We start from the raw sequence: 288,358 nt of genomic DNA, 5'->3' as shown, positions 1-288,358 counted from the left end.
TTCTCACATATTCGATTTTCTTCCCTACTGTCTACCTATATATTATGAGACTTCTCCCCCCAGAAAACCGTTTCTGTGTAGGAGATCTTGCTATCTTGGGTAAAATGGTCAGAAAGTACAAACTGCAATCTCGTGCTTTCTAAGGGGAGATCTAATTACCCAGCTGGCACTGGAGAATACAAACATTTTCACTCTGGACAGTGTTTATCTGTTTTTTGCAAGTACATCACTTTGGAAAGCTACTTGCTCAGCTAATCTGTAACTGTCATGGAAATGTAATTTTGTCCCTCCTCCAAGCCAATAGCAGGCACCTGGTAAGACTGCCTTATGCACCCATGCATTCAAGTCTAACCGTTTCCATGGAAACCTAGAAAACCCCTTGTCCAAGGTTCCCAGCATCCTGCCACATTTTCCCTTTCTCTGTGCCTCTCTCTCTCCACTCCCTCAGTGCACTTGCATGAGATTACACTGATTTGCAACAGCTCTGTGATAGAGTTCTTTTCCATCCTTTGCCCTTTTCAATGACTCATTTTTGCCGTATTAGGGGGCAGAAACTGGGTCTTATTCATATGTGTAGCCTCCTTGGTACTTAGTCCAGTGCCTTAGGCTCAATGGGCACTCAAAGCATATTTGTTGAATTGCATTGGATTAAGAGCTTATTGTCTTAGTTTTACCTTTGTGATATCTAAAACATGCTCGTTAAGTGCTTCCTCAACAGAATAACTGGTAAGATAAAAAGAGCCTGCTAACTGAATACAAATTTAAGCCAATAATTCAAATATTTCCAAACTAAACATGAATTTTCAGCACTCTGTCCTATTTTGAAATTTTTAAATCTATAAAATCTAGCTTTGAAGGAGAGTGAATTAGTATTTATTGATCAAATACTAAATATTAATCATTTTTAAAATTTAATTTTAATTGGAGGATAATGCTTTACAATGTTGTGTTGGTTTCTGCCCTACAACAACATGAATCAGCCATAAGTACACATATATCCCATCCCTAGCATTTTAAGCATTTTAATTTTTATTTCCCTGTGAATTCAGTATTATCATTTATACAAGCTGAGTATTAAAATCTTAGGAGATATAATATATGCAATTTGAGTTATAATTTACATACTTAACCTTAAGATCTCTTTAAGCGTCTATGTTGGCACAGAATTTATGATCAATCATTTGTAAATGGGTTTAAGAATCTTAGGGGAAATAGTGAGCACAAAACTTAGTATATAAACTTATTTTATGAAAAGATAAAGCAGGTTAAAAATATTCTTAAAAATTTTTTGGAAAAATTATTAATTGCAGAAGCTAAAAGTGCAACCTGAGGTACTCGGGAAGATTACCTTAAATTTGATGTACACCAACATACACAAATAATAAATACTACTATGAAGTGTTAAACAACACATAAGAATGCATATAATATTGACAAAGAATGATCAGGGTCAAAACAGCCTAAATCACCGTATTTATAACAGAAGACACAAAATAATTATTCAGATATTAAAAAGGGGAACCTAATTTAAAATAATGCAACCCCATTGTGTCAGCGGAGACTATGTCGGGAGTCACACCTGTACTTAATAGTAATAAGCTACTTCCTCCCTGTCTTCGACAGTGTGGTGTCAGAGGAGCCCTAGTGTAGGGTAAGTGCTTACTCTCCACTCAGGGCAACAAGGCATCCTTCCTTATGAAATGTCAACAGAGACCACACATAGAGGCTATACTTTCATCCCATCCTTGGTAAGGAGGTAGCCTACTCTTTCTCTAAAGGAAGGGTATCAGGTGAAGTTGCTCAGTCATGTCCTACTCTAGCCCCACCAGGCTCTTTTGTCCATGGGATTTTCTAGGCAAGATACTGGAGTGGGTTGCCATTTCCTTCTCTAGGGGGTCCTCCTGACCCAGGGATTGAACTCAGGTCTCCCTCATTGCAGGCAGACTCTACCTTCTGAGTCACCAAGGAGTCCCAGGGTATCAGAGGAGACCCCCTGGAGAGTCAAGATCTTCATCTCTGCTCGGCAATAACAAGGACACTCCTACAGTGTTGCTGGAGGTCATGTGGGGAAGAGTGATGCATCAGACTGTCCTGGGCAGATTGGTGTCAGTAGAGCCTGAACTCCCATCACCACCCAGCAGTAACCAGAAGTCCCTCTATGTCGGGTATAAACAGAAGCTGAAGGGAAATCTGGACTTGCTCCCGCAACTACCAGTAATGATGGGTTCCTCTCTTCAGCCACAGGAGCAGTGTTAGAGGGAATGTGTTAAAACAGAAGACTGCAGAACACACCAGCGTCTTTTAACACAGTATACAAAATGTCCAGGTATCAACTGAAAAATCACTTCTTATATCAAGAACCAACGATCTCAAACTAAATGAGAAAAGAAACTCAGATAACAGAGATACCAGATTTACCTAATAAGGATTTTAAAGCAGCCATCATAAACGTGTTTCAACATGCAATTATAAACATGTTGGAAACAAATTTTTTTTTTAAGTCTCAGCAAATAAATAGAAGATATAAAGAAACACTAAGTGGAAATGTTATAAATAAAAATGCCTAAGATTAAAACCCGATCATACCAAAAGTTGGCTAAAATGAAATGTGTTGGCCAAAAAAGGAAATAGAGAACCCAGAACTCTCACATACTGCTTATGGAAGATAAGAGGCACAACCACTCTGGACAAATGAAATAAATATATACATCCATATGGAAAGACTTAACAAGAATGTTCCTAGCAGCTTTGTTTTGAACTAGCTGCTACTGGAAACAATATACATATTCATCAACACATGAATGCATAAACAAACTGAATGTTTGTCCATTCAGTGGAATATGTACTCAGCAATAAAAATGAACTACTGATATACATGACATGATGGAGGAATATTAAGATAATTATAAAGAGTGATAGAAGCTTGGCAAAAATAAATACATACTGTTCTGACTTATATAAAATCTAGAAAGTGCAATTAAATAGACAAGGACAGAAATAAGTGGCTGCCCAGGTAGGGTGACAGGAGGCATGGGAGAAACAGATTAAAAAATGACACAAGAACAGGTCATGCCCTCACGTCAGTTATCCTCTGACTGGAGCATTTGTGCAGACCTCTGGGAAGGATGAGGAGGTTGTTTGTGTAACTGACTGAGTGTGGGTTCTGGGCAGGCCCCTCTGGCAGTCCTTGCACCCTTGGTTGGGTCGCGAGGCTGGTCTGTGCCCTTGATTGCCGAGGGTCTCTTCCTGAGTCACTCCTGGAGCAGAAGCCAGTCTGGGGTGGACACTGGGCTCCTGTGTGGCGGCCGTGGCTCCTGTGTGACCTGCTGGCTGGTGGGCTGTGGAGCATGGTGACTATGCAGGTCTTCCCTGGCCTATGAAGTCTGCCAGGACTTGGAAAAGATAGCTCTGGAATAAAAGGAGGCTTAGCGCTAACAAAGAACTACATTTGGTCCCACGAAGTATTTGCCATCCACATCATCCTACCCTCAATTTAGGATATCATTTCAGCAGTTTTGGTCTCTTAGCTGAAACTTTCTCTAGTTAAATATAACTGCTAGCCTTGCAGGAATTTTTGATTAGCAAGATCAGCTACAAGACAAAACTTCAATGCCTCATACTAGTATCTGTTGTTGGGGGTGACTATATAGCCCCAAAGACTTCCAATCAGTGGAAACATATGATCTATGACCTTAGTGACTATAAATGGATTGAACCTAATCTTGTGTAGGAGATTGATAGGTATATTAAGTTACAGAAAATTTGAAAAACTCTTCCTAATAAGAGGATCTCGCAAAGTTGGCATCCAGCTTTGACAAGTGTTGAATGTCTAGCTTATTGAGGGACTTTTTCACCACAGTTTCAACTGAAAAAATGGCATTTAGAGCAACAGATCATGGATCTGGAAGTGACAAGCATGGATCTGGAAGGTCTGCTTGGTGAACCCATTCTCTAGCAATAAAAAATTCAAGAACATGAAGCATACAGAATCTCTGGCTGATACAGCATGAGTTATGCCCAGCAGAAGCTCCAATACTTTGGCCAAATCTTGTGAAAAGCCAACCAATTGGAAGAGACTCTGATGCTGGGAAAGGTTGAGGGCAAGAGGATAAGGGGATGACAGAGGATGAGATGGTTGGATGCCATCATCAACTCAATGGACATGAGTTTGAGGAAGCTCCAGGAGATAGTGAAGGACAGGGAAGCTGGCATGCTGCAGTCCATGGGGATGCAAAGAGTCGGACACACCTGAGCAACTGAACAACCACAACAATGCCCAGCAGAAGTGCACAGTGACAGATGCAGAGAAAATCAATCAACCTCAGGAAGAAATTTAAGAAGTACAGATAATCTTGGAATGATTAGAAAAGGAGAACAAATAATTGAAAAAAATTAATATTTCAAAAAGATGACAATGGCATCTGTCATAGAAAGCTTCAGAAGTCTGATTGACATTGTAATCTAATGTTCTCAATGTTCTGTCTGATTATTATGCCAGTTACAGGATACAAGATCATCTGCGGAGGACTGTCATTGTTGGACTTGGGTGGCTGGGGCAGAACGATTCATTGAGCTCAGGATTCTGGCTTTTGTGAGTGATCTATGCCCACTAGGGACCACACTAACTTTGGCATCAATATGGTAGCTTGTCTGAAGTGCAGGCAACCGGGTTGCCTGTGGAGGAGTAAACTGGTTCAGGTCAGAAGCACAACATGTCAAAACTCACAGGGCTGTCAGTAGTGGGATTGCACCTTCTTCACTGCAGCCTGAATTCAAAAATAAAAAAAAGTGGCACAAGGGAACTTTTGGACATGATGGATATATTCACTTTCTTGATTGTGGTAATGGTTTCATGGGTGTTTATATATATATCAAAACATTAAATTGTAAACTTGAAATACGTGCAGTTTTTTACATGTCAATTATACTTTAATAATTTTTAAAATTTATATAACTAGAGTTGTAATTTTTCAACTTAATCGACAAATGTCTAGAAACATCAATTTTTATTTTCTCCTTAATATAGCCTCATTAAAAGGTGTCTGAAGGGATCTTAATCTGGAATTATTTCATTGTTTAAAGACTTCTAGCCAATCAAGAAAAGTTGATTTCTTTTTATTTCAGAGGTTATCTTTCATTTCCACTCTAAATACCCACTTATAACACTTTATCACAATCAAAAGTTTCTAAAAGAAATATCATCTTTGATGTTGAACTTCCATGTTTATGGATATTGACAACTACTATTGCCATAATGGAAAAATATTTAAAAAGGCTTGAGTTTGGGGAGGAATTTTTTTTTAATTAGAGGAAGCCATATCAGCGCAAACAACAAAAACAAATGTAGATTTTACTTATGAATGGAAGAACAAAATACTAATGCCTTCTCACTCATAAGCTTTCAAATGTCCACAGTATTAGAATCAGCTATCTGCCACCTGATAGAAATCTCCAGTTGGTCAGGCTGTAGTGTCAAAGGCCACATTACTTTTGTCAACAATGGAAACAATCAGAATTATAATCAGAAATAAACTATACCAAGAAATGTGCTTAGCATAGTAGATCTGAAGTATTGAATCACTGTGTATGAGATTCAACCAGAGGAGCCGAGAGAAATTGAGCCTGTTAAAGGGCACAATTTAGATCTTAAGGAACACAATTTTACTGGCTACATTTTAGAATTCAAGTCAATAATGCTTCACTAGAAACTCGAGAAATAAATTGTCAAAGGGCAACTCAGAGATGTTGCGTTAGTTACATGCGTGCTAATAATTCACTTACATATATGAAGGAGAAATAGGCAGTTGTCAATCACAAGGGCAAAAACAGATATATTAGAAAAAGAAGAAAGAGGGGAAGGAAACTCTGGGAAGAGTGAGTTTTATTTTCAGATATCGGCAGCTAGCAAAGAGGCTGATCGTGCCCGGATGTGCTTGAGCAGCCTCATGGGGGTCATCAGAGGAAGTCACTTTAGTTCTTAGTGGACTCTTTAGAAAGGCTTGAGAGTTTCACTGGAACACAGAAGAGATGAGTGGAGATCCAGTTGGGTTTCAAGATGACAGCCATTTTGTTTTCCTATTAAATTCTGTTTAATCAATGACTATAGGACAGAGTTGTCCTCTGAACATTGTGTTATGAGGTGAATGCTGTGAGTGGAGTGTAGGAAAACATTTGATAGAAAAGAAAAGAAATCTTACAATATTGTAAAGCAGGCTTACTATAGAAATATGGTAGGATTGAAGAAAATAATTTCTTTACCAGACAAAGGAAAGGTTTTTTTTTTAATCCAAGTAAAATTTTGTTTTCTTTACCCTGAATTTTATCGTGAAATCTGTATTTTCCCCAGATACATTATTTTCAGATAATGTAAAATAATATAATATCTGAAAATAATTACATTATTATAATATTATAATACATATTATAATAATTACATTATTTTCAGATAATGTAATGGTGCCAAACTTCCCCAGGTAGGTTGATTTCAGGTGTTATTTAAATAAAAATCCCAAATATTTATTATGCAAATTTAATTATTTACAATGTTTTAATTCTTGTGTTAAGAATTTCCTCCCCTTCATCCCCTTCATCTCCTGCAGCCTTCTTTAATCATTACTCTGAAATTCTCCCTTTTTGCAGCAGTCTATAGTCATCTGGAATCAACTTTCCTTCACAACCCTTTACACTCTTTTAAAACATTTTGATCTATTATGACTTGTTCTTTGGATTTTTCTTTTTTTTTCTTTTTAAACTAAAGTTGTATTTAACAAGTATTATAGGTAAATAATTAAAATTTAAACAGGACTAAAATTTGTGCAACAAATATAAGTCTCCTTCCCATCTTTGTGCTTTAGTTCCACCTGCTGTTATTAGTTTCTTATCCTCCTCCAAACAGCTGGGAGCATATATGTACCTGCACGTATATGTGTATTCAAATATTCTATTTATAACACAAATTATTGCACACTGTTATATATAACACTTGGGATCTTGCATTTTTCATTTAAAAATATATGAAAACCCTCAGCATGGTAAATAGAGTTCAAAATACAAGTCAGTAAAATTCGAGATTGCATGAACAGTAGGTTTAAGAAAATGACTGGGGTGAGACTATAGAAATCAGCCTTCAGTGAGTCTTCAAGGGCTTAATCTTTCTCAGTTTAAACTCATCCTTGCCCTGTGGCCATTTTCTGTTTCCACTTAAATATCCAGTTTAAACTCTGACCCCTGTTGCTGGCTAAACTATTCAATAAAGTGCCAAGAATTCCAGCAATCTATTTGCCTCCTGTTTTTCCAAGCTGATCAAGAGGGGTTTGACCAAGCAAAGTTAGGAGCCATAGGTTCCTGCCCTCTGCTTCCCAAACAAACTGGAGTTTCCAATCATTTTGATACTAGGCCTTACTCTCTTCTCACATCTCTCTCTTTTTATTTATTTATTTATTTATTTATTTATTTTGTCATACATTGACATGAATCAGCAATAGATTTACACGTATTCCCCATCCCGATCCCCCCTCCCACCTCCCTCTCCACCCGATCCCTCCGGGTCTTCCCAGTGCACCAGGCCCGAGCACCGGTCTCATGCATCCCACCTGGGCTGGTGATCCGTTTCACCATAGATAGCATACATGCCGTTCCCTTGAAATATCCCACCCTCACATTCTCCCACAGAGTTCAAAAGTCTGTTCTGTATTTCTGTGTCTCTTTTTCCGTTTTGCATATAGGGTTATCGTTACCATCTTTCTAAATTCCATATATATGCGTTAGTATGCTGTAATGTTCTTTATCTTTCTGGCTTACTTCACTCTGTATAAGGGGCTCCAGTTTCATCCATCTCATTAGGACTGATTCATATGAATTCTTTTTAACGGCTGAGTAATATTCCATGGTGTATATGTACCACAGCTTCCTTATCCATTCATCTGCTGATGGGCATCTAGGTTGCTTCCATGTCCTGGCTATTATAAACAGTGCTGCGATGAACATTGGGGTGCACGTGTCTCTTTCAGATCTGGTTTCCTCAGTGTGTATGCCCAGAAGTGGGATTGCTGGGTCATATGGCAGTTCTATTTCCAGTTTTTAAGAAATCTCCACACTGTTTTCCATAGCGGCTGTACTAGTTTGCATTCCCACCAACAGTGTAAGAGGGTTCCCTTTTCTCCACACCCTCTCCAGCATTTATTGCTTGTAGACTTTTGGATAGCAGCCATCCTGACTGGCGTGTAATGGTACCTCATTGTGGTTTTGATTTGCATTTCTCTGATAATGAGTGATGTTGAGCATCTTTTCATGTGTTTGTTAGCCATCTGTATGTCTTCTTTGGAGAAATGTCTGTTTAGTTCTTTGGCCCATTTTTTGATTGGGTCATTTATTTTTCTGGAATTGAGCTGCAGGAGTTGCTTGTTTATTTTTGAGATTAATCCTTTGTCTGTTGCTTCGTTTGTTATTATTTTCTCCCAATCTGAGGGCTGTCTTTTCACCTTACTTATAGTTTCCTTTGTAGTGCAAAAGCTTTTAAGTTTCATTAGGTCCCATTTGTTTAGTTTTGCTTTTATTTCCAATATTCTGGGAGGTGGGTCATAGAGGATCTTGCTGTGATTTATGTCGGAGAGTGTTTTGCCTATGTTCTCCTCTAGGAGTTTTATAGTTTCTGGTCTCTCTTTCTAAGATAAGGACTTTAGTCCACCCACCTTTGGACTGGCTGGAAGCCAACAGCTAATAGCCAATCAAGTTACATCCAAATTAGGTTTCCCAGGTCTGTTTATTATTGTTGTTATTCCTAATTTATCAAGGTTATTATTTCATATCAGTAAATATAGATACACCTCATTCTTTTTAATGGCCACATAAAAACCCTTCACTGTGTAGATACAGCATGGGCAGACAGCCAGATAAATTTGTTTTGCTTTCCAAATGACATTTCTGAGGCTGATCAATAATGTAGATGCTGTGAAATGGTGCCAAATTTCTCCAGGGCAGGTCTGGGCTTTTAATATGCCATGTGTATTGTTGCTGGAAATTTACGGGTGAGTTTCTCTAGTGTTTAATTTAAAGCATCTAGAGTCTGCATTTTGTCAATATTCACAATTATTTTCCTCTATTTTCCCTTTTCTGTCCAGACTGGTTTTTCTCTAGGCTCACTGTTTCGCTGCCATCTTCAGCCTTCTCTCCACCACCCTCCTGAATTGGGTTCATTCTGTCCTGTACCCCATTTCTCTGCCTCTTCTGGTTTGGTAATACATCCTCCAATATCTTCCTAAGGAAAGATTTATGGGAAGATAACTTTATAAATACCTAGGTGTTTAAAAATAACTTTATTCTGTCCTTATGCTTGATTAGTAGTTTAAATGGGTATAGGAATCTAGATTGAAAGTAGGTTTCTCTCAGAATGTTCAAGATATGTACTTACTATTTGCTGTCATCTGAGGCCATTTTGCATGTTTATTTTATATTTTTATATTATCCTTTGAAATGCATTTTTATTTTTACTAAAGTACTATCTGTGCATAATCAAATACATGCTTTTAGGAGTCTCATAAGAATTGATGCTTTCAAACTGTGGTGCTGGAGAAGACTCTTGAGAGTTCCTTGGGCTGTAAGGAGATCAAACCAGTCAATCCTAAAGGAAATCAAACTGAATATTCATTGGAAAAAGTGATGCTCAAGTTGAAACTCCAGTACTCTGGCCACCTGATGCCAAGAGCCGACTCATTGAAAAGAAAGACCCTGATGCTGGAAAAGATTGAAGGCAAAAGGAGAAGTGGGCAGCAGAGAATGAAATGGTTAGATAGCATCACTGAATCAATGGACATCAATTTGAACAAATTCTGGAAGACAATAGAGAACAGAGGAGCCTGGCATGCTACAGTCCATGAGGTTGCAAAGAGTGGGACATGACTTAACAGCCATAACGGCATAAAAGAGTACTCCCCTATTACATTCCTGCCCCACCTACCCAGATCTTCTTCTCCACAGTCAACTACTTTCAATTCTTTTATTGTTTCTTTGGGTATTTATAGCAATATTGCCTACTGGGGTGAGGGTTTGGGGTCCCAGGCTGCTTCTGTGTACACGAAGACTAGGGAAAGCAGTTAAGCCTGCTACATTCTGGAAGGAACCCTGTTAGGACTTGGCAAGATAGTGAACATCTATGACTCCTAATTAAAAAAAAAACAACAGCTTATACATAGATATTAGCTGATAGAGAAATAGAAGAGGCAAAGTAACACAAATATGCCTACACTGATTTATTTAGACACACAAGGAACTGAGCTAGGGAAACAACAGACTGGAGCGCGCTAGAAATAATCACATTTGCATGCTTGCAGTTCCCTTTACTGAAAACAACAGCAGCAATAGCAAAAGGCTCTCCTTTTCCCATTAGATCTTACACTGACTCCCCTTTAACTTTCACTACTACCTGAGTGGCCTCATGGTCCTATTCACATTCATGACTAAATGGGATTCATTAATTCCCCTTCTTGTACTGACGTATCAATTTCACTGGAGTTTTTTTTGTGTGTGTGTGTGTGCTAACCACTTTTCTTCCAAGCTTGTGTAAGGCAAATTATACTTCAACAATGCAAATTATACAGAGAATCATATATTTATCTTCTGTGATGTCTTATACATGCCAGTTGGTTTTAAACTGTCCTATTTTTTTCACTGTTTTTGCTTTGTGTGTATGGGCAAATCTTTCCCTCCTCCTTCATTTTACAGTCAGTTTCACCACCTTACTGATTATAGCCAACATTTATATTAATATATCCCTATTTTCAGGTTTAGATATTATCTCTTAATGTCTTAATATGAAAAATGAGAATTTGAAGCCTATTTCCTATCTTCAGAATTTAGTTAACAGATCCCTTGCTTAAATCAATATTTGCTGTTTATATTTGAATAATAAATAGTTTTCAGTTTCTCTGGTCAATTTCCATTCTTAGATCTTTTTCATTTTTCCTCTCTATCTTCCAAAAGGACAGAGAGTTCATGCAGGGCAGCAGAACCACAACTAGTGATGTAGAAAAGCCTTCTGTTGCAGAAATTAGTTCTTACACTAACACAAAAGAAGAAAATGTCTATGGAAAACTGTTGCCTATGCATCTCTTGTGGAGCTAAATTCTGGTCAGAAGTGTTAGCAGTTGGGAAGAAAAGTTGAATGAGAAGCAGAAGACAGCAGGGCAAACTAGAACCACAAGGGAAACGTGTAACCTGACTAATTGCCTTCGGCATCAATGGTCCACTTCCTGGAGAAAAGTTGGTACTATTTGCTATGAACTGCATTTGTGCTGAGACTGGGACTTCGAGAGTTTGAAGAAAGAGATCTGGCAGAAATTAGAGTGTCTGTAGCCTGGCTACCCAGAGTAGCCAGAAGATCAGGGATAACATTTGTGAGCTGCACTTGGTAAGCTGGCAACTCTAACCAAGGACAATAAAGGAAAGGGAATTTTGGGAAAAACAGTTCCAAATTAGATTAAGTGAATGACCACAGACACTCAGAGGTTTAAAAAAATGATTGGATCCATGAAATAAAAGATAATATTGTAAAAATTATAGGATTTACTTTAAAAACTTTAGAAAGTAAGAATATGATGGCAGATTTGTATAATTCAGTATTATATTTATACATGTATACATATTTATAAATAAATAATATGCAAAATTCTCCAATGGAATGGACCAATAAAACAAAGAATAGAAAAATGAGAGAGAAGAAAATAAGATACCTCTGGGGTCAAGCTAAAATAACTGAACAACTGGATTCTAAGAGGGAGAACAGAGAAAATTAGGAGGAGAAAATTTTTGGTCAGGTCTGCAGAGAGAAGGAACAATTGATTGCATTGATGTTCAAGGCCTCAATTCCTTTGCAAAGACAAGGAGTTTTGAGTATAAGAAAGCTGAGAAATTATATATGTATGTGTATGTGTGTGTGTGTATATATATATATATATATATATATATATGTATGTTTCTAATTAATCTAACCTCATAAAAGTCATTAAAGTCATACCTTTTGCCAGCTTTGCATTAGGTCAGAAGACATGCTCTTCTATAAGGGACATTTCCCTTCAAGAAAAAAGATATAATTATAACTAAGCCAGTTTAAATGTCAGTCACAGAATGGGTGGTTCCAACCACATAGTACTGAGCTACAGCAATTAAACACAAAATAGAGAAAACCCTAGACAAGTCTCCTGCTGAGAGCTATGCAAGGTCCCTTGTTTAAGCCAAGAAGGACTGTTTCTGCTAAATCTTTGCTCTTGGTAAAATAGTATTACATTCTTATGAACCGACTGCTCTTCATGAGCTTCAGCATGTCTTAGTATTCCTGCCACCTGCTGAATTCCATGTATTTTACAGCAAGCATCTCATTTTGATTCTGGTGTTCTTGAGGCACATTCTTATTAAGTGGTATTTTTCATGCTAACTTCTCAATTTGTCTCCACCTAAGGGCTACTTGGAGCTCCAACACCATGCCCAGTGAACCATCCCTCTTCCAATTCTCAGAGAATGTGATGTCTACTTCAGGAACTGACACATTACTAGAATTTTATGTGAACATTTTATACTGAGAGTTACACATCAGAATTTAGGATATGTAACTCATAATTTTGTTGCCTGATTCCTCATGGAACACCATGTATGTTAATAGCTACTAAATGTTGGCTACTTGGTCAATGGAGAGGATATATTGGGTTTGAAGGGAAATGAGAAAAATAAAGACATTTCATTAATTTGCCATAAAAGTAATCTAATTTTAAGATTCTGAAATGATACCTTTCCTAATTTTTGTTGTAAAATTTTCCTTCATTTTGTGAAACAATAGGTTATTTTATTTGAAATTACCTTATTTGGCCAAATAAAAATCCAACCACCAAAAGAGAAAAATAACCATCATATGTCATTTTTCAAATGTTGAATTCAAAACCCCGGTGACAACTGATCTACCTCACCATGACAGGAAGAGCCATCTCTCCCAGTACATTACATTTTAGCACTAATTGTATTTCTTTCCAAAACTACACAAATTAATCCCAACTATAAATCAAAGTCTGAAATATAATTAATTAGAAAGGGTATATAAAATAACTGGAATTTGGAGGAGATATCATTTTTTAGCTTCACCTTTTCTATTAAAGTTTTATCTTGATTACCAAGTTGTATTTTGTCTTACTAGTTGCAGGTGTGGCAGGTAGGGAAATCTAGCTTTTGTGCTCTGGCTCTGCCTTTTCACCAGCCTTACCTCATGTCCATCCTCACCATCTTCATGAGGCAACAAGGGAATGGGGATCCTTTCATGTTCTTGAATATACTAGGATCTGTCCCAATGCAGGGGTTTCACAGTGCCCTTGTTTGCTTGAACCATATTATTTTGTTCAAAATTATATACTCATTTTTCTAGCAGTTTGCCTCTTTTATAATAGGCATATCACAAATATTTCTTAAATGAATAAATGAATTTGTGCTGTGTTGATATACAAGTTAGACAACTGATTAGAAAAAAGTAAGGATGGAGTTTTAGCAGTGAGAAGTAGAAAGAGATAAAACCACAAGATTGCTTCCCTATGTAAATAAGGATGCAAGGTATTGTTGACTTTTTTTTTACCAGTTAAAATATATTTTATTTATTTATTATTTTTGTTGGTACAGTGATGTCTCTATTGTTAACTTTTGACTAAAATAGCTGTATCTATATATAAGTAATTTGAAGATAATCAGCAGATGGACTGTTTCCTCCATATTTACATATTGTGCTCAGAACCCTTTTTGCTTGTTGGAATTTCTTTGAAGAATTCCAGTTTTCCAGCAAAGATTTTCCAAGCCCACAGTTTCTGCTAACACAAATTATAAATACATTTAATGCCAAGCTCTAATCCTGAGCTAGATGACAATTTTACATCTCTAATTCTGAGTCAGATGGAGGAATTTCACACGCCTGTGTGGCAGCAGTGGGTGTCCAAGCTGTTGAGCTTACTGATCCTTCAGCATTTATCGTCTTATGGAAATTTTGAAAAGCATAAAAATGCTGAAAACGCTAACCTTTAGATGGAGCATGGTGATTTCTAACCCCAGATCTGACAGTCATTCATAGGAATGATTACAGGATGAATTGCTAGAGGCTTTAAAAAGATTTGAAATTTGATGAGTCCCTAAACCTTTTTCCTGGTTTCATAATGAGAAAGACAAGAGGGCCCTTTTCTAGGAGAAATTTCACAGCACCCCTAAAGTGCCAGCACTTTAATTAGTACAATATTTCAAGTGTCAGTGGATAAGACTACTAAATAAAGCAGAAGGATAAGCTGTTGGAGGTGAGAAAGTCCTTCAAGGCACTTTAAGCTCTATTGGGAATGAATAAATGTGTAATGTACATCATAGAGGAGAGGAAAAATTAAACATAATTTATATCTTTAGATCTCAATATAATGAAATGTCATATTATTTTTCTCACTAATGGACTACTGTTTTGTTTTCAAAGATTGCCTTGACAATGCACTACATTTCTTTATAGACACTGGATTGTTTAGCTTATTTCTTTTTTTACATTACTGCTTTCTTCACTGTATCTTATCCTAAATTTAGATCTAGTTCTCAGCTATGGCAGAGATATGTCATTTGCTTTATCTAGAATACCCTGTCCTCCTTCCCCACTGCTCCTTCACCAGACTTAATCGTGCATGTTCTTTGGGAGTCAGCTTTAATCTTCTCCACAGAGTCTTTTTATGATACTGGAATTGTCCTCCCTCAAAATGCTATATTCCCCAAGTTTCTTCATATCCTACCACTTGTTCTTTCTATTTCTGAGTTTATATCAGGAAGTCATATGCCTCTTTATCATCATAGTTAAAAGCTTAAACTACAGAGTCAAAATAAAACTGCATAGTCATTTTTGTAGCTAACTAGCTCTGTGACTTTTGAAAAGTTAGTTAACCTCTCTGTGCATCATTTTTTCATCTCTTAAATGGAAACGATAACAGTAACTGTTCATAGGCTTTCCATGATGCTAAAATGAGATAATGCACGTAAAGAACTTAGTACAGTAGTTGGATGATTATTTTTGCTATTACCATTATTTTAAATGATGACAGTTTTAGACCTAGTGCCTGGTTCATAGTAAAGGCCTAAAATATATTTAGTAAATACATAAGAAACATTTTGTTTTGTCTCTTCCTATTCAGTAACCAAGAAAAAGCCATTTAAAATTTTAGAAGAGCAAACAAACAAATGAAACTCTTCCTTTCTAGTCCTAGTAAATGTAAGAGTAAAATGGGTAGTATCTTTAGAGAGAGAAGACATGTAATTTCAAAAGATGTATCTTGCATTAATGTCAATACTATAGAGACTATTCTTATAAAATATTGAAACAAGGAACCTTGGTGACAGATGTCATTACAACACAATATCTATATTTGGTTTGCATTACTAGTGTTTTCTAAAATGTCACATATAGCTACATTTAAATATGCAGATAACATTCTCAAGTATTCAGTATTTTTAATTTTCTATTTTCTGCTTTTGTTGCACAAATAAATTATCTGTCCTTACTGTGAAAATCTGCCTGTCCCTGATAGGGAAGAAATCCAGAAGTTCTGAGTCATTACCTTAGCGCTTGTATGTAAAATCAATGATTACTGTCCTCGTTTGGATACTTCTATGGAAGACTGATACCTATTCAGGAGGAAAATTGCTTCCCAGCAAAAGGGAAACAAAAGGAAAACAAGATTTACTATAGCCTTCCTTGTTAACAATATTGTAGATTTCCTATTGCTGATTGGATTGAGTCTCAAATTTACCACCTGGCTTGCAAAGTCATAATGATAGTGAAAATTATTGTATCTTGCATTTACATACTACTTTGCTTTCTACTTTGCAGAGTGTTTTAACAACAATCCGTTCATTTTCTCCTGGCATTGCAGTGTGGATAGAGACAAACCAGCACAGACCTGCAAACCTTGTGCATGCCATTGGCCCTTCCAGAATAGCTTGGATGTATCACAACGTGGCACAGTTAGGCTAAGAAAATGTTGGTAAGTTGTTAAGGAGGGTGTTTTGCTCACTGTAGTCAAGATTGTTCTATTTTGGAAGACCCAGGGAAGAAATTTCTTACTACCATAACCTAGGCAATAACTGTGCTTCTCTTAAGCAATTTAATTATATGGACATTGGGCACTGCAGTATCAATCAGATATTCTTCTATGTGTTAACAGATAAAATGATAAAATCTGATTTTGTTGAAAACCAGTAGCAAGGACACAAAGCTTATATAAACTTCTTTCTTGGATACCTTACATGTTTCTATGTACTTTTTTTTCTCATCAATTTCAAATGTAGGATATCTTGCCATATTTTATGTGTCACTATAAACATTTTTAACTTCTTTTTAAATAAGGTAGAACACACATTATTAAAGTATTTTCACATTTAATATTCTATTTGCTTTTTATATTAGCCCTGTGAAATAGCTATATTCCTAGTTCAGTTTTATCTATCCATCCGTGTTTCTCACTATTTTCCACCCAAAACAGACATTTTTCTGCAAAGTTTAAGGCTGACAGAGAACTGTGCGTGGGATTCTGTGCTCTGCAACCCTGGATTCTGCTTTGTGTAATAGATCCCAAAAGCAAGCTTATGCAAGCAGGAAGCCCAGAATCTAAGCCAGGAGCCTGTCTCTCCAGCACTGATTAATTCCTATGTCTAAAAGCCATGTGTTCATTGTGGATGATAAGCTTGTTTCACAAACACAAGCTAACCACAGTAAGTAAGTTTGGCATTAGTTCTGCACAAACCTCAGTGAGAAGGATATTTGCCAAAAGGAAGGAGAACATTCTTGCCAATTTAGGCATGAATGAAATGTTTTGAGGCATCTGTAGAATTTTACTTACTAAATAGAAGAAACATACGTTTATAAAGCTGATTGAAGTTTATTCAACTAAACTTATTGCACTGAGGAATTCTAGATTCTAGGCTTGGAAAGTGGTCAAGACCTGTCCTTAGGAGCAGATACATACATACACAACTAAATATAAAACCACTAAAAGGCAAAGCATGCTATTCTACTAATTCTGCTCCAAATATTTGTGTACAAAGATAGATAGTGATACTATTTTGCAGTATAATAAAATGTGGTCTCTGTGAATGTATAATAATTATAGAAGTCTAAAAATTTCCAGGTCAGTTTTCTTCTCCTTCATAAGAAAGAAAGGGAGGAGAAAAGTCTGTACAGGAGTCTGAACCACCATATTAACAATGATGTCATAGATTGGATCATAAAAATTATTCTGTGTTCCTGTTGTTGTTCAGTCTCTAAGTTGTGTCCCACTCTTTGCGAGTCCATGGGCTGCAGCACACCAATCCTTCACTATCTCTCAGAGTTTGCTCAGAATCATGTCCATTGAGTTGGTGATGCCGTCCAACCATCTTATCCTCTGTCACCTCCTTCTCCTCCTGCCCTCAATCTTTCCCAGCATCAGAGTCTTTCCCAATGAGTTGGCTCTTCACATCAGGTGGCCAAATGTTTGGAGCTTCAGCTTCTGCATCAGTCCTTCCAGTGAATATTCAGGGTTGATTTCCTTCAGGATTGACTGGTTTGATCTCTTTGTTGTCCAGGGACTCTCAAGCGTCTTCTCCAACACTACAATTCAAAAGCATGAATTCTTTGATGCTCAGCCTTCTTTATGGTCCAACTCTCACATTCTTACATGACTGCTGGAAAAACCATAGCTTTGACTATATGGATCTTTGTTGGCAAAGTGATGTCTCTGCTTTTGAATAGGCTGTCTAGATTTGTCATAGCTTGTCTTCTAAGGAACAAGCATCTTTTAATTTCGTGGCTGCAGTCAATATTCACAGTGATTTTGGAGCTCAGGAAAATAAAGTCTGTCACTGTTTCCACTTTTTCCCCATCTATTTGTCATGAAGTGATGGGACAGGATGCCATGATCCTAGTTTTTTGACTGTTGAGTTTTAAGCCAACTTTTTCACTCTCCTCTTTCACGCTCATCAAGTGGGTCTTCAGTTGCTGTTCACTTTATGTCATTACAGTGGTATCATCTGCATATTTGAGGTTGTTGATATTTCTCCTGCAATCTTGATTCCAGCTTGTGATTCAGCCCAGCATTTCACATGATGTACTCTGCACATAAGTTAAATAAGCAGAGTGACAATAAACAGCCTTGATGTATTCTGTGTTCTAGTTTCACTTTTTGTTTTAATTTAGGAAAAATTCTATCTCTTTTCAAAAAGATTTATTTTCATATTTGTGGAAGATAAAAATGAAGTGAGGCCACAGTATATGACCAAATTAGAAACATAGAGTTTAGAGCTGAAAGGACACTTGGGGATTATTTACTGCCTCTTCTCACCTGGGGCAGAAAGTCCCCTTGATGTAACTCTGACACATGGTCATTGCCTGTAAGATAAACATCTCTCCACCATCATCAGTTAATTCTTCTTGCTAATCTCAGGGAAATAGAAACCAGCCAAATCTTCCTGGTTTTGTGATTCAATTCAAGGTGATCATAAGAATGTCTCATTGCATTTTTTTTAAGAAATGTAAATTTTTAATGATTTCATTGTTTTGGATGGGTCCCAGAACTCAAAATATAAGGATTATTTTTTACACTCTCAACCTCATACTGGTTTTGGGGAAATCAAAGGAGCTGTCCTAAGGTAAGTCATCTTACGCTCTTTATATCTCATGCTTCTTGGTAGATTCAGGGCAGCTCTATCCCCTTCAGTCTCCTTTTCTGTATTCTCAGAAGCCAGGCAAAGACTTTTTTTGATCTGGAATTCCCCTAGCCTTTCAAGGAATACTACTGGTGTTCCAACAAGTTATACGTGTACTCTTCTGCAACTGTCTTTTTTTTTTCATTCTTCATGTTAGCCTCCATTCTCATACATATAATTTTGAATATTTTTGTCCTTTCTCTCTCTCTTTCCTCAGCTCCTCCTCTTATCACCATATTCAGATTTTCTGGACCTGGATAATAACAGTGATTTAGAAAGAAATCTATCTGGGTTTCAAGGAGCCTGAGAATCTGTTCTTCCTCCTCCTGGCACTTGTCTATCAGGCAATCAAAGGGATAAAGCCTAGAAGCATTTAGAATCATGTGCAGTTGAATACATTAGTTTTCCATGCTTATGAACTTAGGGCACATGCTCAGAATTATGGACATAGTTAGGTCTCTTTAGCCCAACATTACTTCACATTGATTTTATTTTACTTAATTTTCAAGAACATATGAGCATAAAGCATTTTCTCTAATAAAAAATGTTGATTCAATTTTATATTTGAATAGTCACAGCCTATCTTTATACACAGTGAACTCCTCATCCCATTATTATTGATTTTCATTCAGTGTTTGATAGGCTGTGGCCCTGCTTCTCACTGCCTCATTTCCCACACATCAGCATATAGGAGAAGGGTGTATCTCCTCCTGGGCTTTGCCATATGAATAACAACTTGGCAGTGTAGAGAAGTAGAATCCACCTCACTGTTCTCTGACACCTACTGCTATGGAAGGAGTGTCTGATTCTCATCAGCACTCTGTTGTGTAACTCCTCCTTTAAGAGCCCTTCTCTGTTTAGATGCTAACAAATCTAATAAACAATAAAGGGAGAAGACACAGAATATTGACTATTAGCTAAGAAAGGAGACACAGCCACAGAGACAGAAGATATAAATTTAGATGTACATAAAAATATTATAGACAGTTTTAGTGCAACATATATGGAAACTTAAAGGAAATATTTTCCTAGGAAATTGTTGTTTAGCAAAACTGACCCTGGTAGAAAGAAACAGGAAGCTTAAATAGATGAATTTCATAGAAGAGACTGGAAAGGAGATTAAATTTAGAATATCCACACCAAATAGACTCCCTGCCAGGACTATATCCTGCTCATAGAAAGTGGAAATTTACACAGAATCATGCTACAATAAAGCTCAATGCTTATGTACAATGAGGCTCTTTGAAATGGAACACCTAGGACTTCAGAAACCTGATATCCCTCTGTGTGCATTAGCTATAGAGATATTCGAATAAAGAAAGCAATTGAGATAACCAAAATTAAGAGTCTTTTAATCCTGTAGTTTAAGTTAAAAAAAAGGAAGAAAATAAGCTAAGCATTCCCTTTCTGGAATTTTCAAGGAAAAAGAAAAGGCTAGGAGTGTTTACAGCTTGGAATTAGTAAGAAATTGTTACTTGGTGTTGGCTTTTCTAGGAGCTTTTTCTATCTATTTTTGTTTTTTCAGCTAAGTAATACTAAATTCAATTTTAAAAATAAATATTAAGAAAGACATTTTTAAGATGATTTTGCACATTCCCCAAATTAGCAGTTTCCTTTGGACATACTACACCACTTTGTTTCAAAGGGTTGCACAGAAGGATATCAAAACAAGACTTGGATTTGTAGAACAATAATTTTCCATGTTAAGCTAAGTGAAGTCACATGATGGAAGAGCCCTGGACATCCTTCAATTGTCCTTTAATAGGAGAAAGGTCTTATATCAGTTGCTACTTTTGCAATTCAACCTCTAAGCCAATCATGAAATGCTTGAAATTATCACAACCAGGCTACTAAATCATCCACACGCTCATAGACTGGAACCATCTGGGACTTTAATACCAGTCCAGAAGAGATGTGGGCTCTAGTTTGAAAGTGAAAGCATTAGTTGCTCAGTCATGTCTGACACTTTGCGAACCCAGGGACTATAGCCCACCAGACTCTTCTGTCCCTGGAATTCTCCAGGAAAGAATACTGAAGTGGATAGCCACGCCTTTCTCTAGGAGATCTTTCCCAACCCAGGGATCGAACCTGGCTCTCCCTCATTACAGGCTGATTTTTACTGTCTGCATCATCAGGGAAGCCTGGGCTCTAGTTTGGGATGTGCAAATTTAATGCTAGTTTGCTCAGAAAGCATCCACCCACCAGGGCTGCTTACAGCTTTCCACCTGCTGGCCTCCTCTGCTTTGCTTTTAAATATATGTCTAAGGTATCAATTATATACCTTATAGTTGTGAGAGTATAGTGAGAGTTGGACTATAAAGAAAGTTGAGTGCCGAAGAATTGATGCTTTTGAACTGTGGCATTGGAAAAGACTCTTGAGAGTCCCTTGGACTGCAAGGAGATCCAACCAGTCCATCCTAAAGGAAATCAACCCTAAATATTCATTGGAAGGACTGATGCTGAAGCTGAAACTCCAATACTTTAGCCACCTGATATGAAGAATTGACTCATTTGAAAAGACCCTGATGCTGGAAAAGATTGAAGGCGGGAGGAGAAGGGGCTGACAGAGGATGAGATGGTTGGATGGCATCACCAACTCGATGGACATGAGTTTGAGCAAGCGGGAATTGGTGATGGACAGGGAAGCCTGGTGTGCTGAAGTCCATGATTTGCAAAGAGTTGGACATGACTGAGCGACTGAACTCAACTGAAGGTATATATACAGAAAATGCAATTACAAACAAATACCATTTATAAAAATAAAAATAAAAAGTTTAAAAGTGCCTAGGAATTAAACTAGCAAAAAACTTAGAGTTTATTGACAAATCACTCAGCCAAAAATAGCAAAAAAGATTACTTGATTATATGTAATGAATAACTTTGAATAGGAAAACTTACCATTGTAAAGATAAAACAAACTCAGTTATCCATACACATTTATGCAACTTAATCAAAACATGATGAAATTGACATGAATAAAAATAATAAAAATTTTTGAACAAAAATATTAAAGAGGGACATACTCTACCAAGCACTGACATATTTGTTACAATAAACAAAATCACGTGTGTAAGATAAGACAGGTTAATGGAACAAATATAGAGAAAAAATAGCATCAGGCATTATGCTGGGTACTTCCTTAGTGACACTGTCCATCTAGAAGCACATCTTTCAACTCAGGAGAATTTTTTGAATTTATCTTGTTAATAATTTTATCACCTTCACTTTTTTTTTACTCAGATTGAAAGTACTGTTAGTCATATTTGGATATCCTGGATCTCCTAGACTCTTCTAACTTTCTTATATTATCTCTATTTTCTACTAAGTCTCTCTCCAGCTTTGCCTCACTTTCTAGGTGATTGCATGCTCAGTCGTGTCTGACTCTTTGCGACCCCATGGACTGTGGCCCACCAGGCTCCTCCAAGTCCATCGGCTTTCCCAGGCAAGAATACTGGAGTGGGTTGCCATTTCCTTCTCCAGGGGATCTTCTCAACCCAGGGATTGAACCCATGTCTCCTGCATCTCCTGAACTGCAGGCAGATTCCTTATTGCTGAACCACTGGGGAAGCCCCTTTCTAGGTGATTACCTCAACTTTATTTTCCACATGTTCAACTGACTTTTGCATATTTACCATTATGCATTTATTTCTAAAGATTTTTTAAGTATTCTTTGATACTTCTAAAAGCCTTATCTTCTTAGTTCATAATTGTGAAATCTTACTTTGTCTTTTTTAGGATGTCAATTACAGCTTCTTTCCTTCAGATTTCTCTTCTTAGATCTGGTTAACCACTTTCACTAAGTGGTCACAGTTAGCCTCATTAATTACTCTTATTGGTGGACCAATATAAATTTATATGTTCTTTTAATATGATATAATAAGAATATAAAATAACATCATTTATAAAGTAGACTTATTTTCAGGAAATAGAAGAAACAGAGAAATAAGTAAAATGAGATCATGATGAAAAAAATCAAATCTAGAATGTAGGATGTTCTGTCTGCAAGGCAACTGATCTGAACTCGTCAAAATATTAAGTGTCTTACTTCACTCTGTATAATGGGCTCCAGTTTCATCCATCTCATTAGAACTGATTCAAATGAATTCTTTTTAATGGCTGAGTAATATTCCATAGTGTATATGTACCACAGCTTCCTTATCCATTCATCTGCTAATGGACATCTAGGTTGTTTCCATGTCCTGGCTATTATAAACAGTGCTGCGATGAACATTGGGGTGCACGTGTCTCTTTCAGATCTGGTTTCCTCGGTGTGTATGCCCAGAAGTGGGATTGCTGGGTCATATGGCAGTTCTATTTCCAGTTTTTTAAGAAATCTCCACACTGTTTTCCATAGTGGCTGTACTAGTTTGCATTCCCACCAACAGTGTAAGAGGGTTCCCTTTTCTCCACACCCTCTCCAGCATTTATTGCTTGTAGACTTTTGGATAGCAGCCATCCTGACTGGCGAGTAATGGTACCTCATTGTGGTTTTGATTTGCATTTCTCTGATAATGAGTGATGTTGAGCATCTTTTCATGTGTTTGTTAGCCATCTGTATGTCTTCTTTGGAGAAATGTCTGTTTAGTTCTTTGGCCCATTTTTTGATTGGGTCATTTATTTTTCTGGAATTGAGCTGCAGGAGTTGCTTGTATATTTTTGAGATTAATCCTTTGTCTGTTGCTTCATTTGTTATTATTTTCTCCCAATCTGAGGGCTGTCCTTTCACCTTATACAGAGTGAAGTAAGCCAGAAAGATAAAGACCAATACAGTATACTAACGCATATATATGGAATTTAGAAAGATGGTAATGATAACCCTATGTGCAAAACAGAAAAAGAGACACAGATGTACAGAACAGACTTTTGGACTCTGTGGGAGAAGGCAAGGGTGGGATGTTTCGAGAGAACAGCATCGAAACATGTATATTATCAAGGGTGAAACAGATCACCAGCCCAGGTTGGATGCATGAGACAAGTGCTTGGGGCTGGTGCACTGGGGAGACCCAGAAGGATCGGTTGGAGAGGGTGGTAGGAGAGGGGATCGGGATGGGGAATACATGTAAATCCGTGGCTGATTCATGTCAATGTATGGCAAAAACCACTACAATATTGTAAAGTAATTAGCCTCCAACTAATAAAATTAAATGGGAAAAAATATTAAATGTCGTGAAAAACAAAAGACATAGGAATCATTCTATAGTAGAGTTTAAGAGACACACACATAAAATGCAATTCATGAAATGGAATAAAAATGAAGCACCAATAAAAATCACTTGTGGGGTAATATGGAAGATTAATAATATAGAATCATTATCAATTTTTAAATGTGAAAGGACATAATGTAGAGAAAGCTTTTACTTTTAGGAAATATATCCTAAATAATTTATTTATTTAGAATTATTTAGGAGTGAAATTCAGTACTTGAAAAGGATGAGGAGAGAGAGAGGTCAAGCACAGATGTGGTAAAATATTCACTGCACTATTTATTTTGCTTTTCTTTAGGTTTGACACTTTTCAAGATAAAAGTTGAAGAAAGGTGTTCTTTTCCTGCAGAGTCTGTTTATTTTAAACTGTATTTTTTTCCTTTCTGTTTGCTTTCCATCTTTCATGTTTGGAGGATTTCATTAGATGGCAGGTAATCCTTGGTTGTCTGCTCACATCTAAGATTAGGAGATTAAAATACTGATCTAAACTATGAATGTAGTTGGGGTTTGTTTACTATGGTTTCACTGCTGTGTTATCTGTCTGAACTGTTTTTTTTTTTTTTTGTATGTGTGTGTGTGTGTATAACTCTTCTATAAATATTGTTATATATTTCCTCATGGCTTCTCAGATTCTCTAGGAAAGAATTTCTCAATCTCCCTTCCAGAGTGCTTAGCCTGGGCACCCGCGTGCTGGTTGGAACACACACAGAAGCCAGGAACCTCATCATTCTTTATCTAAATCTACAGTTATTTCTCCATTTCCACTTTGGCATGTACCCCAACCATACCTGTCTCCCTATTTCTCAAGTGCCAAGACCCTTCAATTATCCTCTTCAAGCATAAATCTCAAGTAAGGAAGAGTCCAAAATCTGCTTAAGTATAGCAAGAAACAGCTGAGGGGGTATAGCCAACTTTGACACAGCTTCTCACTTTAATTTCACCTCCACTTCTATTTAGAGGTAGTTGGCGTTGTCAATTCTTATGCCTGTCTGGGATTCCCCACTGCCAATGTAGGATTCTGCTTTCTTGTATTTGCTAAATCAGTTACCACCCACCCATCTGTTTCAACTTCCAAAAGTTGGCTGCATTTGCCTCTTTTTGAGCTATTTTTGTTCTTGTAGATTCCTGATGGCTTTTTAAAAAAAAAAATCCCTTATTTTCATCTTAGTGAAATAAGATAGGAATAAGCAAGGGAATATATGTGTATATAACCCATCACTTGTAATCAACTTTTCTAAGAATATACTTAAAATAAATAAAAGCATTGAATATATGTCATTTTGAAAAACAACATATTAAAAGCTAGTATTCAATGATCCCAACTTGATAAGATTAACTTATTTAAAAGTAAAAAGAGTATTGAAATGACATATATCAAAATTATACTGATAAAAATTGCTGATGTAGGATTTCAGGTATTTATTTTATTTCTCTTGTTTCTATTGCTATATGAATTATAATGACTAATTATTTTTTAAAATGAAAACCATGTGTAAAACTTACATCATAAAAAACAGCAAATAACCCACAGTTTTAATTGATTTCCTATTAGATAACCAGAATGCCAGAATTAAAAAAAAAACAACTTACTAAGAATATGAAATAAAATTCATATAATTTCAAATAATGTTCCAAACTTTAATTATTAGTATACTATTACTGAATGATAAGTCCCTTCCTTGCAGAGGAAGGTATGGTATGGATGCAAAAGAGAACTAAAAATTCTCCATAACTCCGTTCTAAGAATGAACTGCCATCCCCACTGTAACAACAGTCTGAAGGTCTAGTCTTACTCGGACGGCAAGCTCACTGTCCCTTTTGTGGCAATGAGCTTTTTGTCTTATTCAAACTAGAGCTTCCCAGCTATGGCTGCCAGGCGATGAGATGAAAGCCATGTCAGCTCAAGTCCATCAGGCATAGATAAATCTGACTTTGAATATATCTCCATCCATAATGAATTCAGGAACACACTTGGAAGGAAAGAGGAAATCTTGAGCCCTTCATTTCAAAGTTTTCAGAGCACTTGATGGCACATGGCACCTAGTTCTGCTGTCTGCTTGTCTGCCAACAGGAGGCCAGTCCCAGGAGACTGCAAGGTCATTTTCACTTGCCTTCTCTCCTGAGAAGAGACAGGCAGATAGGAACTGCAGCTTCAAGAATTTACTGCTGGATTTCATTATTTGAAGTCTACATTAAAATCTGGTAATGATATGACACTTAATGAACTGTACATTTCCAAAAGGAAAAGGTGCCAAGAAACTGGGCTTTTGAAAGCCGGGAACCTAGAATGTATAGAACTGTGTCAAGACCCACTTTGCTTTTTACTGTATGGTCCTTCAGAGTTAAGGTCAGATGTCCTTCTAGATGTCCACTTTCAGATGATCTAATATCAAATGAGGGAGACAGTTCCAACTCACAGACTTTTTAGCTTAGCATCAATTTCCATTTTTTATACCGATTCCCTGTACTTTCTGCTGAAGCCTCTTAACTAGAACCTGACTATTTCTTGCCCCAAATTTTCTGTGAGTTTTCTAATCTTTTAGTTCCTATTCTGCTACTGTGATTTCCATTCAAGGCTACCATTTTTTTTTATACTCTGGAAGTCTCACGTTTATTCCATCTATCTACCTGTTACTCTCTTTTAGTTGTCTTCTCTGAATGTAATCCTAGAGCTGTCTTGATTACTGAATCACTGTTAAAAGTGACAACATTCTCTGCCAACAACTCATGTCTAGAGACTTGGTTCTTGTCATGCATTTCATGTAAATCCTAATAAATAAATTCAGAAAAGACAAAGTAAGCATCTCTTTCCTAAGTGGAAAAAATATGGAGCAATTCTTATTTCACTTGGACTTCTTTTGATCATAGGTTTTTAAATCATTCAGTTCTTAGAAGATGGTCTTTATAGTCTATATCTAGTATCTCTTAAATTTGGAGTAGGATTCAGGCCACAAGTTGAAGCTATTGCAGAAGCACTCTGTAGGTTTTTGAGTCCTCAACTTAATTAAGTTTCCTCACAACTTGTCCTTATGCAGGGCTAAGTCAGATCAGGAGTGCATGGTCCTAGTTCACCTAGACCAAACACCTATCTTCTCAACATCTTGTGGGTTAACCGTACTCCCCTCTCCTATCTTGCCCATTTACCCTCAGTCTCCAAATGTGATAAATGGTTTGGATGATGAATGATATGATCACTTTTGATACAGAGCTTTATTTTTATTCCTCCATGTAAACATCCAAAAACTTTGTCTTTGACTGAAACTGAAACATTCACAGGCTTTATCTTTGACTACTGAATTGTGATGCTGATGAATGACTAGTCTTGCTCTGCTTCAAGAATAGAGACAGTTCATGATCAGAATAAATCAGAAGCTGGGATCTGCCTTTATTATCCAGTCTGGAGGATTTTGGGTAATTAATCATTGTGATTAATAGTTAATGTATTATTAAAGGCTTAATGCTTCTTTCAACACTTATTTACAATCCTTATATGTTCAAAGCATGTTACTGGGTACTGAAATGTTCTATAAGACTGACATGGAAGCATTAGTATGGAAGTATTACCAAGTACTTATCATGATAAACTAAATGCTCGTTGCACTTATTATCTTTCCAGGTGTCAAAAACCTTACAGACATTATTCTAATGCCCAACAAACAAACTTTTAAGAAAATTTAGTGTGCATTAATTTTTTAAAACACCATCCTTGTAGAGAAGGGGGACAAAAAGAAGCAAATGTACAAAAATATGGGAAACCTATTGAAACTGTGTCCATTTCCCCAGTACCCCCATCCTGCAACACAAAATTAGTGCAGCTCACGTTTTCATCAAAATTCTGCTGTAACTCAAAAAGCAATAAGTGGTGAATTTAAAAAGAGGTTAAGCAACTTAAAAATAAATACATCTATAACATCTAAAATAAGATTCCCAGGAAAAATATAAATAACCTCAGATATGCAGATGACACCATCCTTAAGGCAGAAAGTGAAGAACTGAAGAGACTCTTGATGAAAGTGAAATATGAGAGTGAAAAAGTTGGCTTAAAGCTCAACATTCAGAAACGAAGATCATGGCATTAAGTCCCATCACTTCATGGCAAATAGATGGGGAAACAGTGGAAATAGTGAGAGACTATTTTTTTGGGTTCACTGCACTGCAGCCATGAAATTAAAAGATGCTTGCTCCTTGGAAGAAAAGCTATGACCAACCTAGACAACATATTAAAAAGCAGAGACATTACTTTGCCAACAAAGGTCCATCTAGTCAAAGCTATTGTTCTTCCAGTAGTCATGTATGGATGTGAGAGTTGGACTATAAAGAAAGCTGAGCACCAAAGAATTGATGCTTTTGAACTGTGGTGTTGGAGAAGACTCTTGAGAGTCCTTTGGACTGCAAGGAGATCCAACCATTCCATCCTAAAGGAAATCAGTCCTGAAAATTCATTGGAAGGACTGATGTTGAAAGTGAAACTCCAATACTTTGGCCACCTGATGTGAAGAGCTGACTCATTTGAAAAGACCCTGATGCAGGGAAAGATTGAAGGCAGGAGAATAAGGGGATGACAGAGGATGAGATGATTGGATGGCATCACCAACTCGATGGACATGAGTTTGAGCAAGCTTCAGGAACAGCGAAGCCTGGTGAGCTGCAGTCACTGGGGCCACAAAGAGTCGGACACGATTGAGCGACTGAACTGAACTGAAGTGAACTATAACATGGTAAAGATTAGATATAAATTTAAGCCTGTTTGTCTTCAAAGTGAGACATTTTGATGATTACTAAAATTTCTGATTTATAAAAATATACAATACAGGATGCAATGGTAAATAAAATTAATTGTTCAGAAGACCTTTTTAAAAATCCACGTTCACCTTTTCTTACCCATGTCTATACCACTTTCCAATTCCTTAGAGTCCTTCCATATTTTTCTTTGTATTAATTTAACCCTGTACAGATATAAAGATAGATATACAGATATCTGTTGTGTGATTGCTTGTTTTACTAAAATGGAAAGATATTACAGGTTATTTTATGTATCTTGCCTTTCTCAACAAAACATATAGAAGTCATTTCCCAATTATGTAATATGTCTGTCACTTTCAATTGCTACAAAGTATTTCATACATAAATGTGCCAACATATGTCAAACCAGTCCTCTATTGATGGGTATTTACTTTTTATCAGTTCTTGACTACTATGAACAATGCTGTTATAATTGTCATCAAATATACATATTTGGAAATTATTATTTATTTTATTAGTAGATTCACAAGTGGAGAAGGCAATGGCACCCCACTCCAGTACTCTTGCCTGGAAAATCCCATGGACGGAGGAGGCTGGTAGGCTGCAGTCCATGGGGTTGCGAAGAGTCGGACCGACTAAGCAACTTCACTTTCACTTTTCAGTTTCATGCAACGGAGAAGGAAATGGCAACCCACTCCAGTGTTCTTGCCTGGAGAATCCCAGGGGCGGGGGGAGCCTTGTGGGCTGCCGTCTATGGGGTCGCACGGGGTCGGACATGACTGAAGCGACTTAGCAGCAGCAGCAGCAGATTGACAAGAGTAGACTTGTTGTATTAAAATATCTAGGTGTTACTGAGTTAATAGATGTTTCCAGGTAGTCTTCCAACAAGCAGCAGACTTCTTATTTCTTTTATTAACTAATCAAATCACATATACACATACTTCCTGGAAATACGTCTTGTAGATGTGTATTCAGCTGTTTTGCTAGTATGATGTGCAAAGTAAAATCTTATTGTTCCTCCTACTTTTCATAATTTAAAGCTTCATTCTGTCATGTTTTATAATTTAAAACAATAAAACCACTCACTTAAGAACTCTGCCCAATATTATGTGGCAGCCTGGATGGGAAGCGAGTTTGAGGGGAGAATGGATACGTGCATAAGTATGGCTGAGTTCTTTTGCTGCTCACCTGAAACTAGCAAACAGTGTTAGATCATATCCCAGCCCAAAATAAAGGTTTTTCTGTTTTTTTAAAGTACAGTTTGATGAGTTTGGTAAATGTATAGAGTAATCACAAAATAAGTTCCATCTGGAACTGACTCTGTAACTTGTAGGTTCCAGTGTAAGACAAAAATGTGGGTATGTTTGTTCAAATGTTATTAAAAAGTTAAATAGTGACAACTGAGCATTAAATTGGAGGTAGAGTCTTTCTGGGAGAAGGAAATGGCAACCCACTCCAGTGTTCTTGCCTGGAGAATCCCAGCCTGGTGGGCTACCGTCTATGGGGTCGCACTGAGTTGGACACAACTGAAGCGACTTAGCAGCAGCAGCAGCAGAGTCCTTCTGAGTGTGCGGTCCCCTGAGACCGCACATGTCACACATGAACTGGCCCTGCTCCATCACTCCTAAAACATCCCTTATTCCCTTTCAACTAATCCTTGACACCAGGCAACCATACTTCTACTTTTTGTCCTTGTAGTTTTGCCTTTTCTAGAATTTCATAAAAATGGAAACTTATAGTATAGTCTTTTGTGTCTGGCTTTCAATTTTATTCATTTGTCCTACTGTTTGTCCATTTTCCATTGCATTGATTTATGATATTTAAGATTTCTTCTACCTTCTTCCACTAAACTACTTTAGCTTTAATTTTTCATAGCTCAATATAGACACTTAGATCTTTGCTTTTTATTTTTGCCTTCTGACATAATCATTTATAGTTTTAAATGTCCACATAAACACTTTCTTAGCTGCATTTCACAAATTTAATATGCTGAATTCTAATTTTTATTTAGTTCAAGATATTTTTTAACTTCCTGTGTGAATTCTTATTTAACCTTTTGAGCTATTTAGAAAATGTGCTTGATATTTTAAAAATTCTACACATTTGTAGATTTTCCAGATTTCTTTTGTTATTGATTTCTAATTTAATTCTGTTGATTTCAAGAATATATTCCACATGATTTTAATCCCTCTTAATTTATTAAGATGCCTTTTCTAGGATAGCATTTGGCCTATACTTTTAGTTATTATGGGGCATCCCTAATAGCTCAGTTGGTAAAGAATCCACCTGCAATGCAGGAGACCCTGGTTCAATTCCTGGTTCGGGAAGATCTGCTGAAGGGATAGGCTGCCCACTCCGGTATTCTTGGGCTTCCCTTGTGGCTCAGCTGGTAAAGAATCCAGTAACTAGTAATAAAAAAAAGTCTATTTTTTATATTACTATATCCAACTGGGTCTCTTATGTTTACTGTTCTTATTATAATTTCACCCTTTTACTTTCAACCTGTATTGTCTTTGATTTTATCTACATCTCTTATAGACTGTGCATAGTTGGTTCTTGAATTTTTATTCAGTTGAACAATCTTTTGATAGAATGTTTAGGTCTTTTACATTTAATATTTTTAGAAGTAGTATTATGTCTATATTTTTTAGGTGTGCCATTTTTACTTGTTTGATTTGCTTTTGTGGAAAATTTTAAAAGTGTGTATAGGCTTCCCTGGTAGCTCAGATGGTAAAGAATCAGCCTGCAGTGCAGAAGACCCGGGTTTGATCCCTGGGTTGGGAAGATCCCCTGAGGAAGGGAATGGCAACCCACTCCAGTATTCTTGTTTAGAGAATGCCGTGGACAGAGGAGCCTTGCGGGCTATAGTCCATGGGTTTGCAGAGTCAGACATGACTGACCAACTAACACACACACACACACACAGGTCAAAGATACAAGGTCAATATGAAAATGAGATGATCAAATCTATAATAGTAAGGGAAATAAAAAGATAAGAAATGGCCTACTTCTGACACCTTGATAAAGTTGTGAGATACTTTTCTGCAGAGAAAAGCCTACACCAAAAAATATTACTAAAATTAACTGAAGAATGCTGGAAAATGGTCAATGACAGGCAAAAGTGTGAGAAAAGTCTGCTCACTTAAAAAAGTCAACAGACTACTTTGTACTAGGTAAAAAAAAAAAAAAAAAAAAAGCGACTAATTACTTCTTTGACTTGGGGGTATTCTCTTCACCCTGAGCTTGCACTGAAAGTGGCAGACTTAGTTCAGACAGACAGCAATGGAGCTGTTAATGTAAGAGAAGAAATGTTGTAACATAACAGATACTCCATATTTCCTGCTGACTGATAAACCACGTGCTCATGTAGGAGACTCCATGGAGCCTGAACAAAGCTCTGAAAGTCTAGGGAATTGTACAAATTTTCTAGTCTTGAAATCAATCCTTATCCAAACAACAGAAATGGATATTTTAATAGCTTCAAATATTTGATCGACAAGATCACAGGAATCAAATTTAAAATTGTAAAAGAGAGATAGACAGATGCCTGCACACTGCACATGAGTCAAATCTCACAGATTGAATTAAGTTACTTTCCTGTTAGTCTAGGACAAAAAAAAATAACCCTCAGAAAAACAAAACAGCATATTGTATACAATTAACTCACTTTCAAATAAAAGACATGCAAAGAAACCGAGATTTGTAACCCATACATTAGATTTGAAGACATAGCATTCTTCACAACATAGAGAAGTAATATCTTGAATTTCTTGGAAGAAAGAAATTAGACAAGTGTTTTCTGGTTTTCCTTTGTTCCCTAAACTATTTCTGACTCCTCCAAGTATTTTTACCTTATTTACTTCACTTAGTCTTTCTATTCCATGTTCCTGGCTCTACTTTAACATGCAGCATTCCTTGATCACCCATTCATGTTCAAGAATGAGGCCATGAAACACTGATCATGGGCTCTCCAATGGAGATACTGTTCTCTCCATTCTACCCCACCATCTTCTAAGCTATATTTATTGGCCCATAAGAGTCTTTCTTGATTTCAGCCTCAAAATGAAAATAGGGCTATGGTCTGAATGTTCATGGTCCTCCTCTCAAATTCACATAATGGAATCTTGTTGCCCAAGGTGATGATACTAGTAAGTGGGGCCTTTGGGAGGTGATTAGATCGTGAAGGCAGAGTTATCATAAACAGGATTAATACCCTTAAAGAAGAGGCCCAAGAAAGCTCCCTTCCCTCTTCCACCATTTGGACACAACACAACATTTTGGCAGATCCATACTTACACCATTTTAAGAAGATAAAAGTCCCATCTCTTTTTGAAAGATATTCAATTTAAGAATCATAGGAATAAATGGATTTTGCCTGCAAAAGATTTTATTTTTAAATGGCCAAACTAAAACAGTAGAAGGTCTTTAGGTAACGAATAATTTACCAGTCTTGAAAAGAACCACCTTTCCAGTAAATTGACCAATGAGCTTTCTGAACGGAGCCCATCGGCACTTCCTGCAGTGTATGCATGTGAGTTTAATACAGTGAAACTTTTAAAATGGAGAAAATATCTAAGTGAGTGATTTTCTAAATGTGTTTTGCAGAGTAGCAATCCCAGGAGACAATCCTGGGAAAGGATTGAAAGAAAGAGTTCCCTAAGCAATTTACTTTGTTTTCCTCCAGGGACTCACAGTGCATACAAACACAGTCTAAGAAGTCAGCAGTAAACAAACCTGGATGACCTTTAAACTCCTTTCCAAATGCTTTGCCATGATAACCACTTTCACATTAAAACCCCTGAATATGTTTTAGAACCCTAGCACTGAATAGAAAATATTTGGGGAAATTCTCATCTTAAGTTCATGTTCTGTGGTGGTAAACTAGAAATGTGTGGAAATGTGAACGAAAGTACAGTTATTAATTATAGTACATTTTCATCAAACAAGTTTTCAGAATTTATGCTGTTCAAGTCAATTCATGTTGGAAAGGATTATCAAAAGTTTGAGCCAGAGTTTTTGTACTCAGACCCTTAACAACCCAGGCCCTTATTCCCATCATTGAAAAAAATGAAACTATTTAAGTAGTATCTGAAAATCCTCAAAACAAAACAATGTCTTGCCAAAATATATAAGCAAAATGACCTTTATTTCTTTAGGAGATAAATATTTTGCTATCAAAATATCTAAAATGTTGCTGTTTCATAAATCATAGATATTTTTTTGTTAAAATGTGTTTTGATAAACATGCCTAAAAAACTATAAAAATAAGAAAATGCTTAGTGCTCTAGTGCTATATACGGTATTGGAAGAAATTCTTGTTAGTGCAGATTCTGGCAATTCTAGTCTTAGTATGAGAAGAGAGTCTGTAGAGTTGAAAATAGAACTAAAATCAGAATTTCCATTGATGTTTGCACTTATTTTTAAGTAGCAAAACAATTATTTTCAAAAATAATCCTACTTAAAATTCTAACATTTAAAAGTAATCAAAGTTGTGCTGGAATGATTCCAAGCTCCCAGGGTCCTAAGGTCTCCTGCTTCACCCTAGGTAATGAATGTGAATGTGAAAGTTGCCCAGTCGTGTCCGATTCTTTGCAACCCCCACGGACAGTAGCCTGGTAGCCTCCTCTGTCCATGGGATTCTCCAGGCCAAGAATACTGGAGTGAGTAGCCGTTCCTTTCTCCAGGGGATCTTCCTATCCCAGGGATCGGCGCAGTTCTTCCGCATTGCAAGCAGATTCTTTACCATCTGAGCCACCAGGGAACCCCACCCTAGGTAAGGGGTCAATAGAATCATCTTGAGAAGTCTTTATAAAATGTAGACTTCTGTACCTCTTTGGGAATGACCTTAGGCGTTTGAAGGGAAACATTGATAATGTTTAGTGTAACTTGATCTAATTTCAGAAGTCCCCTTCTGTTCTATCATATCCAGTATTTGGAAACACACTTTCTAAAATAATATGATTCTAAGATATGTCTTTCAGTATTTTCTCCTAGCTTGAATAATTGTGGGTTTCCTTGCCATCCTCCTTGTGATGTCTTCTGGGAGTGGGCTCAGTAGCTTCAGTCGCGTCCGACTGTTCGCAACCTTATGAACTGTAGCCCGCCAGGCTCCTCTGTCCATGGAATTCTCCAGACACGAATACTAGAGTGGGTTGCCATTTCCTCCTTTAGGGGATCTTCCCAACCCAGGGATTGAACCCACGTCTCCTGTGTCTCCTGCATTGGCAGGCGGATTCTTTACCACTGAGCCACCTGGGAAACCCTGCAAAGTGCTTAGTATACCCAATTGATCTGGGGCATTCTTGAATACAGAATTATACCTTCCACTTCTTTAATTCTTTCAGGGCACAAAGTAGAAACTTAAGAGCAATATTGATTAGCTGTTGAAGTATTACAATTACTAGTATTATAAGTGATTTCATTAAAAGAAAAACAGTCAGACAGTTTTCTAGTCTAAAACCAAAGGACTAGAAAGGTTTAAGATTCAAGAAAATTATTTTTTAGATGAAAATATTGCTGCCAATTAATTTGGAACATCAAATTCTATTTCGAGGTCACTAAGAAATTCAACTGGATAAGAGTGGTTCCTGGAAAATTCTTATGAAAAGTAATCAACCCTCTCTGCTTTATTTTATTTTGTACTCTCACTTCTCCAAATTTTGTTAAAGCAAAGATTATCTTTTCAGTGTAACAGAAAGGAAATAAACAGAAAGAAAAACTAAAGAGGGACTAGAAATGGATTGTTCTTTCTGGTAATAGCATAACGAGATAAACGATTTTCTCTTTGTTCTGGTTTTAGTGAGGGCATTCTGATTTTGGACTAAAGGATTTTCATGACACTAATTGACTTCTCAGCATGGGAAGATGAATCACTTTCATAAGAGAGTGTGTGTGTGTTTTCCTGGTTGTTATACCACAGTAAATACTTTAAAACTATAGATAAGGTCCTGGAGGCAATTCCACTAAATAATTAGAAAGTGTTTGTGTTTGCCCTTCAGGAAACAAGGATTTCTAGAACACCTAGAGATCACTGTAGACTAAGTTGAATGAAACCATCTGATACTAAAAAAAAAATGCTTCTTTCCTTTCATTTTTATATGTCCAAGTTACCTGTGGGCAATGATTAAGCATTCATCTTCCAACCTACTTATTTTGTTTACATTTTTTGCACATCCATTCACTCTTGAAGACTCAGTTTTGTTGAGTGCAGCTTTCTTTGACTTTTCTGGGTGCACCTTTTATGCACCTCCATCTCACAGTTACACAGATCTGTGTAAATGCTTTCAACAGAACATTTCTCATCATATTGTAGCCATTTGGCTTCTCTGAACAACTGAAACAACTGAAAAAGATCAGTGAATAACAAACTGTTCATCATAGTTGCTATTTGTCACACACCAAGAAAATGGCACTTTATCTTTGGACATGGACATCTTGTATTCCCTAAGAGCTTGTATATCACATTCCTATTCAATCTATTTTCCATTGATGTTATTAGAAAGAGGGGAATGTAGGCACAGTAGCTCTAGAGCAAGGAAAAATCACTCCTACTTTGTGTGATTCTTACCTTTAAAATTGCTATGGATATTTACTGAGTTTTCCTGATGCACAATTGTACTGGACACGAATCCTTCATAAGGCTCACCCTTATTTTGTTTTCTCTGAAGTGATTCTATAATTACAATGTTATAATCAGGATTTAATATCAATTTCTGATGTTGAATTCTACTAGTTGTTGGAGTATAAGTTACAAATGTTGCTATGACTAAACCTAACCCATACCCCAGTCTGCCATAACTCAGTGAAAGCCTCACCTAGAAGCAGCTGTTTGTAGAGCACTTTAGGTTACAAACAAACAGAAAAAGGATAAAAAAGAGATTAAAAAAAAAAACCTAATCACTAGCATGTGGTGTTCTTGACAGTTGATGTAAGAAGGCAGGTAAATAACTCAGCTGCCAGCTGTTAGTTGCTCCAGAAATTTGATCACATCCGTCAACTTTGAGAGGGTTTCCCAGGTGGCCTGGTGGTAAAGCACCTGTCTGTCAATGCAGGAGATGCAAGAGACATGGGTTCAGTCCCTGGGTCGGGAAGATCCCCTGGAGAGGGAAATGGCAACCCGCTTCAGTATTCTTGCCTAGAAAATCCCATAGACAGAGGAGCCTGGTGGGCTACAGTCCATGGGGTTGCAAAGAGTTGGACATGACTGAGCGGCTGAGTGTGCACGCACATATCAACACAGAACACTGAAGTGGCCCAAGAAGCTCACGCATGTGCACGACGTTTTCCTGGGGGATATGATTGAGTATCATTTTCAAGCAAAGATAGTTGGCAGAACTATTATGCATCTGGCAGAAACCACAGAATATAATATATACTAAATCAATAATAAGAATGTCTAGAAAAAGAAAGGCAAGATAATAAAAATGTCTAGCTACCCTAGCACCAGTTTAAGAGACAGAATTTATGTCTCAAAATTATAGTGGATCATATTTTCACCTCAATGTGTAGATTCTAAGAATTTTATAGTTATCCAAAAGGCAAGATTTGAACATGAATGCTGAGTCAAAAAGAAAACAGCTTTTAGAAACTCACCACAGTGACACTCCAGTAATAAAGAGCATATCTAGTATTCAGATCTAAGCTTCTAAAGACCAAATTCCAACAGAAGAAAGCAGGGCTCCTTGCAGAAATGGATGAAGCTAAGACTAGGGCATGGAAAACATAAGATGAGCTTAGAGATTGTTGTTAATGCCAGAAAAAAACCCACAAAAACAAACAAACAAACAAACAAAAACTCAAGTCAAACAAACAAAAATAGGGCTTATCAAACTGACACAGGAGCCAGCTGCAAAATGTTTGCAAAATGTTCCAATGTTCCAAACTGAAACACTCTGAGCAATAAAATAAATAAATAGTAATAGTATTGCATTGTACCCCAAAGAATAAAACTAAATACTCATGAGTCCATACTGATAAAAATAAACAATTGAACAAATATATAAATTGTGGAGAAGGAACAAATGATCCTTACAAAAGAATTTCAAATAATAATAGTTAATTCCCTCCTCTTCAGCAAGGACTAGACTTAGTGACTCACTTCTAAAAATATTTAAAGGAAAAAAAAAAGTATTTTTCTAGTGGAGAACCTTGGCAGACACCACCTTAACAGAGCAATCAAGTTAAGATAGTCAGTAACCAGTCATAATATCATACACTTTCTAATTTGATGCAATAAGAGGACATCTCAACTCTGTAGTTTTTTCCCCCCTAAATCCATAACCCTACTCTAATCATTGAGGGAGCACTAAGCAAGTCAAAATTGGGGATATCCCAGTGAACATTTTACAAATACTCTTTGAAAGTATCAAAGTCATACAAAACAAGAAAAGACAGAAACTCACAGAGAGGCTAAGCAGATGTGCTGACTAAATGCAAATGGGCATCCAGGACTCTATTCTGGAACGGAAGAGGGAAATAAGTGGAAAAGTCCAAATTAAGTCTATAATTTAAGTGATATCATTTGAGCAATGTGAAGAGCTGAGTTTTGACAACTACGTTATGGGTAAGTAATATGCTAACAGTAGGGAAAGCTGGAGGAAGGCTATATAGGGATTCGGAACTTTCTGTTTAGCTAAAATTATTCCAAAACAAAAGGTAAAACAAAGCAAAGCAAAAATAAGCAAACTCAGTACTTAAGATAGTATCCTTATACAGGTTACATTTTTGATGCCTATATTAGAATACGTAATTTCCTTATAAAGTGGGGAAGTACTTGCTCCATCCAGTAACTTTTATTCCTGGTCTCCTCACTTTCTGGAAGACAGGTATTCCAAGAACAACCTTGATGTTTATGATCTTAAAAGGGCTCACAAATGTAACCTTGGTTCTGCAGAGGTGAACCAATAAACGCAGCTAATGGTGCTCAACTCTTCCTGTTCGTCAAGGACCTAGCGTGCTTTAAAGAATACAGAGGTTGGGGTTCTATTCTCAGTAGTTTAGATTCCATTGTCCCGAGGTGACTCCAATGTGTTGGTGTTATTTTAAAATCTTTATAGGGGACTTTAGTATGCAGTCAGTTTTGAGACCCACTGTATGTTATCTATTGAGGCATATAGGAATTGGTTTTTCCAGAAAGATGAATGAATGTTATCCTAACCCCCTAAAAAAATCCCACTGGTTAATTTCAAGGGAAAAAAAAAAAAAAAACGCCAAATGTGATTGTTCTACGAATAGACTTAAGTATTCATATATCACAATTGCAGGGTAGATATGGGAACTAGCAGCAATATCAGGAATGGATGCCAAACTGTTTTTGTAAATTGATGCTGATATTTCTACTTTGAGTGGAATATAAAGATAAAGGGGAGAGGTGAGTCAATACTGGGTAGAGGAGATGCATGAAAATGAGGAGCTGTCACTTATTTTGCCCAAGGCTCCCTTATTAGCTTCATCCAATCACAGTAATGGCCTTCTCTTTTTGGTTACTGCCCATTCAGATTAGTATTCAGAGATCGCATTGTTATTAGTAAGTGACTTTCATAGCGTATTAGCTACTGTGCATACTAATTTAGCATGATGGAAAAGTGGTGATGTGAGGAGTAATTTGCACTTGAGTTTTTACCATTTCCAGCTGACTTCATGATGCCTCTGAATATCAAGGACAAGGGCAGGAGGTAGAGGTTGAGAGAGAGAGAGAAAATGTTTTGCTCTTTCGTGGGGGAGGGGGCGGGCGATGTTGAGTGGAACATAAATCTCATATGCAACATTCTCTATTCCTGAACTCATATAAGTGAGCTTTATTGAATTTTTAAATATGAATGCAACTTTGCTTTCCTTGTATATTAACATTCAGAATTTATTTATTTGGTTAACAGGGATTGGGAATCTTCACGGCTCAAAAAGTACATTTGATTCTACCATTGACTCAATGACTTGATCCTAGAGCTTGATGATCCTGAGGTGTTTTTAAAATGTATTTTGATTTATTGTGTTAAGTGCATGTTACAGCTATCCAGCAAATGTCTCTTGATCTCTAGCTACATGTGAAACCCTATTCTAAGTCTGTGGGTTCAGCAATATGTTGAACAGACAAATTGTTAACAGCAGGTTCTGATAACCAGTAGATGTTTATGCTTATAATCAAGTCAAACTGAAACATTCAATTCATACAATGGTTATCAATAATTTAATAGGCACTGTCTAAATTTTTATTGAAAGATGACTTGTTTAAATGATCTCTTTTTGTATTAAGTTTTTCTCATGGAGGAATATTCATCAATTTACTCACTCATTGATTCCTTCCTTCCTTCCTGGATGACTTGTGTTCATCAACTATTCCTGTAGCTTCTACCAGAGGAATGAACGTTTTATGTATGCCACAGTTTTCTTCCTATCCAGTATTTGTCACAATGCCCCATATATTGTGAGATGCTGAATAAAAAGATTGAATGTTTGCTATATACTGGGTTAACAAATATTAAGATAGGCTTCTGATCTGTTTCAGCTGTTAGGGTTTCTTGCCTTGCTAATTGGTTTTTGTTTGCTTTTAATCCTTACTTGTTTGGGTTTTTTTGTTGTTGTTATCATACCTCCCTCATGGGCACTTATATTTCCCTCCAATTATATAATTTTTTCTGCAGCAGTAACTCCAAATACCCCTCCGACAATTCTCCCAAATTCTGTGAATGACAGAAACCATTAAGGTTGTTTCAGTAGGAATTTAAAAGAAATTATTTATAGTTTTATATTTTGAATATTATGGTATGTTTTATTTACTGTTGGCATTGTTATTTTTTCCTGACATTTCATTGAAAAGTCAGGGTTGAAAGTAACATTTCTTACACGTATGTTCAGAAAGGAAATATGAAAAGCTCTTGCTAAAAGAAGTTATCATTTAAATGACTGTTTTTTTCCAGAATTTAAAGGTAAGGAATAGTGTCTTTGGCCTTTCATGGAGAAGTAGAGGGAAGCAGACATTTAGCCTAATTTCAAATTACAGCATCGTTGTCTTGGTTTTGTTCCTTAAAAAGTGCAGCCATTTAAAATTAATTTTTAATTATAGTTGAAGAGTTTTCTATCAGATTCTAAATAAAATGCTTAAAATTCAGGGTTATTCCATTATAGCAGAGGGCATCTATTTGCAACACGAGTTGAATTTTCATTCACAGAACACTGAAATCTGTAGAAAAAGCTTTCCTTTACAGATTATGCAGACTCAGCTCCACTTTTAGACGATATGTTTAGACTATGAAGGAATTAGATATTTTGTATTATTTACACATTTCATAGTAAAAATTTGAAGGAGGCATTTAACAGTACTTGCTACTTTTCTGTTTGAAGTAAACTTCTTTAAATTAAAGACATGTAGCTTTGAGGAGCAAATCTGCTCAAAAGGTGTGGAGACTTGTTTATAATTAAATCCAAATATAATCGAAGTCTTTATGTTTAATTATGGAATTATCTTTTCAGGAGATTTTGCTTCTGAATTATCACTGAAGACTGAGTGTTTGAGGTTATTTGGGTAAAATTATATGTTGTATGGGCTTCCCGGGTGGCCCAATGGTAAAGAATCTACCTGCCAACTCAGGAGGCACAAGAGACTTGGTTGGGAACATCCCCTGGAGCAGGAAATGGCTATCCACTCCAGTATTCTTGCCTGGGAAATCCCATGGACAGAGGAGCCTGGCAGGCTCCTCTGTCCATGGGGTCAAAATGAGTCAGACACGACTGAGCATGCGTGCACTGCTGTATTCTTCACAAAAGTGGTAGAGAAGATTCTGACATGAATTGTGTATTTTTCCAGTTGTCAAACTCAGCAACATCAAAAACGGTGGGTTATAACTAGCTGAACTGATCAAATTAATTGATGGGACAACAACCTTGAGAGTCATGAAGTAGTAAAATAGATGATAGTATCTGTCTTCTAATACTCAAAAATACTCAAAGTGCAGTTGAGTATTTCTGGGCAGTGAGACACATCCAGATGATGTCCCCTAAATGTCCATGGTATGGCATACTGACCACCCACACTTCTGGCCAGAAAATAAAGAAATAAGGAAGAAGGGAACTAGGACAATACCTTGACTCAGAAGTTAAGTTCTAGGCTGCCATTTCTGTGGAGTAGTTCATGTGGTAAATGCTTTGAAGGAAAACTCTATATCCCAGGAAATGGCAGCGTTGATCTTTCACTTATAGCTTCTTGGTAAACACTATGTTTCTCACCTCTGTTTGCATAAGGCTTGCCTCTTCTTGCATGTTTCTGTGATATATGATTCTTTATAAAAAAAAAATTTCTCCATAACCTAGCTTGTGGGGATTTCTGTTTCTTGAAAATAAATGGTATTCCTGATGGAAGAAATTTTCATATATTGAAGTTTAGGGAAGTCATTCTGGCTTATACATAATGTAACTTAAACTTTATGCTAACTAGAACAGATTGGTTTAGGGCCTATCATGCATACATTGTCCATCTGCTTTAACCACTGAAGCAGATAGTACACTCTGGGGTGAAGAATGTCCATCTTGAAGGTAGAGGTAACTGCCTCCCTTCCTAGGATGTTCGTGCTAGCACTCCTTTGATGATAAAGCGCCCTACTCAGGATCCAAGGTCACACTGACTCACTGTGCACGTGCTGATCTGTCTTTTTACTGAAATTTTAAAAACATCTACCCTTTCTTCGGTAGGACAAGATAAAAATTGTGCTGAAAATTATGCCTCTTTGAAGCACTTCCCCAGAGCTATTTGAGAGACCGTCTCCTGGGCTATTGTCCTCAGTTTAGTTAGAATAAAACTCTCTTCTTACTATAGACTGATTATTACTGACAGCAATCTACAACTTTAAAGATGATATTCTACTCTGCAAACTGTCCTTAGTTAACCAAACAGTGTGAACAAATTTTCATGACAAGAAAACCCATCTAGGTTTTAATGGGATAGTATCTGCATTTATGCATGCATCATAATTGATTTTCATTACAATGCTTTGGATGATTTAAAATTTTAAATAGAAAGATATGTTCCTACACAAGAGAAATGCTAAGTGGAGCAAAGAAAATGCAATCACAGTTCAATCACTTGTGTCCATTGCTACTAACATGTTGGTGTATTTCACTCCAGTTGTTGCTGTTTTCAAATCCCTCAAGTAATATTTTTCTCTGTTTAAAAATTAAAACATTACCAGGAATGATAATTTTCTGTGACAAACACTATCAATTCTGATTTTTTAGTTATTGGAATGAGGTGATTTTTAGTTTGTTGTGTAATCTTCCAAAATGTTTCCCATATATTTACATACATATACATGTACTCTTGAAAACTGTAAAATATTTTATCTCTGTGTCTGTGTTAACTTATACTTGCAAATAGCAGACTTATTTTCTGTGCTTATAATGTTACAATTTGTTTTTTCTTTTTCTTTTTAAATTGGAGGAAAACTGCTTTACAATGCTTTTTTCACATATATTTATCTAGTTCATTTCTTTAGACTTGAAAAGCATTTCACACTTAGTTAATTTTGCCTTCATTCTTATTACTTAGATTTTAACAATTTTCACCAAAAATTCTTTGTTCAGTGTTAAATATACAAACAAGCACACACACAAGAATATAAACTCCTTATATTGACAGGAGACATGTTGATCCGTTTTTTACATGAGGCCAAGCAAATAATAGACAAGGATCATCTCTGATGATGGAATCAATAGCCTTGTAAAACAACGCACAGCAGAATTTTTCCCTTAGCACAGAACCTAGGCACTCCCCTCTCTCCCAGAATAAGCAGGCTTTATGCTGCCCAAGAGGACTGCAGCCTTTCTGTGAACCAGTAATACTGTGAGCCTCCCATCCTCTTCCACTCTTAGTAGGAAAATATTTTCTTCTTGTCCCTATTCTAACATTACCCATGTGGTGTGTGTGGCAGCAAGAAGCAACAGTTAGAACTGAACATGGAACAACAGACTGGCCCCAGATTGGGAAAGGAGTACCTCAAGGCTGTATTTTGTTACCCTGCTTATTTAACTTACATGCAGAGTACATCATGCGAAATGCTGGGCTGGAATCAAGATTGCTGGGAGAAATATCAGTAACCTCAGATATGCAGATAACATCACCCTTATGGAAGAAAGCAAAGACGAATTAAAGAGCCTCTTGATGAAAGTTTCTGAAAGAGGAGAGTGAAAAAGTTGGCTTAAAACTCGACATTCAGAAAACTAAGATCATGGCATCTGGTCCCATCACTTCATGGCAAATAGATGGGGAAACAATGGAAAGAGAGACAGACTTTATTTTGGGGGCTCCAAAATCACTGCAGGTGGTGACTGCAGCCATGAAATTAAAAGACGCTTGCTCCTTGGAAGAAAAGTTATGACCAACCTAGACAGCATATTAAAAAGCAGAGAGATTACTTTGCCAAGAAAGGTTCATCTAGTCAAGGCTATGGTTTTTCCAGTAGTCATGTATGGATGTGAGAGTTGGACTATAAACAAAACTGAGCACTGAAGGATTGATGTTTTTGAGCTGTGGTGTTGGAGAAGACTCTGGAGGGTCCCTTGGACAGCTAGGAGCTCCAACCAGTCCATCCTAAAGGAAATCAGTCCTGGGTGTTCATTGGAAGGACTGATGCTGAAAGTGAAACTCCAATACTTTGGCCAACTGATGCGAGGAACTGACTCATTTGAAAAGACCCTGATGCAGGGAAAGATTGAGGGCAGGAGGAGAAGAGGACAACAGAGGATGATATGGCTGGATGGCATCACTGACTTGATGGACATGGGTTTGGGTGGACTTTGGGAGTTGGTGATGGACAGGGAGGCCTGGCGTGCTGCGGTTCATGGGGTCGCAAAAAGTCAGACATGACTGAGCGACTGAACTGAACGGAACTGAATAGCGAATGATGTCAACACTTTTCATGTGCTTATTTGAAATCTGTATATCCTCTTCACTGAAATATCTGTACATGTACTGTGATAATTTTCTAATTGAATTGTTCAATTTTTAACACTGAGTTTTGAAAACTCCTGGAAGGAAAGTTATGACCAACCTAGACAGCATATTAAAAAGCAGAGACATTACTTTGTCAACAAAGGTCCGTCTAGTCAAGGCTATGGTTTTTCCAGTGGTCATGTATGGATGTGAGAGTTGGACTGTGAAGAAAGCTGAGTGCTGAAAAATTGATGCTTTTTAACTGTGGTGTTGTAGAAGACTCTTGAGAGACCCTTGGTCTGCAAGGAGATCTAACCAGTCCATCCTAAAGGAGATCAGCCCTGGGTGTTCATTGGAAGGACTGATGTTGAAGCTGAAACTCCAATACTTTGGCCACCTGATGCGAAGAGTTGACTCATTGGAAAAGACCCTGATGCTGGGAGGGATTGGGGGCAGGAGGAGAAGGGGGCGACAGAGAATGAGATGGCTGGATGGCATCACCAACTCAATGGACGTGAGTTTGGGTAAATTCCTGGTGTTGGTGATGGACAGGGAGGCCTTGCGTGCTGCGGTTCATGGGATCACAGAGAGTCGGACATGACTGAGTGACTGAACTGAACTGAACTTTGAAAACTCTTCATATAGTCTACATATTATTCCTTTCTTAGATATGTGACTTGCAGATATTTTCTCCTGCTCTGTAGCTTGTCTTTTCAGTTTCACAGAGTTCTCCAAGGAGCAAAACTTTTTAATCTTGATGAAGTCTAATTTATCAAATTTCCCTTTTTGTGTCTCATGCTTTTGTGTCAAATTATAGAATATTTTGCCAAGCTCTGGAACCAAGGGTATTTCTTCTGTGTGTGTATGTTTAAGTTTTGAAATTTTATATTTGACATTTAAGTTCGTAATGCAATTCAATTCAATTTTATATAAGATATAAGATTTAGCTTGAGGCTTTGTTTATTTTGCTTGTAGATGTCCAGTTGTTCTAGCACTATTTTGTAAAAAGGGTATTTTTCTTCTTTGAATTGTTTTTGCACTTTTATCAGAATCATGTTTATTTGTGTGGGCATATTTCTGGGTTCTCAATTTCATTCCTTTGATGTATGTGTCTGTCCTTCTGCTGATGCCACACACTGGATAACTGTGGATATGTAAGCCCTGGAATCAAGCAGACTGATTCCTTCCAATTTATTTTCCTTTTGAAAAACTATTTTAGCTATTCTAGTTTCTTTACCATTCCTAATACTGTTAGAATAATCTCATGTATATCTAAAATAAAATCTTGCTTAGATTTTGATAGGAATTATGTTAAATCTGTAGTAACTTGGGGAGAATTTATATCTTTACTATGATTAGTTTTCTAATCCATGAATACAGTGTGCATCTGTATTAAATCAGATCTTTATAAATATATTCTTTCATTAGCCTTGTTTATCTTTCATCTTATATCTTGTACACATTTTTTTAGATTTATACCTAAGTATAAAATTTTTTGAGTGGTTGTACAAGGCACTGTATATTTTAACAAATTTATGGTCTTCATGTTCATTGTTATTATGCAGAAATATTATTAATTTTGTATGTTTATTTTATATCCTGTGACCTTACTGAAATCATTTGTTATTATTAAGAGTTTTTTGGTATATTCCCCAGGACTTTCTACATAGATAGTTATCTGCAAATAGGGATCTTTTTTCTTCTTTTAGGATTTGTATGCTTTTTCTTTCCTTTTCTTGCCTTACTGCACTGGATAGTACTTCCTGAATTATGTAATATGAATGGTAAGATGGGATGTTCTTGTGTTCTTCTTGAGCTTATATGGCCAGCATTCAGTCTTTTGTTGTTAAGTATAATGCTAACAGATAGGTTTTCAAAGATCTCACTTATCAAGTTGAGAAATTCCCCTCTAATTCTATTTTTCTGAGAGGACTTTAGTATGAATGGATGTTGAATTTTGTCAGATGCTTTTCTGCATCATATAGTTATGTGATTTTTACTCTTCAGCTTGTCGATATGGTGGATTACATTGAGTGATTTTCAAATGTTGAATAAGTATCTTGCATTCCTGGAATAAAGCACAACTGATCATGATGCACCTATATTCGTGATGGGTGTTGGTCTTTAGTCTTCTTTTCTGTGCTATCTTTGTCTAGTTTTTGTAATACCAACTTCAAAGAATGAGTTGGGAAGTGTACCTATCCTTTTCTCTCATAGATATTATATATAACATCTTCAATACAATCTGACCAATGTCTCCATAGACTAGTGGCTCCATAGACCATTTCCCAGAATTTCATTTACTCATCTTCACCCACACCGATTCCATGGAGAAACCTATTTGTCTCTTCCCTGTCTAGCACTGCACCTAGTGCAGAGTCAGGCATAGAATTTCCATTCAACAAATATTTGCTGAATAACTGATTTTATGAACAGATGGAAAAATAAATAATAATTGACTCTTGATTTGTTTGGCCAGTCCATCAATTTAGGTCATAGTTCTAAAAAAAAACATCAAATGCCAAATGATTCTCTTATTCCTAGTCCTTGTCCTGATATTCTGCTTTTTAAATTCATCTTTTTAATTTAATTTTATTTTTTTCATTTATTTTTATTAGTTGGAGGCTAATTACTTTACAATATTGTAGTGGTTTTTGCCATACATTGACATGAATCAGCCCTGGATTTACATGTGTTTGAAATTGAGTCTTAAATTACTTTTTAAGGATTCAATGAAAATCATTCAACTTCTATTTTAATGACTATCCTTGCTTATCACTGAGGTATACAGTAGGTAACAGACGGCCCACTGAAAATAGGTACTTTGAGGAAAGTTTAACAAGAATACTATGGAATATATATATAATTATATATTATAATTATGTACAAATGGGATGGCAGTGTTTAAGAAACCCAAGAAAGAGAAGTGTAATACCCTGGGGCTAGTAATGGTAAAGTATCACTACTCCACCTCTAGCCCTGAATTCCAAGGAAGGGATAAATTATTGAAGCCAGAGAGACGACCCAAACAGGTTTCTTATAGAAGGACACAGTCAAATTATGGTGGGCCAAAAGGAAGGGAGGAAATAAATATTATAGTCTCATTCTCCTCTTGTCCTCTGACACCTTGAGAGGTCCCTTGTGGTGCTGGTGGTTTAGTCGCTAAGTCCTGTCAGACTCTTGTGACCCCATGGGCTATAGCCTGCTAGGCTCCCCTTTCCATGGGATTCTCCAGGCAAGATTACTGGAAAGTGCTGCCATTTCCTTCTCCAAGGGATCTTTCCAACCCAGGAATCGAAATTGAGTCTCCCGTATTGCAGACAGATTCTTTACTGACTGACCTATGAGGGATGCCTGTAAGGTCCCTTGGATGACTTCAACTAGAAACCAGAGGGCAAAGAGCATGCTGATGCAGTGCATACAGATCAGCTTCCCAGAATCCAGAGTGGGATGGAGAAGGTAGCAGATCAGGAGGGGCTAAAGAAAAATATTGGGCATGCCCTGCTACATGTTGTTAGGTCAAATTTCCAGATGTTAGGACGCTCTCTAATGACCAATGTTAAGGTCCCTTCTTATTGTGCTTCCTCTAGTGGCCAATCTCTTCCTTGATGGATGACCACCTGTTGCTCCCTTACCTGTCTGCTCTAGCTGTATGTCATTCATTTAATTGGCTCTTTCTGGATATCTTGATAACAGTCCACCTCTTCAATCTGACTGTTCTTTGCAGCTATGACTACTTTGAGTTGAAAAACTGTTTCTGACTCTTGAGGCAACTGGTGTAAGAAACATGATTAGAACTCTTGGGAATGAATAAGGGAAATAGAAAACAAATGTCTCAGTTTTCATACTCAATAATCTAACTTGAAAACCTCAAAGAGCTTCTTAAGATTTCATCCAGAATATTTCTAAATATGGCGTTGATTTTTCTATCCTCTTCTCACCCAAAAAAGAAAAAAAAAATTAAAAAGGGAAGACTTTAATTTTAGCAAGCTGGAGTCTAGTTAGGAAACCACATAACAGATATTGGTTATTCTTTTTTTGTTTTAGGTTTTTATTTTTTCTATGGACCATTTTCAAAGTCATTACTGAATTTGTTACAGTATTGTTTCTGTTTTAGGTTTTGATTTTTTTAGCTGCAAAGCATGTGGGATCTTAATTTGCTGACCAGGATTGAACCTGCACCCCCTGCACTGGAAGGCAAAGTCTCAACCACTAGACCACCAGAAGGCCCCAATCTTGGTGATTCTTGAACTACCTTGAAAAGCAGATATAGTAATCATTTGAATGGGTACATTATTTTGAATTATTATTTTTTTAAAATTTGCTCACTGGAATCTATAGCTGGTCCCACCAACACCACTTGTGGACTGGTCTGCAATGACAAAAACCTCAAATAGCAGTTGCTTATCTTGTGAAAATATTCTGAAATTCCTGATACGTACCTGAGTGTGCCTGCATGCTAACTCACTTCAGTCATGTCCAACTCTTTGAGACCCTGTGGACTATATATAGCCTGCCAGGCTCCTCTGTCCATGGGATTCTCCAGGGAAGAATGCTGGAGTGGGTTGCCATTTCTTCCTCCAGGAAATCTTCCCAATCCAGGGATCAAACCCACAGCTCCTGCATTGCAGGCAGATTCTTTATCCCTGAGCTACCCTGGAAGCTCTCATACCTGGAAATAACCCTTAAAAGAATTCCCGTATAAACATGAATTTGTTAGGGAACACAATAACTTCTACTGTGAACACAAATGAAATCTATTGCCTATTAATTTTCTACTGCCTGAGAGTACTTTTTTTAAATGTTAAAGAGCAATCTGTTTCCTTATTTAAAGGTGATCACATTGGTGTAGATCAGACAATGAACTCCTTATTGCAAAATTCAGACTTAAATTGAAGAAAATAGGGAAAACCACTAGACCATTCGGATATGACCTAAATCAAATCCTTTATGGTTATACAGTGGAAGTGACACACAGATTCAAGGGATTAGAAAAAGCAAGAGAATTTCAGAAAAACATCTACTTCTGCTTCATTGACTACACTGAAGCCTTCACCTGTGTGGATCACAACAAACTGTGGAAAACTGTTTAAGAGATCAGAATATCAGACCACCTTACCTGCCTCCTGAGAAATCTGTATGCAGGTCAAGAAGCAATAGATAGAACCAGACAAGGAACAACAGCTAGTTCCGAACTGGGAAAGGAGTATGTCAAGGCTGTATATTGTCACCCTGCTTATTTAACTTATATGCAGAGTACATCATGTGAAATGCTGGGCTGGATGAAGCACAAGCTGGAATCAAGATTGCCAGGAGAAATATCAATAACCTCAGATATGCAGATGACACTACCTTTATGACAGAAAGCAAAGAGGAACTGAAGAGCCTCTTGATGAAAGTGAAAGAAGAGAGTGAAAAAGTTGGCTTAAAACTCAACATTCCAAAAACTAAGATCAAGGCATCCGTCCCATCACTTCATGGCAAATAGATGGGGAATTAACAGAAACAGTGACAGACTTTGTTTTCTTGGGCTCCAAAATCACTGCAGATGGTAACTGCAGCCATGAAATTAATTTTTCTCCTTGGAAGAAAAGTTATGACCAACATAGACAGCATATTAAAAAGCACAGACATTACTTTGCCAACAAAGGTCTGTTTAGTCAAAGCTATGGTTTTTCCAGTAGTCATGTATGGATGTGAGAGTTGGACTATAAAGAAAGCTGAGCACTGAAGAACTGATGCTTTTGAACTGTGGTGTTGGAGAGACTCTTGAGAGCCCCTTGGACTGCAAGGAGATCCAACCAGTCAATCCTAAAGAAAATCAGTCCTGAATATTCATGGAAGGACTGATGCTGAAGGTGAAACTCCAATGCTTCGGCCACCTGATGCAAAGAACTGACTCATTTGAAAAGACCCTGATGCTGGGAAAGATTGAAGGCAGGAGGAGAAGGGGATGACAGAGTCTGAGATGGTTGGATAGCATCACCCACTCAGTGGACATGAGTTAGAGCATGCTCCGGGTGTTGGTGACGGACAAGGAAGTCTGGTGTGCTGCAGTCCATGGGGTCACAAAGAGACAGACACGACTGAGTGACTGAACTGAACTGAAATCATTTAACTTCATAAATCACACATTCTTCATTTGAAAAGGGGGATTATTATGCCTCCTGCTAAGAGTTAGGTGTAACGAGTAACTTGGGCAAAATACAGTTCACTGAAAATGTCACTAGGCTTTTTATGAAAGGGCGTTTGTTCCACTAATTATGGTTTCACGGTTTTGTTTTGTTTGAGGTTGGCAGGAACTGTTCTGTTTGAAAACTAATGTCAGAGTATCTGACAATCTTAACAAACGTCTAAAAATTTCATTTACTATAAAAATCTTGGAAGAGTTTAAGGGGAAAAAAGGTTGTTCTGCCTTATCAAAAGCTTCGAACTCCTAAGAGCTGCACTGCTGTCACCTAATACCAAAACACTAGTGGGGTGTCAATGCAGAAATGAATGTAAAAAAAGAGAAATGAAGGTATGCGTGCATATATATATATGTGTCTGTGTGTGCATATAATGTATCTATTTATATATATTCCCTGGAAAGGAATGCTGCTGCTGCTGCTAAGTTGCTTCAGTCATGTCTGACTCTGTGTGACCCCATAGACGGCAGCCCACCAGGCTCCTCCATCCCTGGGATTCTCCAGGCAAGAACACTGGAGTTGGTTGCCATTTCCTTCTCCAATGCATGAAAGTGAGAAGTGAAAGTGAAGTCGCTCAGTCGTGTCTGACTCTTCGTGACCCCGTGGACTGTAGCCTACCAGGCTCCTCCATCCATGGGGTTTTCCAGGCAAGAGTACTGGAGTGGGTTGCCATTGCCTTCTCCACTGGAAAGGAATAGGGGAGTCCAATGTAGAAATACTATGATTTTTTCTTTTTTCTTTCCTGTAGAATTTCTCCATATTTTTTAATTTTAGTATTGAAACATAAGACTCTTAAAAACAGATTTACTCTGAAAAATAGGCTTATCTCCCACCGCTAAGTACAACTAGGATATGGAAGTCACTTCTTGGTTAAAATAGAAGATGGTGCACTGCTTTTATTTTCCTTAGTGTAAAACAAGTTTATATCCCTTCCTCATCCTCTTTGGAGAAGGCAATGGCAACCCACTCCAGTACTCTTGCCTGGAAAATCCCATGGACAGAGGAGCCTGGTAGGCTGCAGTCCTTGGGGTCGCTAACAGTCAGACATGACTGAGCGACTTCACTTTCACTTTTCACTTTCATGCATTGGAGAAGGAAATGGCAACCAACTCCAGTGTTCTTGCCTGGAGAATCTCAGGGACGGGGGAGCCTGGTGGGCTGCCGTCTATGGGGTCGCACAGAGTTGGACATGACTGAAGTGACTTAGCAGCAGCAGCATCCTCTTTAGTTCATTTAGTTGAAACACTCATGCTTTTCTTGATATTTTTTGAGATTATTTAGTTTTTTGCTTGTATTTTTAGGCAGAAAAGATAGATGAATGAATTTACTCTGAGGGGCATTCCATTTAATCTCCTAAATGTATCTTTCAACTTCATACACAAGATAAAACTCTGCACAGCATGAACTCTCTGTAACGCCTACCGAGAGGTGTGCCCACTCTAATCTCAGGCACCTACAGATCAGTCTCAATCCTCAAATCACAGGAGCTCTTGGCAGCTGCTTAAAGCATCATAAACTGAGCATATCAACTTTCAACCCATAGCGTCAATTCTAATCTTCTGCAAAATATTTCTGATGGTAATTTGTTTGATCTTTAAAGTGCTGAGAATAAAGAAATATTTTGACTAAACCAAACAAATGAGATTTCCTGAGGTAGTGCAAGCAGGATGGTATCATCGGAGCCTGAAGTCATTCTCCTACAGTTGCCCTACTGCTCCTCTCACTCCACCAAAATAAAGAATGACCATATAACATACTATCCAAACCAGCACTTTGAGGGTGAAGGTACAAAAGAAATAATTAATTACACCATGCCAGCTGATGGAAACCAGATCTGGACACAGGAAACCAGGCCAAGTGGTTTCATGTGCTTCAAGCTTATGACAAACCAGTTGTAGGATTTGAGTTCTGGTTGTACCACATACCAGCTGTGACCTTGGGCAATTACATGGTCTCACACAGCCTCCAATTCCCCATCTATAACATGGGTATAATAATAACTTCTCACTTGATTATGGCCAGATCTAAGTAATAAAATGCCTGGCATATAAAATGAGTCATATATGTATAAGATACTGATAAGTTTATTACTGTGATATGTATGGTTATTCAAGCAAAATCCTAAATTAAAGAATTTGACCATATCCAGAAGGAAAGAATAATTGCATTCTGAGAGTTTCAAAGTTAATTCTTTGTTCTGAAAAAGTGATCCTGAGGGTCCAGTGGTCTCACTTGTTTTAGAAAAGGATCTGCTGGATTGATGATATATTGAGTGCTCTGCAATAGTCTGAAAAGTCCTCAAATCTTTAGTCCCTATTACAGATTTCTAGTTTAATAAGTGTTATAAATATACAGCTTTTATTGAGTGTCCATCCTTGTTGGGCACTCTGCTAAGAATTTTCAAACTCTACATAGTCACTTCTAATCCTCAAAATATTGCTTATACAAAATATGTAATTTATAGTGTTACTGCATACATATGAATATGGATAATCTTTCTATATGAAGGAATTAAAATGCCTCTCTCAAGGTCAAATAACTAGTAACTAGAGGAGGGGAGAGAGAGAGCAGTAACCATGAGTCAAGTAGACAAATGCAAGCATTCTCTTTGTATTGTAAAGTCTACAGCCAGAAACAAGAATTTGTTTCATATTCTATAAGCATAAATAATATTGCAATTGTGAAAAATGTTACGGGAGCTATAAGGGAGGATTTAATGGAGTTAGAAAATCAGGAAAGACATTTCTGAAAATGTCATACTTGACCTGAGATTTAAAGGATTACTGTGAGTTAACTAGGCAATGAAGGGTGAGGAGAGCTTTCCAGAAAGTCCTACAAAGTGCCTGTGCAAAGGTGCTTTGGCAGGAGAGGACATGATGAAGGCAATTGTGACATGTGGCAGGAGCAAGGAAGTCACGTGGGAATGGGGTAAAAGATGAGGATGGAGAGGAGGGGGCAGCTCAGCCTATGAAGGGCTTCGATAAAGGAATCTGGCCATTGTCAAAAGAACTCACTCTAGGGTTTTAGGGCTTCCCAGGTGGCACAATAAAGGATAGAAACTGTATGGACCTAAAAGAAGCTAAAGATGTTAAATAGAGGTGGTGAGAATATGCAGAAGAACTATACAAAAAAGGTCTTCATGATTTGGATAACCATGATGGTGCAATCACTTACCTAGAGCCAGACATCCAGAAGTGTGAAGTCAAGTGGGCCTTAGAAAGCATTACTACAAACCAAGCTAGTGGAGGTAATGGGATTTCAGTTGAGCTATTTCAAATCCTAAAAGATGATGCTGTTAAAGTGCTACATTCAACATGCCAGCAAATTTGGAAAACTTAGCAGTGGCCACAGGACTGGTAAAGGTCAGTTTTCATTCCAATCCCAAAGAAGGGCAATGACAAAGGATGTTCAAACTACCACACAGTTGCACTCATTTCACATGTAGCAAGGTAATGCTCAAAATCCATCAAGTTAGACTTCAACAGTACATGAACCAAGAACTTTCAGATATACAAGTTGGATTTAGAAAAGGCAGAGGAACCACAGAACAGAAAAAAATGTCAACATGCGTTCAATCATAGAAAAAGCAAGGAAGTTCCAGAAAAAAACATCTAATTTTGCTTCATTGACTAGGCTAAAGCCTTTGAATGTGTGGACCACAACAAACTGGAAAATTATTAAAGAGGTGGGAATACCAGACCACCTGACCTGCCTCCTGAGAAACCTGTATGCAGGTCAAGAAGCAACAGTTAGAACTGGACATGGAACAATGAACTGGTTCCAAATTGGGAGAGGAGTATGTCAAGGCTGTATATTGTCACCCTGCTTATTTAACTTCTATGCAGAGTATATCATGTGAAATGCTGGGCTGGATGAAGTGCAAGCTGGAATTAAGATTTCCAGGGGAAATATCAATAACCTCTTTTATTCAGATGACACCCACCCTAATAACATAAAGCAAAGAGGAACTGAAGAACCTCTTGATTATGTGAAACAGGAGAGTGAAAAAGCTGGCTTAAAACAACATTCAAAACAAAGATCATGGCATCTGGTCCCACCACTTCATGGCAAATAGATGGGGAAAAATGGAAATAGTGACAGATTTATTTTCTTGGGCTCTAAAATCATTGTGGAGAGTGACTGCCGCCATGAAATTAAAAGACTCTTGCTCCTTGGAAGAAAAGCTGTGACAAACCTAGACAGCATATTAAAAAGCAGAGACATCACTTTGCCAACAAATGTCTGTATTAGTCAAACTTTGATTTTTCAATGATGATCTGGTAGTCACGTATGGATGAGAGTTGGACCATATAGAGAGCTGAGCACTAATGCTTTTGAATTGTGGTTGTGGAGAAGGCTCTTGAGAGTGTCTTGGACAGCAAGGAGGTCAAACCAGTCAATCCTAAAGGAAATCAGTCCTGAAAATTCATTGGAAGGACTAATGTTGAAGCTGAAGCTCCTTACTTTGGCCACCTGATGCGAGGAGCCAGCTCACTCTAAAAGACCCTGATGCTGGGGAAAACTGAGGACAAGGGAAGAAGGGGACGACAGAGGATGAGATGGTTGGATGGCATCACTGACTCAGTGGACACGAGTCTGAGCAAACTCTGGGAGATGGTGAAGGACAGAGAAGCCTGGCGTACAGCATTCAATGTGATCACATAGTCAGACATGACTGGGCGACTGAACCATAAGGAGTTTCAAGCAGAGAAATTCAGATCTGCTTTTTGAACAGATCACTCTGGCTGCAGGCACAAGACAGACGAGATGGAATCAGAGTTGATATGGCAAAATCAGTTAGGCTGCTTTGGTTGTATAATAGCATTGACGGAAATGGGAGAAACAGATAATTTGATAGATCTGATATTTATGAGATAAAAGTGGGAGAATTTGAAGCATGATTATGTGAAAGTCAAGGAAGATGGCTGAGTTTCCATTTTGTGCACTGAGTAGACAATGGGTTAAGAAACAGTGCTGATTTTGTGGGTGAACCTATGAATACAAGTTTGGGTGTGGCAAGTTTGAGGTATGTTTGACATATTCAAGAGGGGTTCTGAAGTAGACAGAAAATAGGATATGCAGGTTTGGTGTTCCCTGGAGATGAATCAGATGGAGATAATATTTATGTCTTGTCACATCTGAGGTGATAATAAAAGCTGGAGTTATGGATGAGATTATGTTTGGAGAGAATACTGAGATAAGAGAGGGCCAAGTCTGTATGAAGCCTTGAGGAATCTGAACTGCCCTTTGCTGGGAAAGCTGAATCTAATTCTTAATGACCATCACAGAGGCTATTGAGAATTTCTGCTCTTAGATGGAGGTGAGAATAGGTGGCAAAAGACATTTTGGCCAACCTCGAAAATTAAAGCATCTAAGTTAACCCTAAGCTTGAGTAGGCGAATGTCTAAATGGATCCTTTCCTAGGGCCGGATTGAGTAAAACTCTTTGGCAAGGGACATAGTCATCTTTGAGCCCATTCACTACGATACTTTTTGTATATACCTGACAATAATCTGCATGAGTTTGTGTGGAATTTGACTTGCTTCTCTGTATTTGGAAAGAGGAAAGGAATTCCAGATCAGGGTCTCAAAGTCAATCATTTGGGGAAAGTGCACAGAAAGGGAAATTTCTCCTACACACTTAGCCCACCAAGTACTTCTAGAAACCTGAGCACATGTGGAGTCCCTCTACCCAGTACTTTAGATACTTGAGAAATGGAAAAGCAGAGGATAACAAAAGGGCTCTGGGACAATTTTCATGTGACTGAGAAAGTGAAATGAAAATTCTCGAGGGTAGAGCTAAGTGAAAGTGAAAGTGAAGGTCGCTCAGTCGTGTCCTACTCTTTGCGACCCCATGGACTATACAGTCCACGGAATTCTCCAGGCCAGAATACTGGAGTGGGTAGCCTTTCCCTTCTCCAGGTGATCTTCCTGACCCAGGAATTGAACCCAGGTCTCCCGCCTTGCAGGCAGATTCTTAACCAACAGCTATGAGGGAAGCCTAGAACTCACACTAATTTGTATCAAAATTAACACTTTATCAAGTAGGGGATTTGCCTGAGTTGGTATTCTTAAAGAATGCCAAGGAGTACCTAGAATTTGACTTACAAAATGTTCATATTCTAAACATGATGAATCATATGGAAAAATAGTATATTGTTGCATTTTCTGACTGGTATAATGCTCTGTTTAGGAATAAAACTTGGTCAAAACACATCCAAGGACATGGCATGTAATTGTTATCATCTTCCAAGTATTTCTGGGATTTGGCATCACTGCTCAGTGCTGAATTTGGAAGTTGGAATGTCTTTGCACACATGCCTCATCGACATCTAAGTCAACACTCCTTTAGTATGTTGAATATTTTCCATTGGTTCATGTCACTCCTTTTAATAACCTTCCATTAAATTCCTACTACCATCTCTTTAAACGTGTTTTTTTCCTCTTATAAATAAAATGTGCAATATAGACCTAAATAAATATATATATAATTTATAGCAATATTATATACTATTATGTTAAAATCCTATCAAAACTGCAATTATTCAATTTATAGAATAAAACATGCTCTTTATGTTTTCTTGGAGAATACACAGTCTTCAGCTATTTTAGTGTGTGCATCACCATTATTAAACATTCTCATTATGGGATTTGGAATTCTCATAAATCTAAATGTCTTTTTTTCTTCTTTTGAATTTTTTATTTGGTATTGGGGTATAGCCAATGAACACTACTGTGACAGTTTCAGGTGAATGGCAAAGGAACGCAGCCACACGTATGCATGTATCCACGCTCCCCCAGACCCCCTCCCATCCAGGCTGCCACACAGCACTGAGCAGAGCTCCATGTGCTATCCAATAGGTCCTTGTTAGTTATCCATTTTAAATACAGCAGTGTGCACATGACTACCCCAGACTCCCTAACTAGTCCTTTACCTTGGCAACCATAAGTTTATTCTATAAGTCTGTGCACCTCTTTCTATTTTGTAAGTTCATTTGTATCATTTCTTTTTATATCCTACACATAAGGGATGTCATATGATATTTCTCCTTTTCTGTCTGACTTACTTCACCTAGCATGACATTTTCTAGGTCCATCCATGTTGCTGCAAATGGCATTATTCATTTTTGTTAATGGCTGAGTAATATTCCATTGTATACATGGACCACATCTTCATCTATTTTTCTGTCAATGGACATTTAGGTTGCTTCCATGTCTTGGCTATTGTAAATAGTGCTGAAATGAATACTGGGGTGCATGCATCCTTTTGGATCATGTTTTTCTCCAGATATATGTTTAGGAGTGGGATTGCAGGTCATATGGTAGCTCTATTTTTAGTTTTTTAATGAAGCTCCATACTATTCTTTATAGTGGCTGTATTAATTTACATTCCCATCAACAGTGTAGGAGGGTTCCCATCTCTCCAAACTCTCTCCAGCACTTATTGTTTGTGGATGTTCTGATGATAGCCATTCTAGCTATCATCTCATTGTATCTCATCAATGAGATAACATCTGATGTGGTATCTCATTGTATTTTGATTTGTATTTCTCTAATAATTAGTGATGTTGAACATCTTTTCATGTGCTATTGGCCATCTGTATGTCTTTGGAGAAATGTCTATTTCGATCTTCAATGAATTTGGCAAAATTGCATGTTACAAATCAATACACAGAAATCTGCTGCATTTCTATATACTAACAACAAAAGATCAGAAAGAGAAATTCAAGAAACAATTAAATTTACCATCACATCAAAAAGAATAAAATACTTAGGAATAAACCTATCTAAGGAGACAAAAGATTTGCTCTCCAAAAACTATAAGATGCTGATGAAGGAAATCAAAGAAGACATAAACAGGTGGAAAGATACATCATGTTCATGGATTGAAAGAAATGACTATATTGTCAAAATGACTATATGACCTAAGGCAATTTACAGATTCAATGCAATCACTATCAAATAACCAATGGCATTATTCACAGAACTAGAACAAAAAAAATCTCAAAGTTTGTTTGGAGACACAAAAGACCCTAAGTAGCCAAAGCAATACAGAACAAAGAAAATCAGAACTGGAGGAATCAGGCTCCCTAACTTCAGGCTATACTACAAAGCTACAGTCATCAAAACAATATGGTACTGGCACAAAAGTAGACATACAGATCAATGGAACAGGATGGAAAACCCCAAAATAAGCCCATGCACCTATAGTCAATTAATCTATGACAAAAGAGACAAGCCTGCACAATGCTGGAAAGACAGTCCCTTCAACAAATGGTTCTGGGAAAATGGGACAGACACAAGTAAAAAATTAAATTAGATCATTCCTTAACTACATACACAAAAATAAGCTCAAAATGGATTAAAGACCTAAGTGTGAGAGCAGACATTATAAAACTCCTAGAGGAAGACATAGCCAGAATGCTCTCTGATGTAAATTATAGCAACATCTTTTTTGACCCATCTCCCAGAATCATGGAAATAAAAACAAAAATAAACAAAATGGGACCTTTCTGTCCCAGCTGGTAAAGAATCTGCCTGCAATGTGGGAGACCTGGGTTCAATCCCTGGGTTGGGAAGATCCCCTGGAGAAGGGAAAGGCTACCCATTCTAGTATTCTGGCCTGGAAAATTCCATGAACTGTATAGTCCATGGGGTTGCAAACAGTCAGACATGACTGAGTGACTTTCACTTTCACTTTCACTTCATTTTCACTTATACTCAAGAGCTTTCACACAGCAAAGGAAACAATAAACAAAATGAAAAGACAACCCTCACACTGGGAGAAAATATTTGCAAATGATGTGGCCAATAAGGAATTAGTCTCCAAAATTTACAAACAGCTTATGATACTTAACAGCATCAAAACAAATCACCCACTCAAAAAATGGGCAGAACATCTAAGTGTCTTTTAATATAAGCTTTTTTAAAATGCTAAGACTCTACACGATGTGTATATCTCTCTCTAAAGAATATTATATTTCTTACTCTTAAATAAAAAAGCAAAGCAGTGGATGCAAGAAAGATACCAGGTTCCCTTGTCATGACAGGTTTTCAGGAATCATTAAAGCTGATGTAACCATATCATCCTAGTTTGCCTGTTACATAAACTAACCTGTACCTGGTTAAGGAAGACTATTTGTCTGTTAGAATTTGCTTCCTCATAGATACATGCACATTGAACATAAGCCTTTTTTCATCATGTCTTAAAATCAGACTTTTGTTCTTCCTCAGTCCTCCAAAGCTTGTGATCTTACAGAACTTCTCACACACTGTCTTCAACAAAAGTCTTGGCAGGCTTCCAGATTTATGTCCAATACTTAATCATGACAAGTGCCCAGCTGATGGCAGTGTCCGCTCATCCCCACAGGACCTGGGTTAAAACTAGGTAGACAGGTATGTCCAGACCTCTTCACAGGTCTACCCCCTTGTGAACGGCTATGAGAGGGCCCACAAGACCACAGAGGTAATCAATACCATGCTTTTCAGTAATAATTACAAATGAAAACCATCTTCTACAAAGCATTTTTAAAAAAAATTTGCAGCTATTCTTTTGCCCATTGTCCATATTTTTGTTCTGCTGTTTTGTTTTGATATTTAAAGCATATGTACCATTAACAGCAGTTTTCAAAAATTCTTTTTGCTTTCTGGTGTAGCAATGTCAACCACAGCAAAAATCAAAACAAGTGCCAGGGAAACAATAATTTTTGTGCTTCCCTCTGAAAATATTTATAAAAATTGCTTTTAAAGCAATGTTAGTGAAGACTTTACCAAAAATATCAAAAAGAGATGAAGAAAGTAAAAATTTTTTTAAAATTACAGAAAATTTGGAAAAAGAAAAGAATTTCTATTAAATAGGTATTGCTATTCTTCAAGAGAGCTTAGAAGTAAGATTTTTTTTTTTAAATCTCACTGGAATTTCTTATTTTATTGCTCCTGGTTCAGTCTTAATTTTATTCCTTTTGGTTATTTTTTCTGCTTAAGTAAAAACATTGTTTTATATTATTACTTCTATGTAGGGCTAGAAAAAGTAAAATGGTTTTATTCAGCCATTTACTGTCTGGCCTTTAAATGACCTCTTGTACTTCTTTATTCATAAGCAGAATAATGATAATACTGAGAAAAGCAAAAATAATCTGGTTGATAGTTTTCCTTTTTCTGGAAGATGAGACTTGCATTCCAGTCTTGTTTGTTTTTCAGGATAGCAGACATTTCGAATATTTGACCATCTGTTGCATATTCAAAGTAATTATCACCCCTAACTTTTTATACCATTCAGAGGTATAAAGAGCTATAAACCTAAAAAAGAATGTCTGAGAGGGATTTTGGAAGGAATGTGCTGAGAAATTGTCACTTTTTTTTCTCATACTCAGCTCTCTAGATAGTCACATTGGTATTAAAAGCATCATGTTGTACAGCTATAGACTGTTTGGAGGCACCCATCACGAAGATGTGTATTTGTAGATGTGTCTTCTAGGTGCTATAGTGTATTTTGGGCACCTTTTTTCACCATGACCCCATGTAATCACCGCATGCACTGAAGAGATGGCTTTCGGGTGTCTAGAATATATTGGTGGCAGACACAAAGCTAAGGCTCATAAGATCCTAAAGGCTATGAGAAAATTCTTCAGTTTACTGGCCATAGCACGAGGAGACAGATTTTTTCCTTCAATATCATTTGGCTGACCTGAGGGTTCGGTATCTTCTCTAGCAGAGTTTCAAATGCTTTTGGAAGTAGTAGAAAGTTTATGCCTTTGGGCACCATCAAGATATATAGTACAAGGTAAAATGTGTGTTTGTATGCGTGTGTATTTTTGTATATATACCTGTGTACCATTGTATGTGTGTATATGTGCCTGAGTATGTGTGACTGTGTATGTATATTAAGAAGAGATTGAAGAAAGAAAAAGTGAAAGCCGCTCAGTTGTGTCCGACTCTTTGTGACCCTGTGGACTATACAGTTCATGGAATTCTCCAGGCCAGAATACTAGAGTGGTTAGCCTTTCCCTTCTCCAGGGGATCTTCCCAACCCAGGGATTGAACCCAGGTCTCCCCCATTGCAGGCAGATTCTTGACCAGCCGAGACACCAGGGAAGCTCAGAGGTTGAAGAATTCCTTTTAAATTGCCAATTAATTACCATTAATTCTAAATGATGTAATAATGGAATGATTTATTCTGAATACACTTATGAGGAGAATGTGTCTGCATACATATCTATGCAAAAATACATGATGTAGGGCATCATATAAAGTGTATGTCTAAAGTATCTTTTATTGGAGATATCACAGAATTCAAACATTTGCTGTTTTTATCTTTAAAGATTTGATATGTTAGTTTATGTGAATATATCAATATTATTATTTTAAAACTCTGATGTTAAGATCATGGCAAAGTTTCTCAAGAGATAAAAAATATGAAGAATCTATTTATAAGTAGGCAATAGACTTTATGTCCAATAAAAACTTTCCTCCCCTGTGGATAATGTTTTAAATGTAAATTATTGCCTTAAATAATAGATGCTTTGCTAGTTATCATAAGGCTTTGGTAAAACTTTGCATTAGACTCAAAAGTCAGTTGTTTTAAAAGTGCACTCCTCATCAGGATCAGTTGGGAATTTATGAGAAACCCAGATTCTCATATCACACCTCAGATCTACTAACAGGGCTCAACAATCTGCAGGTGATTCTATTGCAGGCTAAAGTTTGAGAACAGCTGACGTAAGGCTGTAATATAATACAGCCCTAGTAAAGATACTCATACCATCACAAATTTTAAGTACGCGCTCTACATACAAGAGCAGTAAGAAAAGCAAGACTCACTGTGCTGAAGATGATTAAGGATAAAGTGAATTATAACTTTTTAATATATAAAGCATCCAACTATTATCCAGGTTTAAATCATCCACCTCAGCAATCCATAATAATTCTTTCTGGACACAGACACAATCTGTTCACTAACACCAGACATCCCTGGCAGTTCAGGGATTAAGATTCCATGCTCCCAATCAATGCAGAGGGCATAGGTTCGATCCTTAGTCAGGGAACTAAGATCCTGTATACTAAATAGCATGGCCCAAAAAAAGTGGATGAGCTATTCAGTAACATCATCACTTATCTTATAGTACTAACTTGAAAACAATACTCATTAAAAAAAAAATCCTTCTAGATGACTTTTAAACATATCTGCATTATCAGTAAATGCATAATTGAAGTATTCAGATGAACTTCTGGGTAAATGGTGCAAGTACCCATTTGTCTTCATGGTTTCCCATGATTTACTGTGCACGTGTCTGTTTAAGAAGTCAAAGAATAGACACTCTAGAACGTCACTACTTAAATATCCATTTTCTACAACTTACCACATTATGCTTCTTCCATTTTTGGTTGAAAAAGACATACATGCTATAAAGTGGAAGTTTCTTCATTATGATGGCAAGATGCTTTTCTCCTCTCAGTATTTCCAACCACCTAGTCAGGAATAGCATTTGACAATTCATCAATACAGTTTTCAATTCAAATTCTAGAAAATTAAATGTGAACGTTTCACTGGAACAAGAAGAAGCTAATGAGAATTGATAGAAAACATCATTTTTCTTTTTTTCTAGGAATTTTGGTTTCCATAAGAAATAGTAATTCACAAGGGTGGACACTGCGAGACAGAAGGTAAAATTTCAGCAGTGGGTAGCCATCCAATAATGCCACGAATTTCAAACAAAACTAGAGTTCACTGGAAAACGCATTTCTCATTTCATGCGTTGGTATATAAAGACTAATACGAATCTTTCAAATATTCAGTGTTTATGCTTTTTGTATTAAAATGCAAGTGCCTCTTGAGACTTCGTGTCCACTATCACTTAATGTCATAAAATTTGCTAAGTATGGACTCGTGCTAATGGACCAAAGAAAACGTTCTGAGGAATGTGGGTAGGTAGTTGAATGGGCGCCAAGGGAAGGATGAGAATTGCTATGGAGAAGATGCAGGACACTTAGAAACAAACCATATGATTTTAATTTCTTAGAGACACTTTCAACATCATACTACGTCACAACTTTTTGGCATTAATGTATGGGATGCTCTATTACCCCCAGACTGAAAAGAGTGGTTTATAACAAACAGTGCTTGTACAATTTTTCCTTGTTTTTCAGAGTGTAAAACTTTCTGAAGGTCATCCTTCCCTCCCAGGATGATTATTTTTTATTTCACAAAAATCAGTTAATTTGGAGGAGAGCAAAGCTGTATGTCAATGAACTGGTTGCAATCTCATCAGGCAATCAGACGTGAGATCAACACAGCTGTTGGAACCGAAACAGCCAGGAAGATTATAGCTGGAGGACCATCAGGAACACAGAGGCAAAAAGCATTGTTGTCATGTGGGGTGACACCAGCAACGATTTATTAATATATTCCTCCAAGAGATATTTAAAATAAATGCTATGTTTTCAAAGATTATGAAACAGTATAATAGTAATATGGGTAGAGTTTGAGCTGTTCTTTAATGTCTCCCTTCAAAAGCAAATACTACTTTCTTTTAAAATTAGGTGTATAAAATCTACCTTTGTCACTCTGAAGCCACAAACACCATATTACATACTCAAATTTTGTGTATAATATATTTATTTGCATACAGAAATATGTATTTCTATTATACATTTTATTACTTTATTTATAGAATATATATATTAAGTGTACAGCATATTCCAGGAAGATACATTAAATATGCACACAGTTCATGCTGTAGCGTGCACCCTTTTAAGAGAAGCATATTTGAGAGGCAAGGTATTGTATATACATGCTGAAAATACACTTTGCACAATTCATCCAGCTTTGGGTGCTTCCCTAATCTATTTGCAACACCAGTGCTGTGGTTGTTGAAAGGGATACTATCAAACTGGGGAAAAGGCAACTACCTGTGAACTAGTAGGAGAAAATAAAAGTAGATTGCATTTCTAAGTATATGTTGCCATCATTTTGAATTCCCATCTCCCTCAATGTCATATCTTTAGGGCCAAAAAGCAGTGAATGGACAAAGAGCCAGGAGTATGTGGAAACTCCAGCTTTGACATTCACCAGAAAGCATATCCTACGTGACTTATTATATTGATGACTTTGTCCCACCACTTGGGGAGGTGGCACTAAATTAATGATGAACTGGTAAAAAGGCAATCATTTCTTTTTTCAAGAAATGAACTGGCTTTTTCACATTCTTAAACTCTTCTTATAAGACCACTCTTGGGTATTTACATTATTGCTATGAGGAAAGAAGAAATTCTTGACAGATATTTACCTTTCCAGTGAAGACAAAGGAGATGAATCTTGTTGTTTTTGAAAGAGACTCTTAATGTTTTTGAGAGGAAAAACAGCAGCTCCAATAGAAAGTGACCATATCAATTGCAACCATTTTAATAGCCAGCTACTTCAATTAACTGGACTCTGTGCAATCCTAACTGGACATTAAAATGTTGGAAACAATGTGTTGTGTGCATGGTATGGTGATTTGGGATATGCAGATGTGTCCTGTGCTTCCAATCTGTAAATTACAAATACACCAGACTCAGTGGATGACAGTGTGTCTGGTACGTGGTTGGTGAAATTACCTTTTTCAAACAGATGAACAATTTGCATTGATGTCCTAATAGTGATACAGGATTATTTTCCCACTTATATAAAGCAAGCTCTAGAATCCCTTAAAACAGGATCTCTTAACTTTGACTCTGCTGACATTTTGAACCAAACAATCCTTAGTTGCGGGGTCTATCCTGTGCACTGTAAGCTGCTCAGTAACATCCCCAGGGCCTAGTGACTAGATGCCAATAGCCCTCCCTTGAGTTGTGACGACCAAAAACGTTTCCACACATTGTTAAATGTCCCCTGGGAGGCAAAATGGTCCCTGGCTGGGAGCCACTGAAATAAACAAATCCAGTAAATAGTTAATGCAAGCCTCTGGATACAGTCTCCACATCTTTCTAATCATCTACTATTTTCAGTATTATTTTCACTTTTTCTGATTCCAGTTGACAAAGCATCCATGATGTATCAGTCTATGTTCAATTCCTTTCTTTAATTTTTGGTGATTTCTTTTTCAATGAGGTTGTGGTAGATACGGTGAAGATCAAGAACAGAAGAAAGGAAAAGATGCAATGGCAATGGAGAGTTAGAGGCAGTTTGATTCATGATGAGTTGGATTGTTAGAGCAGACAAAAAAAGACCCAAATCCAGAATCCTCAATCCTTGAATCCAAAGAGTTCAACCCAACTAAAGCTGAATCTACATCGTAACAGCACAAGTTAATAAGTGAAATATTCAGCCAGTCAATTGTTTTGTATACAAGAAACCAAACAGCCCAATTGCTTGATGTACTTTCCCCTCAATTGATGTATTTACTTGAAGAAACAAAATAAAAATAAATATGGATTTAAAATGTAGAAGTTTATATTAAGGTAGAATAAAGACACCAGTATTAACTGATGCTGTATGTTTATAACTAGAAGATTTGGTTGGGAGGGATGACTGAAGTTATTGAAACAGAAAGTTATTTTTATAAAGGATAACTTATGTACAAAAATTATTGGCACTTTGCTTCTTACTAATTGTTCTTTTTCGTTGTTATTTGTTTTGTGCTTATTTTTTTTCAGCTCTCAAAATTGTTGAGATGCCATCAGTGAGGCAAGTCACACAAAATAGTTCTAATTAAAGTGCTAAAGTCTAATACTGACAAATTCATCATGCAACTCACATGGATACTACTGATCAAGATATCATAGAGTCCATAAACCTAAAATGCAAAATATGAAATTTGAAAGGGTTTTATAAATTTGATTTCTATTGATTGGACCATCTTTATAAAATCTGATTGGAAGACCATAGGAAATACTGTAAGAAAAAAAGTTGAGGGGTAAAAATAACTAAGCTTGAATCAATATAATTGTATATTTATTTGGGATCCCAATAAAAATGTCTATCTTAGATAGACAAGGGTAATTGTTCCTGATATGACTTTTCTACGGTCTAGAATTTAAAAATGGTGAGAAGTGGTATAGGTACAATAAAAAATCATACACAGACAGGTTAACTGTTCCTGATCTGATTTTTCTGTGGTCTAGAACTGAAAAATGGTGAGAAGGGGCACAGGTGCAGCCACCTACTCTCTCTCAGGTTCTCTTGTGCTTGCTTGGCCTGTTTAGTTATCCATGACATTTCTTCCGTAAAGATCACTACTTCTATCAACAGAATTTTGAAGTTAAAAAACTTTAAGGGGAATTGACAATTTGAGGAATACAAAACATGTGGTTTCAGTAAATGTTCTCTATTTTTTTTTCCCTCCACAGGTCATAAGACAGTAATAAATCTCACTTGACTATAAATTTAATATCATCTTTTAGCAAGCATTGAAGAGAAAGTCTTATTCTCTTGGGATTGACCCCAAAGTCATTGGTGTCATGTGAATAACTTAATCCTATTTAAGATTCCAGATGAATAAAGCAGCATCTTATTCCTGCTTGCAAAGGCCAGGAGTTCATGTTTTACAAGTTAGCACGTCATACATAGGTCAGGCAGATCAGGTTGAAACAGGATGCCCTTTCAACCTTCTATTTTCTTATCTCAAAATTCACCTGGCCTCAGTAAACTTTCTCCAAAAAAAAAAAAAAAAAGAAAAGAAAAAAATGACCATTGTTGAATTTGATGAAACCTCATTTTAAAAAATTGACTTTGGCTTCTTAAGCACGTTTATATATTAGGTAGGCTATTCTATTAAAATAAGGGGCTTGTTTAGTATAAAACCAGATTGGCAAAGATATTTCACATAAACAATCATAAGTGAACTAAATCCTCACAGTGTTATACCCCAAAAGAATGCAAAAGACACAGTGGGCAGGGCTGAAATACCCTTTCTCGTGACTGTCTCTGCACTTAGTGAAAGTCCTGCAGATTTTTCACTTACACAGTGTAAAACATGGCAATAAAAAATCCAATGCCATATGACAAAAATAATGATGCAATCTAGCTAAGTTTTTGCTTGTTTGCTCTCTTTTTATGATGGGAAAGGGGAAAGATAAAAAAGGTAAGCATTTATTATGTTGCAATTCTCCACATAAAATCATAACAAAAGAATAATATATGTTTAACACTCTGGAGGCCATTTCTATATCCTTTTTTGATCTTGTTTCTTCACTTCCCCATTGTATAATGGCTTTCTTTATGTTTAAGTCTCCACGTTAGTTTGTAACTGTGGCCTTTCACTTGGGAACACAAAAATGAAAAAACACAGCGAGGTTATTATTCTTTTTGTGCAGAGATAAAATTATAGATTCAGAAGCCCTTCTTCAAGAGAGTACAAGAAAGCATAGGTCACTTCTTAAATCCACAATTCCAACATGTCTCCTTTATGGTCTCATTGTTCCTCAACTGACAGGGTTTATAAGGTACAAGTTTCTCAAACTGGAGCATAGGCACCAAAGAGTGTCACTGTTGGGCTCCTTAATTGCACATTCCATGATAAGACTATAAAGTGCAATGGCAGAGATTTGAAAACTAGGAGCTCTTTTATTCTGTTTCCTTTCACGAGGCTCCCCTTGACTACCTTTCTTCTCTACAAAGATGATTTACCTTGTAGCGCCTATGTTCTTATAATGACACATGAGAAGGTGTTTAAAGGTCTTCTTGAAGGTGGCATTACAAAGTGCATAGCAGGCAGGGTTGATAGTGCTATTGATGTAACAGAGCCAATAACCAATTGTCCACACTGTGTTGGGGATGCAGGGTGCACAAAAGGTGTTAATGAGCACCATGACATTGTATGGGGCCCAAGTGATGATGAAAGCCAACAGAATAGCCAAGATTGTCCTTGTCACCTTCTTTTCCCGGGAAGGAGGAGGCTTCTTTTTGGCAGGCTGCTTAGTCATCTTCACAATCTTGCGAGCAACGATGTTCTGTTTTTCATCTCCATTCTGACCTGAAGAACCAACTAGCTCCACGGTGGTATTAGTTGGGGTACATGAGTCACCTTTTGGGGTCTTGGTGACAATTTTGATGCATGTTTGCTTTGAGTTCTCATCTTTGGAATGGCCCACAGAAGTGGAAACTGTGTTTTCGTCCTGGGTTATTTCATCATCTCTCATATTAGAGGCAACAGCACTGACTGAGGTGGAATCATTGGAGCTCTCTTTCTCCTCCCCCTGGACACAGTTTTCAGTTGCAGCATCTCTAGGAGTTTTACCATTCTGGATTTTGTTGTGCTCCAGGCCATCATCACTTCCAGGCATGTTGTTGTTGTTTGGCTTCACTATCCTTCCTTGAACCAGACTTGGAGAAACTGGATCTTGGTTGGCCACAGGCTCCTTCTTGTCCTTCTTGATCCTGCTCTTACTGGCCCGGGATATGTGCCAGTATAACACAGTCATGATGATCACAGGCAAATAGAAGGCTGCAATAGCCGTGCCAAAGGTGACAGCCGCGTTGGAAAAAAACTGAATGTAGCATTCCCCATCCTCCACAGTTCTCACCCCTACGATGAACTGCCAGAAGAGAATGGCTGGAGCCCAGAGGATAAAGGAGAGGACCCAGGCAGCTGCGATCATCATACCTGCCATTTTCGTGGTCCGCTTGACGGGATAAGTGAGTGGTTTCGTGACGCAGAAGTATCTGTCGAAGCTGATGATGAGCAGATTCATTACTGAGGCATTGCTGACCACGTAGTCCAGGGCAAGCCAAAGGTCACACACCACAGGTCCCAAAGGCCAGTAGCCAATCACAGTGTAAAGGGTATACAAGTTCATGGAGAAAACACCAATGATGAGGTCAGCACAGGCCAAGCTGAACAAAAAGTAATTGTTGACGGTCTGGAGGTGGCGATTGACTTTAATGGAGACCATGACCAGGATGTTCCCAATAATGGTCACCAAACTGAGGGACCCAGCCACAAGGACAATAAAAACCACTTCAAATGTCTTATAAGGACTGGTCAGAGCCACATTGTTAGAGGAGTTTGTTGAGTTATTCATTTTGTGTTCTCTAATCAGTAGCCAAGTAGTCAAAAAACATTTAAACCTGTAGGGAAATAGAATAAAATTAACAAACACATAATATAAACACTGCTTTAAAATACATCAATTTTCTCCCTTTTGAATCATATTTTTTGCTCCAAAATCTTCCTTATTGCTCCTACATGTTTATTGTGACTACCTACCTCAGTCCCCCACATAAAAAGCAAAGCTTTCAATGAAAGATTCAAAAGATCCTTTCAGGCTGGCAAAGTATTTGAAGTATGATAACATTTTGAATGTGTTCATATCTAAAACTGAATGTCTATCATAAGTCAATTTAACTGAGCATAATATTGATGAATTGAATTAAATAGGCCAAAACTGTACATAAAACTTTCCAAAGCACCAAGAGCTTTCTGGTATAGACATAAAGACTAATGAACCAATGGGAGGACAAAACTGTGGAGGAAGCATAAAACAGGTATTGAGTGTGTGATTTTTATAGTCAATATTGAGTGTGTGACTTTTTCCACCTGGTTGCTCTTTTTCATAATAATACTGATAATGATAATAATATAGGAAAGATAATCATGATACTTTATTAGCCAATGCATTCCCCCAATAAGTATTATTTTTTCTGATCTTCATTTTACAATTGTAGTTAGTGTCCCATAGTTAGTATATTCTTTGTAGTTAGCAATATTCCATATCCTAAAAAAGAAGTTATTTATTAAATGTATGTTGATATGATTATATCAATTTTTTGAATTTTTTTCAAATCAGTGCCAAGTCTATCACCTTATGTTCTTTCAGGCAAATCTCTGATACAGTCAGGCTAGAATTCATATTTGTTTGGCAGAACAGGAAACTGAAGCCTGGAAAGACTGAGTAATTTATACAAGGTCACATATTAGGTCAGTGATAGAGATAAGACTATGAACCTTAGTTTGTTCAACCATTCACTCATTTACTCTGTCCTCACATTCCTATTAAGCAACTCTGGATTAAGCACTGTGCTATACTCTGGGTCTTCCCTGATGATTAAGACAAGATCCTTGCCTCTGAGAGGCATATGCTCTGGTGGCATGGTGGGTTGGTAAAGAAGCAATTATTAAACTCGAGTGCACTTTCTGTTGCCCAACCCTATTGTGTTTAAATAAACACACGTTCACCATTTTCAGATAATACCACTGAAGTCTGGGGACAATTGAGCAATCTTTCGTAAGGGACATAGGAAAGAAAGCTGAGTTTATCAAATGAGCTATGACATGTTTCTGGAGACACAACATCTGAAGGAAAAAGTAGCTCATGTTGACAAAATCAACCAGTTGTGTGGATCAGAAAGTAAGCATTATTGAGAAATTATTTGTTGTCTTTTTGAGATTCAGAAATCTCCACTCAGGTCCCACTACTTAAAAATAAATATGGATGGGACAGTGGTGTTCCCTGAAACTCATGTAGAAAATCAACAGCTAAGCACCTTCATAGTACAAATAGCAACTAAACAATTAGATTATTCTTAGAAAGCAAGTTATCTTCAAGTATGTTTTTAAAAAAACAGAAACTTAGGAGGAGTTTGTCTTCAATAAATAAGACCCAAAACTCAGAGGCCATAAGGAAAATATATGTAAACATTATATAAATTATTTGGAATTTTTGCATAAAAGAGTAAAAATAAAAATTGGGAACCAATATTTGTAAAAGCACATGATTACAAAGTTACCTGATCTCCTTTTCATAAAAAGTTGTGAAATGAAATAAGGAAAGATGAAAAGACTAACAATCTAAAACATTAACATACATTTAGATCAAAGATAAATTAAATGCTAATATTTAATCATATGAAAAGATATTCAACCTCACAATTTAAAAATGCAAGCATGTTGTCATTAGAAGTTGGTTTAGTTATTCCTTGACCAACCATGCTGACGCTAAGTCATCATTCTAAGGCTCCTTCAAAGTCAAAGACACCCAAATCAGTCACCCAAAGACAAATTAATATAGACTAAGAAAAAATGCAAACACAAACATTGGAAACCATTTCTTCATCTGCCATTGTTAAAATTATTGGATGTTACTGGTTGGACTATTGGGGTAATTTCCTTGGAGGAAAAGTTTAACAAGGAAAATAGTTTTGATGGGATGGAACTTAATTTTATTTCAAAATTCCAAAATTTTGGAATAAAAATTTTATTTATTTTAGTCCATTTTATTCCAAAATTCTCCATATTTTGCTTTACTCATTTCTAGTGAATCCTATTACCATCGAGTTAAAATTCTGAGCCATCTCCTGGCCTCCTGCCTCTCCCACACTTCTTGCAGCCATGAGCTGTCAACTCTACCTCTTAAGTATCTTTTGCAATTGTACCTTGTTCCCATTTTCAGCCCCATTTCCTTATATTAGGTCCTACTTACTTGTATCCTTAAAATAAAATAAAATTTATAATCTTTCCCTCTGCATCTTTCCAGAAGTATCTCAGAATCCCCTTAAATATCCCACGTGTGTGTGAGTGCTAAGTCACTTCAGTCGTGTCTGACTCTTTGCGACCTTATGGACTGTAGCCCGCCAGGCTCCTCTGTCCACGGGATTCTCCAGGCAAAAATACTGGAGTGGGTTTCCATGCCCTTCTCCAGGGGATCCTCCTCACCCAGGAATCAAACCCATGTCTTTTATGTCTCCTGTGTTGGCAGGCAGTTTATTTTTACCACTAGCGCCACCTTAGAAGCCCTAAATATCCCACATTAAAGGCAATTGCGCAAGAAGTTATCTAAACACAACATTGTATGTAACGTCTTCATGTCATTTTCCATCCTGGTCTCCTATTTTGAAAGCATCTTCCCCACATCCCCTTATCTTTACTGCCTCACATTTTTCACTTGTCTGCCTCCTATTCAGCCTTCAGACATCATCAACTCTATGAAACCCTTTTGATTGCTCTTGGACTATTAATAGTTGTGTTTTTCCCCATCTCTGCTTCCATATCATGCTTCATATCATTTTATTCTGTTCTGTTACTCTTATTCGCCTATTTATCTAGAGCTATTTGAATGTCAAGTGGAAAGCTGAGTTGATTATACTCCTTAGCCTTCACCCAATATCCTCATTAGTCTCTGCAAGGTCCTCATTTTAATTTTATCAATGTTTTCCTTCTTTTCGTTTCTATTTCTCACATCCCATTCCTCCTTTTCTCCTTTAGAACTTGTTCAAAATTGTTCAAGTTGCTTGTACTATTTCTTTGGCTAGATATGCAACTCTAGAAAACATACATTTTCCCCCCTTATTATCTTAATTTACTAAATGATACTGTGTTCTAGATGTTGTTTTGTTTCTTTTTATTTTTCACTCAATATCATGTTTTAATGTTGCTCCAGATATTTCAAATGTATTGCTCCTAATTCCAAAGTAAGTAAATCATAGCATCTTTTCTTCTACATTTCTCTAGTGATGGGCACGCTGGTTGTAACCTCCAACTGCTTGAAATAGTGCTGAAATTAAAATTTTCCTATTGTGTCATGGACTTGAGTTACAAATTTCCCTATCATATAAGCCTAAGATAGGGACCAAGGCACTGGACAAAGGAATGGGTATAAGCTTTCTTCTGACCACTCATATTATTCTCTTGGATAGCTGCAGAGGAAGCTACTCTGACCAGGTAAGTTCCGTTTCTTAATACGCTTTAAGCAATTGCTATTATGCAGCATCCTAATATTTGCCAATCCCAGAAAGCCAACATGCAGTTTGTTTGTTTGCTTGTTTTTCTCTTAATTTCTATTTCTCTGATTCCTAGAAAGGCTGAGTACTTGGCTTCATACAGCCAGTAGCCTTTCAGGTCACAATTTTTATAGATCCCTGTATATACCTTTGACTCTTAAGGCACTGATTGATACACCATCTATGTATTTTTCTTCGTCACTAACAAAACACTGAATTCTGACTTCTGAGTCTTTGTAGCTCTACCATCCAACTCACTGCCTCAAACATAACTGGTGCTCAAAATGTTCGTTGAACTAATATAGGATCAACAATCGTTATTGTTAATTCAACCCCTGTTTACCTAATCAGTGGAATTATTTCAATAGCACTGCTTTTGGTCATTATTTATACAGTTGTTTATTCATGCAATTTACTTGAACAAAATAATTTCACTAATCCAATCATTATTCTAACGAGTCCTTATTAGATAATATAACAGTAAGATCAGAATTCTGACTTATTTATAAACTTACTTTTGTCTATTCATTAGATAAATTCATGGACAATTTTGGAAATGAGTTACATGTACATTTCAAAATGTTCATTTTTTAATACTCTGATTGAAACGTAACAAATATTTATTGTCCCAATATCTTTTTTGACACTTTAATTTATTCTTCACATTCATTCTAATAAAACATAGAGCAATATTTATGTTATTTAAAATATTTTTGGTGGCTTCCTCTGGAGAATTTTATATAGATGCAAAAATACTTAAAAATAAACTAGCTTGATCTCTTATTTTATGGAAATAAGGAACTATAAGAATGAATAAGGGATTTCTTTCTTGCCATAACTTGTGCTAATAACAATAACTATTATCATTCTAAAGCTTTATAATAACATAAAGCTGCAAGATTCTCACTTTACCTTTTTCATATTATTTATCAGGTCATTTGTTCTCGCCCCTCTTCCTTTCCCTTTGTATTGTTTACCATGAGCATGCTTTACATTTTCAACTAAAAAAAATATAACCTTGATAAAAAAAAATAATGCTAGGGTTCTAAACATATGTTATCTCACTTAGTATTAACATATAAGCATATAAAATTATAGGACAGGTCTTATCCTCCCCTTTATCTTTAGAAGTAAACTCAGGCTATAAGAAGAGATTAGCAAATTGTCTCATTTTCAAGGCCAGTGAGTAAATGTTTGCAACTCAATTCAATGTCTTTACCCTTTGGTTGGATACTGTTTCTGTCCCATCTTGAGAACTATCCTTCATCCAATAGAGGATGCTAAGACAAATTCCACTTGTGTCCTGAAATGCTTACCCACGTAGAACATAGTAAATTTATACAGTATTAACATACTTAGTTGCTATCATATCCTCTAAACTTTTAGAGTTATTTGCTTGTTTATGACCCACTCCAGTATTCTTGCCTGGAAAATTCCATGGACAGAGGAGCCTGGTGGGCTGTAGTCCATGGGGGGTGCAAAAAGCTGGACATGACTGAGTGACTGAGCATGCACTAACGCTATATGTAAAAATGGAAAACACTTCACTCAGAAGCAAGCACAAGTATTGGAAGAACGGCATTCCTTTCTCCCCACATAACACACAAGCTAGCAAGTACTGTTCCTTTTCTATTAGAGAAAACAGCTTTCTTTTTTTGTAAAGCTCTAGGCATTTCTGTTATTTACATTTCTGTGAAAGTTTTTACCTCTGACGGGGCTTCATAAGATTTTATTAAAGCAACAGTTTTTATATCATTGATGAAATAACATTATCACAACAGACTAAACAATGGAGATGACCTTTAAAGGGCTCAATATCTTACTATGGCAAACATATAGTAATCCATTTGTATTTTACTATGTTAGTTTATGACGAAGTTCTGAAAGTACTACAAAACTTAGGAGAAGAAAATTTCTGTCCTTAGCTGCTTCACTACTTGAGTCCTCCTATGTAGCAGTGAGGAATGTAGCATGGTTTAATATTATCTTGGCAAAGTTGTGGGTGCTAATCTCTGTTCTTATTAGCTATGTGTTTTTTGTGTTTTTTTTTTTTTCCTCAAACAAGAATAAGAGCAATCCTATTTTTCTTCTAGACTTGGACAATGTCTCTGAACCCTGATCTATAAATGTTAAACATTAAATAAACACTATTAATATTTACAATTGTTAAATGAGTTTAAATTAAACACATTTCTTAACAGAAAATTGTGTGTGTTGGGGGGAATAGATTAAGAGAGAGGAGATGTGGGTTATAGTTGTACTGGTAATACTAAATTATCATTATCAATGATATTACGTTATTAATCATATTGAATTCAGCATGATTACTCTTCACAGCAACTCCTGAGATGATTATTATTTTCACTATAAATCTTTTCATAAATATTGAACTAAAGATCAAATAATTAAGAAAAAAACTGACATTCAAACCCAGAGTACCTGGCCGTAGACTCAGCTACAAATATTCCTTGCTTGTCTGGGAACAGTTTTACCTTTGGCCAGTGTGAAAGTGAAAGTGAAAGTAGCTCAGTGTGTCCGACAGTCCACAGCATTCTCCAGGCCAGAATACTGGAGTGGGTAATAACCTTTCCCTTCTCCAGGGAATCTTCCCAACCCAGCGATCAAACCCAGGTCTCCCGCATTGCAGGTGGATTCTTTACCAGCTGAGCCAAAAAGGAAGCTCAAGAATACTGGAGTGGGTAGCCTATCCCTTCTCCAGCGGGTCTTGCCCACCCAGGAATCGAACAGGGGTCTCCTGCATTGCAGGCAGATTCTTTATCAACTGAGCTATGAGGGACCAGTGTGAGCCCCCAAATTTATCACTTTGACCTGCCATAACTGATCCAAGTTTAAGTTGGGTCGTTGGCTTAGACAACAGAGGATCATCATGTCCAGGCCAATACTGTGACTTTGGATAGGAGATGTTCACAATAAAATAGAGTTATTAAGCGAGATTCTGCACATGAAACTATGTGACATTTAAGGTTTAGAACACTCTTTAAATGCATCATCACAAAAACATATCTACTCACAAAAGTTTTCACGGCAATTACATAGAAGTTCTAATACTGACAATCTTTTGGAACTCTTACAGAAAAAATGCTAATTTAAATGATTTTTTAAAAATTCCTAATGTATATTTGGATACGTAGTGGAAATCTTATGAAATAAATGGGGTTTTTCCCACACTGTGCTCGTCAGGCAAGATGTCTGATATGTAATGATTACGTCCATAGAGGCATCCACAATGTAATAAGTTAATAATAAACTTATTAATATATGAGTAATATAAATGCTAAAATTTTCTGCACATTATTTTAATTCTCACAATACTCTGAAAACAATATTCATCTTTTCCAGTTTTACATATGACAATGATCAGAGCTGGTAAGTACTAGGGCCACGGTTCAAATTTTGGTATCTCCTACGGTCACATTCTTTCTACTGTGTCATACCTGGAAAGTGAGGCTGATTTATTTAAAAAGCCTCCTAGAAGAATTCAAAAAGTTGGAAAAAATGGAGCCTGTGATTGACAACAAGTGGAATTCAGGTAAAGAAAATATGTAGTTGCATAAAAATTTCAGAGCAAGAATTCACATAAACTTGAATTTACAATTGTTTTTACTTATTTAGGGCTTCCCTGATGGCTCAGAGGTTAGAGCATCTGCCTACAATGTGGGAGACCTGGGTTTGATCCCTGGGTTGGGAAGATCCCCTGGAGAAGGAAATGGTAACCCACTCCACTATTCTTGCCTGGAGAATCCCATGGACGGAGGAGCCTGGTGGGCTACAGTTCAAGGGTTCGCAAAGAGTCAGACACGATTGAGTGACTTTACTCAAATACTTATTTAACTCTTACTTTTAAAATGTAATCTTAACGTATATACTTTTCATAGATTTCTAATTTCTTCTGCTATTTAAACACATTACCAAAAATGACAAAGCTTTCTAGGTTTTCACTGTCCCTTTCTTTCAGACATTGATCTCTAAGAAGCAGCCTAATCACTGAGCAAACACTAGGGATAAATACATCAGGTTCAGTAGTTAGTGCGGCCTGAAATTCCCTCAAGTCAGTGTGTAATAAGGCCCATTTTATTTTTTTAAATTGCATGTGTGCATGCGTGCTTGCTAAATTGCTTTAGTCATGTCTGACTCTGAGATCCCATGGACTGTAGCCTACCAGACTCCTCTGTCCTTGGGATTCTCCAGGCAAGAATACTGAAGCAGGTGGCCATGCCCTCCTCCAGGGGACCTTCCCGACCCAGAAATCAAACCCCCATCTCCTGCAGCTCCTACAGTTCAGGTAGATTCTTTACTGCTGTGCCACCAGGGAAGCCCTTTAAATTGCATACATGAGGGCTGAACTGTGAGGCTGTCATGGCTAACGCCATGACAGGCAGCCTAGATTAGGAGTAGGCCTGGTTTCCCGGGGTAACATAATTATCAGGCCACCTGGAGCCAGCCAATCAACATGTGCCTAGCAAGAAAAAGGGAACCTATCAGGGGAAAGCTGAAAGCCCACAAAGGACTGGGCCAACAAAAATTGCCTTGCAACTGTGTAACCAATCTGCTTGCGCCAACTACCCACTGCTTTTTGAATAATTGTACCCAATAAATACCCTAGAGAACTGGGGCTCGGGGCCTTTTTCGTCCGCACACCCTTGGTGAGGGCGGGAGGCCCTGGCTCGAGTCAGTAATAAATTCCCCTATTGCAAGTTGCATTGTCTCAGGGAGTCTTCTTTCCCGATCGGGGATTCGGACTATGGGCAGAACATTTAGGGGCTCGTCTGGGATCCCTTGACCGGGGAAGAATGCTCTTTGGAACAAAGGGGAAAAAGGACAGGTAATAGCACCGGTGCTCAGGCAGGTCTGGAAAGTCCAGTGTAAATCTGAGGCCCTGCTAGAAGGCAGGAAGGTGTCTGGCGTGAGGGAAAGCTTTCCATGAGGGAACGGATTGGCTGTTCTGGCCGGCATAAGGCCGAGGCCAGCGAGCATGCTGGAAGGCAGCCGGCTCTGTGGGAAGGAGACCTCCTCTCCTAAGCCCGAATCTGGGGAATGGTGGATGCCATTCGGTAAGGTGACCCTTGTTCCAGAAGATAGGGAGACTCAGGGGGTTCCGCCCCCCAGTTCTGTGTTGTCGGCCTATGTGTGTCTGTCTATGTGCTTTTCTATGCCCTTTCGCGTCTGTATAACTGCCGGCATTGTCTCCTGTCTCGTTGTTCTCTGGTGTGTCGTTGTCTACTTCCTCCTATAAAGTCTTGGAGCCTCATTTCTGTTTGTGAGAGTTTCAGTGAACAGGCAGACAGTTGTCGGGGCAACTGATGAGTCCCGGCCAGGGCTACTCCCTGGCGGATTCTGAAGGCCTCCCAACAAGTCAGCCCCAGTAACGGGAGCTGGAGAGGGTGAAACTCTTTTCTTTTTCTCATATTCTAAACCGAGAATCTGGCCAAATAAAAACCCATCTGTGTGGGCACGGGACAGGCACTTAAGAGCCGATAGGGCGCCTGCCCCGGAAGACTCCCATGAAAGGATAAGGGGGTCACGGAATGGGCTAGAAACCCTTAGGGTGCCCGCCCCCAACAAGAAAACTTCCGTGCAACGACTAAGGCACTCAAAATGTTCCACGAAGCATACCACAAGCCCAGTCTCCGGGCCGCCACCACTCCCGATAGGATTTTTTGGTGGTAATTCTCGGTGACCTTCTTCTGACTCTCGCTATGGGGCAAGGAGAATCCACCCCACTCTCTTGCATGACCGATCATTTCTCGGATGTCAGGGCTAGAGCGTATGATCTGTCGCTACTGGTTACAAAGAGTAAATTAATAACCTTTTGCTCTGCAAAGTGGCCCGCCTTCCAAGTTGGATGGCCTCCAGAGGGAACTTTTCAACCTTCTATTATTCGGGCGGTGAAAGGGAAAATTATGGCTCCTGATCCCTGGGGCCACCCGGGCCAAGTCCCATATGTTATGGTCTGGCAAGATCTAGTAGAAGATCTGCCCAAATGGTTAAAACCTTTTGTTCACAAACTCCCTGATTCTCCTAATGTACAAGCCCTGGTTATGGAAACCCCCACTCCCCTAGAGTAAGCCGAGAAGAACAAGGGCCCAAAACCGGTCTTGCAGGAATCCTCGTACCCGAACCTGATTGACTTGGAGATGGAAATTAGGCCCCTGCCATATGCCCCTCCTCCGTTGCAGGTTCCCCCGGGGGGAGGAGCCCCCCCCTCGATGAATCAGAAGGGATAAGGGAACCCCGACCCCGGAGAAGAAATAGAGGAAATAGGGGTGAGCAGGATCATGGGGACCCAGAGTTACCTTCATCTACTGTACAGGCACTCCCTGTCTGGGTGGGACCAGCTAACCCGGACGGAGAGTGAACCTATCAGTACTGGCCCTTTTCCACGAGTGATCTGTATAATTGGAAAACCCAAAATCCTCCTTTTTTGGAGAAACCCCGAGGCCTCATTGACCTCTTAGATTCCATTTTGTTCACTCATAACCCCACCTGGGATGATTGCCAGCAGCTGTTGCAGGTGCTCTTCACCACGGAAGAACGGGAGCGAATCCTGGCAGAGGCGCGGAAACGGGTCCTGGGGGTCGACGGGAGACCAACCGCCCAGCCTCATCTCGTGGACAAGGGGTTTCCTCTGTTGCGGCCCAACTGAGATTTTGAGAGAGTGGAAGGTAGGGAGCGTCTCTGAGTGTACCGCCAGACTCTAATGGCTGGCCTGTGGGCCGCAGCTAGGAAGCCGACAAATTTGGCTAAGGTAAATTTAGTAAGGCAAGAGCCCACTGAGAGCCCATCAGCCTTCCTAGAGAGGCTAATGGAAGCCTTTAGGCAATATACACCCATGGACCCCCAGGCTGAGGAATCACGCGCTGCAGTTCTACTAGTGTTTGTGAATCAGGCAGCCCCAGATATTAGGAGGAAATTACAAAAGATAGAGGGGTTAGGAGAACAGACAATACAAGACTTACTGAAAGCAGATGAAAAGGTATTTAATAATAGGGAGACCCCAGAAGAAAGGGAGGAACGACTTCGTCGGGAGGAAAGGGAACTAGCTGAGAAGATCAGGAAAGAAGATAGGGAACATAGGGCGAAGGAAAACCGGAAGAACCAGAGAGAGCTGGCCAAGATTCTTTTTGCGGGGATGAAGGCCGGAACAGAATTGAGGGAGCCTCGAGGCCCCCAGACGGGAGAAAAAGAGAGACCAAAAAGGCAGGCCCTAAAGAAAGATCAGTGCGCTTACTGCAAAGAACAGGGACACTGGAAAAACGAGTGCCCTAAGAGGGACCCGAAGAGAGGAACAACCCAGAGAGAGAGAATTTCCCCTGGAACTCGAGTTCTATATGCGGGGGAAGACAGTGACTAGGGGAGTCAAGACTCGACACCCCTCCCCGAGTCCTGGGTAACCATACATGTGGAGGGGAAACCCGTTGGCTTCATGGTGGACACTGGCACCCAACACTCTGTTTTAAATCAAAAACTGGGACCAATGTCTAAGAAAACCAGCTTGGTGCAGGGAACCACGGGGACAAAAAGATATTGTTGGACCATGGAACGGAAAGTAAATCTGGGGACCCACCAGGAGTCCCATTCGTTTTTGGTGATACCAGAATGCCCAGCCCCTCTACTTGGACGGGACTTGTTGACTAAAGTTAATGCTCAGATCCATTTTGACCCTGGGGGAATGTCAGTCACGGATGGACTTGGACAGCCGATACATGTCTTGTCTCTAGCTTTAAGAGATGAATACAGACTTTTTGTGCCTAAGCCCTCAGAGGTTATAGCACCAGATACACAACCGTGGGTCCACAAATACCCGTTGGCATGGGCAGAAACAGCAGGAATGGGACTGGCTAAACAGAGACATCTGGTCGTCATCGAACTAAAAGCCGAGGCGACTCCTGTGAGGGTGAGGCAATACCCTATGAGCCAGGAGGCTCGGCGGGGGATCACTCCCCACATTCGACGGCTCATGGATGCCGGAATTCTCAAGCGGTGCCAATCCCCTTGGAACACCCCCTTACTACCGGTGAAGAAGCTAGGGAGTACAGATTACAGACCTGTCCAAGACCTACGAGAAGTCAACAAGCGGGTGAATGACATACACCCTACTGTCCCCAACCCATATACCCTCCTGAGCAGTCTGCTGCCTGAGTACACTTGGTACACTGTGTTGGACTTGAAAGATGCTTTTTTCAGCCGAACCCTGGCAGCCCAGAGCCAGGAGATATTTGCCTTTGAGTGGACTGAGGGGGAAGGCCAACCGGTAGTACAACTAACTTGGACCCGCCTCCCACAAGGGTTCAAAAACTCCCCTACCTTGTTTAATGAGGCTCTGAGTGAAGACCTCTATGAATATCGGACTCGCCACCCAGAGGTCATCCTGCTGCAATATGTGGATGACCTTATGTTGGCTGGAACCACAGAGGAGGCATGCAGCCGTGCCACCGGTCTTACAGACTCTAGGCACCTTGGGGTATAGTGCTAGTGCAAAGAAGGCGCAAATATCCCGGCAAGAGGTCACCTATTTGGGGTATAAGATCAGGCAGGGGCAAAGGTGGCTAACTCAGGCCATGAAGGAAACAATATTGCAGATACCAGAGCCCAAGACCCCCGGCCAGGTGAGAGAGTTTCTGGGGACTGTTGGATATTGTAGACTGTGGATCATGGGGTTTGCTGAGAAGGCCCGGCCCTTGTATGAGGGAAGTAAAGCGACCCCAAACTGGACTTGGACTGAGATAATATGGGCTGAGACACTTTCCCCAAACACGTCTGTGCAAAAAGCAGAATTGATTGCCCTAATACAGGCTCTGGAACAAGCAAAAGGGAAGAGAGTCACCATTTTTCCGGACAGCCGATATGCTTTTAGCACTGTCCATATTCAAGGTCCGATATACCAGGAAAGGGGATTTAGAACAGCGGAAGGAAAAGAAGTCAAGAATTTGCCCGAGATCCGCAGGCTCCTGAAAACTGTTCAACTGCCCCGGGCAATAGCAATTGTACATGTCCCCGGTCACCAGAAAGGAGAAGACCCTAGGGCACGGGGCAATCGGGCTGCTGATGCTGCCGCTCGAGAAGCCCACAATCCGTCCTGAGATAATTAAAAGTTGACTTTGACAATATCGGGCTTTCCTGGTGGCTCAGCTAGTAAAGAATATGCCTGCGATGTGGGAGACCTGGGTTCAGTCCCTGAGTTGAGAAGATCTCCTGGAGAAGGGAATGGCTACCCACTCCAGTATTCTGGCCTGGAGAATTCCATGGACTGTATAGTTCATGGGCTCACAAAAAGCTGGACACAATTTGAGTGACTTTCATTTCACTTGACAATATTATGCCTAGATATCTAGCTGTCAATAGAAAATAACCACAATTATTTAAAAAAACATGAAAAAATATAAGGATGATAAAATAAAATATCAGACTGTTATTAGAAACAAGACTATACTAGGAACAAGGAACTAGTAGATAGTCTAGGAGTTGTTTTTGTTTAGTAAGTCATTTCTGACTCTTATGACCCCATGGACTGTAGCCTGCCAGGCTCCCCTGCCCATGGGATTTTCCAGGCTAGAACAGGAATATGTTGCAATTTCCTTCTCCAGGGTCTTCCTGACCCAGGGATCAAACCTGTGTCTCCTACATTGGCAAGCAAGTTCTTTACTCTAAGCCACCAGGGATTCTAGGAGACTATTTAAACTATTTAAACTGATTATCTCTTCACTGTCTTAAGAATGAAATGCTAATATAATACCATGTTATCACCAATTAGATTTAGAAAAGGATTTAGAAAAGGCAGAGGAACCAGAGATCAAATTGCCAACATCCACTGGATCACTGAAAAAGCAAGAAAGTTCCAGAAAAACACCTACTTCTGCTTTATTGACTACACTGAAGCATTTGACTCTGTGGATCACAACAAACTGTGGAAAATTCTTCAAGAGATGGGAATACCAGACCACCTTACCTGCCTCCTGAGAAACCCGTATGCAGGTCAAGAAGCAGCAGTTAGAACTGGATACGGGACAACAGATTGGTTCCAAATCAGGAAAGGAGTACCTTAAGGCTGTATATTCTCACCTGGCTTATTTAACTTCTATGCAGAGTATATCATGTGAAATGCCAGACTGGATGAAGCACAAGCTGGAATCAAGATTACCGGGAGAAGTATCAATAACCACAGATACACAGACGACACCACCCTTATAGCAGAAAGTGAAGAAGAACTAAAGAACCTCTTGATGAAAGTGAAAGAGGAGAGTGAAAAAGCTGGCTTAAAACTCAACATTCAGAAAACGAAGATCATGGCATCCAATCCTATCACTTCATGGCAAATAGATAGGGATGCAATGGAAACAGTGAGAGACTATTTTTTTGGGCTCCAAAATCACTGCAGATGGTGACTGCAGCTATGAAATTAAAAGATGCTTGCTCCTTGGAAGAAAAGCTATTACCAACCTACACAGAACATTAAAAAACAGAGACATTACTTTGCCAACAAACGTCCATCTAGTAAAAGCTATGGTTTTTCCAGTAGTCATGTATGGATGTGAGAGTTGGACTAGAAAGAAAGCTGAGTGCCGAAGAAATGATGTTTTTGAACTGTGGTGTTGGAGAAGACTCTTGAGAGTCCCTTGGACTGCAAGGAGATCCAACCAGTCCATCCTAAAGGAAATCAGTCTTGAATACTCACTGGAAGGACTGATGCTGAAGCTGAAACTCCAAACCTTTGACCCTCTGATGGGAAGAACTGACTCATTGGAGAAGACCCTGATGCTGGGAAGGATAGAAGGTGGGAGAAGGGGCTGACAGAGAATAAGATGGTTGGATGGCATCACTCAAAGGATGTGAGTTTGAGCAAGCTCCAGGAGTTGATGATAGACAGGGAAGCCTGTCATGCTGCAGTCCATGGGGTTGCAGAGTTAGACACAGCTGAGCGACTGAACTCAACTGTATAACCAATTAAAAAGAAAATGAAGCTTGTTTATTTTTAATTTTATATTAGTATATATTTCTAAATGAATATCTTATATTGTATAATAATCTGATGAATTTAATTTCAACTGCAATTTCCCTGACATAAAGAATGACCGCTGAATATATAGTATATACTCTGTTTTAGATCTTCCACACTTTCCACTAGTTCCACTAAAGTTTAAAACCTTTGGGACAGCAATTTAATAGGCCTGAAATTATTCATACATCAATGAACAATCACTCTGGCTAAACATAGTGTTAGAGAGAAAAATAATGAAAAGAGAATTGGGGAGAAACTTTTTAAGGAAGTCTTGGGAAACAAAGTCCCTTTTCTCTAAAGAAAGGTTTCAACGTACAGGGCTTTGATACTGATGCAGCAGATGATAAAATTTGCAGATACTGTGATGATGCTTACAAATCCTGAAAGTCTTTCAATTTTACTTAAAGGAAAAGAAGAGTTCTTTCCAGAGACAGTGTGGCTCTGCTAGCTGATAATGTTGACATTCCACACTCTGGTACTTTGCTGGCATCAGGGAGAAGGAGAGTAAATTTCCACTTCTTTCCCTTTAATCAGGTTTTCTTTCAAGTGACACATAGCCATCAATACACATATTGAGAGATTTTTAGGAGCTCCTGAATCACTACATGAGCAGCTGTAGTGGGAGTGGTGGCAGCCCTGTAGGAAACCAGAGCTTTCTCTGCTTCTTTCTTGACTCTAAAACATCTTACTGAATTTCTGTTACGAAGAGATCTTCATTTGCCTTCAAGGGCTGTGGAGGATCGAAGTGAAGGAGTAATGCGTGACCAAACAAAAAAATAGAACACATTCTTTTCCACAAAGAGTTTATAACCTAGAGGACACACAAAATGCTGATGAAATATCCAGTTACCTAAAACATCCCTGGATTAAAACAATGACAAGTGACAGGGCTAAGAATCCATGTAGAAAATTATAGAAGGCTTCCTGGAAACCTCTCCTAATATTTCTATCTCCCTTTTACTTCTCTCTCTTTTTTTTTTCCTTTCCTTCACCATTTGCTTTGTGTGACATTTTTTTTTTAATTGTGTTCTCAAGATTGTGCATGATATTTCTCAGCAAAGTACAATGTGTTTTGGTGGATATCCACCCCAGTGCATCAGGCCTGACCACCTGCAGGTTCAGAAACACAAAATAAAACTTAGCCATTGACTCACCTACACTGAGCTTTTAATTATATCTGAAAAGACGTGTTGAAAGTATTCTGAAAGCAATGTGTAGAGTTTTTCTCATTTAGAAAACTGCAGCACAGTATTGCAGACTTTACCGGATATGCATTATGTAAAATATTTTTAAAAAGAAAGTCTCACTTAAAACATTGCATTTATCAAGCCTTAAGTTTCGTGTACTTCATTGGATGTAAGGTGAACTTTCATTTAAAAAAAGGAAAAAAAAACGTAAAAGCAAATGGTAAATAAGCATGAAAGTGGCTGAAACAGCAATTTGATCCCCACATTAGTACAAATACTAAAGAATTCATGAATTTTTTCAGTGTGAAAATCTTAAAGAATTTCTAAGTCCTTATTACAATGTAAACATGTTTGCAGTTTTGGCTGCCTGTCAAAAATAATACTATTCTTAGTGATGCTGGAACAAACTTCCATTCCCTGTTTGCCAAGCTATCTCCTGTCTTCTTCAAAACACATTCTAAACAGCACTTACTCTAGAAAAATGTCATGACTAAGAGGGAAAGAGAGCTAACAATGATTTAACTAGTACTCTTGTCCTTGTTTCCACGTCTGTGGCTCCTTTTAGTTATCTTTTTTTTTTTTTTAACACAACACACCTCCTGCCAAAAGGAAAAAGCAGTCTGGATAATTATAAACAAAGTACAATTTGGAATAGATCATCCTTTTGACTTTTTTAAATGAAATTCCATCTGAATAAGTACTCCAGCCCCCTTCCTTTTCTGTACCAGGAATTTGACTGAACTCCAACATTGATGATCAACATCATTCAGTAAACAGGGCGCACAAAATAGTGTGTTCTAAACCAAACTTCAGCGAAAGTGGAGAAAGCCCTCTCTCTAAAGGCTGCTATGTCCTCACAAGGACAAGAAGTAAAAGGAAAAATGGAAGCAATTCGTGAAGAGCTACTGAAAGTTGTACATGATTAGGCAGCTGTATTTGAATTGATGCCTGTGTCTTTCTTACCATCTTGAGAAGTTGGAAATTTGTATAGTCGGCTTTCTGTATTTTGTTTTGTCTTTTCCTAGTCGGCAGGCTGCTGGTTTAATAACTCTAAATTAGTTAATTCATTGCTTGAATTAAACATGTGAATCAGATTTTCAGAGGGATTGAGGCTTGTTATGACTCTGATAGAAAATTCTAGATTGAAAGCTGTTGTTCTAGAGAAGCTGAGCAATTTCAAACAATGCATCCCTTTAGAGATTCTTTTCAATGGTGCACGTGCCTTCTATTGAAAGCTGAGACTGAGCACAAGCTCAAGGCAACACGGAACTTTGGACAGAACTCAAGGACAGCTTTGAAGAGAGGAATGACAATTAGTCAGTCTCAGGGAGAAGTTAAAAAGTGAGTTAATAGTTTCCTCTGAAGAAAAACTGAAATTGTTAAGAATAAATGGGATTAGAGAGGATTAGGAGGTACAGGAAGAAGTGAAATTTCTTCTGACTATAAATAAAATGCAAATTTAGATAAGACACTTATGAAAGGTAAGTGGAGAAAAGGACACTTAGTTGTATTTAGGAATCTAGTATTTATTTTAAGCATATCTCTACTTAAGGTTGCACTGCTTATGGAAAGAAAAAAACAGTTACTGCATGCATTGCTCTTTTCATAAAAATACACATATGAAAAGTAAAGGTAAGTGGATTATATTTTACAGACAAAATTTTCTTGGCTATAACCTCTGAAAACAAATGCACCCACAGTGTAAGCTTAACTGACATCATCATTCCTCTGGTACTAAAACCTAGAACAGATACAGAGTCCAAGAGAACAAAGGACTCCAAAAGGTTGACTCTTGGGTTTTCTAACTTTTCAATGACAGAAATGACACAGGCCTCATATACTGATGATTCATACCAGATTCAATAAAGCTATAAAAATAAAGTAGTAACGAAGTGTAGAGAGTAATGGGCAGCAACTATTTTTATTGTTTGCAATCGAAATATAAAATGATTGTTTCCTCAGAGTCTGATTGCAGCCTATTTCTAGAACGGATCAAAATGACCACAGTATTATCCCACTAAAATGTGAAAAATGAGAGCATGAAGCAGATTAAAATCTTTACTAAATGATCTAATGCCAATTGAGATGAGGAAACATAAAAAGCTACATCAACTCAGCAAGGATTTTTTGTATCCAAAGCACTAATTTAGAGTTAAAATAAAGCAAATTGGCCAGAGAGAATGAAGAACTTTATGTGGTAAATCAGGACAGTCAATTCTCCTACCTGATTAAAATGAAACCACTTTCTTGGTGATAACTATAGGCAGAATCATGACATAATTTACTATACATGATACATGTGTCACACAGGTCAACACATGCTGTCTTAAATCTCTATTCCCCCAATCCCACCCCTCTTCTTCTCCCAACACCATAAATTCAAGCCCAACTATATATTTAAATTCCCTAACTCCCAATTCTTCAAGATAGGCTTCAACACTATGTGAACTAAGAACTTTCAAATGTTCAAGCTGGATTTAGAAAACGCAGAGGAACCAGAAATCAATTGCCAACATCTGTTGGATCATAGGAAAAGCCAGATAGTTTCAGAAAAACATCTACCTCCACTTCACTGATTACACTAAAGTCTTTGATTGTGTGGATCACAACAAACCGTGGAAAATTCTTAAAGAGATGGGAATACCAGACCACCTTACTGCCTCCTGAGAAATCTGAATTCAGGTCAAGAGGTTAACAGTTAGAACCGGACATGGACCAACCAACTGGTTCCAAACTGGGAAAGGAGGATGCCAAGACTGTATATTGTCACCCTGCTTATTTAACTTCTATGCAGAGTACATCATGTAAAATGCCAGGCTGGATGAAGCATAAGCTAGAATCAAGATTCCTGGGAAAAATATCAATAACCTCACATATGCAGGTGACACCACCCTTATGGCAGAAAGCAAAGAGAAACTAAAGAGCCTGTTGATGAAAGTAAATGAGGAGAGTGAAAAGTTGGCTTAAAACTCAACATTCAAAAAACGGAGATCACGACATCTGGTTCCAACCCTTCATGGCAAATAGATGGGGAGACAATGGAAAAAGTGAGAGACTGTATTTTCTTGGGCTCAAAATCACTGCAGATGGTGACCTCAGCCTTAAAATTAAAAGATGCTTGCTCCTTGGAAGAAAAGCTATGGCAAACCTAGACAGCATATTAAAAAGCACAGACATTACTTTGCCGACAAATGTCCATATAGTCAAAGCTATGGTTTTTGCAGTAGTCCTGTATGGCTATGAGAGTTGGGCCATATAGAAAGCTGAATGCCAAAGAATTGATGCTTTTGAACTGTGGTGTTGGAGAAGACTGTTGAGAGTCCCTTGGATAGAAAGGAGATCAAACTAGTCAATCCTAAAGGAAATCAATCCTGAATATTCATTGGAAGGACTGATGCTGAAGCTGAAGCTCCAATACTTTGGCCAAAAATGTTGCAAAGAACTGACTCATTGAAAAAGACCCTGATGCTGGGAAAGATTGAAGGCAGGAGAAGGGAATGATGGAGGATGAGATGGTTGGATGGCATCACTGACTCGATGGACATGAGTTCGATCAAGCTCCGGGAGTTGGTGATGCACAGGCGTGCTGCAGTCCATGGGGTCGCAAAGAGCCAGACTGAGTAACTGAACTGAACTCCTCACCTTCAGACTCTCCAAACACTGAAAAATCAGAAGTCTTATTCAGAGGGAGCTAGAATTATAGGGCCTAACCATTCCTTTCCCCCAAGAAGCAATTTCCATGTTGACCAAACCCAGTACGAAGGCTATGACAAAAATAACACCTATTTTCTCAAACTATACCATCTTGGCTAATCATTACCCTCAACACAATTTATATGCCTTTATCCCTACTATGTTAGTAAAAAGGTAGTTAACTTTGAGCAGTATATGTTATAGTGGTATTTACATACAATGTCTGGACCTAAATAATGCATGAGAAGGGAAGACTGTCAAATAAACTGCAAATGAATTGAGACTCATGCATAAGTCTGCTAGGCAGCATGCTCTGTCCTTCAAGCACAATTGTACCATCGGCAAAGCAGGTTTAGCTTGCGCTGTCTGATGAGATAGGATTACGCATAGTTGGACCTCTAAGAGAACATGTTAGAAGAGGGTTCCTTAGGTAATTAACTCATTTCTGAAACATTGTCAAATCAATGGAAATAGGAAGCTATGAGAAGCTGCCCTCGATTCCTTCCTTTAACCAAGTATGTGCCAGTTGTCAGTGCATTAGCTGAAGAAGAATGGATACTGATCCCTTGAAGAACAAGTGAAAGAATGTCTCTGCTCTGAAAATGCTACTAGTCTAAGAAAATTTTCTCATAATGTGTCACTTCCTCTTGAGGGAGAGAGCAGCAAAGACCCACTGGGCCTAGATATCCTTCTAGGAGATGTGCTGGCAAAGGGCTGGCCTCCTTGCTCCCTCAGGGTGGTCTAGCTTTCTTTCTGTGGCTTTTATACTCAGATAACCATGATGGGCTTCTGGATGCAGGAGATAAACCGGAGACTGAAAACTATCTCTGCTAGTTTCTAGCTGTCTGAATTTAAATGTGTAGAGCGACATGGTCACATGCTTTGTGAACATGTATAAAATGAACCTGTGACTTACATTTACCACATTCTCTAAATGCTGTTTAAAAAAAACACTATTTTTAAAATTTAACTCAGCAGTTCTGCTAATTGAATGAGAATACTTTCTAACAACAAAACAAAAATAGAGTATTCATTCTGCCAAATGCTAGTTTTCTTGAGTTTTTCTAGGCCTTTTATTGTTTACCCATGCTATTTCTTGTGAATTCTTCAAAATCTTTATGAAATCACTTATGTGTTCCATGTTGATTCACTCTGTCCCTCATCCATCTTTTCTCCAGTGAGGATCCCAAGTAAGAGACAGCACAGGTTGTCTGAGGGATGATCCCGAGGGGCCAATTTCTCAATCTCTAGTGCATGCTATTCCTCTCCCATGACTAGCCAGAAATAAAGTGAAGTGTCCGACTCTTTGCAACCCCTTGGACTGTAGCCTACCAGGCTCCTCTGTCTATGGAATTTTCCAGGCAAGAGTACTGGAGTGGGTTGCCATTTCCTTCTCCAGGGGATCTTCCCAACCCAGGAATTGCAGGCAGACGCTATAATATCTGAGCCACCAGGGCCTTGCTAGAAATAAGAAACTTTATTTACGTTATGATTACTATATACAAAACATTTATTTAGAAATGTTTTGACAGACAGACACAGCCTCATCATCTTGAAATCCAGAGGTCATGAATAGGTAAGAGCTGACCTCCCATAGCAAGATGAGGGCTTGGGACCTACTGCACTGACAGTCTTTGGGGAGTGAGACGGCTCACCGCAACCTGCCGAGAAGCACCCCCCCCAGTCTGCCGGGGTGTACGTCCCATCCCATCCTTACTCTGGGTGTGACGTCTATGCGTCTCTCAATCCGTCTCCACTCTGGTTCACGCTTGGCTATCGGAATGGAAACATTGTGTCCAAGTGTTCCATGGAAAGACTCATTTGCAGGCAGCCTCTCAGAGTCTGCTCTCCACAATAAAACATCCCCAGCCCTGTGTCTGCATTCAGGAATGTAACTTGCGAGCAGCCTGCAGCTGCGTCTTCCCTTGTTTGGTTCTTTCAGAGCCCACTAGAAAGCGGAAAGGTGATCGCTTGACTCAATTTGCTACGAGTTGTGTTTTCTTTCTCTTTTTAGTATTGTTATTAAAATAACAAATGACAGTGCACAAAGCAGAAAGTCACACTGGCGTGGCCCTCTCTAAGGGAAAAGGGAGGGAAGACAAAGTATCCAGACTACAGAAATACTCAAAAGAGGCATGTTGGGGGACAGGGACTGTGAAATGGAATGGGGTGAATTTTCAATAGTTTTGGCACAATAACTAGTACACCCTCAGATTTCCAAACTGTGTTTTAAAAGAAAGATTGGGGGCCACTTGAATAAAGCTTAATTTCTTTTTACATATAATTCCAAGTTTGATAACCAAGTTTTTAAGAGCCGACTATTGCTAGCTTTTTTCTTACTATAAACTACATATTCTTACTCAACTGAAAACAAACCTTGAAAAGGCCACTTTAAAAGACTCAGTGGATTTACAGAACCCAAATAAAATTCTCACATGTTGAGGTTAAGTAAGAAAAATAAGAATCATGTTCAAGAAAATGGTAATAAAGTGGAAGTTGAGTATAAAAGCCAGAGAATGAGAAATCATTAAGTGTAGTATTGTACATGGCCAGGGTTTGGATAGATAAGAGCAACAAAACAGACTCCTATTTGGTATCTCAGGGGTAAAGCAAAGGGAAAAAAAAGAAGATGATTTCAAAGAAAGAGATTAGGGAAGTCTTCGAAAATATTTTGTTTAGATGCTTAAAAAAAGGATGACAAGTTGAAAAGAAGAAAATCTTGGTGATTGAGGGTCTAAACAATTAAGAACAACCAATTCCATTGGTGAAGCAAGAGCTTAAGAAAGCAGAAAAGAATGGTATATGGGCAATATGAAGAGAGAACGGCCCCAGACTTAGTACTGCAAAAAGGAGAGAAGGGTTAAGGAACAGAATAGATTCCATCAGTTTTGGGGATGTCGAGGAATTGGGCATTTGAGAAACTTTCAAAAAGCTATCTATGGAGTATGAGAAAGGTGGGGTATGGCAGAGGACCTGAGGAGTACCCAGACTGATAAATGAAGACTCCATAACAGTGAAGACCACTTATGTTAGATATTATAATAAACTATTGATAATGTTGATCAAGCTGGTATCATGAAATGTCATTGACTAGGATATATAACTGGATTTCAATTTCAAGTTGATTTTTCTCATTGCCTCTGTCTCCGACTTCAGCCCTGGCTGAGCCTAGCCTTCCAATCATAATTTGAATATCTTCCCTTTGACAATCCAAAATTCCAATCTGGACACATAAGCCCATTCTAAAGTTTTAGTAAGCTTCTAAATTCTACAAGAGTAAGTTTTCTCAATGCTTATGTAGTGAAAATACCCTCTCAGCAGATCTATTTCAAGAATTAAATAACACAAAGGAATTTAAACCAAGCATACTAGCCAAGGATCCTCAACATTCATCTACAGGCATAAATAAAATCCTCCCTGGTGGCTCAGTGGTAAAGAATCCATTTGTAATGCAGGAGATATGTGTTTGATCCCTGGGTCAGGAAGATTCCCTGGAGAAGGAAATGGCAACCCATTCAAATATCCTTGCCTGGGAAATCCCATGGACAGAGAAGCCTGGTGGGCTACAGTTCAAGGGGTCACAAAAGAGTCAGACAGAATTTAGCTATTAAACAATGAAAACAATAATTAAAAGCTTAAAGTCAGCTTTGATTAGGTTGGGAGCAAAGGTGAAAAGATAATTACTTTCATAGTTTGCAAAATTACCAAAAGTACAATAGGTCTGTTGGAACTGTTGATTAACTACTTTCTGTTATTTAGAAAGTATATTCTTGAACTTTCTAAGCTCACATGAATTGCATAGTTTCTCTTGTGCTCAGCTGGTAAAGAATCCGCCTGCAATGTGGGAGACCTGTGTTTGACCCCTGGATTGGGAAGATCCCCTGGAGAAGGGAAAGGCTACCCACTCCAGTATTCTGGCCTTGAGAATTACATGTAGTCCATGGGGTCGCAAAAAGTTGGACACGACTGAGCGGCTTTCATTTTCACTTTCTTTCCTCTACTTATCCATATGAGGACAATTTTCATGAAATCACAACCTCTCTCAAATAATCACCATTGATTATTGAATTCTACAAATCTGTAATAAGTAAATTTGCTAATAATTGTTTCTTGTTCACTAACATGAACCAGAAAATGATCTTAAGTTGTCAGATAGTAGCAGTGTACATATTAGAAAGGCAGTCTGTGCTATGTATTCTCTTTACGTATCCTGTTATATAGAGCAAATGGCACCAGCTATGAATACACAGAGCAAAAATGTGCCATGTGTTATGTATGACTGTGTGTGTGTGCTCACTTGCTTCAGTTGTGTCTGACTCTTTGCAGCCCTATGGACTGTAACCTGCCAGGCTCCTCCGTCCGTGGGATTCTCCGGGCAAGAATACTGGAGTGGGCTGCCATGCTCTTCTCCAGGGGAGCTTCCCAACCCAGGGATAAAACCCATGTATCCCATGTCTCCTACATTGCAGGTGGAGTCTTTACCTCTGAGCCACCTGTAAATCCACCATTTACTATTCATGCGTTTTGGAAGAATAATAAGCAGTAAGTGGCTTTATTAATAATGACTCAAATGTTTTCCATTTTATGCTATATGATGAAAAATAAATACATGACAAAGAAAAGACGGATATAAATAAAAAATAGTGTGAACTGTATAGTTTAATGACCAAATTAAACAAACCTAACATGTGACATCAGCCTTGGCTCAAAATTATCAATTTATCTGAGTGAGGGTCTCCTCTAACTTTAAGATTTGCTACTGTCTGATATTGGCAGCTGACTGAGGAAACGCCCTTGCAGCCCTCACTTTCACCCCAAAACCCCCTGTTTTACTCCCTTTTAGCTGTCCGTCGGCTGGTCCTGTTGTACTCTCCTGAGTCACTATGTGTGTGCTTTCTTATCTTAGTTTAGGAACTTGGGGGACACTCTCTGGGAGGGGTTTCTGTTTTGAATCTGCTTCATCTCAAAAGAAAAATTTTCAGTTATGTATGATGACATCTATTTCAGGAATCCAAGCCAACCAACTGTAGACACATAACCACTCCACTCATGCCATTTCACATATTGATCTCTTTGTCTTTAAACAGCAGTGTTGGTCTAAACTCACGCAAAGAGCAGGGGTCTAGGATGTTAAATTATCTGCAGGCTCCTTTAGGAGATAGTACTTGCCTCTCTGAATTTGATTTTTGTCCTCTGTGCAGTGAGAATGTTCAACTCCAATGTCTCTTTCAGCTTAAATGCACTGTAGGACTCTAACTTTATTTTAATTTTCTTAGGATCCATATGGTGATGACTGGGAGGTCAGAAAGGATCGTCAGTGGCTTTGGCCTTAGATCTATATTTTCCTTACTATTGTACTGCATGTAACTATAGAGAGAAAACTGATTTGTCTTGAGTTTATAATATTTTGTTTTTGCTGTACTTATTGAAGAGGCCTCTGCTCTGCGTCAGCTGGTTTTGTCTCTATTACCATGCCTTCCACCCCCAACATCCTGGTACATCTCAGCTTCCCTCTGTGACTTTTCATCCATGCAAGCTTGAAAATTAGATTCAAATTGCTATCTGTATCTTCATTTCATTCTCAATATTGAAAAAATATAAGCATGAGCTAATTCTCTCGATCTAGCTCCATATTTACCTACTAACTCATTAAAAAAAAAAAAGTGGCTTTAGCACTAGAGCAAGAGATCATGTATTAGGGAAGGAAAGCAATTTACTTGGCAAGTTTATTTGTGTATTCTCTCCAATGTCAGAGCAAAGGTTTGTCCTTGGGATAAGGGTATTTTCTCCCATAGTCTGGTCTCTCTAGCTGTCTGATTCCTCAAGTAACTGACACCTCTGTGCTGGGGATTTCATCCTGGACTGACTTAGTGGACAGACTAGAAACTATCACTCAGTGACTTACATGCTGCTTTTATAGTATCATTATAATTATTGTCTAAATATCCCAGCAACAAAGAAGGGAAGTGAGAGGACGGCTCTTAGAAAGGGTCTCTTTGAGATATGTAGCACTTTGCAGAGGGTAAGGAAGGGTATTTTGACAATTTCCATTGGAGAAATCTAAACAAAAGCATGAAATCAGACAAGAATCAATTGGCTCTTTTATTGTGTTTTGTATTATATACAGCAGAATTCAGTGCCAACGATTTCTGCATCATCTCAACTAATGGTGTGGTTTTCTTTTTTACTTTACAAATACATGAGATTTATTTAAGATATATTTTCCTTTGCTTACAGACTTCCCTCTGCCCTTGGATATTAAAAATGTAAAAATTATTATGAATTTTCTTTCAGATTTTAAAATTAGTACATTAGAAATGTAAAGCAAAAGAAAAAAAGATTTTGAATTATTCATACATGACAAATAAGAGCTATTATCTTCCTTACCTGACCATTCAACAATAATTTTCTTCTGCCTAAATTCAAGGGATAAAATAGTGAATAACGTTGACTTGTTTCTTGTTGCCAAAGACCTTACACAAAAGTGCCTGTGAAGTTTTAGAAATCTATTGAAATTTTGTTGTATATCTTCCTATATGCACACACATGAACGTGCAATGAATATATTCACCCATACACACACTTAATTTTAAAAGTTTCAGATCACATGGCAGAGGTCAGTTCACTATCTCAGCGGGGCAAGGTAGGGAACTGGAAGAGTGAGAAAAGCATGTTCCTGGCTGGTGGGCCTTGCGGGGAAAGAGAGGAGAACTTCTACTGTCCAGTCCCAGTTGAGGTTGAAATGTGGTCACAATATTGTTAGGTGTTCAGAATTGTAAAGATACACTGGAAATCTGGATTCTTATGTGTGTTCTCCTAATTTACAAATCTTGACTCAATGTTATAAAATACTGAGAAGCAAGCAAAACAAGTCTGTTGTGTGGACAGATTTGGCTTCTAGGCCCCTACTCTATGACCTTTGACATTGACTTGTTGATAAAATTTTCAAATATAGATAATAATGGACTTTAGGCAGCTTTTTAATGCAGCATTCTAGTGGGTACATAATATTTAGTTTTGTGGTGATATTATGATTTAATTGAACAATCTTTTATTTGTGACATTTAGGTCCTTTTCAATTTTACACTCTAGTATACAATGGTGAAATGAGGTTTCATGTACATTTTTTTTCTTTTATAGATTGCTAATTGCTTACTTAGGATAAACTCCTAAAAGTTGGATCATTGGTCAAAATGATCTACACTTGCTGTTTTTGATAGTAAAATCCCACCAGCAATTGATGACTATGTTACTTTCCTACAGTTGTTTACAAAAATAAGAATTATCATTAAAATAACTTTGCAAACCAGGTAATAAAATATTCTATTAGTTTGAAGTTTTAGCTGTATGGACTATATGGAATATATACATGGCCTATACTTTAGAATAAGGTATGAAGATATGTAATATTGATATTTTCCCCAAAGAGTTAAAAAAATCACTCTAGGAACATTTATTAAATAACTTACACTTTAAAAAACAAAACAAAACAAACTTACACTTTCTCTGCAGATTTGAAAAGTTAATTCTGCAATCTACTAAATAGTTCCATAAATTCAGATCTATTTCCAGGCTTTCCATTCTATCCCATTATTTTATCCAATTTATCTTTGTACCAATAATATTAATTTTCCTATTTTAATTTTATAATATATTTAGGCGCTCTAATTATAAGTCATTTATTAGTGAACTGGTTTTAATTGTTTACTATATTTGCATGCTTTTAAATATAAACCTCAGAGTATTTTGTGAAATTTTCCTTTTGGAATTTTCAGTGTACTATTATAAATTAATTTGGAAAAAAATTAGTGACTGTCTAGTATTAAGTCTTTTCATCCAGTAATGTTTTCCTATTCATTTAAGTTTTTGCTTTTGTCTTTCTATGGTGTCTTGCAGTTTTCTTCATATATATTTAACACAAATCATATTTATATATATCTTATTAAGAATGAACTTATTCTTAGTTGCACAATGAAAGTGACTATTGTCTAATGACATAAATACCTCTATATTAAATAAGGAATTGATATGACTGACTTAGTGTGGCCCAGCAAGTTTGTAATAGTATTTTCAAGCTAATGATATAATAGTGATTAAACTGTAATACAATAGTACCTTGAAATAACTTTCATATGGAATAACCATATGTCAGTAAATGCAGACACAAAATACATTACTGACTCTTCTGAATTACCACTGATGTCTGAGTTCTGACACTTTTGACTATAAAAGTGACAGGATTGTTTTTGTTTTAGAACGTCCCCTCATTTCCCCCAAGGTGTGTCATATCGTGATGCGGAGGTCAGGGAAGGGGCTCGTGCCTGGCAGCAGGTACACTCAAAGACTCAGAGAGGCAGAGAGGGCATCTGGAACGGCAAGGCCCCGGTTTCACCTTTCGTCACTGAGTCGTCTGCATTTACATGGCACCACCACAACCACAGGAACAAACAGTCTGAACAACAGAGTGGAAACGTGATCACACCGTTTTTTTAGCATGATGTTTATGAGCTGGCTGACTGAATTTTTTGCTTTTCAGTGGGTGACTGTGACTTCTATGTGGACTGATTTTGTGAGCTCTTCCTTTTTCTGGAAAAAACCCCACAACTATAGAAAGTATCTGGGGTCTGTATTTCTCCTCATCTTACTATGTCCTCTGCTTTTGGGTTCTATGTCCTTGATCACAGAACTTTGGAATAAGAATTTGATGGCTAATGTATGTGAAAGTTTTTCACTACTAAATAGTGAAATACGGTCAAAATCTTACACCTACCCCATCTCCATGCTCTTCTTAGCCTGAGCTTATTTGGGCGATAAGTGGGAAGTCACAGGACTAGAACTGGTTGCTTTCCTATCAGTTGCCATCCTTAGCTCTTCACACACCTGCCAAGGGGCTGCGGCTTAACCTTCAAGGAAGTGTGTGCATGTGCATGGCCTTCTGTCTCTCCACATTCCCCAGGGAGCTAGTACTGAGAAAAGCTGACATATTTTTGGAATATCTAAAATAGGCCCTATGTCGAGGGTAATAATATTATTATCTTTTTAGATTTAAGAAAACCAAAGAACATATAGGTAAGTAAATTTTCCAATGCCCACTAGTAGTGGTGCTGACTAGAAACCAAGGGGCTCTAGTAAGAAAAACTTTTTGCTCCTGATCAAGTAAACTTCCCACTTGTCAGAGCAGAAACATGTTATTTCTCTTTTGCTCTGTCTGTGTGTGTGTGTGTGTTTGTGAGAAGATAGTTATAACTCATCTTTAAATATAAACACCACTCAGTGAACTGGGCTCATTATAAGTGCATCAGTATCAAATCTATGATGATTAATTTTATGTGTCAACTTGACTAGGCCATAGTATGTTATTTCACCAAATACAAATTTTGGGAGCTGCTGCTCTAAAAGTATTTTGTAGATGTGATTAGCATCTACAGTCAGTTGAGCTGAAGTAAAGGAGACTGTCCTCTATGATGCAAGCAGCAATAACAGGGTTGGAAAAGAAGAAATTCTGCCTCAAAACTGCAGCATCAACTCCTGTCTGAGCTTTCAACCTTCTGGCCTGCTCTACAGATTTCAGACCTTCTGGTCCCTATTAACTGTACCTCCAGTTCTTTAAAACCAATCTATATAGGTAGATAGATATAGTACATCTTTGTTATTCTTGGTACCTAAAGTCTATAAAATTAACTTGAATACTAAATCAGTGAATCCTGAACCCTTGCTCCTCGGGGAAATACAGGATTAGGTTTCTGCAAGCCTCCGGTCACAACATTTTGTCACTTAATCAATACATAATCTTGTTTTATGTGTGTATGTGTTACTGTTTAAAGACATCTTGCATTGTATGCCGCATGCATGCTAAGTCGCTTCAGTTGTGTCTGACTCCTTGTCACCCTATGGACTATATAGCCCGCCAGGCTCCTCTGTCTGTGGGATTCTCCAGGCAAGAACACTGCAGTGGGTTGCCATGCCCTCCTCCAGGGGATCTTCCCAATCCAGGGATTGAACCTGGGTCTGTTGCATCTCCTACACCGGCAGGCAGGTTCTTTACCACTAGTGCCACCTGGGAAATATCTAAAGACATCTTATTTAATATAATTGTTGATTCATTAACTATAAACTCACAGCTAACAGCACTAGAATTTATGTCTGAATGATGCTTATCTAACACATGTATTTTCTCCATAAGGTACATCACAGCTTTCTGGTGCCTAGGAATATTAGCACTGCAGCACTATGCTCGAGGATCATTTTAAGGAGGAAGATAACCAAAAAACACAAAAATGAGACACTAAATGAACCAAGAAAAGGATATAAGAAGACACAGTATCAATTTCTTTGACTTCAGCTGAGAACATATGTGTCAAATTGACTCAGATTTTCACTGCTCTGTGTGTGTCTGGAAATCACCATGAAATCACCACAAGTGTTGAATTGAAGGTTACAAAGAAATTTAACAAGTAGGTGAATTCACAAATACAGAATCCATTCATAATGAATATCAACTATATGTGCGTGTGTGTGTATAATCTCTTGCTTCTGCTTCTTTGGAGAATCCTGACTGATACAGTGATGATACCAAAGCGACCACAAATAAAGTGAAATATTTAATAATTATGAATAACTGAACATAGAAAATGAAACTAAAGTCTTGTGAAAAATGTTAATATTATGCCCAAGTTAACAGCAGAACTAATTTGATAATTTGCAAATGTGCATCTGAATCAAGGGAAAAAAAAAGAAAGATTAAGCTTGTGTTTATTATATTTCAACCTTCATATGGGAAAAACATCTCAAATTATTTGTTAGGTGCAAATTCAAAACCTCGGTTGTTAGGCTGCCTTTCATCACTGAGTATACTGAATCCACTTACACTAGCTAGAGCCTATGGACACTATATGTACCGATAAACTGATCTGCATAGCTTCTTTCATTCCTCTTAGTTCTGTTGTTAGATATTAGCATCACATGTGATATAAGTATTTACTGACTGGAAGGATATTTTGTGTGTGTGTGTGCTTTATATGTGTGTTTGCAATATTATTATACATAGATTACAACCTAAACATATGCATATTGTTCTACGTTTGTGATCTACACCTTTTGTAACCAACAACAGAATTTTGAAAATGATATTTCCTCAGTGTCAGTCTCACCCTCTTTATTCCCTCCTCTTTATGAACAAGAGAGTCTCTGCTGCATGTTTTTCTGGCTTTCTCTTCCCTCACAATTCTCTTTTCTTTGGTACTGAAATGAAGTTTACCTCTTTAGTAGTTAACAGATAAAGGTCAAGAGCCTATGCACTAATCAGAATGGAGGTCTTGTTTGTTGATATCAAGACAAATATCCAAATTCAGAAAATTATGATATATTAAGCAATGTGCTTAAAACAGTGTATGGACTCTCTTTCTGATAAGTTGAATCAGCTTGATTTGGAATAGCAGACACATCTTAATGAATAGCTTGTCTCTGGTGTGTGCTTAGTCACTTTAGGCTGCAGTTAATAAAATATGCTAACATGGCAACCTAAATTAGTTGTTATTTTTAAAATCATAATAGTATCTGATGTGCAATTTGACCTGACATATCTGTCTTTCCAAGGATTATTGTGACTTAATGCAGCTTAAAGTTGTGTCTATGAAATGTGTTCATTTTAGCAACTGAGGTCTGCTTTCATGATGAAGTGTATTCACCAAGTTCCCCTCAGATAGCATCATTCAAAATTGATTATGCATATACTTCTATCAGGCATACATGTAGAAGAGTTTTCATCAGACAAAAAGAAAACCAGGAGAAGGCTATTAATCTGCATAAATATTCCCTCCAGACCTCTAGATGGTAGCTATAGAAAGCTAACCCAAGCCTGGCAATGCTCTGAAATGGAATAATTACGGAACCCAACTCAACAATTTGCTATAAAAACTAAATATGACCATGATAATGTGTTAGGGAGCAGATTGAGAATATTTAAAGTGACAAGAAATTACAGTACATAGGTTCAGCAGTGAGGAAGTGCAAAATTGAGTCTGGGAAGGGTGAAAGGAGGTGGCCAAGAGTCAGAAAGAAATTAAATTATGGAGCACTCTGGTGTCCTGCTAAAGAAACTCAGACTTTATGTTGTAGAAGATGGAGACCTGGCAAGAGGTTCTAAGCAATGAATAAATTTACATTTTAAGTAGATCTATGAGACCATCCTGAGGGGATGGATTTGAAGAGACATTGCTAGTAGGGAGGACAATACCTAGGTCACAGCAACAATCCATGATAAAGAACAGAGATAGGGCAGAAATGATGGGAAAGGAGAAGAGATGGTAGGTTTTAAAGTGTGTGACAATGTAGAGGACAAAGGAGAAGGAGTCAAAGATAATATACGCATTTCTATCATTAGTGTGAACTTGAATTAGCAGAGGGACTTAATCTCCTTACAAAAGGCTAATGAGACTACTGTGGAGATCACTGATGTGTATCTTTAGCAGTGAGCTTGCAGGACAAGGTAGATTTTATTCTCATTATATAAAATGCTTCTCAATTAAGCATCTGGCTTTGCATAGGTTTACATTTACCATGTATCACACTGAGATAGAAAAAGTCTTTAGATCCTAATGACCTAAGTTTGAATTCTACTTCAGTCATTAATCATTGTGTGACCTTGAATAAAGTTAAGTAACTAACTTAACCTTCATGTCTTTAAATATTAAATAAAAATAAAGAAGATCTATTAAATGTGAGGAGATATATGAAGGCAAGATGCAAAAAGAAAAAACACGTAAGTAAATATCGAGTCCTTCACAGATCTTCCAGTAACATGTATAGAAATAAATATGCAAAATACAGAGTCAGTGTAGCACTGTGATCAAGAGAAATGATTCCTAAAATCAGACTAATGAGGACTAGGTCCTGGCTCTATCATTTCTTAATCATGTGACTTTCAAAGCTACAGAGCATCTCCAAGTATTAAAAGTCCTCCTTTATAAAATGGGGAAAATGGTATCCAGCTAATTGGTTTGACAGAAAGACTATGGGAAATGATAAATATAAAGCATTTTGAATATTTGTTTAAATGCACCAAATAAGTGTTATGTATTATGATGAATATGGAGATTTCTGTCTTTATATAATATACATAATATACATGTATGTGTATATATATATATATAAAATATACATTTACATATGTAGACATTAATTTGGCTGTCCCATAGGAAATTGCTAATATTAAATCATTTTGAAAGACAAAAATGGCAATGGCTTGTAGTTTAATCACATATATATAATATTCAATCATATATATATATATATACATATATATATATTTAGTTACTTTGTTTGTTTTCTTGCTCATCTTCTCAGGCAAGCAATGGCTTCAGGACAGAGTTGAATTAACTGACCTCTAAATTATGGTTGCTTACTCTGTTACCACAGTTAGAAAAGCAGTAAAGAATCCAGGCTGAGGCAGACTGTACCACTGGATTCTAACTCAGACATATATAACTCGATCAAGTTACTTAACCTCTCTAAGCCTCGGTTACCTCCTCTACAAAATGAATAAGTTATAATATTGCCATAAGCATTAACTGAGATAATTATGTAGAGTGTATAGCATAGAAGCCAATAGAGTGAGAAAAGATGTTGGCTATTACTACACAAATTATTAATTATTCACTGCAATTCCATTTTCAATAGATGAGTACATTAATTGTTTCTGTCATGCAACTTATTTCTTCCCGTGCCCCGGGGGTTCCTTCCATGACCTCAGTTCCTCCTCTTCTCTCTTCTTCCCTTTAACTTCCTTTCCTTTTCAATGAGAAACCACTGTGATCAACTACATCTGAATTTCTCTGGATATATCTGTCTATAAAACAAACTGTCCTGGAAGAAAATGCATGATTTTTAATATATATTTTAATTTTTAGGGGGATGAGATGTCTGTGAATTTAAGTATGATATCCATACACATATTTCTTCTTACACAGGAAGGAAAAAATACTAATACAAAACTAATCTATATGCCTTTGTTTCCTACCTAACTGTTCATAAAAAATGTAATAAAATAAAAATGTTGGAACTCGTGGGATCAGTAAAGCAAGTTACACACAGACCCTGAAAGAAAGAAGGACATAACTGAAGCCTGAATGTGTTTAAGAGAATATTTAAGTGTTCCCAGAGAGGACAATTTGGTTATGACTTCAGTTCAGTTGAGTCGCTCACTTGTGTCCCACTGTTTGTATCCCCATGGACTGCAATACACCAGGCTACCCTGTCCATCACCAACTCCCAGAGCTTGCTCAAACTCATGTCCATCGAGTAGATGATGCCATACAGTTATCTCATCTCACCCTCTGTCGTCTGTTTCTCCTCCTGCCTTCAATTTTCCCCACCATTGAGGTCTTTCTAATGAGTTAGTTCTTGGCATCAGGTGGCCAAAGTATTGGAGCTTCAGCTTTAGCATCAGTCCTTCCAATGGATAATCAGGACTGATTGGTTATGACTGGAGGGATGCAAATTTAGAGGTTGAGCTCCTGGAAATGGGCATTGGCCCCTGTAACTGATTCACCCTTACCTGTGTGCAGTTTATACATCTGCCCGACCTCAGCGCATTGGCACAGCTGTGGTCTCTGTGCAGAGCAGGGGCAAACGCACACACTTGAGCGGCCTTGAGGTCTGTACTGCTAGGAGCATGCTAAGTATATTCTGGGCATGCAATAAATGGTGTTCAGTTAACCTAATAGCTAGAAGAAAACCTGGGTGTAGCTTTGAGAGAAATTTTCTCCAGACCCATCTTCTGACCTCTAATTCTGCATGGCAAGGGGGAGTCTCTGGTTTCAGAATGCCCAAATGCAGGACACAATGAGTAAGCTATGAGACAGCCTCCATCAGGGGAAGAAAGAAGCAGAATCCTAGAGAGGATGGGGCTGAGGGTGAGTCTGAAGCAAAAGAGGGAACCCTCTGAGTGGCTGTCTGCAGCAAAAGAAAGACGTTCTGAATGTGGACCGCTGCCGTTCTAACAGTCCCCTGATGCTGCTCTGGAGGAGGGCCACTGAGAGAAGGCGGATGTGAATCTGGACTTCAGGGAGAGGAGAAAAGGAGAAAGGACACAACTAAAAAGAAAGAGAAATAAAAAAAGAATACCTGAAAGCAGCAAGAAACTGTGTCAAGGACATAGGAGATATACTTACTCAAGTAGAACAGCAAACCGTTTTTGTTTGGTTTGTTCTGGTTTACCTCCTTAGCTTTGGTTTAACTCAATACAGGGTATGGGACATTTTGGTTTACAGATAGAATTTAAGTTAATAAATGAAAGAATAAATACTAAGAAAAAATTAAATCCAATATAGGGTGTTTGTATCTCATATACAATCAGAGTGATTTTGAACAACATAAAACTGCCACTTTGCTACAGTTGGAAAAGGTCCCTTTAGACAAAGGAAGCTCAGATAAGGAGTATGTTATGCAGGTGGTGCTGACTGAACCTGATCAAGAATCTCTGGAGCTGCCCTAGAGATCGAGGGAAGCATTATTTGGCATTTTATTAGCTGTAAGTTTTTGGATATTCACATAAATTTTAAATGAGATAAACAGTGTCAAAAATTATGATGAAGCAAATCATGGAAGGGAAAACATAGCTGATCTAAACTGGCCCAATACATCTTAACGGATGAACCAGACACGTGAGAAGGAAGGAAGTCCATGTCCGGCAGACAGTTGCATGGTTTACAATGAATCGAACTAACCTATTTTCAGGACCTTTCAGAACCAGTGTATATACTCTGCTCTTATTGCATAAGAGCTTGTAACTTAGGTTCTATTGATAGATACTAGGATAGAGTCCATATGCACATTGCTTAGACTTTTTGGAGAATGAATGACACAGTAGGAAATATATATTTATTATATTTATCTATAAATATGTATTTCTATTTATAAATATTTATTATATTTATTAATAAATATTTATTTATATTAATATAAATAAAAAATGGATTACTTGGAGAAATAGAGTAGGATACTTTATACTTACTCCTTTAAAAAAACTGCCTAGATAAGGATATGTTTGGTACTTCCACAGACATTGGTTCCACTTAAGAAATACTTATGGAGTGGGTTCAGAGGCTGATGAGAAGGATGATCACTCCATTTCCATCACAGCCTAAATGAGTCATAAATCAGCTGATTGTATCTGTTTTTAGAGTGGTGGAAGGATGGGCCACTTGAGGTGGTTATTGAAGATTCTTTATATCAAAGAGATGAAATAAGAGGCACCATCCATACTCAATATCCCTTCCCCTCTAATCCTCTGTGCTATGGAAAAGCTATTAGATTTTGTTTGCCTCACTCACTGGTTAAAAAATTTACCTCAATGGGAAGCTGGTCTTTGCCAAATGAATAAGGAAAATATTGATGTAATCTTACATGCTCTTCATCCAAAAAGGTTAGTAGAGTAATTGAGTCCCATATAAATCAGCACATTTACTTTGATATAGGGACCTCTAGTGAAATACTGCATAAGGAACTTATAGAAATGCTCACATTAAAATATTTCCTGAATACAAGATAAACAAGTTAGGCTACACTGGAAAATCTCTAAGTTGTTGATTTAGTTTCTCTTAGAGACATTCTCGGGAGACAGAAATGTAACTTCATTGGTTTCTTAAATATTATGACTCAGGATATTGAAGATATTAGAGGTGGCTTTCAAACTGAGTTCTAGCAATCTCTAAAATCCTAGTAGCTGGTCAAAAACAATGTGGTTGAAATGCACATGTTCACCTGCAGATATCATCCCAATATTGTGAGTTGAAAATTTGGAATCAGGGTTTCCAATATCTTCCATGATGCTAGACCAGCATTTACAAAGTATGGAACACTAGTTTCAGGAACTGTTAACAGATATTCTTTAGAATGACCATTTATTTCATCATAAAATAAGTTTGGGAAAAGTTGCACCCTCAATTCTTTTGGTGAGTCACTGTTTACACTGCTTTATTAAAAATGTTGCAGTCAAGAAAACATTAACTTAGCTTATTTCAATATTTCTCAAAATTAATTAACCAGAGAACAAACATTCTTATAAGATACATATAATTTATATAAATATATATACATATACACACAGACACACGTATATATGTTTATGGGGTTTCCCAGTTAACACTAGTGGTAAAGAACTTGCCTGCCAATGAAAGAGACATAAAGAGACAGCTGATTCAATCCCTGGATTGGGAAGATCCCCTGGAGGAGGGCATGGCAACCCACTCCAGTACTCTTGCCTGGAGAAACCCCTTGGACAGAGGAGCCTGGTGGGCTACAGTCCATAGCATTGCAAAGATCTGGACACGACAGAAGCACCTGGGCAAGCAGGCACATATATGTACATACACCATGCCTACACATGCACCATATATACACACACATATTCATGGTGGTGGTGGTTTAGTCGCTAAGTCATGTCCGACTCTTGTGATCCCATGGACTGTAGCCCGCCAGGTTCCTCTGTTCATGGGATTCTCCAGGCAATAATACTGGAGTGGGTTGCCATTTCCTTCTCCAAGGGATCTTCCCAACCCAGGAATCGAACCCATATTCCATAGAACACAGTTTAGGAGCACTATGCCAAATGAATCAATAAACTGACTGATGGGACATCTGAATTGACGTAGTTGAAATTTCCTTGATATTCCAATAAATGTTTTATCTCTTTGCATTTTTATATACTGTTCCTTCTCCTTACAATGACTGTCTGTCATCAGTAATCCACCCCCTCCCCTGCCCTGTCTATATGTTGGATGAGACCTTTCAAGTTCCAGCTTAAAAATAATTTCCTGTGGAAAGCTTTTCCTAATACCTCAAGGCTACATGGGGTGTCCCTTCTCATATCTTTCCTAACACTGTGAACTAGCTCTGGATTAGTATTTACAACTGTTTTTACTTCTTTTATTTGAAGGGATTGGCTATAGCTTATTCTTTATCATAAACTTTGTGTCTCTCATAAGACCCTGTATGTGGGAAATGATGAACAAACATTTGATAAATAGATGAGTGGGGGAAAAATCAGGGAGGCATTTCTTGACAGGCTTTGTAGATCAGGAAGAGACGTAATAAGATTTTAAGGAGAGAGCTTCAGGGAATCAGAGGAAACCACAGCTTCCCTTTCACATTAGAAACTTGTCCCAAAGGAATGGATACCACACAACCATTAAAATGATGGAATCAGTTCTAGGAGATGTTAAACTCTTAGTCATGTGGACAAGAAAGCCCTTAGGAAGATTTATTCCAAAGTTGCTTACCAATCTGCTTTAGGAGGAAGCCATGTGGAGAGCCTCTCTTGGATTCCAAAGCAAACAGATGTTCTGTCTCCTGCAATGATGCCGAGCTACTTATGTTTCTTTCCTTAAGAGCCAACAGAAGCACACATAGTACAATAGGAATTTTATGCATTTTCATGGAAAAGCAACTACACTATTTACATAGTCAATAGACTGAATCAGTTCCAGAAACAAAACTCTATGAATGGAATTCAGAAAATGACTGTTCTTGAGGGAAATAAACCATTGCTGGTGGACACAGAGAATTAGAGGCATGTTCTAGGGACCAAGTTAATTGGGGCCTGGGTGAGAGCAATCTCTGCAACAGGAAATAAATCTCTTTCTTTCAGTAAGCTTAAATTTGAATATTGCGCTCTGAACAAAAGTAAAGCCAATGGCTCATGGAGGGACCTCCTCTATAGTCAGTAATGTTAAGTACCTCAGAATCTCAGACAATAGACTTTTCCTTTTATTTTATTTTACAAATAATAAACTTGACGCAGAGGTTAAGAGGCCAGTTTGTGCCCAATTCACACACCTGCTCTCCCATATATTGTCTGTGTTACTTGTGCAAACCCTCTGGTCACTTTCTCAGTCTACAAATTGGAAAGTAGGGATGATAGCAGTATCACCTACATTATTAGGCATGAGCAAGATTAAATTAGTTATTAGGTGTCTGGCATTTATAATAGTAAGCCCCCACTAAGTGTTATCTATTATAAATTTCATTTGTAACTTATAATGCTAATGTTTATCATTCGTAAAGTGTTAATGTCACTCACCCTCTTTCTTATTCAAAATCTTCTAAGATATTTCCAAATCTAAACTCCTAACTTTGAAAATATTCTATCTTATATGCTGCTGCTGCTAAGTCACTTCAGTCGTGTCCGACTCTGTGCGACCCCATCCCTGGGATTCTCCAGGCAAGAACACTGGAGTGGGTTGCCATTTCCTTCTCCAATGCATAAAAGTGAAAAGTGAAAGTGAAGTCGCTCAGTCATGTCTGACTCTTGGCGACCCCATGGATTGCAGCCTACCAGGCTCCTTTATCCACGGGGTTGTCCAGGCAAGAGTACTGGAGTGGGGTGCCATTGCCTTCTCCGTCTATCTTATATAGTACTTTATAAATCCCATTATTCCTTGCCATTCAGTCTAAAGCTCGGCCTGGAAGTTTCCTGAGTACACTTCAAACATGCTTAGGCTTAGCCCAACCTTCAGGTTTTGCACATATGCCTCTTTTTTCCATAATATAATCCTTTTTTCTCTCTGACTGGTTAATATCTAACCATTCTTCAGGATCTAGTTCCAATGGAACTTCACTGGAAAGATTATTCTCTCATCTCTATAATCATGATACTTTATCTTCCAAACCAAATAAAACAACATTGTGTCATACACAGGTACTAATGTATTTTTCACATAGACATATCTCAATACACTCACCTTGAAAATATCAATACAAACAAGAACACCATTATCCTAGAGAGTATTGAAATTTCCTGATCTACCTACAGTGTGAGTAGAGAAGGTATTAAATTGCCCTACTCTATTTTTTTGTTTTATTTCTGTCAACTGGCTCTTGTATTAAGAGCATTAATCATATTTTTTCCACACACTGCAACAACTTGCAAAAATGAAGCCAATAGGAAGAGATTAAATAAAGAAAAATATTATAGCATTTATGATAAAGCAGCAAATATTTGTTCCTTGATATTATAGATTTTAAAGGTAGTAAAAGAAAACATTTCAATATTTGAGAATGCCAATGTGATTATTTTATTGTTGAATTTTACCTTCTTTTATTGGGGACATTATAGATTAGTTTTTTTCCAACCTAATCCCCAAATTGGGGCTTCCCAGATGGCACAGAGGTCAAGAATCTTCCTGCAATGCAGGAGACACGAATTCGATCCCTGGGTCAGGAAGATCCCTTGAAGGCAGAAATGCCAACCTACTCCAGTATGCTTGCCTGAAAAATCCCATGGACGGAGGAGCCTGGCAGGTTACAGTCTAAAGGATAGCAAAGAGTCAGACACTACTGAGTGATGAAACACAGCTCCTTTCTCTTTCCTTTCCTCCTGTCCTATTCTACTGGAATCTGTGATACAGAAAGTATATATTTCTCTAATTAGAAATATAATTTTGTTTGGGAAAGGGCTGTGCTCCATGTCTACATCCATTTTCCCTACTTTTTCAGGGTAAGGAGAGTGGGGAGAATTTCTTCTGTGAGAGTCAAGTGACTCTCCAAACCATAAGCAGAAAATAAGAAAGTGTGTCCCAAGTCACTTAGTAAAATTACTTTTCCAGCAGAGTGCTGTGTGTACCACTGCTCTTATATCATCTTACATCCTGACACATTCTGCAAGGAGTCTTCTTCAATTATTACTCACTCCTATAAGCTTTAAAGTACTTATTTTTGAAACCGCATAGTTTAGCAACTAATTATACACTGTCTTGCATTGTTCAGTCTGTGAACAAGCCAGAAATCTGGAAATCATCCTTAAATTTCCCCACATTTAAGTTTTTCAACTCCTTAACATGCTATCTGCTTTATATTCTGGGCATTAGTCACCACTTTTGTATTGTTACCGTCATTGTATTCAGCGTCTCACCAGATCTCACCCTCAAAGGCCACCCAGCTGATCTCTTCCTTTCAGGCTTACTCATTCAAATATATCCTCGACTCTGACCTCTCAAAGATCTTTCTAACTTACAAACTTAACTGTGCCAATCTGCTGCTGAAAATTACTCGACAGAGAATGAAATCCCAACATAGAATGGCCTTCAAGGCTATTCAGGCAACCATGCAATGGCTTCCGCCTGACTGCCAAGCCCGGTCTCAAGCCAGCACTATATTCTCCCACACCACACTGTTACCTGAGTAATATACAATGGCAACATTAAGTTAACTACAGTGATTGCAATAAGGCAGATGTCCCCAAGCCAGTGTGTTTTCATGCATCCTGTTTTCTTCTAGTTGAATGCCTCACTGCTTAAATTTTCCTTCCAAGTCTTAGCTAAAGTATTCTCCCCTCAAATAAAGTCTTTTTTCACCACTCCAGTAAAACTTAGATTTTTTTCCCTTATGATTTCTAGTACAATTTATGTATTTTCATTCTAACAAATTTCTTGTTATGCAATGATGTTTGCAATTCTATGTACTCAGGGCTTGGGGATAAGCACTGAATCTCCTCTTCTTAGCACAGTGTCTAGGACCTAGAAAGTATTCAATATATGCATGCGTGCTGCTAAGTTACTTCAGTCGTGTCCGACTCTTTGCAACCCTATGGACTGTCTTCCAGCAGGCTCCTCTGTACATTGGATTCTCCAGGCAAAAATACTGGAGTGGGTTGCATGCCTTCTTCCAAGGGATCTTCCCAACCCAGGGATTGAACCCATATTTCCTGCAGCTCCTGCATTGTAGGCGGATTCTTTCTCACTGAGCCACCAGGGAAGCCCATTCAGTGTGTGTTTATAGAATAAATGAATATTATATCTCTAGACTTAAAATATATTGACCTAAAACAAGGATCAAGATAATCTTCTTAGTGACAAAGTCAGCATTGTGTGTTTAGGAGAAGCTTAGATTGATTTACTCAAATGACATAAACACAAGCCACTCTCCAATTTTATTTCTTACGTTTATAATGGAACACCCATAAAAATTAACAAAAACATGAGACTGCAGCAGATGACATAAAAAATGTTTTCAAGGAAGGTAATTTAACTATTTTACTTTTTTGAGAATCAAATAGCATATTGATTATAAATTATTTGCTGACATGTTGGACTATTAGACTATCGTTATATATATTTGTTCCTCTATTATGCCATAATGGGATCAAATCATCCCAAGAATTCACTGACTCTTTAGAAACAAAGGGCTTCCATGATAGCTCAATTGGTAAAGAATCTGCCTGCAATGCAGGAGACCCTGGTTCGATTCCTGGGTTAGGAAGATCCACTGGAGAGGGGATAGGCTACCCACTCCAGTATTCCTGGGCTTCCCTTGTAGCTCAGCTGGTAAAGAATCCACCTGCAATGTGGGAGACTTGTGTTCAATCTCTGGGTAGGGAAGATCCCCTGGAGAAGGGGTAGGCTGTATTCTGGCCTGGAGAATTTCATGGACTCATGGGGTCGCAAAGAGTGGGACACAACTGAGTGACTTTCACTTTAGAAAGCAAGACAGACCAACAAATAGATCATCATGAGCATCATCGTCACAACCATTATTAATGCTGCCAACACCACCATCTTACCTAAATCATCACTGTTACCACCATCATTAACACCTCCGTCACCACCACTGTTATCACACCACTTGCACCATCATAACCACCACCATCATTACCTATTACCATTACAGCCACTGCTATACCTTCATCAGCAATAACATATATTGGTCACAATATATATTAAATTCCAATCTAATCATTCAAAGCTGAGTTCCATTTGGCAAAACTATCAGCCATAACTTTTTTTTTCTTTTTTCTTTCTCAAGAAATTAAATCTGAGAAAATGCTAGGGGGAATGGAATCACTGGCCTGGAAAAGCAGAGTTCTTGGCAAGCAGCAGGCCATCATGTCACTGACAGAAGGAGAGAGAATAAATAATGGAAGCGCCACAGGCTATTGTTTCTGGAAACAAGATATATAAAGTATTAGATGCTGTTATCCTCCAGGTTGGACAAAACAAGGCAGAGATTCAAAGGAGGACAGATGAGACAGGCTTAAAATGAACATAGATACCAGAAACATCCCCCAAGGCAGAAGGTAGAAAAGGCATTTAAGAAATAAATAAGGATTTTACTCTCACATAAAAAAAAAATCTTTTGGTTTTCTTTTAACTGTAAGTGGATTTATGTGCTTTTGAAAGATGGCCTTTATTGAACTTTAGGAGAAAAGCCAGGGTAAAAAAGAGTCATGCAGACATCCCCCAAACAACTTTATTTCTATTCCTCTAAGGCTTACTATGCGTAATGTCCAAATATCAGATCAATCAGGCACAAGATAGTCGAAGCGTTTTGCCCTTTTTAGAATCATGTAAACAAAGCAGCATTTTTCAAACAGTTAAACATGCAGTTCAGAGTTTTTAATTACTCTTTCCTCCCTTTAGAGATTAACACCAAAAATAGATAGTAGTGGATTCAAAAACAAAAAATAGAAAAGATCTTGTAGCTTGTAAGGAACACAAGATTCATTTAGTTTGTTTCTAATGTAGAACTTCAGCAAATTCATAAAGAAAGCAATCACCAATTCCTTTTTCTTTTTTTTTAAAAGTAAATCTATCTTCTTTCTTTTCATAGGTTTTCTTCCCGGTTCTTTTTATAACTATAGTTTTCTGTCATGTTTTCCCCAAACTTCTTCAGTGTATCTGTAACCTATCAGTCTATACTTACGGAAGTAGTGTGGTCTAAAAAATGGGATGTAGTGACCAGAGTGTGGGAAGGGTAGAGCGAATCTGAGTCCCAATCTATGCTGGCTTCCCTCGGTGTGAAAGTGAAAGTGTTAGTCACTCAGTTGTGTCGGACTGTTGGTGACCTCATGGACTGCAGTGCGCCAGGCTCCTCCGTCCATGGAATTCTCTGGACAAGAATACTGCAGTGGGTTGCTATGCCCTCCTCCAGGGGATAATCCCGAACAAGGTACTGAACCCGGGTCTCCTGCATTGCAGGCAGATTCTTTACCACTGAGCCACCACGGAAGCTTACAGTCAAACATTTTAGCTTCTGTGGACTTCTGGTCCATCATCACGAAAATGAACAATTTGATCTAAATGATTTCTGAGATTTGGTCTTAATTCTAATGTTTCTGGTTTTTAGGCTGGTAAATTTCAGCAATTGTCGTGAGAATTATTTCCATCAACATTCAATCTATTTTTCAGTGCTTATAATTGCCAGACACTGAACTAAATTTAATATTAATCAAGAAGATGGAAAGGAAGAATTAATTTATTTTGCCTAATTTTTCCAGTATTTTCCTCAGATGTTTTGAAATTTGAGGAAATAAAAAAGGACATTTATTCACCTTCTCTGTTCACAATGAGGGAAAAAATGGTGATCTTAGGCTTATGTCACCTGCAAAATCTCCGAAAGTCACCAGTGAGGCAATGAGTGAAACAGTTTGTGTCAAATCATAAAGAAAAAAGTGAAAAGAGAAATACTTTTGTTTTTCCTCCAATATATTGACATGGGCATTTTTGGAGGGGTAAAATGTTTTGAGAACCAGACCCCATGGTGGAAAATTATATTTTGCCTGCTAGCAAAATGTAGGTTTGTCATTAAATGCTGCTGGATGAATGAGGAACTTGAAGGCAAATCAAGCCAAAAATTACTTTCTGGAACCTAGGTATTCAGTGCAAGAAGTCTATGAAACGGTCTCTGTATCAAGGTAGAACTACAATGTAGTTTGGAAGAATTATGTGCTCCCTGCCCTGTGTAGACCTGTGCAAGTTAAGTAAAATACAGAATTGAAACCATTTATAAGAATAATAGAAGAAATATACTAAGCTAAAGATGGGTAGGTTTGAAGAAGAGTGGAGGGATATAATTTGTAAGGGAGTCATGAAAGCAGCAAGCATCATGAAGAAAGCATGAATAAACAGATTTAGTTGAAGATGAAGTATGTAAAAGAATTATAAGGAAATAAAGATAGAAATACGGTTTGGAACCAAACCATAAATACACTGTTATGGACTGAAGGTCTGTGTGCCTCCCCAGATTTATACATTGAAGTCCTGCCCCAGAGAGGTGGTACTTATGATGGGACCTTTGGGAGTAATAAGGGTTTGGGCTCAGTCAGTAAAGAATCTGCCCGCAGTGCAGGAGACCCGGGTTCGATCCCTGGGTTGGGAAGATTCCCTGGAGAAGGAAATGGCAACCCACTCCAGTATCCTTGCCTGGAAAATCTCATGGACAGAGGAGCCCGGTGGGCTGCAGTCTATGCGGTCACAAAGAGTCGGGCACGACTGAGCGACTAACACTTAGAGAGAGACCCACATGATGGGATTAGTGCTCTTGGGAGAAGAGATGGCAGACATTCCTCCACCTCTCTACCATGTGAGGATACAATGAGAAATGGGCCAACACCTTGATTGTGGACTTCCCAGGCTCCAGAATTGTGAGAAAAAGCTTACATTGTTTAAGCTACCCAGTCAATGGTTGTCTGAGGAGGTCTTACAAATAGCTGTGAAAAGAAGAGAAGCAAAAAGCAAAGGAGGAAAGCAAAGATATACCCATTTGAATGCAGAGTTCCAAAGAATAGCAAGGAGAGATAAGAAAACCTTCCTCAGTGATCAATGCAAAGAAATAGAGGAAAACAATAGAATGGGAAAGACTAGAGATCTCTTCAAAAAAAAAATCGAGATACCAAGGGAACATTTCATGTAAAGATGGGCACAATAAAGGACAGAAATGGTACGGAACTAATAGAAACAGAAGATATTAAGAAGAGGTGGCAAGAATACACAGAAGAACTATACAAAAAGATCTTCATGACCCAGATAACCATGATGGTGTGATCACTCACCTAGAGCCAGACATTCTGGAATGTGAAGTCAAGTGGGCCTTAGGAAGCATCATTACGGACAAAGCTTGTGGAGGTGATGGAATTCCAGTTGAGCTATTTCAAACCCTAAAAGATAATGCTGTGAAAATGCTGCACTCAATATGCCAGCAAATTTGGAAAACTCAGTAGTGGCCACAGGACTGGAAAAGGTCAGTTTTCATTCCGATCCCAAAGAAAGACAATGTCAGAGAATGTTCAAACTACCACACAGTTGTACTCATCTCACATGCCTGCAAAGTAATGCTCAAACTTCTCCAAGCCAGGCTTCACAGTACGTGAACTGTGAACTTCCAGATGCTCCAGCTGGATTTAGACAAGGCAGAGGAACCAGAGATTAAATTGCCAACATCCGTTGGATCATTGAAAAAGCAAGAGAGTTCCAGAAAAACATCCATTTCTGCTTTATTGACTATGCCAAAGCCTTTGACTGTGTGGATCACAATAAACTGTGGAAAATTCTGAAAGAGATGGGAATACCAGACCACCTTAGCTGCCTCCTGAGAAATCTGTATGCAGGTCAGGAAGCAACAGTTAGAACTGGACATGGAACAACAGACTGGTTCCAAATCAGGAAAGGAGTACGTCAAAGCTGTATATTGTCACCCTGCTTATTAAACTTATATGCAGAGTACATCATGAGAAATGCTGGGCTGGATGAAGCACAAGCTGGAATCAAGATTGCCAGGAAAAATATCAATAACCTCATATATGCAGATGACAGCACTCTTATGGCAGAAAGTGAAGAAGAACTAAAGAGCCTCTTGATGAAAGTGAAAGAGGCGAGTGAACAAACTGGCTTAAAACTCAACATTCAGAAAACGAAGATCATGGCATCTGGTCCCATCACACTTAATGGCAAATACATGGGGAAACAGTGGAAACAGTGGCTGACTTTATTTCTGGGGGCTCTAAAATCACTGCAGATGGTGACTGCAGCCATGAAATTAAAAGATGCTTGCTCTTTGGAAGAAAAGCTATGACCAACCTGGACAGGATAATAAAAAGCAGAGACATTCCTTTGCCAACAAAGGTCCGTCTAATCAATGCTATGGTTTTCCCTGTAGTTATGTATGGATGTGAGCTGCTGCTGCTGCTGCTGCCAAGTTGCTTCAGTCATGTCTGACTCTGCGCAACCCCATAGACGGTAGCCCACAAGGCTCCTCTTCCACAGGATTCTCTAGGCAAGAATACTGGAGTGGGTTGCCATTTCCTTCTCCAATGGATATGAGAGTTGGATTTTAAAGAAAGCTGAGTGCTTAAAAATTGATGCTTTTGAACTGTGGTGTTGGAGATAACTCTTGAGAGTCCATTGGACTGTAAGGAGATCCATCCAGTCCATCCTAAAGGAGATCAGTGCTGAATATTCATTGGAAGGACTGATGCTGAAGCTGAAACTCCAATACTTTGGCCACCTGATGCGAAGAACTGACTCATTTGAAAAGACCCTGATGCTGGGAAAGATTGAAAATGGGAGGAGAAGGGAATGACAGAGGATGAGATGGTTGGATGGTATCACCGACTCAATGGATATGAGTTTGAGTAAAGTCCAGGAGTTGGTGATGGACAGGGAGGCCTGGCATACTGTAGTCCATGGGTTCACAGTGTCAGACATGACTGAGTGACTGAACTGACTGACTGACCCAGTCAACGGCGTTTTGTTATGGTGCGTGCATGTTCAGTTGTCTCTGACTCTGCAGTCCTTTGGACTGTAGCCCACTAGGCTCCTCTGTCCATGGGATTCTCTAGGCAAGAATGCTGGAGTCTTGCATTGCCCTCCCCCATGGAATCTTCCCAACCCAGTGATCAAACCCAGGTCTCCTGCATTACAGGACCACTGAGCCACTGGGGAAGTTAAATAATGTACACTTTATCAAATAGCTGGCTTTCCTGGTGGCTCAGTGGTAAAGAATCCACCTGCTATGCAGGAGATCTGGGTTCAGTTCTTAGGTCAGGGAAGATCCTCTGGAGGAGGAAATGGCAACCTACTCCAGTATTCTTTCCTGGAGAATTCCATGAACAGAGGAGGCTGGCAGGCTACAGTCCATGGGATTGCAAAGAATCGGACATGACTAAGCCACTAACAAGCTACTGGAAAACATCTGGTTTTGAGACAGAAGTTAGGGAAGGTAAGCAATAGTTAAAGTAGCATTTTTAAAGATTAATGTGTTGAAAGGGTGTGTATTAGTATATGGGAGATCAGGAGGCCCCCAAACAGAAAGAAGACAGATTGGTGGCAGTGCTCAATGAGAAGGCCCTTATAATATGAAATGTGAGGAAGTAATACTTGTGGGAGTCAGGACATGAAATACAACACAGGGCAGAGGATAAGCCTTGGAGAAAGGCCTACTCAAAGCAATACATAAAATCTGGTAGATGATTTGGGGATGAAGTGTTTGGAATCAAGTAAAAAATGTGAAGTAGGATATGTTTAGAGTCTGGAGGTGAGCAAGGCAGTGGGTCAAGAATTTGGAAGCACATGGAAATCAGAGTGCAAGGTAAGGTAGTAACCATGTAGATAATTAGAATCAGATGAATCCAGATAGAAACAAATCTTAATCTAAGGCTAGATAGAATATATGGAACAGAAAAAAAAAGTAGATGACTTGGGATTTGAAATTTAGGAGGTACTTAGAAGTCAATAGGTGCTTTCCAGGTGGCTCAGTGGGTAAAGAATCTGCCTGCAATACAGGAGACATGAATTTGATTCCTGGGTCAGGAGGATTCCCTGGAACAGAGCATGGCAACTCACTCCAGTATCCTTGCCTGGAGAATCCCATGGACAGAAGAGCCTGGTGGACGACAGTCCATGGGGTTGCAAATAGTTGGACACGGCTGAAGCGACTGAGCAGGCAGGCATTAGGTCAATAAGGGCTTTCCTGGTAGCTCAGACAGTAAAGAGTCTACTTGGAATGTGGGAGACCAAGGTTTGATCCCTGGGTTGGGAAGATCCTCTGGAGAAGGGAATGGCTACCCCTTCCAGTATTCTTGCCTGGAGAAGTCCATGGGATCACAAAGAGTCTGACATGACTGAGGGACTAACACTTCTATTAGGTCAATAAATGTTTTATTCTTCAAAATATTTATAATAATTCATCACTCAGCCTTTGTTAAAACATTTCAAATGCTGGGAAACTTCCAACTATGAAAGTAGTTCATTCTACTTTTGTACAGATCTAATTATTAAGAAGATATTCTTTATTCTAAAATGAAGTCCTTAAAAAAAAACCCTGATTCTATGTCTGTTTTCTGCAGATATTTAAAATATGCTTAATTTTTATATAACATCCCCTCAAATAACTGAAGCTGACTAACCCTGCCTTTCTAAGCAAAATATATCTACTTTCTTCAAACATTCCTCATGTAACTTCGTTTAAATGCTATCATATAGAACTGAATATAATATTCAAATAGGCTCTGGTGAATAAAATTATTCCTGCTCTTTCCTCGAGCATGGAATTTCTATAATGTCCATATGATCACAGAACACATTTGGTGTTTGTTCAGTCACTAAGTTGTGCTTGACTCTTTGCGACCCCATGGACTGCAGCATGCCAAGCTACTCTGTCTTTCACTATCTCCATGATTTTGCTCAAATTCATATCCATTGGGTTGATGATGCTATTTAACCATCTAATCCTTTGCTGCCTCCTTATCCTTTTGCCTTCAGTCTTTCCCAGCATCAGGGTCTTTGTCAATGAGTCATCTCTTTGCATCAGGTGGCCAAAGTATTAGAGCTTCAGTGTCAGTCCTTCCAATGAATATTTAGGGTTGATTTCCTTTAGGATTGACTGGTTTGGTCTCCTTGCAGTCCAAGAGACTCTCAAGAGTCTTCTCCAGCACCACAATTTGAAAACATTAATTCTTCTCAGTTTATGTTAATAAATATTGGATCAAGACAGAGCACTGAACATAAGGCTTACCCTTCTTACCTCCCCAAATTCCCATGTGACATTATGTGTATGTATGTGTGTAGGAACCAAATTCACAACCCAGCTAGAAAGCTATGAGTAGTTTAAGCAATTTACACAGTTCTTAAAAGATAGAAACATTTGGCATCATATTATGAAAGAAAGAAAATCACAGGGTATCACTATTCAGAACATAAGTGTATAACTTCTAAAATGTCCAGATACTCTTTATGTGAGTTATTAACCAGATCTACTTCCTTGTACTTAAGTTGACATTTTGAAACCCTTTAAAATTTAACTTTGATTTTGTTCCACAAGATCAAAATCTTTCTAAATTCTGACTCCAATATGATACCTATTTCTTTTTCCTCCCATATTTGCATTGTTCATAAATTTGCTAATTACATCCACTTTGTCATCAATGCATTCAAATGGGTATATTTTTCTTTTTCTCCTTTGTCTTTTGCCTCTCTTCTTTTCTCAGCTATTTGTAAGGCCTCCTCAGACAACCATTTTGCCTTTTTGCATTTGTTTTTCTTGAGGATGGTTTGATCACTGCCTCCTGTACAATGTCACAAACCTCCATCTATAGTCCTTCAGGCACTCTGTCTATCAGATCTAATCCCTTGAATCTATTTGCCACTTCCACTGTATAACCATAAAGGATTTGATTTAGGTCATACCTGAATGGTCTAGTGGTTTTCTCTACTTTCTTCAAGTTAAGTCTGAATTTGGCAATAAGGAGTTTATGATCTAAGCCACAGTCAGCTCCCGGTCTTGTTTTTGCTGACTGTATAGAGCTTCTCCATCTTTGGCTGCAAAGAATATAATCAATTTGATTTTGGTATTGACCATCTGGTGATGTCTATATGTAGAGTCTTCTCTTGAGTTGTTGGAAGATGGTGTTTTCTATGACCAGGGCATTCTCTTGGAAAAACTCTGTTAGCCTTTGCCATGCTTCATTTTGTACTCCAAGGGCAAATTTGACTGTTACTCCAGGTATCTCTTGACCTCCTACTTTTGCATTCCAGTCCCCTATCATGAAAAGGACATATTTTTGGGGCTGTTAGTTCTAGGAGGTCTTGAGGTCTTCATAGAACCATTCAACTTCGGCTTCTTCAGCATTACTGGTCAGGGTATAGACGTGGATTACTGTGATATTGAATGGTTTGCCTTGGAAATGAACAGAGATCATTCTGTCATTCTTGTGATTGCATCGAAGTACTGCATTTCAGACTCTTTTGTTGACTGTGATGGCTACTCCATTTCTTCTAAGGGATTCTTGCCCACAGTAGTAGATATAATGGTCATCTGAGTTAATATCACCCATTCCAGTCCATTTTAGTTCACTGAATCCTAAAATGTCGATGTTCACCCTTGCCGTCTCCTGTTTGACCAGTTCCAATTTGCCTTGATTTATGGACCTAAAATTCCAGGTTCCTACGCAGTATTGCTCTTTACAGCATCAGACTTTACTTCCATCACCAGTCACACCCACAACTGAGTGTTGCTTTTGCTTTGGCTCGGTCTCTTCATTCTTTCTGGAATTATTTCCCCACTGATCTCCAGTAGTATATTGGGCACCTAGAGACCTGGGGATTTCATCTTTCAGTGTCCTATCTTTTTGCCTTTTCATACTGTTCATGGGGTTCTCAAGGCAAGAATACTGAAGTGGTTTGCCATTCCCTTCTCCAGTGGACCCTGATAGCTCAGTTGATAAAGAATCTGCCTGCAATGCAGGAGATCCTGGTACAATTCCTGGGTTGGGAAGATCCACTGGGGAAGGGATAGACTACTCACTCTAGTATTCTTGGGCTTCCCTTGTGGCTCAGTTGCTAAAGAATCCGCCTGCAATGCGGGAGACCTGGGTTTGATCCCTGGGTTGGGAAGATCACCTGGAGAAGGGAAAGGCTACCCACTCTAGTATTCTGGCCTGGAGAATCCCATGGACTGTATAGTCCATTGGGTCACAAAGAGTCAGACATGACTGAGTGACTTTCACTTCACTTCCCTTCTCCAGTGGACCATGTTTTGTCAGAACTCTTCACCATGACCCATCCATCTTGGGTGACCCTACACGGCATGGCTCATAGTTTCATTGAGTTAGACAAGGCTGTGGTCCATGTGATCAGTTTGGTCACTTTTCTGTGATTGTGGTGTTCACTCTGTCAGCCCTCTGATGGATAAGGATAAGAGGCTTTTGGAAGCTTCCTCATGGAAGAGACTGAATAAGGGGTAAACTGGGTCTTGTTCTTATGGGCGGGGTCATCAGCAAATCTTTAATTAAATTTTCTGTTGATGGGCAGGGCTGTGTTCCCTCCTTGTTCTTTGACCTTAGGCCAAACAATGGAGGAGGTAATGAAGATAATGGCGACCTCCTTTAAAAGGCCCCAGGCACACACTGCTGCACTCAGTGCCCCCGGACCTGCAGCAGGCCACTGCCGACATATGCCTGTGCCAGAACTCTTGGACAATCACAGGCAAGTCTGGGTCAGTCTTGAAAGCCTTCTTCAGTGATCAATGCAAAGAAATAGAGGAAAACAATAGAATGGGAAAGACTAGAGATTGCTTCAAGAAAATTCGTGATACCAAGTGACCATTTCATGCAAAGATGGGCACAATAAAGGACAGAAATGGTACGGAACTAATAAAAGCCGAAGATATTAAAAAGAGGTGGCAAGAATACACAGAAGAACTATACAAAAAGATCTTCATGACCCAGATAACCATGATGGTGTGATCACTCACCTAGAGCCAGACATTCTGGAATGTGAAGTCAAGTGGGCCTTAGGAAGCATGACTACGAACAAAGCTAGTGGAGTGGTGGAATTCCAGTTGAGCTATTTCAAATCCTAAAAGATGATGCTGTGAAAGTGCTGCACTCAACATGCCAGCAAATTTGGAAAACTCATCAGTGGCCACAGGACTGGAAAAGGTCAGTTTTCATTCTGATCCCAAAGAAAGGCAATGCCAAAGAATGATCAAACTACCACACAATTGCACTCATCTCACATGCTAGTAAAGTAATGCTCAAAATTCTCCAAGCCAGGCTTCACAGTACATGAACCATGAATTCCAGATGCTCCAGCTGGATTTAGACAAGGCAGAGGAACCAGAGATCAAATTGCCAACATCCGTTGGATCATCGAAAAAGCAAGAGAGTTCCAGAAAAACATCCATTTCTGCTTTATTGACTATGCCAAAGCCTTTGACTGTGTGGATCACAATAAACTGTGGAAAATTCTGAAAGAGATGGGAATACCAGACCACCTTAGCTGCCTCCTGAGAAATCTGTATGTAGGTCAGGAAGCAACAGTTAGAACTGGACATGAAACAACAGACTGGTTTCAAATAGGAAAAGGAGTATGTGAAGGCTGTATATTGTCACCCTGCTTATTTAACTTATATGCAGAGTACATCATGCAAAATGCCAGGCTGGATGAAGCACAAGCTGGAATCAAGACTGTCAGGAAAAATATCAATAACATCATATATGCAGATGGCAGCACCCTTATGGCAGAAAGTGAAGAAGAACTAAAGAGCCTCTTGATGAAAGTGAAAGAGGAGAGTGAACAAACTGGCTTAAAACTCAACATTCAGAAAACGAAGATCATGGCATCTGGTCCCATCACTTCATGGCAAATAGATGGGGAAACAATGGACACAGTGTTTATTTATTTTTTTGGCACATTATTATTTGTTCCTCCAAAATCACTGCAGATGGTGACTGCAGCCATGAAATTAAAAATGTCTGTTCTTTGGAACAAAAGCTTTGACCCACCTAGACAGCATAATAAAAAGCAGAGACATTACTTTGCCAACAGAGGTCTGTCTAGTCAAAGCTATGGTTTTTCTAGTTGTCATTTATGGGTGCGAGTGTTGGACTATAAAAAAAGCTGAGTGCTGAAGAAATGATGTTTTTGAACTGTGGTGTTGGAGAAGACTCTTGAGAGTCCCTTGGACTGCAAGGAGATCCAACCAGTCCATCCTAAAGGAAATCAGTGCTGAATATTCATTGGAAGGACTGATGCTGAAGCTGAAACTCCAATACTTTGGCCACCTGATGTGAAGAACTCACTCATTTGAAAAAACCCTGATGCAGGGAAAGATTGAAAGCAGGATGAGAAGAGGATGACAGAGGATGAGATGGTTGGATGGCATCACCGACTCGATGGACATGAGTTTGAGCAAGCTCCGGGAGTTGGTGATGGACAGGGAGGCCTGGCGTGCTGCAGACCATGGGGTCGCAAAGAGTTGGACACAACTGTGTGACTGAACTGAACTGTCATCTATGCATTGACAAAATTCTAATAGGGAAAACCTTGCAACACTCTCACTGGGCTTGTTAGGCTATGGTCCTTTCAAGAAATAATTAATCTCCTCTGGACAAAATATTTGAATCACTTTTGAGCTGTACTTTATCCTCTTGCTATATTCCAGCCCAAACACAGATGCTGAAAAATATTTTCAACTGGCTATTTATAATCAAAATGTACAAGACATATGACATTCTTCAGTTTTATCAGTTCAAAAACTTTTTTATTTACACAGTGTTATGAATTCAAGATTGTTCTCTGTCATCACCAGATCCTAATTTTCAATGTGTGCCTAAGCCATCAACCTAAACATACAGTTTGCTCATAACTGAGGTCAAGTTCACCAGTATGTAGGTTCTTTAATTATTCTTTTTCTGCTTTGTGAAATATCAAGTCAACATTTCATCCTTCCTGTGTTATGACACTTCTTTCATCCTATAGCAATTCTAAGAACTTTTGACACTGATTTCACAAGTACATCAATATATCCTTTTTAATATCTAAATTTAGTTTCTACTCAAAATACAATTAAAAGTGGTTACCATGCCCTGGAATGTTTATGGTCTATGTGAAAAAAGCAAGGCACAGATCAGTTGTGTATACTGCCATTTGTATAAAAAGGGTAATTTTTACACAAATTCAAGAACCTGTGAGGAATTATGCACAGAATTCATTCCATTCATTGGCTTTCTGGGAGGAAACTGACAGGACTAGAACCTGGAGGCCAAGAGCAGGAAAAATAGTATGTGACTATATGTATCATGTCGATATTTATCATGTGCATCTATTTTTCACTGAACAGAATTTTAAAAATTGAAAAAACATCTAGCAACTCCCAAGTTGGATTTTAAGAACCAATACGACTTAAAAATAGGAACTAACATAACATCGCTAATGTTAACTTCATTGTATAGAAACATTACAACTAACTTTATACGACATGTGTATGTGTATGCATACTTGCGTGCTCAGTCGTGTCCGACTCTGTGCAACCCAATGAACTTAGCCCACCAGGTTCATCTGTTCATGGAATTCTCTTGGCAAAAATACTAGAGTGGGTTGCTATTCCTTTACTCAGGGATAGAACCTAGGTCTCCTGCATTGCAGGCAGATTTTTTACCACCTGAACTACCAGGGAAGCACAACATTATCAGACATAATAACTACATATACATTGCTTTTTATTTCATTATATAAAGACATTACAACTCACATCTACCATAACCATCATTTCATCAAAATAAAAACAAAATATGTGAAATCTGCAAAAAACAAATGAGGAAAAATATCAGAATAAAGGGTGTCTTTTAAATTAGAGTTTTATTAAAAATTCATCTAAATTGTTTTTATTATTAATATTATTATGTTTTACTTTGCAGAAGACAAACACTTGGGAGTCAGTGATTCAAACCACCAAGACTCTTTCATGCTAACTTTTCCTTTTTTGGCATCGATTATTATTCTTCCCTTTCAAGTTTACAGTATATTCTTCTTCAGAGAAAAATGTAGAAGCAGAGCAATACTTTGTGTTCCATTTCCCTTTAGCAGTCTATTAAAATTATACTGTATTCCACAAAGCAGGGGACCCAGGTTTTTCCTATTGCTCTTTCTCTAAATAAAATTTTGTGGTTATTTTTGCCATGTACTTTAGTCTTTCTCTCTCTCTTTTATTTTTAAAAACATGTCTTAGATTTTTATGTATTTTACCTCTAAATACTATTTCTACATTCCAACATGTCATTTTTTTCGTATTTATTTTTGTCTATATCCTTCACATCTCAATTTGTATATGTACTCCTTTAATATATGAACTGATCATAATAATGGCTTCTGTAGCTGACCACTGTGAGCCTGGTTTATCGAACTGTGATATAGACTCAGAAAAAATCTCAGTTTTAATTAATTTTGTGTTTACAGGAGCTTCTATTTTTCTTTATCATGATGTTTTAATTATATGTATTATTCTCTTTTTATTTCCTGGACCCTTCTATTTATTTTTGAGCTATTTTTTTCTTTCAGACTATATGGTATCTGGACATAAAATTTTTACTAATGCCTCCCCCTCTCTTTTGAAGTTTCCTTTGCAAAATATAATTACTATTATGTGTAATAAAATGGCTGAGTCACCTGGAGAAGAGAATGGCTATCCACTCCAGTATTCTTGACTGGAGATATCCACAGACAGAGGAATCTGGTGGGCTACAGTCCATGGGGTCACAAATAGTCAGACATGATGGGAGTGACTAACTAACTAATTATAATTAAATGGCATGGCCATTCTCTCTGACAATTTCTTTTTGTTTTATTTCATCCATCAATTTGCTTTTGTCAATGAGAAGTAAATCCATAGTAGCAATTCCATTTATTACTTCAATTTTGAGTTATGGAACTGACAGTGAAACATGACATTCCCTTTGAGATTGTTTCTATTTAGAAAACATTGACTCCTAACTAATATATAGATATTTAAATTCCCTCACCCTTAATATATGTTGTTTCTGTATTTGGATACCTAAATTAAGAATGCATTTTGACAAGGCAGTCTGTATAAATCACCCTTAACACCATTGCTTCTGTTTCTCTATTAATTTGCCATAATTTAAAAGCTTATTACAATGTTTCTCTGTATTAATTTATATATTTCTATCCTTTAATGTGGGCTTCCCTGGTAGCTCAGTGGTAATGAATCTGCCTGCCAATGCAGGAGATGTGGGTTTGATCTCCTGAATTGGGAAGATCCTCTGGAGAAGGAAATGGCAACCCCCTTCAGTATTCTTGTCTGGGAAATCCCACGGACAGAGGATTCAAACATGACTTAGTGACTGAAAGAACAGCAATAATTTGTTTCTATTTTTTTTTAAATATAAATTATATATAAATATAATTTTACATTTCTTAGATGTTGCAATTAACTGATACTTATAAATTATTTGAAAATTATAGTCTCATGAAAATATGATACTGTCAGAGTTTACTTTTGTTCACTAGATATACCTGGGGAAGAATTATTTGGTTAGCTACGATTTGGTCAAAATGTCTGGCCCAGCAGCAGACAGCCAAAGTTTCAAAATAAGACTGTCTCACAAATGAAATCTACTTCAATGACCAAATGTCAAACGAACTCAACCAAACAGTACAGTGTTCAAATGGGAAGTACAATGAAAGGACATAAGTATCACCACAGGAAGAGGCTGTTTATGTTGACAACACTTGGAACCAATCAGAAATCTTTGATAAACTTCTGCTATAGCAAGAGTCTATCCAAGTCTAGAGATAGAGATAGGTAGATAGGCTGTTCTCAATTCCAGAAGCACATTAGAATGATTTGGAGAAGTTTTAAAATTAATGCTCTTGCCCAGTTTCCACCCAAGTGGTTTTGATTTAATCGTTCCAGTATGGGATCCCAGGCATTAGTATTAGGTAATCCTAGTGTGAAATCGAGGCTAAGATCCCTGGTAAGTAAAACCATGCCTCTAGATGGGAACAGATGAGATGAACCACAGCTGACACATCTGAACGAGATTATTGGGGAAGTATGTCTTAGACAAAGAAAAATCAACACCATACATTAATTTCAGCATATTTTTCCTTCTATTTTCATCCTTAAAAACAAGATTTCTTAGATTCTGGGGCATGCAGTAAATTAAGTTCCTCTTGAGCTTCCATGAACACCTTTTTCTGGAGAAGCATCTATCACCCCCACTGCAATGTAACTAATGTTTTCCCAGAATCACAAGTTTTTCCAGGATAGGGCCTATGTGTTCTTTAATTCTGTTTCTTCATTGCTCATCACCATGCATGGTGCTTGTGAAATAAATGATTGTTCAATAAATGTATTCGTTGATGGAAAACAGAGAGAGAAGGGCAGGCATTCTGGCACTGGCGTCACTGTCAGTTTGGCTATCCTCATTTCATCTTTATCTTCTTTTCCTCTGGTCGAAACCTTCTGAACTCTTCCCTTCTGTTTCTTTTGTTTTGCTCTTCTTGAACTCTTGGACAATATTTTTACTCAAAAGTAATTCTCCCCTCTGATATACACTTTTGCTCCCTACTCCCACTCTCCCAGGTAATACCACAAATCCAGTTCTACTAAGTTTGGCTAGCATTTGTTCTTTGTATACTAACTAAGTTAGTAACAAATACTAACAAAGGTCTGTCTAGTCAAAGCTATGGTTTTTCCAGTAGTCATGTAAGAATGTGAGAGTTGGACTATAAAGAAAGCTGAGTGCCGAAGAAATGATGCTTTTGAACTGTGGTGTTGAAGAAGACTCTTGAGAATCCCTCGTACAGTGAGGAGATCCAACCAGTCCATCCTAAAGGAAATCAGTCCTGAATATTCATTGGAAGGACTGGTGCTAAAGCTGAAACTCCAATACTTTGGTCACCTGATGTGAAGAACTGACTTATTTGAAAAGACCCTGATGCTGGGAAAGATTGAAGGTAGGAAGAGAAGGGGATGACAGAGGATGAGATGGTTGGATGGCATCATCGACTCAATGGACATGAGTTTGAGTAAGCTCCGGGAGTTGGTGATGGACAGGGAAGCCTGGCGTGCTGCAGTCCACGGGGTTGCAAAGAGTCAGACATGACTGAGCAACTGAACTGAACTGAACTGAACATAAGTTATAAGTTAACTCTGGTGGTGCAGACGGTAAAGAATCTGCCTGCAATGCGGGAGACCTGGATTTGATCCCTGGGTTGAGAAGATCCCCTGAAGGAGGGCACGGCAACCCACTGCAGTATTCTTGCCTGGAGAATCCTCATGGACAGAGGAGGCTCACAGGCTACAGTTCATGGGGTTACAAAGAGTTGGACACGACTGAGTGACTAAGTACACATACATATAAGTTAAACATCTAAGTTAATCATGTAAGTTAATCATAATTTAATCATAACTATATAAGGAAATCTGCATGGGCTTCCCTGGCGGCTCAGCTGGTAAAGAATCTGCCTGCAATGTGGAAGAGCTAAGGATGAACCCCTGGAGAAGGGAATGGCTACCCACTCCAGTATTCTGGCCTGGAGAATTCCATGGACTGTATAGTCCATGGGCTCGCAAAGAGTTGGGAATGACTGAGCCAGTTTCACTTCACAAGGTACTCTGCATAAATGTATATTTTCATTAGACCTCTACTGACTTTTGTAACAGAGATGCTGTTGTTTATTCTTAACACAATGCCATTCTCTAGTATGTGAAGCGTTATCTTTTACGTGAGTACTTTTTTTCCCCAAACTGATTCCAAGTAAATGAAATTCCTACTCTTTTCAAAAATTTTATTTGTCCATTAACTTTGAATCAAAAGGATGTTTTCACATTTGAATATGAAAAGTCTAACAGATGGTCTGTTAACAGGGACCAGGGCAAGGCTTTCTGTTCTTATTTAGTTTACCTAATTTTTTCCTCCCCTCCCCTCTCTACGACCACTCTACCTGCGACCACACATTCAGTTAACAATAATATTATGACTCTAGAGTTTTAAAAATTTGTCCATATGCTCCTCAGTGTAGTCCATCCGAGGACCTCCAGCTGTTTCATTACCTTTTACAGATGTTTGGGAAGGGTGGCTTAGTAGCTGGACCCTGAACCCTTCCTGGGACTGGCGCTGATGCCTGGTGCTCAATGGTGACCAAGGCTTCGTGCCTGTCTTCCACTCACCCCCTCCCTCTTTTCTCCACATACAAATGGCCTGCTCTTCTCCTGTGAGCTCCTTTCCCCTTCCTTCTCTTCATATTCCTCCCCTTCTTCCTTCCTCTCAGCTTTCCATTTCTGGACCCCTTTCCCTCCCTCTTTCCTCTAACAAAATTTATCTAGATAGCTCTTTCAGTTAAAAAGAAAATTTTGAGAATTTACTCATCAATAAATCCACATAATTTATAAATAAATGAGTAAAGGTAAATTTACTCCTGTCTTAATATTTACGTTAAAATATACTCCAAAGTATAAATTTTAAAGAATGAGGAAAAACTAAAAGAAATGATATTTTAAAATCTTACTTTTTAGTTTGTTATTTGAATGGGAAGTTTCATTAAAAAGGTACAATTAGAAATATTTTCAGGGGGAGCAATTTGGTTGAAGACATATCATCGTAAAATTATCTTAGGGTAAATTTTAGAATACAGTAATTTAAAGGTTTAAAGCTTAGTTTATTTCTATACTTATGAGACTGGTTTATTGAGTCTAACACAGTGAGCTATAAACATGAAATTGTAAATATTTTATTAAGCATCGGCTCAACCATGCTTGGTGAAAATCACTCTTTAAGGTTATTTGAAGGATATCCCAGCTGTTTTTGGTAACTACAATTTAGTCCATTCCACTTTAAGAGCTCCTCTGTCAGCAGGGACCAATTCTCTGGTTCCCGAGTTGGGTTGGCCCCTGATCTATTTGACTGCTCCCCCTACTTGAGCACTTGAGAACGAGTGAGAGGGGTGTTTCGGCCCTAGGACATGGTTTCCTCTGTGTCCAGGACCTAACTCCTCTGGTGGTGTTTGGATCATGAGGAGGGAAGAGAGAAGGAGGAGCTCCTCTTGCACAGTTTTTTACACCTGCACCATGCAGAGGTAGCCCTAAGTTCTGGCTCATTCTGGGCTTCTGAAAACTGCCAATACGGCAGTCTCCACAAGGATGACAGAGGCAGTTTTCTAGGTCAGTGAGCAGCCTTATTCCAGCCCTTTCTATCTCCTAACACCCAGTCACAGAGAAGCAGTTTTGTCCATTTTCAGCCACTGGCAAAAGCTTACTCCTTCAATCCCCTCCAGGTTGGAGCACAGTTTCTTGGTCACCTGGTTCTGGGAGAGCCACTGAGTTCCTGCCTTCTTCTACTGTCTGTTCTCCTTCACCTGGAGCCTCAGGAACAAAGAGGGGTAGCATCTGTACCATATGAGGCTCCCAGAAATTGGGGTGGGATAGTCCGCCACCCTTATTTTATCTTCAATGTATGCTCTAGCCCTTTATCACACACTTCAAAAATCTCTAGAACAGAAAGATGTGGAGAGCTGCTTTCTGTCCAAGCACATATTCCACATTCTGGGGACACTGTGAAGCTTCTTAACAGCTCTCTCACCAGCATCCACTCTCCACTCTGACGGAGCTCAGTGTGGGCCTGCTGGGTTGGCAATCTCAGAACTGGACCTCAGTATCCATATGTCTCAGGCATCCTTATCTTACTAGACAAATTCCTTGTTACTTTCTCACCTGAGTCACTTATCTTGGGCAAAAGAGCACAGCTCCCTTTAAAAGGTATACACTGTGATATATTTTAATGTAAAAATTAGTTCAGTTTTATTTACACTTTATTTATTTATGTTATGCAAATTGACTGATGGATAAATTCTCAGCTTCTTATTGAAGTGAAAAGATGCCTATGGTGATTTAGTCACTAAGTCAAACCAACTCTTGCAACCCCATGGACCATAGTCCGCCAGGGTCCTCTGTCCATGGGATTTTCCAGGCAAGAATACTGGAGTGGGGTGCCATTTCCTTCTCCAGGGGATCTTCCCAATCCAGGGATCGAACTCAGGTCTCCTGAATTGGCAGGAGGACTCTTTAATGCTGAGCCACCAGGAATTCCCTGAAGATGCCTACAGAGAACGGTGTTAGAGTTAAGAAGCAAGGAAAGGAGTATGGGAAAGGATGGTAAGAGGAAGGTAGAAGGAAGAGAATATGAAGAGGAGGAAAAGGAAAGAACCTCAAGGGAGAGAAGAACCAATCAGCATACATGGAGAAAAAGGGAAAGGAGAGGAGAGAGATGAAAGGTAAATAGGTGAGAAGGATGACTCAGGTCCACTGTTGTTCACATGACATCAGAGGTGGCTCAGGGTCTCCAGGGCACAGATGAAAAAAACAGTTTCTCAGCCTCTTTTTCCAGACATTTTCAAAGGCAAGTGAATGAATGGTGAGCCTCAGACAGACTATAGTTGGAGGCATACAGACAAATTCTTAAAACTCTGGAATAATAATTTACTGTAAAATTAAGAGGTGTTAAGGACAGAGCTGGTGTCCCGTTTCTTTCCAATTTACATTGTAGGGCTGCTTCATGTAAATGCTTATGTCTCTTTCCAAACCCTTGCACTTCCTTACCCTTCTAATCTCAGCAGATCACCTTGTTCCTTCTTCTTTCAGTAAAAAATCAGAAGTGAATTAAAGAAAACACCCACCTGTTCCCACTGTGCCATTGACACATTTACTAGCACCAAGGTCATGTACTTTGTGTGGTCGGCTGCCGCCAGGCATGAAGTTTCTGCATTCCAGCTAGGGACATCTGCCTCGTTCAATAGGCGTCATTTTCTCTCATCTACTCCAAGATGTCTCTCCACTCTCTCTGCTCTGCTCTCACCGCGCTATTCTCAAGTCAAGTCAGGTGCTCGTGCTCAGTCGTGTCTGACTCGATGCCCCCACGGACTGCAGCCTGCCAAGCTCCTCTGTCCATGGGATTTTCCTGGTGAGAATACTGGAGTGGGTTGCCACTTCCTACTCCAGGGGATCTTTCCAACCCAAGGATCAGACTCACATCTCCTGCACTGCAGACAGATTCTTTACCACTAAGCCACCAGGGAAGCCCTTCCATCCTCATACAAATATGTCCTAATTAATGATTACCAAATTTGTGTTAGAAAATTAGTAGAATTATTCAAAATGATACCAGTGTAACCAGGTCCAAAATTGTCTCCAAACTGTACAGACTGCACAATATCAAGCAACCACAGTGAGTGACTGCTACTTTTCCAAATCAGGTGATGAAATTGCAAAGATTTAGTTATTAAATGAGTTTGGTTTAGAAAGCATCAAAAATTAATTTGATTTTTTTAGTGAATTTATAATTTTTTCCTGAATTGATAAAATGTTACAAGATGTAGCTTCAATAAAATCTTTGTATTTGATTGTGAAGCAGTAAAGATATGAAAATTTCTTATGCAGTAACCAAAGTCACTGAGAGGTCATAATATTTTAAAACTGGTTTCAGAATTCTATAAAACATCTCATATTCAATAAAGAAAACTTTCCAACTGACTCAGAAGTGACTGGATGTTAGAAGTTTAACACAATATAGAGACACACAGCCCTGGTGCATGCCTGGTTTCTCAGATGTGTATACCTTCCCATATATATTCGTCACTTGTCATAGATCATAACTCTTTTCTGTTGTCACTAAACATTAGTCCAAAACACAATCTGATATTTTTATAATATTAAGGATACTATAATATAATATTTCTCTGACTCTAGTGTTTATCATTTTGTTGAATAATTCTGGTTCATTTGTAGGAGCAAATGAACTCAACTAGACCAGTAGTAAGTCAACAACCTTGAAATCAGAACCCACTGAATACTTGTCAATAATGAAACCACCTGGTTCTTTACTTAACAGAGCTATTTTAGAGAAAACAATACCAATGACAGCTTTTGTATTGATAGAAGTGGGCTGCCTCCAAAAGATGTGCTCAATAAGGCAGAGAAGAAACAGCCATTCAAAGAACTGGCTTCCTGCCCGGGGTGAGCTCCTGAATTATTTTGCTGCCTACCCAGAACAAATTGGAGTGGAGTTTTGGCACTTGGTCTACAGAGCTAGCCAAGATGGTTGACAACCCAGGCCAAAATACCTGCTTTTTCCATTAGGCGCTCTGGAGGAGAATTGGAGGTGGAAGAATCTCCCCAGTTTTCCTGAGCAGTGGGTTCCAGGGCTAACCTCACATCACCTCAAATGTAGCCTTCAATCAGCATGTGGCCAGTGTTTACTGAGGGGGTCAGTGGGAAGAGGGGTCATCATCCTACTGTTTGCACATATCCTATGGTATAAGGGGTAGAATAACAATAAAAATAAAAGTAAAAAACAAACAACTTGCTCTGGTCCCATTCCTTGTCTCTGTTCCCTGTCTATATTGATTGCTACTTTAGTTTACATTAAACAGCCTCTTAGCAACTGAATATATAGCCACAGGCAAAGGCATTGGAGTTGAGGCTCCTGTGTCAGCAGTCCTCATCAATATAATAACAAAAGATAATATGACCTAACAACAGAAAAGAAGTATGCTAGTAATTTTCAAACCCTGTGGGCAGAGGGGGAGTGGGAATGTGGGTAGAGGCTTCCTGTCATTTTGCAACTAATAAGCTCCACTTATATCTTTTTTATATATATTGGTATTCTGTAATGGAGAATTTTGAAGGCAGATATATTTCCAATCTGGGCTTCCTGTTACTATCTATACCCATTAATCTTAGGTCAGAGTGAAGCAGCTTTTCTAGATGACTAAGAGTTGGCGTTTCCACTTAAACAGTACATTTATATTAAGGATCATCTGAAAACAGTTCAAACGGAAAAGAAATAGTACATAAGAAAGAATACATAAAAACCAAGGAAGAATTAAAACAAAAAGCCACTGACTAACAATTCTTTCTCTTTTTCTCTCTCATAGAGGCCATATGCTACATTTTATGCCATTCCAGAATCTTGAAATAGACTCTATCCTTTCACAAGATCACCCTCCTTGTTCAAAACCCTTAAAATTATACTCTCTATGATGACAATTATAGTATCTCTTATTTTCCCACCAAAAATCTACATCAGGGTGACTGAGAATCTAAACATTTTTCCTTTTGAGTTATTTCTAACACCAAGAATGGTATAGGATGAGAAAAGATATTCACTAAGTATCAGCTGATGCATTATCCCCACTTATTCAAGTAAAATAAAATATATAACAAAGAAATTAAAATTAAAAGTCATTATACATGCAGACAACAAGTATAGTTAATGTTCATATGGTGATTTATAACACTTGGCAAAGATAACATATGTTGAATATGCCACGTTGAAATTCAAGCATCAAGGGAACAAGTCCTCATTAAGTCCTCATTGTTATAAACTTAGTTTTATGGTAGTATTTTTAAAAAAGAACTATCACAGGGAATTCCTTGGAAGTCAAATGGTTAGGGCTTTGCACTTTCACTGCTGAGGGTGTGGGTTCAATCCCCGGTTGTGGAACTGAGATCCCCCAAACTATGCAGTGTGGCCAAAAGTAAGTAAATAAGAACAGGCACCAAAGGGCATAAAGAACTCCTCACACTTTAGTGTGTGAGAGTAATTAATCGAAAATTATGCAAAACCAACTGCTCAAACCACTACTTTCTAGGACTCTAACAGATTGACAGGACTAAATGTGTCTCTTTAAGAAAAGAATATGAAAATAAAAAGGCCAAAGCACCCCTCGTGGGAATCAAATGGTAAACTAAGTTATGCTCCATCATGGTTGTGGATATACAACTCATGGTTGGCATCTGATGAATAATATGCTGATAATGCATATAGTAGAATGTATCTCATTCTATTTTGATATTGAAATTGAGACTTTGCCATTGTGGAAATAATGAACAGTTAAGTAGGGAAGACTGAGGGGGGAATATTCCAAATAAGTAAACATGTACCAAGTTGAAACATCAAAGGAATAGTTACTACAACTGCCATTTCCACTCACATTATTATTATTATTTGGATCAACAACATAATTTATAAGAACTGAATTAATGCATTGATACGAATGGAGTATAAAATATCTTAGCTAGTAAAAGACAGTCAGGACACATTTTAGAATTTGGTCATGAAATTATAAACAGACAGGAAAGGTGGAAGCTTCGCTCAAAAAATAAGTTACCTGGTATTAAAGGAAAACACAAATGTTTAAAACTCTTTTATTGCTAAATGAAAATTGGGACTACTGGAGCAATAAGGGAAATTGTGGAAAATGGTTTATCCTGCAGTTCCTCTACCTATGAAAATAATTAACATCCAGCTAAATGAAAATTATCATAGAGATCAAGACCTGCTCCTTTTAAATTAATGTGCCGTGAAGAGGAGAAAACAATTGAAGCAGTCAGTGAGAAATGCTATTAGTGAAAAGGGAATCTAACTAAAGCATTTCTTTCTGTAACACATAAAACATGTCAAGGAATTTATAATAAAGCTTATTATTCAGATCCAAATATATCATGACTTACTGTTTATATATTAGAATTAAAATTTTTTGCTTATGTTTCTGCCCATTAAAGTATCACTCTATTTTCGTGGCTGTATATTTTTGAATGGAGGCAATACTCAATGGATAAAGAGAAAGGAAGAGGATAATATGACAAGAACATCAAGGGAAAGCCCCTCTAGGGTATCTATGAGCACTTGCTAAGCTTTTCTTGGCCATTTTCCTTTCTTGTTCTGCAAACCATGCCCAATATCAGCTAGCAATCTATACTTTTATCCCAGAACTTCTATTCTGAGCCTCAGGCTCATATATCCTACCACCTACACCAAAGAGCCTAAAAAACCAAGAAAGCAAAGTGCAGCACCAGGAGGGCTCATTAATATCTTTAGGCCTGAAGAGGGAAGAGAGGAGGGATTCCTGAAATTAGGGTGAAACTCCATAGTGAGGGCTGCCTGACAGCTACTTTAGTCTTCAGTAGAGGGATATATTAATAGCAATCTACACTGACCTAGCAGAAGGAGAGATAAGGTAATAAATACCATTAATCTAACTATCCTATTGCGTTATGACCTTCTGGTGCCTTCCATTTGTTGAACTCAACTGGCAGCTAAAGAGCAAGAGGACTCATGCAATGAAGTCTTATATGGGTCAGCTTCCTGGGACATGAAGCATGATGAAAGAGTGGAGAATGAAATATGCCCAGCATAGCTACCTTTCAAAAAGTTTTTCATGTTTTTCCTATATTCTACTCTTCCTATGTTGCTTGGAGTTCCATGAACTCATTGTCCCCAAGGGAGAAATAATCAGAAAGGAGACTGAGATAGAGAATCCACTGAATGTGCAGAGGAAAACACAGGAGGGTTAGCCAAAAGAAATCAAATACACATAGTAAACATATGTCTAGTAAACACAGACAATAAGATGTAAGTCCACGGGACCTTATGGAATGACAGGTAATGGAGGAAGAAGCTGGCAGAATTATGGAATGATTTACATTCTTTTGATTCTAAAAGATGAGCAACAAGCAAAAGAAAGAACAGTGAAAATTTGAGATTGCACACAAAGCTGAACATGTGTACCTGGTTTACTTGCTCAAACAGTCACTAACTTTGAATAATGACATTTGGGGGGGGAGGAAATATACATATGTGTGTGCAATAAAGTAAAGAACAGGAGAGACAAATTGGTTGACCTTGGATCATGTCTGCTTCGATTTTGGTAGCTTATATAGATGCCACTCAATCTGTCAATACATAGGAAGAACACAAAATTTTGACTGGTGTAAGTAGCTGAGCTCTGAAGGCTCTGTCATGTTTAAAAAGCCATTTCTCCACCAAGACTCATTCCTCATTACATATTTGACTAGTTCAGCTTTGGCCCAAGTTCCCCTCTCATCATCATAGTCAGAGGAGAGAGGTACAGTGGATAGGAAAACAGCAGAATGCAGGTGCCTCTTTGAGGCAATAACCTGCTTCTAAAATAAGTCTTTCTGCCTCCACTGCAGGCTGCAATGTTGATGGAAGGGTACAACCGTGAGCCCACAGACACCACCTTACTGATACTGCCATGCTTTCCCCTGGCTTGCATCGTCTGCATGAAAAAATAATGACTACTTATTTTCAGGGCACACAACACCTGCTCTAGCATAGAATTAAAAATTTTGGTTCCCACGTCTGTTTCTGCCACTGCCTATGACCTCTCTTAAGGCTGGAATCACGTCTATCCTCTATATTTTCACTACCTGTCAGGTGAATGCACATACCAGGTACTCAATAAACATTTGTCAAATGAATTAACATGCACATGGTATAATTAAATGCCCCATTTTATGTGCGATTTCTTTCTATGGGTTCTGAGGAGGCCTTACAAATAGCTGTGAAACGAAGAGAAGCTAAAAGCAAAGGAGAAAAGGAAAGATATTCCCATTTGAATGCAGAGTTCCAAAGAATAGCCAGGAGAGATAAGAAAGCCTTCCTCAAAACCAGATCTGAAAGAGACACGTGCACCCCAAATTCATCGCAGCACTATTTATAATAGCCAGGACATGGAAGCAACCTAGATGCCCATCAGCAGACAAATGGATAAGGAAGCTGTGGTACATATACACCATGGAATATTACTCAGCCGTTAAAAAGAATTCATTTGAATCAGTTCTAATGAGATGGATGAAACTGGAGCCCATTATACAGAGTGAAGTAAGCCAGAAAGATAAAGAACATTACAGTATACTAAGGCAATATATGGAATTTTAAAAGATGGTGATGATAACCCTACATGCAAAACAGAAAAAGAGACACAGATGAACAGAACAGAATTTTGGACTCTGTGGGAGAAAGCGAGGGTGGGATGTTTCGAGAGAACAGCATGGAAACATGTATATTATCTAGGGTGAAACAGATCACCAGCCCAGGCTGGATGCATGAGACAAGTGCTCGGGCCTGGTGCACTGGGAAGACCCAGAGGAATCGGGTGGAGACGGAGGTGGGATGGGGATTGGGATGGGGAACACATGTAAATCCATGGCTGATTCATGTCAATGTATGACAAAAGCCACTACAATATTGTAAAGTAATTAGCCTCCAACTAATAAAAATAAATGAAAAAAAAAATCCACTTGCAAAAAAAAAAAAAAGAAAAGAAAGCCTTCCTCAGCGATCAAATGCAAAGAAATAGAGGAAAACAACAGAATGGGAAAGACTAGAGATCTCTTCAAGAAAATTAGAGATACCAAGGGAACATTTCATGCAAAAATGGGCTCAATAAAGGACAGAAATGGTATGGACCTAACAGAAACAGAAGATATTAAGAAGAGGTGGCAAGAATACACAGAAGAACTGTACAAAAAAGGTCTTCACGACCCAGAAAATCACGATCGTGTGATCACTCACCTAGAGCCAGACATCCTGGAACGTGAAGTCATGTGGGCCTTAGAAAGCCTCACTATGAACAAAGCTAGTGGAGGTGATGGAATTCCAGTTGAGCTATTTCACATCCTGAAAGATGATGCTGTGAAAATGCTGCACTCAACATGCCAGCAAATTTGGAAAACTCAGCAGTGGCCACAGGACTGGAAAAGGTCAGTTATCATTCCAATCCCTAAGAAAGGCAATCCCAAAGAATGCTCAAACTACCGCACAATTGCACTCATCTCACATGCTAGTAAAGTAATGCTCAAAATTCTCCAAGCCAGGCTACACAGTACATGAACTGTGAATTCCAGATGCTCCAGCTGGATTTAGAAAAGGCAGAGGAACCAGAGATCAAATTGCCAACATCCGTTGGATCATCCAAAAAGTAAGAGAGTTCCAGAAAAACATATATTTCTGCTTTACTGACTATGCCAAAGCCTTTGATGTGTGGATCACAATAAACTGTGGAAAATTCTGAAAGAGATGGGAATACCAGACCATCTGACCTGCCTCTTGAGAAACCTGTATGCAGGTCAGGAAGCAACAGTTAGAACTGGGCATGGAACAACAGACTGGTTCCAAATAGGAAAAGGAGTACATCAAGGCTGTATATTGTCACCCTGCTTATTTAACTTCTATGCAGAGTACATCATGAGAAATGCTGGGCTGGAAGAAGCACAAGCTGGAATTAAGATCGCCAGGAGAAATATCAATAACCTCAGATATGCAGATGACACCACCCTTATGGCAGAAAGTGAAGAGGAACTAAAAAGCCTCTTGATGAAAGTGAAAGAGGAGAGTGAAAAAGTTGGCTTAAAGCTTAACATTCAGAAAACTAAGATCATGGCATCTGGTCCCATCACCTCATGGGAAATAGATGGGGAAACAGTGGAAACAGTGTCAGACTTTATTTTTTGGGCTCCAAAATCACTGCAGATGGTGACTGCAGCCATGAAATTAAAAGATGCTTACTCCTTGGAAGGAAAGTTATGACCAACCTAGATAGCATATTAAAAAGCAGAGACATTACTTTGCCAACAAAAGTCTGTCTAGTCAACGCTCTGGTTTTTCCAGTGGTCATGTATGGATGTAAGAGTTGGACTGTGAAGAAAGCTGAGTGCTGAGGAATTGATGCTTTTGAACTGTGGTGTTGGAGAAGACTCTTGAGAGTCCCTTGGACTGCAAGGAGATCCAACCAGTCCATCCTAAAGGAGATAAGTCCTGGGTGTTCATTGGAAGGACTGATGCTGAAGCTGAAACTCCAATATTTTGGCCACCTCATGCGAAGAGTTGACTCATTGGGAAAGACCCTGATGCTGGGAGGGATTGGGGGTGGAAGGAGAAGGGGACGACAAAGGATGAGATGGCTGGATGGCATCACCGACTCGATGGGCATAAGTTTGAGTAAACTCCGGGAGTTTGTGATGGACAGGGAGGCTTGGCATGCTGCGATTCACAGGGTTGCAAAGAGTCGGACACAACTGAGCGACTGAACTGAACTGACTGAAGGATAGGTAAAATAAATTAAACCACTCTTAAAACCAAGATCTTTGTGGTCTTGGAGAATCAGAGAAAACAAGTGCACCAGAAAAGCTATTTCTATACTTGATTGCATTTGGTAACTTGAAATAGAGGATAATGACCCCAAAAGTCATTTGAAAAGTTTATTTGTCAGTACCAGGAAGTCGGTGGTGTTGATACTGACAACTAACCTAGGGGAATGTGAAACACCTAGATATTCAGTCACTGAATATTTATTTAAAGGAAGAAAAGAAGACAGTGCACAAGGCTGTCAGAAGATGTCTGAGAGGGAGTCTCCTAGAGTATAAATTCTAGTCATAATGAGTAGAGGATACTAGTTGTGAAGTCAGAAGATGAGAGTTTAAGGATTTAAGAATTTAAGCATTAAGGCTGAATTATGCCCCTGCTCTTCAATTCCTCTTCTGTAAAATAGCATGGTTGGATTATAAGATCTTCAATAATAGCTTAATTAATTCTATAAATCAATAAAGTGATTTATAGTTTTCTATGTATAGGTCTTTTGTTTCTTTAGGTAGATATACTCCTAAGTATTTTACTCTTTTTGTTGCAATGGTGAATGGTATTGTTTCTTTAATTTCTCTTTCTGTTTTTTCATTGTTAGTATATAGGAATGCAAGGGATTTCTGTGTGTTAAGACCTATACATAGAAAACTATAAAACACTGATGAAAGAAATCAAAGAGGACACAAACAGATGGAGAAACATACTGTGTTCATGGATTGGAAGAATCAATATTGTCAAAATGGCTATTCTACCTAAAGCAATCTAAAGATTCAATGCAATCCCTATCAAGTTACCAACGGTATTTTTCACAGAACTAGAACAAATAATTTCACAATTTGTATGGAAATACAAAAAACCTCGAATAGCCAAAGTAATCTTGAGAAAGAAGAATGGAACTGGAGGAATCAACCTGCCTGACTTCAGACTCTACTACAAAGCCACAGTCATCAAGACAGTATGGTACTGGCACAAAGACAGAAATATAGATCAATGGAACAGAATAGAAAGCCCAGAGATAAATCCACGAACCTATGGACACCTTATCTTTGACAAAGGAGGCAAGAACATACAATGGAAAAAAGACAACCTCTTTAACAAGTGGTGCTGGGAAAACTGGTCAACCACTTGTAAAAGAATGAAACTAGAACACTTTCTAACACCATACACAAAAATAAACTCAAAATGGATTAAAGATCTAAATGTAAGACCAGAAACTATAAAACTCCTAGAGGAGAACATAGGCAAAACACTCTCCGACATAAATCACAGCAAGATCCTCTATGACCCACCTCCCAGAATATTGGAAATAAAAGCAAAACTAAACAAATGGGACCTAATGAAACTTAAAAGCTTTTGCACTACAAAGGAAACTATAAGTAAGGTGAAAAGACAGCCCTCAGATTGGGAGAAAATAATAGCAAATGAAGAAACAGACAAAGGATTAATCTCAAAAATATACAAGCAACTCCTGAAGCTCAATTCCAGAAAAATAAATGACCCAATCAAAAAATGGGCCAAAGAACTAAACAGACATTTCTCCAGAGAAGATATACACGTGGCTAACAAACACATGAAAAGATGCTCAACATCACTCATTATCAGAGAAATGCAAATAAAAACCACAATGAGGTGCGATTACACACCAGTCAGGATGGCTGCTATCCAAAGTCTACAAGCAATAAATGCTGGCGAGGGTGTGGAGAAAATGGAACCCTCTTACACTGTTGGTGGGAATGCAAACTAGTACAGCCGCTATGCAGAACAGTGTGGAGATTTCTTAAAAAACTGGAAATAGAACTGCCATATGACCCAGCAATCCCACTTCTGGGCATACACACCAAGGAAACCAGATCTGAAAGAGACACGTGCACCCCAATGTTCATCGCAGCACTGTTTATAATAGCCAGGACATGGAAGCAACCTAGATGGCCATCAGCAGATGAATGGATAAGGAAGCTGTGGTACATATACACCATGGAATATTACTCAACCATTAAAAAGAATTCATTTGAATCAGTCCTAATGAGATGGATGAAACTGGAGCCCCTTATACAGAGTGAAGTAAGCCAGAAAGATAAAGAACATTACAGGGTGGGATATTTCAAAAGAACAGCATGTATACTATCTATGGTGAAACAGACCCCCAGCCCAGGTGGGATGCATGAGACAAGTGCTCGGGCCTGGTGCACTGGGAAGACCCAGAGGAATCGGGTGGAGAGGGAGGTGGGAGGGGGGATCGGGATGGGGAATACGTGTAAATCTATGGCTGATTCATATCAATGTATGACAAAAAAAAAAAATAAATTAAATAAAAAAATAAAATTAAAAAAAAATAAAGTGAATATGGTAATAACAGTAGAAAGAAGGTGGAAAGAAAACAAAGGAGGTAAGAGAGAAATTAATTTAAAACATTGTTTTGAAAAGAATGTTTTGCACTCTGTAATGACAGAACATAGTGTAATTACCAATATTGTATTTTATACTATCCTATTAGAAAAAAGAACTATTTGTCCTGTACCAAATATTGGAAAGAGACACTGGATGTCTTCAAAGGTCTTTTCACTTTTCACATCCCCATAAACCCATCCACCTACGTATGTACTTATGACAAGCAGCCCGCTCGCCATGGTGTTCATCTCACAGAACACAGTGGGACTGACTAATGGACCACATTCTGCTCCTACGAACCCTGAAGATCTGTGGTTTCAATGCAATATTTAAGGGGTTAGGAAGCTAGATCCTGTGCATCTGATGGGGGACCCATCTGAGTTGCTTCATAAACATTATTTTCTCCTCAATCTGAGAGCCACTGAAGAATAAGGAGAGAGAAAAGAGGAAGAAAGCAAGACAGGGTGACAGAATCCAGAAAACTGACAGCAGGTAAAGAAAGAATGCATAAGAACACAGGATACCTCTCAGTAGAAAATATGATTTTCGTCTAGTTGAACTCTAGTTCAAGGAAAATGATTCAGTGCTTAAAATGATGAATAATGGGGGTGGGAAGGAGGGAGGGAATGAATGAATCAATGAATGAGTAAATTCACTGTAATACTGCCCTTGTTCAGTATTCTTCCTTTCCAGATATCAAGTTATTATTTGATGATATTATTAGGAAATGACAGAAAATCACTTCCCCCTGTCTTCTCACATGCCAATCCCCTACTCCCTCTTTTCTCATATGCAATCAAAGAGGGACAAATGACAAATTATCAAGTGCATTATAAATACCATGAAACAAAGAAGGAAGCTGCAGTGATAAAACTTAAATCTGATCAGCCAGCCAGACTCTCTAGCAAGTCACATTTTATTATTTTCTGCTCCAACTGTCATTCCTCTAATGCCTATCATATATCTTATACAAGGTTTCAAATCATACCTACAATGACCCCCATCTTTCCCCAGACTGGGACTTCTGTGCTAGTGGTTGCTTTACAACAAACTCCATGTATCATCAAAATTGACAGGGTTCTCTTGTAATTGATGTATGTGTCTGGCACATTTTGTTACATTTCTGTTGGAAAAATAAAGCTGAAGTAACAAAAGCCATCCTAGCTGGATATCCCACACAATCCTGTGCAAACACCCTCACCCAGGTGGCCCCTGTCTGACAAGGAGGAATCTCAGTGGAAAAGAGGCCATGACATAGTACAAAAGTACTGGATTAGTTCAGTCCTAGCTTAGGCTCTTCTACCAATTTGTTGTGTGGTTTTGTACACCTTACATCCTTCTTATTGATGCAAACTCAGCATTTCTAAAGTGGGAGTGTCTAAATAGAAAGGGGAATAACCACAATAGAAAAATGAACAATATTGACAGACATTTCACAGAATAGGAAACATTCATGACCAGCAGACAAAGCAATGCTCAGCCTCATCAGTAATCAAAGAAATGCAAGTGAAAATCAACATGAGATACCATCTTACTCCCAGTAGGCATGGGAAACAACAAAGTATTACATTACCAAGTACCAGGGCTTCCGTGCTGGCTCAGATGGTAAAGAATCTGCCTGTAATGCGGGGGACCTGGGTTCAATCCCTGGGCTGGGAAGGTACCCTGCAAGAGAGCATGGCAAATACTCCAGTACTCTTGTCTGAAGAATCCCCATGGATGGAGGAGCCTGGTAGGCTACAGTCCATGGGGTCACAAAGAGTCAGATATGGCTGAGAGACTTTCACACTAAGTGGCAAAAAGAACATGAATAAACACAATCCCTTCTACATTGTTGGAGAAAGTTTCTCTTCTAGAAAACAGTTCAGTCTTATCTTAAATATTTCTACTTTCTGCATCTAGCCATTTCTCTTAGGATAGTGTTATAGAAACAAGATTACATTTAAAGTCTGAATGAGTAATTGATTGACCTGTAGTTTTACCTGTGTATTTACCTGGATTTAAAGGTACAAAAAAAAGGAGTGATATGTGTGTGTGTGTGTGTGTAAGGTTTTATTTCAGACTGTTTCTACAAACATCTAAATTGTTTATGTAAAAAGTCAGTGATAGTGAAGTTGACATTACTGCTATATTTTGAGATAAAGAATCAGACTCAGAAATTAACTGACTCACTAGAGAAAGTGTTTATTCGGAGATAGACATCAGCTCTAAATTGGTACAAGAGAATGAAAGTTCAGACAAGCCTGAGTTTGGGTTTTGGATTAAGTCCTTGCTGACAATAGTAATTGTAGAAGAAATATTTTACCTCTTTAAGTTTCTATGTCTTCATCTCTTAAAAAAGATGATAATTATGCCTACATTCTGAAGTTTTTATGAAGACTAAATAAGATAATTTATCTATAGTGCAATAAATATTCACAGGCTACTTTGCAACGAGCCACAGACAGCAAGTGCCATCTTGCTGCACCCAGTGCCTCTGTGTGACTGAGCAGAGACACATCTTTAAATCATTGCTTCAGTTGACTAATGCTATCCTGTCACTTGTTCTTGATGTCCTTCATCACTGTCCCAGATCTTAGCCCCTCAAGTTACTGCCTCCTTTCGTTCCATCTTGGTTGCCTCCATGGCTGCCCTGCCTTCCCTTCCTGCTCTGAACCTCTGTGAACTGACTGTGAACTGATGTGAATTTACTTTCCATCCCCAAGGATGCCTCCTCCCTAGATTATCCATTGCAAGCTACTCATTTTCCCACTCTCTGGGTACTACAAGGCTTGTGGAAGGAGAACCTTCTCATTTCATTTTATTGTTCAAACCCACTTTCTCTTCACCAAATAAAAACAAGACATTCTTGACTGTAGAAACAGTCTGAAATAAATATATAAAACTTTACACACACACACACACACACACACACACACACACACACACACTCTTCCTCTGCCTTCTCTGCCACTTAGTCAAATCCATGCTCATCCAATCACTTTTTCAGGAGACTTTGGCTCTTTCATGATGTTATTCTGCATTTCTGATTCCACCAACCGCTTGGGTGACTTAAATGTCTACACCATTAACCCACTGACTGTCTTAAACTAACATTTCCTTGACATCTTCAACTCTGTTTGTCCTCACTTCCACTCCATTTTAGTGATCCACTCCCATTGGCAAAAGTTTGACTTTGTTATAGAATTATCCCATCTCTGAAATCTCAAATATTTTTACTCTCTGGCTACAACTTAGTATTCTTGCCCACTACTTTTTTTCACTTCCAACATACTATCTTCTTAACTGTAGAAAGACCTCCTATTAGGCCCTATACTTTTCTTCCAGTTAATAATTTTAATCCTAACCTCATCTTATTTCCAACCGAGACAACATTCCATAGTCCACTGTTTCACCCGTTGTTGTACCTGGATCAACTGCTCCTTGTTGTTCTATAGAATCCCTCTTGTGAACTGTGTTATTCCAGTTGCTCCAGTGGCGGAGTTAACTATTGCCTTCTGCTGTGAAAACTCAACCAGCCACGAGGACTGGAACCATGAATAGGATAAGTTCTCAACCTCACCAGTGTCCTCTCTAGTCATCTCTCCACCCAAACTCCCTCAACAACTATTTCAAATCTTCACTCCTCTTCTCAAGTTTTCCCAACTCACTACTGTCTCTCGTCTCCTACATTATCAGGACTTGCAGCTATCTAGAGAGAAAGCACTAATCGTCCACCCTTGCCACATGCTGACTTCTCTCTAGTTGTTTCCAATCTTTTCTCCTGTCTCTCTGGAGGGCAATCTCCTTTAGCTGCACTTAACCCCACTGCCAGATCCCATCAACTCCAGCCTCCTTAAGGTCCTTAATCTCTCTGTTTCTTGATCTTTAAATTATAAATGATGATAATATTATTGGGGGAAATCATTTTCATGAAAGAAGAAGAGTTTCTTAGCAGCAATCCCAGACAGTAAGAATCCCTATCAGGTTCAGAGGTACATGACAAAAGTGAAGAAGCCTCCTGGGCAGATGGCCAAACCAGCAATGATGAAACAGCTGTAATAAATTTTCCATGGAGAAGACTGTGTTGTTACTTAAGTTGATAAAAGTTCATAATAATCACTTTACCACATGTCTACACTGACCTTTGTGATTATCAAAGTAGATAAAAAAGCCAAATACCTGAATTACTGTGTTGTTTATTCCTCAACTTCATGTTCTCTTTGTAATATTATTTCTATCCTTCTAATACTTATATCCTTCATCCCTAGATATTAAGAAAATGGAAAAAATTAAGGAAAAGAGACAAATTTCCCCCTAGATTTAATATCTCTCTATTTATTTCTTCCTTAGCCACCTCTATATCTGAAAAAATCAATCTAAACTGTTGTTATAGTTGAAAATTTCATGGTGCTTCAAGTGTTTGGTAGTCCTTATACATAAGATTGGTCAAATCCTTCCTCAGTCTCTGAGACCATGATGGTTTGATCCAGTTTATCACTGGGGATGAGAAACTAAAACAGTTTGGTTGACATAAAATGGAGGATTTCATTTGGGCAGAAATTTCAATAGAATGAATCCAATGAGTAAACTTTCTGCTATCCTGGGCGTATGGTCCACCTTGGAAAATAACTGTAATAGTTTACTGATCACCATACTCTGCGTCTATATCTGAGAATCTAGAACCTGACAGAGTGAACCAGAGGTGTCCTACAGAGTTAAGAAGTGGTCTTTGAGCTCTTTTTTCTTAGAGGAAAATGCTTCCTCCAGAAATATTTCCATACCTTTCTGACTTCAATTTGGATAGAGATTGTTATGTGAGTATCCTAAAATTTTGATATCTCTCCTGATTCAAGTGATTTATAACTATATTTACAAATGAGTATCATCATTACTTGAGGTAAGTTTGAACATATCATAGCATGGAAAATAGAGGTACCAAGCTAAAATGCACAATTCATACTGGGAATTTATAAATATAAAACAAAACAAAATAAAGATCTCAATTTTTTTGCTTTTAGTCACGAAAGCAAATCCAAGGACATTAATACAGTTTATTGTCACATAAATAAACATATGCTGAAAATAAAATTATTATTTTTTTCTGAAATACAGCAACTAAAACCATTAAAAACATTTTAGGTTATAAACCATTTGCAGAAAGAGCTGTTTTACACATCCCTATATCTCCTAACACTCCGCACAATGTTCTGTAGGCACTCCACAAATGTTATGCAAATTTACACATAAATGACTTAATATAATATGATTAATTCATATTGGATTTTTATATTGCTTCCAATATCAAAGTCCCTGAAGATCACCTGATTATATTATCCAAATAGTCTACATTCATATAATACTTCTAATTTTCAGAATGTTTTCACAAGCAGTATATAACTGATTTACAGAATAACCCTTGAAATAGGTTATTATTCCCAGCTGCTGACTGAGATAACTAATTCTAAGAGTTGAATGACTTGCATGATGTAGATTTAGCTAGGAGCCAAGCTGGGACAAGAATATCTCCCTTGAAGTTCCCATTCTGGTTCTCTTTCCATTCTGAAATACTGCTTTTTTTTTCATTCTACATAATACAATGTATGCAAGACGGGAATCATTGAGATGACTCTTGGAGGTCATTTGGATCAACATGTAATGGAAAAATAACCACATACCATCATGCCATGGTGCTTGAATTCTTTGATCTTATATCTATCTGAGTCTTGCATTACTAGAAATGTAATCTTGAACAATTATTTAACCCTTTTGATCTTTGCCTTTTTTTTTCACTAACAAGTGAGTAATAATATCTACCTTATCAAGTTGTGAAGAATTAGCTGAGATACTATATGAAATGCTTAGCAATTAGCCAGCACATAATAAGTGCCCAATAAATGATTGCCGAGATATAATAGTAAATATAAGATCGAGATGAGAAAGTCTTCAGGAAGATTTTCCAAGCTATACATGACATTGATGACAAATCAAGGTTTGATTTTTTTTTTCCTTACTATCGTTTCTCTTGTTTCTAGTTGGCCTGTTTCTCACCAAGCCCTCCATAATCACTCACACACCATTTCTGGCACTTTCCACCCTATGCATCTTTATCTTAGAGGTTTTCTCTTTGTGCTTTTCTGCACCTGTATATCCAGGCCTATAGGTAACTCCCAGGGGCCTGGCGGATGAGGCTGCTCCTCTCTTTTTCATTCTGTGCTGTCAGAGGCACTTGTTTCCAGGCAGAAAACCAATTTGAAGAGTCATGTCAATCCATTACTGTGGCTGTGGCTGGCAAGTGTATATTCCCATATATGAGAGTACTTCTACCTGCCTCAGAGCTGTGCACGATTTTCAGTTTGGTTCTGTCCTAATGCCTGAGTGTGTCTGCAGATATCCCCTTCTGTATATATAGGAGAGTGGTGTCTGTTAGCCTGTGTGTTTCTTTGTACTTATAGGTATGCACATTATTCTCCTTTTATGACGCTTGGTTTGAGATACTTTGTATTGTTCACATGCAGGCTGACAGACCATCTTAATCTCTGTTCTGTTCTCCTGTTGAGCGTCTATAAGAACACCTGACACTACATCATATAAAACATGATTCTACCTTGAAAAGTTTTTTGGCTTTTGTTTCTGTTTTGTGAGTGTGTGTGTGTTTGCAAGAACCTCTTTTTATCTTTCGCTAAATGATTCCCAGATTATACCAAGTTAAGAAAACACCAATTCAGGGACAGGTTTTTGGTCAATGCAATATTAGCTTGGCATCTGTTACCAGCCTAATAGGAACAGTACTCATCAGAGATGCATAAATTAGCATAATTAGAGAATTATGCAAAGGCTATATATATATATATATATATATATATATATATATATATATAAAAGGAACTATTCCAGTGACAGCAAGTTATATTCCTAATGTGCTTTTTGCTTCCAGTTTTGAGGAGCAAACAGCAGTTGTAAGCTAAATTGTTTCCACCAAAAACTAAAGAAACAAATGAGGAAGAAAACACTGTTTCAGGAATAGTTAAAGGCATAGATAGAATAAAAAGAGCACAAAAGAAGAGATAACACGTCTAACAGGTGATAGATTTATTCTGCACAGCATTACAGACAACCTCAGTAAGGGCTGGATGTCGCCAGGAGACAGATGACAGTTAAAAATAAGAAAGATCCCTGATGTCAGGTGTGCTTGTGTAATGGAATGGGCTGCATTGCAAAACAGGGCAGTTCCCTCCACTTCAAGTGTCCACAGCAAGACTGAACGGCTGTCTTTACAGGATCTGAGGACAGAGCTCCTATGTGAGCTGAGATTGGTGACCTCCAAGTTCCCTTCCAAACCTCAGAAGCCGTGATTAAAATGGAAATGTGAATACTCTGCATCTCCTAGTATGGAATGAAGATTCTGACAGTAAGAGGTTAGACAATGATGTGAAGGACAAAGAGTAAAAAAGGAGGAGAAAAGAGCCAAATGAAAAAAATTCTCTGGTGCATTGTCTGTGGCCGCCCTAGTGAATGCCTGCGCATCAGCAAAGCATGAGAAAAATCAAACAGGATAAAGAGATTTGGGAAAATCTAAATTATTTCTCTGCATTCCTCTTCACCATAGAGGATGACAAGCAAAGGCCTGCCCTGGGGTTATTCTTCCCCGACAGTGAAGGTGAGCCTCTGTCAAGGAGTGATGTGTTAAATGAAAGGGTAAAGGGACAAGAACTAAAAATGCCAGACATCACAGAGAAAGGAGGCGAGTTCTGAGAGGATGAGAGAGCAGCACTTTGGGCTTCCCAGAAAAAAAAAATGTGTTTTATCTTTCAAAATAGGAACCTTGAAAACTGAGTCCTGCAGGGGGGCCCTGTCTGTCTTTTGGGTGTGAGTAATAGGACTGATGCTGATCCTTCAGGACAGCGGCCAGGTGCACCTCCTCAGGGATGGAGAAGCATGAGCTTCTGGAAGCTGCCAGGACACAAAACCCCGCTTTTCCTATTGCACAAAGTGTAGAAACTACTGGCTGTGGTTTTCTTGGATGGGAAAAATGTCCAGCTCCATCAGAAGTTGGGAACCATTAGTGAAATGACACTCAACCCAAATGAGTGAAATACAGCAGATCTTATATATTGTATTTTTAATGTCTCTGTTTTTTTTTTTTTTTAATAGTTGCTCAGTCATGTCTGCCTCTTTGCGACCCCATGGACTGTATAGTGAATCTCCAGGCCAGAATACTGTAGTGGGAAGCCTTTCCCTTCTCCAGGGGATCTTCCCAGCCAGGAATTGAACCCAGGTCTCCTGCACTGCAGGCAGATTCTTTACCAGCTGAGCCACAAGGGAAGTCAAAGAATACGGGAGTGGGTAGCCTCTCCCTTCTCCAGGGGATCTTCCCGACCCAGGAATCAAACCGGGGTCTCCTGCGTCACAGGTGGATTCTTTACCAACTGAGCTATCAGGGAAGCCCAATGTCTCTGTCCTACTAGGTTAATGTGTGAAGAGCTACACTAGGTGTTTGAAAGATTGCTACTCAGAATAATTGGACTCCTTATACCCCCACATCCTCCAGAGGCTCTGCTCAGCCCCTGAAGGCTGAACAAGTATTTTCAATTCATTTTCTCAGAAAAACTACAAGTATCAAAAAATAAGATAAACTGGTCTCAGGCCTAGCAAATGGAGGCTCAGTGAGGTATATTTATTAGCCTAAAGTCACATAGCTAGAAATGGACTAAGCCAAACTGTTGAGCCTGGATTATTTGACTCTAGAACCTGCAGGAATATATTTTGGTAACTATGCAGAAGCATTCACTGCTCCTAGGACACCTACTCACCCTTACACTGGGTTCATCCTTACACCAGGCTCATACACTGCCATGGTATCCTCTCACAGACGATAGCGTGGTGTTTCACTTGACTTTGCCTAGAGTTACATTATACATCTTCAGCAAACCAGTCAAACAAAACTAAAGGAAGACACTAATGTCAGGTTGTAAAAAGACAAACATTTTCAAGCCATGAAAAAACACAGATTCTTTACTGCCTGAACCACCAGGGAAGCCTGAAAAAACACATAGGAAACTTAAATGCCTATTATTCAGTGAAAGAAGCTAATCTGAAAAGTCTATATGCTATATGGTTCCAACCATATGACATTCTAGAAAAGGCAAAACTATGGAGACAGTAAAAAGATCAGTGGTTTCCAGGGGTGGGAGTGCAGGGATGGATAGTTAGGAAGGGTCCAGAGGATATTTTGAGCAGTGAAAATACTCTCTAAGATATTATAATGATACATCCACGACATTATTTTCTTTCCCAGGCCTATAAAATATACAAGTGTGAACCCTAGTATTCTAATACAAACTATGGACTTTCAGTGATTATGATGAATCAGTGTGGGTACATCATTTCTAATTAATGTAACACTCCTGAGAGAGATGTTGACAATACGAGAAACTACACATGTGAGCGGGTAGGAAACATACTGTGAACCTAAAACTGCTATAAAAAATAAAGCTTTAAAATTGGCTGTGGGGAGGGGATGGAGGATGAAGAAAAACCTCTCAGTTGCGTGGAAGAAATGTATGTGGAAAACCTACCATTCTGTCCAGGACAAGGTGGTTTGCTTTGAATGTCTTTTTTGAAATCGTAGTACAGAGACCTGGATATTCACATGTGTCTGTTTAGAGTTTAATTTTCCTCACTGATGATGAAGGGACAAAATGACATTATGCCTGAGGCCTATTTTGGTCCTACAAGCTAATGATTCTAGATATTGGTTGCAACCAGGTCATAAAATCTTTTGAATGCTAACTTAAGGTATCTGGACTTTATCCTGCCTACCATGGAGGAAGCACAGAAGGGTTTTCATTTGGAGGCTGATATAAGAGTGGTAGTATTTTTGGAAGATTAATCTCATAACACGATGCAGGATGAATTGTACTAAGAAAAGCTTAGTGGTATGAAGTTCAGATAAGAGGTTAATGCAGTAAACCCAGGCCTGAGCAGATAAGGAGGCATACTAGAGCCCAGCCCTGGAATCCTTATGTAGGACTATATTATTAACTGGGCAGGGTCAAACCCCTGTTCTACTTGACAGTCCTTCAAATGTTAGAGGACAATACGCTTCTACTTAGTCCCTCCTGGTCCAGGTCAAACTTCCTCAGTTGTGTTAGCTGATCCTCAAATGAGCATTGCTTCATGGGTAAAGATATTTCAGTCAAGCAAACATTTATCACATGTCAGTTGTATTACATAATCTTTCTAACTCAGTTTTTGAACATGCACTACAAAAATAATAGTACTTAATTCCTAGAGTTTTTGAAAAAATTAAATAGGAATGTTTTAGCTCAGATCAAAAGTTTAATAAATGTTCAATAAACACCATCTCCTACTTTTCTCCTCTGGAAATATTCCAGATGGTGAGTGTCTCTCTTAGCTCATGATTCAAAATTAACAGGGATAATCATAATGATTAACTGACTTTGTGCCAGGCTGTACTTTGAGCACATGGGCTATTAAATCTCATAAAAACCCTCTAAGCTATGTATTCCTCTAAGCCATTAACTCCACCTTATAATTGGTGAAACTAACACACAAGACAAGTAACTTTCCCAAAGTCACACAACTAGAAGACAGTCACAAAGCCAGGATTTAGCCAGGCTGTCTGGTTCCAGAGTCTATGTCCCTAACCACTAAGTAAGGTTTCTTCTCCAGGAGGAGTCTGCCAAAGGGGGTGGTGCTGTTAACTGTTCCTATTCAGACATAACCTCAGATTGTATTCAAAGATTTATAGCATCTGAATCATACCACCAATACATTGATTTTGCTATTAAATTAAGTGACTCTTTCATAAGGAAAAAAAAAAACTGTTCTATCTTCTATTTGGCTTATTTTTCAAATGTGTAATAGTGCACTTATTCTCTTAAATATCATCTAATTAGTTTTGGTTCATTAAACCTACTAATGATGCTTAGATTTCTGATTCTAAGTCTTAAAACTATTCTGTTCAGCCTTTATCCTCCACATTTCAAGTTTTTTTCTGGACTTTATCTGAACTACAAATAAATGCATTACAAAGCATAAGAGCCAGGTACAGAACAAAACACAACTAGTGATCCCGCTCTTAAAATTGGAATTATTTAAACATTAAGCTTCTTCACAAGTGTTCTTCTTTAAAAACTTCTGAAGCCATTAGCCAAAGGCCAAATAACACAGTTATCCTGAGGGACAAGCAACCTTCCCAGCAACAGAATTTTCCAGTATAGTATGTAGACATGTTAATAGTACTCAGATCCTGACAAGAACCAGAAGCAAGGGCCAGGTCACCTAATTCCATTCCACCCAGCTGGCAAAATCTCCTAATTCCAGAAATGCCTTCCACTCTCATAGAGTGAAACTCAGTGATCCAGTTACATCTATAGCCTGGCCCATGACAATGTTGATGCTTCTATACTCACCATCACGAAGCCACTGGGCTCCATTCTTCTTATTTCTGGGACAAACTCTCAACTAGAGAACAACCATAGGAGATTTCCTCCCACTGAACTAGATAAAAGAAATGTCATCATGGACAATGTGTTTGGTAATGAAAGAAAATGGGATCTATCCCCTTTCCAAAGCGATACACAACAGTCATGTTTGACATCAAGTGTGACTTCAAGACCTGAAATGCTGTCTTTTCAACCTCATATCATGTATTTATGTCAATCAAAAGAAAATTTTTCGAGCTTCTCTATTTGGATAAGTGCATATGGCTCATTTTCTCATCAGCTTACTTGAAAACCTAATTATACTGAACCAGATGTTGTGCTTAACACCAGTGGATGTGGCAAGCAGTTGGCTTTTGACAGTGACACCAATGTCAATTCAAACTGCTTAGACTCTACCCAGGGAGCTGGAATCCAGTGCAATCACAATCATTGCCTCATCTCTTATTTTTAGCTTGCTAAATGAAAAAAAGAGTGACCAAGTGGTGAATGTACTGTAATAAAGTGAATCTACTTTATTGAATAGACCATAATAAAATCACTAACGTCCAAAAAAAAAAAAAAAAAAACTGAAAAAGAAAATAGCTGCACTAAATTCCGAAATTAATTCTTACATTCAATTTGGCTTCTTGCTCATAAACAGAATTAAAGTGAGGAAGGAAATCTTTTAAATATCCAAAATTCTCCCTAACACTAAAGTTATTATCCTATCTTGAGCCTTTATATTTGAGTTAATGAGGATGGAAACTTCATTTATGTAGCCATTTAAAACTATAAGCACTATCTGTATAAATCACTGAATAAATCGGAAAGAAATTATAAAATCTACCTATTTTCACTCTAGTCAAAACCTCTGTCTTTGGGCCAAGAGACAATAAGAAAAGCATAAGTATATTAGTATTCAGAATGTAATGAAGTGCAATGTACTAGTTTAAATCACTGGCTTGTAAGAAACTCTATTCATGTTGACTGGCTTGATAGAAATGGTTTGATTTTGGAACTTGAAGGCATGTATGACCTTGATCTGTTTGAAATAGAGCAGATTATAGGAGAGCATAACACAAAGTCTCCAGCTATACCTAGATACCTCGATTTAGAGCCTTTTCAACTTAGAAGCAAGTAGAGACATACAGAGGTAATATGGAAGAAAATGCCAAATGTACTATTAGAACCTCTATAAAAACGTTACAGATATTTGAAAATTATAATCGATTTGGTCTCTGACTGCAAGGTAATACAAAGTAATTATCAAAAAATTAGAAAATGCAGAGAAGCAAATCAAAATGATAATTGTACTTAAGGCCTGTATAACTCCATTCTTCATTTTTATGTGTACACAAAATGCAGACACACACATATACACATACATAAGGTTCTTAAAGCATTTAGCTATGATCGATTTGTATCTGTGTTGACTAATTTATGAATTTTGAATTATGTTGTTCATTTAAAGGCAATTGGTACATTAACATTCAACAAAATGATCAGTAAGTACATATTAATCACTTATTATAATCAATAAAATTACAATGCATTGTGACATTTGTAGTTTCCACCTTTGTTCCTAATTATGGGAAATTTAGAAGCTAAGTGACATTTAAAATATTCCCTTTTCTCTAGCTATCTCCATTTGAGTACATACATATCTTAATCTAAAATATGTCATAGGCAAAGACACTATTCAGATCATCAGCAATAATAAACTACTTACTTGATATTAGGGGAGTACATGGCCTTGGAAAGGGATATTTTACATATGCTGATGTATTAGGCAGTCATTTGTTTCATGGGCTAGACTGATGATGGAAAATCCTCACCCTATCCCAACCTATCCAAACATGGATTTAAATCTTGAAAACAAGTTGTTTTTCTTTTTTTGTTGAGTTACAAATAGAAGGAGAGTGGAAATGCTGGCTTAAAATTCAATATTAAAAAAAAAAAAATCTAAGATCATGGCATCTGGCCCCATCACTTCATGGCAAATAGAAGGGGAAAAGGTGAACGTAGTGACAGATTTCCTCTTCTTGGGCTCTAAAATCACTGCGGTGACTGCATCCATGCAATTAGAAGATGATTGATTTTTGAAAGGAAAGCTATGATAAACCTAAACAGTGTATTAAAAAGAAAACACATCACTTTGCCAACAAAGATCTGTATAGCCAAGGCTATGGCCTTTCCAGGATTCATGTATAGATGTGAGTTGGACCATAAAAGAAGGCAGAGTGCTGAAGAATTGATGCTTTTGAACTGTGGTGCTGGAGAAGACTCAAGAGTACCTTGGACTGTAAGGAGATCAAACCAGTCAATCATAGAGGAAATCAACCCTGAATATTCATTGGAAGGACTGATGCTGAAGCTGAAACTGCAATACTTGGGCCACCTTATATGAAGAACTGACTCCTTAGAAAAAAGACCCTGATGCTGGGAAAGATTGAAGGCAGAAGGAGAAGAGGGTGACAGAGGATGAGATGGTTGGATGGCATCACTGATTCAATGGACGTGAACTTGGGCAAACTCTGGGAGATGGTGACAGACAGGGGGAGCCTGACACACTGCAGTCCATGGGATTGCAGAGTCAGACACAACTTGGCAACTGAACAACAACAACAACAAATAAGAGAGCCAGTATGAAGATGCAACATACATTAAACCCCATCCTCCTAGCAGAAGAGGGGTGCTAAAGCAGAGATAATTGTAGGGTAAATACTTTTAAACGAAATATCACTGAGGGTTAATGATTGAGGCTCGAGTTAGATCCATTCTTCTTTCTCCAGAAAGACAAAGCTTTCAGACTGATGCTTAGGTAAAGGGGAAATGAGCTGTTCCCTGACCTAATCCAGCTAAATCCATCATATTCTCTGAGGATATGAACACTTCCATGGACAGCTGAGCCAATCTTAGAGCAACAGTGCTTCTTTTTGATAAAAATAACAATAGATGTTATGAGCTTGAAGATGGCTCCCTGCCTTCTATTTGACTTAACCTGATAAAAAGTAAAACAGAATTGCAGAGTGTCATCACCTAAGTAAACAGTGCACTCTGGAACAGCCACCCAAAGCACTTGAGACTCAATGGGAACAGCTGCTCTCTGAAAGGACAACTCAGAGTCTAATACGAAGTCAATGTGTAAAGCTCAGCCCCTGTAGCTGAGTTTTTTCTTTATGTTTGTTTAAACCTCAACATTAAAGTTTCAGTTGCATGATACTACCTACTATTTTAATCAAATCCCATTTGATTTCAAGTTATCCAATCTACTGTTTCATATCAGTGCTACTATGAAGTCATCCAATTGAGTACCTCGTTTAACCCCTCATTCTGTAATTGATGCTATACATTATATGTAAGAGAACAGCTTACATATAGGTCTTATATATAACACCTTATACATAACACCTTATATATAGGTCTGATTCTCAGGTCTCTATTTTATTCTTTGGGCCAATTTGCTTATCCTTGCATAGAGGTACAAGGCCTTAATCAATATAGATTCATGTCTTAATATTTGACAGAACAAAAATCTTCAGTTTCCCTGATTCTCTATTTCTTTATGGAAAATTTAGAATTTGTTTATAAAGTTCCATAAAAATTCCTATTGGAGATTTTAATTAGAATTTCACTGAATCTAAAACACAATTAAGGGAGAAGTGATATCTTTAATAAAATTCTGTCTCTAACAGTGAATATAAATCTATCTCTATTTATTTAGATCATTAATACTTCTTATAGTTTTAGTGATTTTCCCATTTAAGCCTTGTAATTATTTTTATATTTATTTCAAGAGTACTGATAATTTCTGATACTATAGAAAATAATGTTCTTTGTGCAATTATATTTTCTGATGATTTGTGACTAAGGCGTAGAAAAGCAATTTCTTTTTTGCATATTAATCTTTTGCTCATCCACCTCACTATAAACTAGCTTATTATTTCTAATAATTTATATGGATATTGATGAGAAGAGCTGACTCATTTGAAAAGACCCTGATGCTGGGAAAGATTGAGGGCAGGAGGAGGAGGGGACGACAGGATGAGATGGTTGGATGGCATCACTGATTCAATGGACATGGATTTGGGTGGACTCCAGGAGTTGGTGATGGACAGGGAGGCGTGCTGTGGTTCATGGGGTCACAAAGAGTCGGACATGACTGAGTGACTGAACTGAACTGAACTGACCATGGATATTGTCTTGGTTTTCTACATAAGAAAGTCAAATTTTGTGTAATAATGACAATTTTAATTACTCCTCTCCAAACTTTATTCTTCTAATTTCTGTTTTCTTGTTCAATGTGCTGCTCACAACCTCCATACATTGTCAAAACTACTGTGATATGAATGGGTATTTGTTTTCATTCCTGATATTTAAAAATGCTTCTATTATTAAGATATCATTTCTGAAATAGAATGGCACCATTGACTTCTATCTGTTTTACTAGACTGCAGATTCTTCAAAGAGAAGTGCTATTTCTGTGTGTTCCTATTACACTGCATAGCATGGGACAGGGAAAGTTTATAGGATCAGGCATGACCTCTAGGCCAGTGATGTCCAGTAGCAATGATGATGTCTCCAACCTGGATCATGTAACCAAAATCCAGTGGTGCTTCCAGTGTGGACAGGACCATGGCTGTTCAGTTCTTCCTATTAACAGATTTGGGGAAGTGATAGAAGGCCAAAATATCTGATCTTATTAATTTTTTTTTCATTTATTTTTATTAGTTGGAGGCTAATTACTTTACAATATTGTAGTGGTTTTTGTCATACATTGACATGAATTAGCCATGGATTTACATGTATTTCCCATCCCGATCCCCCCTCCCACCTCCCTCTCTACCCGATCCCTCTGGGTCTTCCCAGTGCACCAGGCCTGAGCACTTGCCTCATGCATCCAACCTGGGCTGGTGCTGATCTTATTTTTTATCAACATAATTTTTTTTCAAAAGTTTAATCATTTTTATTTCTTTGAGAAATAAATGTAGGAATAACATAGGATAAAGAATTGCAATAAAAGAATGCTTACTCAGCATTAACTAAGCATCTTTTTCATTTTAGGTATTGTACTAAGTGCTGGGGATGTGATGAATTATAAAGCAAGTCTTAGGCATATGGATTTTACTATTTACTTAGGATCAGTTTCTCAGACTTGATTGCATATGAAAATCACTTGGAGAACTTCTGGGATATGTTGATTCCCAGTGTGTATCCCATACCAATGAAATCAGAAGCTCAAAAGTGTGAGACCAAGGAGTAATTACTTTTAGCTTCTCTGTGATTCCAATGTTCAAGCAAGGATGAGAACCAATGAGTTAAGGAGTCTGGCATATAAACCTTAGACATCTCCCAACTCTAGACTATACAATTTATCATCATGCCAGCAGGATGATAGAGATAAGAAATAAAGACTCACATCTTGAGAAAATAGTAGGAGTTGATTTGTGTGTGTCATATCTAAGACACTCTTGCCTAACCCAAGGTCACAAAAATGTACTCTATTTTCATTTTTTTTATTGTGTTGACTACTTTAGTTTACTAGCACATTTTGAAATTGTAAAGAATAAATTTTTCAAATGTGCTTCATTTTCTAATATTGTTTTGGCTATTCTAACCCTCTTGAAATTCCACAGGAATTTTAAAATTACCTTGTCAACTTCTGCCAAAAGAAGTTTTTATAAAAAGACATGTGGAATTTTGATAGAGATTATTTTGAAGCAGTAGGTCAGTTTGGAGAGTTTTGCTATCTTAACAATATTAAGTCTTCTGATCCATGACTATGGGCTATCTTCCCAATTACTAAGGTCTTCATTTATCTCAACTATGTTTTACAGTTTTCGTAGTACAAATTTTGCACTTTGGTTAAATTTATTTCTGAGTGTTTTGATAGTTTTGATCTTATTGTAATGGATTATTTTCTTAACTTTATCTCAGATTTTTCATTGCTAGTGTCGAAATACAATTTTTGATATGTATTGGCTTTGTGTCCTGCAACCTTGCTTAACTCATTTATTAGATATAATCGTTTTTCTCAGGATTTTCTATATATAGATCATGTCACCTCTAAACAGACAGTTTTACTTCTCCTTTTACATCTGGACATCTTTTTTTTTCCATGTCAGAACTTCTCATACAATATTGAATAGAAGGGGAAACCTTGTGTTGTTGCTGATCTTAGGGAGAAAACATTCAGTTTTTCACCATTAAGTCTACACATGGTTTTCCATAAATACAAACATGATGTGTTTTTATCAGCTTGAGGGCATTCCCTTGTATTCTTTCTTTGTTAAGTGTTTATCGTGAAGGGATGTTGGACTTAGTCAAATGCTTTTTCTGTGTTTTCTCGGATGATCATGTGTGTTTTGTGTATTTCACTGATTTTATAAGGTGTACTATCAATACACATTATCAAGCTGACTTTTTAGATGTTAATCAAGTCTTGCTAATCTGAAACAAATCTCATTCAGTCATGATGTGTGACCATTTTTATATGTGGTTAGATTCAGTTGCTAGTATACTTGGATAATTATTACATCTATATTCATAATAGATATTAGTCCATAGTTTTCTTATGATGTCCCTGCCTGGTTTTGGTGTCAGGATAATACTGATCTCATAGAAAAGGTTGGACAGTATTCTCTCTACTTCTGTTTTCCTCAAAGTTGGCACAGAATTGGTGTGAATTGTCCTTCCTTTTAAACATTGGTGGAATTCACCAGTGAGACCATCTGGGCCCGATTTTCTCTGTGGGGAGTTTTACATCTACTAATCAATCTCTTTACTTCTACTTCTTTTAGAGTCATTTTCGTTAGTGTTTCTAGGATTTTGTCCTTTTTATCTATGTTAACTATTATAACTTGTTAACATACAATTGTTCAGTGTATTCTTTTATAGTCTTTTTTACTTCTGCAATATCAAAATGTAAACTTTAAAGTAGCCTATCATTTTTATGGTTATTATTATTATTATTTTACTGAATGAAACCTACATAGAACACCAACATATAAAATTGATAAGGAGAGAGATCCCCTAAAATTTCAGCAGCTTGATCCCCTCGTCCTCTGTGGGAGCTTCTGAGGCAACCCTGAAAGAACCTGATGATACCACAGAAAACAATTTGGAAGTTTTGTATGTAGGGCTAAGCATTATATTTTTTGTTCGCTTCTGATCGATTTATTGAATTTTAGGTGTATCCAGTATACTCTTGTTTAGGGATCTGAATGTCTGGACTTGAAATGTATTTTTCAGTCACTTCTCTGGAAGTGAAAATTGAAGCAAGACATTTAAGTAGTTAAGCCAAAAAAAAAAAAAAAAAAAAAAACCCAGTCTTCAAAGGATCAGGTTAAGGAGGTAAGACAGGTCTGCAAAGCAAAAGGGGGAAAAAAAAACAGGAGTATCCAGGAGTGTACAACATTATAGGGAAGTAGGAAGTAATTTCAAAAAGATCTTTGGATTTAGGATCTTAGTACAACATGGTGCTTTGAATGATCTACAATCAACTGTCACCAATCGTAATTATCTGTCCCTTCAGGATGTACCTCACTCAGCCTCCTCTCTGATGGTACCCAAAGGCACCATCATAACTCCAGGAGATTCATGCCATTTCTATTTGCTGCCTTAAGCTTCTCCCGCAGCTTTGATGCTTAGAGCTTGCCACTTTAGGAATCAAAATCTTTATCACTTAACTGCTATACTTAGTGCATTATCTCTCCCTGGGTTTCAGCTGTTCCTGCTGTGCATTTGCTGGAACAAAAATTCCTTTCTGTCTTTGTGCCCAAAGTAGTTCAACTGAATTGAAAGCTAAAGTATTGTCACTTCCTAACATACTTAAATTCTCTTATCAGAAAAGACACATTTTTGAATTTCCTATTTGTTATTTATACCAACTTCCAAAAGGGTTCTGAGGATGTTTATAAACATTAACTGTGCACATATCTAAGCCATTGAAACCAAGAAAAAATTAAAATAACTTAAGTAATGTAAATAAAGACATAATTGTACCAGAAAGTTTATGATAAGGCAATTCTTGTGACTGAATATTCTGTTAAATCTCAAGACTTTTGCAGATAAAATAAAGTTGAAATATTGAATAAAGGCCTTTCTGGACACTATTTTTTTAATTGTGTAACCAATAATAATTTTAGTTGAAGAACTAATATATTAGCCAAAAAAAAAAAAGTGTTTCTCCTAGAAAAGTGTTTCTCAAATTTAGTACGTGAACAAACCAGCCTAGAGCCTATTAAAATGCAGATTATGATTCAGAAGTTCTGGGGCCTAAGCCTCTTAATTTCTAACTAGATCCTAGCCAAAGGTGAAACACAGTAAGATCCTTTTGGAAATTTTACTGGAAATTACAGTCCTAAAGTTAAAGGTGATATAAAGAAAGCAACTAGCAAATAATCTAGAATTTTAATTACTGAATTAATAATGCCTCTTCTCACTTAAAATGCATTTCAGACTCTTAACATACATTTAATATACAATTTTCAAGTATGGCTAGTGCAAAAAAGAATAGGAAACAGGAATATTACATAAAAATTCACATCAGCTCAAACAAACAGGTTGCAGCCAGAGTAGTAGACAAGGAGGAAAGGTGCAGTGATTTGAGAACCTGACTAATCCCAAGAATCTTCCAGATTGATCAAATAAAGTTCTTTGATTAGCCGCAACATTCAGTTCTGTCACTGAATGTTGGGAGTTACTGTTTATTTGCTGAATAAAGTGACAAATAAATAGCGACTCCTACCAAATAAATTAATGCAAAATATGAAACAGATAGTTCAGAAAACCTATAAACCGGGTAGTCTACAGTTATATTCCTTTAAATCTGTGGTATAAGAGCAGAAATAACTTTTAAGAAATTAAAATTTGGCTAGATTCTCACTCCCACAGGTGCCCACTTGCTATCATAAACCTTTGTTTCTTTGTTCTGTTTCTCATATGTAGCAAATACTGAGCTTTCTCCTAAAATACAATTTGACAGTCTCTGTCATTTAGTGGAACATTCAGTCCATTTACACTTAATGCAATGACTAAGAGATTTGCTATTAATTTTCCCATGTAATATGATTATTATTTATTCTTGTTTGTGGTTTCTTCTTTATCCTCTTTCTTTTCACTACTTACTTAATGAGTATTTCATTATTCTGTATTTGTCTTTGTTAACTTGGAGGTTCATTACCTCTGTCTAGTGAGCAATCTTTTTTTAAGATGCATCCATCTATTTATTTTTTTGGCTGTGGTGGGTCTTTGTTGCTGCACATGGGCTTTCTCTAGTTTCTGTGAGTGGGGGCTACTCTCTAATTGCAGTGCACAGTCTTCCCAATGTGGTGGCTTCTCTTACTGTGGACACACAGGCTCTAGGCATGCAAGCTTCAGCGGCAGGGGCTCGAGGGCTCTAGGGCGTGGGTCAGTAGTTGCGGCACACTGGCTTAGCTGCTCTGCCTCATGTGGGATCTTCCCAGACCAGAGACTGAACCGGTGTCCTCTGTATTGCAAGATGGATTCTTAACCACTGGACCACCAGGGGAGCCCCAGGAGTCTTTTTATCTCAGTAAACAGACACATATATTTCTACTCTTTGAAAGCAAAATACTAAATATTCCACTCCTCTTCAACTTACTCTGTTCTTCCGTTCCACAATTATTTACCTTCTCCATGGGTACCTTTCTTTCCTTTATGACGCAGGGATTCCTTGTTCAGTTATCTCCCATCCACTTGGAAGCTCTGGTCTGAGAGATATTAAGTCTCAAAATGGCCAAAAGGAGAGAGGAAATACAAGAGTGGTCAAAAGTGGGACTCCTTCCTCTTCCCAGGGCCTGAATTTCCTGAAGGAACCTGGAACCTGAGAGAGGTGAGACCCCTGGAGCCTGGCAGAGGTGAGGAGGCGGCTGTTCATCTGTCGTTGTTTCTTCCAGCTCTGTGCTAGCAGTGAAAACATGGGTGGGATAAGGCAGGACAAATAAATTCCTTCTCAGGTAAACAGCTGGGTCAAAAATTAAGAGGCAAAATATACATTTCCCCAGGCTCTATTCAGAAAAACTATTGTGTCTCTGGAAGCACAGAGAGAGTTCCTATGGTTTTAATTTGGTTCCAAATTAAGAAGTTTCCAGCCTTCGTACTCTTTTCCACAGCGCCTGCACCAATTTACATTTCTACCAATAGAGTGCATCGGTGTTTTCTTTCCTCCACATCCTCACCAATACTTGTTATATGCTCTTGTCTTTTTGATAGTAACCATCCTAAAAGGTATGAGGTGATATCTCAGTGTGATTTATTTTCATCTCAATAAAGCTCAAAAAATTAGCAAGCTGGGCTTAATTCAATTAGCAAATTTGAAGCTGTTTCCACAGAACAAGTTGGTAGTGGAAAAATGGTAAAATTACTAAAGACTTTACCTCTATTGGAGAAGGAAACGGCAACCCACTCCAGTATTCTTGTCTGGAGAATTCCATGGACAGAGGAGCCTGGTGGGTAGTGGTCCATGGAGTCGCAAAGAGTTGGAAACGACTGAGCACGCAGCACTATGCCTCTAGTTGATCCTGGAAAACACTACTCTGTGATATAGTAAGCATAGTTTTGTTCTTTTTCTGGCCCCCAGCACAAGAATTCTAAAAACCTTGGAATTTTCTAAGTGGTATAGGTGATAGAAGCATCTTTTGTTCTAAAGAGGGAATGCTTGGTGGGTCCCTAGATACCTTCAGGCTGGAGGTTGGTACCCAGAAAGATCAATGAGTAGAAGCCCCATTCCCCAAATTCCAGAGAAAAGAGAGGGACCAGAAATTGAGTTAGTATTTGATCATGCCTATGTGATGAAACCACCATTAACAACTCTAAAAGGCAGAGTAAAAGAAGCTTCTGGGTTGATGAGCGCACGCCAGGAGGGTAGCATACTTCAACTCTATGGGAACAGAAGCTTCTGTGCTTGGGATTCTTCTGTACCTCATCCTATGTACCTCTTCATCTGGCTGTTCATTGTATTCTTTATTATATGCTTCATAATAAGACAGTGATGGTAGGTAAACATCTGAGTTCTGTGTTACTATAGCAAATTATTGAACCTGTGGAAAGGGTCATGGGAACTCTGGTTTATAGCCAGCTCAGAAGTACAGCAGGTCAGGGACTTGAGACTGGCTTCTTAAGGGAAAGGAAATCTTGTGACACTAAGCCCTTAACCTGTGGGGTCTACACTAACTCTGGGTAGTTAGTATCAGGTTTGACTTGACTTGTAGGACACTCATTTGGTATCTGGAGAGTTGGAGAATTGGTTGGTGTGGCAATTTAACATTTAGTGTTACAAGTGTTAGGAGTAAAATCAGTTCACAAGAAAGAAAAAGATATGCTTCACCTCACCCTGTATACCAGGTAAACAACAGAATCCAAGGGGAAGAGGAGCTCCTTTCCTTGTGGTCCTGGATCAGACATAGCTACGAACCAACATAAATGTTTACAGTGCTCTACTCCCTTAAGAAATACATCCGCATACATCTGTATTTCATCCTCATAGCAGCCCTTTGAGATAGGTGCTATTTTTATTTCCATCCCCATCTCAAGTTACATAATCTTATTCTTAGAGGTTAAATGCTTTACCCCTGAAAAAGAAGTCAATAAATGGTTTAGCTGGCATTCAAACTAAATATCTGATTCAAAGTCATGGGCTCTTTCCAATGTATAACATTGTCAACAATAGTATAGCTATTTGCTATACAGTCTTGAAACCATGAGTGAATTTTTCTCTGAAGAATATTTACTAAATAATCTCATTTAGAAAGAAATAGCAGCTGGAATAGCTGCACAGCTAACTCAGTCAATCATTTTCATTATTTGCAATGAATACAAGTAAAGTGGGTGAATATTAGGAACATTGTTTTCTCTGATGTTTTGAAGAATTATGAAGCATGTGATCATGCTCCAGGATCAACATAGTATGGGATATGCAAGTCACCCTCAACATTTAGAAAATAATCACTACCAGCTATTGAATATCTACTGCTTTCCAGTCCCTAAGCTAGATATTTTACATATTTTCTTTACTTTAAAATCCAGCAAAGATATTACTCTCCTCAACCTACTCTTTGGAACCATAAAGCTTAGAGTAAATAGACTGCCCAAGATCACACAGACAGCAAACTGGGATTTGACCCCAGGTTTATTAACAATTAGAGCAACTGAGGGGCTTCCCTGGTGGCTCAGATGGTAAAAAAAAAGAACCTGCCTGCAATGCAGGAGACCCTGATTCAATCCCAGGGTTGGGAAGATCCCAAAAGACAGTGGCTACCCACTCCAGTAGGCTTTCCTAGAGAATTCCATGCACAGAGGAGACTGGCAGTCTACACAGCCCACGGCGTCGCAAAGAGTTGGACAGGACTGAGCAACTAACACACACACACACACACACACACACACACACACACACACAGAGCAACTGAAAGGAACTTTTTCTTTCTCCTCCTCCTTTTTCTTCCTTGGCTAAGGTTTTCTTGTACTTACACATTTGTTTCTCCCTTCCTGATCTGTTCTGTGGTATAAGGTTCTGCCTACTGACACCATAGAACAGGAAAGTTTTGTTTTTGGGTAAAGATCTGCAACACAAAACATAAACTCTGATTTCTACTTAGACGAATAGAAATTCTTTGTACCACAGACACTGGAGCATATCAGAGAAATCTCACAACATTTATGTTTCTGTTTTCAGAGTCTATATCATGAGCCTAACTTCTAGGATTAACCACCTTAAAGTAAGTTCCTGTGACATTGTGAAATTCTTTGCACAGAATTTAAGAATTTCCACTCTATTTCTTGTATTTAAATGTTCTACTAGTGATGAGAATGACAATGAGGGTGTACCCGAGTCCTCTGAGAAACACAACTCTACTGATCCTGTTTCCATGCTGACTTCAAATAGCTTGTCACTTCAGTGAAAACATTGTTTTGGAAATGCTGTCTATAGCTGAGGCATTACAGGGTTACTTATTCTATAATTTGTATATTCTGATATAGCTATTTCCTATAGGCCTTAATGCTCCTTTGAGGAGTCTTTAAGAATATAATTTCCTCAATAATATTTATCTTCATTTTTTAAGCTGTATTATCAACAAATAGTGGTGATGATCACTTTTGGTGCTAAAAAACCTTAGCACATTCCCCCCTCCACTGCCCACAACATGCACCCATGCACATGAAGAAACTGAGGTTTGGAGAAGTTCAACGACTTGTCCAAGGTCCTATACAGTCACATAGCACACCTGAGATTGTAACCCAGGTGTTTTGGCTCCTGGTGCAAAGCACTTTCTGGCACACCACTTGTTCCTCTGTCTGAGTTACAGGTAAAATAAAAACAATAAGAATAAAAATAGCAACTAATTATGTGCTTACAGTGTATGTAGTCACTATTTAAGAGCTTTACACAATGCAGTTATTTAATCCTCACTACCAACACCATAAAATGGGCTGTGCAGTATCTGTCCCAATTATTATTCTCATTTTGCAGATGAAGTAGTTGATAAACTTCCTTAAGATTGAACATTATATTCCTGAAAAGAGCCAAAATTTGAACTCACACTTTCTAACATCAGAAACTGCCCTACTGTTAAACTACTAGCATATTCAAAGGTATGAACCAATTAGTGACTTTAAGGCAAACAGCAAATGTGTATTGCTGTCACTTGGAAGGAAGAGACTGCAGCGGCAAGGGGATCCACTGAATTTGCTAGCTTAGGAGGCATGGCTTGGTTTTCTAAGTTTATCCCTGGGTATAAATAGAATTTCATCAATTATGTCTCCATACATCTGACAGCTGCAGCAGGAACACCATCAGGAGGGATGGCAAAAGCTATAACCGCCTTGTTCCTGGATGCTCTCAGCAGAGTACAGACCAAAGTCTGCAGAGGAATGGAGGCAGATACAACAGACTCCTGGGACTTAATTCTTCTCCACAAATAGCTAAGCTTTTTCATACCATCTATTCCCATTACCTCCTTTGGAAACTTTCATGCGAAAACTTTCATAAGCAATTTGAACCCCACGGTCTCAGTTAGGAGACATGGGATAATGGGGCTCTTTCTTTAACTTATTTACCTTCACAGCTAGTTAGAAAAACTCAAATGTGACAAGTCCAATGTCTGACAGCTATAAAGCCAGGTTTATGTGATGGGATAGGGGCTTCCCTGATGGTTCAGATAGTAAAGAATCTGCTTGCAATGCAAGAGACGCAGTTTTTATCCTTGGGTGGGGAAGATCCCCTGGAGAGGGGAAGAGCTACCCACTCTAGTATTCTGGCCTGGAGAATTCTACGAACAGAGGAGACTGGTGGGTTACAGTCCATGGGTCACAAAGAGTCTGACACGACTGAGTGACTGACACTTACTTATGTGATGGGATAGAAAGCATGAATTCTCACATTGGGACAGATACTGCACAGCAACGCACGCCAGACACTGGCACCAAAGTGTGTATGACTTTACCTGTCCGTGAACAGAGGTCCACTCCTGCCTGACACTTAGTTGTGCTCAAAAACATACATGAATAAATTAAAGTTGGGTTGTAAGTAGGGGTTAGAACAACCAGATCAAAGCCCAGAATCAGAATTTTAAAACAGCAGACAACCTCCTCCCAAAAGGCAAATAGAAAGTGTAATTCTATCTGGCAGCAAGTAGCAGTATGGAGGAAGTCAGAAAAGGTTTTAAGTCACGATAAGGAAATATTCAATGTCCGGCACGTAATCAAGAGAGGAAAAGGAGATGCAACGAGCCAAAGACAAGGACACCTGCGAGTGAAGCAAGAGCTGCCTTATCTTTTTTTCTAAACATTCTTGCATATTTTTGCAGCTACAGGAAAGGCCAATGACTTGCTTCCTAACATCCAGTCAATGGAGGAATCCTGCCATACTTAGGAGATGCTAGAGAATCATAAAAGGCTACATCTCAAAACACCCCTATTTCCTATCATGGATCTATACTAACAATAAACCTTTTTTTGAAGCTGTTTATGCTTTCAGATTATTCCACTTTGGGAAAAAAATAAAAATCATCAATTAATGTACTCACTGAAAAGTTAAATCTTGTTTTACTTATCACTTAATTTTTCTGTGACCTTGAGCATTATTACAAAACCATATCAAATCTTAAACTCCTCTAAGTAACATGGAGCTAATAACAAATGAGGAGTTAGACATAATTTATAAATAGCACATAGTTCAGCTGAGATAAAGACCTGAATTTTTATTTGATCAGAAACCCAATATGATGCAGCTATGAAAAGGCCTACATAAACATGGACTTCATGAATAAAAGCATGGAGTTCAGATCATGAGAAATAGTAGTCTTACTGTAGTCCTCATTTCTTAGAACACTTCTGGAGAGTTATGTTGCATACAGCCTGTCACATTTTAAGATGAACATTAACAAATACCTGTGTATTAGTTACCTGAAGGAAGGGATCATGTCTTAAGTATCTTTCTATCCTTTATAGTTTCACACACAATACTTTATATTTAACAAAAGCTTGATCAATGATGGCCAGATGGATGAGTGAGCAAGTGATCATGAAACCATGATAGAGTAGGTACAATTACAGAAGCTTGTTTTAGAGAAGAATAATTGAAATTTTAATACTTTTCCTCAAATACTCTGTTACTCCAGAAAGTAGAATCACAAAAGATAGATGGAATCTATGGAAAACAAAATTGGCTTTCTGCAAAATGAAGTTTCATAACAATTAGAGTTGTTTGCACCATGACATGGGCAGAAGTGAAACTGCATTGGAAGTGTCAAGCACAGTGTGAATGACCAAGTTGGAGTTGGCTGAAGGGATTTCCACATCATGTGGGGAGTCTGCTGATACAACTGATGGGTTAATTCCATCAATCACTCTATGATGTTATGATAACTGATCCCAACATGTAAAAGTAATTGCCAACCTAGAGCCTCTTGCTAGAGTATCATTGGGGCACAATTCCAAAAGATCTTAGAAATATATGTGTACACACCACACACCAACACCATTTTCTCTTAGGAACCTTGTATTCAGGTTAACAGATGGGAAATTATTTTTAACCTACCTACTTATTTGTAGGAGATGAAAATTTAAAAAAAAATGCAATTCCTTTTATTTTGCTTCTTAAATGATGAAAGCCTTTTTTTAGTAAAAAACAAACAAACAAAAACCAACAATAGAGAGTTGCTTGCAACACTAGTGAAAATATCACTAGGATGCATGGTATACACACATGCTCATTGAGATATCGGCACATAGGTCATATCATGTAGCTTTGGGGGTTCCTTAATGCAATGCAAGTCTCTTTGTGTTGAATCTGTATTTGTGAGTGGCTTTCTAAGAAGCCACTTATCTCTCAGAGCCTAACTTTGGCTGAAAGAGGGTAAACAGCAGATTAGATTGAAACAACTCACCAGTTGCTTAACTGACAAGGTATTTTCACCCCTGACTCATCCAATCAGTTTGGGCAGACACAGCAAGGGACACATGCTTGAGACAGGTTGAAGAGTTTACAGTCTATGTCACAACCACAGTGATCACAATAACTCGAAATATGTCTTTGAAATTTCACACCTTTACTGATCACAGAAGAAAGAAAATGGTAACCTTCTTGACTGTTCTTTTAATCATTTGTGACCTCTGTTTTTGTTAGAAGCATTAGTTACTTTCCCTGTGGTTGCCAGATGTGTGGGTAGATCTCTGAAAGGAAACATCTTAGATAAAATCTAGCATCATCTTTGCAATAATGACCTTAAAACCCTCTGCTCTACTAAATTTACAAAATGCTATTGTGATTATAATTTATTTAAAGGTTAATATTTTCCATGCATTTAATATATGGCATTTCATTTAATCACTTAATCATACATTACTCCTTCTATGCATATCATATTATAATCTCCATTCAACAAATACCTAAGTTGAGGCTCAGAGGATTTGGCAAGTGTTTGAGAGTCACTGTTTCTCATCCTTTTGTAAAGGGTATTTTTTCTAAAATGTCAAACAAACAAACAATCCCCAAATGGCCTTCTGTCAAGCTATATACCTTAACATAAAATACAAGCAAAGAAGAAACAGCAATTCAACATACAGGGTCTGTCTTTGGTAATAAGAATGAGATGACAGTAAAACTCTAATTTTTGAAGAGGGAGGGAGTCAAGCTTTGCATACCAGAGGAATGACGTCAAAACCAACAGTTGAAAGATGAATTGCTATTATCCAAAACTGTTTGACTGTGTGGATCACAAACTGTGGAAAATTCTGAAAGAGATGGGAATACCAGACCACCTGACCTGTCTCTTGAGAAACATGTACGCAGGTCAGGAAGCAACAGTTAGAACTGGACATGGAACAACAGACTGGTTCCAAATAGGAAAAGGAGTACGTCAAGGCTGTATATTGTCACCCTGCAGAGTACATATAAGTACAACTTATATACAGAGTACATTATGAGAAACGCTGGGCTGGAGGAAGCACAAGCTGGAATCAAGATTGCCGGGAGAAATATCAGTAACCTCAGATGTGCAGATGACATCGCCCTTATGGCAGAAAGTGAAGAAGAACTAAAGAGACTCTTGATGAAAGTGAAAGGGGAGAGTGAAAAAGTTGGCTTAAAGCTCAACATTCAGAAAACTAAGATCATGGCATCTGGTCCCATCACTTCATGGCAAGTAGATGGGGAAACAGTGGAAACAGTGGCTGACTTTATTTTTCTGGGCTCCAAAATGACTGCAGATGGTGATTGCAGCCATGAAATTAAAAGACGCTTACTCCTTGGAAGGAAAGTTATGACGAACCTAGATAGCATATTAAAAAGCAGAGACATTATTTTGCCAACAAAGGTCTGTCTAGTTAAGGCTATGGTTTTTCCAGTGGTCATGTATGGATGAGATGGTTGGATGGCATCACCAGCTCAATGGACATGTGTTTGGGTGGACTCCGGGAGTTGGTGATGGATAGGGAGGCCTGGCATGCTGTGGTTCATGAGGTCGCAAAGAGTCGGACACAATTGAGCAACTGAACTGAACTGAAGCCTGTCAGAGGGAATAACAGGGAGTAGGCAGGATACCGAGAAAGGCCAGATCATGATGGCCATAGAGTTCATCAAGGGCAGGAATGCGAAGGAATTGTAGATGGAGAGTGTTGGCAGATGGAGAGAGGGTGGAAAGACCTAAACTGGAATAAATCGTCATGGAGAAGATCCCACAGGATGCTAAGTGTTACACAAAGGAGTTTTGACTTTTTTGCTAAGACATATAAGAAGAACATCTTTAAATCAGTGGACAGATTTGCATTGTCAAGTAGTCACACTAGTTAGTATGTGAAGAATAGCAGGACCAGAGAGGTACCTTAGTTTTTTTTTTTTAAAAATACGTCTATAATAATCTAGATGTAATAACGATGTGGCACTGAACTAAGGTAGTGGCCTTGCCACATGCAGACATACTTGAGACAATTGTTTGTGAGGTAGAATTCAGGGTATCTTTCTGATGAGACATGCTGCAGGAAAGAAAGCAGACATCAAAGTTGCTGCCTAAGCCGAAGAGGTTTAGGAATGTATAGAACAAGTAGCGCTGGTCTGGAAACAAGACCCTTGAGGATCTCCAAGGGCCTGGTGGAGGCTGGAGTGGATTCTAGTGACCCCAAACTTCATGGAGGGGACATTTCCAAAACACAACTTGGAGGTCAGAATATAGCATTGGAGAAGGCAGACTTGCTTTTACTAGAAAAAGGAATTTTCTGAATGGGTGACGAGGACGCAGTGGGGAAAGTTATTTGAAGTAATAACAAAGTATTGAAGGAATGGGTTGTGGAATTTAAACCACAAAAGAGTGAAGAGAGCTGACAATATGGTTAAGTTAGAGGGGCAACATTGTTGAAGGCCTTTACAATTTTGAGGAGTGCGTGTAACTGAAATAAGAGCTCTAGGGATAAGAAGTTGTAGAAAGTGAGTTGAGTGTTTGAATTCAGAATTTAAAGAAGTCATGGGTCAGTTTCAGATGGTGACAGTCTTCTGGGTAACTGTATGGATGAAGGCAAACTTCATTAGAGATGATGAGAAGGGACTGATAGACTGTTGTGGATGGACATGAAAGTCATCCAGGATGTCAGGAAGACTTGAGGTGGAGGTAAAGACTGTGAACCAGGTGTAAAAGCATCCTTAAAGGAAGACAGGATGCCCCAGGGTTGGAGTTAAGATGTTAGTTAAGATCAGGAGGTTTTCAGGGAAGGAGCTGTGTGGAAAGAAATTTGTTCATGAAAAAAAAAAGAGAAGTGTGGAGGAGATGGTGGAAAGTTTTGTCAGAAGTGGGCAGACGAGAGGTTTGTGTGTGGGAAGAGGAAGCACCAATGCCATGAGTTTGAGGGCACAAGCAAAGTTCGGTCAGGAAGGAGTATTCCAGCTTGGGCTTTGAGAAGCAATGACAGTGATCTACAGTGTGGTGGATTTAAGGGGACTGTATTTTTTTCCCAAATGATTAATACACAAATAAAACTTATGCATGTTCAGAGTTTAGGGTATGATGGGAATGTGATCTAGTCTATTTGAGGGCAAAAGGCAAGAGGGCAGCAGGTTCTGGAGAGCAGTGTGTACCCCAGAAATGTTCTAAGCTGAAGTTCTGAAATGCTGTGGAGAGCTTTACAGATGTGGTCAGTATGGATTTACAATATGGAGAGGATGAGCTCCACTTACCACAGTGATTATGAATGCACTATATCTTCAAGTTCTACAAATGGATGTGAAATCTCATTTAAGTCCAAAGTCTTTGTCACCTGCAAGCACTGGTGGTCAACCATTTAATCACCTTGCTTTCTCCCCCAATTTATTTTACTAATAACTACAAAAAGAAGAAGGGGCTTTGCAGGTGGTGCCAGTGGTAAAGAAACTGCCTGTTAATGCAGGAGATGTTAAGAGATGTAGCTTCAATCCCTGGGTTGGGAAGACCCCCTGGAGGAAGGCATGGCAACCCACTCCAGTATTCTTGCCTGGAGAATTCCCATGGGCAGAGGAGCCTGGTAGGCTACAGCCCATAATGTCGCACAGAGTTTGACTCCATGGCTGAAGTGACTTAGCATGCACTCACATAAAAAGAAGAAACTGAGGCACAGAAGGTTTCAGTATCTTACATAAGGGTACACAATTACTTAGCTTAAAGTATATATTGATGGCAGCAAGAACTGACAGATCAGTTCAGTTCAGTCACGTCTGACTCTTTGTGACCCCATGGACTGCAGCACACCAGGCTTCCCTGTCCATCACCAACTCCCAGAGTCTACTCAAATTCATGTCCATTGAGTCAGTGATGCCATCCAACAAACTCAACCCCTTTCGTTCCCTTCTCTTCTTGTCCTCAATCCTTCCCACCATCAGAGTCTTTTCAAAGGAGTCAGTTCTTCACATCAGGGGGCCAAAGTATTGGAGTTTCAGCTTCAGCATCAGTCCTTCCAATGAATATTCAGGACTGATTTCCTTTAGGATGGACCAGTTGGATCTCCCTGCTGTTCAAGGGACTCTCAAGAGTCTTCTCCAATACCAAAGTTCAAAAGCATCTTGAATATACTCTGCATATAAGTTAAATAAGCAAGGTGACAATATACAGCCTTGACGTACTCCTTTCCCGATTTGGAACCAATCTGTTGTTCCATGTCCAGTTATAACTGTCACTTCCTGACCTGCATACAGATTTCTCAAAAGGCAGGTCAGGTGGTCTGGTATTCCCATCTCTTTCAGAATTTTCCAGTTTGTTGTGATTTACACAGTCTAAGGCTTTGGCATAGTCAATAAAGCAGAAATCGATGTTTTTCTGGAACTCTCTTACTTTTTCAATGATCCAATGGATATTGACAATTTGATCTCTGGTTCCTCTGCCTTTTCTAAATCCAGCTTGAAGATCTGGAAGTCCACAGTTCATATACTGCTAAAGCCTGGCTTGGAGAATTTTGAGCATTACTTCACTTGTGAGAGATGAGTGCAATTGTGTAGTAGCTTGAGCATTCTTTGGCATTGCCTTTCTTTGGGATTGGAATGAAAACTGACCTTTTCCAGTCCTGTGGCCACTGCTGAGTTTTCCAAATTTGCTGGTGTATTGAGTGCAGCACTTTCACAGCATCATCTTTTAGGACTGAAATAACTCAACTGGAATTCCATCACCTCCACTAGGTTTGTTCGTAGTGATGGTTCCTAAGGCCCACTTGACTTCGCATTCCAGGATGTCTGACTCTAAGTGAGTGATCATACCATTGTGATTATTTGGGTCGTGAAGATCTTTTTTGTACAGTTCTTCTGTGTATTCTTGCCACTTCTTCTTAATATCTTCTGCTTTTGTTATATCCATACCATTTCTGTCCTTTATTGAGCCCATCTTTGCATGAGATGTTCCCTTGGTATCTCTAATTTTCTTGAAGAGATCCCTAGTCTTTCCCATTCTATTGTTTTCTTCTATTTCTTTGCACTGATCACCGAGGAAAGCTTTCTTATCTCTCCTTGCTATTCTTTGAAACTTTGCATTCAAATGGGCACATCTTCCCTTTTCTCCTTTGCTTTTCACTTCTCTTCTTTACTCAGCTATTTGTAAGGCCTCCTCAGACAGCCATTTTGCTTTTTTGCATTTCTTTCTCTTGGGGATGGTCTTGATCCCTGTCTCTTGTACAATGTCATGAACCTCATCCATAGTTCTTCAGGCACTCTGACTATCAGATGTAATCCCTTGAATCTATTTCTCACTTCCACTGTATAACCGTAAGGGATTTGATTTAGGTCATACCTGAATGGTCTAGTGGTTTTCCCTAGATTCTTCAATTTAAGTCTGAATTTGGCAATAAGGAGTTCATGATCTGAGCCACAGTCAGCGCCTCCCAGTCTTGTTTTTTCTGACTGTATAGAGCTTCTCCATCTTTGGCTGCAAAGAATATAATCAATCTGATTTCGGTATTGACCATTTGGTGATGTCTATATGTAGTCTTCTCTTGTGTTGTTGGAAGAAGGTGTTTGCTATGACCAAACCTGAGTGGCAACTTCACAGTGCTGAAGCAGCTGTGAAGAGATATCCCATTTCCAGGGGCAAAGGAGAAGCCCCAGCAAGATGGTAGGAGGGGCGAATTCATGTTTAGAATCAAACCCCATTCCCGCCAGAGACGCTCGGAGGGCTCAAGCAAACCTTGTGTACACCAGGACCCAGGGATCCCACAGAGACTGAGAGAGAACTGTGTTTGAGCGTCTCCTGTGGAGGGACGGGTCAGCAGTGGACTGCCACGGCACAGGGGCTCTGGGTGCAGCAGACCTGGGCATGGCACAAGCCCTCTTGGAGGAGGTCGCCATTAACCCCACCACAGAGCTGCCAGAACTTGCACAGGACTGGGAAATAGACCCCTGGAGGGCACAAACAGAACCTTGTGCACCAGGACCCAGGAGAAAGGAGCAGGGACCCCACAGAGACTGACCAGACCTGCCCGTGAGCGTCCAGGAGTCTCTGGCAGAGGTGTGGGTCGTGGCGGCCTGCTGCAGGGTTGGGGGCACAGAGTGCAGCAGTGCCTGCCTGGGACCTTCTGGAGGAGGTCGCCATTATCTTCATTACCTCCACCACAGTTTGGCCCCAGGTAAATAGCAAGGAGGGAACACAGCCCCACCCATCAACAGAAAACTGGATTAAAGATTTACTGAGCATGCTTTGCCTATCAGAAGAAGACCCAGTTGCCCCCTCAGTCAGTCTCTCCCATCTGGAAGCTTCCATAAGCCTCTTATCCTTCTCCATCAGAGGGCAGACAGACTGAAAACCACAATCACAGAAAATGAACCAATCTGATCACATGGACCACAGCCTTGTCTAACTCAATGAAACTGTGAGCCATGCTGTGTAGGGCCACACAAGACGTTCAGGTCATGGAGGAGAGTTCTGACAAAATGTGGTCCACTGGAGAAGGGAATGGCAAACCACTTCAGTAGTCTTGCCTTGAGAACCCCATGAACAGTATGAAAAGGCAAAAAGATAGGACTCTGAAAGTTGAACCCTCCAGGTCTCTAGGTGCCCAATATGCTACTGGAGATCAGTGGAGAAATAACTCCAGAAAGAATGAAGAGACGGAGCCAAAGCAAAAACAACACCCAGTTGTGGATATGAATGGTGATGAAAGTAAAGTCCAAGGCTGTAAAGAGCAATATTGCATAGGAACCTGGAATGTTAGGTCCATGAATCAAGGCAAATTGGAAGTGGTCAAACAGGAGATAGATGGCAAGAGTGAATGTTGATATTTTAGGAATCAGCTAACTAAAATGGACTGGAATGGGTGAATTTAACTCAGATGACCATTATATCTACTACTGTGGGCAAGAAGCCCTTAGAAGAAATGGAGTAGCCATCATAGTCAACAAAAGAGTCTGAAATGCAGTACTTGGATGCAATCTCAAAAATGACAGAATGATCTCTGATTGTTTCCAAGGCAAACCATTCAATACCACAGTAATCCAAGTCTATGCCCTGACCAGTAACACTGAAGAAGCTGAAGCTGAATGGTTCTATGAAGACCTACAAGACCTTCTAGAATTAACATCCCCAAAAGATGTCCTTTTCATTATAGGGGACTGGAATGCAAAAGTAGGAAGTCAAGAAACACCTGGAGTAACAGGTAAATTTGGCCTTGGAGTACAGAATGAAGCAGGGCAAAGGCTAACAGAGTTTTGCCAAGAGATTGCACTGGTCATACAAACACCCTCTTCCAAGAACTGACAAGGGCTGGATAAAATGGGAAAAGATGAAAAAAATCAGTCGCAAGATACACAGCTCTCAGAATAATTGGGGTTATTTACTTAGGGGCAAAGTGCCCTGCATCTCTGAATCCCCTGGAAGCTTCACTGCATTGATTTTACTGATCCTATAAGCATATATAAAGTAGTAGGAAACCCAGGTATTGAGGAACTGAGGAATACAAAAAAGACAAGTAAGTCACCAGGAGTCTAATATCCAGACAATAAGTAACTCAAAGATTGATGACTTCCATGACTGAAGTATACACAGGACACCACACGGCTGAAAGGGCTAAAGTAATGAGTGGAAGAAGACAAAGGGTCAGGATAAGTTTAGTACATGAGATGAAACAAAACAGGATCATGAAAGCTGAGTGATTACTGGCTAGAAACAGAGAGGGCTTTCTGGAAAAGTGGAGTGTCAATGGCAACTCTACGGGTCATTGAAGGAACTGTGTATTGTTTCACAGGGTTACAGAAATTAAGGGTAAGGAGAGAGAACAAACTGAAGTGGTAAGAAGAGACAAAGTATCTTGAATCTATAATAATCCTGTCTCAAAGTTTTAAATCTAAAGGCATATGCTCCCATTGTTTGGAAATTCAGTTTACAGAAACATCTGTTTAGCTCAGTAATGCTGGACAAATGACTCTTTTCATATGGTGCTTTGAACTGAGGACAGGCAAGCTAAAGTGTTACGACATATCGTAGGGGTCTTCAAAGGTTGTCCATTCAACATAATATGGAGGAAATGGCCAACTGCTTTATGCCACATTGCACTTTAGAAATAGCTAGCTGCACATAAATTATAAATGTTCATTGCATGGGAAAAGTATCTGAGCCATCAGTAATAGCTATTTCTCCAGATACACCCAGATTCCCACTTCATAAGAAGCCATTCAGCATGATTTTCTCATATTCATATATAATTATGCAATGACATCAGGTGACCTCAGTGTGTGGCTCTCCCTGAGAGGAACCACCACCAATGAAACACTATCCATCACAGAAGAAGCAGCGGCAATGAAGGGGGCTGTGAGTGTTGCTAAGATGCGTTTCCCATGGTATCAGCTTTAAGTAGTGAGTTTCCCCCTGACAGGAGTGAAGCACAGGGTCATGAAGTTCCCACAGAAAGGTAAATCACTGGATTGCTGGAAATTTAAAACACCAGCCTTGAGAATCAGCCCTCTCACTGACAAGGCCAAAACTCAGCTCACGGACTTCCTTGGAGGTCCAGTGGCTAAGAATTCCTGCCTTCTGTTGCAGGGGTCGTGGGCTCAATCCCTGGTTGGGGATCTTAGTTTCCTTGGATGCTGCGTGGCACAGTCAAAAAATCAATTTAAGTAAGCACCTTTAATAAAAACTCACTTCAGGGGAAGATATGCATCACATGATTATAAACCCAGCTTTATAAGCATGAAAATTTAAAGACAACAACAGTGAGATTGATGACTGTGGGAGTATAAATTCTAAAAGGTAGTATATACATTTTGGAATTTCAGTAGAATCTTAAAACTTAATAACAACATTTTATTGCTTTTTATTATTTAAAAAAATGAAACAAAACATAGTCAGAAGCAGTTTTTAGGTCAAAATTGTATCAAATATCTATATTACACAGAGAGCATAATGCATGAGCTGAAGTAGTGAATTTCAACTTTCTGTCTCTCCTGTGGTGTTAGCAATTATCATTTAATTCATTTGCTCATAAAGCCTTCCAAGACACTGAAGGACATAAAGCTTTAAGGTGAACAGTGCCCAGCTTCAGTGGTTTATAATTAGACTGGAAGACAAGGCGTTTTATTCCCCAAGTACATGTTGGGTCTTTCTGTTTCCTGTTTTCTTCAATCACTTTCCCCATTTCTCAAAAGCTTGTTCTGATACTTTCTCAGTATAAATCACAGGTATTCTAAAACAAAGACTTCATACGTTATATGTCCACTTCTAGTGAATTTTCAAGTTGATCTGTGATGTGTTATGCACTAGGTAGATGATGCACATATTCAGGACTCCAGGAGAAGACTCCAGGAGAAGAATCCAGGATGTCCACATCCAATGACTCCACTTGCCTCTTTTCGGCTGGATCTCACCTACTCCCTGAGAATAATAACCCTGATCTTATTGGCTAATTTAGTTATTATGAGGGGAGTGAGTGAGTGAAAGTTGCTCAGTCGTGTCCGACTCTTTGCAACCCCATGGACTGTACTCCATGGAATTCTCCGGGCCAGGATACTGGAGTGGGTAGCCTTTCCCTTCTCCAGACGATCTTCTCAACCCAGGGATCAAACCCAGGTCTCCCACATTGAAGGCGGATTCTGTAACAGCTGAGCCACAAGGGAAGCCCAAGAATATAGGAAGTGGGTAGCCTATCCCTTCTCCAAGGGATCTTTCCAACCCAGGAATTGAACCGGGGTCTCCTGCACTGCAGGCAGCTTTTTTACTAACTGAGCTATGCGGGAAGCCCTATTATGAGGGGAGAGAGGTTCTAAATGGGAAAATGGGATGGAAAAACAAATTTTAATCCCATACTGCAGCTTTTCCTAGGCTCTCTGTGTATTTTCTAGGAAGACAGTAACACTGATTCACAATTGGTATTTATGATTAAGATTTTACATTGGTTCTGGTGAAGGCTATCAGCAATTCACTGCCCAAGCTTCTTTACCTCACTCTCCTCGTGAAGAGCTTCCCAAGTCGCACTAGTGGTAAAGAACCTGCCTGCCAATGCAGAAGATGTAAGAGACATGAGTTCAGTCTCTGGGTTGGGAAGAACCCTTGGAGGAGGGCATGGCAATCCACTCCAATGTGCTTGCCTGGAGAATCCCACAGACAGAGGAGCCTGGCAGGTATAGTCCGTAGGGTCACACAGAGTCAGACGTGACTGAAGCAACTTAGCATGCATGTACGCTCCTTGTGAAAGGTAGTAAATTGTGCAAAAAAAGCTCTGAGGATTTGATAATGCAGAGTAGAACCAGAGAGGATATAACCAACTAATCTCCAAAGATCCTTTATGGGTCTGAGCCTGTGGACAGCCAGAAGCCAGTCTCTCCTTTAATGGGGCAAGCAGCAATATTAGGTTGGTGCAAGTGTAACTGCAGTTTTGCACTGTTGAACTTTGCTGTTTGATATTAAAATACATTCTTAAATGTGGTTATGTTAAACATCATTTTAATGCACGTTTCTCATTTGATTTTATTTTGTTTTGCAAATGACTTATTATTTGTTGTTTATTTTATATTTATTTTAAACTAGGGAGATGATGTTAGACAAAAAGCAAATCTGAGCAATTTTCTTATTCAAGTTCCAAATGGGTCATAAAGCAATGGAGACAACTGGCCTAGGAACTGCTAATGGAGGTACAGTGCAGTGATGGTTCAAGAAGTTTTGCAAAGGAACTGAGAGCCTTGAAGAAGAGGAGTGCAGTGGCTGGCCATTGAAAGTTGACAATGACCAATTCAGAGGATCATCAAAGCTGATCCTCTTACAACTACATGAGAAGTTGCCCAAGAAGTCAACGTTGACCACTCTATGGTCATTTGGCATTTAAAGCCAACTGGAAAGGTGAAAGAGCTCATGAGCTGACTAAATTTTTTAAAAAAATCATCATTTTGAAGTGCCATCTCTTATTCTATGCAACAACAGTGAACCACTTCTCGGTCAGATTGTGACATGCGACAAAAAGTGGATTTTATACAACAACTAGCAACAAACAGCTCAGTGGTTGGGCTGAGAAGATGCTCCAAAGTATTTTCCAAAGCTAAACTTGCACCAAAAAAAGGTCATGGTCACTGTTCGGTGGTCTGCTGCTGGCCTGTTCCACTACAGCTTTCTGAATCCTGGTGAAAACATTATATCTGAGAAGTGTGCTCAGCAATTGATGAGATGCACCAAACACTGCAATGCTTGCAGCTTGCATTGGTCAACAGAAAGGGCCCAACTCTTTTCCACAACACCACCTGACCACACAACCAAAACTTCAAAAGTTGAATGAATTGGGCTATGAAGATTTGCCTCATCTGCTGTATTTACCTGACCCCTTGCCAACTGACTACCACTTCTTCAAGCATCTCAACAACTGATTGCAGGGTAAATGCTTCCACAACCAGCAGGAGGCAGAAAATGCTTCCCAAGAGTTTGTCAAATCCTGAAGCATGGAATTTTACACTACAGGAATAAACAAACTTATTTCTCGTTGGCACAAATGTGTTGATTGTAAGGGTTCCTATTTTGATCAGTAAAGATGTGTGTGAGCCTAGTTATAATGATTTAAAATTCACAGTCTGAAACTGCACTTAGGTTTGCACCAACTTAATATGTTCTCACATTATTATGAACCTATAGGAGGCAAAGAGATGCATAAAGTTGATTATTTACAAATTATTTTTCCATACCAGGTCACAGGATAAGATAAGGAAATTAGTAATATGGTGACTGATGCTGAATAGAGAAAAGATCTGAACACTCAAGGCAGGAAAAGAGGAGAAAAGGGATGCAAGAAAAGAGGGGGACAAGCTGATGGTGAATGGACAAACACATAAAATGTACAAAGGAAAGCAAAGAAAACAGGAAAAGTTAAAAATAGTGAGTGTGATACAGTTGTATGTAGAAGTTATCAAGTATTCTTTTAAAATTCACAATGTACTTCTTTCTGAGAAGGCCTTGGTGAGGTTTTATAATAAATTAAAGACATATTACAGAACCATCCATACAAGGATCAAAAGAATAGGGGTCATAAAAACAGAGGTAGAAATGATACCCAGGAAATCTGTGATAAAGAAAATTTCTAAAATGGAAATCTCTCAAATTGAGTTTATGAGAGCTAAAGGAACTACACACAAGTATGCACACATTTACTGCAGTGGAGGGGGACAATACAGTGAAATTCCATTTTTCCTTAATCCTCAACTGCAATAGGAATCCATATTTTATGTCTTTATATAAAGATCCTTACATAATGAAATAAATATAATAAAGTAAATGGTATCGTCAGTGGTTGTTTACAAAAACACAGACACATTATACGCTGTAATGTTAAAAGTGAGGAAAATCTTTAAAAAATGAACATCTAAGGAAAAAGCAGGTAAACAACAAGGGGGAAAAGTGAGGAAAAGATAAACATTAAAGTGGAAAGTGTGGAGACAGGATAAATAGAAAAATAAAAGAAAATATTATGAGAACTCAAAATGTTACAATACCTACTTAAAGAAAAGGACAGAACGGAAATAACTATAAAGCAAATCTTTAGATAATACTCTTTAAACATTTGAAAAGAAGCTTCTTTCAATGAAGTCCAGGAGAGATCCACTATAGAATGAATGAATGCTTATCTATAAAGAATTGTAGAATGTCTAAAATGAGGATTAGAAAACAGATGAAGAAACATAAGCAAAAGACTAACAAAATGTGTTCTTATTTTTGTTTATTATTCTAAGCTAAAATTTCATTTCAAAGTGATGCAGCTGTTTCTCCAATTGCAGTGCTAAAGAAGGCAAATCAGATTTAATTTATGTGTTTACGCCACTCCCAATAATAATAATTCTGATATGAAAACTAAGACGGCAATTATAGAGATGGTCTAAGAGGAAAATCAGAACAACATTCCTCCTAATTAGAGGCACCTATTGCAGATTAAATAGTGAAAATAATACAGCAATGTTTCCTTAAATAAGGCCTATACCTCATTGATTACATCATCCACTACCCTATTTTTTTTAAGATCATTATTCAATTAATTCAACAACTATGCAAAAGAACCTACAACAGAAGGTTTGGAGGATGGACAGAACTCATACAAAGATGAATATGACATAGTCATTAGAATATAGCTAATTCTTCCTAGCTTCTAAGTAAGCAAATGTGATTTTCCAATACATGTTTCAGATTATCTCATGGGACTGAAAAAGAAAGGGTATTTCTTCTTTCCAAAATATCTCCTGATTTGGAAATCATAATTGTGCTTGCTGCATTTTCTATTATTTGGTATCATGCTGTACTGAATTCACTGAGGCTAGTCATTGGCAGTGTGGACAAGAATTCTGTCACAAAGAATAATAGTAGGCATTTCTCTGTCGGCCTACTTCCCTGAGCTCCTGAGAATTTTGCATAATTTTCTCTCTCAATTTGTCAATTGTGACCAGCATTTGGAACTTGTTGACATATGTGGATCTAAAGAAGAAATTCCAGTTAACAGTTATGAGATTCCCAATCTCCCTACTAAAAACAAACAAACAAACAAATATATTCCAGTCCTTCAAAAGTCTTTGAGTTTCTTAAAAATATACATATGTGACACCAAATGCAATCAATATACCCAAATTACTGATCACTTCAATTTAAAATCTATCATTCAATTCAGGGAAGGTAAATTAGTCATGTCAAAGATTCATTATAGTCTCAGCGCTTGAAAATTGAACAGACTTTTCTCAGTGAATTATTCAGTAAATTAATCTTACGGTGTGCATGCATAGCCTTAATTAAGTAATCCCATTGAACCTAAGATTCATAATGCATGGATGTACTTTGTGACTTTAAGCAAGTAATGTAACTTTTCGAAGGCATTTCTCCTTGTATTCTGCTTTCCCTAAACTATAAAAAGGAGCCTTGCAATAGCTACGCATCTCTTTTCCCAAATATGACTCTTTTCTCTCCAAGTGGATTTCTTAGAGGAATGATGTGAGCATTGTAGTAGAAGTCTGTAAGTTAATTAATGATCTTGCTAACACAAAAGATCTGTAAGTCATGCTATGGATTTTCCATGGATATTTTGGTGGATGTATCAACCAATCCCTCCCTCTAGTCCACTAAGATATCACATAGGAGCTTAATTTTTTCTGTTCTGAAAAGAAATAGATGGTTCTCTAAAAAGAACTAAAAGTACCCGTGGACTTAATCTTCCACTCAGCAGAGTCTACTTCATTACAATAACAAATGTTTAACTGTAACTTACAGTTTACTCAAAACCTGTTATTTGCATTATCTCTTCTGTTACCCTACAACAGTGCTGTATAGGAAATAAGGTAAGTTTTAATATTCCTATTTTACAAATAAGGAAATTGAGGCTCAAAAGCCCACTGCTTATTAAAGCCATCTAACACATTATCAAGGGAATGCTTGAATCAGCAAACACCGTGTTCCTGCTCCTGTATAACTCTGCCTCTTCTTTCTGTATGTTACTGGCGTTTATTCTGATTCCTTTCATGAGCTGCTCCAGGTGCAGGTCATGATGCTCCTACATGATTTTACTTTCAGACATGGAAGAAGTGAAGTCATTACCAGGTGGGGACACAATGTAAAAGCCTACTAGCACCCTTCAAAGAGCCCTGCTTTGCCTTTCTGAAACAAGCAGACTGACAGTGTTTATTCTTTTACTAACCACTATAATATCCAGTAACAAATAAAAGCTGTAATTGTTTTTCCCCCGAATATAACCTTTTCTTAGATGCTGTTTTACGAATCCTTTGCAATCAGCTGGAAGGTAGATGAGTCTGAGGTTGCCACTTCAGTGATTGCATAATCAGTTGAGAAAAATTGCATGAACCAGGAATGAGACTAACAATTGGTACAATAATGAAATGAAATAAAAGGAAGCAGAGGTAAGCAATTGCAAGTGTATTTTTGGAATCCTGGTGCCAGATAAGCGATTGAGCTAGGCATAAGAGGAAAGAAGTTCAAGTCATGTTTCACTTGTTTGTGTGATCTGCCACAATGTCACCATTTTTTCATTCAATACATCAAAATGGCACTGAACCAAAGACCAGGTAATGAATGGACAGCAGGGCCTTGTTCTTGGTACACTGCGCTACCAATCCAGAGAGAAATAGTTCCTGTATTTTGACATGAGTTTTGGGAAATAAGCCTAAAGTGGGTAGTATGCTATATTTCAAAAAGAAAGGCATATGCAATCTGATTCCCAGATCTGCTATCCACATGTTTTGTCATTTCTCTTCAGCTTCATTATCTTTAAAAAGTAACACCTACTTCACAGCACTGTTTTGAAAATTAAATGTCACTAAACTGAAAGCACTTAATACACACATGGAAATAGTTGGTTACCAAGTCTTCAGCAAAGTTACAGAATAGGTCTCCAGTCTTGGAAGGTGGAGACAGCTCAGCTTTAAGCTGAGAAGGAATATCTCTTCAAAAATAGATAACTGTGTTCCAGAGACCTCCTCCAGAAACTGAGCGATGACTTCAGCAAGATTTCCAAAGATTTATTTACTTATTTTTTTGCTTTGGAAAAGGATTCCTTTAAACAACTCCTTCTTGCATAAATAGAAAACTGATATTTTGCCACCTTAAATAATAAATGGGCTAATCCATAATTTATTTTTATTCTGAATCTTTCAATCAGAAATATGCCAGTCACAAAGAAAGTTCTCAAAAACATTTATCATGTAAATTAATAGAATAGTTTTTTTAATATTATGAAAGTACTAGGATAGGTATTGAATACTCATTAAGTTAGATATTTTATAAGGAGTTAAATGTATTAAAATACATAAATTACAAATTTATTTATTATAAATTAATATATAAAATTAATTTTCCACTTGCATTCTATGTTTTTTCTTTTTTATTTCTACCTAATAGTAATGAGCTAAATAAAAGCTTTGCTACCTGTTGGTGAGAAAGAGGAGACCTGCATGAACTTGGCAGTTGTTCCCACCGATGTGGAGTGACGGTCCTGTTAAGTGTGACGAAGAGACTGCACTGAAAGGACAGGAAGAGGGTGTGGGTCTGAGTTCCTCCAGGATAGGGAGCAGGATTTATTTCCTTTATATCTCTCAAAGCAATATTTTCTCCTTGCTGTGGTGTACATGGGTCAGTGAAGGGTCATTTCCCTGAGCACATTTAGAAAATAACAAGTGAAAACTATAAATATAATTTCACTTATCTTTTGCACTCAACTGAGTAATTTGCAAGTGTCTAAGATTAAAAACAGATCTACTCTCATTTATTAAATCAGGAAACCATTCACAGATTTTCATCCTTTAATTATTGTCCATAAAATATTTGTAAAACGTGTCAAAAATTCAGTGGTTCCCCAACCTTTTTGGCAGCCGGGGCTTATTTCACGGAAGGCAATTTTCCATGGGCTGGGGTGAGGGAGGGATGGTTTCAGGATGATTCAAGCACATCACATTTATTGTGCACTTGATTTCTGGTCTAATGCTGCTGCTGATCTGACAGGCAGTACTGGTCTACATCCTAAGGGCTGGGGACCCCTGAAAAATTGATAGAAGCACAACAGGGAGTCTAAGCTACTTGTAGAATGTGCTCAATAAGTATTTATTGAGCTGAATATATTTAGAAGGAGGGAATAAGTCAAACAATAACTAGTTTATCCTTTGATAGCATCCAATATTAAAGGAGAAAATATTTGAACCATAAAAAAAACCCACTATGTTAAGGGAGAATGGGGTCAGAAACATTTAATTATCTTTTCTGATATTAAAAAAAGTGTTTTCCTATAAAGAACCTTTCACACAAAGGAATAAGAATTAAAGTTTATGCTTTAATCACATTTTTATTGCAAAGACAAAGAAATTATTCTAAATAAAAGGGGAAATCACCACTAGCCCATTCTTATTTTATTTTTTGAAAGCACTGTCTAAAGGGATAGATATATACTATTAGAACAAAATGGAAGCATTTTATGGGTAACCATTTGAAAATTCAGGGGGAGCTATTGAAAAAGCAGATGCCTTTGTCCACAGAATATCTAAAAAGCTGCCTTAAGACTTTTTCTAATCTATGTTGACTAAGATACTATAATCTGTATAGAGGAGAAAAAGAAAAAACAAGTTAAATTCACCTGAATCATAAGACTACATATTTTTATGTAGCAAATATTACCTATGTATTTTTGTTGTTGATTTTGCTGCTGTTATATTTAATAAACTATCAATCTAACATACTATATAAGATATATTATTAGGTTTTATATGTTCAAGTATGATGTTAGTTATGTGACGTGACAAAACATTAATTTTTAATTCATACCACTGTGAAAATCCAACATTTCATTTGTTGAATAAAAACAATTCACTTCCCAAATGAATAATTTAGCATCATTGTGCAGTAAGGTGGTTGATTCTGTTACTTACCCTTAAACTAAGGCTATTTAGATGGGAGTGATAAAAATAGGTGATGTTTTCTCTGAAAGTGACAGAAATCTTGAAATGTCAGCTCCATTACTCAGGAATAGAATTTGTATACTGCAACAACTAAATTATTAAGAAAATCTAAATTAAAAATAAATCAATCTGATCGACAACCAAGTGACTATAATTTGAATGATTTCATTTGGCATTTTCCATCTCATTCACACACACACACACCCACACACCCACACACACACCCTTACTTTAATTAACCACACCAAAACCTAAGTCAGTCAGAAGTTAGAAACGACTCATTACTACAAAACACCAGTAGCACAGAAAAACAGAAACAATAATAAAGAGCCAGGTTCAAGTTTTCAAAGATGGCAACATGCTGTTGAAAGGTGCGAGGAAAGACTGAAGGCAGGCAGGTTTAGCTGTGCATAAGTACCCACACACCTCCAATCATGTTTCTTTCTATGTCCTCCTTTAGTAAACACAAAAGACTTTATTCTGGGAATCTGTGATGAAAAGGAATTTGCCATCTTCACGTCTTACAGAGTTGACAGGTGTAGTAAACTAAGCCAATAAAGAATTTGGTGCTTTCATATAAGGACCTTAAAGTTCTGAAAGATGATTAAAATCCTGTCTTATTTTGATATAATTACTTGGCTTCAATTCAAACTCTCAAGAAATAAGGAAGCAGTAGGTCATGTGGACCTAGAATGTTACTGAAAGAATGAATACGTATATGTTTACTATGCTAGTCAAAATCATAGCTAATTAATATTTACTGAGCATTTATTGAGCTATGACACTATATGCAGAACTGGGCAATACTTCAAATACGAAGAACAAATGAATAGAAGGGGGACTCTTTGCTTGAATTGCCTAGATATTTGGAATGCAAGGTTCAATTTGTTTTTTCCTACTTACAAGCTCCCCTAGCCCTAGTCCCAACTCAACTCCTCAACTTGGCACATGCCATTACTTACCCAACTACTCTTGGAGTATGTGTGATTTTTATTTTGAAGGTAAAACTTATTCATCCAATAACACTTCTTTCACCTGTTGTTGGTTATACTCTGCAAATGATCTAGAACATGATGATTTCAGTATCTTAAAGTTAGCCTTTCCTAACAAAAATGGTTGTTTATCCATGCATATTTGTGTAGATGTGTGTCATTTACATGAGAAATAGGTATAAATGTGCATGTGAATTAAAGAAGAAAGCGTATCTAAAGGTGCACACTCAAGTAGGTTTGTGTATAAAACTTTTGGTAGACATGCTTCAAGAATGTGAGTTTCAAGAATGTGCTTATTCTGCATGTCTATGTAGATGTTTACATATGTGCTGGGCATGCATATATATACATGGAGAAGATCTTGAAATGCAATTTAGCATACTTATCAATCTGAACTCTGTAGCTAAATCTTTTGCATTCAAATCTCAGAACCAATACTTATATGCTGTGTAACCCTGACTACTTTATTTGAATTCTCTTTGCCTTAGTTTCTCATCTACAAAGTGGGCATAAAATTTTACCTACCTCCTGGAGTTGTAACGAGGATTAAATAAAGTATCTTTTAAAAGTCAAAGTCCTGACACATAGTAATCAGTAAATATTATTGTCTTTTATTCTCTCTTCTCCTCCCAAAAAGGACACATGCTCTGATAAATATAAATGTGCTTCCCAGGTATGTCTCGGAGAACAACACTGTCTATGTGTGCATTTATTATTTTCTCCTTTTCCTCACCTTATGTTAACACCTTCCTCATCGTTAGAATAAGTAGTAATAAGAATGGTTGAAAGCAATTATCGAGCCCAGAGTAATCACCGAGTCAATGAAATCAAAGTTCAGTGAGGATCACATATGCCCCTGGCTGATAAGCATGTGGTGTGTGCTAAGTTGCCTCAGTCATGTCCCACACTGTACAACCCTACGGACTATAGCCCGCCAGGCTCCTCTGTCCATGGGATTCTCCAGGCAAGTATCCTGGAGTGGGTTGCCATGCCCTTCTCCAGGGTATCTTCCTGAACCAGGGATCAAACCCATGTCTCTTACGTCTCCTGCATTGGCAGGTGGGCTCTTTACTAGCACCACAGCCAGATCCCAGCTGATAAGCATAGTAAATGTATTAACATAGTCAGCACTTACAAAAATAAAGTGGAAAATCTAGGCAAAGACTTGTCAACTCTTTGACAAAACAAACCGAAAAACCCACAATTCAAAATACTTTTAAAACTTCCTTGTTGTTCAATGCCAGTATAAGTTGTTCTAGCATTTCAAATTCTGTGCATATTAAGGCATTCTCACCTACATATTAGAGGTACAGGCTTATCTTTTATCCTCCAAGTCTACTCATATTTATTTCGCTTCTTCCTTTCACTGACATATGCAGATTTTTAGATAGTAAAAATAGATTTCCTGCTTGTGCTTTGCAGGATATACATCAACCAAGCAACTTAGATTTGCAGATAAACATTGATCCTGTCAAAAATTTCACTTTGAAAATCAGGATCAGTTTTGTCCTTCTGGAAAAATAATGATCATTCAAAATTTAGTCACTACACGTAAGCATATTGCTATGATCAAAGTGATGAGATAAAAATTCTTCAATAACTATTAATTAGTCAGAATAGTCGATTCTACCTAATATATCAGGGTAAAGGGTTTCACCTTTGTTATCCAGCTGCTTCAGTATTCCAATTTACAGGTCTGTAAAATCTTTACCACCAGTTGTTTAAAAAAAAAAAAAAAACAATTTACAAAGGCTATCACAATGCAATCTGAAAATTATTTATGAATAAACACAATTTCTTATGCTCTATGCTCCTTTGCCTTTCATCCAAAACTGCTAAAGCATTGAAGAAGTATTTTACCATATTTAAGAATAAGCACCATGTAACTGTGCACTTCCGTCTCCTAGATGTTTGATCATGAGCAGATTACTAAAGGCTCAATTATCTTGTTCCCTAAAAGAAGGATGATGATTAAAACTGTAATCTCACACAGTTGTTCAGAGAATTAAATGAGATAATGAGTTTAGAGTTTCAGGCATACATTAAGTCCTCAAGCATTTAGTAGATGTTATTTTTCCTATTCTCTATGTCTAAGATGCTCTTTTCCTATTTCCCAAGTAGAAACTGATATTCATGTTCAAAGGTAAACACAAGTTATTCCTTTGTAAACCCTTTGTGACACCTCCAAGGAAGTCAAGCAGATTTCTCCTTGTGGAGAAATACAGAAGCATCACTAAGGAAAGGCAGAATGGTATCAATAGAAGAAACAAGAAAAACTGGGTAAGGGAGGGACTCTGTCTTGCCTAGTGAACTCTTTTTTTGTCTTTCCTGAATCTCTGATAGCACCTTCATAGTCTCAGGAGATGAAATTTTTGAAATGGAAAGCTAGAAGTTTACAAAACTTTAAAAAAAAATGTAGGATTGAGATATTTTTGTTGGAAATTTTGGATTGTCTCCTCTCTTATTTTTTTCCTGGTAATGCCTATTTCATAGGTACTTTTGGATGAAACAGAGTACAGAACACAAGCGTGTGGCAAGATTGTCCTGGAGACTCAAGAAAGAGGTCAAACAGGGCACTTTGAATTTCATTTTTAAAATATACTCCTTTGTCATATAATCCAGCAATTCACTCCTTGGCTTATATCCAGAGAAAACTCTAATTCCAAAAGATACATGCTCCCCAATGTTCGTAGCAGCACTATTTACAATAGCCAAAACACGGAGGGAACCTAAATGTCCATCAACAGTTGAAAAGATAAAGAAGACATAGTACATATACAATGAAATGCTACTCAGCCACAAAAAAGAATGAAATAATGCCATTTTCAGCAACATGGGTGAAAATAGAGATTATCATACTAACTCAAACAGTGAAAGACAAATATCATATGATATCATTTATAAGTGGAATTTTAAAAAACGATTCAAATGAACTTATTTACAAAACAGAAACTGACTCATGGACATAGAAAGCAAACTTATAGTTACTAAAAGAAAAAGTAGGTGGGGAGGGATAAATTAGGAGTTTGGGATTAGCAAAAATATACTACTATACATAAAATAGATAAACAACAAGGTCCTATTGTATATCACAGAACTATATTCAACATTCGATAATAAATCATAATGGAAAACAGTCCAAAAATGTACTCTTCTGGATACAAAAGAAAGGAGATCTACGGTGAAAAGTAGGAATATGAATATAACTAGAATATGATAGAACATCACTGATTTTGTGTTTCTTAATAATTTGAATATCAAACAAATGAAGACCTTAGAAGATTTCACACAAACACCCTCTAGTCAAGTGATAGTGATAGGTTCCTCAGATCTATGAAGACACAGCATTCTAGGTCTTTCCCAGAGGAGTGAACTGGCTTTTGGTCCTGACTTCACATTATGGACTGGTTAAGAAGCACTTTCAATCTTGAAGAACAGAAAGTTTTGGATTTCAGATTTTTATACTCAGCTAAGATATCCATGTGTGAAAGCAACAGAGAATATATAAATAGAGATGCACAGCCTCAAGAAATAGTAAGTTCATTAATACAAAACCAAGTATTTAACATTTTTCAAGAGACTGAATCTGAACAAAGAACTCAGAAATAGAGAGATCCTGCTATACAAGGACTAATAATCACAGAAACCAGTGAAACAAGGAGTAGTAAAGTAGTGGTTATACAGTACAAGGCAAATGATGGAAAATACTAGAATAAGAGAAAACAAATAGATGTATATGCATAAATAATAAAAATACCAAATTTTAATGCAATAATTCCATTCTAAATCTTCACATTATATCACAAAAGATATGAAACTAAGAGTGAGATAAATCTGTTATTTCAAAATGTATTACATTTAACCTTTAGCTTTTATAATTACCTCAAATATAATAATAAAATATAGTTTTTCAAAGTAAAACTAAGAACAAATTAAAATTTGAACAGATACATATTCTCCAAATCACTATGTTGAGTGAGAGAGTTCAGAAAACCAAAGACAGAGAAGAAATGAAACATAAAGGTAGTATAAAATGAAAGCAGAAAAAAATGAGAGAAGAGAAAATATGAGAGAATTAAACTACCAATTTAAAAGCAAATACTCAAGTATCAAAAAATAAATAAAATCTAATTATATGCCACATAAAAAACTGACCTGAACAAAATGGTACAGAGAATTCAAAGATAAATTATGATAAGTCTGTCTCAGACAAAGTAGAAAAAATGGGTGGCAATATTGGTTTCATATAAATTAGAATTATAAGCAAAAATGTTTTAAACAGAACAGAAAATAATAATAATTATGATTAAAGTTCAAAATATATAAAAATAAAACAAAATCTATTGGAATTTAGTCTAAATAAAGTAGGTATTAGAAATGCAAATACAAATATAGATCAGGTAAAAAATTTCTAAGCAAAAACAAAAGAAAATGAAAATATGATGAATGTGGGGAAGAATATAAAACATGTGAGTATGTGGTTGTGTGTAACTGGCCCTTGTCTATAAAGAATACAATCTTCTTTTCAATTATTATTCAAATAATTTCAAATAATTGAAAACTGAAAAACCAAGAAAAATTTCATAAAATAGATGTTATAAGGCCACATTTCTGACCAAAATTCATTAAAATTAGAAATGTGTAAGAAAGTTTTAATTAAGAACAACAAAAGCAAAAATAGTCAACCCTTTAGATGTTAAAAATTAAAGTGATTATTGAGTTAAAAGAAAAAACAAAGTACAGTTTTCAACACATACTACTACCTGTAGTATTGAACATTTAATTTTGCTGTCACTTTACTATACAAGTGTATTATCTTGTTTAATCTTGCTGTATTTTCACTATTCCTTTCACAATATGTGCATAAATAAAACCCAAGCCTGTCTCCTTCCAGGATTATGTTCTTATTAACTAGACTATATTTTAAATTTTAGATGAGACCAAAGCAATTATTAGAGACAAATCCATGAATTATAAACGATCTCTATGCTAAATGAGAATGATATTTTATTTATTTATTTATTTTTTGAGAAGGATATTTTAAAAGAAAGAACCTAAGTGTTCAAAGTCAAAAAGTTATAAAAAGAAAGGAAATAAAAATCCTTATGGAATTAGAACTAAATAAATAAATCATAAAATCAAAATCAATAGAATTAAGAAAATTAAAATTCACAAATCTCTAGAAAACCATAACAAAAAAGCTGAGTAAAATATAACTAAAGTTATGAAAAGAAAATGAAAACTCCTAACAGATTTTAAAGTGGCAAAGTTTAACAGAATCATATGTACAATTATTTGATTAAAATTATATGTATTTTCATTAAATATATTCAATAGTGAATCTATAATTTATAAAAATTAATGAAATAAGATATATAAAATTTAAATAGGCAAATATCTTTGAAAATGTTATAATTAATACTTTAAATTTTGTAAAAAATAATTTGAACTTTTTACTAAAAGTTTACAAGTGGGCCATTTGAACATATGAAGAATTTATAATCTTCATGTTACACTAATGAATTTCAATAATCAGTGTGACTTCAATATAAATATGAGTCAAAATAACTAAAAAAGGGTTTTTAAAACTTAATCAATCTCATTTCTAAAAGTAAATGCATAAATCTTTAGTAAAATATTAGCAAGTGTAATTCAACAGTACATTAAAAGAGCAACATATCATGACAAAGCCACTGAATTTAGAAATGCATTAATACTAGGAAAACTAAAATTTGATACATCATATAGTAGTCCCAATAAGAGTATATTTATATAAATATATAATAATAATACCAATGCATAAAAACAAAACATTTGATAAAGTTAATTTCTTAATCTTTAATATATTGTTTAAATCAAACCCCAATATCATGTCACTGGTAAAAGACTAACAGAATTCTTATTAAAATAAAACAAGAATGAATATTTCAATATTGATATTGTGTTGTAACAATAGTATAGATATACTGGCAGTTTTATAACATTAATATAAAATATCTCCCCAATTCAAAATAAAAAGAAGATATGTACTTATTGCAAAGCAAGGAACACTTTTCATTATTTATGAGTGACATATTTAAATATCAATTAAGTTCAACAAATGCAAACTTTAGAAAAAATGCATTATATCCCAGTTATTTTTAACTAGCTTTTATAAAAATGTATCTTTTATTCTTATTTCCATCTTAAGAGAGTACATTCTGACACCATAGCTTTCATAATATCCACAAGAGTAACATATTTTTTTATGCAAAGACGGGAGACCTGTTCCCATCTGTGAAAAGGGGAAGAGTGAGATTTCTTCTCAAAGAAGATACGCATGTACGTTACGGAAGACACCAACTTAACTCCTGGGAAGATGGGTTTAGAAGTGTCCGCTGCTTGTGAACAGCTCAACAGCATGGAGTCCTCCAGGTTGGTGTATCTCTAAACGTGACCCACCTGGAGATCCATGGTGTCGAACAATGAACTTTCCAAACCAGCAAGGTCTCCAAAGAGTGAGGGGAGCTCCTCTTCACCACCGTTGGTTGCAGAGCACAGAACTACACCTACACTAGCCCAGTTTAGTTTCTGTCCTTTGTCTTATATATCAGAATTCGCTCCATCCATGTTCCATTTTTGGCCCCATTTTAAAGCTCCTGGCCATGATGTATACCTTCCAGACTCCAAATTAATCCTGGGCTTGGACATTTGCCTTTAATCAATAAAAATAAGGAAATGTATCTACCTTATCAAAAAGGTCTGGAGAATACCAAATAGTGGTTTCCATGTAACAAATATATTAGTGTATTTGGTGGCAAAATATATACATACATCTTGCTGTGGAATTTCCAAGTTCCATGCTGTGTTTCTGACTGCAGCTGTCATCTACACTCAGCGCATAATACGGTGGAGAAGGGTGTCCAGTTAACAGTCATGTCTACAGTCTGACACAGGGTTGGAGCTGCAAATGGCTTTTAAGAGCCTGGTTGTCTATGATGTGCTATTTCACACGCAGTGCTGTCCTACATCCCCCTCAATCTAAGACGCTCCACTCTCCCTGTAATCTGCTTCAAGTGCACCTGGAGCTGCATTTCACAGGAGCCTTGATGTTTTTCTTTTCTGCCTTGCTTACTTCTGTGCTCCTCAGCTCCTCACAGATGGGCATACCAGATGCTCCGAAGCCCTTCTCCAAACATAGCCACAAGCGTCTTCTGCAAACATTGCCACTCTCCCTAGGCTGGACTGGAAATCCCTGGGTTGAGAAGATACCCTGGAGAAGGGAATAGCTACCCACTCCAGCATTCTCGCCTGGAGAATTCCATGAACAGAGGAGCCTGGCTGGCTATAGTCCATGGGGTCAGAAAGAGTCGGACATGACTGAGCAACTAATATTTTCACTTTTACTTCTCACTAGGCTGGAGTAAGGTGTAGGAAAAGAAAGTGCCTGTATGTGTGATGTGAGTTCATTAGACCAGGGAAGGATTGTGTTTAAATACATGTATGCCATCTGCTTCCAATAATCAAAAGTATTTAATTGAGGTTATGTCCTTTATATTTCAAATAGGGAGTTAAAAATTAAAACACTCATATCCTTTGAAGACACTATAGGTTAACCTCTAACTTCTTATGAAGTTGTACATAAATCCAAACTCTTCTGAAATTTATCAGCATTATTAATTCTGAAAATGATTCTAACTACCGGCAATTGATTGCAAAATAGATAGATTGAAAGATAGGTGGATAGATAGATAGCTGAGGTTAAAAGACACTGTGTGGATCACAACAAACTGTGGAAAATTCTTCAAGAGATGGGAATACCAGACCAACTGACCTGCCTCTTGAGAAATCTGTATGTAGGTCAAGAAGCAACAGTTAGAACCAGACATGGAAAAATGGACTGATTCCAAATTAGGAAAGGAGTACATCAAGGCTGTATATTGTCACCCTGCTTATTTAATTTGTATGCAGAGTATATCATGTGAACTGCTGGGCTGAACAAAGCACAAGCTGGAATCAAGATTGCTGGGAGAAATATCAATAACCTCGGATGTACAGATGGCACCACCCTTATGGCAGAAAGCAAAGAGGAACTAAAGAGCCTCTTGATGAAAGTGAAAAAGAGGAGAGTGGAAAAAGCTGGATTAAAACTCAACATTCAGTAAACGAAGATCATGGCATCCGGTCCCATCACTTCATGGCAAATAGATGGGGAAACAATGGAAACGGTGACAGACTTTATTTTCTTGGGCTCCAAAATGACTGCAGATGGTGACTGCAGCAATGAAATTAAGAGACACTTACTCCTTGGAAGAAAAGCTATGACCAACCTAGACAGCATATTAAAAAGCAGAGACATTACTGACAAAGTTTCGCATAGTCAAAGCTATGTTGTTTCCAGTAGTCACATATGGATGTGAGAGTTGGACCATAAAGAAAGCTGAGCACTGAAGAATTGATGCTTTTGAACTGTGGTGTTGGAGAAGACTCCTGAGAGTCCCTTGGACTGCAAAGAGATCAAACCAGTCAATTCTAAAAGAAATCAATCCTGAAAATTCATTGGAAGGACTGATGCTGAAGCTGAAGCTGAAGCTCCAATATTTTGGCCACCTGAGCTGAAGAACTGACTCATTAGAAAAGATCCTGATGCTGGGGAAGATCAAAGGCAGGAGGAGAAGGGGACGACAGAGGAAGAGATGGTTGGATGGCATCACTGTCTCGATTGACATGAGTTTGAGTAAGCCCTGGGAGTTGGTGATGGACAGGGGTTCTGGCATGCTGCAGTCCATGGGGTCACAAAGAGTCAGACATGACTGAGTGACTGAACTGAACTGAAAAGAAAGATCACAGTACAAATGTCAGTAGTAAATGATTTTCATATTTTGAACTAAGAGCAGCCTTTGATGGGAGAAGGCAATGGCACCCCACTCCAGTACTCTTGCCTGGAAAATCCCATGAATGGAGGAGCCTGGTAGGCTGCAGTCCATGGAGTCATGAAGAGTCGGACACAACTGAGTGACTTCACTTTCACTTTTCACTTTCATGCATTGGAGAAGGAAATGGCAACCCACTCCAGTGTTCTTGCCTGGAGACTCCCAGGGATGGCGGAGTCTGGTGGGCTGCCGTCTATGGGGTTGCACAGAGTTGGACACGACTGAAGTGACTTAGCAGCAGCAGCAGCAGCCTTTGATGATATAAAGCTTGTTGAAAGCCATGAAAAGAGCCATCATCTGGTAAGGGGAGGCTGATGTATTATAGACAGTTCTTCATTTATCTAATCAAGTTTAACTAAGAATATCATTTCATTACAGGATGAGAGAATGATCTAGCCTACTGACAATTCTTCCTATCTGGGTATGTAATGGATTAATAAAACCAGACATATATACACACTCTTATGTCATAAAACCTGAATTTCAGTCTCATCTCAGGATTCTAACAATTTGTAACCAGCAGCATCTTAGCAAGCCACTTAATCTTGATTCCATGCTCTCTGTGGAATTTGGAAATTTGAACATGAGTTTTTGTGAGATGTGAATAAGATAATATGTGTGCAAGTTCTTTGTAAGTTGTAAAGCTTGCACATTTAAGAAATATTTAATATTGGTATTTTACTAACTGCAACTGATCAAGAAGGTAAAAGGCTTGGGATCAACCAACAAATGGGATCAAACACCATCTGTATGTTTCTAATAAGCATAATGGAAAGAAGGAGGAAAATGACAGAGGAGAATGACCATCATGATCCAAAGAGCACTGATATTTGTGTTACTATATTACAGGCTCCTATGAACAGTTGCTGGTCTGTTTGATTCACTCTACCACCATTTAGCCTAGTGCCTAACAAATACTACATAAATACCTGTTGAAGAAATACATGACTTTTTGTTTTTCCCCTTTTGGTCATATTTAGTGTGTCTGTTTTCAAATCTACCTAGATGGTAAAACCACAGTGACACGAAACTTGTCTCTCAAGTGCCCATATGTCTGAATTGCCCAAATTTATTTCCATCTTAACTATAGATGCAAATCCACTGTACCTTTATACTTTTCCAAGAACCAGGAGTTATCACTATGTGTCCTTAATTTTGTGTGATTCACAGGTGTTTGGATCCTGAAAGGATGTTTTTCTCTCTCAGTGCAGTGGTCTCCATATAGGGGTGCCTACACTTCAGGAGTTGTACAAGGTAATCCACTGGCTTGCAGGAAGAATTTATTTTTATTTCAGCCTTTTAAAAAACTGTGCATGTATACAATAATACACAGGGGCTTCTCCTGTGGCTCAGATGGTAAAGAATCTGCCTGCAATGCAGGAGACCCAGGTTTGATTCCTTGGTTGGGAAGATCCCCTGGAGAAGGGAATGACAACCCACTCCAGTATTCTTGCCTGGAGAATTCCATGGACAGAGGAGCCTGGCGGGCTACAGTCCATGGAGTCACAAAGAGTTGGACATGACTGAGCGACTAACACACACATGGAGACATACATAAGCAAATGATAGCCCATCTTTATCTATAATTCATAAATAAAAAGTCATCACGACTTTCAGTGTCCTCCTGCTGACTTCCATATACCTGTGTCTGCTTCTCTGTGTCCAACAGCTCTTTCAGGAGCCTAGGAAATCTGTTTTACCCAACCCTTGTGCTGAGCTGAAAATGCCCCAGGAATTCATCCCTTCTAGGTATAGACTTCAACTAATGATTATGTCATCCATTGGTATGTAAATATATCAGTTCCCTCAATCCTCAGGCAAGATAAGTATAAAGCTAGTGATTATGCACCATTTCATATAATTTTCCATGTGTTCAAGCTCCAGTCACCCTCTGGAGTGCTCAATATAATGGAAAACTTTTTGTTGGTTGCTTCTTCTCCCCTGTTTCATGTTCCCTCTTCCCTCCATAGCTCCTTGCACTTACTTCACAACCGGAAGTAGGGTCTCGTTTCTGGGAGAACTCAAAACTAAAGCCCGTCTTTGTTCAGAATCATTCAGATGCTAGTGCTCCAAACCACGGCCCCATTTTCAAGGCAACTTGCTCACAATCACAGACAGAGCAAAAATCTGTTCTGTTTTACTTCTCTCTATGGTGTGGTATAGCTGCAATGTGGTATAATACCAAAAAAGGGTGGGGGGAGCTTCAAAACATTTAGGTAGTCTTCAGCTTTGTTTAAGGGCCCCTCTTTCCTTTCACTGGTATCTCTAATGTCCACACTAGGCTGCTCTCAGGTTCTCAGTGGAAGGACAGAGAAGATACCACACTTGGGCAATGACAATGACAGAAATAACCTTGCTTTTATTTTGGTGGGATTACTTTTTCCCTATTAATTCATGCAAATGAAATCATGGATCATTAGCTTTCTGTATTTGTTTTTATTTATTTAAACAGTTTTTAATACCTCCTGGAAAACAAAAGGAAAAATAATGACAATAATGAAAACTAACCACTCCTGTTTAAAGGTTATTCTTCTTGATCAAATACTTCTCAGTACTTATCTTCCCTCAGGAGTTTGCTAGATATTTGCATGAAAATACTCTTTAGTAGGCTATGAATTGCACCCATATCTACTGTTTCTTACCTCATCCATAATACTCTCTTTGCATCTTTCCTTCCAAATTTTAACTTTGGAGATTTTGAGGTTCTCAAAAACAGCTCTTTGAGTTCAAGGAATTGTAAAACAAGAGTGGATTACTACATTTTCTATTTTACAATGCACATAAGCACATTAGAGAGGAGTTTGCAGAATTCAATCTTCTGCAAAGACTGTGGTGTTGGAGAAGACTCTTGAGAGTCCCTTGGACTGCAAGGAGATCCAACCAGTCAATCCTAAAGGAGATCAGTCCTGAATATTCATTGGAAGGACTGATGCCAAAGCTGAAATTCCAATACTTTGGCCACCTGATGCAAAGAACTGACTTACTGGAAAAGATCGAAGGTGGGAGGAGAAGGGGATGACAGAGGATGAGATGGTTGGATGGCATCATCGACTCAATGGGCATGAGTCTGAGTAAGCTCTGGGAGTTGGTGATGGACAGGGAAGCCTGGTGTGCTGCAGTCCATGGGGTTGCAAAGTGTTGGACACGAATGAGCGAATGAACTGAACTGAACTGACATACAATTGCTGCTTTGTTTCTAAAGGGAGTAGTGGAATATTTCACAAGCTTCTTATATTAATGCTGCCTTAACTTCTTAATTTGATTGAGGGACATGTATTCTGGCTTTCAGTGACATGAATTAGATGCTTAAATGTCACATTTCTTAACCAACAGATACGCAAGATGTGACATATCTTAGAAAAAGTGTTCCTATTGTTTATCTTATTGGGTAGTAGATGGAGGTCAGGCAGGTTAATAACTGATTAACTCACTACAAAAACCCACTGCATTTAAAATCAGTAGCTTAGGTTCTTTTGGGGTGAAGCCAATTGTTGGCATAAAAACGTTAATGAGTAGTCATTTGTGGTCTATGCTGTAACAAAATGTTCTCTCAGATGCCCAATTGTGGGGTCATTTCAGTTTGCTAAATGATGAAATTTCAATACAGAAGCAGCTTTTCTTTTTAAATAATGAATAAGAGCAACATGTGCATAAGAACTCCCTAAAATAAAATTGTTCATTTTTGAGAGCAATAGTCTACGCCCACTAGCCTAATGTTAAAATTACACAGATTATAAAATTTGAGAAATTACTAGAAATATATTCAAGATATTGAAATTCAGAATTGCATACTATTCCCTGGTGGTAAGCTTCCTGAGAATAAAAATTGTAATATTTTGAAATAGCGCACAAACTTACCATGAACCATAAATCAGCCAACTCCACTTTAGCACATAAGGTATGCTCAACATATAAATTATCACTTGATTACTAATCTTTTAGAATTTTCTATTCTTCCATAAATATTTTATTTCTCTTCTCATATTAGCAAATAGATTTGAAGTTCTTTGAAATATTTTACTACTTCGTCCATCTTTATAATTATGATGCTCAATCGTGCCCGACTCTTTGTGACCCCATGGACTATACAGTCCATGGAATTCTCCAGGCCAGAATACTGGAGTGGGTAGCTGTTCCCTTCTCCAAGGGATCTTCCCAACCCAGGGATCAAACCCAGGTCTCTGGCATTGCAGGTGGATTCTTTACCAGCTGAGCCACCAGAGAAGCCCTTGTAATTAATAGTATTAGCTTTCTTTAACAAATAAAAACAGTGCTCATTTTAGCCTTTTAATTTACCACTCTGTATAGACATGTCACAGCATCAATTTCTCTACCTTTGGGTCTACTTCACTCAATAAATATTGAATAAATCCTTAACCTCCTTTTGATTTATATATGTCAAAATATGTTTCATCCTTTCTGATCAACTACTTCTTTCTCTAACCTTGAGAGTGAATTAGTCACTGGAACAGTCTTATCCTTTCTCTAACTGGGTCACAGGAAAGCCTCTACATAATCTATTAATCTCTAATAATGAACACACAACTGAATACTCAATAATAGCTTTACAGATTTAACAATGTGAAAGAATTAGCTGCATGAATGATAAAATCAATGTACCAAAGACTTGGTTATTGATGTGACCTAACAGGACTTCCCTGGTAGCTCAGCTGGTAAAGAATTGGCCTGCAATGCAAGAGACCCCAGTTTGATTCCTGGTTCGGGAAGATCTGCTGGAGATGAGAACGGCTACCCACTCCAGTATTCTGGCCTGGAGAATTCCATGGACTGTATGGTCCATGGGGTCACAAAGAGTTGGATACAACTGAGTGACATTCACTTCACTTATGACCTAACAATCTCGTCTACTAGTTGTGTTTAATGTTTGTCATTGGAGATAGCTTGTCATTAAAGTTAAGATTATTTTCTAGATTTAACACTGCACTGAAAACATTTAACTGATAAATTTTTGTTTTTATTTCTACAAGTACATGATGCTAACATGAGCTTATCAGACAAGTATTCCAAAAAGCATTTGTTTGGACTATGAGAAATACATAATCTTTGAAAATATATTTCATAATCTTCTAAATTAATTCAATGTTAATTCATTCTGTTCTTCTATTAAATTCATTTTCAAGTCTTCAGGTGAAGTATCTAATGACCAGAAATAAGATCACATAGAATTTTCAAATAGTCTTTGCAATGTGGCCGTTGCTGACATCAGTAGCATCCAGAAGTATTTAAGAAAGGAATGTATATCCTAGCATAAGCCACATTTTGTGATTCCACTACATAAATGGGCACAAAAATTAGGATGTCGATTTTAGAGATGACATTTAGAATTTTATTTTCTTTTGGTCAGCATTCTTATTAGAAAAGAAAACTTAGACAAAACACATTGAGGGGAGATAAAAATGAAGGATAAAGTCGGGAGATAGTGATTACATTTACATGAAAATAAAAATGAGACAGGCAGATATACAAATATGAGCTTTTCCCTGTGAAATGCCACAAAAGCCATGTCTGTTTTCACTTTTTATGACAACTATTAATGTTTGCTATAAATTGCTCTAACAGTTGTGTGGCCGTGATCCTTTAATTATACTCTGAGTTACCCTTAGATATCAAAGGCAAACAAAGAAAACAAAAAGACAGAAACGAATAAAAGATAAACTGCTTTCAATTAAGAAAAATGACCTAAAACAGCCTTCCAGTTCAGGAGCTCATTTATTATAAATCTGCTTCTGTTCATCACTACTTGGCAAGTTGACTTCCTAAAGAGATATAGGGTGAGAAATTTTGAGTTTGGGAACAAACATAAGCTAAAAATAAACTGTATATATGGGTGCATATACATAATAGCAGTTTGCCATGAATATGCCAGTAAATCCTAAATATGTACCTTTGGTTTTCAGATCTCTCTACTACAACTTGTATATCCAATAGCTTATCCTAACACTCCTCTATGTATTGCTTTCCACAAACTAAAAAATCATTCTTCTTACTGAAACTGGCCCCAGTTCTATCAGTCTCATTGCCTACCTTACATAACTGCTCTTCAAGCTTTATTTTTTTTTTTTTGTCCAATCTACCACCACCACCACCACCACTTACCCAATCACCGAGTCCAACCTACCCTTTCTCTTCAGCATTTTTCCAATCCATCACCTCTTTGTATTGATTTGGGTGTCATCACCCTTTTTAACCTTGGTTATTTACCTGTCCTCCAAATTTTCAATCTTTCTTCTGTTTAAATCACTTTGCAAACTTTCATCACAGTCATTTTTCTTAAATATCAATCATTTCTCTTCCTTGGTTAGTCATTTAATAATGCCTCACTTCCCTGGACTCAGCCTTGGTAAGGGAATTTTAAAGGCTCTTGGCGGTGTGTCATTACCAGTGTTTACAGCCACATTTCCACCACTCACTCTCCATCACTCTTTAGTCTAGCTGTTCTGGACTGCTTTACTAAATGCATCATCTTCTGTCCTCTGGTGATTCTTCCACTTCATTTAAGGTTCCACAGCCCTAAAGATGTTCTTGTGTACTTTTTATTTTTAGCTAGAACCACCATGGATACACAGATATGAGTGTACACATGAACACACACACATGCAAGGCAGAATTACAATCTCTAAAAGCACTGGAGCCTTATATCTCTCTGGGTTATGCGGGCTTACAACTGAGTGAATAATATTCACTGAGAGTACCACTCTGCCACTCTACTGATTGGAAAAATAATCCCTCCTAGTGAGAACATTAATGTTGCTTTAGATACACTGGAAGATTTCATTACGACGCTAGGCAAGATTAGGGGATTCAGAGAAGCCATGAGACTTGAGAAAAGCAGCACTTGCGTTAGCCTCTCATAGCCCCTGAGAAGCCATGTCCGTGTCTCAGAGAATCGTGGGGCCGGGCTTTTCTTCACCACAGACAACTGAAGCTGATTTTCTGGTGAATATTATCTCAGGTCTTCCAAGGTCACCTAGTTCAGCCAGCCCTCTTGCTTTCAAATGAAAAGACTGAAGCCCAGATGACTGTGACCCTCTCTCTCAACAGTTACACTATTACTGTTGATTTTTTTCTTTTAGAAAGATTTAGAGGTAATTTTCCCACTGCTCATACATTTTCATTTCCCTCCTGCATTCTCTGTGAAGAAACAGAAAGATGAGTCTTTATTATACTGTTGAAGCCCTAGACTATATGAAAAATGGAACAAGTAACAGAAATTTTGTATTCAAGACCGTCTACCTAAGTCCCTCCAACTAGTCACAAATCACATATTGCCCCGCAACTCCCTGACATGTGTATCAAATTAACTGATCTCACTGATGGTCTACCGCCTCATGATTTGCATGGTCAGAAGCAGAGTTTTATGTTCCTAAGACAACTAGAACCCAACCATGTTTTATATGATAGCAACTATGTTTTTCTTCCCATTAAATTCTTTATTTGAACATCAAATATACTGCATAAATTGTGTATAGGTGCTTGAATATCTCACTGGGTTCTTTCCTTTCTAAAGGTGTGAATGAGGTTTACAAGTGTGTTTCATTAAACACAAAGACAGAATCACTGCAGTAATAGTATGCATTAATGAAAGGGAATATTAATCCATCATACACTGTTTGGCATTTGAGTCCTGTGTCATAAAAAAGGAAAAAATGATTTACCTAAGGAATGCTATTTTGGGGGCCGGGGCAGACTGAGGAGGATATTGTAGTTGGGAAGTTTAAACTGGGTGACTCTTGCTATTGCAGCGGAGAGAGACAGCGGGGAATCAGCAAATTAAGACCAAAACTCCAATTGTTTGCTAAGAGTTATTAATTTTAATTTCAGAGAATACATACTAAGAAATGCAAACTGAATCATAGATAGAAACAATATAGCTAGAAGAGCAGAAACATCAGAAAATGTTCATGGAACTTACCCATCAATGCTGCATTTTACATATAACTCTTGACTAATGGGAGAGATGGGAATGGAATGAAAGGCAAAAGGCTGTAGTTCCAAGTGTATACCAGGAAGAAAAACTGGGGGGCTGAATTGCTAAAAAATGAAAGCTGTCAGATTGTATTTTATTTTAAGACGGTTCTGCAAAGTTGTTAGGGCTTAGATTTTTGTTATACATATTCGTAAGTATGCATTACAGGACATATACAAACTATATCAAACTGGAAAAAATGCTATCTGAAGCACACAGTTTTATATTTCTACTCACAGGCACATTGTGAAGATCAAATGAGAACACCATTGTGAAAATATTTGGTATAATTTTTTAACATTGTGAAAATATTGTTCCCAGGAATATTTGAATCCATAATAGTAAAATATTCTGCCCTAATTTTCTTGGCTTAGCCTAGAAAAAATTTACCAATCTAGGATAAGGAGAGATACCTAGATATTCCAAAGCACTGTGAGTTATGGAATACTGACTCAGGAGAAAAAACATTTAAAATAAGCTGAAGTGTAAATGTAAAGCCCATTCAACAGCCTTCAGTTTGTTAGTTTCGTTCTGTCCCTGCAACAATGACCATCGGGCCCTAGTGAAGAAATACTTGTCCTTTCTGAAGAATTCTTGGGGGTTGGTTGAAGGTCACAACTAAGTGTTGCACGACTATGGAATATATAATAGCTTACACATTGTTTATAATCTAAAAACATTAAGAACATTTTTCCAGTTGATAAATAAATGCATACACACTGTACAAATTAAAATAGAATTCCAAAAATATATAAAGTGAAAGTCCAGTATGTTTTTTTCTGAGAGATAACCAACATTATATTTTCTGTATACTCTTTGGGATTGTTACATATCTATTATGATGATCATGATGTTATCATTAGTATCCTATATAAAGAGTAAACAGAGAGGGTATTTTGAGATCAGATACTTTTGTTTTTATCATTAAAAAGTAATTTGCAATCTCCTATGGTTTTGTATAAGGATTCACAAGAAGGAATGTCACCCCCAAGCTGAGCAGAGTTCAATGATGATAGAACCAAGAAGGACCAAGAGGGCTTTTTCATGGGGAAGACTATAGCTTTAGGCTAAGAGAAAAGATAGAATGAATTAAGACTCAAGAACAGAGAGCACACAGCCAGAAAAAAATACTAGCGGACAACTAGAAATACAACAGAAGTGAAGAATAAAATAGGAATATCTATGGAGAAGAGTGCTCCAGATCAGTCATTAATTACAATCCCTTCATTGTACTACCAAGAGTTCCTTTCCTCCCTATCTACCATCTTTCTTCATTTTAGGAAGGATGGAGCTTCCAGGTCAACACTACCCCTCAGCCCATTCCCTATTTCTCTTAGGGAAAAATGTAGTCTATTTGCATGAGCAGAGTTTGGAAATTAAGCCGAGGTGGTCCTATTGGCAAGTAAAAGGCTTCTTTGAAATGCCCATACTTCATTCTATGAAAAACTGCATGATAGGAGAGATCCACCCGCTTGGCTTCAAGGTTGGCTGTAGAAGCTACGACCTTCACTGGTTTCAACGAGCTTGACTGTGAGGCACAACCTCTTGAAGAAGCTAAAACCATATCAGGGAGGAACCTGGAGGGGGGAAGTTAACCCTGGTAAGCTTGTCCTGACTGGTGAGACCAGGGCCCTAAAGGTAAGTCCAGGGCCCTAAAGGTAAGTCCAGGGCCTTAAATGGTACCCCACTGGTAGAAGGAAAGAGAGAATTGTGCCATTATCTTGACTCAATGCCATTATAATCAACCAACAGTATTGTTTTAATTAAGATAATTGATTGTTTCAGAAGCCCTGGGGCATAATGGAATTTTTCTTCCTCTATTCTCAGAAAAGTCTTTGGGGCAATTCTTTGCAATACCTCTCCCCAGTCTAAAAGGATCAGTGCTAGAAAGATGACAGGGTTAAGGAAAATGTGGGTGCAACTGTCAGTAAAGTGGAGGAGGATAAGAGGGAAGATTATAAGATGGTGGTGAGCAGACCTTTCCCAGAAGTCTAATGATAATTTTCAAGGAAGTTAATGGACTGGCATCTTTAAAAAGAGAGAAGAGCAAACGATGGACTTTTATTTGTTTCATAGGATGGAAGATAGAAGAAATAGAAACCCCTAATCTAATTCCAATGTTAAAAAAAAAAAAAAAAAAACTTTGGTAAAAATTCCTTATTATTTTTCCTTCCTTGGCATCACTCTTAGATATCTTCAAATATGTACAACTTTTCTCCATCTTGGTGCTTAAGCCTTATTAGATTTACACACAAATGAACTCACTGACACTGATTTGTCTGTTTTCTTATTTGTTTTTAAGTGTAGGCCTTAATTCTCCATTCTGCTCATGCCATGAATCTTCCCCCTGCCCTTGATCTTTCCCTACTGGTTTGCACATTCTTAATATTCAGGGACCACTAAGCATGAGAATGCAGCTGGGGTCTTACAACATCAATATCTTATCACTGAAGAGCTAGACAGTAATTTTCCTTTATTTGGCACAGAAAGTAAATCTTGTTCGTCCAATCTTCTTAAAGTATATTCTCAATTCGTGTATCAAAGCAAGAAAGATAACTGACATTAGATAAATTTAATGAAGCACAATGTACCAACTATCAGTAATTTAAGAAAACAGTAATTTAAAACTTTAAATATAAATTATCATCAGAATTACCCAATGCAATTGATGTCTGGCAAAACCATCACAATGTTGTAAAGTAATTATCCTCCAATTAAAATAAATTAATTAAAAAAAAACATGTGGCACACTAAAGGCAGTGTTTTGCCATTAGAATATTATTACATCTTATTAATTGGCGTCTTCTATTAATGATATGTGTCACGGCCCAATCTGAGTTTGGTGAGTCTGAATCTGAACCTTTTTATTTGATATCAGGGTATAACCGATTAACAATATCGTGATAGATTCAGGGGCACTAAGAGACTCAGCCATACATATACATGTATCCATTCTCCCCCAAACTCCCCTCCCATCTAGGCTGCCACATAACATTGAGCGGAGTTCCACGTGCTATACAGTAGGTCCTTGTTGGTTATCCATTTCAAATACAGCAGTGTGTACATGCACATCCCAAACTCCTTACTATCCCTTCCCCCTAGCAACCATAAGTTCCTTCCCTAAGTCTGTGAGTCTCTTTTTTAACTTACATTATGTGTCTTAAACACACATCAGACTAAGAACTGCTGTTACTCGCCTAACTGTAGGCTCCCACCTAAGCCTCAGGCTGAGGTGCTAAGGACCTTTCCAACAACTCTCAACACTTGTGTGTTGGCCCAGCAAGCTTTTCTCCATGAAGAATTCCTTCCTCAGAAAAACCTGGATGAACAAGTTTCCCCCTGAACCTATACGATTCTGGAACGTCCAAAGATACAGGAATGAAAAGATGACATAACTAGCAATCATAAAAAAAAAAACCCAACAGAAATTATAATAAATTCTCCCAAAGGAATAAGCAATAAAAAAGAATTATCCAATGTATGTGCCTTTCCCCTCATCTTTCAAAGTCAAGCTTGGCATTTGTCTAACAAACATTAATATCTACTATATAGCAGATAACGTTTTAGGCCCTGATGATTCAGTGGTAAACTAGAGTGTTCTTGCTCCTGCCTTCTAGTAAGATATTAAGGACATAAAATTACATAAACAACTGCATCAAACTCTAGGAAGAAAATAGAGTACTAAGACTGCTTATAAATCAAGCCATTACTTTAGACTGATTCACAGGGAAAGGCTTTCTAAGGAGTAGCAGACAATCAGACTGAATAATGAGAAGATGCTTCCCATGCTTATGAGCAAGTCCTACATGAAGAAAACAGTAAATGGTGTATCTCTAAACAGAAACTTTCAAGCTGAAATGGGCATATCGTGTTCAAGAAACTGAAAGACAAACCAGTGTGGCCAATAGCTGATGGTGAAGTTCTAGATCATCCACTGAAGATCGTAATAGGAGTATAAAGAGGGGAGGGAGGGAAGAAAAAAATGAGGTATCACAGACATTCCCTCATGCAGATGAGAAGTCTTAATAATATCAATAATAAGTCATGTTGATAGAAGATACCCTTGGCCTTTTGTGATCTTGTTGCTCAGAGTTTAGTGCATAGACCACCAGCCTTGGCATTACCTGGGAGCTTGCTTGAAAGATGAAATCTGAAACTTACTTACTGAAGCATAACCTCCATTTTAACAAGTTCCCTCAGGTGATTTATAATTATACTAAAGTTTGAGAAATATTGCTCTATAACACAGATTACCAACATAGATTACTCAAACATAACTGGTGGGATTAGAGGTGGCCTTACAACTAGGATGGGCTTCCCAGACGGTTTAGTGGTAAAGAGTCCACTTTTACATGACTTAGTGATTGAACAACAATTAAAATCTTAACAACAGGGAAAACTGGGTGTGGGGGGGGTGGTAATATATGAGAACTCTGTGTACAATTTTTGTAACTTTTCTATTAGCTCTGAAACTATACTAAATTTTTAGAAGTTTATTTTAAAAACAATGAGTACTGAGTTTCTAGATTTATCAAGTTAGTCAATGCAGTGCCATTTCCTGAAGTAAAAAAGACAAGGAGACAAGTGGATAAATACAGGGGAAAGGGAAAATACATTTTAGGAGGTAGCAACATTTTATTTTGGAGGTGTTAGTGAAACATCCAAAGAGAGATGTTGGCAGGTGAGAATGGGTATATAGATGATACCTAAAAAAAAAAAGAGAGAAAGCAGAATAGTGGTTTCCAGGAGCTTGTTGAAGGTATAGAAAAATGGGTACAGAGTTTCAGTCCGGGATGGCAAAAAAATCTCTAGAGATGGATAATGGTAATGATTGTATAACAATGAGAATATACTTTATGCTACTGAACTGTACACTTTAAAATGATTAAAATGGTAAGTCTTATAATGTATACTTTGTCACAATTAAAAAAATAAAATTACTCTGGGTGGCAGGAACATAAGGACTTATTTCATTATCCCTTTCTACGTTACAAATTTAATAAAGAACACCAAACTACACACTAAAAGTGCTCTAAAGAAGGATGAATTTTGAGAGGAAAATCTTTTCTAGGTAGAAGTTCAAGGAGAGTGTCTCTGAAGTGATAACTTTCAGTCACTTCATCTTTTTCTATGTGTCCTTTCAAGAACCTCCTTTCTTTAAATACTATTGCCCCTTTAGGATGATAGTGTGACCTAGAGACAAAGATACGGGTTCGCATTGAATCCTAGCTCCAGCTCCTACTGGCGTTATGGCCTTGTTCGTGTTATTCAACTTTTCTAAACCTCTTTTTCCTTATCTGTAAAATGGAGATAAAATTTATCTGAAGTTTGGTGGAGACTGAGTGTGTGTGTGTATATATATACACACATATAAATACAGGGTTCAATTCCTGGGCCAGGAAAGATCCCCAGGAGGAGGCAATGGCAACCCTCTCCAGTATTCTTGCCTGGGAAATTCCATGAACAGAGGAACCTGGGAGACTACAGTCCAGGGGGGTCTCAAAAGAGTCAGAAACAGCTTAGCAACTAAACAACTACAGCAATGATAAACACACACACACACACACACACACACACAATTGGATCTTGAGATGTACTCAACAAAGGACAGCTTTAACACAGACAGCATAACTGAAGACAGACATCTGTTGTAGTCTACTTCGAGTGGACACAGCCAGAATGGCAAACCCCGCACTCTCTTCAGGCTGGAAAGATTACTAACTAGAGGAGAGCCCATGGTTTCTGGCTATCAGGATGAAGGCAAGTCTTCTGAGGCTTCTCCCTAGAACAACCCCGATAAACAGACTGTTTCTATTCATGATCTTTCTGCCTCTGAGTCACAAGTTCTCACTACTGCAGAACATGGCAATCTTCTACTGAGTACTGACATTCTTTTGGGATTCTGCAAAAAAAAAAAAAAAAATTATTGAATTTGAAAGGAAGCCAATGATCATAAAAAATACTCAGTTCAGAACCTTTATTTTTTCTCAGAATATATGATCAATATCATTGGCTATTCTTAGCTATGCAGTCCCAGCAGTTCACTTCCTTGTACTAGAGGCAGTGACATAAAGGCCATTGAGCTGATATCGTGGTTCTGATTACATGTGACCACACCTTTCCTTAGATTACAATTCATTTACTTTCTTCCCAATCTATCTTAGCAGGGTACAAGTCAGCACTTGCAGAAATTTTTCTTAAGTGCAAAACAGACACTTCATAACTCTCCTCAAGGTTAGAAATATATTATTTTAGTTTGGAGGGAATTTCTTTAACAATTTAGCAAGTTTAACCTATGACTTCCAGTTGAAAAAAAAAAAAGGCCTACAGGACAATTAATTGTGAGGTTCATGCTGAACTTTGATGGAAAACAATGTGGAACAGCTGATTATGTATAAGGTATGTTAGGGCAGAGAGAATTCTTTATATACTTTCCATATTCTACACCGGGTAAGTGAGTGAAGTCACTCAGTCGTGTCCGACTCTTTGCGACCCATGGACTGTAGCCTACCAGGCTCCTCTGTCCATGGGATTTTCCAGGCAAGAATACTGGAGTGGGTGGCCATTTTGCTTCACTGGGTAGTCCTAGTCAATTGAGAAGATATCAAAGGTCTCATGTCTGCCTTATGTTTGTGAAATATCTCTGGGTCCAAAAGGAGTGAGTCAGTCTAACAATACAAACACATAATTTAAAAATATGTTCAACATAGAAAAAATAGCATCCTGGAAACAGCACTATAGAGATAAACAAAATAAATACAGTTGGAGATAACAATAATACTTTTAGTACACTTTAGTTGCATAGCATTTTAAGTGGTCATAAAAGGCTTTCAAATGTATTTATTTTGATTCTTGAATAACATTATGAAGTCAGAAGTATGGATATTAGTAATATCCATTACAGAAATGAAGAAGCTGCAGAATTGGATGATGTCCTGAGAGTCACATTTTGGAAAAAAAAGATAAATTGTACTTGAGTTGGAAAAACTGTTTTGTTTCCCAATTCCGCCATTACCTAAAGTTGAGATTGAGCAAACTCTTAAATACTCATATTCCTCACCTGGAAAGCAATAATAACACTACCTCACAGGATCAAGCGGCTCAGTGGTTATCTGCCTACCAATCCAGGAGATTCGGGTTTGATCCTTGGGTTGGAAAGAACCCCTGGAGGAGGAAACGGCAACCCACTCGAGTATTCTTGCCTGGAAAATCCCAAGGACAGAGGGGCCCCGAGGGCTACAATACATGGGGTCACAAAGATAGGATATGACTGAGTGACTGAGCACATAGCATACACACAGGATTATAAATGTAACAATAGAAGCAAAAATAAATGTGAAGGCAGTACATGTTAAACGGGCATGTAATGCTTATTCTCTTCCTTAGCTCTAGAAGAGCTAGAAATGCTCCAAAGTCATCATCTCTGCATAAAAAGGAGTGGTTCCCCTGTGCACTCAAAGTTACCTGCAAAGGACCAGCACTCGATGATGGCTGGGCATTCAACCTCACACCCTTAGCTAGTCTCCTCAGAACACATCCATCCACTAACATTGAATATTCTAACAGTATTCAAGATCAATACTTCTGAGGGAAATGAGGACAGACAAATTGGGCCATGAGACAAAAAAGTTCTTTTTTGAATAGGTCATCACTTTAAATTGGAATAATCACACCAACATTTCTTTGAAGCTCCCAAGTCACTTTATTAGCAAGAATAACTATTCTTATGATTTTCCCATTGGAGGAAATAAAACAGATCCTAGCCCCAAGTTAAACTAAGGAAAACTGTGAGGCAAGCGGCTCATCAACAAACAGTCTGAGCAGGAAAAGTTAATCCCTCATTTCTCAAAATTCATTCCCTAGTAGAGAAAGCTTTTGCCCTGAGGATTGAGGGCCGATGATTGGTGTGACTTGAAAAATGTTATTCTTACTCATCTATGTAATTTCTTTCTGAAAACCTGCTAAAATATTTCTCACTGAATTCCCATAGCTTCCAACACCAGAGGTCCACTGTTTGCTTTAGGCTGAAGCAAGGATTAAACCAGGAAGGTTCTCAGAGGTTCTCACATCTCTCCTCTCCCCAGTGCATGAATGTGTACATTTATCAGACATCATGGGAAGGGGGTTTAAATACAGCAAGGCAAAGCAACACACCCAGCAGAGCCAGGGTAAGGAAGAAGAGTGAGTGCTCAGTCTCCTCTGATTCTTTTGTGATCCCTTGGACTGTAGCCTGCCAGGCTCCTTTGTCCATGGGATTTTCCAGGCAAGAATGCTGGAGTGGGTTGCCACTCCCCACTCCAGGGATCTTCCTGACCCAGGGATCGAACCCAAGTCTATTGCATCTCCTGCACTGGCAGGAGGGTTCTTTACCACTAGCACCACCTGGAAAGCCCAAGGAAGAAAAAGAGAGCTAGAACTGTTCGTCTTCTTAATCTGTCCCTGAGGTAACTAGTATATCCACGAGCCCTGGAGAGTGCTCCTTAGGACTCCCAGGGAAAACCTTATGTTCCCCCCAGAGGATTAAAAAATCCTATAGATATCTTTACCTCAAATTGCCTTTCCATAGACACTCAGGCTAAGGTTGTCTCTGTGAATCAAGAAAGGCCATCCAAGTGCCTCTCAGGACACAGAACTTTTCTCTACATCTATTTCTTCTAATGTATCATAGAGACAGTCACAGTGAGATGTTTCCCGGTAAAATCTAAAAGGTATATTCCAAAGTATCTCACAAAGAGGAGCTTCACAGAGATCAAGCATCAGAGACTTCTTCCTCATCTTCCCTGAGTGGATACTTGGTTTCCTCAGGAGGGAGACAGAATTCTTGCTGTGAGGCAGGGTTAGAGGGGTTCTGAATTCTGTAACAAATTCTCTGTTTTTTGAGGGTGAGGTAATTCAAGAGAAAAGGATGGACCCATGATTCTTAATTTATATTTCTATAAGATTTATCACATAATCCATCTAAAGGATTTACACAACCAGTTCCCAGTTGACTTTTGTACACTCAAGGGCACTTCAGGCAATGATGTAGTGGGTTTTCTGTGAGGAAGGATGGAAAACACAACCCGAAAACAGCTGGGCTTTCTGAACTCTCATCCAAGCTGTATCACCCTGGACAAATCATCTGAGATTGCTAATTTTGAAGTTTCTCAAATTGTAATTATCCCCCTTTTAGTGTTTTTAGGAAAATGAATGAGGTGAAGGATTTAATTCATTGTGAATTGAAAAGTGTTTTTTTAAACATAGTATTGTTTATTTTAGATGATCATTAAATAACCCACAAATATGACTTCAAGAGAGTAGGAGTCAAGCACAAAGATGAAGAGATGGAATGAGTTCTGAAAGACAAGCTGAGAAATCTGATCCACTAGGTGTATATACATGGGACAATGGAATACAGAATTTATCAGTTAGAACCACTGCCACAAATCAAGTTCCCTTAATGCAAACTACATGATATTAGGTTCTTATGCTTCAGCCATTATGCCTTAGTTCCAACTAAGTGGAAGCATAGTAGTTACACTTTGAGAAGCAATACAAGTGTCTGTGAAGCTTCTTCTAAAAGAAGGGACTTTTTTGTAAAGTGCCAGACACTAAGTATTATAGACATGGAAAGCCACATTTGGTTTCTGTTGCTCATGTTTCTGCTTCTTTAAACAACGCTTTAACAATTCAAAAATCATTCTTGGCTAGAGGCCATGCAGAAACAGATAGAGGCTATACTTGGCGCCAAACCCCTGCTCTAAAACAATGCAATGACGAGCTTTGGGAACGCTAAAGCAACACGCAAATAAAAGGGATCATTTGCTCAAATCCACACTATTTTTTTCTGACCTCCCAATATGTACTTCATATATTTTGATACTTTTTCTTTATTCTATTGTGATAGTCATTGCTTGATAAGCTAAAGTATATTCTCTTCATACCTTACATACACATATTTAGAATCATTTTATATAAATGTATATATTCAATATACTTTATATACAATAAGTGCTCAATTTTAATAATGTTTGTTGTTGAAGCCATCTAGTCTATGACATATATTTGTTCCAGGAGTCCGAGCTGGCAAAGACAAGCCTCATCAATCCAGAAAAAACCTCTTACTTTTAAAATGCCCTATTAGCCCAAGCTTTAGTTGAGTTAGTCCCACCCTTCTCCTCTATTGTTGCAGGAGTCTTAACACCCCTATTATAGCACCCATATATCATGTGTTCTTCACCACATCTCCAAGGAAAATTTGTCAGGGCTGGGATTATGGTTATTTATCTTTGTATCCTAGATGGCCAGCAGAGTACCTGGTTGTACCTAATTTCACAGTAATGTTGAAGAATAAATGAATAAACACGTATTACCACTGTATCAGTGGCGTCCCAGGTGGTGCAGTGGTAAAAGAATCTGCCTGCCAATACAGGCAATGCAAGAGACATGAGTTCGATCACTGCATTGGGAAGATCCCTTGGAGGAGGAAATGGCAACCCACTCCAGCATTTTTGAGAGGAGCACTGGTTGCAAAACGTTGGACATGACTAAGTACACAGTGCTCACCACTGCTTCAGTGTCTGTCCCTCACACAGCACGTACATGTACTTCCCATGCAATCACTGATAGTATGGAAGGAAGATAGAAAAGTAAGCTCTAAATATAGAATGAAAGTGAAACTGACATGAGTAACGGATTTTTTTCTTCTCAGTTTTAAATATGAATAATGTTCTCTTTATATGAGTACATACATACGTAAATATATACACACAGACACACACACACACATGCACACACACACACACACACACGGGCTTCCCTGGTGGCTCAGACCGTAAAGAATCCACCTGCACTGTGGAAGACCTAGGTTCAATCCCTGGTTTGGGAAGATCCTCTGGTGGAGGGCATGACAACCCACTGCAGTATTCTTGCCTGGAGAATCCCCATGGACAGAGAAACCTGGTGGAATACAGTTCCTGGGGTCACAAAGAGCTGGACACAACTGAGTGACTAAGCATAAAATCTTTGGATTTGGGCTTTTTTTTCCTGAGAAGGATGGAGTCAAAGGGAATTCCCAGTCATGTTCATCTTTTTGAACAAGCTGTATTCCGGCCCTCTCTGAAATCCACAGGAGTTCCACAGACAAAGGTAGAAAACACTGGAATCCAATCTGAATTTCCCTTTCCTCCATCATTAAAGAGGTGCAATCTGCGAAAAGAAGGACTGTCATCCCTATCTAAATCTTTTTCTTTGAATCTTTATGAAGACGAATGAAACATTTTCTAAAATTGGAGGCAAATTAGCTTTCAGTCTCCTCAAATACAATTTCTCTGAAAACAAAGTCTCCTCTGTCTTCTGATGTGATTAATCTCACTAGTACCAACTACTTGGGAGTTCACATTGGAGAAACATATTGATAAAACACAAAATGACTTCCTGAGGTTTTTGTTAAGATGTTCCATTTAATTTAAGGTCATCATTTATGTGGAATTCTCTGCTAGTGAGGCAAGATAAGCAGCTTTATTTCTTGGCAAAAACACTCCTTTGATTTTTGCCATTCAGTAACCCATAAAGAGAATACAGTATTTACAAACAAGGCTCTGACATGTTCTCCTGTAACTTTCTTGTCCTTTCACAGCTTCAAACGCCTCTTAAAATAGCTTTGCAAGTGCCTTCCCAACATTCCCCAGGAGCACATCACGTTCCGGTGTAAGTGACAGTGGTCTGAGAGAGCATTCTGTCACCTCATTGTGAATTTCTCTGGACCATGAAATACCCAGTGTCCCAGACAACACCAACTTTCAACTTATCGCCAACTGCTTCTCTCCATTTTACTCGATATAAAACAAAGCAAAAAGACAACCAAAAAATGGGCATTTCATTTTGAAAATATTTGTGGCCAAGTTGATTACATTTATGGTTATCAAGACTTCAGGATGAAGTAATCTGCTATTTGGAAGAAAAGTACATGGACAGAATTAGGAGAGATGACATCAAACTACAGCTTTCCAATTTGTCTCTTTTCTTATGCTAAAGATGGACAATTTTTGCCAATTTGGCAGTAGATATGACAACAAAGTTTCCTAATGACCTCATGAAGTGGAGAAACAGAATAAAGAGGTAGATTTTGGTGTCATTTTGGAGAAGGAAATGGCAACCCACTCCAGTATTCTTGCCTGGAGAATCCCATGGACAGAGGAGCCTGGCAGGCTTTAGCCCATGGGGTCACAACAGTTGGACACAACTTAGTGACTAAACTACCACAATTGGTGATATTTATAAAAGGCTTCATCCATCATATTTCGCTCTGCTTTTAGCATTTGTCATATATATCCAGGGAACAAAAACACTGCAGAACTTGTTTTCAATTATCTTTTACTATGTCAAGTTAAAAGGTTGAGTTGATATCTTTTGATGAGCATTAAACATTATTTAAAAAACAATACTGGTCCAAATAGATAACTGAAAGGATTAATGAAAACTCTAGTTATATGCTATTTCAGTAGCAAAAATGAATAGATGCAATTTCCAAAGCTTCTGGAAAGCAGAATAGTTGATTCTTGCAAGATTGTAGTATCTCACTGAATCAGGGTTGATCCGCAGCAAGAATCCAGAAGAATGACATAATGATCAATCTGTATTATGACAGGTTGACCCCTGTGTCATACCTGTTGTTAAAGTTTTGATTTTCACTCTTACTTAAACCTCAGCATGTCCAACAAAATGGTACCACTAAATCATGAGAAAGTGTTAGTCACAAAGTTATGTCCAACTCTTCGTGACCCCATGGACTGTAGCCTGCCAGGATCCTCTGTCCGTGGAATTCTCTAGGCAAGAATGCTGGTGTGGATAGCCCTTCCCTTCTCCAGGAGATCTTCCCTACCCAGGGATTAAACCCATGTCTCCTGCACTGCAGGCAGGCTCTTTTCATCTGAGCCACCAGGGAAGCTCCCCTTTGAAAACATCAGGGAAACAGAAGAGGGGAGATGGGAAACAGAAGAGGGGAGATGGAAAAAAGAATCCAAAGTCACACAGAAGTGAAAAAGACTAGCAAGGGGGTTGTATAACTCAGGTTTTTTTTTTTTAGAAAGAAACTGAGGAATTAAAAATAATCATATAGAGCATTTCATAGGGGTAGACATGACAGGGTAATGCAAATGGAAATTGAATTGGGTATCAAGAAGTTCAGGCCCCAAATCCTGGCTCTGTCACCTTAAATCCTTGTCACCTACAAGGCAACTCACTTCCATTTCTTGCTCAGTTTCCTTAACTGTAAAATAAATGCATAAGACTAAATAATTTTGAACACTTCACTAAAGACTTGACTCTGTGAAGTCGAAGGAACTAGAGACAAACTGGCAAGAGTACGATGGTAACCAAAATGCAAATTCTTGACCACTATTTTATACTGCCTGACAGCGGAGTGTACCTTTTGTGAGGTACTGGAACCTCAAGTCTGGGGAAATGTTAAAACCCTTTCTTTTTTTTTTTTTTTTAAAAAACCCTTTCTTTCTAAGCTCTCTAGTCAATAGTGAAGGCCAGTGGAAGTTTCTGGCTGCCAAAGAGCACAGCTCCACTATAACCACCAAGGCTGCAGAGTGCTATTATGACAGAATGCTAAGCCTGAGTAAAGAAGGGGGTGAAATTGGGCATGTGAGTACAGTATCTCCACTTCCCCAGCAATATTTCTGTGGGACGAGAGAGGGGTCAAGTAGGAGGGATAGCTAGGGATAGCAAAGCAATGTGATTTGCATAAAGTAAGTGCTAAGTAAATATTTGTTGAATTAATGAATAAAAGAACAAATAAATTCTTATTCCAATTCTATGCATAAGACTAAGGCTACATAGTATGGCAAGGTATGCAGAATGGCACTCCATTTCATGATGTAAATCATTCTCCACCTTTTTAGATAATTCTCCATATTATCTTGTAGGTGGAATGAAACAAAGGGAGTCCATTCTTTTTGATGTATTGAAAGTCCATCCTAGTATGAAAAAAAAGTGTATATTTAAATCCTATGTGATCTGTGCTAACTAAAATTTGTTTCAACATACCCTACATATAATAACAATCAAGGTGAGTTACTTTAAAAGTTCATGTGATAGTTATTAATTACATTCAGCTTAAATAAAGTAATTATAGTACCATATACCATATACCTACATAGGTACCCCATAGAAAATTTTGCTCAAGCTTAGATGAAGTGTTGGTTTCAAAAGTGGGAAAACTTGTCAGAACAAAAGGGTTATTTTGAAAGGAAAATTTTACCTAGAAAGAGAATTTCTTTGAGCTATTTCAGAAAATGGTGACTTCTTGTTATGAAACCAACAGAAGAAGATTAGGGTAGTAAGAAATTTTGGATGTTCAGCAGAGGCAACAGAGGAAAAGATGGTTGGATAGCATCATTGACTCAATGATGTTTGAGCAAACTCCAGGAGATAGTGAAGGACAGGGAAGCCTAGTGTGCTACAGTCCATGGGGTTGCAAAGAGTTGGACACAACTTAGTGAGTGAACAACAGCAAGCAGACTAAAGGCATAAAATCATCATTAAAAATATTTATTGACTTCTGCTACATGCCAAGCATAGAGCCAGGCATAAGATGCTGAGAAAAACTTTAAAAACCACAAAATGTAAATCTTCCCTTTATGGACCGTGTCTCTTTTTATGAGACCAGAGAATAGCAACAACTTCATTCATTGTGTAAAGGACTTGAATAGAAGGTACATGTTTAAGCCAAAGAGTGAGCCCAAGCAGAGATACTAAAAGTCAAACTTTAAAAGCCTTTTTCCAGTGGTCATGTATGGATGTGAGAGTTGGACTGTGAAGAAAGCTGAGTGCCAAAAAATTGATGCTTTTCAACTGTGGTGTTGGGAGAAGACTCTTGAGAGTCCCTTGGACTGCAAGGAGATGCAACCAGTCCATCCTAAAGGAGATCAGTCCTGGGTGTTCATTGGAAGGACTGATGCTGAAGCTGAAGCTCCAGTACTATGGCCACCTCATACAAAGAGTTGACTCACTGGAAAAGACCCTGATGCTGGGACAGATTGGGGGCAGCAGGAGAAGGGGATGACAGAGGATGAGATGGCTGGATGGCATCACCAACTCGATGGACATGAGTTTGAGTAATCTCTGGGAGTTGGTGATGGACAGGGAGGCCTGACGTGCTGCGATTCATGGGGTCTCAAAGAATCGGACACGACTGAGTGACTGAACTGAACTGAACTGAAAAGCCTCTAAGGATTTGTCTTACTTTTCAAATAAATTAAGAATACTCTGTCTGCTACTGGTAAAACAAGTCAAGTTTATGCTCCATTTAAAGGTCAGTAAAAGTATCTTGAGTAAGTTCTCAGGTTTTCTTCTTAGCTTCATTATAAGTGATCTGCTGAGACTTGGAAGATCTTGGAAAAAAGAAACAGAAAAAAAAACAAAAACAGATTTGCGATGTCCATTCTTCCTCTTCTCATAATTACAGACTCAAAGGAGCTGAAGAGTTGCCTACACTGGATAAACACACTAAGTCTCTGCAGAGAGGTGAAATATTTTAAATATTTTTGTCTGCATTACTATATATATATAGTGAGATTGCAATATATACAGTGAAAAATATAATAATGAGAAATAAAAATAGTTAAATAAAAACCACAAGATGGCAAGTATTGAAAGAGTCATCAAGCTAAGAAAAAACATGAAGGAAACATAAATGCATATTACTAAGTAAAAGAAGCCAATCTGAAGAGTCTACATACTATATGCTTCCAACTATATAACATTCTGGAAAATGCAAAACTCTGGAGACAGTAAAAGGATCAGTGTGGTTAAGAGGGAAAGAGGTGTACATAGGGGGAACCACAGAGGATTTTGTGGGGCAATGAAATTACCCTTTATGATCCTATAATGGTGGACACATGTTATTATCTTTACATCTGTCAAAACTCTTGGAAAATACACCACCAAGAGTGAACCCCACTGTAAACTAGGAACCGTAAGTTCATCCATTGTAACCAGTGCCCGTCTCTAGTGGCTGATGTGAGCTGTGGAAGCAGCCGTCTGTGTATGGGGGCAGGGAGCATATGAGAATTCATTGTACTTTCTAGTCAGTTTTGCTGTGAACTTAAAACTTCTTTAAAACACACACACACACACACAAAGATGAGCAGCAAGGAAGTTATCTTTCAGTAATTATACAGAGTAATGAAAAATCATTTTGAATTTTAGATAACTGATCTTTTGATATCATTTCATATTCAATTATATTGGGAAGTTAAAATAAGAGCACATGGAGTTTGGTAGAAAAAATAATTTTTAAAAGTAGTCAAATATTTGCAGCGACTGGGATGAATAACCCACTCTAATTTAATTAAAGGAAGCAAATGCAGAAAATGAACTTTAGAAACTCTGACCAGTATATGTCACAGTGATTTCAATGATCCGCAGTTCCTAAGTATTAGGGAAATCAGCTAACAGTCACCATCGAATATTTCTAAAAGTGCGTCTCACACCACAAGGTGCCAAAATATAAGAACTGGAGCAATATCTAATAAAGCAGAAGAGAGCAGGCTGCCAATTAGAGCCTACACTCTATATTCAATATCTTCTAAAATAATAGGACTAAATCAGAGGGGGAAATGTAACAAACTTTGTGTACTGAAAAAGCTGAAGAGAGGCAGGAGCAATTAAGTAGCTGAGGATTGAGAAACCAAAGAATGATTCCAGAGAAATGAATCATGGGAACTTGCATGGCCATAAAGAAGCTAAAATAAACCAGTGAACATCAAAGGGGAGACATTTGACAACATCTTTCTCCCTTGAAAATAACTCCTGAGATTCAATCTGAACACTTAAATGATAGAAAAGTTATCATTTTATTTTGTTTGAATATGGAAACGCTGGAAAATAAATATGACCTCATTTCTATATCACTTCTTGAAAATAAAAGTAATGTGAATTTTTAGTAAATTCTTACAGAGATAGAAGCCAGGGAATCTTTTAAATGGAAGAGGTTTAAAGAGGAATGCTAAGGATGTGAATTTCTTGAAGTATGTGTTATGTAACTAACTAACTGCAAGGGAGAAGAATAATTATCACTCTAATTAATGAGGGCCTTGCTGTTGCTCCCTTGTGAAAGATACTCCTTGATTAAAAGTGTCAGTATGTAAAAATATTGACTGATATTGAAATGTAAGAGTGTGAAATTTCAATTAATTGTAAAAAAAATTAGCTGGTATTATCATTTACCAATAGACACTAATGATTCTTGGAGACTTAGGACATACAAACAAATAGTTAAGAGTTGACAGTGGGCATGTAAACAGGAATAGAATTAATCTACTGATGCTTCATCCCTCAGAATAATTAGCTCCTTAGGCCTTTTACATATGCAATGTGGAGGTTAACATTAAGTCATAGCAATTGTCTTGCAGAGAATAGGAATAGGTAGCACAATAGGAAACAGAAGATCAAATAATATTTTAACAACACATAGTGTTTTCATAGTCAACAAAAATGTTCCTACATATACATATATATGTTTTATAAATACTCACGGAGTCATATTTTATGCCTTGGCAATTCCATACCTAGAAGCTATCTTAAGACTCTTGTCCCCTCTGTACCTAGAGAGAGCTCCCAGGGGGCTAAGAAGGAAAAAGCATCTTCAAACAGGAAGCCTACTATCAGACTAAACCAGGAGGTGAGTGGCCAAGGTAGATTCTAAATATACCTGAGAGTGATTCCTCAAATATAAACTCTGTTTTCATGTTTCCATATTCTTAACTCAGTGTGATGTGCCCCTATTTCTTTTCTTCCCTCTTCTCCCTTGACTTTATCAGAATTAGATGGCAAATAATACAACGGGATATTCTTTTAAAAGAAACTCCCTATGGTAGTAAAACAAAATAAACAACAAAAAAATTAATACTTATCTTTGACTTTAGATGTGAGACTGATGCCCAAAGCAATGAATTTACTCTTAGGTCTTAAGTTATTTTGTGTCCACTGGCAAAAATTTCTACACTTACTTAGAAAAAACAACCATCTATCACATCGGATTGGTGTAAGCTATAGAAATAGTATACATAAAGAAAATAAGCACAGGGTCTAAACTGTGGTAGACACGTAAGAAAGAGTGGCTATGATTTCACTGTTTTTATTGTCTTTATTGTCACAGAAGAGTATCTCATTCAAAATTCTGAAAATTTCCCTAACATGGAAATATTCAGTCATGAAAAATATCCAGTCATGCTCACTTTAAAGTAAATGCAAAAATGTGACCCCTTGAATGACACCCATCAGCCAGAGACAACAGATGTTAAACCTACATCATCCACTGTTCTCCCTGCCTTCAGTACTCCCAGGATACAATACAAAGGGAGAAAAAAGTCTATAATATTTAGGCTTACATGTGAAGACAAAACGGCCCACACCACTGATAAAATCTGGTAGCAAAGTAATTTTGAGGATGAAGCAAGAAAACAGCAGGCAGATTTGGGAAACACTTTGCCTTTGGGGCTGCTCTTTATTTTCTCCCTAAAATGAAACCAAATGTCCTGACGCTCTCAAAAAAATACAATTAAGTAGAGTTTCCCTATCATTTCCTATTTTTATGCTGGCTATATGGTAGCAGAACAGAGTATTAGAAAATCTTCATCATATTCAACAATATGAAATTGTATGAAATTTATGTTCTTCCCTTGCCAATCAAATTATTCCATGCTTAGCTTTTATAGAGAGTAGGAAAAATTAGCCTTTAGGTAATTCTTTAGCTTCCCACCTCACTCCTAAAGAGTTCCTTAGTAGTTAATTAAATAATCAAGAAATTATAGGCTTTTCTTCCTATATTATTTCATCTTGTTTACTGACTTGGCATAGTTGATGAGGTAGGGGAAGGCGCTTCTTTGCTTTATTAAAGTGGAAGACAGCTTCAGGACCAAGGGTGAGCAATAACATCAGGAAAGACCACCATAACATTCCTTTCCTGGAGGAGGTTTTATAGTCTGCTACTTGGTTTCATCAGTGCACCAACATTTTGCAACAGTAACAGTGAAATGTATCCCCATTAACATTTGTGACAATTTCTCCACTCTCCCATACTAGAACTCCTCCATTAGAGCTGGGAGAGGAAGGGGAAGAGAGACAGGTGCTTGGTCTGGCTAGATTAGTAGTGGAAATCCAGACAGAACTTCAGATAGGAGAGTGCACAGAGGAGCTCTGGAACCACAAAGACATCTTCCCAAGGAAGTATTGCAGAGAATGAGTAATTTTGAACAGAGAAAATGGAAAGAAATCAAGTGCTTATTTCTTCAATAACCAGGACTGATTTAATTCTAAGGACATAAGGTATACGTATGTACTATACTTCATCTAGACAAATAAGTATCAGAGACATATGACATAGAAGAGAAGCATCTTTATCTTTGGATATTCTCCTGAATTGTTACTCATCACATGTAACTGAAAGATCCAATAGTCTCTGACCACAACCAAACTCTCAGTCTCAATGGCTCACACAAGGAAGACTCCTGATGATACTGGTAGCAGCATTTGGGTTGATTATCCAATCTTTGTTCCTCTCCATTGCCCTTTAGATGCCAGTTCTTCAATCTGATCTTATTTTAAAATGTAGTCCTGTGTTTACCCACCTCAGTATCACATGAGGTGCTAAACACACAGATTCTTGGGTCTGGCCCCAAATCTGCTGACCCAGAATCTCTGCAAGAAGAATACAGTATTTCAAGGACTCAACCAGTGAATGAACCTCTTTGAAAGACTTCCTAGCAGAGAGAGGTGATTTGATTCAAATAATTCAGAATCTGGTTGATGATGAATGTTGATGGCTGAAAAAGTAGATCCATTTCTTCCATAAGATCAACATTCAAGGGGATCTAGGAGCCTCAATTTCAGAATGAAGAAGTCCTGCTCTACTGAACCCCGTAAATCTAGATAACTTCAAACTAATGCTCTGCTACCACATTTGCTATTCATTTTCACTGATCTTAAAAACACAGATCTTCAGTTTTGTTTTTGCTGCACATAAGCCATGGGTTGGAAATTTGACTTTAAACTAGTTATTTGACCTATGGAGATGCCTATAATTTCCTTGATACAATAAAACGGAATGGGGGACTAGGCATATTAATAGTTACCTATTATTTACTCAAAACATTGGGGAAAAATAAAGCTCTGTAAAGCTCTGATTCTAACACATTTGAAATGTATATCCCTGTCATGTATGCAAACATGACCTCTGTTCTCAATACAGACATTAGCAGCATCACTAACAAATTCCGGTTAGTGCCCCATTACCAGTACCAGGTAAAAATCATTCAACTTGCCTAGAACTCTTGCAGGCTAACCATTTTGTAAACAGCTCATTTTAATATCCAAGAAAACAATTCTGCCAACCCCATAGAGCAATGTACCTGATTGTGAGAAATTAAATGAAATTATAGGATGCTAAATATTTGGCAAAATATCTGCCACACCATAGCTTTTCTTACCTATTAGTTTGGGGAATGACTAGTATAAGTATTATATTTATCACTGCTTATTAGTTTTATACTAATAGTAAATTAAATGAAGAGGAGGAGGAAAAAGAGAAGAATAAAGAGAAAACAAATTTGACCAATATTTACTTTGCATTTACTCTCTGTCAGTCATTATACTAAGCTATATATATATATATATATATATATATTATTTCCTTGTGTAGAGGGGGAATGAAGAAATGGCTAACAGAGCTTGGAATAAAGGCTTTGATCATCTATGGAAAATCTCATGTGGATTTGATTTTTATTTTATCCTAGACAGTTGAGACAGTGAAGAATTTTTAACAAGAGGATGACATGTTCAGATTTGCATTTTAGAAAGGTTATTCTGGCAATGTGAGGCATAGATTGTACTAGAGAAAGACTGAAGGTGGGAGGCCATAAAAACACAAGGCTCTGGTGATAGTTCAAGTAAGAGATGCTAAAGATCTAAAAGAGATGTGTGGATGGAGAAGAGACGATGAAGTCCAGACAAATCTAAGAGATGTTTGATTTGATGACTCAGTTAGATGGTGACAGTAGAATTGGAGTGAGGAAGAAAGAAGATATTTCTAGCATATCAACCTTACTTCTAATTTGTCATGTAATTTGTGAGTAATAATAATATGCATATTGATATTCACACAATAATATAGAGCAAAACTTTCAAGTTTCTCATATAACAAAACAACAAATTATACATGCAAATTATTATTTATCATCATCATCATCACTATTATATATCCTATCCAGCAAGAACAGTGTTCCCATTCTAAAGACAGAACACTTCCATTTTGAAATTTTAAAGACTTAAACATACAAAACAATCCACTAGCTTAGATATCTCATCCAGAGATATCTCAGTATCTCCTATAACAAAACTCTCTTTGTAAATCACACAGAAAAATTTTCACAATAATGCTAAACACATAAGGGTCATAAATATCCATTTCCCATAACTTTGTAGAATTCTACGCAGCAAACAGTACTTAATATGTGCAGGCAATGTTTTCTACTAATCTATTTACTTAAAAACATACTAATTAAGAGTCTTTCTTGCTTCTGTCCACCTCAAACTAACATTGAAACTAAAATTCTCTCAATTTAAAAAAATGTTCTTGCCCAATCCACAGTAGTGTGCTTCCTGTTACTGGACACCAGAGGGCGCCATTCAGTGAAAGCTTGGATTGGGGAGAGGGGGACGAAAAACAAAGAAGGAATTCCATTGCTAATGAAAGAGACTGATTTTTTAGTGTGTACCCTTATCTACCATGAAACATTACCATGGTAACAGCACCAGTTAAGATGACTGTATATTTAGGTCACAGTATAAAAGAAGGAGCTTGAACATGTGTGCAGAAAAAGGGAAATGAAATAAAGACAAGAATATATCAAGTGTAGAAGGAGGCAAACCAGTCAGAACAAGCCTCACACACTTTGCTAATCGTACATTCACAAAGTCACACCATGCTTTTCAAAGCAAAGATGGATGATCAGTTTTAACTAAAATCAGAACCTGCCATTCAAACTCGGAACTTTAATCACCAACAATCTTAATATAAAGAAAGAGGAACTCAAGTGGAGAGACAACTAGAGGGAAGTTGGAATGTGTATACTCTGAGGCAGTTCTTGGTTAATTGCATCACAATGGAAAACCTCTTTACCCACTTCAACACTTAAGGTGAGTTAAACTGGGTAGTATCAAAAACTCTTTCATCCTCCTGCACCAGGCAAAAGAAAATCTTGGTGTCACTATAGGTGAAAATAGCGTCTGCCAAAATACCAGGTAATTTCTGTGCCCTTACTTTCCTCTGCCAGAGGCAATCACTGGGTCAAGCAGGTTATGCCAACAGAAGAATCTAGTTGGCGATGAATCTTTCTTGCTTAGGTTTTAGGGAATACAACCAGAATACACAGTTTAACTAAAGGAGTGGGGAGAATACTGTTGGACTCAAAACACCAGAGTTGTGATTTCCCCAGACATAGGGGAAAACGTGCACTGTATCTCCACAGTGTAAGACAAAGCCTGGTGTCCAACACGAGTCCAAAGACAGCCGTTGTTTGAATCCAGGGACCGCGACTTACTAGCTATATGACCTTGGGTCATTACCTGACCCCTCTGAAAGCCAGTTTCCTCATTTGTAAAATGGGGACAATAGCATCTACTTCATAGGGTTGTGGCCATGATACAATAAGAAACTGATTCATTAGTTCACTCATTCAACAAATAGTTAATAAAGTCCTAGAAGGTGACAGACACTATTTTAAACATGGGATAAACCCCTGACAGAAAAAGATGTGATGTGCTTAGGACAGTTTCAGAGACTTAGAACACACTACATGAAAATGCATTTCCAAGGAAAAATGACCTGCTTCCTTTGTTCCACACAAAACACAGACTACTATCACCATGATCAACCAAGTGGCCCTGCTGAGCTCTGGGGGACGCGGTCAGTACCCTTCCTCCGACACCTTGTAAGGAAAGCAGTCCCCACGTCTGCTGAGTGAACCAAAGGCAGACAAAATGGGGACAGGAGACAGGGAATGAAGCAGGTGGTAACAGTCACCAGGAGAATGTTGGCGGTTTTGATATAGAGAAGTTCACTGAGGGGCACAATACAGGCCCACGTAGGAAAATGCCAACTCAACTCCAATACAAAGTTAAAAGAAGAAAACCAGGTCCCTCAAGGAAGCTGTGTGACAGAATGTTTCTGTCAGTCTTTCTTGATCCTACTGAGTAAACTGAAGAAAGATTAAGATAAGAATAAGAGTGGGGTTTGAGTGGTCATATTTAGGCAGTTACTCATGGGCATTCTCTCACAGGCATGCCCCAAGGACTGACATCAGTGATGGAGATTATTATGGGGCTCTTAATGGCATGCTCACAGATTCTTGTCCCCATTTTTTCCCTCCCATTCTCTCTTCAATTCCTTTATTAGAATAAATTGCCTCCTCTTCCTCTCTGGCACTGGCTTTACCTTTGTTCATTGCTGTGGGTTAGTGACATGTGTCTCCTGTCCGTCCTTCTCCAGTAAAGCGGGTTCCTTGCCCTCCCCGCCCTTCTCTGTGAGCCAGCAGACTGTGGTCTGCTGTTTTCCCCAAAACTCTGAGACTTCCCTTCCCTCCTCCTGTGCTCAGAGGGTTGGCTACTCTGAAATTAGAATTGTAACACTGCCACTGAACATACATACAAGTGCCTGATGTTAGGGGTTATCTGGGCAAAGAAGGGGATAGGATCGTGTTTGGAGCAATGTCGGTTTTTAAATGTGACAGATTGACAGATTGTGGGGGCTCATTCCAAAGAGACTTTTACCTACATTCGCCTGCTGGCTTTCCTGCATCTGGCTTCCCAGGTGGCTCAGTGAGAAAGAATCCACCCGCCGATGCAAGAGACTCGGGAGACATGGGTTCGATCCCTGGGTTGGAAAAATCCTCTGGAGTAGGAAATGGCAATCCATCCAGTATCCTTGCCAGGAAATCCCACGAACAGAGGAGCCTGGCAGGCGACAGAATGTGTGGTCGCAAAGAGTCGGACACGACTGACGGACTGAGCACGCAAGCACACTCTCCTACACTTAGCCCTGAAGTCAGCTGAGTTACAGACACATTCTGTGGCTTCTCTTGAACTTAAACTAGGATAGGGATAATCAAATCGACCTAATTTCTCCCTACAATCCCCCCAGACAACCTCAAACACCTTACATAAGCAAACACATTTTTCTTTTATAGGTCACATTTTTCTTTTATAGGAAGACCAAGCATCTTTCAGGAAGACCACCCTGAATTTTTGGATCCAAGAACTTTACCCCACTCCTGCCCCATCTCATTCACAGAGTTTTAAAACAGTAAGCTGAGTTGGTTGGTATTTCCATGCCTTTTTAGGGTCAAGTTTTACTTTTCAGCTTTAATTGGCATAATTGTTTAGCCTAGTAAAGCATGTAGAGTCAATAGAAGTTGCTTATAGTACTGCCACAGCTAGACACATTTACTAATAATAGTAATAATAAAAATTCATCTGATAATAACTTATTACTTCTTGAATCCTTAGCCATCAAATCCTGCAAAGCTGCTACACTGTTGGGACAAAATTCTTCCATCCATTTGCCAAGAGTCTCAAAAGTCCACTTTCTGAATTGTAGCCTAATATAGTTCTTAGTGTGATCCACTGGTTTAATTCTATGATTATGCCCTTGTGGTTATCACCCCAAAGACCCTACATACACACACCTAATTGCAGTTTCTTAACTGTGTCATCATCCTTATTATTTGCTTATCAATGAAAATGTACTCTCTCTATACATCCTTCTATATATTTTATATATTTTATATATATATATATATATATATATATATAATCTGTATATATATAATGTATATATACAGATTGCCAACAAAATACAGCAGGGGGACCCTGTGGCCCAAGGCTGGGTGAACAGCTATAGTGTAGGAGGTACCACATTCCAGAGCCCTCTCAAGGCAGGTAAACGGGAAAGGCCTGGAGCAAAGAGAGCTGCTGGTCCACTCCAGGACCTGGCTATCTGAACTTCCCCAGAGAGAGGTTGCTCCCCCGAGTGGGCTCTCCTCCACGCAGGTGCCGAGGGGGCCAGAGCCTCAGGGTCCCCTCGGAGCAGTTGCAGCCGAGCTCCAGTGCTGGGGGCCTTTGCCCTCAGAGTCTCCCCCCACCCCACCCTCAACCCAAATTCAAGTTTTTCCCAGGCCTTTCCCATTGCCCCACTGTTTCTCTCTGGAATCTGGGCCGGCTCCCCTCCGCATTGGTCCAGCCCTCCGCCGGGCCAAGGCCATTGCCGCTGTGACGGTGATCCTGGCCAAGGAGGTGGTCCCTGCTGCAGGCCCTCGGGGTTGTGGAACGGGGGGGCGGGGGCTGCGTGCGTTGCAGCAGGGAGATGCGTGTGGTGTCGCGTGCTGTGTGTACTAGGGGATGCGCAAACTACACTGAACCCACTGCCACCCAGCGCTAAGAAAAAAGAGCAAGAAAAGCAACACAAACCAGAAAAGGGAAAGATGAAAGGGAAATAGAAAGTCGATGCGGGGGATCCCGGAGCTCGAGGACTTGAAGGCTCTGTGCTCTTGCCGGCTCCCGCGCCTGGGCGGGCCGACCTGGAGCCCGTGGGGGCCTCAGCCACGCTCGGGCCGTGGCCGCGAACCAAGTAAGGACACCGGAGGGCGGCTCCGGTGAGATGTCGGTCGACAGCTCTGCTTGCCTCAGGCGTTTACCTCCGTTTCTCCGCTCTCCTCCCTCCCCTCCGTCCCGAGTGACTCCCCAGAGATATTTCCTTGCTGGCAACCCTGGTCTCAAGGCGTGGGTCTGGCGAGCCCAGTGGACCCTCCCTTTTACGATTTTGTGGCTCAGAGCAGCCTGGAGGACGGCGACGAGCCGGAGGCTAGAGGAAGATGGGGACGCTGGCAGGAGGCTGAGGCAGTGGGTGTGCGCTGCTTTCTGAGTCAGTGATTCCGGGGAACCTTAGGTCTCGACCTCTTAAGAGCTCTCCCAGGCAAGCAGCGTCCGGCCCCGCTGGGGGCGCCCCAGGGGCGGGGGGCAGAGCGCACAGGTGGAATTGCTGCGCGACCTCCCCTGCGCCGGCTTGGACCTTCCGAACCTCGCAGGTTCCGAGAGCTACAAGTTATCTGCGATCGCCCGAGTCCGCAGGTGCGGACGGCAAGGGGATATTGTGGGTGCAGTTGTTCCCAATCTACAACCCCGAAGCCCGCCGGCGTGGCTCAGAGCTCGTTGTGAGGTGGCTGTCGGCGCAGCCCTGGCATGGTCCGGGACCCCGCGGGCTTGGGGCTGAGACCCTGTCCTCTAGCCGAGGCGGACCGCCGACCTCGTGGTCGGGCCGACACGGGACGAGGTTGCAGAAGGCTTCCTCCTCCTCTGTCCTGGGACCCTCTCCCCATTCGTATCCCCCACCCCCCGCCCTTGGCCACGCTCCTTGGACCACAGCGCGAAGCCTCCCTCTGGCAACCTGGCGCGGGCACCCAAAGAGCTGTTCGGAACGTTGAACCCGGGGATCGTGCCGGGCCGGGGGAACCGGGCCTCCACCCCAAACGCCTGGGAGATGTGGCCAGACCCCAGGCTGGAAGAAACGTGAGGGGCAGGAGAGGGCGAAGCTCCCCAGTCTTGCGGCCACCGCAAGGAGGGGGAGTTGGTGACAGTGGCGGGGGCGGCGGGCTGGAGGAGGGAGCGAGCCCCGGCCGGCTCGGGCCCCCCGGCCGCCTTGCCACATTCCTCCGGACTCGGCGGCCCGCGGAATGGCACCTCTTCCCGCGCTCTGCCTCTTCCGCCCCTGCTTTCCAGACCCGCCATCGCTGCCCTCAGTTCTCCAAGCCCCAGAAACCAAAGTTTCCGTTTGAGAAGCTGGACTTGTGGAAGAATTCGCCAATTCCCTCACCCCAGGCCCCTCCGCGCCCGTTCCGGAGAATCGGGAGGTGCCAGGGTCCCTGGCGCTGGCCAGCGTAGGGCTGAGCAGCTGGCTCTCCTTACCTGCCGCCGGATTAGCTCCAGTGGCCTCCTCGGGCTGCAGTATCCCTGGCGTGGGCTGGCTGGCAGGAGCGTGGAGCCCTTCGCGGGTTCGGGGCTGACCCGCCGCGGAGCTACCCGCGCGCGGCTCAGAGTCCGAGGCCGGGCGCCGGCTCGCTCTCTCCCTTGATCTTGCAAACGAAAAGAAAAAGATTAGTTGGTGCCGCGACACTCAGAGGGGTGGGGCGGGGGGAGGCGGGGAGAGAGCGGACCCAAAGGCTCGGGCAGGAGCCGTGGGGCTCGGGCGCGCGCTAGGAGAGTCGCGCACCCCACACGCGTCCCAGGCACTTTACGAGTCTGGAGGCCCTTGGCGGTGTAGACTGGAGTTAAAGTGACACTGCCCCCGCCCGCCACATCAAACACCAAAGGCGAAGAAGCAAAAAGGACTTTCAAACCTGGCTTTCACGAAGATGAGTCTGGAGAGCAAGACCGAACGGAGACCTGGCTGGACTGACGAGCTGGGCGGGATTCATTTCTTCACTAAAGTGACTGGGGAAGTAGTTATTAGTGTAGGGGCAACTAATTACTAATTAGTTCCGTGGCTCTGGCGATCTCCGAGTGGAATCTGCAGTTTCAAGGCTCTGGCCAACCCGCAGGCTGGCGCGTGTGCGTTCGTGTGTGTGTGCGTGCCCCTGTGTGTCACGCGCACTCGCTGGAGCGGGTCTCTGCGTCCGGGCACCTTTGGTATGAAAAGAGAGTGTGTATGTATTCGTCACTGTGTGTTCGATTAGCTGCGATGTGCAGACAATTTCTGGAGAAAACATTTACAATTTTCTTTCAATATGACGGGATTAGTTGCTGTTGAAGGCGCTCCTCCAATGAAATCTTCTCTGCTCTCTGATTTGGCGGTTCTTCTGAGGAAATATGACAGCCTTTTCTCCAGCCTCCTTTCTGCTCCCTTCCACGTCCATCCCCGGAGCCAAGCTCTCCATCTGCAATTTCTACATCAGAACGTTTACAGTTACCACCATTGCCCAGTCCCATTCCTGCAAGTATGACTGCTATAAAAGTGACATGACATATTGGGAAGAACTCGGTGTTGCTTTCTGATTGCCGAAGACGCTTAAGCCCAGTTTTTCCAGGTGGGAAAATATTAGAAAAATCCTCTATGCTTTGTAAACATATAATCGTGCTGAACTATTCACAGATTGTTTATTTCTTTGGGACACTGGCAAATGTTTAAGAGGAAGAGGTTAGATTACAAAGTATTTATGGTCCTTTATGAAATTTGGGATCTCCGTGAAAAAATCAGTATATAACTTTTCTCTGTTAAATCAATCTTAGCTTTTTATTTTTTCATTTTAATGAGAAATCCATTCCAAGAAGAATATTCATTATTCTTAGGCTGTAGTCCCAATTGATAAAGATAAAATGATATAAACAATATGATTCTAAAGTATAGCTGAGGACAAGACTTGCTTTTGTGAAACTATGTGTATATAAACATAGCATCAGTGTATGATATGCTATAAGGCTGCATTTTCTTTCATCTACCTTTGGCAATCAAATGAAAACAGCTTGAAACCTTAATTGATGTATCCAATTAAGTTCAGTTCAAATCTTGATGCCTAGGCCTTTGCTAGTTGTCAAAAGGAATACAGAATAGCAAAAGTTGTTGCCCCTGTCTTTTATAAGCTCCCCATTTTATTGACTTCCCTGGTGGCTCAGTGGTAAAGAATTTGCTTGCAATGCAGGAGCCACAGGAGATGCAGGTTCGATTCCTGGGTTGGGAAGATCCCCTGAGGAGGAAATGGCAACCCACTCCAGTATTCTTGTCTGGAGAATCCCATGGACAGATGAGCCTGGTGGGTTACAGTCCATGGTGTCGCAAAGAGTCAGACAGGACTAAAGCAACTTAGCATGCATGCATGCATCTTATTGGCAGGGAAAGACATTCAGATGACAATCAAGATGAATAAATACGCAGCAATATAAATTCATCAATAAATAAAAATTGTGTATATGAAAAGGTCTGCCTTTCTGTTAACTCATACCCATCACCAAGTAGGACATGGCACAAACTATGTGGTTTGATGTAAGTCATCCTGAAATAATGCATTACATACCGTGGCTCTACCTTCAGCCTCCATACCCTCACATCCCACCATCACTGGGACAGTATAAGATACTTGTTAGAAAATCAAGACAGTTCTGTCCAGTCTTGACCTCAGCTTCCCCCAGCATTTGACCCACTACATTAAACACCTGATTTTGTCATTTCTTCTCTCTTAGGTTATCTTTTGAAAATGAATTCACCTTTTCCTTTCTCTCTTCATTATTTCTGACTATTAAGCCTCTATGAGCCCAGGGAGTTGGCTTGGATGTTTAAAACAAAACAAAACCACTTACACATCCCAAAGCAGAGAAGTAAAGGGGAAATAATTCCTAGCCAGCAAAAGAAAAGAAGAAGACCCAGTGATCTGTTGTTATTCTGTTCTTTCAAATCATTAATGTTTTCTTACAAATGGGGTTTTGTTGCTGTTTAGTCACTAAGTCATGCCTCTTGTGATCCTATGGACTGTAGCCCACCAGGCTCCTCTGTCCACAGGATTTTACAGGCAAGAGTACTGGAATAGGTTGCTATTTTCTTCTCCAGGGGATCTTCCCAACAAAGGATTGAACCCACATCTTCTGCAATGGCAGGCAGATTCTTTACTGTTGAGCTACCAGAGAGGCCCACAATTGGGACTACACATTCCAAACAGAGCAATAAAGCAAAAAGCCAATGAAATCTAATGAATATTTTCTTAGACTTGAATAAAACAGAGCCCATGAATCACTGAACAATCATGTTTAATAGAAGTCCTGATAGTTATGGCCTTTCCGAGAAGAGCTGCAAATGGAAACAGTATTTTTATCAAACAATCAACAAAAATGTCCATTTTTTTCTTCTAGGTCATAACTGAAAACACTTTTTAAAAAACATATACTTGTATCTGTGCCAGTTATTGTGTGCTTCTGAAAAATTATTTAACTGTTATGTGCCTCATTTTCTTAATCTGTAACAGGGATATAGTAATAGTAACATTCCTATTTTTATAAGGAATAATGAGTTTTTATATGGAATAATGAGTGCATTCAGGTGAAGTTTTCGAAAGAAGGTCTGACATACAGCAAATTAGTTATAAGACTGTCAGTAAGGATTTAAAAACAGATTCTTGGGTCATGTCTCTGACCTACTAAATCAGACTATTTAAGAGTGAGTCTTGCCATTGGAAACCATACTGCTCCTCAATTTCATGCAACAAGCATGTTAAACATAATCCATCAAAACACGGACTAGAAGAAACACCATTTTCCCCTTTCTAGTTTCTCTTTCTATAAAAGAAAAGATTAAGTATACTCAGAGCATTTTATTTTTATTTCATAAGCCAGTTCACATTCTGAAATAAAAGAGTACTCTCCCCTCCCAGGAATACAGCTTTTACATTTATTAGTAACCCACAGTGTGGGACACTTTCAAAAGTGCTTTCTAAAGACTATAGAACACATATCTATGGGTTTCCCTTATCTACATGCCTATTTTCCACCTCAACGAACACTAATAAATTAGTAATTTCCACTTGTGAGGGCAACCTTATTACTGTGACCTCAAAAACTTATTTTCAAGCATGTGCTCAAAAGAGATGACTTAGAATATTTGACAAAGCTCCTTTTTGAATATGACTGTAAATAAGATTACCACCAACATGAGGAAAAGGGGGATGAAGAATCTCAGGCCTGGAAATGTGGTGCATATTTTATTGTGCTGTGCTGATTTCAATGTGGCAATAATTAGGCTTCAGTAATTAGATGCACAAATCAGCACTCTGTCATCATAAGTACATTAAGAGGGTGACGAGTTCAGCTCAAGTGGTTTCCTACCAGGTATAGTGGCCATAACATTTTCTTGATTCTCTGCTTTCAAAGAACCAAGAAAAGGAAGGTGAGAGCTTTGACTATATAGGGAAAATGAGTGGAGGGCAAGGAGACTTTGCCATGTCTTCATCTCCCACTCACATAAACTGTTCAGGATTTGAACTAGGAAAGTACAGCATTTATCAGCAGGCGGTTTGGGAAAGGTAGGCTGATTTTTCTGATGTTTGCCAAAGAAACCTATGTTTTCCTTGACCTCAGTTTGAAATATAACAATCCTGGATTAAACGTGAACCTCCACTAGATGACAATCATCACTTAAAACGGGTGCTACAATTGCCCTCATTGTTGTGAAATCTTAATAACAGTCCGATAATAGACACACTATTCTTCTTAGAGTTATTTGTTATTTGTAGTTATTTTCCCTACAAATCTTCCAGAGAGTAATTTTAAATGCTCCTATTCTTTAGCTAGAAAAGATTATCTCTTTCTCTCCTAGAAAATCCTAAGCTTTTCTTTTTCAGTCCCTGCAATAGGAGCTTCCATATACAAACGAGACTGATTCTGAGTGACGATGCTTGGTGACAGTTTAACAAACAATGCTTTGCTATTTTCTTCTTCTTCTTTTTCTTGAAGTTTGGCGTCACAGCTGTTTTAAACTCTTCCTTTCCTAGCAGTGTTGGTGTTATCCAAAGCCTGAAAACATTTACTGCTGCTGAGTCTAAAATATTTAAAATACAGAGCTCATTTTCAAACAGGGAATATGAACAAGGGGGACAAAATGAAATACTACCTTGCAAGATGTTAAGCAGTCGCAATGGCAATAAATCAGTGTTAAGAATGCAGGAGGAAAAGGCCACATGGGACATGTGTTTCCTAGAGAAGCTATTAGTGTCTGGGCGTTCCTCCTTCCAAGACGTAGTGCCCACTTCCTCTTTGGAGGTAAACCTCTAAGATGGAGAACTGAAACATTTCAACCACATCAACCTCATGGGAGACTGTGACAAATAGCTTAAATTTCCCCTTTTCACAGCCTGAGTGAGATGCCAGAATCTCAGATGGAGATAAGATTCTAGCACGTTCAAAGTGAAAGTCTTATCAGACTCTTCTGTGTGGGGAGTCCTGAGTTATTTGAATCAATGACTGCATGGTAGAGAGTAGGCTGTGTGTATGTGAAAGTCGCTCAGGCGTGTCTGACTCTTTGCAACCCCATGGTCTATACAGTCCATGGAATTCTCTAGGGAAGAATACTGGAGTGGGTAGCCTTTCCCTTCTCCAGGGGATCTTTCCAACCCAGGGATCGAACCCAGGTCTCCCACACTGCAGGCGGATTCTTGACCAGCTGAGCCACAAGGGAAGTCCAAAGAGTAGGCTAGGAATTCTCAAAATCTTTTTAGTCTGTAGGGAAACTTAATTTCTTAAAGTTTAGAATCAACCAATCACATCACTGTGGACAGTGACTGCAGCCACGAAATTAAAAGATGCTTGCTACTTGGAAGAAAATCTATGACAAACCGACATAGCATATTAAATAGCAGAGACAAAGGTCTGCATTGTCAAAGCTATGATTTTTTCAGTAGTAATGTACCTATGTAAGAGTTGGACCATAAAGAAGGCTAAGCACCAAAGGACTAATACTTTGGAATTGTGGGACTGGAGAAGACTCTCGAGAATCCCTTGGAGAGCAAGGAGATCAAACCATTCAATCCTAAAGGAAATCAGCCCTGAATATTCATTGGAAGGACTGATGCTGAAGCTCCAATACTTTGGCCACCTGATGTGAAGAGCCAACTCACTGGAAAAGACCCTGATGCTGGGAAAGATTCAGGGCAAGAAGAGAAGGAGGTGACAAAGGAGAAGGGGGTGACAGAGGATGAGATGGTTGGACAGCATCATGGACTCAATGGACATGAGTTTGAGCAAACTCTGGGAGATGGTGAAGGACGGGAAGCCTGGTGTGCTGAGGTCCATAGGGTCGCAAAGAGTCAGACACAACTCAGTGACTGAACAACAACAAAAATCACATACTCATGGGAATTCACATAATTCCTCAGGTTACATAGTCACTTGGTTCTTAAGCTAAATAAAACGGTCCTTCGAGGGACAGGTGGAATTGAAAACCTTTCAAAGATATCCTGGAGGCAGCATCACAGAGGACAGCATCCTCACTATTTGACTTACTCTCTTTCTTGAGAGTGACTGAGATAGTTGTGATGCACAAAGTTGCCTTGTACCAAGCAAGACTCAGCTGAATGTATCTGATAATATCCCCTGATATAGACCTTTTCACTTTAAAAACAAGCCTTCTCCTACTAGTGTTCCCAAAGAAGAGTTCCCTAAAGCATTCCCTGATTTACCGTGCCTAATAAGACAGACCCTGAACCTTTCATCCTTTCTTCCTCATTTACTCACCAAGGTCACTGGCTTCCAGTTTAAGGGCCTCATTTAGAAAATCTCATGAGCTGTATTCTATACATCCCTGCAAAAAGCAATGAGGCAAGGCCTCAGACAAAGTCAATGTATATGCTACATTCCTACAAAGCTTTTATTGACAAACATTTTCTTAGAAAGCAAGCTCATTTTAAAAGGATGCCCAATAAACATGCACTGGTAATCACTGCACATTTTCAATAACCACCACTCAAAACCTACCCGTAAAGCTCCACGGCTGACACAATGTGCTCTCCTGTTGTTGACTCCAGGATATGGAGCAGACAGATCCCCTTGCATGACTGTAATCCCATGGAAATATTTCTTGAGCAAGTCTCCTGTAAACAAGCTGCCATTGCTTTCCTTCCTTCTACAGCATTGTGAATCGCACGAGACACTTCTGAGAGTCGAGTGTTTCTCAGAAGCCTATCATAAACTAAACATGAGGTATTGAAATTGGCTCAACAAAATTAGTATATCATGCAATATTCTCTTAAATATTAGGACAACAAAAATAAATAAGAAAAGATTCCTGCCCTTCTGAAAGCTAACCTTTGGAAAGAACAAGAGAAACAGAAATAGTGCTCTTAGACACTTGTGATAAAACTTTTGATGCCATAATCCATCGGGGATTGGGAAAGGGCCTGACACTTTCCTATCAGAGAGCTGATTTCAGAGGTGGACTTTACATAAGGTATACTCTACCTGGGATTGGGAAGCTATGACAAGATGGATCTTGGGAGAGATGATGGATGATGGAACAATACTTAATATACTTAAAACCATTACCAGGAAGATGCTGTTAAAACTGAAGATGTATATTAATGATCATTATTAATAAACAGAATTTTTGTTCAGTCGCTCAGTCGTGTCTGATTCTTTGTGACCCTGTGAACTGTAGCCCACCAGGCTCCTCTGTCCATGGGATTTTCCAGGCAAGAATACTGGAGTGGGTTGCCATTTATATTCCACCCCAAAATATGCCTCTTTTGATTATTTTGAGCTGGTTATTTTTGAGAAAAGGCAGACATGGGAGAAGTTCTGAAAACTGAGTAGAAGTTACTCTTTTGTAAGAGACCTTTTTACATTTGTAAGGGAAATCTCCATTTGTAAGGGTATCTCAAGACACGACTGAGTGATTTAACACTCCCTCTCCAAGAGAAGGATGACTCTAAAGCTCTAGAAATAAGTCTTATCTAAGGTGAAAGACGCTTCCCTGGTAGCTCAGACTGTAAAGCGTCTGCCTACCATTCGGGACATCCAGGTTTGATCCCTGGGTCAGGAAGCTCCCCTGGAGAAGGAAATGGCAACCCATTCCAGTGGCTCAGCAGTAAAGAATTCACCTGCAGTGCAGGAGACACCGGAGACCTAGGTTCAATCCCTGGGTCAGGAAGATGTCCTGGAGAAGTAAATGGCAGTCCTCTCCAGTATTCTTACCTGAAAAATCCCATGGACAGAGGAGCTTGGTGGGCCACAGTCCACAGGGTCACAAAGAGTCAGAAACAACTGAGTGACTGAACACACACACAACACATACATGTTATTAAAATTTTGTTATTCTCATATTAATCTTTTATTTTAGAGGGATCTCAGCTCAAAACCTAGAAGGACAGAGGGGAAATTATTTTTCCTCCCCAACGCTACCTACCAAAACTTGGGCTTGTGCTTTTCTCGTATCCAGGGAAGACAAATGTAACTAACATTTAATCTGCAGCGTAAGTTAATGGAGAAAGACAGGGGCACCCCTACATACTTTTTGTCCAGGGCACTATGCTTGAGGGTGGAAGTTCACTGTATCTTTCATTATGCTAATTCTGTCTTGTTCTGTGTTTTGGAAGTAATAAGGTGATTGTGAAGTTACTTAGCAGTGAGTGTCTCTGGCACATGGACATTTGTGTAATTTCTTGAGAAGAAAACTCTTGGGCACGGCTGTTAAGCTTATTCTAATTATATAATGGCATTGGGGATGAGGGTAATGTTACTAAGAGCTGGAATGCAGTCCTTGTTTATGGAATAAACTTAAAGCAATGGAAATATTTTTGAGTCATAGTTTATACTTTCAGTTTGCAGAATAATACTAGGCTTATCCCTGGGAATGTTCTCTTCGGTTTCTGTATGTCTTGCCCTAGTGTTGGGGCAGGAATGAAGGAGAGAATTAAAATGAGGCACAAAGATAAACTTTCAAGGTGAAAGTGGGAATATGCCACCCAGTGTCTAAGAAGAGTGGGGCTTCCCTGGAGGCTCAGTGGTAAAGCATCCACCTGCCAATGCAGGAGACACAGGTTTGATCTCTGGGATGGAAAGCTCCCCTGGAGAAGTAAATGACAACCCACTCCAGTGTTCCTGCCTGGAAATCCCATGGACTGAGAAGCCTGGTGGGCTATAGTCCATGTGGTCACAAAAGAGTTGGACACAACTTAGCGACTAAACAACAACAATCTAAGAAGAGCAATGGTATGTAGAAATTTTTTTTTCATCATCTCAGAAGTAGGGATTACCTGAACAATACTAGGAAAATGAAGAAGATGAAAAATTGCTAAATTATAAACAGTAGACTTGCTTTTAAGGCCAAAACATGGGAAAGATGGCATCCAAAACTCTCCACAGAACAAAGCGGGGCTCAGGTTTAAACTTCTTTACTTATTAGATGTGACCTTGGACAAAATGCTCAAATCCTTTACACCTGTGAAAGAAAGTCAAAGTGGAGCTGATAACATGAAGAGAGCTCTCTAAAAAGGAGCCAGAAGGCCACTGAGGAAGTGTGACTCGTGCATGTCTCAACCCAGATAGAACCTGACCTTTTGACTGCTTATTGTCTTAGCAGGCATCTAGAACGTCTACCAGAAACGCAAGATAGGTATCAGACCCTTACCCTAAAATAACTCATGATAGTCTATCCACTTATCAAACCCTTACCCTAATATAACTCATGACAGCCTATTCTTCAAAGACAAGTATTTGCTTTCCTGCATCTGAGTCAATCCCAACTCCCACCAGACAACTTATGAACCTAACAGCTTTTGTCTTTATAAGCCCCTGATACATTTCTTCTCTGATTTTACTCAAATCTGTGTTTCCCGAATTGCAGTTTTTAAGACTCTCAAATAAAGTTCTTTGTCCCTTGTAATCTCAATACTGATTATTTTTCAACATACCTCAGTTCCCTCACATGTAAGCAACGTGTAGAATCTTCCCCAGAGTTGTCATGTTGATTAAATGAAATTGTATTTGTGAAAAGTATTTTGTAAAATGTGAACTATTATTGACTATGGTGGTGCCAGTGGTAAAGAATCTGCCTGTCAATGCAGGAGATGTAAGAGATGTGGGTTAAATTCCTGGGTTGGGATGAGAATCCCATGGACAGAGGAGCCTGGTGGGCTACAGTCCATAGGGTCACAAAGAGTCAGAAACGACTGAAGCAGCTGAGCACACACATGTAACTAAACTGTGATGTGAGTGACTGCTTTCTTTTCTCCTTGCCCATTCTAAGTTCTCCCAGGCAGGTGTTTCCTTCTTAATTAAAAATAATGTCCACTTAGGAGAATATTACCTATTATGTGGCTGGGGGGCAGGGGAGATTTGGGGCAGGGTGTTATTCATTCATGTTATGTGAAGAAAGAATCCATGTGTAACCTTACTAGAAAGGTGAAGCAATCACTGGTTTCTCCTTTCCCTTATTTACTGATATTACTGATATCACTTATCAACTCCTGGTATGGAATGTCAAATCAAGGAACCCCTGTCCTTATATATATCCTAACGAAGAAACAAAATTTCTGCTTCAAAACAAAGCTGCCTGTCTGCCCTGTGTCAAACACAGAACTTCCCACGGTTGCTTTGCTCTAGCTTCTAAAACCATGAGTAGTCATATCTGTTGGCTATAGGAACTAGTTTCTAATTCTTTGGACCATAAGTACCTTCTGACAGCCAAAAGATTGTAAACTAACTCTTTATGGGGCTTCCCTGGTGGCTCAGTGGTAGAGAATCTGCCAGACATTGCAGGAGACTCACGTTCAATTCCTGGGTTGGGAAGATCCCCTGGAGAAGGAAATGGAAACTCGCTCCAGCAATCTTGCCTGGGAAATCCCGTGGGTAAAGGAATCTGGTGGGCTGTGGTCCATGGGGTCACAAAAGAGTCAGCCACAATCTAGTGACTAAATAACAACTCCTTTTAAATCTAAGGTTTTGTTCAAGGGCTTTTTTCTGACCACCTAAATTCACAAAGGTTCTCTTATATCTTTTTGCCCTTGAACATTTTCTCAGTTGCTACCCTGTTCTTATGCATCCTACTGATTGGCTTGGGATTCACCAGATAATTTTAACCCCAACTCTCTAATTCCTAGAGATTCTGTGTAAGTTTAGATTTGAACTCTTTGTTCTTAAAAAAAAAACAAAAACAAAAAACTAGTGTGAACCACGTTTCTGCTGTCTCTTTTAAATCTAAGAACATCTCTTACGAGTCAGGATATACTCACTGCAGCTGGGCGGTAAGCATGGTAGATCTTCCCCCAATCACCAAGTCAGTTTTCTTTAAGTATATTCAATCTCAAATTTATTTTGAAGTGGTTAATTTCTCAGAACTTGAACACCTAAAGGGAACATTTCTCAGTATACTATTATATGATTTTATATGAGCATGATGATAATTCTCATGGAAAAATTTTAAAACTTGTATTAAAATATGAGTTATCTTTGGCACTGGCTTATTACCTTTAGCCAGAACGTTAATATGCTGATAATATAAATACATTATTTCTGTATCATTAAAAACAATCCTGATACATTAGACAATTTTTACTGTGACTGCTTAGTGACGACTTATTCTGCAATGTTAGGATTGGCAGAGTTTCTTATTTTATTTTCTCTCCTTTCCAGAACTTCTAATTGTTGTAACTGTTTCTATTCTGGAGACATTCCTGGTGAAGTTAAGTTGTAAACTAAGAGAAAATCATTGAATTAACAAAGTAATTAAGACAAAAAAATAGGAATAAATTGTAAAAATGATGGCAGTAGATGGGAAGAGATTAGGGTGGGAGAGGGAATGTGGGAAGACACTGTGAAAAAGGCACTTACCAAGTGAAATTGAAACCCAGCCCCTATAAATCTGAGTTCCTTGCTGAATTAATGGTTAAGTCTTTACCTGAAACTTTATTCCCTTTCTTGTCCTGCTCCTGTTACCTCTCGGATTGAGGCATATCAAAGAAAAGGGGGAATTGAAACTAAGCAGGACCCTGCGTGGCCGTCACAAGTACAAACCCTTTCCTGTCGCTCATTTCTTATTTGTAGAAAAAAAGACTTTAGTCTCCTAGGCCTTCACTAAATCCCAAGAAGCAGACTCAAGCAGTTACCAATTAGGGAAGTGAGAGAACATAGAACAAAGGAAAAACAGTCAAAGCAAGAAAAGTAATGACAGTTTAAACAACAGTTCCGTAATAAAACAGTCCTCATCCCTCCTCAAGGGACATATATAATCACAAATATATCTAACACATATATCTTTAAGTTGTTCTGCAGAAAATGAGACCCTCACCCAAGTGGAGATGTCTGCATGCTGACCCAACACAGTAGATCCCAGACTGGTTGGAACCAGAAGGTTGATGATTAAGATTCCTAAAACATCACCCTGTCACCTCACCATCGGCCAATCAGAAGAAAGTTCATGAGCTGCAGCCCTCACCCTGAATGTTGTCTTTGAAAATCCTTCCCTGAAAGGTCTTTTGAGCATCAGCAGCCCATTCTCCTTGCTTGGCAACCTGAAATTAACACTCTAAACATTGGCTTTGCTGTTGGCAAGTGAGCAGAACCGAATTCAGTTTGCTAACAAAATTAGATGTCCTACTGGAGCCATTATTCATGATCTAAAAAAGACAACTAGAAAGAACTGGTGTCTAACACCAAATACATCCGTGGGAAGATGGAAAACTAAAACAAGCGCTAAAAAGGCAACACGCCATTGCTTGTTTTGTGCGCCTTTGTTAAATTGCTAGAAACTACAGCCTGGCTCTTATACTAAGGTGAAAGTTCTCAACTCCTCCAGTTCAGTTAGCCACTCAGTCGTGTCCAACTCTTTGCGATCCCCTAGACTGCAGCACGCCAGGCTTCCCTATCCATCACCAACTCCCAGAACTCCCAAACTCATGTCCATAGTCAGTGATGCCATCCAACCATCTCATCCTCTGTCATTCCCTTCTCCCACCTTCAATCTTTCCCAAGATCAGGGTCTTTTTCAGTGAGTCGGTTCTTTGCATCAGGTGGCCAAAGTATTCAAGTTTCAGCTTCGGCATCAGTCCTTCCAATGAATATTCATATTCAGAACTGATTCCCTTTAGGATGGACTGGTGGGATTTCCTTGCAGTCCAAGGGACTCTCAAGAGTTTTCTCCAACACCACAGTTCAAAAGCATCAATTCTTCGGCACTCAGCTTTCTTTATAGTCCGACTCTCACATCCATACATGACTACTGGAAAAACAATAGCTTTGACCAGATGGACCTCCAATGTGTCTTAAAATCCATTCCATTGAACTCTAATGGTAAACAAGTAGCAGAAACAAAAATAGTCTTGCAAAAGCTTCTATTTCTTTTTGTTTGCTTTCTCCCTTCTGTGGTGACAGTTTTCTCTGTGAACTGCTTTAAAAACTTGGTGGCGCAGACAAAGAGACCTTACTCAAAAGAGCCTGGAGGTGTGTTGACAGGGTGGAGGAGAAACTTGGAATATGTAGCAATCAAATTGCTAAGGATAAGGGTCAGAGCATAGTACCCCAAACCAGCTTGCCATTCTGTTTCTCAAAATAGATCCGTTGTGAACCAGAAAAATTAATCTAAATGTTTTATTAAAGATATAAACAGCATCTACTCCGCCAGTTTTACAAAGCATAGCAGCACTAGGGAGACAGCATTCTAAGCGTTTCCATGTGTGTATAAACATGCAGAGCATTTATTTGGCTTTCATTTAGCCCTGAAGAATAAAAGCGACTGTCTAGTATAGATAATACTTCATAACACAATTCCAAAGAACATGAATTTGTAGATGTATGAGTGGTTAATTTGGAGTAAGCCTAAGTCTCCATTCACACTCTCCTAAGTCTGCTCCCATCATTGCAAATGCTCACATTTTTCTTTAATAGTGACCATCTTGATTCACTTAAAAATAATTTGTTAAGCACTTATTTATGTGCACACTTTTGTGTCATAAGATCAACAAATGGCAAGCTTCACATTCTCATATGATGTTCCTTGTACACGGTATTGCCCTATTACAATGGGATGAATTTGATGAAAAAGCACATGGCCACATCTGGGAGCACCAATCAGCTTCTCATAACTAGGTCCTTTGAGCACTGGAAAGCCTCATGTATCATGCACATAAAGGAATAATCATGTGGCCAACTCAAAGGATTAACACATTCTACATTGCTGAATTGTAAATTTTTAATTTTAGGCTTCATAAATTTAAAAACAAATGTTAACTACTTGATAGATTTGTTCTGGAAAGTATTTCAATATAACCTGGCTTCCAACTGTAATGCAAAAGTGATGGCTTAGTATAAAGTGCCCTGATTCCTAATCCCAACTCTTTCAAATTATATGGCCTTGGAAACGTAATTTATCTCATTCATTATTTACTGTCTTCATCTGCAAAATGGAAGTATGTTCATCCTAAGTAATTCCAGATTATTTTTAAAATAGTTTAGTACCTCAAGATTTATTATATTTTGAGAAACCAGTTATTTATAATACTCCTTTGGCTAATTTTAAGATGATTTTTATAATCTTCAGTGTTTTAACATGTACTAAGTTTATTAGGCAGAATAATGCCTCCCCTTCCAAAGATGTTCACATTCTAATCTCTGAAACATCTGACTATGTTACCATAAATGGCAAAAAAAAGAGAGAATTCAGATGGTGAAAGGAATTAAAGCTGCTAATAAAGTTGACTTTAAGGGGAGAATATCCTGAATTTTTCTGTTTGGTCCAGCATTGTACAAGCCTTCTTAAAAGTAGGTAACCAAGACAGAAGATGCAGTATCTGAATAATGTGATATGAAAAGAGTTTCACTGGCCATTACTAACGTTGAAGATGGAAAGAACCATAAGCCAAGGGATGCAGACAGTCTGTAAAAGCTGGAAAATTAAAACAAACAAACAAGTACAGAAAAAAAAAAAAAAGAAAAGAAAAAAAGATTGTCTCCTAGAGTTTCCAACAGGAATGCAGCCCTGCTGACATGTTGATTTTAACCCAGTGAGAGCTGTATTGAACTACTGAATTATGAGATAGTAAACTTACATTGTTTGTTTCAAGCCACAAAGTTTATGATATTTTGATACAGCATCCATAGGGAAACTCTGTACCAAGTTTCCACTTGTGTGGAAAGTGATAAAGGTATTGTATGCTTAACATGAACTTAAGGTGTCCAAAATTTCAGGTGAGTTCTTATGTTAGTGGTAATTTATCTGTGCCAACTATTCTGCCCAAAAGTCTCAGCCAAATATACTGGCTACAATAACTTTCCCATAGTAGGAGTGAGGTGGGGGCTGCAAAAGTTTTGAAGAAGCATTTTATTGCTGCTTAATATTCAGCACTTAGGACAGTTCAGCCATCTTTACCAGCTTTGAATCAGTACCTTGGAGAGAGAACAGGATGCATTCTTTCATAGTAGATGATTGAGATAGACCCAAATGATTATTCTGTGGTGCCAGCCTCTCATCATCAAATGCCCACACCCGAGTTTTAGCAAAGCCAACTGGAGCCAAAATGTCAGATTTTCTGTGATCCAATGCAGCATACCACATGAAGTTTCTGTGAACTTTCTCAGTCTGAATTTCCTTCCTACATCACCCCATGGGCTAATGTTAATATCTGACTTGAACGTCACAGTCCTTGTTTATAATCCATCGTCACAGTCCAGAATTCCCCTTGCCTTAGAATACAGGCAAACTGAGCTCACTTCTAGATAGAAGATGATATGGGTTAAAAAAAATCCAGTGTGTGTCATTCATTCACTCATTCACTTATTTAATAAACAGTATTTATTTATTGCCTATCATAAGCCACATATGGTTCTATGTGCTAGAGATAGGATGACTAAGACAAAATTTTACTTTCATGGGTAACTTGTAAGAATAAGCAATAAACAGATAACTAGATATAATATCATTATAAAATGCAGAAGCAAGTAAAGAGACAAGTCTAGGTTAGATTATATGTTGTTTGTCAAATATTTATTGTTCTTCCTGCACATAGAAACAAGTCTAGACTTCAGTGGTTGGGGAACAGGGTCCTATGATTCAGTTCAGCTCGGTTCGTGTCCAACTCTTTGCGACCCCATGGACTGCAGGCATGCCAGGCTTCCCTGTCCATCACCAACTCCCGGAGCTTACTCAAATTGATGTCCATCGAGTTAGTGATGTCATCCAACCATCTCATCCTCTGTCATCCCCTTCTCCTACCATCTTCAATCTTTCCCAGCATCAGGGTCTTTTCCAACGAGTCAGTTCTTCGCATGAGGTGGCCAAAGTATTGGAGTTTCAGCTTCAGCATCAGTCCTTCCAATGAACACCCAGGACTGATCTCCTTTAGGATGGACTGGTTGGATCTTCTTGCAGTCCAAGGGACTCTCAAGAGTTTTCTCCAACACCACAGTTCAAAAGCATCAATTCTTCAGCACTCAGCTTTCTTTATAGTCCTAGTCTCACATCCATATATTACTACCTGGAAAACCATAGCTTTGACTAGATGGAACTTGGCTGTCTAGTTATAAGATCTGAGTGGAACTGATGCAACTCAAAGCTGAGCATTTAATTATCAACGTGAGAACCACCAGGGTTCTCCTTTTCTCTAGTACAGCAACTGCAGTTTTCAAGATGGCAGAAGCCCGATAGTCTGGGTCCTTGAATGATTTCCACTAATTACTGTGGATATATATATAGTGGGCTGTAAAATAAAACTTTGTGTTTTTATGCCACAAATATTTGCCTTTCCCTTCACAATATAATCTGACATTCAGACAGAGGAAGTAGCCAGTGTAAAAGGCTTTGAGGTAGGCACAAGCCAGTCTAAAGAAAGTGCTGCACAACTCTGAACCAAGTTTGGACATGGGTCGTAAATCTGGGCAGTGCCAGCTTTTTTTTTTTCTTCATGCATAATAAATTTTATTTCTTAATATGCTAGTATTTATTTTGAAAAAATGGTAGATATTTGAACCAATATCTTTAATTCTTAGAAATCCAACCTAGAAATATATCTTAGAACCGAACACCTTTCCTATCTGTACAATTATGTTAATCAGGTGCAGTCTCTACTTTTGCCACTGTCTTTATACCCTAGCCTAAGTTCTTCTCATTATTTTCCTCATAACCTTGGAGCAATGCTTAGGAACTCATGTAACCTCTGAGTCACTGCAATGCTATAATTTTTAATTTTTATTTATATATAAATATTTATTAAAAAACTATAATATGCCAGATTCTGGGCAAACCACTTGGGATAAAATAGTATAAAAAAATAGAACTTTCAGTGTAGTGAGGAGACAAATATTAAGCACATAATCACACAAATTACATGAAAAATAACAACTATGATAAATGCAATGGAATAAAGATCTTATTGTTCTGAGAGTACATAATAAGGGGATCTGAAACTTCCAGGAAGGTCAGAGATTTGCCTGAGAAAGTGAAGACTGGGCTTACATCTTATAGATAAGGAAGAATTAGTCAGTTGAAGAGTGGATGAAAGTATTTTCTAGGAAAAGGGAACTTCAGCTCAAACCTTTTGTGGTGAGAGAGCTCTGCAGGTAGAAAAAAACTAAAAAAAAAAAAAAGATCCAGAATGGGTAAAATTAGGAGATTTGTGTAATGCATTTCCTGAGAGCAGACAGGTAGGGCAAACACGGAGGAAGAAAACCATGCATGTAGTGTTAGGGAACACTGCTTTTACAATAAAAGTAGTGGGAAGCCACTGGAGGATTTAAGTGGGTAAGAAAATTGACCAAAATTTAACATTATTTAAAAAATAATTCAGGTCACAGTGGGAAAAATGGATGAGAGGAAAGAAAGAGCAAATGTGGATCAGTAAATATGGCAGTTGCCTAAGATCAATGAACAGATGATGATAACGTTGATTGGGGCACTGTGATGGGAATAGAGAAAAGTGATGAGTTTCAAAGTGTCTTGACGAGGTAAATTTTATGAGATTTGGTAAAGAGTGAATATGATGGAGGAAGAGGGAGTTTTCAAGATGATACTTTGCAATCTAAATGATGATGTCATTGACTAAAACCGGAAGCACAGGAAGAGAACAAAGCTCTGAGGAGGTTTCATGTTTACATACCAAATTTGACAAACTTTTCAGACAAACAGGATGATAAAGAGACAGTTGAAAATACAGACCTGGAACTCAAATAAAAGTCTAAGCCAGATATATAACTTTGTGAGTCATTTGCTCCTAAGTGGTAATTGAAGCCAGAGCAAGCTGAGATGCCTAGGGAGAGATCTTAGAAAGAGGGGGGAAAGGGTGGCAAGCAATCACCACTAATGGAAGATTACCAGAGCAAGTAGAGAAGCAGCAGAAGGGGCAGGATTGAAACGAGAGCTGGATCAGGACAAATATCAGGAGATCTGGATTCCTTCCACCACGGTCTGGGATCAAGGTTTTAGAAGGTTTGTGTTGCAGCACATAAGTTCTTAGTAAGAGGACTTACTTCACAAATTCATGCTTTAGATGATCTGAATTCAAGAATGAAGGACAGTTCCCTTTTCCAAAGTTTGCTATTGCTCTTTTTCCCACATGTTGTTCCAAAGTTGAGCGTTTAGATATCACAGACTCATTCTAAGAACGCGACCACTGTCATAGATTGCACCCAGGGACATGCAGGTGATTAACATACCTATGGGAACAGAAGACCATGTAGCCTTATGTTTTAGGACTGAAATAAAGCAATAACTCACTTAGACAGAAGACAGACTCCCATCAGATGCAGTACTTGGAACATATCTACATGTTCCAAGCAAACAAACAGAAACCTCCTTTGCTTTAAAAATAGATGTTTGAAAAAAGACCACAGTATATGTTTGTAGGGGAATTTCTCTGACACTTACAGAGCTTTAATAGACTCTGCTATCTGATTTCTTAATCTATAGAAGGTTAATTGCACCCAATTATAAAAATTAAAGAATGGTCATATAGACACTAAAAAGAATGAATGACTAGAAACCAGGCAAAAGTGAAAAGAAAAAAAAAACAGGAAAATCAAGAGAAGATCTTTCCGAGATCTCAAGAAATAGAGCTCTTTGGGGCTAGAGTAAGAACACACAACCTTTCTTACCACAATTGCCTGTATAACCTTTGCTGTATTATAAATTGGCTAAATACTTTTAAGTCATCCTGGTGATCTTGAGGTTGAATTATGTTAACTCTACTCCTTAGAAGAACAGAAAAATTCATACACATTGCAGATTAATTTCTATAAAGAAAAACAAATAATGACACTTGGAGTAAGCTTTAGTCATTTTGAAAATAAATCTATTTTGACGTGCCATTTTGAAAATAATTGGTAAACTTTAGTCATTTTTAAAATAAATCTTTTCTAAACAAGAAATAAATAAGTCATTTTGAAAATAATCTATTTTGACATGAGCTATAAATACATATGCATGCTCTAATCAATGCATTAGCTAATAGTATTAGTACTTTCTGCTTTTAGACTGCTAGAAGCCTGGTGAGTTTGCTAGGACCACCTTAACAAAATAATACAAATGGTGGCTTAAAAAATGAAGTAATATTGTCTCAAAATTCTGGTGGACAGAAATATGAAATCAAGGTGTTGGCAGGGTTAGTTTGTTCTGAGAGTTTCAAGAAAAGGATCTGTTCCAGGCTTCTCTCTTTGGCTTGTAAAACATAGTCTTCATGTTCAATGGAATTCTCCAAATTTGGTAATTCTGTCTTCAAATTTAGGGTCCACCCTTAAGACTTTAACTTGTAAAAACCCTATTTCTAAAAAAGGTCACATTCTGAGTTACTGCGGTGAGGATTTCAACATACGAATTTTGGAAGGACACAATATAATCTATTGCACTTGATAACAAAGCAAAATGAAAAAATTATGAGACCAGTGCTATAACCCCTGAGCAACAGATCCCCAGTTGAATAAATAAATTAAAACAATATATTTTCTATTGCTGTTAATGTTGCTCAAAGGCATGCTTTCCAATATTTATTTTAGTAGTTCTGATGGATTACTTTAAATTCACTTATCTGTTTCAAGATCAAAAGAAGTATTTAATAATTAATGATTAACCACTATGCTTCCATAATACTTCTTACAGTCAGTTTAGTGCTCTATTCTTCCATAAACATCTCTTTTTCTAATCCTATAGGGTCACAAAGAGTCGGGCACAACTGTAGCAACTTAGCATGCATGCATGCACGATTTTCTGGTAACCTTCTTGGGGACATGAGCCCTTTATTGATTATCTATGTATACATCCTGCATCTAGCGTTGTGCTTGATACATGATATCATTGTACATGATAAGTTATTAGTAAGCATTTTTTTAGGTGAACTGAACTGAAATGTTAGTTGAGATAAGTTTTCTAAGTGACTATGGAACTGTTTGAGGCTAACTGATGCACACTGAAGACTGCCTTAGTCTCATTTACCAGGGTCTAACTAAACAAAGTAATAAACAATTAACATACAGTGGTTTATTTAGACCAGTTCTATTTTGTTTCTTGGACATCCACTGGCTCTGCACTTCAGAAGTGATTTTAGTGATCTGGGATGGTCTGGTCTCATGTCTAAAACAAAGAACCCAAGGATTTGGTGGCCCAGCTATCCTCAAGAGTCAAGCCAGAGGCATCTAGTACCTGGCTAATGAGTTTGGCACAATTAAAATTAATCACACCTGATATAATTTTCTCAAAAGCTAATGAAATGAGAGGAAAGAGTATGAATGCATACGAATTGTATATAGTTTCTACATTATTCACTAATTTACATATTGATTCTGATGTCATTTTAAGGTGATACAGGTCTCAGCTCTAACATCACCTTTTTCAAAGATACTTTCCTGATCATGCAATTTAAAGATACCTCTCTATCTCATTCATTTTCTACCACTTTATCCTTTAGAAATTTTCTTTCTCATGCTGACCACTGTTGAATATAATATTTTATGTTTTTGTTTACCACCTTCTGATCCATGCTCCCCAACTCTCTACCTGAATATCAACTCCACAATAGCACATACCTAGCCATTCTTACTCACTGATATCTTGTTCATCAACCCTGCCTATAGTAGAAACTCAATTAATATTTGGTGACTAAGAATACACAGAAGAACTGTACAAAATGATCTTCATGACCTAGATAATCACGATGGTGTGATCACTCACCTAGAGCCAGACATCATGGAATGTGAAGTCAAGTGGGCCTTAGGAAGCATCACTATGAACAAAGCTCGTGGAGGTGATGGAATTCCAGTTGAGCTATTTCAAATCCTGAAAGATGATGCTGTGAAAGCGCTGCACTCAATATGGCAGCAAATTTGGAAAACTCAGCAGTGGCCACACGACTGGAAAAGGTCAGTTATCATTCCAATCCCAAAGAAAGGCAATGCCAAAGAATGCTCGAACTACCGCACAATTGCACTCATCTCACACGCTAGTAAAGTAATGCTCAAAATTCTCCAAGCCAGGCTTCAGCAATATGTGAACCGTGAACTTCCAGATGTTCAAGCTGGTTTTAGAAAGGGCAGAGGAACCAGAGATCAAATTGACAACATCCACTGGATCATTGAAAAAGCAAGAGTTCCAGAAAAACATCGATTTCTGCTTTATTGACTATGCCAAAGGCTTTAACTGGGTGGATCACAATACACTGTGGAAAATTCTTCAAGAGATGGGAATACCAGACCACCTGACCTGCCTCTTGAGAAACCTGTATGCAGGTCAGGAAGCAACAGTTAGAACTGGACATGGAACAACAGACTGGTTCCAAACAGGAAAAGGAGTATGTCAAGGCTGTATATTTTCACCCTGCTTATCTAACATATGCAGAGTACATCATGAGAAATGCTGGGCTGGAGGAAGCACAAGCTGGAATCAAGATTGCCGGGAGAAATATCAATAACCTCAGATATGCAGATGGCACCACCCTTATGGCAGAAAGTGAAGAGGAACTAAAGAGCCTCTTGATGAAAGTGAAAGAGGAGAGTGAAAAAGTTGGCTTAAATCTCAACATTCATAAAACTAAGATCATGGCATCTGGTCCCATCACTTCATGGTAAATAGATGGGGAAACAGTGGAAACAGTGGCTGACTTTATTTTTCTGGCCTCCAAAATCACTGCAGATGGTGCTTGTAGCTATGAAATTAAAAGACGCTTATTCCTTGGAAGGAAAGTTACGACCAACCTATACAGCATATTGAAAAGCAGAGACATTACTTCATCAATAAACGTCCATCTGGTCAAGGCTATGGTTTTTCCAGTGGTCATGTATGGATGTGAGAGTTGGACTATAAAGAAAGCTGAGCGCAGAAGAATTGATACTTTTGAACTATGATGTTGGAGAAGACTCTTGAGAGTTCCTTGCACTGCAGGGAGATCCAACCAGTCCATCCTAAAGATCAGTCCTGGGTGTTCACTGGAAGGACTGATGTTGAAGCTGAAACTGCAATATTTTGGCCACCTGATGTGAAGAGCGACTCATTTGAAAAGATCCTGATGCTGGGAAAGATTGAGGGCAGGAGGAGAAGGGGATGGCAGAGGATAAGATGGTTGGATGGCATCACCAACTCCATGGACACGGGTTTGGGTGGACTCCAGGAGTTGGTGATGGACAGGGAGGCCTGGCGTGCTGTGGTTCATGGGGTTACAAAGAGTCGGACGTGACTGAGCGACTGCACTGAATTGAACTGATGACTCTATATGATTCCCCATGCCCCTAAACCAACTCTCTGACCTCACATCTTACAAATCTCTCCACTATTCATGCCACTTAAAGCCCTAATAGTTTCTTTGCTCTTCTTAAAGTACATCAACTACTGTGTCCTGCCTCATAGCCTCAGGGTTCTTAGGGTTCTGAGATCCAACAAACCTCAGAGGGTTGTTGTGCGACCCCATGGACTTTAGCATGCCAGGTTCCCCTGTCCTTCATTATTTTCCGGAGTATGCTCAAATTCACATCCATAGAGTCAGTGAGGCTCTCTAACCATCTCATCTTCTGTCACCCCCTCTCCGTTTGCTTTCAGTCTTTCCCAGCATCAGGGTCTTTTTCAATGAGTTGGCTCTTCCCAACAGGTAGCCAAAGTATTACAGCTTCAGTTTCAGCATTAGTCCTTCCAATGAATATTTAGGGTTGATTTCCTTTAGAATTGAGAGGTTTGAACTCCAGCAACACAATTCAAAGGCATCAATTCTTTGGACTCAGTCTTCTTTATGGTCCAACTCTCACATCTATACATGACTACTGGAAAAATTATAGCTTTGACTAAGAAAGGACATTTGTCTGCAAAATGATATCTCTGCTTTTTAATGCCCTGTCTAGGTTTGTCATAATTTTCCTTCCAAGGAGCAAGCATCTTTTCATTTCATGGCTGCAGTCACTATCCACAATGATTTTGGAGCCCAAGAAAATCAAATCTGTCATTTCTTCCACTTTTTCCTCTTCTATTTGTCATGAAGTGATGGGACCGGATGTGATCTTAGTTTTTTAATGCTGAATTTTAAGGCAGCTTTTCATTCTACTCTTTTATTCTCAACAAGAGGCTCTTTACTTCCTTTTCACTTTCTGCCATTAGTGTGGTATCACCTGCATATCTGAGGATGTGGGTAATGCATCAGCCGACTCATTAGAAAAGATTCTGATGCTGGGAAAGATTGAAGGCAGAAAGAAAAGAGGGTGACAGAGAATGAGATGGCTGGATGGCATCACCAATTCAATGGAAATGAACTTGGGAATACTGCAGGAGATGGTGAGGGACAGGGAGGCCTGGTGTGCTGCAATCCATGGCATCGCAGAGTTGGACATGGCTTGGCGACTGAACAACAAACAGCAAGTACGTGGTCAGTGCCAACGCCATCCCAACTCCAGAAATGCCTCTGGGTTTTCCGGAGTCCCTTGTTGCAACTAAGTCTCAGTTTAGTCCTTCTGTCCACCCAAACTTGCTACACTCACTTCCACATGTGTTGATCCCTAATATACTTCCTGTACCCAATCTCCACCTCAGAGTCTGTGCTCCTTGGATTTACATGAAGTGCAAGTTCCATGGGAACAGGGACTTTGTCTGTCTGACTCACTCTTATTTCCTGCTGCATCCCTCAGTGTCTAGAACATGGCCTGAAAGGAGCTTAATTCTATTGAACAAATAAATGAATGGGAAGACAGTCATCTCTTCTCCCAGAGAAGAGTTTATGAACATGGATGAATTCTGTATTTTTTCACTGTAAGGGATTACAGAGGAACTATCAGGAAAGTTATTCAACGCCTTTGAAGCAAGCAAGAATGCTGCAAACTATGAACAACTCTTACAGATAATTTATCTTGCATGCCACAATTCCAGTTTTTAGTGTTTTCACAGAAACAACCAGAGTTACTCAAGTGTGATTTCAGCTCATTTTGACCTTCCTACAAACTACATGAAGAAGGCATATGAGCAATTATCTTTATTTTCTAAATGATAAAACTGAAGATTAAAAAGGTTAAATTCACTCATCTAAGACCACTTGTTAGCACATACCAGAACACCCAAACTCAGGTCTTCTAAATATTTGTGACATGTTCTTTTTCATTCTTTTGCTAACAATAAACCCACCTATTAATGACTGTGTTAATTTCATGTAACTATAAGTATTTACAAGCACACACACATTTCTGACTTGCCCAACTTTTACCTAAAACTTAATGTCCTTTTTTAAGTGACCAGGCATCCTTCTTTGATTAAGACTCACAAATTCCACTGTAGAGTTAAAACAAGTAGAAAATTAAATAAAAATATTCTATTGCTTTTAAGATTCATTTGTGAAGTTCTTAACACACACTGTAGGAAATAGTAATCATTATGCCATTGATCTTCAGGAGTCTTCTAAGAGCCACCAATTAGTCCTGTTACTATAGAAATGTCAATATGGCTTGTCAATATAACTTTCTTTGTGTAAGTCTAAATTTAAACAGAAGATATACACGACATATTCATTATGCTACAAATGTATTTTATATTCATATAGAGATCTATCTCTATGTACCCATGTATAAATATATAAAACAAAACATAAATTTAACCAAGACATATATAATAATTCTGGATAAACAGTCTTTAAATTACATTCAGTAGTTTTTACTTCACAAAGGGTCACTTGAATCTTATGGCAGATCAAACTGAGAACATCTGATGATATTAAACACCAAAGCTGTTTTAGAGAAACATCTCTCAGAGGAATGAATAACATGATTGTGGGCCAGCCATGAACATGCACTGCTCAGGCCTTCTGTGCTGCTTGTGAGCACGGTTGACTGGTGACCTGAGCTGCTGTCCTGGGTCCACGGAAGTCATGCCTCCCATGTACTGCTCTGGTGAATGACTGAGTCTGGCAGAGGTGCCACGGCAAGCCAAAGCTACTGACACGTAGGACTACTGCTTTGACTCAAGGACTCCATACTGACCTGGATGAACCATTCTTGGGATTGTGCAACTGTCCAAGATTCTTTCACCCTAATCCTCCTTCCTTGCTTTTTAACTTCCCAAAATATTAGATGTGTGAAAGTGAAAGTGTTAGTCACTCAGTCATGTTCAACTCTTTGTGATCCCATGGACTACACCCTGACAGGTTCCTCTGTCCATCGAATTTTCCAGGCAAGAATACTGGAGTGGGTAGCCATTCCCTTCTTCAGCGGATCTTCCCAACCCAGGGATCAAACCTGCGTCTCTGCATTGCGGGCAGACTCATTACCACCTGAACCACGAGGGAAGCCCATTAGATGTGTATTGCTGTCTAAAGGATCTCCGTGTCTTGCCTGTTTCTTCCTCCAGTAAATAAATCTCCTGGATGCAATCTAAACCCATGTAGGCATCTATTCCTCAGCAGATCCACAGTAATGCAAATTATAACTGTATCAGCAGAACTCTCCACTTCTACCTCTCCATTTCCTATACTCAAACACAAGACTCAACATAACTTTCAAAATAACCATCATTTTGACTATCCCTCATTAAGAATCAAGAAACATTCAAAAATCACTCCAGTGTTATATTTCAACTGTCATACAGACCACATCCATCCTCAGGATGTGCAAAAATATTTTTCCTAATGTGACAATTTTTCATGGTTAATTTTTGGCACGGTTACAACAGGAAAAATAACTGTGGTTGATATTTCTAGAAACTGTTGTATGATATAGGTCCACCTGGGAAAAAGCAGTATAATAATTTCTTTTTAGCCTTGGAGGAAAAAAAATTATATTCAGTTCTAAATAAAGGAAGAAAGACTTGGGAAAATGTTGAGATCATGCTCGTCATGATGGTCCATAAGGATGCCACGGCCGGCAGGCAGCTTGTCACTGCTGGGCATGCTGGAGGGAGAAACATATCTTCTGAGCGACAAGCTTCACCTTCAGTGATGGACACATGCAGCAGCTTTATTCCCTGATATATAGATAGTAACATTATAAACCTTATAATGTGATTATAAATGATTTTTTCTTCTGGAAACCATTTACATTTACTCAGATGTTCTATGTAAGAGTGTATGAGAGAATACTCTTTAGTAATAATTGCAGCTTGGAACATATTTTTATCAGAGTAAATACATTGAAAGAGATATGGGCATTTACTCTACTGCCAGCAGCCTTTGGATAAATTACCATAGGACCTCTGAGTTAAAGTTCCTTCATGCAAAACAATGTTGTAATTCCCAGCATCTTTCCTTCAAAGAGCTGTGTATATTCAACTGAGCTAAAGTGTTTACAAGGGCTGTATTAATTTTTTAAATGTCCAAAAATAAAAAAATATTTTTCTCTTTACAAAAGAAATACACGTCACAAATTTGACAAAATTTCGGTAAAGAATCTGCCTGCAGTGCAGGAGACCTGGGTTCAATCCCTGGGTCGGCAAGGTCCCCTGGAGAAGGAAATGGCAACACAATCCAGTACTTTTGCCTGGAAAATGCCATGGACAAGAGGCTGGTGGGCTATAGTCCAAGGGGGTCACAAAAGTTGGACACGACTTGGTGACTAAACCATCACCAACCCTTCCAGTATTTCACTTGTTAAGAGAAAAATTGCAGTTTAAATATAGGGGAGGGGAGAAGCTCCTTATCACCTTTCTTGCATGTTGTACATGTACGTTGCAGTTTTCTATTCTTAATGCAAAGTGTTTATGTTGCCTAATGTTTGTTAGATCACCCCATTTTCATTTTCAGGCCAGAATAAAGTTTTTTTAGATATACCCTTTTAGTTTATAAATAAATGACAAGGCTCTAATAAATATCACCTAGAGCTTAAATGTGAATGCTCCCCCTTTTTCCCAGACCAGGATCCCATAACATTAACATTTCCGTTTCAATATATTTTATTCCACAAACTGAAATATCAGCAACAAAATTATATCTTCCAACCCCCTAGCCTCTGTTATCTACCCCACCTTTGATGGTTGACAAGACCTCCAAATAATCCTTCCCTTACTTCTAGCCCATATTCCTTCATATCACTGCCAAATTACAGTTCCTAAAGCATCTGTTTGGCAGGGTAGGTCTCCTACTCAGAAATCATCAGTGATTTCCCATCAGATAAAGCTCATCCTCTTTAGCCTGACATTCAAAGCTATCTACCTTCTGAGTCATACTTGCCATTTCAGCAATATTTGCCATTATACACCTCTATGAATCTTTTTCTGCAGGGCAGGGGGGGTGGCGGTGGGGAAAGGGTTTACTCACCAGTTTCAGAGCTAAGGTGTACCATCCCACTTTCTTATTCCTTCACCAGAAATGTCATTCCTCCTCAAATATCACTTAATTACTATACTGAAAGGGTCTTGGGAGGTACTGACTGAAGTCCTTTATTTTAAACCGAGACACAGAAAGATCGCTGCTGCTGCCGCCAAGTCGCTTCAGTGTGTCTGACTCTGTGCGATCCCATAGACGGCAGCCCCCCATCCCTGGGACTCTCCAGGCAAGAACACTGGAGTGGGTTGCCATTTCCTTCTCCAATGCAGGAAAGTGAAAAGTGAAAGTGAAGTCGCTCAGTCGTGTCCGGCTCTTCCAGACCTGTGGACTGCAGTGGGTTGCCATTACCTTCTCCGACAGAAAGATTAAGCAGACATAATTCCTTTAATGGGTGAAAGTCGCTCATTCTAGACCCACAACTTAGAAATGTGATGTCTATGTTATTTTCACTATGCTGGACAACTTGCAGTGAGTTGGCAACTAAAATGAGGCTAATACCCAGATCCCAAGGACTGCAGTGTACCATGCAGTATTCTCTGAGACCTAACTTAAATGTGACCCCTGTCATAAATCCTTCGTAATTAAGCTAGTTGGGAATTCACTCCAGCTTTTCTGAATCCCTGTATCACTTTTATTGTCTCTATAATTCACCTGAATAATAACTATGTAGATTGTGATGTCTCCTAACTTTTCCTATTGATTTTTAAATTACAAAAGCACTACCTACTTGCTGTGATAAGTTGAAATTGCAAGATGTATAAATAAATAAAAAAAAGGAAAGACCATTAGCTTCTCAACAAGCTCCCTACCAAAGTAACAACTGCTAGAATTTATTTTTGTTTATAGACTTATTTTTCTATATATCTACTAATGTATGTGATTAGTGTACCTAGAAAAAGAACGAGTCTATGCTTCATACAGCTCATATTCAAGCTTTCCTGTGCACTCTCTTTCTTTCATTATCTCCCTCAAATGCACATACGCGCATGTGCATTCACACATACAGGCTCATGTACACATATTTTTAATATGATCATAATATATATAATTTTGATTGTTTCCAATGTTTTGCTATAATAGGAAATTTGATGATGACTATTTCTGCTCTTTTGTAGAATACTTATATAACACTATAGGAGAGATTTATCAGAAAATGATTGTGTCAAATGTACAGACACTTAAAATGTATATAACACTCTACAAGTTCCCCTCCAAAACTCACAAACAATTCATATAAGGATTTATTTTTCCTCATACTCAACTAGACGGCTCTAGTTTTTGACAAAAAATTCTAACATGTTATTATAATATATAGTGTACATATATTACATTTGTTTATCTTTTTAGCTGTTTTTAACTCATGCTTCTTTGTCCATACATTTTCCTATCTTTTTATCATTTTCAACATTTTTTCCATCCTCTGAGCGTTCTTTTACATATTTCCCTATGAATTAGCTCTGTTAATCATTTCTTCCCTTAATTAAAGCTGAAGAGAGAACTCATGGCAGAAATTTTCTTTTCACCTTTGTTTGTTCAGGAAATTTTAACAAAGAACTTGCACAGAGTAGGTGTTCACTACATACTTAAAGCCTGGCTTTTTATGGCATATTGTCTAGCTGTTAATTTTGAGAGCCAAATTGAATAGAAATGAGATAACTGAGGACAGGTACATTTGATTTATAGGGTTTAGAGGATTGGCTGCAACCGTGACAAATTATTTAATTTAGCATGGTGTCCACAGAGCCGGGGTGCAGAGCCAATTGACTGGATACTAAATTTGTACACACAATGGGCTGCAGAAGGAGGTCAGCTTTAAAATGTTCATGGTATTAAGGATATTCCTTTCTTTCACTGACCTATGGAGGCACTGCCACTTAGGAAACAATAACCTTCTTCATTACTTATTCCGCTGCCTACATCCCTCTTTACATGCACACTTTAAGGCTCCTTCCTGTTTTGTTTTCTCACATTTGAAATTGATATGTTTTTAGTAGAAAACATGAGCTACACTTCACATCAGTTTGGGAGAGCTAAAGGTATATGCCCAATCCATTTCCTCTCTCTTAATCATCCAGGTGAATGAAAAATAATAATAAAATGAATATGCATTGTAGGTGGGACAAGAAGGAAAAACATAACTTGTACCCTTCTTCTGTGAAGCTTGCATCTATCTCAAGAAAGGACTTAGTCTCCAGGTGCCAGCTGCCTCTGTGGCACAGGGCAAACCTACTTTATATAGCTTAAGAAAGTAGCTAACCATCAGCCAACCAAGGGGAAAAAAATCCATGAAATCTAACTCAAGTGTCTGTCAAACTGAATATTCTGTTTTACCACTGAATTATTTTCCTTTCAATGAAAAGCATAGGAAGAACCTGGAGAAATTTCCATCATTTCTTAACATCCAGAGCTTTCTCTAACACTGTCAAGAAGAAGAGTTCCTGAGTAGGTTGCTGTTTCTCAGTGTTCCCAGATAGGACAGATACACATCACTGCTCTCCTTCCCCATCACTTCCCTTGCATCCCTACTCCCGCATGACTAATTCCTTCCATTCTGTCATACGAGCCACCACCCAATGACTACACTCCACTCATTACCTTGCCTTGCTGTCCTTTCCTGCCATAGAGTCCAACAACCCAAGGATAGAAATCTGTAGTTGTGTATGTGATTCTACAAGCTTTATTTATTTTTCAAGAATATTGGGGCAAAGCTCATAGCCTTTCAGCTCACTGGAAGAGTTAACACAGTTCTGCTTCCGCAGTTTGAACTTGCTGCTTCCTTTGTGTTACAATCTCTCACTCTTTTCCTTTGTGATGTTTTTGCCACCCACTTGAAATGACAGCATCTCATTCTAACCCTGCACGACTACTATGCTCTCCTCTGTGTTTCACTACAGCTCATCCTTTGGTCCAATTATCTGAATATTTCCCTCTGCTATATTTCCCCTTTTTTCCTTTTCCCACTTATACTTCAGTGCTTTGGTTTTTTTTTTTTTTAAGAATTATACATTCTTACCTCTCTTCCCAAAGGCCCTTTAGGCAGCAGCCCTTGATATTTCTTATGCTGGTTTGTTCTATAAAGGTTTCTAAAAGAGTTGTTAGAGAGCCAGTGAGCTCTATGATTTATGACTATTGCTCAAGCAGTGGCATAACTGAAAGAACGGAACAAAATACAAAAATCTCAAGGGAAACAAAAGCTAATGTAAAATGCCATAAACCTCTAGTTTCAAAAGTCTCTTTACAATAATTTAGCCAAGCCTCAGTATTTTATATAAGGATACTGCAGCTCAAAGATGATAAGGAATTTACCTAAGGTCACACAACTAACGGATAGCGAACTGAGAGAAAGGTAACTACACCCAAGTCTCCTGCTTACCACTCAGGATTCTTCCACTGTTTCTTCCATTACAATCACTTCACCCTTTTTCGAGGTCCAGAATCAAACACAAACAATGTGAACCCTCTCTCGTTAATCTGGGGGTGCACAGATCTCTGGAACACATCAAGGGAGCTATTTTCCACAGAAGGGAAGTCGGTCTGACAGCAGCTCAGGAGCTCACAATTGCATTGTTTTAAGAGCAAACTGCCTCTCTGTTCTGCCTTCTAAATTATAGGGGAGGAAGAATCCAAGCTTCTAATAGTTTTAAATAGACTGCATAGAATGGCATGCTAACTTTGAATAACTATGCCATCCAGGAGAGCCTCATCATCATTCTGGCAGACAGGAACTTCAGGCCAGAGCCAGAAGGCAGCTGATGACTCTCAGGGTCGTTCAGTTCAGTTCAGTTCAGTTCAGTTGCTCAGTCGTGTCCGACTCTTTGCGACCCAATGAATTGCAGCATGCCAGGCCTCCCTGTCCATCACCATCTCCCAGAGTTTACTGAAACTCATGCCCATCGAGTTGGTGGTGCCATCCAGCCATCTCATCCTCTGTCGTCCCCTTCTCCTCCTGCCTCCAAACCCTCCCAGCATCAGGGTCTTTCCCAATGAGTCAACTCTTCACATGAGGTGGCCAAAGTATTGGAGTTTCAGCTTTAGCATCAGTCCTTCCAATGAACACCCAGGACTGATCTCCTTTAGGATGGACTGGTTGGATCTCCTTGTAGTCCAAGGGACTCTCAAGAGTCTTTTCCAACACCACAGTTCAAAAGCATCAATTTTTCGACACTCAGCTTTCTTCACAGTCCAACTGTCACATCCATACATGACCACTGGAAAAACCATAGCCTTGACTAGATGGACCTATGTTGGCAAACTAATGTCTCTGATTTTTAATATGCTATCTAGGTTGGTCATAACTTTCCTTCCAAGGAGTCAGTCAGTCAGTTCAGTCACTCAGTCATGTTTGACTCTTTGCAACCCCATGAATCGCAGCACGCTAGGCCTCCCTGTCCATCACAAACTCCCGGAGTTTACTCAAACTCATGCCCATTGAGTCGGTGATGCCATCCAGCCATCTCATCCTCTGTCGTCCCCTTCTCCTCCTGCCCCCAATCCCTCCCAGCATCAGGGTCTTTTCCAATGAGTCAACTCTTCGCATGAGGTGCCAAAGTATTGGAGTTTCAGCTTCAGCATCAGTCCTTCCAATGAACACCCAGGACTGATCTCCTTTAGGATGGACTGGTTGGATCTCCTTGCAGTCCAAGGGACTCTCAAGAGTCTTCTCCAACACCACAGTTCAAAAGCATCAATTTTCGAGCACAGTCCAACTGTCACATCCATACATGACCACTGGAAAAACCATAGCCTTGACTAGATGGACCTTTGTTGGCAAAGTAATGTCTCTGCTTTTTAATATGCTATCTAGGTTGGTCATAACTTTCCTTCCAAGGAGTAAGCGTCTTTTAATTTCATGGCTGCAATCACCATCTGCAGTGATTTTGGAGCCCCCAAAAATAAAGTCTGACAATGTTTCCCCATCTATTTCCCATGAAGTGATGGGACCAGATGCCATGACCTTAGTTTTCTGAATGTTGAGATTTAAGCCAACTTTTTCACTCTCCTCTTTCACTTTCATCAAGAGGCTTTTTAGTTCCTCTTCACTTTCTGCCATAAGGGTGGTGTCAACTCTAAACCAGAGAAGAAGGTAACAGAGTTTCAAATCACCTTCCTTTAATATCATTACTAGTTTTATGCCTGGAAAAAGGAGAAGACACTCCCTACTCTGGGAAGTTCATAATAGTTGCCTGCAAGCATTTTCATTGGATTTGCAAAGCTGCTGTCTCCAGATTTGTTTCAAGATTGCAAGACAATGGGAAAGGAAGTGGGAGAGAAGTGGGTGAAGAGGGCGTCTCCTCAACTATGAATAACATCCATTTCAGGAAGGTTGGCCCATAGTCATGGATGCTTACTTCCATGAGGGCACCCTTCCTTGGACGGAAAGTGGACCCTACTTATTTTAAGGTACCTGATGTCATTCTATGATTCATGTCATGCTTTTTGTTTTCCTTCTGTGTATTTGTGGGCTTAGTAAGGAAGACTTCTGAGGGAGGGAAGTTGTTGTTCAGTCACTAAGTCATGTTCGACAGGATGGGAGCATTTTTAATTGCAGACTCTAGATGTTCTTTTTATATAAACAAACCAAGTAAGGAACATTTGTAAAAGTGGCATATGTTTTTATTTGCTTGACACATAGGATTCTCTCTCATCAAGGGGGGAAAAAAACCTCAAAAATTATATTGCTTTAGTTTAGATTTGTCAGATAAAATACAGAATATCTAGTTAAATTTGGATTTAAGATGAACAATAAATTTTTAGTATAAATTGTCCCCCAAGTTTCATGGCGTCATAAGTCCGTTTTTAACCATTTTAAGAAACTGAAGTATAGCTAAGCTACAACATTGTGTTAGTTTCTAGTGTATAGCAAAGTGATTCATATATCTTTTTCAGATTCTTTTCCATTATACATTATGACAAGATGTTAAATATAGTTTCTTGTGCTATACAGTAGGACCTTGTTGTATATCTGTTTTATATATGGTAGTTTGTATTTGCTAATCCAAACACAATTTGTCCCTCCCTTACCCTTTCACATTTGGTAAACATAAGTTAGAATTCTATGACTGTGAATCTCTGTCTTGTAAGAAGTTCATTTGTATCGTTTTTTAAATTAATTAATATTCTATTGAAGGATTATTGCTTTACAGAATTTTGCTGTTTTCTGCCAAACCTCAACATGAATCAGCCATAGGTATACACATGTCCCCTTCCTTTTGAAGCTCCCTCCCATCTCTCTCCCCATCCCACCCCTCTAGGTTGACACAGAGCCCATTTGTATCATTTTTTTAGATTCCACATATAACTAACATCATATGATATTTGTCTTTGTCAAGTTTAGTTCACTTAATATAATTTCTAGGTCCATCCATGTTGCTGCAAATGGCATTATTTCATTCTTTTTATGGCTGAGTAATATGTTATTGTGGATATATGTACATACCATATCTTTTTATCTATTCATCTATGGATAGACATTTAGGCTGCTTCTATGTCTTGACTGTTGCAAATAGTATGCTATGAATACTAGGGTGCAAGTATCTTTTGGAATTAGAGTTTTCTCTGGATAAATGTCCAAGAGTGGGATTGTAGAATCATATGTAACTCTATATTTAGTTTCTAAGGACATTTCAGACTGCACCAATTTACTTTCCCACAAACATTGTGGTAGGGTTCCTTTTTCTCCACACACTCAGAATTTATTATTTGTAGACTTCTTGATGATGGGCATTCTGTTCGGTGAGAGGTAACTGACTGTAGTTTTGATTTACATTTATCTAATAATTATTGATGTTGAGCATCTTTTCATGTGCCTATTGGCCATCTGTATGTGTTCTTTGGAGAAATGTCTATTTAGATATTCTGTCTTATTTTTCTTGCTTGGGTTGTTTTTTGATATTAAGCTGTCTGAGCTGTTTGCATATTCTGGAAATTACTCTATTGTTGGTTCCATCATTTGCAAATGTTTTCTCCCATTCTGTAAGTTGTCTTTTCATTTTGTTTATGGCTTTCTCTTCTGTGCAAAAGCTTTTAAGTTCAATTAGGTCCCATTTGTTTATTTTTGTTTTTATTTCCACTACTCCAGGAGACAAATTCAAAAAGATATTGCTGCAATTTATGTCAAAGAGAGTGTTCTGCCTGTTATTCTCTAGGAATTTTATATCTGGTCTTACATTTTATAGTATCTGGTCTTATATTTACATTTGAGTTTATTTTTGTGTATAGTGTTAAGAGTATGTTCTAATTTCATTCTTTCACATGTAGTTCTCAGTTTTCTCCATTGCATAGTCTTCCCTCCCTTGTTGTAGTTTAATTGACCATAAGTATGTGGGTTTATTTCTGGGATTTCTATCCTGTTCTTTTGATCCATATGTCCACTTCTGTGCCACTATCATACTGTTTTGATTACTGTAGCACTATAGTATAATCTGAAGTCAGGAAGCCTGATTCCTCCAGTTCTGTTTCTCTTTCGCAAGATTGCTTTGCCTATTTGGAGTCTTTTGTGTTTCCACACAAATTTTAAAAATTGCTTTTTTAATTATGTGAAAGGTGACATTGATAATTTGATAGGGATTACTTTGAATCTCTAGATTGCCTTGGGTAGCATGGTTATTTTAACAATATTGATCCTTCTAATTAAAAAACTTGGTGTATCTTTCCATCTGTTTGTGTCTTTCAATTTTTTGCACCAGTATATTATAGTTTTCACAGTACAGGCCTTTTGCATCCATAGGTAGGTTTATTCCAGGCTATCTTATTTTTTTTTTTTTTATGTGAGGTTAAATGGGATTGTTTCCTTAATTTCTCTTTATGACATATTATTCTTAGTTTATGATCTGTAATGCAACAGATTTATATATGTTAAATTTTGTATCTAGCAACTTTATCAAATTCATTGATGAGCTCTAGTAGTCTTTAGAATTTTCTATGTATAACATCTTGTCATCTGCAAACAGTGGCAATTTTGCTTCTTTTTCCAATTTGGATTACTTGTATTTCTTATTTTTCTCTGATTTCTGTGGCTGGGATTTCCAGAACTATGTTGAATAAAAGTGGTGAGAATGGGCATCCTTGTTTTATTTCTGATCTCAGAGGAAATGCTTTCAGTTTTTACCACTAGGTATGATGCTAGTTGTGTATCTGTCATACACTGCCTTTATTATGTTGTAGTATATTTCTTCTCATAAGTACATTTTAAAAGTCTTCACTGTTTATCTGAAATTCTAGTTTAACTGAGTATTCTTGTATCTTTATTATAATTCTGATAACCCTCATTTAGATATCAGAATTGAACTAATTGTGGATTATTCTGTCTCTGGAATTTTGAAAAATTGTAAGAAGTGTGGAGCTTCCTGATTCAAACTGACATCATTGATGCCATGGGAGGATTAAGTTAGTGTAATGCATGTAAGTTGCGAGTACAGTTTTTGGCAAATAAATGCTCAATAAGTGGCAATGGCTTTCCCCCCACCTTCTCTTCATTCTTCAAAAATATTTATTGAGTTATTAATTGCAATATAAAAATTATGGATTATGGAATACTTAACAATGGACTTCTACTCAGCATTATGAAGAAATAAACTCTGATACACATTACAGAATTATTGAATCCCCCAAGTATAATTAAGCAAAAATAGCTAGATAAATGAGAAAACATTATATATTTATGGCATTATAATATTTGGCATTATTGGCATAATATGGCATTATTATATTTAAAACATTATATATTTATGATCTAAGGGGATCATTTTGGATGTATCACCACTATACAACAAAAATATTTTCAGTAATAATAAAAAAATTAAATGAAAGATAACAATTGAGGAAAAAACAAGGCAAACAGCAAAAATGAATGAATTATAAACTATTAGTAAAAATATTATTAAAAATAAATAAATAAAAGAATATTATATATATCTGATTTTATTTTTATAAAATATTCCTTACATGTTTTCATAATTGTATGTGAAAATGTCTGAAAAACTATACCAAAACAGTGACTGTGATTATTCTTTTTTGGTCACATGGTTGGGTGTTTTCTCTTTGTTTAATATACTTAATTTCAAGAAAGTGTAATAATTAAAATAAGTAATTCTCAGAAAGAAATTTGGTTTAGTTTTGCATAAGCTTTTTTTGTAATGAGTATATATTTTTATTTTTAGTAATGTGTGCTAAAACTACTTTTCAAAAAAGAAAACACTATCTTCCCTATTCACTAGTTTGAAATCAGAATTCAATTATAACTGGTAAACTGCAATACTTTTATAATGGCCTCATGGTGGTGCATGTGACCACACTCCTGCTGATGATGCCTGGTGTGTTTTACTGAGTGAGAGACAGGAGTCTGGAGTACAGGGTAAAAAACATAAAAGATAGAGAGAAAGGAAAAAATTCCATTTGGTTAAGATTTTGAATATCTCTTCAATAAACAGAACAAACATCATGGTGAAACAATCATATAAAATGAAATTAATATGTATGTCAAGCTAAAACACATTATCCTTTTCCAAATATTTAAATATTAGTGATTAATTTCCATCCAGAATCGAGTAGCTTGAATCTCTTTACTTAGAGTTAAAAATTTTCCATACTGCCTTGAAGGCTCCAGTAGGAATGGCTTTCTTTGGACAAATAACAGGCCAAGTTGACTTTTGGGCCTTGATCTTTCAAGGACAATGACCATCAACCATTGATGGGACATGGTAATACTCCAATGGAGTACTTTAAAAACGCAGCTATTTAGACAGAATGCCAGTCCTATTGATTCAAAAACTCTGTAGACGAATCTCTCAATTTTTTTTTTAAATTCTACAGTTTATGTTGATGAATAGCCAGGGTTAAGCATTATTGCTCTAAGCATAGAGATCTACATTGTAAAAGAAGGAAAACCAAAAAGATGGCATTATGTTTTCTTCCCATAATTCTACAGTGGAGCACTGGGTTCCTGGTAATTTTCTTTTATTGGAATAAGCTAAAAGAAGGTTAATTATCCTCATGATATCTTTATATCAGCAAAATAATATCTTGTTTTATAAGCTGTAGGGATCATACATTTCTCTCAATGTATAGATATGGTGATTTGCAAGGAAAGACTTTTTTCAAACACTGAATCAGCGTTGAATTCTCATAGAAAAATGCTATTTGCTCCATTTGGTTCTTGTTCTTTTATTCTTCTTGTTTTCTGGCAGTTATTGAATTACTTATATATTCATAAGAATCAATTTAATTCATTATTGGGTTATTATTTATACCACTTTATAAATTTCACAGTTGCTCTAAAGTTTATAATATGCATATTTAATTAATCACAACCTACCTTGAAATATTATTATATGGTTTTACATGTAGCATAAAAATCTTACAAATGACAGTAGACTGTTACTTTCTGTTTTTGCATGATAAGTTTCACCAGTGTTATTTCTTCATACTTATCAACTCAAATACATTGCTATTACTTACACAGGTGGCTATAAATTACCTTTTAGAGCAACTAAAACTTTAAAATATTTTATTTTTTACTTTTATATTTATGATAGCCATTTCTAGGCATTTTTATATCATTCTGCAAACCTAAGATTTTAATCTTGTATCATATTTGGTCTTCCTGAAAACTATTTTAAAAAGTCATCTTGTAGTATAGGTGTGCAATAATGAATTCTCTATTTTTAACTAAAAATGTTCATTTCTATTTTACTTATTAAAGATATTTCACTATTAATAAATGTGGTGAGTTGATAGCATTTTACTTTTAGCACATTAAATATGCTGATAACTTTTTTTTGGTTTTGCAAAATTTCTGACAATATTTCTGCTGCAAATCTGCCAACTTTTCCTGTATACATCATATACACTTTTGTCCTCTGGCCTCAAAGTATTTTCTTTATCTTTGATTTTGGGCTGTAGACAATGAATAACACACATATGACATACGTGTGCTTCAATTCCCTTGATGTTCATCACTTTGGAATTCTCAAATTTTCTTGTATCTGTAGTTTGATGTATTTTGAAATTTTTAGAAATTCTCAACCATTATCTCTTAAAATATGCATTGTTTCATTTTTGTTAGGGCATATATTATATTTATGCTAAGCCATTTGACATTGTTTTAGAATTTTGGATGTTCTGTTTTTATTTTTTCCCTCATTTGTTTTTCTTTGTGTTCTAGTTTGGGCAATTAATGTTGAAAAACTCTTCAACTTCACTGATGCTTCCCTCAGTTGTTTCGACTCTACTGCTGAGTATGTAAAAGTGATTTTTCATCTCTGTTACTGTGGTTTTTCATTTCTACATTTTCTTTTGATTTTCTTATGGTTTTCATCTCCCTGTTGAAATGTCCCATTTCAATTTCCTCCTCTTGAGACTTGAATATGTTAGCCATAGATATTTTCAAATGCTTGTCTGAAATTTCAAAATCTTGATCATTTCTGAGTCTGATTGTGTTGACTGCTTTGTCTCTTGGTGGTGGAGATGGTTTGGTCACTAAGTCGTGTCCGACTCTTGCGACCAAATGAATGTAGCCTGCCAGGCTCCTCCATCCATGGGATTCTCCTGGCAAGAATACTGAAATAGGTTGCCATTTCCTTCTCCAGCTTTGTCTCTTGATTATATATTGTTTTCTATCTGCAGTTTTTTGATGTCTCCCAACCTTTGATTAATCAGTTTGTAGGACAGTAGAATTGAGATAAATAGTGTCTATGCCTGAAGTGCACACACTTCTTCTACTGCTAAACCTTCAGATTGGAGAGTTGAGTTAATCTTAGAATGTGCAGAACTGTTTGGGTGTTTTATGATTGTTATATTTTCAGAGAATCACTGACTTCAAATTTCTTTGGTGTCATCTTGTGCTTAATGTGGAAATTGATGTGAAATTGGATTTTTCTCAGGTTTCATTGGATAGAAGACTGCTCTAGTTACATGCAACATATTCTGAGATGTGGGCTTCCCTGATAGCTCTGTTGGTAAAGAATTCACCTGCAATGCAGGACACCCCGGTTCAATTCCTGGGTCGGGAAGATCCCCTGGAGAAGGGCTAGGCTACCCACTCCAATATTCTTGGACTTCCCTTGTGGCTCAGCTGGTAAAGAATCTGCCTGCAATGTGGGAGACCTGGGTTTGATCCCTTGGTTGGGAAGATCCTGTAGAGAAGGGAAAAGCTATCCAATCTAGTATTCTGGCCTGGAGAATTCCATGGAATGTATGGTCCATGGGGTCACAAAGAGTCAGATACTACTGAGTGACTTTCACTTTCATCCTGAGATGTTAGGTTGTTGCTTTTATTGCACTGATAATCTTTTTAATTTAGAAAACTTTTAATTTTTTCTTTTACTTACCAATTATATAAAAATATGTTGTTTAGCTTCTAAATATTTGTGATATTCCAGATAGCTATCTGCTATTAATTTGTAATTTAATCATACTGTGGTTGGACCACACACCTTGTATGATTTCAGTCAATTGATATTTATTTAGCCTTGTCTGTGGCCAAGATCAATTTAGTAAATTTTCTCTGTGTACTTGTAAATAACATGGATGTAACATTGTACAGCATATTAAAAAGCAGAGACATTACTTTGCCAACAAAGGTCCTTCTAGTCAAAGCTATGGTTTTTCCAGTAGTCAGTGTGGATGTGAGAGTTGGACTATAAAGAAAACTGAGCAAAAGATTGATGCTTTTGAACTGTGGTGTTGGAGAAGACTGTTGACAGCCCATTAGACTGTGGGGAGATCAAACCAGTCAATCTTAAAGGAAATAAGTCCTGAATATTCATTGGAATGACTGATGCTGAAGCTGAAACTTCAATACTTTGGCAACCTGATGTGAAGAAATGACTCATTGGAAAAGACCCTGATGCTGGGAAAGATTGAAGGCAGGAGAAGGGGAAGACAGAGGATGAGATGTTTGAATGGCATCACTGACTGGATGGACATGAGTTTGAGTAAGCTCTGGGAGTTGGTGGTGGACAGGGAAGCCTGGCGTGCTGCAATCCATGGGGTCGCAAAGAGTCAGACACAACTGAGCAACTAAACTGATTGAATGTTGTACAAGTCTCCATCAGGTCGATTTTCATGAACATTTGTAACTGTTCCGTGTCTTTATCTCTACAAATTGTTTCCTTGATTCATCAATTTTTTAGAACTGTTGAAATCTCCAAATATAATTATAGGTATGTCTATTTCTCCTTTCAGATCTATACATTTTGCTTCATATGTTTCAAAGGTTTGATATTAGATGGATAAACATTTGATTGTTATGTCCTACTCATAAACAGATGGTTGTATTATTACAAAATTATATCCTTTATCACTGGCAACATTCCCTGTTCTGAATTGGACTTTGGAATTAACAAAACTGGACTAGATTTTTAAAATATTATTATTAGCAAGCATCATCATTTTATTTTTAATAATATTTTAAACATATTTTATTCATGAAGGCGAAAGTTTAATCATTTAGTTGTGTCTGACTCTTTGTGATCCCATGGACTGGGGCCTGCCAGGCTCCTCTGTCCATGGGATTCTCCAGGTAAGAATTCTAGAGTGGGTCAGGACTTCCTTCTCAAGGATTGTCCCAACCAAGGGACTGACCCCCAGCCTCCTGCATTACAGACAGATTCTTTATCGTCTGAGCCACCATATACTTACAAATTTAAAATACTATTTACACTTATATCTAAGTGGACTTTTTGTAGATTATGGTGAAATCTAGCTTGTTTATTCAGTCTAAAACTTTTTGCCTTTTGATTAGTGAGTATAGACAATGTTCATGATTTATTTTCAAGGTTAAATTCTAGCAACATGATAACTGCTTTCTATTTTTCTAGCTGTTTCTCATTTCCTGTTCCTCACTTTCTTTTTAATTGATTATACTTTATTAATTAATTTATGTTTTTATTGGAAAGGGGTGTGTGTGTGTGTGTGTGTGTGTGTGTGTGTGTGTGTGTGTGCCAAATCACTTCAGCCGTGTCTGACTCTGTGCAACCCCATGGACAGCAGCCCACCAGGCTCCTCTGTCCACGGAATTCTCTAGGCAAGAGTACTGGAGTGAGTTGCCATTTCCTTCTCCCATATATATATATATGGGAGTACATATATATATACATATATATATGTACATAAGTACATGTACGTAAGTACATATATATATATATATATATGTACTTCCCCAGTGGCTTAGTGGTAAAGAATCTGCCTGCAATGCAGGAGATTCAGGAGACACGAGTTTGATCCCTGGGTTAGGAAGATTCCCTGGAGGAGGGCATGGCAACCCACTCCAGTATTCTGGCCTAGAGAATCCCATGGACAGAGGAGCCTGGGGGGCTGCAGTCCATAGGTTTGCAAAGAGTAAGAAGTGACTGAAGTGATTGAGCATGCATTTGTATACTTGTTTTATTTTCTCAGTGAATTTTTTAAGGTTTACAGTATACTTTTCTAATGTGTACAAGTTCAAATACAGTGCAAGGATTCTACAATATGATATATTTCTATTGTTCCTCCATCTATCATTGTACAATTGTCATATTTTTTAAATAAAACTTTTCATTTTGAGATAACTGTAGATTTATATGCCATTTAAGAAATACTACAGATAGGTCCTGTGTAACACCACTTGGCTTCCCCAAAAAGAAGTATCTTACAAAACTGTGGTACAATATCCCAACTAGGACATTGGCTTTGATACAGTCAAGACAGACTGGTCATCAGCTCAAGGATACCTCAAGTAACCATTTACAGCTACACCCACTTCTTTCCACTTTAAAATATTAGAAAGTAAAATCTAGAAATATATAAAAAGGCTAATATGCCACAAACAAGTGGAGTTCGTCTCAGCAATACAAGGTTGGCTCGACAATTCTGGTTTTAAACAGCAAGAAATTTCTCAAAAATCAACACCAGTGCATATCAAAAGCCATAGGAACCACACTGAAAGAACTCCCAATGGCCACAACTTAGAATAGTTTGAACAACAACATAAGTAATTATAGTATTGGCTTATAATCCTCTCAAACAATATAAATATCCATGAGTTCATATTGATATAAGCAAATGAATGGATAAGTAAATGAATGGAGGAGAATGGTCATTCTTTGTTATAGGATAATTCCAAATGTTAAATAGAAGGAATAAGAGAAGTAAAAATTCTCTTCAGTAATAATTTCTCTAGGCATGTTCCACCAAGTCATGTTAAAATGTATAAGTGAAAAACTTCAAGAAGTAACAGGATATTTGCACAACTTCAGAGTATTTCTCCCCAAAACACACTATTGCTATGATGGTTCTAACAGATGTCCCCAAATTATTTTATTTCCCTGTCTCCAAGAGGTGGAGATTCATACACCTCCCTTTGGTTGGACTTAATGACTCACTTTTAATAAATAGAGTATCAGGTCAGTTCAGTTCAGTCACTCAGTTGTGTCCAACTCTTTGCGACCCTATGGACTGCAGCATACCAGGCTTCCCTGTCCATCACCAACTCCCAGAGCTTGCTCAAACTCATGTCCATAGAGTTGGTGATGCCATTCAACCATTTCATCCTCTGTCGTCCCCTTCTTCTCCCACCTTCAGTCTTTCCCAACATCAGGGTCTTTTCCAATAAGTCAGTTTTTCGCATCAGGTTGCCAAAGTATTGGAGTTTCAGCTTCAGTATCAGTACTTCCAATGAATATTCAGGACTGATTTCCTTTAGGATGGACTGGTTTGATCTCTTTGCAGTCCAAGGGACTCTCAAGAGTCTTCTCCAACACCACAGTTCAAAAGCATCAATCCTTCGGTGCTCAGTTTTCTTTATAGTCCAACTCTCACATCCATACATGACTACTGGAAAAACCATAGAGTATAAAAAAGGGACAAAATAAAATCCAGTAACTCTACAAAGAAGAAATGTCATAGATCTGCATGAGATCTATGAGATTATCAGTACTAAATTCTGATACTTAGTATCAGACTATCAGTACTAAGGTATAGTGCCATCATGTAACTCTTGATATGTGATAATGATCAAGATATTATCCTTATGTAGTAGGTTTCTCCCAAATCCATAATCTCATTCCAATTATAAGGAAACAACAGACAAAAATAACAGAGGCAGCACTCCACAAGATACTTACAGAAGTGTCAAGATCATGAAAGAAAAGGAAAAAACTAAGAAACTGTCACATATTTGGAGGGTATTGAGAATATATGATGATTAAAAGCAATATGGTGAAGGAATCAACCTACCTGATTTCAGACTATACTACAAAGCTACAGTCATCAAGACAGTATGGTACTGGCAAAGAAAACAAAACAAAACAAAAATATAGACCAATAGGGCTGGACAGAAAGCCCAGAGATAAACCCATGCACATATGGGCACCTTATCTTTGACAAAGAAGGAAAGAATATACGATGGGAAAAAATATAGTCTCTTCAATAAGTAGTGCTGGAAGAACTGGACAATTACATGTAAAATAATGAAATTAAAACACTTCCTAATATCATACACAAAGATAAACTCAAAATGGATTAAAGACCTAAATATAAGTGCAGAAACTATAAAACTCTTAGAAGAAAACATAGGCAGAACACTGTATGACAAAAATCACGGCAAGATCCTTCTTGATCTACCTCCTAGAATGATTGAAATAAAAAGAAAAATAAATAAGTGGGACCTAATTAAACTTACAAGCTTTTGCACAGCAAAGGAAACTATAAACAAGGTGAAAAGACAACCCTCAGAGTGGGAGAAAATAATAGCAAATGAAACAACTGACAAAGGATTAATTTCCAAAATATACAGTAGCTCATACAACTCAATACCAGAAAATCAAACAACCCAATAAAAAAGACAACAAAAGACCTAAACTGAAGACCTATGTCTTCCAAAGAAGACATAATGATGGCTAAAAACACATGAAGAGATATTCAATGTCACTCACTTATTAGAAAAATGCACATCAAAACTACAATGAGATATATCACCTCACACTGGTCAGAATGGCCATAATAATAATAATAATAATACAAATCTACAAACAACAAGTGCTGAAGAGGGTGTGGAGAAAAGGGGGCCCTCTTACATTACTGGTGGGAATATAAATTGATACCGTCACTATGGAAGACAATATGGAGATTCACTACAAAAACTAGGAATAAAATCACCATATGACCCAGCAGTACCACTTTTAGGCATATACCCTGAAGAAACCAAAACTGAAAAAGACACATGTGCCCCAATGTTCACTGCAGCTTTATTTACAATAGCTAGGGCACGGAAGCAACCTAGATGTCCATTGACAGACGAATGGATAAAGAAGTTGTGGTATATATATACAATAGAATACTACTCAGCCATAAAAAGGAATGCATTTGAATCTGTTCTAATGAGGTGGATGAACCTAGAGCCTATTATACAGAGTGAAGCAAGTCAGAAAGAGAAAAACAAATATTGTATATTAACATATATATATATATATATATATATGGAATCTAGAAGGATGGCACTAATGAACCTGTTCACAGAGCAGCAGTGGAGACACAGAGAACAGACTTATGGACAAGGGTTGGAGAGAAGAGGGAGAGGATGAGATGAATGGAGAGGAAAGGATGAAGTCTGTACACTAACAATGTAAATAGAGAGCCAATGGGAATTTGCTTATGACTCAGGGAACTCAAACTGGGGCTCTGTAATCACCTAGAGGGAGATGAGAGAGAGATTCAAAAGAGAGGGGACATATGTACACCTATGGTTAATTCATGTTGATGTATGACAGAAGTCAAGACAATACTGTAAAGCAATCATCAATCAATTAATAATAAATAAATATTAAAAAAAACCCAACATGGCATCCTGATTTGTGTCCTGAAATAGAGAGTATTAGTGGAGAAACTGGTAAAATCCAAATAAAGTATGTAGCTTAGTTAATCATATTGTACTAATGTTAAGTTTTTAGTTTTTATATAGGTACCATGGCAATATAAGATGCTAATATTAGGGGAGCCTGAACAAAGGGACGGTGAAGGAAATGGCAACTCACTCCAGTATTCTTGCCTAGAGAATCCTGTGGACAGAGGAGCCTGGTGGGCTGCTGTCCATAGGGTCACACAGAGTTGGACACGACTGAAGTGACTTAGCAGCAGCAACAGCAGAATAAAGGGAATATGGGAACTTTGTGTTATCTTTAAAAATTTTCTATAAACCTAAAATTATTTCAGGAAGTGAAAGTTACCCAGTCTTGTCCGACTCTTTGCAATCCCATGGACTATACAGTCCATGGAATTCTCCAGGCCAGAATACTGGAGTGGGTAGCTGTTCCCTTCTCCAGGGGATCTTCCCAACCCAGGGATCGAACCTAGGTTTTCCACATTGCACATGGATTCTTTACCAACTGAGCTACAAGAGAAGGATAAAAATTATAAAAACAAACTTCCTTATCATTTGTTTACATTGCAAAAATATGTACAGACATATTTGACATAAATCTCAGCAATATATTTTTGAATCCATCTCCTGGAGTAATGGAAATAAAAACAAAAATAAACAAATGAGGCCTAATTAAATTTAAAAGCTTTTTCCACAACAAAGAAAACCATAAACAAAATGAAAAGACAACCTACAGAATTGGAGAAAATATTTGCAAATGATGTGACCGACAAGAGATTAATTTCTGGAATATAAAAATGATACATAAAAGCTTAATATCAAACAATCAACCAAATGAAAGAGGCAGAATATCTAAATAGACATTTCTATTTAGACACACAGATGGCCAACAGGCACATGAAAAGATTGTCAACATGACTAATTATTAGAGAAATGTAAATCAAAACTACAATGAGGTATCACCCCCACGCCAGTCAGAACGCCCATCATCAAAAAGAAGTCTACAAATAATAAATGCTGGAAAGGGTGTAGAGAAAAAGAAACCCTAATACACTGTTGGTAGGAATGTAAATTAGTATAGCCACTATGGAGAACAGTATCAAAGTTCCTTAAAAAACTAAAAATAGAGTTACCATATGATCCTGGAATCCCACTCCTGGGCAAAAATCTGAAGAAAACTCTAATTTCAAAAGATATTTGCACCCCACTGTTCACGGCAGCACTATTTACAATAGCTAAGACATGAAAGCATCCTAGATGTCCATTGATAGATAAATGGATAAAGATGTGGCATACATATATGTATATAGGCACACACACACACACACACACACACACACATACATATACACACAATGGAACATTACTCAGCGATAGAAAAGAATGAATAGTGCCTTCTGTGGCAAAATCGATGGACCTAGAGATTATCATATTAGGTGAAGTAAGCCAGACAGAAAAAGACAAATATACATAGAATCTTAAAAATTAAGATACACACTAATTTATTCACAAAACAGAAACTGACCCAAAGACATAGATAATTCATCCAGTGCTTAGCAGAGGCTCTGGCACATGGTAGGCATTCAATAAATAGTTGAATAAATGATCTAGTCTTTCCATACCTCAAGTATTCAAAGTTGTTTTACTACTTTCCCACAAAAAAGGGAGGGAGTGCCTTCCTTTCTATCAAGCAAGTTGGCAGGCAAAACATCTAGTTATAAATACTGTAAAAAGTAAAATTTTAAATGGGGGAGCTTTCAGGTACTCTGAGATCCTTCATTATAGGAAGCAGAAATATGTCAGCTCCCTTATGTTTCTTTCTGCCCAACCCCCCAGCCCAGCAAAATTTCAAGCAACTCTACTATCATTGTTAAGTATTGTGGCCACTTCAACAGCTACCTTCCACTCAGTGGATAGAGAAATAAGGGGATTCAGACATGCCTGCAATGCAATCTGAGCAAGCCATTGTCTCCTCCTTTTCTTCCTTCTTCTTCCTCTATTTTTTGGTTGTTGACGTTGTTGCCATTGTTAATTGAAACAAGTTAAAATCCATTTTGCAATTTGCTATTTATCAGGCAAATGATTCTTTTAGGCAATTCCCAGTGGGATTCAGTCTAGATTTACATTTTAGGGACATTCCAGTTCAGTAACAGCAGATGGGACATCATAGTTAAAATTTTAAAAAGAGAGACAATGAAACGCATTCCGGAAAGATAACAAGGCAGCCATTGCACAAGCAAGAAAAAAAAGTACTAGAAATATTGCTGTTTAAAACTAAAAGCTGCACCCAGGGAATTGGGAGAGGAAGGGATGTGAAGAGAAGGAATGTTTATTCTCTCTTGGTCTGGATTTGGAAGTCTGCTTGTCACAGAGCCAGCTTATTGAGAATGGGACTCCTCTATGTGGATTTAATTTCTTGTATCTAAAGTTCTTTTCTAGGGTTTGGTAAAGGAGTAAATGGGACACAATTCCTTCTGGTCCTCAGAACAGATTGTTTATACCTCATTATACATGTATTAAGAGTATTTACTATTTGACTCTTTGTGGGATTATTACTGGACATCAGTTGCTCTAAACAGAGAACTTAATAACTAGCTCTTTATTAAAAGTATGACAGGTATTAAGGAATTGATAGGAAAAATTTCAGATGACAAATGTTTCTCTAATTTGTAAAGCTCAGGTCATTTCTTGTATGACCAATTTTGACTTATCTTATAAGTCTTGTTATAGATTATGAAGAGCCTATGATCAGGAATTTTATGACCTTTTCATAATTGCATGAAGATATTTTTCAACAATAAAGACATATTCATACATGCATACTGTGTCAGTGTTTAGAAACAACACTCACCTATAATCACCCATTCAGAGATAATGCCTGTTCCTTCAGCATGTTTTTAAGTTATGATCACAAACAACAATTTCAACACTATTTTTATTAATTCATTTACTATACATTAAGTATTTTCTCATATCATGAATGAGTCTTTCTAAATCAAATATGATTGGATGTACAGTATTATATCAGCTGAATGTACAATTTTTAAAGAAGACTTAAATTTCTAAGAGGTTTTTAAGCACAGGCTAATTGCCAAAGAAGGGCAATATCAAAGAATGTTCAAACTACTACACAATTGTGCTCATTTCATAAGGTAGCAAGGTAAGGCTCAAAATCCTTCAAGTTAGGCTTCAATAGTATGTGATCCAAGAACTTCCAGATGTACAAGCTGGATTTAGAAAAGGCAGATGAACCAGAGATCAAATTGTCAACATAGATCATAGAAAAAGTAAGAGGATTCTAGAAAAACATTTACTTCTGCTTCATTTACTCACTGCTTCTGCACTAAAACCTTTGACTGTATGGATCAAAACAAACTGTGGAAAATTCTTAAAGAGATGGGAATGACAGGCCACCTTACCTGTCTCCTGAGAAAACTGTATGCAGGTCAAGAAGCAGTATGTTAGAACCAGGCATGGGACAACAGACTGGTTCACAATTGGGAAAGGGGTATGTCAAGGCTGTATATTGTCACCCTGCTTATTTAACTTATATGCAGAGTACATCATGAGTAATGCCAGGCTGGATGAAGCACAAGTTGGAATTCAAGATTGCCAGGAGAAATATGAATAACCTCAGACATACAGATGACACCACCCTTATGGCAGAAAATGAAGAGGAACTAAAGCGACTCTTGATGAAGGTGAAAGAAGAGAGTGAAAAAGCTGATTACAACTCATCAAAAAAACTAAGATCGTGGCATCTGGTCCCATAACTTCAAGGCAAATAGATGGGGAAACAATGGAAAGAGTAGCAGACTTTATTTTTATTTTCCTGGGCTCCAAAATTACTGTGCATGGTGACTGCAGCCATGAAATTAAAAGACACCTGCTCCTTGGAAGAAAAGCTATGATGAACCCAGACAGAGTGTTAAAAGCAGAGATACCACTTCACTGACAAAGGTCCGTATAGTCAAAGCTATCATTTTTCCGGTAGTCATGTATGGGTGTGAGAGTTGAACCATAAAGAAGGCTGAGCACCAAAGAATTGGTGCTTCGAACTGTGGTTCTGGAGAAGACTCTTGAGAGTTCCTTGGGCAGCAAGGAGATGAAACCAGTGAATCCAAAAGGAAATCCACCCTGAATGTTCAATTGAAAAGATTGATGCTGAAGCTCTAATACTTTGGCCACCTGATGAAAAGGGCCGACTCACTGGAAAAGACCCTGATGCTGGCAAAGATTGAGAGCAGGAGGAGAAGGGGGCAACAGAGAATGAGATGGTTGGATGTCTCCATGGACATGAGTTTGAGCAAACTCCAGGAGAGAGTGAAGGACAAGGAAGCCTGTTGTGCTGGTGTTCATGGAGTTGCAAAGGCTCAGACATGACTCAGCAACTGAAGAGCAACAACAACGCATGTGCTGAGTGGGAGCTGAGTGAGCTCACCGACAAAATTCCAGTTTCTCTCTCCTATAACATGCCAAACTCAAGACTTGAATATACTGTTACTGATGCAGTTAGATAAACTGGCAAAAATATTTACAGGCAAGAGTTAATCCTAATAAAGATCCTGCCATTTCAGTTGGGGCTTACCAATAATTTCCCTCAGAGGTAGGTGAAGAGGGCTTTTTCCACTTTGGATATGATTTTATGAGTACTGTCAAATGACTGTTCACCTTCAAATTGCTCCAACATTCTCCTACAATTTTGTTTGAAGTTCCCAGTGTTCAGATGGGTGTTTTGGATGAGACACTGACTGTTCCATGAAGTCCTCGGTTAGAAAAGTAAGGAGCACAGCATAAGTCCTTGAGGGAATAGGGAGTCTCAGGAATGATGCACTTTAATGGGGGCTGGAAAGTGGAATAAAGGATATAGGGGTACAGTTCATAACGGAGTCCTGGATCACAGAGCACTAGTCAACAAGAGGGGGTCAGGAAAGGGGGGATCACTGAGTAGCCTTGCAAACTTAACATATGAGACATGTAGAAATAGAAGGAGTAGGTTTGCAATACAGAGTGGAAGATGTAGGTGGGAGGACATGAGCATAGTAGTTGCTTGAAGTTTGTTGGATGTGAGAAATCATAGGAGTTACGAAGCATTCAAGTTTAATAAAGTCAAGGTCAGGATATTTATTTATTTATTTATGGATCTTTGGTTTTGTTGAGTGTTTGTGTAAATTAACATAAGCTTATGTTTTATGTTTATCTGATGGAAGAGAAAATACTGATTAAGAGTGTAGATCTTAAAAACACGGCTATCTCAGGATGCTTCCACCATAATCATTCACTGTGCTTCACCTTCTGTCTGTAACAGTGACATGTTCTTGTAAAGCATCAGGATCTTGCATATTTTCTCCTTAACAAAAATTTTTACTCTACAGAGAAAAAGAGATGCTATTTATAAAAATATAATTTGCCAAAACTATTTTTTTTAATTACCTAAGCACACCTCCACATCAAAATCTAGATGAATTAACATGGTATTTAGGGGAGAAAAAACCAACAACAACACTGCTTCCTTGAGCATAGGTTTGAAAAACATACAAGTTGGATATTAATTAGTAAGGCTGAACTGTTGCAAGGGCACCAGTTAACTTTAATAAGTGAGAAACACCTACAGTATATTTCTGTCTTTAATGATAAATACACTTTATTAGATCTACTTAAGGAAACACATAGTTTATTAGAATCAATTTTAGTTCATGTTCCTCTCTCTCCACTCCTACAAAATCTTATCAGGATGGTAATTTCTATCTAATTTGATGAGGCAAAGAACCATAAAGCTGCTATGCCTCCTACCCCTTTGCCCTGAACTTCAAATTAAGGACAAGGTTTGAGAAGCACTTTTTCAATATGCATATCCAGTGCTTTGATGGAAATATGTTTGACAGTTAATTCTCTGTAGGGAGGAAAAGAGGGAGCCCTGATTTGTAATGTTTGCTGATGTCTACGGTGTAAATGTTAACATCCTGGCCAAATTCAAGCTACCAATGGGACAAAACTGGCTCCCCAAGTTCCTGAGAATCTAACAGTTGTCTCTGTTGAGTTGTGAAGACCTGGCTCCAGCATACATCTGGTTTTTGTTTGTTTGTTTGTTTTGTTGTTGTTCTTAACACAGCTCAGATAGGAAATACATTCATATCCCATTAGCAAAAAGTCAGAAAAATTAATCTAGTTTCCCTCCTTCCTCTTCTCTTGCAGGGGTCAAAAACAAACCTTCAGTTGAAAAGGAAGAAGCAACAGGAGCCAAGCAGCTGGGCTTCTTTGCTCTCTGTTCACTTACACTTACGTATTTTATGAACCATGGACCATGGGTCATGGATCAGCCTGGCTGAGAAGGTCAAGAGAAAAGCCAGAATCATTTAAGAAAGAAGTAGCTGATCCTTCCTGTAAGGATATAGAAGGACTGAATGAAGATTAGCTCTGAGTGGCATCCCAGTTTTGAGAGCTTACAGCAGCAGTTCTCTAAATGCAAATTAGAATCAGCTAGGAAGCTTTTATAAAGGCCTAAGACTACTTTCAATCACCAGAGATTCTCTTTTAATTGGTCTAGGGTGGATTCCTGGGTACTGGCATATTTTAAAGGCTCCCCAGTTTTGAGAACCACTGGTTTTTACGTTGCTTCTAGTTAAATTTCTAGGTAGATGATAACGAGCAGAAACAGATTTATGGAGAGGCAATGGGTGATGTGTGAAGAGGTAGAGATATATATTTATGTTTTTAAAAGATAGTTGCATTATTATACTGATTCTATAATATATATTATATATTATAATATATATTATAATATATAACATATATTATATAATATTATATAATATACTGAACCTATAATATTGAATAGTGTCATTTGTCAAATTGATGTAAACAGAACCAGGTTAACATATTTCACTTTTTTTGAGAGATGTCTTTGAGTTTACTGCTTTCCCTGGAATACTTGCTAAAATCTCTGAATTGAAACTCCATAGGTGCTACATTGTTAAGTCTTCAGTTGAACTTCTAAATAGCAGGAAAAAATACAGTTTTTTTCTGTCTAGGTTCTATAATGGTCCCAAAGTCATAAAGAAAACAATAAAGGTCAGTTAATTATACAACTCAAAAAAAATATGATAGACCACATATGCAGGACTTGTAAGAAATGATGCACAATAGTTTTGTTATACTCATTACTTCTAGGCTAGGAGAGAAGAGGAGTCATGTTCTTTGAGAGGGCTTTTTAGGGTTCAAATTTTGAGCAGGTTGAGGTATTTCCTTCATATCTTCTGGAGAGAGGGTATTTTATTCTCAATTCGAATCAGTCAAGTAGGATTTAAATAGGGTTACTCAGAGAACTAAAATCACTGCAGATCGTGATTGCAGCCATGAAATTACGCTTACTCCTTGGAAGGAAAGTTATGACCAACCTAGACAGCATATTAAAAAGCAGAGACATTACTTTGCCAACAAAGGTCTGTCTAGGCAAGGCTATGGTTTTCCCAGTAGTCATGTATGGATGTGAGAGTTGGACTATAAAGAAAGCTAAGTACTGGAGAATTGATGCTTTTGAACTGTGGTGTTGGAGAAGACTCCAGAGTCCCTTGGACTACAAGGAGATCCAACCAGTCTATAGTAAAGGAAATCAGTCCTGGGTGTTCATTGGAAGGACTGATGTTGAAGCTGAAACTCCAATATTTTGGCCACCTGATGTGAGGAGCTGACTCATTTGAAAAGACCCTGATGTTGGGAAAGATTGAAGGCAGGAGGAGAAGGGGATGACAGGATGAGATGGTTAGATGGCATCACTGACTCAATGGACATGAGTTTGGGTAAACTCTGAGAGTTGATGATGGACAGGGAGGCCTAGCGGGCTGTGGTTCATGGGGTCACAAAGAGTTGGACACGACTGAGCGACTGAACAGAACTGAAATCAGAGAACTTGAGAAATATCCCTTGCAGTTTGGGGGAACACCAGGGATAGATGTTTGTCTCATAGCTCAGAAATTTAAAGGCAAAAGTTGTGGCTGGAGCTGATGGGAGAGAGAAAGAGATGTTTCCGTGGATGTCAGCTCAGCTTCCACTAGAAGCTAGGCAACACACATCTTTGGTTTGGATACTGAGGGCCATGAAGGAGGAAGCAGTCTGTGGTCCATTTCAAAGGGAGCAAGAGAGCTTCCTTCCAAAGAGAGGCTGCCTCATTAAAAAGAAGCTGAAGAGGTACCCTTGGATACAGAAGCAGAGAGGACTACCCTTAGTGGCTCATCACTGTCTGACTGGAGCCATTGCCCATTTGGAGAGAGGCACAATCATATATTTGCAATGGGGTGTTATTCTCTGGGGTGTTATAAAGTACCATGCACGAAAGTCAGCTTTAAACCCTTCTAAACCCAGAAAATTCCAACATCAGACTGTAGTTCAACATGCTAAGTAAGATCTTTTCTGCCCCCATTTTACTCAACACTCCCCCACATATACCTCTAGTCAGGGATCAGTGAGAACACTCTTAAAGCCGGGAAGCAAGGAGGGTAGCATAAGAAGCAAATGGCAAACAATAGGAAAACTCTATTTCTTCACTGAATGCTGCCTAATTTGAAGTAACATCACACGTGATGTGGGGGTGGGTGGCGACAAATACTTAACGTGCAGAGCACTATTGAACTGAGCATTTTAATTATGAAAATGGAGAACTTTCTAGTAACTAATGGGACTAGAAGCCTTTTTTTAATATTCAAGAAAGTGAAAGAGTTATTGATATGCCCAAGAACAGTGAAAACAAAAAATTGAGTCCAAATAGAGGATTAAAAGAACAATGACAGGAAATAGTAAAGTTATATTTTGCAACACCCTATGGAAGCTTGGTCTTTCAATGTACTAGCTGTTCTATTCCACCAAAATGCAGTGATTCCAGGAGACTGAAGTCTAAAAACTCATTAGAATATAATCCTTAACATAGTAACTGCAATTTCCCCCAAAGTAATATAATCAATATGAACAATAACAAAGGCCACTTGCACTTCAAGGTGTAGTGGAAAGAGAATTATAGGAAGAAAACCAAGGTTCTAGTTTGCACTGTGCCATTTTTAAAGTGTGCATGTAGGGGAAAGTGATGTAACTTCTCTTAACCCACACTGGATCTGAAAACTGGAAATAATGATAGTTTATCTGCCTGCCTCCCAGAGTTGTGGGGAGAATGATAGAAGGAAATGTTTCAAAACCAAACAAATTTCTATAAATGCATAATGTTTCTGTGACTATAGCAAGACTCACAATGTAATAAACAATTTAGAAGCCATGTACTTTTTAGACAACTCCCATTGCCTTTTCATATCACAGGAATAAAATCTTTTCCTCACAGGATAATATTTTCTCTGTTGATTCTACTCAAACATTAGTTCTCTGTTTTGTCCTCTCTTGATAAAGTTCTCTTGAGAGGTAGAAATCAGGAATAAATATTGGAGAATATATACGTCTAAATTTTAAACTAAAATTAAAGCACAATAAAGAACAGAAATGGTATGGACCTAACAGAAGCAGAAGATAATAAATAGAGGTGGTGAGACTATACAGATGGTGGTGGTTTAGTTGCTAAGTCATGTCCAACTCTTGCGACCCCATAGACAGAGGAGCCTGACAGGCTACAGTCCATGGGATTCTCCAGAGGAACTATACAAGAAAAGGTCTGCATGATTTAGATAATCATGATGGTGTGATCACTCACCTAGAGCCAGACATCCAGGAGTGTGAATTCAAGTGGGCCTTAGAAAGCATTACTACAAACGAAGTTAGTGGAGGTGATGGAATTCCAGCTGAACTATTTCAAATCCTATAAGATGATGCTGTTAAAGTGCTGCATTCAATATGCCAGCAAATATGGAAATCTCACCAGTGGCCACAGGACTGGAAAAGGTCAGTTTTTGTTCCAATCCCAAAGAAAGGCGATGCCAAAAATGTTCAAACTACCGCATAATTGCACTCATTTCACATGCTAGCAAAGTAATGCTCAAAATTCTCCAAACTAGGCTTCAACAGTATGTGAACCAAGAACTTCCAGATGTTCAAGCTGATTTAGAAAAAGCAGAGGAACCAGAGATTAAATTGGCAACATCTGCTGGATCATAGAAAAAGCATGAGAATTCCAGAAAAACATCTACTTCTGCTTCATTGACTACACCAAAGCCTTTGTGTGGATCACAACAAACTGGAAAATTGTTAAAGAGATGGTAATACCAGACCACCTGACTTGCCTCCTGAGAAGTCTGTATGCATGCCAAGAAACAAGTTAGAACTGGACATGGCACAATGAACTGGTTCCAAGCTGGGAAAGGAGTACGTCAAGACTGCATATTGTCACCCTGCTTATTTAACTTATACGCAGAGTAGATCATGAGAAAAGCCAGGCTTGATAAAGTACAAGCTGGAATTCAAGATTGCCAGGAGAAATATCAATAACCTCAGATATGCAGATGACACCACCATTTTGGCAGAAAGCGGAGAGGAACTAAAGAGCCTCTTGAAGGAGGTAAAAGAGGAGAGTGAAAAAACTGGCTTAAAACTTAACATTCAAAAAACGAATATCATGGGATCTGATCCCATCACTTCATGGCAAATAGACGGGGAAACAATGGAAACAGTGACAGACTTTACTTTCTTAGGCTCCAAAATCTCTGCAGATGGTGACTCCAGCCATAACGTTAAAAGACTCTTGTTCTTGGAAGAAAAGCTATGACCAACCTAGAGAGCATATTAAAAAGCAGAGACAAATATTACTTAGCCAACAAAGATCCATCTAGTCAAAGCTATGGTTTCTCCAGTAGTCACGTATGGAT

The 288,358-nt window shown here is 38.2% G+C and overlaps 1 protein-coding gene and 1 long non-coding RNA gene across 3 annotated transcripts; one reads left to right on the top strand and one right to left on the bottom strand.

The window, feature by feature from the left end:
• Positions 1–64,185: 64,185 nt before the first annotated feature.
• On the bottom strand, positions 64,186–234,247 carry CHRM2 (cholinergic receptor muscarinic 2). Of its 2 annotated transcripts, XM_043463801.1 has the most exons (3): positions 232,886–234,247; positions 232,455–232,621; positions 64,186–69,821 (listed from the first exon to the last, which is right to left on the bottom strand). In XM_043463801.1, the coding sequence occupies exon 3, from the start codon at positions 69,773–69,775 to the stop codon at positions 68,378–68,380; it is 1,398 nt and encodes a 465-aa protein (XP_043319736.1). In that variant the 5' UTR covers positions 69,776–69,821; positions 232,455–232,621; positions 232,886–234,247; the 3' UTR covers positions 64,186–68,377. The 2 variants fall into 2 exon arrangements, with proteins under 2 accessions (XP_043319736.1, XP_043319737.1); XM_043463802.1 differs by lacking the exons at positions 232,455–232,621; positions 232,886–234,247 and adding an exon at positions 113,061–113,147.
• Positions 218,781–221,242, top strand: LOC122438689. Its single transcript, XR_006268611.1, has 3 exons — positions 218,781–218,791; positions 219,886–219,889; positions 221,109–221,242. It is a non-coding gene; the product is annotated as an uncharacterized LOC122438689 (long non-coding RNA).
• Positions 234,248–288,358: the final 54,111 nt, after the last annotated feature.

This window comes from Cervus canadensis, chromosome 3 (assembly GCF_019320065.1).
Source record: "Cervus canadensis isolate Bull #8, Minnesota chromosome 3, ASM1932006v1, whole genome shotgun sequence".
Classification (NCBI taxonomy): Eukaryota; Metazoa; Chordata; class Mammalia; order Artiodactyla; family Cervidae; genus Cervus; species Cervus canadensis.
This window is presented reverse-complemented; position numbering and strand designations above follow the sequence as displayed.

Bases quoted from the DNA above. Each gene is read 5' to 3' on its own strand.
- CHRM2 (XM_043463801.1), bottom strand. From the start codon at position 69,775: ATGAATAACTCAACAAACTCCTCTAACAATGTGGCTCTGACCAGTCCT.